The 282,523-nt window shown below is 44.7% G+C and overlaps 23 protein-coding genes across 29 annotated transcripts; 13 read left to right on the top strand and 10 right to left on the bottom strand.

Moving 5' to 3' along the window:
- Positions 1–6,923: 6,923 nt before the first annotated feature.
- Positions 6,924–8,312, bottom strand: LOC128304924 (PR domain zinc finger protein 8). The gene has a single exon (XM_053042166.1). The coding sequence runs from the start codon at positions 8,310–8,312 to the stop codon at positions 6,924–6,926; it is 1,389 nt and encodes a 462-aa protein (XP_052898126.1).
- A 47,729-nt stretch (positions 8,313–56,041) lies between these two features.
- On the top strand, positions 56,042–82,492 carry LOC128303235 (protein vein). Its single transcript, XM_053040119.1, has 6 exons — positions 56,042–57,314; positions 76,252–76,420; positions 76,524–76,651; positions 76,819–76,933; positions 77,688–77,788; positions 82,106–82,492. The coding sequence occupies exons 1-6, from the start codon at positions 56,042–56,044 to the stop codon at positions 82,189–82,191; spliced, it is 1,872 nt and encodes a 623-aa protein (XP_052896079.1). The 3' UTR covers positions 82,192–82,492.
- Positions 82,493–83,641: 1,149 nt separating this feature from the next.
- Positions 83,642–85,711, top strand: LOC128303305 (uracil phosphoribosyltransferase homolog). The gene is made up of 4 exons (XM_053040219.1): positions 83,642–84,280; positions 84,481–84,673; positions 84,741–84,908; positions 84,985–85,711. Exons 1-4 carry the CDS (start codon positions 84,144–84,146, stop codon positions 85,165–85,167), a joined length of 681 nt encoding a protein of 226 aa, XP_052896179.1. The 5' UTR covers positions 83,642–84,143; the 3' UTR covers positions 85,168–85,711.
- Positions 85,712–85,803: 92 nt separating this feature from the next.
- On the bottom strand, positions 85,804–88,046 carry LOC128301549 (pescadillo homolog). The gene is made up of 2 exons (XM_053038098.1): positions 87,877–88,046; positions 85,804–87,766 (listed from the first exon to the last, which is right to left on the bottom strand). The coding sequence occupies exons 1-2, from the start codon at positions 87,895–87,897 to the stop codon at positions 85,904–85,906; spliced, it is 1,884 nt and encodes a 627-aa protein (XP_052894058.1). The 5' UTR covers positions 87,898–88,046; the 3' UTR covers positions 85,804–85,903.
- A 360-nt stretch (positions 88,047–88,406) lies between these two features.
- On the top strand, positions 88,407–94,976 carry LOC128305956 (1-acyl-sn-glycerol-3-phosphate acyltransferase gamma-like). Its single transcript, XM_053043603.1, has 5 exons — positions 88,407–88,432; positions 91,711–92,360; positions 92,474–93,006; positions 93,076–93,433; positions 93,513–94,976. The coding sequence occupies exons 2-5, from the start codon at positions 92,177–92,179 to the stop codon at positions 93,650–93,652; spliced, it is 1,215 nt and encodes a 404-aa protein (XP_052899563.1). The 5' UTR covers positions 88,407–88,432; positions 91,711–92,176; the 3' UTR covers positions 93,653–94,976.
- Positions 94,977–107,005: 12,029 nt separating this feature from the next.
- LOC128301724 (uncharacterized) lies at positions 107,006–146,494 on the bottom strand. Of its 4 annotated transcripts, none has more exons than XM_053038332.1 (6): positions 146,353–146,494; positions 142,572–143,461; positions 119,641–119,803; positions 109,903–114,204; positions 109,306–109,794; positions 107,006–109,238 (listed from the first exon to the last, which is right to left on the bottom strand). In XM_053038332.1, the coding sequence occupies exons 3-6, from the start codon at positions 119,800–119,802 to the stop codon at positions 108,837–108,839; spliced, it is 5,355 nt and encodes a 1,784-aa protein (XP_052894292.1). In that variant the 5' UTR covers position 119,803; positions 142,572–143,461; positions 146,353–146,494; the 3' UTR covers positions 107,006–108,836. The 4 variants fall into 4 exon arrangements, with proteins under 4 accessions (XP_052894292.1, XP_052894290.1, XP_052894291.1 ...); XM_053038330.1 differs by having other exon boundaries at positions 146,364–146,494; XM_053038331.1 differs by lacking the exon at positions 146,353–146,494 and adding an exon at positions 145,998–146,335.
- A 403-nt stretch (positions 146,495–146,897) lies between these two features.
- LOC128304208 (carnosine N-methyltransferase) lies at positions 146,898–148,622 on the top strand. Its single transcript, XM_053041369.1, has 7 exons — positions 146,898–147,047; positions 147,124–147,373; positions 147,447–147,565; positions 147,649–147,789; positions 147,858–148,020; positions 148,097–148,330; positions 148,405–148,622. Exons 1-7 carry the CDS (start codon positions 146,917–146,919, stop codon positions 148,507–148,509), a joined length of 1,143 nt encoding a protein of 380 aa, XP_052897329.1. The 5' UTR covers positions 146,898–146,916; the 3' UTR covers positions 148,510–148,622.
- Positions 148,623–149,063: 441 nt separating this feature from the next.
- LOC128303223 (jupiter microtubule associated homolog 1) lies at positions 149,064–150,236 on the top strand. Its single transcript, XM_053040101.1, has one exon. It carries the CDS (start codon positions 149,240–149,242, stop codon positions 149,633–149,635), a length of 396 nt encoding a protein of 131 aa, XP_052896061.1. The 5' UTR covers positions 149,064–149,239; the 3' UTR covers positions 149,636–150,236.
- A 345-nt stretch (positions 150,237–150,581) lies between these two features.
- Positions 150,582–152,314, top strand: LOC128303808 (CCR4-NOT transcription complex subunit 11). The gene is made up of 5 exons (XM_053040876.1): positions 150,582–150,689; positions 150,756–150,850; positions 150,920–151,155; positions 151,224–151,757; positions 151,817–152,314. The coding sequence occupies exons 1-5, from the start codon at positions 150,673–150,675 to the stop codon at positions 152,282–152,284; spliced, it is 1,350 nt and encodes a 449-aa protein (XP_052896836.1). The 5' UTR covers positions 150,582–150,672; the 3' UTR covers positions 152,285–152,314.
- Positions 152,315–152,487: 173 nt separating this feature from the next.
- Positions 152,488–161,073, bottom strand: LOC128300349 (uncharacterized). The gene is made up of 3 exons (XM_053036373.1): positions 156,789–161,073; positions 155,900–156,717; positions 152,488–155,833 (listed from the first exon to the last, which is right to left on the bottom strand). The coding sequence occupies exons 1-3, from the start codon at positions 161,071–161,073 to the stop codon at positions 154,580–154,582; spliced, it is 6,357 nt and encodes a 2,118-aa protein (XP_052892333.1). The 3' UTR covers positions 152,488–154,579.
- Positions 161,074–162,555: 1,482 nt separating this feature from the next.
- Positions 162,556–164,850, bottom strand: LOC128303470 (sideroflexin-2). Its single transcript, XM_053040437.1, has 6 exons — positions 164,755–164,850; positions 163,857–164,007; positions 163,624–163,794; positions 163,185–163,536; positions 162,981–163,120; positions 162,556–162,898 (listed from the first exon to the last, which is right to left on the bottom strand). Exons 2-6 carry the CDS (start codon positions 164,003–164,005, stop codon positions 162,742–162,744), a joined length of 969 nt encoding a protein of 322 aa, XP_052896397.1. The 5' UTR covers positions 164,006–164,007; positions 164,755–164,850; the 3' UTR covers positions 162,556–162,741.
- Positions 164,851–165,200: 350 nt separating this feature from the next.
- On the top strand, positions 165,201–166,058 carry LOC128301565 (nucleoside diphosphate kinase). Its single transcript, XM_053038120.1, has 2 exons — positions 165,201–165,413; positions 165,566–166,058. Exons 1-2 carry the CDS (start codon positions 165,240–165,242, stop codon positions 165,896–165,898), a joined length of 507 nt encoding a protein of 168 aa, XP_052894080.1. The 5' UTR covers positions 165,201–165,239; the 3' UTR covers positions 165,899–166,058.
- Positions 166,059–167,437: 1,379 nt separating this feature from the next.
- LOC128302436 (cytochrome b5) lies at positions 167,438–170,865 on the top strand. The gene is made up of 3 exons (XM_053039257.1): positions 167,438–167,640; positions 169,348–169,541; positions 169,629–170,865. The coding sequence occupies exons 1-3, from the start codon at positions 167,527–167,529 to the stop codon at positions 169,705–169,707; spliced, it is 387 nt and encodes a 128-aa protein (XP_052895217.1). The 5' UTR covers positions 167,438–167,526; the 3' UTR covers positions 169,708–170,865.
- A 107-nt stretch (positions 170,866–170,972) lies between these two features.
- On the bottom strand, positions 170,973–172,533 carry LOC128302435 (tubulin alpha-8 chain-like). The gene is made up of 2 exons (XM_053039256.1): positions 172,462–172,533; positions 170,973–172,393 (listed from the first exon to the last, which is right to left on the bottom strand). Exons 1-2 carry the CDS (start codon positions 172,462–172,464, stop codon positions 171,047–171,049), a joined length of 1,350 nt encoding a protein of 449 aa, XP_052895216.1. The 5' UTR covers positions 172,465–172,533; the 3' UTR covers positions 170,973–171,046.
- Positions 172,534–173,435: 902 nt separating this feature from the next.
- Positions 173,436–177,212, top strand: LOC128304153 (sarcosine dehydrogenase, mitochondrial). The gene is made up of 7 exons (XM_053041302.1): positions 173,436–173,592; positions 174,222–175,471; positions 175,541–175,738; positions 175,805–175,947; positions 176,112–176,217; positions 176,288–176,878; positions 176,952–177,212. Exons 1-7 carry the CDS (start codon positions 173,436–173,438, stop codon positions 177,210–177,212), a joined length of 2,706 nt encoding a protein of 901 aa, XP_052897262.1.
- A 1,337-nt stretch (positions 177,213–178,549) lies between these two features.
- LOC128304563 (uncharacterized) lies at positions 178,550–182,771 on the top strand. The gene is made up of 3 exons (XM_053041761.1): positions 178,550–178,628; positions 180,029–180,273; positions 182,223–182,771. The coding sequence occupies exons 1-3, from the start codon at positions 178,550–178,552 to the stop codon at positions 182,769–182,771; spliced, it is 873 nt and encodes a 290-aa protein (XP_052897721.1).
- A 485-nt stretch (positions 182,772–183,256) lies between these two features.
- Positions 183,257–184,863, top strand: LOC128303974 (glutamate-rich WD repeat-containing protein 1). The gene is made up of 2 exons (XM_053041082.1): positions 183,257–184,350; positions 184,427–184,863. The coding sequence occupies exons 1-2, from the start codon at positions 183,336–183,338 to the stop codon at positions 184,786–184,788; spliced, it is 1,377 nt and encodes a 458-aa protein (XP_052897042.1). The 5' UTR covers positions 183,257–183,335; the 3' UTR covers positions 184,789–184,863.
- On the bottom strand, positions 184,851–187,980 carry LOC128300254 (mismatch repair endonuclease PMS2). Its single transcript, XM_053036257.1, has 4 exons — positions 187,782–187,980; positions 187,554–187,713; positions 185,069–187,488; positions 184,851–185,005 (listed from the first exon to the last, which is right to left on the bottom strand). Exons 1-4 carry the CDS (start codon positions 187,884–187,886, stop codon positions 184,883–184,885), a joined length of 2,808 nt encoding a protein of 935 aa, XP_052892217.1. The 5' UTR covers positions 187,887–187,980; the 3' UTR covers positions 184,851–184,882.
- A 4,236-nt stretch (positions 187,981–192,216) lies between these two features.
- Positions 192,217–218,787, bottom strand: LOC128305738 (regulator of G-protein signaling 17). Its single transcript, XM_053043324.1, has 8 exons — positions 218,649–218,787; positions 216,131–216,274; positions 215,776–215,967; positions 215,592–215,600; positions 196,374–196,454; positions 195,672–195,900; positions 195,466–195,587; positions 192,217–195,378 (listed from the first exon to the last, which is right to left on the bottom strand). The coding sequence occupies exons 3-8, from the start codon at positions 215,964–215,966 to the stop codon at positions 195,288–195,290; spliced, it is 723 nt and encodes a 240-aa protein (XP_052899284.1). The 5' UTR covers position 215,967; positions 216,131–216,274; positions 218,649–218,787; the 3' UTR covers positions 192,217–195,287.
- A 5,502-nt stretch (positions 218,788–224,289) lies between these two features.
- On the top strand, positions 224,290–227,468 carry LOC128301723 (ribosome biogenesis protein BOP1 homolog). Of its 3 annotated transcripts, none has more exons than XM_053038327.1 (6): positions 224,290–224,486; positions 224,579–224,664; positions 224,695–226,133; positions 226,212–226,699; positions 226,776–227,071; positions 227,153–227,468. In XM_053038327.1, exons 1-6 carry the CDS (start codon positions 224,349–224,351, stop codon positions 227,304–227,306), a joined length of 2,601 nt encoding a protein of 866 aa, XP_052894287.1. In that variant the 5' UTR covers positions 224,290–224,348; the 3' UTR covers positions 227,307–227,468. The 3 variants fall into 3 exon arrangements, with proteins under 3 accessions (XP_052894287.1, XP_052894288.1, XP_052894286.1); XM_053038328.1 differs by having other exon boundaries at positions 224,579–224,697; positions 224,788–226,133; XM_053038326.1 differs by having other exon boundaries at positions 224,579–226,133.
- Positions 227,469–227,917: 449 nt separating this feature from the next.
- LOC128303758 (uncharacterized) lies at positions 227,918–232,342 on the bottom strand. The gene is made up of 2 exons (XM_053040816.1): positions 232,292–232,342; positions 227,918–232,212 (listed from the first exon to the last, which is right to left on the bottom strand). Exons 1-2 carry the CDS (start codon positions 232,340–232,342, stop codon positions 228,001–228,003), a joined length of 4,263 nt encoding a protein of 1,420 aa, XP_052896776.1. The 3' UTR covers positions 227,918–228,000.
- Positions 232,343–233,479: 1,137 nt separating this feature from the next.
- LOC128305857 (tyrosine-protein phosphatase non-receptor type 4) lies at positions 233,480–242,142 on the bottom strand. Of its 2 annotated transcripts, XM_053043476.1 has the most exons (10): positions 241,885–242,142; positions 238,459–239,253; positions 238,171–238,379; positions 237,946–238,098; positions 237,717–237,871; positions 237,163–237,504; positions 236,433–237,079; positions 235,718–236,345; positions 235,465–235,642; positions 233,480–235,367 (listed from the first exon to the last, which is right to left on the bottom strand). In XM_053043476.1, the coding sequence occupies exons 2-10, from the start codon at positions 239,132–239,134 to the stop codon at positions 235,053–235,055; spliced, it is 3,303 nt and encodes a 1,100-aa protein (XP_052899436.1). In that variant the 5' UTR covers positions 239,135–239,253; positions 241,885–242,142; the 3' UTR covers positions 233,480–235,052. The 2 variants fall into 2 exon arrangements, with proteins under 2 accessions (XP_052899436.1, XP_052899435.1); XM_053043475.1 differs by having other exon boundaries at positions 237,946–238,379.
- A 970-nt stretch (positions 242,143–243,112) lies between these two features.
- Positions 243,113–247,246, top strand: LOC128303545 (AP-2 complex subunit mu). Its single transcript, XM_053040528.1, has 6 exons — positions 243,113–243,265; positions 243,835–244,292; positions 244,400–244,562; positions 244,655–245,384; positions 245,460–245,598; positions 245,672–247,246. Exons 2-6 carry the CDS (start codon positions 244,116–244,118, stop codon positions 245,777–245,779), a joined length of 1,317 nt encoding a protein of 438 aa, XP_052896488.1. The 5' UTR covers positions 243,113–243,265; positions 243,835–244,115; the 3' UTR covers positions 245,780–247,246.
- Positions 247,247–282,523: the final 35,277 nt, after the last annotated feature.

The following is a 282,523-nucleotide window of genomic DNA, read 5'->3' as shown; positions in this document are numbered from 1 at the left end:
TCGCTCGTCGTTAAAAAGACAGTGCAACACACTAATCAAATTTCGCAATCCATTGGTAATGAAAATCAGCATCCCAAGCGTTCCCGGGGCCCGCTACATAAAAAGCATTATTCATCGTTTCGGCTGTCGATTCCGTATTGATTACCCGTAAATTACACTTCTTTCGATGGGGAAGGATGCCGATAAAGGAATGAGTAGCAACTGCAAATGATTCACTTTTTTTTATGCACAAAAACTCTTGAACCCGAAGAAACTTACTGGTGGTCGTTTTTATTGGCAAAGAATTTGGCTTTATTAAATTGCGAATGCGAATGGAAAATGAATGGGAGAATGGGACGACAAAAAAAAACTGTAACCCCCGAACGTAGCGGCGGGAAAAATACTCTTCAAAACTTTAATCGACCAAAACGCGACCCAAACGGTGCGGCACCGGAAGTGTTGAGTGGTTATTGATTCTTGGCCATCCTTGGTGCAGGGTGAGAGAGGAAACTTCGTGAAACTTTTATTCAAATCTTGTTAAGCAATTGGATAAAAAAGTCCTGTTTCGATGCGAAGTTGTCACTGCATGTGGCTTATCTTTCAAGACGTTGCCACTAGAGCGCAGTAAGAGGTTACTCACACTGAGTTAGTAGCAAACTTTTCCGCTACAAAACCACGACAAATGATTATGTTTTGAATATTTCTTCGATGTTTGTTTGCGATTTTTTAGGTTGTAGGTTGGAGGGAAAAGTTTCCTGCACAGTGTAAGTGAAAAAACTATTTTCCATAACGAGCCGGTATGCGGTTTTTGTACAAACTCTGTTATAATTTTGAGCCGAACGCTGAACAAACCGCCATCTTTACCATGCCACAAGGCATCTTAGTGCCGTTAGTTTTTATTTTCCCCAAACAAGGTTTCCACCGCTAGATGGTGTGTGTGTGTGTGTCTGATGAAATCGGTGGCCACATTGATTTCCATTTGGTTTGAAGCATAAGCGAAGAAGCAATAGTAACACGGTATGGCATCCAAGCGCCAGAGTTTGGGGCAGTGTGGCGTTTGAGCGTATCGTAAAATTTATTGCCTTATTGCTTGCATTTGTGCGTCGGCCCATAAACGGGACAGTATGCAAATAAAACGTTAAATTATGTTTTATGGGTGACAACAAATCTGCCACTGGCTAGAAATTGTCGCCTTGTCCGGAGAAGATGCCGATCGGCAAGCAGCGTTGTGAAAATGATTGTGAAAAAACAAATCACTTGGATAGCGAATCGTGGAAATCTTTGCTCTGTCTCGTGCGTAAAATGTATAGAGCAAAGGTTAAAGTATGTCATTTAGATGGGAAATATGTGCTATGCGGTGTATTTACTACCAGCTACTTTGGTAACTATTCTTGACTTTCACTTAAATGTTTACTTTTCGGCTTTTTTTATTTAATTCTTAAGCACTTGAAATGCTGTAAAACACCCTGTTCGAATTTTGATAGTTTTTTAAAAGCAGAATCAGGTTTGTGAAGAGAAGATTTCAATCCATATATGTCAACGGAATAGTAAAGTTAGGACAATGAAGATTTTAATCAAAGCAACCAGATAGCAACAGAGACAGAAAAATCAGTATTTATCTACTGCTCGTGAAAAATACATTGTAAGAGATTGACGACTGCGTTATTGCAATTAAAACACAAAAGAAATCAACGTAAAGAGTTTGGATTATTTTAATACAAGAGAACACAACGTAGGGTATTCCACGCCAACACACCGCTTGAGCGCAAACAAATTCTCTTACGCGATTCATTTGTTTCGATGTAATTCCACCATGCATTGTGTTTGTTCCGCCTGAAAGTATGCTAAATAGAAGTGTAATAAGAGTAGTAAAGTGTAATGGGAATGTCAAAACTTCGTTTGAAAAGCAATCATTCTTCTGATCTCGAAAACACTTCTTGTTTAATTCCATGAAGCTACAAATCACCCAACCGACAAAACCCACGTCGAATGTCCGACGCATCGGTCGGTTTTGGAGACAAAAGCATATTTTATGTATTTATTAAATAATTCCCGTAAGTAGCAACTAATCTGGTCGCACAATAAATTAAAAGCTTTAATTTAATTTATCGAGCTCCGAATGTAACGGTTGGGGCTCACGTGGCCGCCTATGCCTACGTCAAACGACCGTGCGATTTTCCCCGTGTCGAATACTTAAAGCGGGAAAAGTTTTTCCCAAACCGTTCACTTCGCTAGCGCACGGATGGACAGTAGCCATAAAGCGGGACCAGTGTCCCGTACCGCATCCATCCGCAGTGATTTAATTTGTTAATTAGAAAAGCAAACATATCACGTTACCACCGGGTGGATGAGTGGATGAGATTTGCACCCTCTCAGAAGATACGTGGAGTTGGCGAGTGGCATTTTCATAAATCCCGCTGGATGGTGAAGTGGACCATCGGCACGTTGTCGGTTTGTCGTCGGGAAAATTCGCCATTTCCCGGGTGGTTGATTTGAAGGTATCAACCGCTCTGGACCGCGTTGCATAGGGGCCCCCAACCTGCCCTATACTGGCGCGCCGCGGAGGTTCTGCACAGCTGGATGGATATTATGGAGGCGGTGAAATGATAAAGCCTCGAAAAGTTACAAGGGTCCGGTCCTCTCGTAGCATAATCTTCTCATTGTTTGGGTAAAACTTTACTTAATAAATCTCCTGCCAAGCCAACGGAAAAGGCATAAGGGCCGATGAGCCGTTCCGAGAGTTGGGGAATCGCCCTTCAGGAACAAACACAAACAATTGTTGCTCCTCCTCTGTGTGTGAGAAGGTGGGGGGATGGAGAGGATTCTTTTCCAGTAGAAAAACTTACACTTAGCAGTGCGGTCTTGTGGATCACTTGAGTGAACAGAGAAATTTTTCAGAGTCTTCGCAGGAGAGAGATAGGGCTGGGGTAACACATAAAAGTTAACAAACAAAAACAAACTGCCGGTGGGCAAGGAGTTACTGCAAAAAGGGCTGTGAAAATGTGTCATCGTTCATGTGAGTGAAAATCTGTCGCAGTGATGGGCGATGTGTTGGTTTTGAGTACTCTTCTCGGCTGCTTTGTTTACAATGTGATAATATGTAGCTGACGAGTTGTTTGTTTACTCGAAATTATTCGTTTTATATTCGGCCTTATTCCTCTTGTCTTTCAGTTTAAAATATATTCTTCTATATATTTTCTCTCCTATTTTGATAATTACTTTGTTCTTTTCTTCTTTATTTTTATTGATGCATCAGTTAGGTTTCTTTTAGTGTTTCCCTTCTTTCTTTTAGTACTTTTAGAAGATTCTTTTATAACGATTGATTCTAAATGTTTCAAATGATTTTCCTTGCTGAAAGTTTAATGTTTATATCACGACAACGGACCAATCAATACAGCCAAAAATAAATTCTATCTCCATTTGATAAATCTGGTGACCATATTCGAACAGACGTTAGCTTAACGTTACCATCTGTATTGGGCAAGCAGATAAAAAAAAGAAACCCCGAATGACATCGGATGCCAAAAACTAAAGCCCGAGACGACATATGTCCGATCAGTGTGTCGCAAAGTGTCACCAAGACCCAAACCAACAGTCTGCCGCAGCGTTCCGACAGTTTTGCAAATGTTGCACCCAATGCACATCACATACGTTTTTGCAAAACCAAAGCCGAAAAACCAAATTTGACATAACGAATTGCTGCACTCCGCCAACTGCTGTCCCTCTGGTCGAGGGATAACGAGGTTTAGCCGTTTTGGAAATTGAAACTACGTTTTTAATAATTTTAAGTGCTCCATCGTTCATCGACGATCCACGACGAACTTAGCATGCGATTTGGGAAAAGAGGAACCGCCGAGCAGAGGGCGGCCCACATATGATAAACTATAATTTTGATATATGAAATCTGCCATCCAAACCCTGCAGTTGGTTCACGCAGATAGAAGGCATGGTGGGAAATGGTAGTCGGATGGCCAATCCTCGCATCACTCCCGCCTATCCTGCGTTCGACCCGTTCGAGATGATCGAGCGACACTGGGACTGGGACGAAAAACTGGTGGCATTAGTTTTTATCGGCCAAATGGTAAACAAGAAAGCATATTCTCCATCAGGAAAATTGGCAGCTCCTCATACACGGTGGTGTGGGAGATTCGTTTCCTTTTTGTTTAGATCCTTTTTTTTACGCAGCACGCAGCACTGCTTTATTGCATGATTTCCCTCCGCTCTGTTGTGTTAATTCACACCAATTCCATCCCGAAACGATGGTGGCGCCCCGCCAATGTCAATATTTGCACCAAACCGGTTCGCTTGGAGGGCAATTTTCCGGGAGAGCGTTTAGCAGACGGAGGAAACAAACGGAAGCATTTAGCGAATGAAAATTTCAGCTGCTTCGAGATTCCGCTGTGAGGATGATGACGATAAGGGGTGTGAAAAGGAAACGGCACAGAAGGAACACACGCTTTAACCCCATTCGGGATGGTGGATTGTGCGCAACAAAATATGAAGTGCTAATAGGATATCGGGCAGTGCTAAGCGAGCTTGATTGACGGCTAATAGAGTGGCGGTTGGAGAGTGTCGCTGCAATACCAGGGGGGAACAAAAAGGGAAAGGAACACATTTATCACGACAATGTGGTCCACTGTTTGCTCAAAGGCTCGACGAACAGGTTGATAAACTGTTCGTGGTGTGTGCGTGTATGAGATGTTAATTCTGGAGACAAACAAAGGGTAATGGCTGTATGGGAAAGCATACGGCCCGAGATGAAGAAATAAAGTTTATTCATATGGCAGTAATCGAAGGCTGATCCTTATGATTAAATTACTTACGATATGGGGACATCTTGGATAAAATAAGTTAGAAAACGAAATAGTGGATTCAGTAAGATGTCAAATAATCCAATAATTGAAACTTAATAATCTCAATAATTTCCAGGTTGAATTAAAAGGTAGATAAAACATTAGAACTATTCAGAACTGAATAAGAAAATTTGTGCTTTTTAGTGATGGGAAGTTGGACTCCAAAATGATGGAGTCATATACTGCGGGTTCACATTTGCATGGCGAAGCCGTTCCTTTGCATTCCAAAATCGAATTCTTTTGTATTTCGGCTGGAAGTCCGAAACGGAACAATCGATCAGATCCTATCTGGTCCTGTCCTATCCAATCCCGTCCCGACGGACAGCATTTCCAGCAGTACGGTTTCGCAAAGAATGGAAGGAAAATGGATGGATTGTAAAGTGAATGTTTCGAACATGTTTTTGGGCCCTTGTTTGAGTCTCGCCCTTGGGACTGCGTGAAGTGTATGGACTATCCTGGTCGCTATTAAAGGAGTCCGAAGTGCGGACTCCATTATCCGTGACAAGACTTTCACGTGTTTTTCATAATTCGTTAGCTTGAACGGATGACATCGCGAGTTCTGAGAGAATAAACTGAGGATCTGATATCGTGACGGTGACCAAGGTCCTAGGGATACGATGACTGAAGTACGCTATAAGGAGCAACAAGCATAAAAAGCTCGTTTCCTTGATTAATTGGAGTTTAATCCGCCACAGATTCGATGCAAGAAGGGGATGGAAGAGAGCACCATCTTGCACCATGTCAGAACGAGGTGCTGAATTTTAAGTGTGTCAAGAAGAAAAAGGATTCGATAGAAAAATGTTGGTGCATTTTTCATCATTCTGTGCTTCTGTAAAAACTTTTCTTTATTTTAATTATTTCCTTTCAACATGTTTATAAAGAAACTTAAGTATTAACAGTATAAAAAGGAAGTTAAAAATGGCCATTCCCACTTTTCTGTTCCATTCTTAACAAAACGACCAACGAAATGTTCTAATTCGATTATCAATGCATTCTGCTGTAATGGAAGTGCAAAATTGATAAATGAATAAATTGAAAACAGATTAATGCCACCGTCTCTCAGCACTATAACAAAAAATCGCCGTCTTCTTTGCGCTACTGTAACTATTCTGCCGAAAACGAAATTAATAGCACGCTTCTGCCAACATTTTTCTGGCCAAACAAAAAAAAACATGATATAAATGAAAGATAAACCCAAAACAGAAAAAGAGATGATTTATGAACTGCTCGCGCTCATCAGCATCCCTTCCTTTTCGACGTTGTAAAGACACCCGCGCTCGGTGCTGCGTTTTATAATCGAATTTCGGATGGCTCGATAAGTGCATGTCTTATCCCTTCGCTCCACTCAAAACCACTCTCACGCACACGCCGATAAAATCCCTCAAAAGTACGCGAAAACATGATCATTAATAAAAATTATCCATTTCCGTACGATAAGACAACATTTATTAAATACCATTCCATGCGCGAGATGGTTGTGCACTAATGTGTGTATTTCTGTCTGTATGTGTGTTTGTGTGTGGGGGTCGATTATGCTACTGAGATTGCTTTGCTTTGGCTAAAAATCATCCCTTGTACTATTGACTAATCTTTTCCTTTCAAAACTGGTAGAGATGCTACCGCGCGACTTCGCTACCTACACGTCTACACCACACACGCGTCTCGCTCATTTGAAGTACATTTAATATCACATTTTAATAATTAAATATATATTTTTAACTTAATCATTTTTTGGCGTACCGTTTCGCGTATGCAAATGCGTTTCGTTGCGATTGCAAAGCGTGAAACTTCACTCAAGCGCTAGAATGGATGTGCTGAACAATGCTCCATTATTCCTGCACATGCTACACACCATCGCACTTTCGCGTTTGTGTTTCTCTTTCATAACAAATAACCAAAAAAAGAAGGGCTCTTCGGAAGGAAAAGGCGAACTAAAGCAAACCCTCGCTTTGATGCTGACCAGCCCGAAGGGAGCAACTGATTAAAACATATTCTAATCACCACCCGGAGCGGGGTTTGATCAGCCGCGTTCAGAATCAGAATCGTAACAGATGTTCATCTCGGCACACCGCCCGGGTTGTCCGGATCGCGTTACGCAAGCCGGCCCGTGGAAGCGACATGAAGATGCTGTTGTTGCTGGTGTTGGTGCTGATGGCGTGCGGGTGCACCCTTCATCCCAATCCCGGCGTTGCTCGTCTTTTCCAGCAGATCGCCCGCCTTGTCCTGGTGCGCGGTCATGTGACGCGTTAGGTGATGCCGCTCGCGGAAGCTCTCGTTGCACACCGGACACTTCAGCTTGTCCTCCCGCTTGCGGCGGGCGTGATCGTGCACGTGTTCACTTTTGTGGTGCGACCGCATATGGTACACGAGATCGCTCGTCATCCGGAAGCTGATGTTGCACTTGGCACAGACGTTCTGCGCCGACAGGGTGAAGGTGCTCATCGCGGAGGGTAGCAAGGTGGAGAGGATGGCTGCTGCCGCCGGATTGCGGATGATACCGTCGACGGATTCCGGCATCGGTGGGGCAGGCCCAGCGGCGAACGGTGGTAAAGCGAAGGGTGGTACACCGGGGAAGTACGGTGAACCCGGCATCGGTGGCTCGTTCGGATCGGCCGTGCGGTACAGCATCGGCAGTGGTGGGGCAGGACCTGCCGATTTGGTCGTAGGCGATGTAGACCGGGCTGGACCGGGTGGTGGGGCCGATGGACTGCCAGGGCTTGGCGACAGGAAGGGTCCATACTCGTACGTCCGGAATCCGCCCACCGAACCCGTCTGCGATCCTGACGGACTGATCGAGATCGGAGGACTCGTCGATGGGCAGCTGTGACGATCCGGGCTTAGCGGTGGCAGTGGAGACCCGGCGGGTATAATACTGGACACCTTCTGGAACGCACTGCGCTGCGTATCGGAATCACTCCGGCCGAACCCACCGAACGGATGCTCGTAGAACCGGGCCCCGGGGTTGAAGAGATAGGCTAACCGTTCCTCTCCGGCAGGTGGGTGCGGAAGATGTTGGTGGTTGTTGGGATGGTGATGCGGCGGATGCTGCGTGTGGGGCTGCTGGGGATGATGGACAAGTGGAGTCGTGTGGCCCGCACTCAGTCCATCCACCAACAGCGCCCGATGACGGCTAGCATTCAACATTTCCAGCGAGAAATGACGCTCCACTTCCGGTGATCTGACCGGACTAAAGCCACCCTTCAGGGACAGGTCCTCCGATTGCGTCGAATCACTCTCCACGTCGATGGTGGGTGATGGAGCAGGTGGGAGCTGCCGTTTGGGTGCTTTACCATTACGAGCGGCCGATAACTTCTCGTCCGGTAACATCAGAAACGCCACGTCGAAAGACCGCTTCGCGCCGGTGGTAGGTTTCCGGTCGGCCATTTTGGTAATCACGTGTTGATGCAGCTGATCCTGTTGATCCGGAATCGGTGTTGCTATCTTCACATTCATACGCGACTGTTTGATGTCCATTGTCATGGTTGTGGAGGCCGCCCCAAACAAAACTGTGATAAAGCGCACACTATCACACACACACGGTCGACACTCACACTATTCTCTAGCACTTTGTTCAGTATATGAGGAAATTCACAATTTCTTAGCTCGTAACACAACAGGCTACACTTTGATACACATTCGAAGACGTCACACGAAAAGTCCTTCTTCAATGCCCAGAACTGTTTGCGCTGAATCACTTGTTTCTTCTGCGAGCGCTACCGACAAACTGAAACATCCTTCCCGAATATCCTGACGGGTTGTTGCAAGTGTGGACTCGGCAAACCTTATCGCCACCACCACCACCATCACGCACAAACTCGGCGAGCATGTGTTCGCCTGATGGTCAGGACGAACAGAGAGGGAGCGATCATAAAATCAGAAACATATCGTTCCAGAACCGCCATATAAAATGGTGAATCCTTGCGTCCGGTTTTCCATCGAAGCGCATGTGGTTTCTGTTGTCGACGAATGAGTGAAAGGAGTGAAGAAAGCGTGAGAGAGGGAGAGAGAAAGAAAAATGCGATGCAGTGTAATGTACATAAACATAGGGCAAACCACCCAGTGAGGCAGGCACCCTCTCAGCATAGGGTTGGAAAATATTGTCCCTCATCATATTCTCGCTGGGGTGTAGGGAGTTTTCCTCGTGTTGCAGTTTTTTTCCTGCTTCTTTCAGTTTGTGTTTTTGCCGTTTTGTTTTTCATTCCATCGCCTCCGGCTGCTTTGTTTCACTTGTTCGGAAATATGCTGCCGAGCGGGAAAGGCATTCGTTCGTTTGTGTCGTGACAAAAAGAGACGAGTACTACCCGCAACGCAAGTCAACTAACACACCCGCACCAGCGGGAGCGGTTTAATGAACGGTTTGATAGGTGTGTAACTCCTCCGCACCACGCAAGCGCGCACGCTTGCTTTTCCTTACCCCTACACACGCAGGACGGGAGAAGAAGTTTTGCCATTCAAAGGGGATGGCGAAGACCGAACGGAGCATGCCATGAAATAGCAATAGAAGAAGCTTTCAACTTGTGGAACGCTTTTGTGTATGATCTCGTTGTGGAGGGAGTCTGTTTTTTTTTTCTTGCACGGTTTTCCCTTGAAAGCTTTTCCTCTAACGTCAGCATATTTTTTGGTGCGCCGCTCTAAGTACAAGGGTATTCCTAGTATTGGTGAGCTTTCCATCTGTAACAAGCGCTCCCTTGTTGGTGTGGAGCGACCGATGTGGTGAGCAGCTTTTATGTACAACATAACGACAGTACGGGCTGGATGTGTGGCAAGCTGCTGATAAGAGAACATGGACGTCATTTTCCATTCACGTTCCCGTTCCCCCGTACACGCTCCCCCGCCCAAGAAGGCAGTGAGTGCGGTGTCTTGCTCTATCGCCTATTGCCTTCCCGTTCGTGCCGGTGAAAATGTGACGATTTTCATTGCGTTCGTAAAATAAGGGTGGAGCATATCGTATTCGCCAAAGGGTGCGAGCATATTTCCTTTGTAAACGTGGCCTGGCATGAAACACAGCTAGCACTGGGTGGAATTTTCCCGCAACGGAGGGGTGGGGGTGTGGGGGATGAGAAAAACCTGCTGCTCGAAACGTCGGCACGATGGCGCTTATTGGGCGGTCGTCAGTTGCTGGCGTGTGTGTGTTTGCGCGCAAGCAACGGAGAGGATGAAGCAAGGACGACCGTGGCTGGCGCTATTTTATGTTCTAGATCTGTTTCGCTGGTAGTGAAAATGTGGCAAATCGGTGGAAAACATGTTGTTTCGATACATCAACCAGAAGCACTACCAGAAGCTGTACCGAGAGCCCTGGTGACGGGTGGGATGAGTTTTAATGTGGGAGGCGAGAATGTGTTGCGTTGCGTTCTGATTGCAGCACGGTCCTTTTGCTGCTGGTGGTTGGCTTATATTTATTTGTTTGCTCACCTTATATGTGTGCGGTTTCAGGCAGGGCCATGTCATGAACGATAAACATACGAGCGCACACACACAATGCCGGAAGGATGTGGATGCTGGGCTGGCATATGAAGCGATAAGAAAAGATTGAGGCGACAGTTTTTGTTTGTGGTACTGCAAGGGGACTACGAACTTCACGAAATGTGCGATGGTAGATTCAGCACATCTTGTGCATAAGAAATGTGACCGTGTAGAGCTCTCCATTTTGTTGTTTGCCCAAGACCCGCCCGGTGGAAGCTGTTACTAACGAGACATGCACAGATTTTTCCAACCATAATCTAATAACAATTAGATACGGGCTGGGGCAGATTTTCGCTGATGGAGTTTTTGTGGTGTAGTATGTGCTGTGGAAGATGATGAGGGAGGTTTCTTGTTTTTTTTGGCTGCAAGTGTAGTGCCAACATTGGTCTCATCGTGGGCGACATTTGCGTTGGTTTAATGTGGTCACAAGGAGCATAAGGCGTACTCGATACAGCATTAAAATTGCTCTATATTTATTCCTTATCAGCTAATGCAGTTAAGTTCACGAATGGTTCTCATTTCTTATTAGCTTCTGCGATATGATGTAGGTTTCATTTATGTCTTCTTCTGTTTTTCCGAAATAATGCTTCTCTTTAAAGCTGATTTAGCATTTTTTTAAATAGTTTTTAAGTTCTTTTAATATGGTGTAATGACTTTAAGCTCTTTAAAACAAAATTGCAATTACTTGATAGTACCTGAAGCGCACAGAAATTAATGTGGTAGCCAACTGAACTGAACAAAGGAACTGATATGAATGATAACCACTATAAGGTCTCTAATTGCTTACAACTTCACTCCTGCAGGGGCGTAGTTAATCAAACCACTATTAAAAAAGTAAGTTCCGTAAAACCGGGTCCATATGGTTGCCGGAAGTGCACCACTTGATGTGTGGGGTAAGAGTACTGCCTTAGTTTTTTTTCATTCAATCTGCACGAAGGTGCTAAAACAACTCCTCGATCATGCAAACACACCCTCAGAAATGCACCCCACGGGAGAAGAAAAAAAAACAGCATGCGAATACAAAACATAACGGAATGGGAAAAAATGTGCCAGATTTTCCTATCGAAAACTTTTCCAGCAGTCGGTGGTCCGTTTGGGTGCTTTTATTTTCACTTGAAAGATTCACAATTTTTACACCGCCGGAACCCCTTTTTCCGGGGACGATTATCGAAGGCTCAAGCGCAACCACTAACGCATATGCTAGGATTTAACTCCGTGAGCGCATCACGATGATTTCCCTACACTTTTCCCGTACCCCTTGTCTTCGGTTCCATTGCACAAACATGGCGCTTTCCTATTGCAACGCAGTGGGTTAATCACAATTAAAACACCGCAGGGTAAGGGAAGAATCTCCCAATGCTGCACCAGAAAAAAGGACGAAGCGATGGGCAAGGATGGGCGATGCGGTGTGAAGCGCATCGTTAATGACCGTCCGGGACGCCCTAGGGGTGAGTGCAGAGTTTAGCAGGGAGATTCCGGAGATTCATCATCCCTTGCGCGGAGTGTCCCGGTGCCGTGAGCTGCGCGGCAAACCGAGGGGATAAACTGATAAAATAAATGCTTTTATAAGCGATTTCTCTCTAATTCATCGCTACAGATTACATATGTGTTAACAGAGTGTAACATGTGTGCCCATTGACCACCGCAGCCGGTGCAATTATGAGTTTAGCGCGCGATTCAAACAAAACCGCAAGAGGGATGAACCACCACCAGAGGTTTTACCGACCGGGTGTCGAGCCTAGATATAGCGAGCATTGGGTGCAAATTCTTCGTTTGACAGGTTTTTGGTCCCTTTCACTTGATGCAGAAAGGGAGCTTCGAATCAGCCTTCACCTAGGTGTGTTTTTTTGTTGTTGTTGAATGAATGAAAGTTGAACAAATATTATCTTTCCGTCATTTCCCTGGTGGCAATCAGCGCCGGGGGTTTGGTTGCGCGGACAGGGTGGAAGGTTAAGGGATGCGATACTCGTACGGATATGGCGGGTTGAGCGTGTAGCATATGGTTTGATTCGCGCGCGTATGAAAGATGCTCGCGAAGGAAGTGGGAACAGATGTTGCCGCCGACCCGCGGTTCGTGGACATTGTCTGCTGGCTGTCAAGAAGGCCGAGATTTAAATCACCATCTGTGGGTTGTGCGGGTAAATGCTCTTATCTCATCCGGACTTGCAGCTCGTGAATTATAGGTAAGTGTGTGATTTGATTCGTCTGCGTAAAATAACCATGATTAAAGATGATGTACGGTACAATTATTATGTAATTGAATAGTAATTCAATTATGTATTTTATATTAGAAAAAAAATCATATTAATGATTTGTTAAACAATTTGCAAACTGCAAAAATTAATTCAGACATGAGACATGGAGCTATTAAATTAGCTCTTGTAATAAGAGTTGCTGATGTATTAGTAGTGGCAATAGTCGAGATCAATAACACTCAATTTCTCAATGCGTCTGGTCTCTGTTCAAATACGTCATAGGTCTATGCATATGACATGTCAGTCATAACACATCCCAAAGATTGACAAAGGGTTAAGACCAAATTAAAATAGAACAAGGAGGTACGGTGTTAGTACTTAACAATGTAATACAACATTTTTGTGACATATCTAACAATAATAAAAAAAATATTGGAATAAATTCTATGATGTGTTTAGAGGATCTTAGCTTGAACATAAGAAGATTGTTAATGCATCACGGTCCATAAATTCAATGCAAAGACTTCTATGATATTCTGCACTTTTTTGTAAAGCCTGAACACATGTAGCAGACATTTCAAACAACAAATTGACATTCTAAGTACTCTTTTCGATATCAAAAACACATTTTCTTGATAACATTTAAAAACCCTCCTGTAAAGAGTCTAATTTATGTACTCTTTCAATTGCTACAACTTACCCTTGCCCGACGATATCTCCTCCTATCGGCCACAATGGTTTCAAAAATATCCTCAAAACGACCAAAACCCATCATTCGTATGCATGTCAGTAGTATTTAACCCTAGCTGTACATCACTGTATGGCCCTCAATTCAGCCACTTTTTCCCCCTGCCATGACACTGCTGTACAATCCTTGCGCGCCCGTCAGAAAACAATCCCCTTCAATTTGGTAACAGCGATCCTTAAACACAGCCAGCCGCCTGTACGGTAGATGGCACCTGATGAAGTGTTTTATTTACCAAACGACCAAGGGGTAAACATTTATGGACACTTTAACTTTCGACCCTTATTGTTCCGATCGCGGTGCGGAGGGAACTTTAAACGAACCATTACATACCGACCGCGCACCCGAACATTTGCTTTGTAATAAACGACTCATTTTGATTTTCTTTTTTTTCTTGTGAGGAATCACTTGGAATTGTTTCAAAAAGCAGCTCGGTGTGGAGAGTCAGTTCCGGTAGGGCATGCCGGAAATGCACTGCAAGGCACTGCGGAGTATTAAAGAGTCGTTTATACAGGAAACGGTTACACGATGTCAAGATGCAGTCGGGTATAATTGCCCCGATCAAATCATTATTACTGCAAATCGAAGTGATTAAGAGGACATTAAGTGTGTTTTCAGTGTGCGATTTTGACAGCAGTTTAACGATTGTTGAACGAGTTTGAACACTCTTGCACACTCCGTTAATACTCCATTTTTAGAGTCTTTGTAGTGCAACGGTTTGTGGTTGTTACTTTTATGATGTCGAAACAAATGTTACTTTGCATCAGTTGCTGATTTTGTTGTTGTTGCGGAGTGATGTTTGATGCAGGGGCAGACAACCCGGGGAGTGGCAGAATACATCACCGGGCATGTTTGGTTCTTAGACTGCTTGAGGTTGTGCTGTGCCAGTAAAGAAGCAGAAAATGTTTGTTGAAACTTGAATTATGAAGCTTCTGTATTAATGAATATTTAAAGATTCTTGAAGCTCTGAGGTTTCTGTAGAACCTTTGACGATTCATGAACCTCGAAGAGTTTATAAATCCTTGGAATAGAAATCCAAGTTCATTCATTCAATTGATTCATTAATCTGAGTTAGATTCACCCAAGTACCCAGTACGATTCTTCTTGTTTATGTGAAATCAGCGATATTTATTTATCTGATACTTCTTGTCAATTGGAATTTGATTTGAAAAATCCGAATAAAACCAAAATGATGCAAATTTCATTTGTTGCTGTTTCTCTTTACCAGAATCATGTTTTGCATTGGTGGACCATTCACCGGAACTGGTTTTCCGTGAATATTTTCCAAGGCACCAATCATGCTGTAAATAAATACGCAAATAAAAAGAAAATGGCTCAATTGTCCAAAAAGGACCGATGGTCGAATCGATAACGAACGGTAATTTGTTCCACAAACTGCACCAAGGAATGTGGCCATTTTTTCCCACCCAACCACCCCCGCATAAGACATTGCGCGGCACACAGCGCAGCTTCACGTACCATCATCGTCGTCTGATCGGGCAAAAGTCAACCGAGCGGAGGCGGAGAATTAAATGTTCCATTTTACAATGACACTGCCGGGGGGAAAAAAATGTCCCCCGGTAAATGTCAAACATGCCGAAACGCGGGTGAAATTTTGTGTAAACATTAGCATTTAAATTTACACTCATCGCTGCCGGTTGCACTTCCGGCGATGCGCGTGAATGTGTGTTTGGCAGGGTGAAAAGCGAGAAAGGAACGAGAAAGGAAGAAGGTTTTCCCAGGCCATTGGGGGAGCGGAGACGGATCCCCGGGTGGATGTAACTTTGTGTGATTTTTATTGTATTCCGTTACGGCTCCACCTAGAGGATGCGCCGAAATGGGGATGTAATCTAATTCAAAACAATCGCCGCAACCGTAAAACGACCAAAAACCGGATGAGGGCGAAAAGGCTAATTCAATTTACCAAGAACAACTTCCTGGCACAAGGGTGCACTTTCGCGAGCTTCGTGAGCCAAACTTTCTACCATCCCTGTGTTTCATCGTCGATGACGGGACATGCCTGCGTAGTGTTTTCCCCCCACATTCGGTGGTCGGAAATTTTGCACGGTTCAAAGCAAATCCGGTTTGCGTTTACGTCCGGCGTCTGTTTCATCCATCCTTCACCGCGGATGGTTTCGTGGTGCGCACACATCGTACCGTAGTAACCAAGCGTACTTTTTATACACGGGGAAAGGCGCAGAGGCAGGCCACCCCCTCCCGATAGTCCTGCTTTGTGTGTGTCTCCGGGTTCCGGGGTTTTCCGTGGTCGAGTGCCGCGACAACGAAGCGTTACGGCCGCCGGCGATTGTTGGGTGAAATTTATTCCGTCACGGATTTTATGTTTTTAAATGATCTTGTTATAATTTCATTGTCCCGCACAAAGGGGGTGGATTTTGAAGAGAGGGTGAAACCTGCCAGGGGAGGGTGGGTGGCCGTGGTACGGAGGAATATTGTTGTTAGTGGTAGGTTTGGGATTTGCGGGATTTTCGCGCGATTACGGGAAAGCTACTGGGAAAATTGCTTGCTGTTGAAGCCTGTAGGCAAGTTATAACTGGCCACTGTGTCCGTGTGTTTGTGGATGAAACAGGATCACAACAGATGGATGACACCGATCGGGACGGTATGGCGTTGTCATACGATACCTTGTCCTTTTTTCGTCGCGTTAACAACACTTTCCGTTTTAACCCTTAACAAGTTGAGTTAAGTTAATGTTGAGATAATATTTAAAAAAATAAAGCAATATAATCAAACAAAAATTCGTGATTTAAACCTTGCCCATTTGAACACCCCACAGTAAAACAATTTCGATTTTTAGCAATGGAAAGCGTAGTATAAATGAATTTTACGAAAGAATATTTTTAAAATGACTAAATTTCTCTTATTTATGAGTTTTGCTTGTTGTATAATATAAAAAAAGTCCATTTCTTTGGCTCTGAAAGGTTAACTACTGCACCCATAAAAGAACACACGTAACGGCTCGTCGTCAAAATATGTGAGCTGTTGTCGAGCGCTGGTCACGCGTAATAATCTAAATTATGTTTTTTAAACCCTCGTCCTGTATCTCTGCCAGTTGAAAGATGTCATCTTGTTGTTACCTCCGAAACGACACGGAGTTCCCGTCACGGGGGAATCAATCTCTGCAACCCCCGACAATAATACCCAAGCGCCCGAGTGTCCATGGCTAAAGAGCTTCCCGCACAGCCGTCTTTTCACCAGGGGGTGAAGTGAACAATTCGTCACCAATTGAATTAGATGTGGTTCGAAGTCGGCGTAGATAACGAGGACGGAAGATTAGGATCTGCGCCGCGGCCCGACCCGGCCCGTCAAGTAGCTCGATTACACATTTTGGAAGATGCGCAAACCATTCCCAGGATTAACCATTCATGCGATGCAAATTTCCACTAGACGCGCGGTTGACACATTAATAGACGGCGCCGTAAAGTGTGTGCACTCCGTTAAGACGAATTGATTTGCTTACATGAATATGTTTCCTCTGTCTTGGACGCACGTGACAGAATTTCACGGTTCCGTGTGACTGTGGAGATAGTAATAGGCCCACAGTTTACAATATGCGACGTGTTTGTAAGATGATTGTGTCTAACAAGGTTTATTTTTTTGTTCAGTTGAATATCATTGTTACGATAAACTAAATTATGAATTTTTATAGTAAAACGCACTATGTAGTTCGCTTTTTATTTCTTTGTGGCATCTTAGCCCCAGAGATATACTCATGCCGTCAGTTCTGTATTACCTGTTGGGATTTCTGGCATGGAGGTCCTGTTAATTATATTTAAATATATTTAAAACATGTAACAAAAATAGATAATTTTGAGTAAAAAATGAACAATTTCATATAAGAGATTCATGACTGCATTAGACTCGTCAGTCTCTTTTTTAGCATGAATTCCAACATGCTGCTTCAAATATTCGGTGCACTATTTGATTCCTGTTCATTGAATAGATTATTCATTTGTTACTTTAGTAGGCCAATCTCTTCAATGCCCAGTCAATCAGTCCAGCATGAATGACAGCGTCCATAATGCGTCTTTTGCATCATCATGTAGCAACAAATCTGTATCCCATACTCCTTTGTATAGAAATCTCCGGCTACAAACCTTTCCGGAAGCACAAACCAGCCAGCGAGAGGAATAGAAATGGAAAAGGGAAAGCCGAAACTCAATAAACTGACAATTTGTTTATGCTAAAACACGATAATACACTAAATAGCCGGTGTTTGGGTTTGATTGCTGTTTACACGGACTGTTGCAGGCGTCGAAATGAATATTTAATAAACTCTCACACCCTCGCCAGCGTGCGTACGGTATAATAAACGGTACTTGCGAAGTTTGCGGTTGAGGAGGATGCAGCACGAAGGGGAAATGTTTTCCACATTTTCTCAGGTATATTTTCCTAGCTCAAAATGGGGAGTTTTTGAGGCGAATAATTTTCCACCAAACATGCCCTGGATTTGGGCGTTTGATGCTGTGAGTGGTTAGGCGGTGAACGGAGACGATACTTGTTAGCACCACCTGCTACTGTCGAGGAGCAGTGGCCAGGAGTGTGATGAGATTGATGTTGTTATGTTAACAAATTCATCTTTGGTACAACGCTTTGCATATATTTTGATGCCGTTTTCCAAAACCGTAGGGTAATGGATAGGGATATACAGAGAGGAAAGTGTTGGTTTCACATGAAGGTGGTTAACTTTAATTAAATTTAGCTATTATTAAAACAACGTAATACTCAATCTATCAATTTAATAATCAATTATTATTCCATTCTTCAAACCATTGCTTAATCCATACTCTTTGCTCAATTTTAGATTAACTTAAAAACCGTTTATGTGAACAGATTAATTGCTCTCTCTCTATATGTGAGTATATAACATGAGTCCTTATCAAAAGGTCACAAAATAAACTTAATTCTTCATTCATTCCTTTCTACACAACATTCTACCGTCACCAATCTGATTACGTACTCATCAACACAAATTGGAAAATATTTAAACTGTACGGTTATGGCTGTTAGGAGAAGTTCAATATGTTTTCACAATCTTTCCTAATTTTGTTTGTTATTTAACAAAACCAGGTTCGTTTATTCCATTCGTTTTGAATATTACAAAACTTTATTCGATGAAAATATTTCTAACAGGTATTTAATGTTAAAATTCTTTTCATACTCCATGCATTTCGCTACCACTGTCCAGCCACCTAGTGGTGAGTATCGGAAGCTATGTGATGCGCTTTTCTCCTGAAAGCTTACATAAAGCTAAGGACATTTCAAGCCACGATGAAATGTTTCAGGCTCCTAGGGAACTTGAAATTTTATGGAAAAAAAATCATAAAATTAAATGTAAGAAGTTTTGCCAAAGGGAATTTACACAAACAAATTAAATTTACGATAAAAAAAGATGTTTGAGGAGTGTATGAAATGTAAATAAATCAACTTTAGGTGTATTATGAAAGTATTATTGCATTTCTGTAAAAAAGTTTTATCCCATTCATAACATCAGAAATTTTATAATATGATCATTAGTTTATATACTCCGTATAATATTTCTCCACTAACCAGAAACGACAACATAAAAACAAATCCCCACATAATGTTCCCTGTTTACTGGTCCACCTATTTTGCTACTCGGCATGACAAAAAGCAAACATTTACTGCGAACCTTCGTTCCTTTCCGAACCACCATTACTTTAGTTTTCCTTCCATTCTTTTCTCCACGGAAAATGGGCAATATAATTCGACGCGTGGCAATAAAAATGATCAACTGGAAAAAGAACTCGGTGGTGGCCGTGCGATCACAGCAATGGCGGCTGGCCTGGCCCCGTCTGCCAGTTTATGGCTAGGTTGTTGAACTCCCGCTTACATAATGTTGTTGCTGGCAGGCGAGTGGAGCAGGATGGTTCTCTTGCCAAAAAGTTCTACCATCATCATCATCATCATCCTCACAAGCGCTTCTCCGCTGAACGATTTCTCCTTCCCGTTGACGCTGGTTTCACTCCGACTGCCAATCACCGTCACCGTGCCAGCTCGGGGACAAATCTTTTTTATCATCTTCTGCCATCATCTACCGTCGAATTTTCCCGACACGACGGAGAGCATATATACGTGTGTATGTGTTTGCATATTTGTATCTTAGATCAACGTCTTCTAAGGATAATCGAAATAGTGGCGAAGAAAAAACCAGCAACGGAATGGTTTCAATTTTTCGTACTCGGAGAAGCAATAAATAGTTTTTCCTACGGCGGAAGCATGCCATAAACCAGCGTACCGATGGCACCATCGCGTTTCCTGCTCCCGACAAGCGAAAGCGATATGGGATCCGTACAGAAGCACAGAGCATAAAAATGGATGCTGATAGGGGGTTAGAGGTCGAATAATCACTCCCCATTTCGGAGCATTCGAGTCCCGTCTTGCCGATCCACCCGCATCCAACGCTACTCTCAATCTGCATCCTTTTGCTTTTCCGAGATTGCAAGAAAGTAAAGCATCTAAGCAACCTTCGGTGCGTGGTACCCCCTACATGGAGGCGCGCTATGGAGACAATGTAAGCAGCGAAAACGATTTGCGCTACCGTCAGTGGAGATGATGATCGCGTCTTGCAAAGTGATTTGAACCATTGCACGAACGAGTTTTATGGTTGGGGAAAAGTGCATGTACAGTGCAGTGCAGAACATGCAACACTCGAACAATCGACCGCTGGGAGGAGATCTTTTTGCTTGGGGCAATAAACCAAACCGTATCATACTTGTGGTTGTACAAATGCATTATGATACTCATTGTGGAGTGGTGTTTTTTTTCCCTCAACCGAACATTATGCACAATTTTCTTTGCAGAGGTTTTATTGCTTCTGTTTAGTAGAGTGCAAGAATCTTAACAAAGTTGCGTTAAAGAATTCGAATGAACAGTTGTTAACTGAAAGTTCTATTTACTGGAACTAGAATTTAAAATGTTTTACAATTTTTTTACACAACCTATTGACGTTTTGATATTACTTAACAAAACTTATCCCCTTATCAAACAACTTTCAATATTACCAATATACGATATTGGGGCTAAAATTGCTGCTTAAATTGCAATGTAGTTACATAACTCAATTTATATTTTTAATTCATTTAATTATTTAGAGCTTTACAATATTAAGCATCAAAAACACTGATATGTATTGAATAACGGATGTTGGTCGAATGAGAACATTGATATAGAATGGAATTGCTAAATAGTTTGAACACTAAATGACACTTTATATTGCAATAAAGATGTCACATAATTATTTACTACAAGGAGAGAGATAATTCCCTCATCAAGATGATCCTACAACCCGTCTTCAGTACAACCTCATTGTAATGCCTAACTTCTTCCCTGTTGCAGCAGTCCTTAGAGCCCTCTTCTACTGCTTTGCCCACACGTGTGCGTACCGATTTGAGCCCAACAAAGAAACTACACCGGAACAAACGAATCGTGCGCGACAAACTCGTGCTCCAAAAAAAGGAGAAAAAAGCGGAGAAAAAAGCTAAACCCGTCTGTGGAAAGAAAATCCGGAAGGAAACAGCGGTCCCGTTCGACTGGCGCGTCACTTTTCGTAGAATCGCTGCCATTGCCGGAAAGCTGCGTATAACTAGCTACAGACAACTGAGTGAAAAAGAAAAACCCTCGCACATACACACACAGCAAAAACAGATAAAAACTAGCCCGCCACACTAGTAAGCATAGCGAAACTGTCGAGACGAGTTCGCACACCCGTTCCTTTTTCTCCCACGCTTGTCGGCCAACGTCCTCATGCGCAGTGTGGAGGATTGAGGGAGCCGGGAACCGGACGAAAGCGAAGGGTGCGACAATCCGACATCAACACTCTGTGGCCGGAGGATTTTTGGCGCCAAAATGCGTGTACAAATTGGACTGGCTGTTTCCCCCTAGCTCCTTTCTGGTTCTTCTGGTCGTACGGCGATGGGTGTGTTGTGTAAGATGGGAGTGTGATTTGGGGAGTATTGACCGAAGTTGAGCCAAAAAAAAAAAATTATAAACCTCCAAAAGCGGCAAAAAGAGTAGCAACGGTCTTTGTGTGCACGGTTTCCGCTTACGCGGCTATTTTTTCATTAGATTTCTGCGCCCATGGTTGGCATGTGTCCTGCGCTACTTCTTCTGTCTCGTCCGTCGCTAGGATACGGCGATGAGAGATGTGTGGAAACGGTGCTGCTGCGATGGATGGAGATTGTTGTCTAGCACGGTGGATTTGAAGGAAGTCAGTTTTTTGTTGCCTCCATGCGAGGACAAGGACGAGCCCCATTTCTTGCGTGCAGTTGGCTCCTCCAAGATCAGACGAATAATGTTAAGTGATAGGGATTCCGGGCAAGTTTCCGAAGCTAGGGGCAACGCTGAAATGGTTTTATTAAGATTGAGTGTCAATCGCCAGTTTTCGGCATCGATTTGATGAATTGGTTGAAGGTCTCTTGGGCCATTGAACGACGCCATATTAATCATGGTTTGGTGTTTTGTTTACGAAAAAAAAAATGTTCTAACAGCAGGTTGGAGTTAAAATGGACGGAAATGAACTATTACGATATAAGATCGTCTAAGCTAACACCGGACAGTTCAAACTGGGAAAATACAAGCGGGATCCTAGTCACGGCACCAACATGTGCAATAAAAGCTACACTTCGCTTTCGATTAATGATTCACAAGGGTGGATGCCGGGCTCACACAAAACAAGAACAATAAACCTGAGGTGATTGGATTATGTGTATTTTTTTTGCATCGAAACTTTCGATTTGCTTCACTCAACCAACTTTCTATCACATACTCAAACAAAACTGCCGAAATTATTCATCCATCCCAAATTATCATAATCTTTTGTCTGAAAAATGCATTTTCCAATCCCAATCAATTCAGGCAGTCCCTGTTCGATTGTGTATTCATTCTACTGTCCTCTCGGTAACGAAACCCTTCCCTCTTGAGCTTCCTCGCTCCCCCTCCTTCGCGATACTCTCCCTTCACGCCACACATTCCATCGCTCAGGTGAACAGTTATGTTACGATCAGTTGCGGGAGTTGTCGCATCGAACACAGCGAAACTGACAATAAAAAGCAAAACATCACCAAACAAAACCAAACTTCACGACTGCGAGGAAATTCCACGAAACGAACTAACCGAAAGTAATAAAGCAAAACTGCAATACAACGCACCAGATTCCCACCGCAAGTCCGCAAAGCCTTCCGCAAAGCAGTTCCTCCGTACGCTTTGTGGCCTGTCGTCGCACAAAGGGGAAACAGTGAGCGCGTTCGGGCCAAATTTTTGGACACCATGACCATACGTACGGAATGAATAAATTATCACATCAAAAACCCGCGATGCCGCCCTAAAGCCGCGGAGAGCCCGGAGCCTTGTCGCCGCCAACGCGCCACGAATGGGTCGGGGCTAGCATTCAGCATCAAAACCCGCCCCGTTGCTGCAGCACGTTGTTTGTGCCCGGGCGCGCACCGAAGGCGAGTTGCAGTAGCCTTTTGGGAAGTTTGGTGTCGTCTTGTCTCCCTGCGGTCCTCTTCACCAACTCCACACCCCCATTTCCTTTCGCTGGTAGCATTGCACTTACGCCCGTAGTTTCCTTATTCCATATTTGACCTTCGTCTGCATGCCACGGAGCTTCTGTTCTCACACTTCTCGCTTGTGTGCGAAATGGCAGTAGAAAGGGCGGTAGGCGGAGGATGGTCGGAGCGAAAAGGGGTTGGTCCACCTTCGTGCGTGCGAACAGTAAACCTGTTTTCTCAATCTCCCGATCCAGATGACCGCATTAGGTCGCGGGTGGCCGGGCGTCGGTGGACGTGCCTGGGGGTTGGCAGCAGGATGATAAGTGGGACCCGGGAAGCCCGGCATTCCCATGGTCAAGATTCAAGGCTATTGTCGATAATTCTCATGGTACCTCGGATTGGTACCAGCAATGGCAATGTCGCAATGTCCAGCGGAGACACGATCGTACCAGGATATACTGGGGTGCGAGAGTTTTGAAACGCATCTTAGGGATGTATGAATCGATTATAATAGATTAGTGTTTAATATTATTTTGCAATCAAGTCTTTTCGTTTAAACAAAGAACAAATATACACTAATTAAACACGGTACAAGGGCATAAACAAAAGGAAATGGAAATAAAGGATATTTTTCCTATAAAGCCTTAAGCAAATAAATTGAGAGTATAACAAACAATTTCTCAAAAGATTTTATCAAGAGATTCAAAAACGCAATCGAAAGGTGCGATCACCTAGCAAACCACAGACTTAAGATCTGACCTCTTATTTTTAGAAGACTCATTGCCACTTTGGTGGTTACAATTCCAAGAAGGTAGATCATCAACTACGGTAGAATTCAACCCAAACATCAGTGTGATTCGAAATGATGTGTCAGTCATACGAAATTCACTAGCACATTAGCGCCCTCTAACGTCAAATACATTACGCACGGCATTCGACAGTACTTCAAGCTTTATCAGTAATTGCTGTTGTGGAGCAGTGCGTTTTTGATTGCGGACTAATTTTTACTTCATTTGTAAATAAATGTGATAAAATTGTTTTAATTCTTTTGTAAATGCATATTACAGTTGGAATTGGAATTATATTTATATCAGTACCTATATCAAGCCGTAACTCCCTGAAAGGTAGGATAAGGCGCCAACCAACTACCCATATTGACGAAACGCAATATCCGCTCGAAACCGTGTGAAGCCACCATTCATTGGTGGCGACCACATTTCGAACCTACTGCAGAAGCAACATGTTCCCCCGAGTAGCGTACGGCTATAAATATGTTTTTTTTTTCTTCAACTTTCCACTACATTGTATCGCAATACATTTTGCAAATGTTCCGCACTTCCTACCTGTCTCCCCCCCTTCGGTACGCGTTTATTTATCTTCTATCGCATTTTCCTTTTCCTTCCCACGCTTATGATGACCGTGTGCACATTGCGCGGTACAGAAATCACGCACGCATGCAACCACGTGGCCCAACGTACGTAGTGCGTACGGTGCTATATGCACACACACGCACGCACGTATTGCGAGAGGAATAAAATATTTATCCTTTTGTAGCATGCGCCAAAATTGGCCATAGCGCAGACGGGCTAGCTTTTACGGTGCGCAGCACAGCATCAGGCGTAAAGTGAAGATTGTTGGCGCGAGATTTGATTTGGGCGCTGGAGGTGTGCGCGACGCGGTGGATGATGTTTTGATGTTGTTGGCGCATAGCGCATAGCTTAGCTGCTTCCGTGAAGCCAAGGGCCCAACATAAGGCTCGAAGGTTTAACGGAACAGCAGTCCAGTAGAGCAGTGAGTGCTCGACCGCTACCGGTTCATGTTTGTACCAACCTGTCCGAAAGGCTCTTCAAAGTTAGCTAGCTCATGCGGTTGGTTTTGGTTTATTTTCCTAAACTTTCAAAACTGAAACTGATGAAGGTGATGCATATCGATCACGGGTTATGCAGAACAATTGCGTGATCTGTTTTCATTTTCAACAGAAATTTTATGTTTTTTGTTATTACTTACTTTTATGACCATCCGGCAATGAGGAGGGAAGGACTGGTGTGGATGAACGACACATCGTTACTCACGTTCCATAAACGATTGAGCATCGATCGAGTGGAGTGATAAGTCTCTAGAACCGCAAGGTCTCCTGTTTGGGAATCAAAACTGTGTAGAGGAGATGCGTTTGTGTATTGGCTAATAATAGTAGTCTAGGTATTTCCATAGCAACCAATGCAAAATCTGCACTGCTGAAGAGTAGCCAATAATTTGGAGACTAACTCATTATTTATATTCTTAAGTCACCCATCATATGAATTTGATGGTAGTCTTTGGCGGATAGTGATCAGTAGATGCGCTTTTATTAACAGATAAGTCATTTTTTCTGATATCGGGTTCAATTTTTCATCTTTCTCTCAAGGTTCTGTGATCCTGCAGCTTGATCAAGACCTGTTACGGTCTTGTTACTCTCAAGCTGTCATCCTTTCTCCTCTTTCATAAATCCTGGCGTAGAACCGTACCCAACTTTTTCAATATTTTTGAACAATGTCGTCAATTTGACAGATATAACTCCAAATCGATAACTTGGCCATTTTGTAATACCGTTACTTATCAAAGCACCAACAGACACATCACGTAGAAGTCTTCCCCTCAGTTCTGTCGCACCTTCCTGCCTCCGATGACTTTTCGGTGTGTGTATGTTTAGTCTTTTTTGCTACATATCTCTCTGTCCACTGTCGGCGCCTCATCGTGAACATTGCGCGCTACGCAATCGCATAATGCTTACCCTGCCGCCTCCTCCTGGACCCCGCGGACCGGCGTCAAGCGGTTTGTCGTTCGGCCGGCGCGTAGCACACCGGAGCATTATGATCTAAATTTGGTGCTCTCTGTCGGCGGCGCACCGAGACCCGGGTTCCGCGGCTTTGATCTTTGCAGGGTTTTTGCATACCGCGTGCGTGTGCGCTTAGCCATTTTTTGCTGTTGGTTGTGTTTGTTTTTGGCGGTGAACCACCGTTTCAATCTCAAAGCAACGCAGCGGAACGGTCGGCTGTACATTGGTGTCCGAATTTGGCAAAAACCGGTCCACCATTGCGTACTGCGTTGCGCGTATTGCCGACAAACGGATTGGCGATTCCCTGAGCCATCTTTACCAGCTACAGAAGGGCATCGGATTTGCATTTTAAATGTTGCATTTTGCTTAGAGTTGTGTAACCGGCGTGCTTGTAGGTAAGCCTATAGATATAAAACCAAACAAAAGTATAAAGTAATTTAACTGGTCCGCTGCGTCCTACGAACACGAAGGCGATGCATCAACGCATGCAAATAGCGCATGAATCACACAGACACAGGCGCACACACACACACACACACATTCCTTAGCACGTGCACCGTGGATGCACTGGACGCTGTTGGCGCGCGTACTTGTTGAGCTAATAGGCCGGAGGGAGCCTATATTTTTGGAACGTCTCTACGTTAGTCATTCCGGTAAGCGCCGGCCGTAATTAGCCGTGATGATGGGATAGTCGATGAATCATCTCATTGGCATCGGATGGGTGGGACGAAGCAGCTTATTGGAAGTCAAACCAATCTGGTTTCTGGCCAAACAAAGTTTGGCGCATGTTTAGGTTTGGGCCCACCGTTGGATGCGATCAGCAAATGTTGATGCAGTAATCGTTTCATTACTAGGAAACTGAGAAGGGGTTTAAGGTGAATCTTTTTTCGAGGTAAAGATAGCACAACTTGCATGATTAATATCGTTGTTTGCTTGTTAATGGTGGTTTTCACTGTCAAACACCTAGCGCCTCCATCAAAGAAATAATCAGGCGACGGTTTGGGGAAACGGATAGTAAAGTGTATAGAATAAATATTTTTTATTAACTACTGAGTTACAACCCACCACAAAATATCAGTTACAAAACACCTATGATTTTTAAATTCACATTTCTCTACCAGAAATAATGGAACCTCCAATATTCTGCTTGCTATGAAGCACAAGTCTGAATAGATATCTCACGACCAGACGACTATTTATCAGCTTACATTGCTGCTAAAAAAGCAGGCCATGTATTTCCTAATTGATTTCTTCTGCTAATTATTCTCCTCTCCATCCAAGGAATCCACCTCTGGTGATATCCAGTAGTAGAAGCTCATGATCAATCATAAATGTGGATATTTTTTTAAGATAATAGAAATTATAAGTCTGACCGTTTCAGGAAGGTTTTTACGACAGTCAGCGGGGATTTCAACGAGTGGAAAGTTACGACAGATACTCTTTGTGTTTTATTTCGGGTTCATATTCAAATGTACCTGTTTTTGATAACACAATTTTGTTCTCTGTTTCATTAAATCATAAATAAATTCGAATGAAGAGGGCAACACGCTACATCGTTATATCCTTCCTTATATCCTATCCTCCTATCCTCAGTTATTCATTGAAGAATCATTTGCAAAATTAATAGTCTGCAACTCCAACCGTGTTGTCTAGCATTCAGCTTACGATACAGTTCTGAAGGATCCGGATCTTTTCCGGATCCGGTTTTGGATCGCAATCCAAATAGCAATTGCAGTTACAGTTGCAATGCATTTTTCTTACAAAAAGGTGAAATAATAAGAATTTATTTGAAACGACTTCTTAGAACGTCCTACACCAAGTGCGCAATAAACAGAGTGCTGCTGAGTGCAATGTGAATTATTCGGATTAAACTTCTATGTCTACCCCACGTTTACCAAATCATTCAATCGCTAATCGTTCGATACATTATAACCCTGCAATTGTAACGATTTCGCTGGAAAATCAGGCGAAACAAGCGATAGTTTAGCTTAGCCCAACGTCTTGCTCTATCTCTCTACGCACGCAATAAATAAAAGGAGGCGAGCTGCGTTATTTATTTACCTTGCACCCTTGCGTAGTTTTTCCGGTGAGCCAGGCAGCAGCCGCAAACAGCATTTCCACGGTTTCCGCGAATTTTTGCACCGCTCTTCACGACCGGTGTAAGTTTTCCGATCACCGTCATTAGGTCAAACGGTTGGCCAAACTCGCTTCTGCTTCGGCTGGCAGTTAGTTCAACTCCATCCAGAAAACGCACACTCGCAGCACACGCTTACCCATCCGATCGGAAATTATTCACTCCCGAGAGGCAAAGAGGGCATCATCATGGTCGGCCGGGAATCCTTTTGCCATTGGCAAAAAAAACGCAAACCTTTCGTAGGAAAAAAAAAAGCAACAACAAGGTGCGATGAAGCAATCGACACTCTCCCGCGTGGAAAGAGTTTTCCAACTAGTCGATCGCCCGACCGACGCTAAAGGTAAACAAATGTTGGCTTTCCAATAAAACGGTCGGTCATTCCCCGGGCTAGTAGTGTGGCGCCACTAGCGCGTACCGGAACCGTTGGCGTCGTGCGGGCAAAATTCCTCACTTCACACGAGATCAACCGGTTTGCAGGATGTGCAAAAAGAAACTCGAGTAACATCAACAGTGGAAAACAGGACAGACATAACGCAACACCAAAAGAAAAAAAGAAAAGAAAAAGACAGACTAAATCGAAACCCCTCGTAAGCCAACCAACATCAAAACGAACTCGTTTGCGGTTTATGCGCAGTGTTTATGGAAAGCAATAGTGTTAGCTATTCCGGCTGTCCATTATCAGCTGCTACTGGCGCCTGTCGGACAACCCGATTGGCACCATGGATTTTTCTTGCTGTGTGTGTGTGCCTTTTTTATTGTGGCCAAAGTTTACACATTGCTGTGAATAGCAATTAAATTTTGGCAAACTTTCTTAATCGGCCCATAACGGCTGGGAACGGCGAACGGTGAAGTGGAAAACTTGTCCGTGTTGAATACCTATTCAGGCGAATGTGATAGAAATTGCGTTTAGCGGGATGGTTGGCTACTTTCTGCTTGGAGAATTTAAAATATATAACAAAACGGAGCATGTATCTTGTCATTTCTCAAGCAGCAAACATGCTTTGGTCTACAAAGTAAGAAGCTCCTTCGGCTGCTGCACCATGTGGTGCCTGGCTCCGCTGACGGCAATCTGCTAATCGGCGGACATTGCACAGACCGCACAGCTTGTGCTGGAATCAAATCTATACGTTCACTTCAACTGTTAATCAATTTTCGATAATCGTACGGTAAGGTTTTCTCATAATACTGTAAAATAAAGACAATGACAACGTTTTGGGGGAAAATTAGATCTTCGGAGCGATTTAGCGTCACAGAATACTAACCCAAACTACTATTTACTCTATGCCACAGCCAAGTTTTTTTTTTACAAACAATGCAAATGATGATACACTGTGCACACAAATACACAAACCTAACCCAGAAACATGACCAGACGTACTAGTAATTCCGCTGCGTAATGCGATCTACACTGCTTGAACTAGAAATAGCACTCTTTCTTGTTCTCTCGTCCCTTTCCACCCTGCCCCTCTACCTCCCTCTACCCCGTGACCCACAGTTGACCCACACTTACCCCTGTGGCACCCTTCCCTCTTTCCTTCCTGTCTATTCGTTCATGCCCATCCCGTGCCACGGTGATCTCACCGAACCGATTTTGACAGTGGGTAACAGTAGTAGTCTAACGCAACGAGAGTGTGATCTTGCACGGTGCGATCTACTTTTCGTCTCTTAAAACCGCTCTAGACATGACAGTGAGTCAGAAGTTCCCGAGAAAATGTAAACATATCACGTTTTCCTCCCGGTGTTTCCTCCCTCCGCCACCGTGTCGTGTCGCCACACGCTCCAACAAAAGGTGGACGGCCTGCATTTGTCTGCGGTTATATGGTTGGAGGTTTTTTGCACACACACACACACACACGCGCACGTAAAAAAAAGCACAGAAAAATGGAAATAAAAAGGTAAACCCGAATATTGTGTGCGCGGCCAGCACAGAAGCGCAGGTCGCGGGAACGGGAAGAAAACCATCATTAAGAAAAATGGGCAAAGAAATCAGCGAGCCGGATCGGAAAATGAAGCGATTAAGACACGGGGACAGTCAAAACAAAAGCATAGCAAAAAAGTTAAATGATGAGGAAGAAAGAAGAGAAAAAAAAGGTGCACAAATGTATACACACACACATGTAGTGCCGCGTGTGGTCCCCGCTTTCGGGGAGGAAAAAGATAAAAGGAAAATCAAGCGCGCGGCGCGCACACACACACACGTAAAGGTAGGAAAAATCTGCAATCGGTGTGCTGCCGAATCGTCACCAAAAACGGTTGCTCGTAAATATGTCATCAACATAAATTTGTCATTAAGTTGTGTGTTACTTTGCAAGTAACAGATGAAGGAAAAGTGCGCAAAAGGTACGGAATGAGGCAGAATAAATTGCATCCAAAGAGAGATGAAAGCAAAATGTAAGCGAAGAGTTTATAAAAATTAAGAATGAAAACAAAAAAACTGAAGGAAACTTTAAGGGTAATAGTCAGAATGATAAATAACTTAAAGAAAAGAAAAGGGAGAAAAGATTAAATAAATGCACCAAAGTAATGCAGCAGCCAACTACAACAGGGAGGCGGCCCGGGGCGGCATTGGTAAGCGGACGGATAAGCATCTACTGCTGTGATAGAATTTGTTTTTATTTATTATTTGTTTAACCACCGTGAAAAATCACTAACAATGCCTTCCTGCGAAGTTTGCGTAAGTGGAGCGAATCCCAAACCGAAGCTGTCCACACCGTCGCACCGGTGGTGGTGGACTGTCTCTGAATTGCTGAGTCAGCCGCTTAGGTTTGGCGTACGTTTTCTGAATGAAAAATGCTCGAATTTCAACAAAAAAAAAATAAAACCACAAGTGGGTGGGCGCAGCAACCGCAACCAGAGTCCCAGCCACCCATCACCCATCACGAGAAGAAGCAGCACCACGCCGATCCGTAAGAGAACGTTCGAAAAGAACCAAAACGGTAATGAAATCATTAAGAGTTGCAGAATGAAAATGATGATTTCTTTTTTCAATGCCTGCTCTGATGGCACACGCGGGGCAAACGTGATGGGAAGGGCAAGGTGAGAACAATAATGCAACAAAAGCCGACGACTTTGTCTGCACGCATTGCATGTGTGCATCGGTGGCCAGTGACCAGACTGAACTGCTGCCCCCTACTGTCGGCTCGCACGACGAAACCACGAAACGCTCGCCACGCTCGCCACAACGAGGACAAATTATGACGATTATAATTCAGCGAGAAATTTATTGCGAATGCTCGAAAATCAGGTGCATGCGCCGTGGGATTCTGTGGCGCACAATCCCAGCGCACTGCAGCGCACCACACCATCGCTACAGTGTGCGCTGCAATGCGCTGAATTCGTAAGTGGTGCAGCCAGCCAGCCAGCCAGCCAGCCACAGCACGGTTTGCTGAGCAAGCCCGCTTAACTGGATTAACTAATTTCGCCACAATGCGCTTCCTACCGTGGCGGATTGCGTTTAATGTGCAAATGAAAAGCGCACACCGTCGGGTAGGAAGTGAAGAACAAACGGCAAGATAGTGGCCACTAACATTTCGGCACAAACCTGGGAAAATCGTTTACAAATGGTCATTCGTTCTGGGAAGGCGCGCGTTGCGAATCAGCTGCAAATGAGTGCAAACTGGCGAATTTATGTTGCAGAAAGGAGTTTAAAAATATTCCATACTTAGATTTTGCCTACCATTTAAATTTGATCAGCTCAGCTAAATTAGCTTAAGAATATAGCTACACTTTTTTAACATTAACATAGAAAATCGCACCAAGAAGCTGATCAATAGATTACTGAAAACATCTTACAAAGTCAAAAACAAAAGATGCCAATTGAAACATTAATTGAAAATTACACAAATATCAATACTAAAATAAGTTCAACATGAAAAATTTCTGATGTTAAGCAACATTTATCGTCAAAAAACGAAAATATGATTACTTGGTTATACAATATTACTAAAAAAATCATTTAAATGATCACTAGAACTAGGATATTCTGGATATATTATCATCAAACCCCACCGGAACTTTGCTGTTCTGGTTCGTTATTTCACTGAGTCCAGAACTACCCTTTATTAACGACGATTGTGCTTTCGACTGTTCTACAAGTTTGATCCTCATGTTTGGACCCTATGGAAAAAGATAGGGACGACCTCACAAACAAAAGGAACTCATATGAGTTAATGGAGTATTGACCATGATTCAATGAAGAATCTGTCGAATCTGTTGTAAAGACATTGCTATTCCAAGTTTGAAACATTGTTCTAAAGTTTCATTCAATCGGCAGTACAGTAGGACTTTGGAGGGAGCACAGTTTGTCGCTTTAGAAATCAGTGTCTTTGATGTTGTTGAATTTCTGTGATGACTTGATGAGGGATTTGCCAAATATTTAGCCACATTTTTTAACCCAGATAAGCTCCAGTAGCACGAAAGAAGCTCCGTTGCGAGTCGATGATTGAGTAAGATCTAAAACACAAGCCTCCAAAGTGTGACACATCTCCAGAGTGAACAACTGCTGGAGCTTTAATGTCCGAAATTTTATGGTTCAGAGTTTAGAGACCTTCAGACCACGACGATCCCGTTGAAAAACTAGCTACTATAAGGATACTCTCGTATGTTCGTGAATTCGAGAGAATGGTTGTGTGACCAGATGCTAGCAATACCCATCCCAACTGCTACCAACTGATAGCTTAATGAATTTCACTTAATTAACCGCATTGCCGCATTATTAATCGTCTTCAGAGCTACGCTGAAACTGTATAGCTCTCATCAACAAAGCATCGTTCACTTAGCAAATCGGGTTCCTAGGTCCACTTGAACCACTCGACGACGCTTAATGTGGCGAGTGCTCTTGAACCCAAGCATAACAATCTGCTCCGTCCGCTCTGGCGGTCTCCGGTTGCTATCACAAAAAACTCCCACCCCAAACCACACCAAGCGCGTTTAGCGTGGTCCTTTCAACCTGTCCGACTTCCCCCCGTTGACAAACACATTCGCTTCCCTATCATGTTATCAATTTGTTCCGATTTGCCACTCCAACACCAACGGCAGGCGCACGCTGATAGGTTCACTCATAGGCGGAAAATGCCAACATGCCATTACATCGAAAAGTGGCCGTTGTTTTCTTACCGCTGTTTTGAGCATCTAGGTTCTTTGTGCCGGGGTCGCCTGTATACCGCCACCCTCAAAAAGCTCTTTTTTTCGTCTTCTCCCCTCTTAAATCTCCCCTTCCGGGCACGATCCCAGCGGATTCCGCCTCATGGCCATGCGAGACTTCCTGGGTCCTACCAGAGAAAGAACGAGAAGAAGCGACTGCTAACGTGTATGCGTGTGTGTGTGTGAACCCCAAAATTGGACGTCCACTTTGTGGCGTGTTTCCGTCTCGGTGATCGCGCGCGCAAAACTTCTAGTCTTTTGGGACGGGCAGCAACAGCAGCAGCAGCATATTTTGTTGCGATGGTTGTGCAAAGCCGGCGTGTTGGTGCGAGGAACTGTCATGGGCCACAGGACGCACACGCGTGAAGCGCTTTATTTCGCTTTCCTCACCTCGGTTGAATATGCCGGTGGCGAAGCGACCGAAACTGCGAGTCACTTCGACGACGGCGGTGCGGCGCAGCACGCAGGAAGACTTCTCGACGCTCGCTTCTCCAGCGAACGTTCCGGCTGGCCGGGCACGCTTTTGTGTGGCCGTTTGCGGTCGGTTTCGGCTGTTTGGTGGTAGGCCCCTTTTGCGGCTTTTATGCTGCTCGATTTGGCCGAATTCGGAAGCGCTGATGATGACCCCGCGGAACAACACACAACAACAACCAAAAAACAAAAAAACACAACAAACCAGCCGGCGTGCATCGAAGCGATCGACCACGATTAAAAGTGCTGATGGTTCGCCGGTGGAATGAACGGGAGGAAGGGCCAAGGAGGGGAGCCGGTTCTGGTACGGCGGTGCGGAGGGTTGAACATCGTTCTGCTACTGGGCAAAGGTGCAATTGTATCGGATCGATATAAATTCAGTCCTTACTTTCGCTAATTCGGAGCTAGAATTTTAAGCAGGCGCTCAATGCAATGTAGACTTAAATGTGTTGTAAATTAATGATGAATTAGTATCATGATACAAATTCCTAATAAAGTTCAATTTTTGAAATCAAGTTTAATAGATCTCTTTTAAAGGACAGCCAGGACAGGGCAGATAATATTATTTTCCCTTCCTATTCTTGCCAGCCATTAAGTCTAGCAGAAGTACTTAGAAAGTTCTTCCAGCTACTTATACTTATAGCCTTATTGTTGGTCATACTTATTTGTGTATAACTTTATTACCTAAAGCTTCATGAAATTTCGAATCCCACTCTTCTAATTCTTGAAATAAAATGTCGATCTCTTCTGTTCTAATTTTTCAGCAGTCTTACTAGCATATTTCTGTAAAGTTCAGTGTAAAGTTCTTCAGATTTCTCGCTCGCTTATCACAGCCACACACCAGCGATGCGGAACATGTGGCGTGTAGTAGCGCGTGCTTCACCATCCATAGAAGTCGCAGATCAACCCATCGGAATTGGGAGAAAAAATGTCGGTATGTGTCGGTGTGCGTGTGCGTCCACTGCGATCCAACGTCACTCAGGGAAAATCTTCAACTCACTCCGCCTGCAAAGAACGTGAGTGAGTTTTACAGCGCGCAAGGAAAAACTCAACAGCGTCGCGCGACTCGTCTCACTCTCTCACCCATGGTTTGAGTTTTCTCTCGCGGTTTACTGTGGGGCACTCTTCACGACGTTTCCCCATCCGCACGAAAACGCATCTCACACCGCACGCACGCAACCGTTCTCAGCGCTCCGCTTCTACAAAACCGGTGAGCACCGGAGACGAGAGTGAGACCCGCCGGTCGTAGCGAACCGCGGACAGTTTTCTGCGAATTCGAGTTTTTCCGATTCAGTTTCATTTGGTTCGCCGAGCTGCACGCAAGTTCCGAGAACGAATGCTAACCCCGTAACTTCCCGATTCGTGAAAAAAAAGAGAGAGAGAAAAAAAAGGAAAAATTAAGGCCAACACCGGTTCGGCCTTAAAGCCCCACAGGTTTTCGTTCTTGCGCGGCTAAAGTGGCAGATTGTCTAAGAAAAGAAACACATTAACGTTAGTTGAAAGCAAAAGTTTAAATTTGTCTACAGTTTTGTGAGTGAAAATTGGAGCAGTGAAAAAGAGTCCCATCCGTTTTTTTTTTTTTGGTTTCCTTCATTTTGCGCGACACTTCAAACAGGTGAATCGGTCGCAAAAATCGCAACCCGATCGCCGAAGGTGCGTGCGTGAATTCGGTGCCCATTTCCACAGGTGAAAATTCCATCAAGATGAAGTTTAAGTTTCCTTCAGTGCAATATTTAGTGATCGTACCAAATTGGGCCCGTGACGGTGAATGAAAAACCGAATGAAAATGAAAGGTGATTTATGGCACCAGATATGTGGTGAGGAAAATTACGATTTACTGTACCGATCGTGCGTGCGTGAGTGAACCGGAATCGAACAGTCGACGATCATAACTTTTGGACAATATCTTGTTGCATTTGCTGGTGCGATCAAAGTTTCCGTACCGATCGCGCGGTTGCTTCGTGTGTTGTTTGATTCGCGATCGTGCTCTAGTTGTTACATGGCGTGAAGTAAGTGTTGAACAATAATTTTAATATCTCACGTTCATTCTATTCCTCTGCTTCCTACCCCCCCCCCCCCCCTTGCCGCTCAACACTTCCCCTAACCGCGCCAGCGTGGGACGGTCGACGGGGTGATTGATGTTTGAAAGTGATCGTTTCCGGGTTGTGCGCTTTGTGGAAGGTTTTCCGATGCCCCGAAGGCGCCGCCGAAACACAGAAAAAAGGAGCCGCACAACCTGACCGTGCTCATTACACCTGCGTAAAGAGGTTCGGGATGATACCGAAATGGGGGAAGGGCGGGCTGTGGGCGCTCTTTTGATGCCTTGTGATTATTTATTTAATTATTCACTTACTCGCCTTCTGTCTTAGCGCACCCTTTTTTCGTACCGATGTTCCGGCCGCCGGGTTGTGGGTGTGTGCTTTATCGGACAGGGGAAGTGCTTAATTCTGGCTCCTTAATCAGCGGCCTCCCCGATACCGGGATTGCTTTCCCGTTGCAATTTACCCGTCCACCCTTTGGATGTTGGGGTCGTTTTTTTTATTTATTTACCGGGAGTTTCTTATTCGTATATTTTTGGTGCTCCGAACAACAACCACAACAACAACAACCAAAAAAAAAACCGGGAGCGGAACTAGACATTGCCGCGGTGCCGTATGTGTGCGTGCGGAAAACAGGATTGTTCGGTGGAGTAATTATGTAATTTTCAAGTTCATACATCTGAACCGTACTGGGTCGGTTACGCGCACATGTACGTATGTTGTGCGTTGCCTCACCATACTAGCGCCTAGAAACACCGTTCTTTCCGTTGGTGCACGGTTACACTGCGGACGAGTATTGAAGAACCGCTGCTCAGCCAACAAAACCCACCGCAAGATCATGGATCGCACTCGAATGCAAATGTTTTCAACAGAGAAATAGTGCTGTAACAATAATTCTTGGTTGACTTCTGCAATTGAAGCTGACATTGATTGTGCCTAATCGTCCAAATGTTGCAAAACTTTGCACCAAAAAGGGAAGAACAAATATTTCAAAATAATTAAACTCAAACAGCTGCCAAAGAAAGCAGCAAAACTGATCGACAAACACGACCTTTTTCTTGATACATACTAAAATAATAAACCTTGGATGGAATTACTCGAACTGATCTCGGACACAACTCTTTCCACAGTTTCGGTTTGGATTTGGCTCTTTTTCTTAATTGGCAGTGGGTTGTCTATGCGCTTTATTTGACTTCAATGACACACACACGTAAATGGGTGCTAATTTCTGCGTACGGAATAATTCCACCTAACCTTCAATGAATTCTCCAAGATCGGAGTCTGAAAGCTGAAGATTTAGGACGGTTTAAAGCTGAAGATCTGTGGAAACAATCGAGCAGCAATCGAGGAAAGTGTATTGAAACCATAGTGTATGTTCCAGAAAATTTTCTGTGTTCTGGCCGAAACTTCTAATCTTCTGTTGCCGACACCAGCAATTCCATGGAGAATTTTCTCCAAGAATTCCAAGAAGAATCGTGTGACGAATTCGCAAAAGATTGTTTATGTTCATAAAATATGAACCAATCTTAAAATGTTTAACGTTTCTTGGAGCTCTGTAACTGTTGACTGATTATTTAAGTTTTCAAGGCAAAAATGATTGGAACAAGTTTTGGAATTCCTTGATTAAAGTGATCTAAATGATGCCGAATAATGGTACCAAAATTGATTTCATTGGTTAAACGATCGTATAGGATCCTTAACAATGAAAAAGTCATGTAATTTTGCTGTTGGCATTACTATACTAGCAAAAGAAATACCAGCTAGATGTATGAATTCTTGGTAAATTCGGTTTTGTCAGCTTTACTGGAGCTACCCCGTCCAGTAAAAGAAGAACAACCCCACAACAACCCAAAACAAACTCAATCAGTCAGCTCAACGATGTGTCGGTGTGCCGATGCTCATAATTCACGCTGCTCACTTACCCATTTGCCGATATATCGATATCAATCTGGCTGATCAGTTCCGGATAGCTTTTTTTTTTTCGTTTGCCTTCCTTTTCCACTTCACATCGGTCCGTTTCCTTTCCGCACTGGCAGGATGAAATCGTTTCTTTCTCACCCCGGCGGAGTTTCCCGGCCACCATCAGGTTCCAGCACATTATTGGCCATCAAATTTGGACGGCCGGCTTTTGGGGTGGGATGCGTGATAGAGCTAGGGGAGGCGAGCCCACCCGATAATTATTCAATAAAGCATTTCGCGTTTGCTCGCGTTCCGGGGGCACTGCAGGCCACACTGCGCCGCATAAATCCGTTGCTCGGAAGCGCGAATATCTCTTGCCGCGCGCTCGAGCACACCACGCATAGGAAGAAGGGAGTCTATTTTCGGTTACAATTATCCGTGTTTGCTTTCGTCTGGCAAATTGATTTATTTGCTTCCTTTCCTCCACACCCTCCCCCTATTCCCACCCAACTCTACCCACTCCGGAGCGAAGAAGTGGTGTGGACATGAGGAGGGATAGGGAGGTGAAGCGGGGGGAGGGTGGCATGTGGAGAAGACGATTTCGCGAGATCAACGTGTGAAGATTCGCGGACGGAACCACGGACCACGGAGGTTTTTTTTTTGCGCGCAAGAGTGGGAGAACCAGCAGAAAACAGGAGAAGAAGAGTCCGGAGCGTCTAACCGGTGGCAGCGGGCGGACCACTGTGTGTCAGGCGCGGTGCAAAAGTTCGGCGCGCGCTCCCGGCTTCTAATAATTTCACGCCCCGTACGGCCCCGTTCGCGCATTCGCTCACCTTATGCGCCTGATGCACGTATGTGTGCGTATGTTGCTACATGGGGAATCGAAGCATACAGCATCATGTAGCCACCAGCCCTCCATCGCCCGGCACATGGTAGGGCTTGGCGGTTGTGATTCCGCGCGACCGTAACGCCATGCGTATACGAGGAGCACGCGCTCGGTTGTCCTCCGTGGTGGCCCTGGTGTGCCAGTGGCCACTGCCGTACGGCACGGCTGTGTCTGTGCGCGGCGTCTGTCGGCAATATGCTAGGCAAACGGGCGATGCCACATGGAACGGAAGGGTGGTCGGTTGGCGGGAAAGGGGAGGGGGAGGGGGCAAAGCATAAGGAAAATGCTGGTTCGCTGTGTCTGAAATGTAAATATAGATCGGCGGGTGCAGGCGAAAAGCGAAAGAAAAATCATCATCTCACCCGCGATGCGCCCGCCGTAAAGCGGTTCAGTGTTTTTCCCGGAGCGACCCGAGCAAAGCCTGCAACATTTCCATCACGCACCCGCTGCGCCGCGGTGCGGGAAGGGGAGCGTGGGGTTGAGCGGGAAGAATCGAAAGTGAGCGGACGCAAAGGGAAGGTCCTGGTGTGGTAAGGGCAAGGCACACCCCCAGAGGGGAGACGCGGATGGCAACAGTCAGGCGGAAAGAACGGAACGTTGTTGGAACGAGGTGTCTGAATCGAGATTTGGGATTTGTGTATGTTTTTCCTTGTACATTCGTTCGTGTGTGTGTGTGTGTGTGTGTGTGTGTGTGTGTGTGTGTGTGTGTGTGTGTGTGTGTGTGTGTGTGTGTGTGTGTGTGTGTGTGCGGGTTTTTTTTTCAAACCACACAAACGCGTATGATGTAGCATTGTAGGAAAAATGCTGCTTGGTTGGTCCAGTTTTCCCACCCCAACACACAGCGGAGAGCGAGCAGTTTGTCATCTCAATTTGTCCAAATGTGTCACACGGTGATTTATGACTCTTTTGTACAACTTAAACTTAAATCCTTAAGCTGGGTTGATTTTGTGCTATTTTATGCACCCGTTTTGTTATTTAACTTAATGCTTTACATAACTTATGCAACGATCCATCAGCAGATGATAGGTTGTAAGAGCAGCTACCATCAACTATGGTAAAATGATTAACTCTTGGAAAGAAAATAGAAGTAAACAAAACAACATCATAATTTAAGCGAAGCGATAGAGTTCTCGCTGCCCGCTACTAAATGCTACCAGGTTTTGCATATTATTTCGACAAGAACCAGCTGGGTTCAGGGTTTAACCCGTGTTGGAAAAAAATCATTTCTCGCGAGCAGTTTCACACTCTCGGTCTGCTGAACGATCGAGTTTTCCCATGCGACGTGCCTGAGAGCGTCAGGAGTGAGTGTGAATCCCATCACTCACAGTGAGATAAGTCGCGTGAGAAAGACTGGAAAGTTGAATATTCGATCAGTAATCTTTCCGTAGAATAAATCGAATAAGAACATTGTTCTTCACAAAAAGTATGCAAAAAATTGATTAATAAGATGCACTCTAGTGTGTTCTACTCGTTTTTAACACGACAAAACCGATGAGCATACTTGTTAAATTCAATTTTACGTAATGAGAAGGGTAAAATAAGTGAGAGTTTGCTTCAATCCAACTGCTCTGACCAATCCCCCAACACGGTAGTGAGACGCAACCCGCGACCGGTCGCTCATATGGGTTTCCTTCTGCTGCTGGCCTTCAAATTTTCACACCACATCACGACTGCGGGGTGCCGCGACCGACCGGCTGGTTGGGTCCAACCAGACAAAAAATCCGCCTCTCTGCCTTATATCTCCAAAGCCAAAACTCGCCCAACACGCAACCGAAAATCATCCCCATCCAAGTAGGCGCGCGATCGCGAATATGTTTGTCTGTGTGTGTGCGTATGTTAGTAAGTAAGATGTGCGCGCGTGCCTCATTCTGCGTGCCCTCGTTGTTGCGTACGCAAAGAGCGAGAGAAGCGCGACCGAACAAATTGAAGCAACGCAGAAACTAAAACAACAAAAAAAAAACGGCTGCGAGTGTCTCCTTTCGTCATCCCACCCGAAACAATTTCGGACCGAACGGGCGCTGCTGCTGCTCGTGCGGTGTTGCGCTTTTGGGCCAATGATTTATCTTTCGGAGGTTTCAGAGTAAAAGTCGTACCATTCGGACAAGTGTACCATTTTTTCGAACAAGTAAAGCGACAATAAATGTGTGATTGTGTATTTGTGTGTACGTGTGTTTTGAAGGTGGTTTCGTACGAGATAATTCAAAGACAAACTACTCCGGAAAGTGACAGGGTGACGATAAGCGATATAACCTAAATAATAATAAGTTAATAACTTGGTACGATTGCAAGATGCACAAGAACTCGTAAAACATATCTAAAAAGCAGTGAATTTTAGTGTTCGAAACGAGTGGGACAAACGATGGAGGCGTGCAGTCTCCCATATTTCCGAACTCCCCCCCATGATCCTTTTAAAAGGGGGGTGTCTCATTTTCGTAGCCTCTGCTCGCGATCGTTCTCCTCACGCGCTGGGAAGCAGTAAATGCGGCACGGTTTGTGTATGCACATCGACTTTCGTCGTCCTCGTTGGGTGAAAATAAAAATAAACGTCAAATCAACGCGCGCGCCCCGACGTAACCTGTCACTTTGTGCGCGGAACCCCGTGAACGTGAACCGGACGACGGAGGGAAAAGTGTTGGTGCGTGTGATACTTACGCGCGTGCACAGATAAAAGGCACAGCAACATGTGTGCGAGCGAGGGGCGTGAACCAACACGAAGATGTCACGCGGTGGTACGGTGCATTACGCAGTGTGTCAAAGGATGTTTGATGTGCGTGTGTGGGAGATAGAGTTGGAACTAAGTGCATCGACTGTTTATCGCGATCGTTCGCTAAAGTAGTAGACGCAGGGCGAAGTGAAAACAGTGTTCCTTTGAACATTTGACTGAATTAATGGATGAATTAATTTTATTTATAACAGATTAAGTAATTAGACATGAGTTGCGCTCATCCTATATATCTAAGTACATAAAGGCTCAGATGTCTAAGTATACAAGACCTTAGACATCTCATTGTCCAAAAGTTAGATATTTCATTCTTTTTGAGTAACGCATACTTATATAAACTTCCTGATCCTTACCCTCTACAGTTGATAATAAACAGCTTTCGAAGCTATGAGTGCAAAGTGATTTAGTGCAGCAAGACACACACCGACGAGTGATAAGACGAGTGATGTTTGTACAGCAACAATCGACGACCAATTTCCGGCAAGGAATTGTGAATTTTAATGTAAAGCGAAACCAAACTCAAAACTATTGACGATCTGCAATCCTCACCAAACCCCGAAAGACGAGCGGTGGAGGTGCAAACAACTTCAGGTGGCGGGCAACGGCATCGTGAAAATAAACCAAACGTAAGCGAACCACAAATAAATGCTCATCCTTCTACATAATTTCACTGATTAAAAATGTGGTAAAACATGCCCTAAACATGTGGTGCAAAACATGATCAAAGCAACGTTGGGACGATCCTGGGCACGATCTACCCACCCTTTCGGGATGGTCTGGGCCGCGCGTGGGTGCAGAAGAAGTGCATTAAAACACTATTCTGTGTGAATGCGCGGTGAAAATAGAACTTTTTCATTGCGTACTCACTCACCCACCTAGTGGCCGAGTTTTCCTAACGTGCGGGCAAAAATAGGGTTTTTTCCTCTAGTGGCAACAACACAAAACCCGAATGCGCACAGACGAACCGTCTCCTTGAGATCAGACTGTCTGACTGATTGATCGGTGATCGTACACCCACACACACACACACATATACACCTCCTACACTATCGAGATCAACGCATCAGATGTATTGCATTTAGATCGAACCCACCAGGTGGGTGGATCGATCGGTTGGCAGAATTTGGCCTACCCTTTTCGGTTTCGGTCGAGTTATTTTTGAATCGAACAGTAAGCCAGTTATCATACGTTTAGCAGCCAGTTATTTGTTGCTTCTCTTCCGCAGCTAGAATATTTCTTTCGGGGCAAATATTTTATTTCGCCTTGCAAGACTCCCTTTTATCTGCGGACGTTGTAACCTTTCATGGCTTTGTTTCTGTTTTGTTTTCCACCGCCCGTCCATTTTAGACGCAAACGAAGGCAAACGCGCTAACCCCGACGGTAGATGAAATGATTTCATTGCACTTGTGCAGCTGCAATGCACACAAAACACTGCATTCATTGCACATTGCGCGCTAGCGTTGGATTAACGTGCACCGTCGTGTTCCTTGGTGGGCCCAAAAAAAAACAACGGATGAGGCAACGGGTGGGTGGCGACGTGGTGGTGTGCAGTAAAATCTAACCGAACCCCAAGAACCATCACTCTGCGCTGCTCTGTCGCTTTCCGCATCCCTTTATTTTCTCACCCGCAACGCAACCGTCATCGTCAGCCGAGAAAAGCCGTCAGATTTCCCAACCGCCGTCTCTCTGGCCCGGCGTGTGCCGTTGCGTGACGATCGAGGAAAAAGGGAATCGAGCAAGAACGGTTGTGTTGGACGGTGGCAGGAGAAGGCAGAAGGGAGGGAGGAATGAAAACAAAAGGGGGGAGGAAGAAGTGAAAGAGTGAGAAAGAGAGATTGGAAGGAAACGATCTTTAATTTCGGATGGACACTTCGGTGTCTGTGTGTTTGGGTTTGTCGGGGGGGCAAAAAAGGGGCAACGCGTGAACGGGGGGGGAAGGAAGGAAAAATTAAGCAGACGCAAGGGGCGAAAAAGATGCCCCTGGTTCTGTTTCATGTTTTTCACACTCGTTATTATGATTATCATCACCATTCATCATGCGTCACTAGACAGCATGTTTTAAAAACTGAATAAGCGCTGGCAGCAGCGGAACGAGAGCCAGAGCTAAGTAAAAACGGAAAAGAATTATTCTCTCTCCCTCCCCCTCCATCACCGGGGGCCGGAGTTTTTCGTGGCGGAGTTCTAACTCGAACGCATGCGGTGCGGTTCCGTTTCGGTTCAGTAGGGTTTCGGTTGCGTTGGGCATGGCCCGTCACCACCGTTCATGTATTGCCGTTTTCAAGTGGCCGGGCCCGTTTGGTGTGACCCCGAAAATAATATAAATTGAAATTAAGTTGTGCAGACGCGAAGATAAGATTCTGATGCGTTAGAGGCCACCCGGCAAAATGCAGAAACATGTCCGTACATGAGTTGTAATCTCTAGTTAGTGTAGGGAGTTGCTGTTGACCAACGCCGTCGCCCTCATATTAATTGTAAATTTTTCCGTGTTCTGACGTCACCATACGGTATGCAAATGTGTCCTATTTCAAGCCATGACCCAAGCGAATTCCAGTTCCGACTCATTCGCTTTTAATAATAATATCCGTTTCCCTATAGCGCCCTTTCGCCCACACAGAATGGTGGGCCGCAGAATGTTCGCATAAATAATGGACTTGATGCCCACGCCCACAGCGCTGACGAATCGGTGAGGAAAATTTGACTCGTCCAGGCCGTTCTGGACACGTAAGGCGCGTAACTCCGGTACAAACCCCAACCTTTGCATCCCAAAAGCAGCACACATAGCACAGCTTCGCCATTAAGTCTAGTCACCCACAGCTCGCATCTTCCCCAACTGCCAACTGCCAGGATGACTAGACGGCCAGAAATGGAACGCGACCACAGTCACAGGATATGTTTGCCGGTCGCCCAATTACGTGGTGATCGTAAAACGGTGGAATGGTGCTGCGCTCACGAGGAGAAAACCAATTTCGCTCAGTGCAGTGCAACTTCCTGGTAATGACGCGAAATAAAGGTCCAAAAATAAATGCGCTATGTTTAGGTCTGTTCCGCTGGGTGGCGCGCGTGGAGGGTGAGGGTGAGTGGCTTAATAGAGACTATATAAATTGCAGAATAAAACCCCCGCCCCACCAATAAACCAATGAGATGAGCTCTAGAACCGCATTATTCTATCCTGGAGCGACGATGATAGCAAGGTCCGGAACGCAGCCAAACTTCATTCTGACGACTGACTGAAACCTTCTTTTCGGTCATCGACTAGATCGCGGTCCATTCGTTTCGATAGTGAACGATTAGACCGTAATCTTTCGGCCGGTTTGTTGGCTAACCGTGCCGGAATGTTTGAATAATTTTAATTATATCCACCCGAGAGAGACTTGCTGTCGCCTGCCGCTCGTAATCACGTGCTGGGAATTGGCGCAGCAGCACCAGCACCTAATTAATCGTGTTAAATTAATTAAAGATTATACAACAGACGTTGCTAGCCACATATAAACACATTCCTGCTTGCTGCCAAAGGCCAATGCAGCTGGTGTCGGTGTAACATTTTGGCGTTGAAAACCCCCTTTTCATGGAGAAAGGGACCGTAATGTTTTCGGGAACGCATCATCATCATAGGGGCCGGGTGGCGATTGATTTGATTTGATGGCCACGAAAGCTTTCGTGTCTATGATGGATGCACTCTGCCGGTGCTCGGCGGAACGATTGCAATGCAGATGCAATGTGCAACAGCTGAGTGTAAAATGATGGCAAAGCAATGGAAGAATCAACCGAAAAGCGAACCAGGCGACGAATACCATTCGCCTGGTTGTAGGAAAGTGAAAGACGGGCGTTGTTTTTTTCACATCCTTTCCAAATTATTAACCCTTGGCGGTCCAATGGATCTAGAATATGAGACAATTTTAATTGTTTCATTGAAATTTGTGACATAACGGGCAGGCACGTATTTTTCAAATATCAATAAAATCATTACAGTGCTTATCAAAATTATAACACCAATTCTATTTTTCGACAAAAATCTATCAACTAGTGGAGTGTTCTATAGACGAATTTCTATATAGTTTTGTAGAATATCGATTAAATTTGCGTTATATTAGACTGTAGAAGATAAATGACAATAATACAGCACCTTTCAAACCTATAGGATCGCTCCGATTTAGTAAAATAAGAACGTATAAGAGTTGGAGCTTTTAGAAGTAGTATTGAAACCTGCATAGTGCAATAGTGAGATAAACTTCAACTAAATTAAAACATAATCATTGCCACTTCATTTTTGGATAAGCAAAAACAATGGGAATAAATTGGCTTATAGTTGAAAACATTTTAAATTGTATTGTAAATCGTGCATTTAAATGAAAACATGATTCATCTACAGCTTGAATCTTCAGGATGATATTCACTAAGTGAAAGTGATAAAAAATAAAGGAGATCCTACTTGAAATTTCTCATTAACTGGATTGAACATTTAACATTTTCTTGACCTTCAACATTTGATAAAGATTGTTGAAAATTCTTCCTGCCTAAATATTAATTCTCCCTTGTTGAATTACTCCAGCAGTGAAAAGAATTCCGTACATATTTGCCCGGCAGTTGCAGTTGTTTACTGAAGGGTTGATAAATCCAATCTCTCGAAGACGAATGCTTCAGGTATCACCTGTCTCTTAGGGGTTGACGATGAAACGTTTCAGACACTCGCACAACCGCGCGTAACACAAGAAGAGTCACATGTGATCTGCAACAAGTTAACTGAAAATGGTAGCATGTTGAAAGATGGGGCGTCGATTGCAACCAAAACCGTACCGTTAGTCGTCATCTGTTTGATGCCGAAATTTCCTTGATGTCAACAGGGTTGTGATGCGAGTCACACAATCTTTTCTTCGCGCGAGTTTTTGGACGAAAGTTACTTGGGAACAACAGCCCATCTCTCTTCAGAGCTTATTTGACTCAAATCAAATTATTCTATTGTAACAAAGCAAGCTTTGTCGTTCTTTAAACAAAGTTATTCTAATTGCAGCATTATGGGCTATTTTTATTAGCGCCTTTAAGTCATTTCTGGCACGTGACGTTCTTCAGTGGCTTAATATGTTGCGGCTGCTGCTTTGAACCACTTGCAGGCTCTCTTAACGACAATTTCGAGTCAAACAGATGGAAAAGCAGCAGAAGATGGTTCGCCGTCTGCTACGTTTACAACAACCGCACAAAACTCCAGAGTCAAAATCCCGCGACCATCGTTCGCGCATCGGTAGCAGCACAGCAACCGCAGCAGGAGGAACGACACCGTCCGCAGCGGTTCGCGCGCTGCAAGTTTCCTTTTAAAGATAATCAGTTTAGTGAGTGAAATTGTGCCTATAAAAACGCACACACACACACACCGAGATACACACCAGTGGCAAGTGGTGCGGAGTCGGTCGGCAAATGGTTGGCAAAAATGATGATGTGTGTCTTCTGTCTTAATTGTTTATGCAACTTGCGAAATGCGGCTCGAAACGGCGACTCGCAAGTTGTGACTGCTGGGCGCGCTGGGATCCCACGATCACGCCAAGCTGATTGTGACCAACCCGTCAACCCGTGCCCCATTCCCTTTCTGGTCGCTACGAGACACCCCACACACACATGAGCTTTGTGCGACTATTTAAGGGAAGCAGTAGCGAAGGGAAGCGCGAACATTGGACGAAAAGGGTCGGATGCATGTGACCCACAACATGGGTCCGTTGGGTCCACCAAACCGCTTCGCACTTCGCACGGGGCCCCCACCGAAAACAAGTGCGACAAGTGCTTGCCGTCTCTGTTTCGCACACTCCTCGCCACCGCACGCTCCTTTCCTCGCTCTGCTTACCCACCCCACGGGTGCAGCAGCACACACGTCGGGAGGCAGCGCACCACTTAAGATGTCGAAGACAATTTCGTCGCCCAATGTGGTGCTGCACCACGGCGCAGACAACCTTCCCCGGGTGATGAAGGGAGCGGGCGGAGGGGAGGGGGGGGGGGGGGCGTTGGCCGACGGTGTCACAGGACGGGGTGACGCGCTGATGCGGTGCGAGGGTGCGATTTGATACGATCCAGCTGGGATCCGGTAGCCGGAATCGACGGAAAAGGAAATTGCAGATCGTCGATGTGGAGATTCCCTTTTCGACCGACGACTCTACCCCTTCCTCCTTCTATATCTATTTTGCTCACTGGTTTTTGTTTTTGTTTTGCTTTTTTCATTTGTTTTGTTTTTATTCCCCTGTTCGCTTCCTTTCTTATTGTCGTTTTATCATTTTCTTCACTGCGCGATGAGTGATGAGTGAGTTTCTCTATTCATTTTAAACATTCATTTTACCTTTTTGATATGTTTTTTTTATTGTTCGTGCGTCTTTTGCATGCATGATTTGCAAAGCATTTCCGTAAATTTTGCGCGTTGAATGTTACGCCAAAAACGGACCCGTAATAGAGATTTAAATTAGTGATGTTTTCGCTACAATGATTAAAACAAAACAGATGAGTCAATTGCGATCAATAGCTTACGACCCCTCTAATTGGCCAATGCATGATCGCATCCCCATCCCCCCCCGGGAGTGGGTAGCGCTCACTGTGCCTTTTGCGGCGTGACAAAACAATGCGCATTCACTAGTCAAATGGAGGCATGAGAAGCCTTTCGGAAGGAAGCCCCCGATGAGCCCGCTAGGCCGAACGTTACCTTGCGAGAGTTCAAACCGTTTAAAAATAGATCGATTGAGTGCAGGGGGTTGCATTAATATACCATTTTTGTTTTAGCTACTGCTTGGTGCTCGGTGTGCTGTGCTGGGGTTTTTGTTTTGTCCCCACCGCTGACTGCGTTGGCGTAAGTTTTCCCACGTCCGCCAGTTGAAAAGAGACTTTTCACGTCGTAATTTTAAAATTTGCTCTTCCAAAATGGAACTCATTAGGGGGCTGAAGGTGCACAAGACACGATGGGAAAGAAAGCGATGGATCGGACTCGGGGAGGAGAAAAGAGGGAAATGGGGTGAAACATTTGTATGATGGGAACTTTGCGATTATCGTCGGCATATGCGCGCCGTACATTACGCACGCTTCGCATTCTTTCGAGTGCCAAAATTGGAGATTTAAAATAAATTAAGCCGTTGAAGGAAGGAAAGTGTAAAACATTTTAACCAAATTGACATACTTCAACATTCAAATTCATACTTTACGATTGAATTTCCGATTAAATATGTTAAATCTACATTAATCAAAGTGTATAGAACATTAACTGGCTAATATTGCTTATTTTAGAGCGAAAAATAAATAAAATTACACATTCAATTTGCAATACGTATTTCATGAGCAATACGGGGTGACAACATATCAACATAACTAAACATTTTTCCCACTGCATAAATCGTTTCCAAACATTGCACTCCACTGCAACCTGCAATGTGCCCAAAAACATTCTTTTTTCCTCGACATTAAAATTTTATGTACAAATAAAAAACGAGCAGTTTCATGCCCTATTAGTGCGGTAAAATGGTCCCGGTTGCAGGCGGCGCATAAAATTTGTTACATACAAACAACAACGGCAAGCGCCGATACCAATGCGCAACGCAAGTACGAAACTCCCGGGAACGTTTATCTTTACGTCCTTTTTGCTGTCGTCCTTCCCGTGACGCTGGGTGCATTTTCCAGCCAGGCAAACAGAAGAAGACTCACAGGCGCACAGGAAGCAAATGAAATGTAACAACTCGCAACGGAAAGGAAAAACAATTTCATGTGACGAAATGTGTAGCGAAACAAAACCCAAGAAAAAAAAGGACGAAAAGCAGAGAATAAGCTGACTTGAGCTGAGCGTGACCTTTGGGTTCAGAGGCCAGCGGCGCTGCATCGTGCGCATCCTGATGCACACATTGTACAACACCGTGCGCGCCACCGTCTTGCGATCACGATGAAAGATAAAAACCATCATATGATGAACGTGTTCCCTGAACGTACCCCCGAGAGCACCCGAGGCAACTGGCAACGAATCGAAACGTCAGCGCCGTTCACGGTTCACTGGATTTGAAGTTTAGTTTCGTTTCTTCGTTCGTTCTGCTGCCCTCCGGGACACGGGGACGGGCTTTATTTTCCACTAATTTCTTCTAGTTCCGTCTCCCCTCCGCCTCGGTCGGTTCAACGCTTGGATGTACTGTGGGTTTCATCTGGTCGCAAAAGATCGTACCAAAAGATCTGTCGTTTGAGTGATTGTATCGAAGTGTGAAAAAATGTGGCCACTTGGAAAATTTATTTCCGAGAACGAAGCAGAAGTCAGCGAAGTCTCTAAGGAATACCACCATTAGATAAGTTAAGTTATATCTTATACAGGTAGTTGCCGAGATGCATTATTATGGCGTTACGCTGGAAGCTTCGAATTTCCGGCCACGTCGACAATAGAACTCAAACGCATGGGTTGATGAGTCGATTTCTTTTCAAGTTACATTGGATCCGGAATTAGTCCGCCAAATTCCGAGTTTTTGCAAGGTGAAATCGATGTACTAAGCTCACACAATTGCGATGATGATGGTGATGATGGCTTGTTAGAAGTGTCAGTCGAGATATTTTTTAATTAAATTCGGAATAACTTCCACAAAGTGGAAAGGATGCCTGATCCACCGAAAGAAATCTCTGTCTGAGCGACATTAAATTTGCCTACGTTTCAAACAAATTAAACAATTGACATTTAAATCTTCTTTTTTAAAATAATGAAGAAATAATAAAACATATATGCCGCAAGACCCTTTTTATCCCTGAATAAACTATTAATAAACAGATCATTAATAATTATGCACAAGTCACTAATGCTTCAAGCGATTGTGTACCACATAATAAACATTTCTTCGATGTCAACCTTCTCCCCATGATCCCATCCTGCTTCGACTTCGAGTCGGCAGGAAGATCATCTTCAAACAAACCATTCTAACCACGGTACGGTGGTGGCGCTGCATCACTCAGCCGTTCGAATGCAGCAATGCTTCTTTTTTCGCTTCGCTGCTGTTGTACGCCATCAGCCCACCACATCGACACGTTGCGTAACGTGCAAAACTGCAACCACCAAACCAAACCAAACCGACCGCCGCTCGCGATCGTCATCAACATGCTTTTGAATCATCTTCCCTTCGCACTCCCGTCTTCCATCGCTCGTTGTTGTCGTTCCGTTTTCCTCCTCCACCATCATCAAATTCAACGAAAATGTTGTCACGCGTCGCCAAACTTTCGGTGCGTGATATAATTCGCAAACAATATCCGCTCCCGAACCGTGAGCACCGCCGTGTTTCTGCATGTGGGCGTGCGAGAACGAACACGGGGCTGACCTTTGGAGGAGTTAGCTTTAGAGGGCAAACACCTCGGTGAGCAGACACGCGGCGATGGGTTTTTTTTTGTTGCGTGCTGTTGCGTGCACGAATCCTCCACGGACAACGGACCTGATCACTCCTCACCTCCCAACCGACCCGGTGGTAGGGTAAACCTCCGGGGCCAACATCCTTTGGCACGTGTAGACGGCAACCGTCAGCGCTTGTGAGTTGGTGTTTGCATATTATTTGGGTGCGACCCAGCCTACTGGGAGCGGTGGTGGTGAACCGGGTGACAGTTGTTTGTGTTTTTGCAAGCTTTTTGCAACTCACTTCTAAGAAGAAGCAATAACACTCATAGAAAGGACAGCTTATAGCAGCTCATAAATAAGGTTAAATATATGTTGTTTGTTTTTTTAACATTTATTTCATCGTCGCGAAATGGTAAGGTCGAACGAATAATGCTCCATTTTCATCGGCGCTTCATGCTGTTGGTGTCCTGGCCGGTTAAAAAGGTGTGCCAGGACAGGACGACACACGTAATGAGTTAATTTAATTAATTTGTTCCCATGGCTAATCGATGGAACGAGGTGCTCTGACTGGTTGCCAATCATCATCCAGAATGTTTTCTTTTATGATCTTCCCTAACAGCAATACAACACTTTTAATATTGTGCCATCATCGCCTATAGACCAATGTCCATATTCATTTACGAAATTTAATCTTATTTTTGCATACCGTTTTTAGCACAACAAAACGGTTACGGTTTGGGTTCATCGTTGCAAAAATGGGTCAGGAACAAATCATCATCCCCCCAGAGCACACCATCGTAAAACGAAAAGTGGTCGCTGACAACACACACTTTTACTGCTGTTTTTAAATGGCTTTACTCGTCGTACCACAAAAAAAAAAACAAAATCTCTCGCACACTCGCACACAGAGACAAATTAGGCCAAACCCGGCCCAGCGACCGTTGGTGGGAAAATGGTGTTTATCTTTGCGTAAAATCGAAACTTTCCGATTTTCCTTTCCACCGACATGTGGTGCACGATTTTTTTTTTGTTGTTGGCTGCTTGGGTCAGCGGGCCGATAACTAGGCCGGCCAATATTTTAATATCTTTCCCCACGCGGGGAGCAATGGTCAGTAAGCAATTAAGCATTCAGCGACACAAAAGTGTGACCATTCGGTCCGTTCTGAGTATGTGTGTGTGTGTGTGTGTGTGTGTGTGTGTGTGTGTGTGTGTGTGTGTGTGTGTGAATACAATATTTGGCAACCCCAATAAATGGTGAATCCCTCCCCACAATGGTAGGTGCAAAATATTGCTCATCGCCTGTTGCCTTGCGATGCCCCGCGGGGGGCCCACACCAAAAATCCAAACAAAACTTCCACACCCGCGACCTCGCGAAAGCATTTGAAACCGTGAAAAATACAACCAGCTAGGTAGGACAAAACAAAAAAAAGTGGCCCGAGACAAGTTAATGCAGGACCAACAAAAAAATGATTAAAACCGTGTCCGAATGTCACACAACCCGAGTGTGACTGAATGTCTGCACCGCGATCGCGGTTTTCCTATGCAATGCTTTTCGTTTCACTTTTTTTTTCTCGCTTCTCCGCCATTACTTCAAACGGTCCCCTTTTCGGTGGGCCGTGGCCGTGTGTTTGTGTGCGTTTTAGTCGTCTTTGGCGGCTTGATCGTACGGGGTCGAGAAATTGGGGTTCCAACCAAAAGTGTCTTGCGCCACTTGCCAGAAAGTCTCGAGCGCATTGTGGCAAAAGCCGCGAGCTGGCGGCGATTTTTCACCGGCGACATCTCCGATTTACTTTTTTGCGTGCTACTGTCTGTGTGTGTGTGTCTGTTACACATACGTGTTTGACGTGGCAAGGGGACGGTGAGGTGGTAGGAGTAAGATGGCGGGAAAAACGACGTGAGAAAAACTCAACATCGCCTCCGCACACACCGGTGCGCGTTGGTAGCCGACACTCATCAATTAAAGTCACATTGAGTGATGCCTGGCACGGTGCGGACCAGGGGAAGGTTTTGCCACGGTTTTGGCGACACCCGGCGACACGGGGTTGGCAACTACCGAAAGGTTCTATGGCCCCCGTACGGGTGTGGAAAAAACGGACCTAAAAAAACGTTGCGATGCGTTCGGAAGCGCCGGGAGTTTGCGGATCGTTTGCGCGATCTGTTTGTATTGGCGACCATTTTCCCGAGAACCATTTCTGGCAACGGGAATGGCTGAGAATAGCTTGCCCCGATCGCACCAGACAGACGCTAGAGCACGATGACTCACGCGCCGTGCCCAATCCTTGGCGAGGCGTGAAAATGCAACAACCCTGAAGGTGAATAAGCACTCCGTCGCGGTAAGGGACCGCTCGAACGGATTTGCGGATCATCGCCCGAACTGCCTGCTGGCAAGGGGTTGCGATGGGGTGAAAGGAATGTGTGGCCGCCTCAGCCAAGTCGGAAAACTTGCATGAGAATTGTTGCCAAAAGACACCTGAAGAGATCGAGAGAGGAACGCCTTAACCCTCAAAGCGAAATTAAGCGAAATTAAGTACAAATCATCATTGTTAAATGGACAACAATGGATAAATTTGGAAAATTATTTACAAAATGATTCAAATTGTAATAATAAATAAATTAATAAATAAAATAATATGTCGAATTTATAATAGTCTTCAAATATTAAAATGATACAATCGCAAAATGTGGCACTTACCTTGTCAAGATCCAATCATGTTTGAGACAAAACATCTGAAAGAAAATTAATAAGAGGGAAAATTTAGATAACGAAAATTTAGCCATGAGAAAGGGAATATTGAGTTCTCCATCACTTCATCATTTTTATCGATGTCAGCCATTTTGATGCTTAATTTTAAGTTAATTTCAACTGTAAACGCTGTTTTCCAAATGTTTCTTTAATTAACAAGGATTTGCTTTCTTTGCTTCGAGTTCTTATTTTATTTGAATGAAGCACTATCACACTCACACACTATGGCCACAGGAGCTCCTAATTTCACTGTCCTTTTCCAGGGTACTTCTACTTCACTTTAATTTTCGACTTCTAGAAGAGGTTTAGCTCAGTTCAGATATCTTTCCGCAACTGAAAAATCAAATCCACGCATACGAGGGAAAGGAATTTGACACCAGTACTGTCGAGCCTCAGAGTCAGTCATATTAGGAACCAATAAACCACCGGGCTGCTCCATTTGATCGCAACTTAAAGATTCTTTTATTATTCACTTTCCATTCAAGGGTTAATTTAGAAACATTAGAGGACACAGCCAGTAGAACAACCCAAAAACAGAGAGTATTACGTATTCGAGAGTATGCATCGTGGTGTATTGGAGGGAAAAAGGCAAACCTCCAAAAATAAACGCCGAACAATAATGCAACTGGCAAATACGAAAAAGAAGAAAAACACACAAAAACAACAATTAACACAAATCGAAAACACACGTCAATGCACCCCGAACCCGATCATTACACGGGTAATGGCTGCTAGACACCCGGGAAAATCCCTGTCTTGTCGACGCGCGTACCGAGCGTTTGCGCTAAGTAGTAATTTTAGTCATTTATTAACATCGCTAATTAGACGCCGACGATAACGGGCCGACGCCTCCTGCCGTGCATTTGCATTAGCTGAGTTTTGTAGCGCACGTAACGCAAGGCGGAGATGGAGAAGATGCATTTGCGTATGCGCACATGATGCGCTGCCGGTGGAAAATCCGGCTACAACCTTTCGATTGGGGTTGGTCGTGGGAAAGAATCGCTAACTTACGAGGGGTACGGGGAAAGGGGAAGGGAAAGGTGTGTGCAGTGTGGAGGGAATAGTTTTTCATGCCGCCCGACCTATGCGACATCCGCATATTTGTTTACGGTGGCCGTTAATGTGGTGGGGTGGGCTGCTTATAAGTACATTTCCATCCGATACCGATACTGCAAAAAATCGAGGGAATAGCCAACACACGGGAATGGGTTTTCCAGGCGTACAATTTATTTGTTGCCGGCGAGCGCACCTGCCGCGCAGTGCCCGCGTGAACTGTATCGAAAGCGAAACTGTAACGTGTTAACGTTCTACCTCTGCTCCCGCGCAATTTGCTTGTTGTACGCGAAAGAAATGGTCGTAGGTAGGCGTTAACATACGCTAGATCGTGTTTACAGATACAGGGCGCACCCTAATACCCCGCGCGATAGGCGATCATCAAGATCAAGAGCACCTCGCCCATCGCCGATGCGGCCGATAGGGGTCGTCGGGGCGCGGCGCATCGGTGCATATGAATCGCGATCGCGGAGTATAAAGTGGCAGCGGCTATGGGTGAAAACTGCCTTTACAAATCGGTTGCTCAACACGATCACGATCGGTTGGTGCCGCGTCCGATACAAAACGATTCGCCACTGCGCCGGAATGTTGTGTTTCCTGTTAAGGCTAGTGTAGGGATCTTGCTACTATTGTGCTTTGTTTACAAAATTTTACATTAATTTCGAATAGTGAGAGTGCGTGTGATGGCAAGAGTGAGCACAACAGCAATTCACCTACAGCAATAGATCTACATTTCTGCGTCCTTTATCTAATGCTATATTCCTTCCTTTATTTCGCAGGCTTTCACGACTAGTGGATCTTCGAACGAGCTTAGTGATTATATCCAATCGATCGATTCCCTCTTGAAAGTTCCTCAGAAACTTTCTGTTAAATTCGCACGAGTAAACCTCATAGTGAACACCAACGTGCTATAGCGTGTATTTTGTTGTGTACTTGTGAAAAAAAAACAAAAAAAGGAAAATATTGAAGTAAATCCCAAACAAAAGTGCTTAAAATTGAAGTGTTACGCAGTGAGAGAATTTTTAATATCGTGCAGTAATACACCAGCGCGGCAAACGGGTGTGGGTGAGAATTTTCTGCGTGAAGTGAAACAGTTTTGCGCAACAGGGTGAAGATACCTCCTCGATCCACGCCTCGATAATGCCGATCCATAGCAGAATGAAAGATCGAGCAATTGTGCCAATGTCAAATCGACCGGTCATAGATAGTGCCACGGTTGAGCAGCAACGTCGTGCGTGCTGAGCAACGGGTGTCGCGTTCCGCCGTTCCGTGCGCCAGGTGGTGTGTGTGTGTATGTGTGTGTGCATGTGTCAAACAAAACGTGTGTACGTGTTTTTTGTGTGTATGTTTTGTCTTCCTTCGGAAATTCACTTTTACGACCCCGTGCAACGTGCATGTGGTGCGTGAGCAATTGAGGCGGTTCGTTACCGTGTACGAGGCGCGGGCGTGTGTTTGTGTACGTGTTTTTGTAGAGTTGGTGTTCCGTGTGCAGCGAAAGCAACAAAAACCATGAAGCAATCAACTGACATGTGTCATTACCGATCAGCGAAGAAGTTTAAGTTATTGCCCAAAATCCGAGCCAGTCCAAGATATCGGGAGGCACCCTAGAAACCGGAAGGTTCCTGGTTTGTGTGCGAGTGCGCGTTACAGTTGCGTGGCTTGTGCGTGTTCAATTCCGCCCGGCGTGGGACAGCTGGTAGCACTCCATGCAAACGGTCAGACATCAAAACTCGACATCAACACGTCCAACAGGCGGAACGTCTTCTTCGAGAAGATTTAAATCGCCAATAAACAGTATTCGTTGGCAGCGAGCGTCTTCTCGGGCGAGGGCCCGACACTAACCGTATAGTCACGGGACTCGTCGAAAACGGCATTGAGAGGGGCGTTCGATAGGTCTCCAAACTCTCCACACGAAAACGGTACGATCGTTGGATCTTCCGAGAGCGAGAGTCCCCCCAGCAGTACGAGGACCTCGCGCAGGTGCAAAGAACCAACCCGCCCAACGCAATATTTGCAACACACACACACAAAACAAAATACATACCAGTCAAACTGACGAGACGCCATGTACTTACGCAAATGGAGTCCAGTAAAATATTTGATGTACCTATGGCTTGCAATTCTGGTTTGGATGTTCTCTCGGTGTGATAGTGCCGCCACGATGCACCTGGCACCGGCACCGTACCATAGCAGCGGCTACCAGAGCCCACCCGGTGGCCACTCCAGTAGCGTTAGCGGCAGCAGCAGCATTAACAGCATTAGCAGCAGTAGCAGCAGTAGTGGTAGATATGTTAGTGATAGCAGTAGAGCAACACCTAGCTTTAGTAGTCGCACACCCGCGGACGGTGCGCATCAGGTGGAAAGTTTGGCCGGTGGTGCGATTCCGCCCCGGTTACACGAGGCCGCCCGTGCCCTAACACACCCACTGCCACTGCTGCCCCGGCCGGGTCTCGCCACCAGCAGCACCGGGAGGCGGTATCCGTCTGCGGTGCAGAGCCTTCGACGCAACAGTGCCAACACCAAATTGAGCCCGAAGGAGCCACCCTTGCCCGGCCGGCACTTACCAAACCAATTGTACCAAATGCTGGCGCCAAGCCGCACGGTTGACGCTGCGCATGCCGGCGCGGCTGCTCCGTCCAATGGGGAGTCGTCATCCACTGATAGCAGTAGTATTATTGGTAGCGCAGACGCTACCCTAGCGGAACGCACTTTGCAGCAGCAGTGGGCCGCGCAGATGCGCCTGAAAGGTGAGCGACGCCGAATACACCGGAGGCGCTGGCGAAACAGCGGCAATCCTCTGGCTATTCGCAACCGGAGAGATTCGGCCCTGCCAACCGGTGGCGGGTACGGTATGAGACCGTCGACAGCCGGCACCCAGCAGCACAAGGTAAGACCACAGCGAAGAAACGGCACCGGTGTGGGTGGTTCCGGTGGGCCCGGTGCACGCCGGTACTGTTCCGCACGGGATCCGGCGACGCTCGCATTCGAGGCACCGATGGTGTGCGAAGCGAAGGTAAAATCGATGAGCGATCGACGGCCCGCCTTTGCCGCTACCTTCGAGGTGTTGACGGTGTACAAGCTGCCACTGAAGGGCCACCTGCAGCGGAGCCGCACCCTGCGGTTGCAGTTCAACCTGACCACCACGAACGATTGCGACATCTTTCGGGGGAAGTTCCGCGAGCGGGGCTTCGTGCGCGAGGAGCTCGAGCTGGGCAAGGTGTACTTTCTGTTTTTGAAACCAAGCACGGGCTACATCAATTTCACCATTCTCGGCCAGCCGATACGCAAAACCAAACGATCCGAGGCCGGAGTTCTGCAGGGCGTCAAACCTACCTACGGTGAGTAGCAATATCGTTCTCTTAAACATTTCGACATTTGGAGGGTTTTACACTTTCGAGACAGGGAATTAAAATTGAGTACATTGACATCTTGTCATTTTTGTATGATATTTCCTTTTGAGTACCTTTTGAGTACAACTTTGTCCTTTTGGACATTCAAAACTAAAACTCCTCAGAATCTCAGAAAACGGCAGCGTTCCGGCTGACTGATGATGAGACTTGGTTCGTAATATTTGGATACAAAATGTTCACTTACAGTGTGCTCATATTGCTCCCATTTTAATTCAAACGATTAAACTTCGCCCTTTTTTTCAAACGGCGCCATCGCATTCCCGAAAGGCAAGAGATTCGCATGATGCGATCCTCAAGGAAGACAGATAATCGATTTGTGCGTGACATATGCGCCACTGAAAGACAAATTTTCCGGTCTGCTGACATTGGCACCGGGAACGTTTTGTGATGCACGGCGGCACTAACATTGTCAACAGCAACAGCGAGCGTTTGTGCAACGAGCGTTTATCATAATTAATTGCTGGAAGAGTTCATAATTTTCCGATTGTTTGTCTTTGCGAGCAAGGGAAGGTTGGCGGGGTGTGCGATCATCGTGTTTGTATCCACGATATAAACATAGCGACCCTGCCTGGGGAAAAGCGCTCGACGAAACACGGCGATCGCGACAGGAAGAGCGACTCAAAAACAAACATACGCGAAGAAACGCTGGGCTGATGCGCGCACGCAACGCGCAGCGAAATGGGATGCTGAAGAGGGTAAAGCGCACCAGAGACAGAGGGAGAGAGAGAAGGAGAGTGAACGAGAACGAATACGGTAAGATCGTGAAGATTGCACACTCGGCCAACGTGGGATGCATTTTAGCGGCGAAAGAGACGAAACGGTTTCATACATTTGGGGGGTGGGGACCGGCCGCACGAATGCATCGGGAAAGGTCGGAAGAAGAGGCAGTGCTGCGGCGGGAAGGGTCTGGAACAGAACGGGAGAAGAAAAAAAAAATGCACAGTAAATCCTAACCGACCAAATGTGGAATATCAGGTGCATGTTGTCGTTTACCATATAATAAGTCCCCGGGTCCATGCGGCCGTGGGTAAGTTCACCGCTTGCCCGTGTGTGTCGTGCAAGAAGCGCATCGTCAGGCAGCGAGTGGAGGGAGAATTACACTGGTGGAGGGATAGCGAGGGCCACACAGTACCCGGATTGCCGAATATGGCCCGGGCCAGGGAGACTACTACTACTGCTGCTGGTGCTGATGGTTACACTGTGGCTCAGTGTCGATTTTGTTATGGTTCAGTTTGATTCGCATCGTTTAGCGAGTGGATGGATAAGTATTTAGAATAAATCTAGAAATATTATATAAGTTTTTTAGTAGTTCTATAACCAATTCCAACAAGAGGGTAGAATCAGATGAGCAGATCTTACTTTTTTTACGAAGAAGTTGGACACACTTCTCCAATGATAACAGTCCCTCTCTTAAATGCAATAAGTTCAAATTAACAGTATATGGAATCGGGAGAGAGAGATCCAGTCGAGATAAGATTTGATCCCACACAACCTATGGTGTGAGAGCCTCCGAGTTTCGATCGTTGCTATCTGTTCGCTCACGAATGGGCACTTTAATTTCCATCAAAAAGAGGCATCTCAACTGATTATTTGCTTAATTTTTACATGCACTTTTCCATCCAACCTGTCGATCCACACGAGAAACAAGAGGGAGGTTTGAATCTGAGCACAGTGTGTCTCACCAAAGTCTCGTGCGGTCTCTCCACCCGGTGTATCTGCGTGTGCAGGCACTGTAGGAGGGATTGGGAGGGGGGGAGGGCTACGCAGCGCCAAGACTCCGTGCGACGGTGGGCTTCTGTTTTTGTTGCAGTCCCTTTTGCGCGGCCCTTTCGGTCTGATCATGCGAACAGCCGGCCGCAGAGGCCGATACGAATGCACCCGTTTTGGGGTAGGGGAACGGATCGCACACGTAAAGCCGCTCTCTAAAAGCCCCGAGACTAGTGCGCTGGCCACGACTAACGGGGTCTTCGTGTTGTCAACTTTACCGCTGGGTTGCAGCACGACTGAAAGGGCCATGGGAAACGATCCGTGTTGCCGTCTCTGTCCCCACCCGGTTCTGTAGTATGCCCGGTCACGGAAGATCGATCTGGTTGTGTAGGATTGTTGCGGATGGTTATTAAAGGATGGAATGTATCCCTACGCATTAGGTCGCGCATGGAAGTCGTGCGTTAATTCGTGTCTCTCGCCCCTAACCAAATGAAGAGCAGCAACAAATTTTCCACCACCCATTGGCACACATATGCTTCAAACACCGTCTGGCTCTGGCACAATTCAAACAGAACTGGATCAGTTCGAATTACCGTCGATGCCGTCTGCTTGCTGTGACAGAACGCAAGAAAACGTTACAGAACACGTTCCAAGGCAGCAATTCAATCGGACAATTTCCAAACAACCGAACCTGTACGGCAATTAATTAAGCCATGGATTGTGCCAACCGTGCGCGCCGCAAAGACCTGTGCTCGGGGGAAACAAAACGCGAGCAAACAAACTTTACGTGAAACCACCAATGTCCACCCACACCCCAACGAAAACGTGGGGCGTGGGTGGATGGGTGGTTTTGGGGGAGAAGTCCGTGACACGAGCAAAAGGAAAATGTAGATCGTGCCTTCCGAGTTTTCGTATGGTCGACCAACAAAACAAAAAACAAAAAGTACACCCGCGCGGCCCATCGGCTTTGCGCTGACTAATTATAAAATCTTTTTCACGAGTTGAAATTTTTATTTTTGCCCATCGTGTGTGTTGTCTGCGGACGACGCGTTGTATCGCGACGCGCACTCGTTTTGTTCTCGATCGCGCTACGCGACCACGATCGGAATTTCGCTCGTTGCAGTGAAACGAATGGCAGGGAGAGAGAGGGGAAGGTTACGCGACGTGCAGAAAGCGGTTCTGTGAGGAAAAGTGAGAAAAACCCGACAGCGAATGAGTTCCCAGTGAGATGCGTGAGTGCGGGTGAGATTAAAACAGAGCGCCCCGGTGAGCTCACGCTAATGAGTGTACGTGTGAGCGAATTTTTAACGGTCGAGAGAGTGAGCGCAGGGTGAGTGAAAATATTCTCACCGTGTACTGCGTTTGGTGCGGAAAAATCGTTGTGTTAAGGAAAACCCGAAACGATGATCGTGGCCGATTCTAGAGCAGCTTTCCCAGCGATGAACTCTCTCTCGGTAACGGCAATTTTGACACCTTCTCCGTGTGTGCGGAGTTTTTTTTTATGTTTTTTCGCCACTTTCGTTCGCCTTTTCGTTCGTTCGGTGGCTTATGCGAAGATCTATTCCGCTGGTGACTATTTACCGCGTCCACTGAACCTGCGCGCTTGCTGTTTGTTTTGTTTGTGTTTCCGGCCGTTCACCGTGCGGCTGGGGGAAGGTAAGCAGGGTATGACACGCGGTTGTGGAAGCGAGGGGATGAAATTAAGATCGAGTTTATACCGATGACAAACGACTGGTAAGCAAATGTCGAGTGCCGCAACCAGAGCGACAAATCAACCTTACCCGACCGATCAACGCGCGTTCGATTTGTTGCTTGCCGTGGGTGGGAGAAAGGTTCAGAAAACCTCCTTCTCATCAGACTCTCATCCCCGGCGTGGAGGCACGACGGTGGATGCGAAAAATTATGGAAACAGTTTATTGAAACTGCCGCCACGACAGAGCTTGGGTTGATCCGCAACTCTGCTGATCTGCGCTCCAAATGCCTCCGCGCGCATTGCTGTTTATTTTGCTTATTCGGACTTAGTTGCAATACGTTTCGGGGACGTTATGATTGGTGGCGTTATTATTTACGTTTGTAATGTGAAGACTTTTGCGGAACGGAATTGCTTTCGCGGTTGACGTTTTGTTTGGTATGTGACACACCAAATGTCGTTCGCGGTGTTTGCTTATTTAAACGCTGTGATAATAAATTCACGCTGATAAACGAATTATGCGCATGTGTTAGCAGACAATCCAGCGTTTGCTTCCCATGGAATCGGAGTTCCCAGCATGACAACTCAATACACCACCCTTATTGTATGTGAGCAATATCATTTTCTTCTACATTTTAATCCTCAAATTGCCGTGATCTGCAGCTCCGGCTCCGCAATCTGAACGTATAAGGCCAGCTCTGACGTCATCGCCCATCCCAACAGTCGGAACATCGGACGTGCACGTACATCCCCATCTGGAACATATTCGTTAGCACAACCCCCCTGTGGCTGGTGGTGATGGCTTTGGCGGCATACGTCGGCATTTTGGGGTCTTTGTGCTGCACGACGGTTAACTAAGCAAAACCTATCAATCGTACGGCCGAGCGCCGGAAACCGATCCAGCGGGACCGCTGTCCGGTGTTACCTTTAACCCCTACGGGGGTCCCCCAGATGCACTTCACTCAGCGCTTTCCTTCCCGACCGAAGGTGTTTTTTTTTCTCTACCGATCGAACGCCTTAGCGTTGTTTATTTTCCCAATGTCGAAGTTTCCTTCGGACTGTGGTGTGGCGGCATCCGCCTAACGGTCGGCTCACCGTCATTCTCGATTAATGGATCGTTTCCCAACAACAACACCTCGAGAAGAGAAAAAACAACACCTCGGAAAGTGCGAGCCTTTGAATATCGATATGATGGGTTTTTTTTTTGCAGCCGACCAAAACCAAGACCACCTGTGGTTCTGTCGGCACTGCCCATGGCGCTTCCGTTTTCAGCCGGGTACAAAGTTTCAGGTACCCCTAAGTCAACTGCATGTTTATAATAGTGATTGCATTTGTTACGAATTTGTTTCGAGTTGTTTCAAGAGAAAAGCACTTCAATCAATCGCACACAAAATAATACTTTGCAAGTAAAAGTTATGAAGTTGTAGTTTTTTTTTACTTCTAATTCCCACTTTTAAATCTGAAACCTGTCAGAGTGTCAAAACCTTGAACGCAATTCCCACACTTTCTTCTAGCTGTAGCGCATGATAAAGTTCCTTGACTTGCAGCGCATTGAAGGTTTGGCGAGTTTTTCTACTCATCTGAAGGAAAAGTCATGTGCATAGGTGTTTGTCAATTTTACAAAACATACGCTTCAACCTCCTTGGCATTAACAGAGGCTTTTACTATTTTGGTTCATCGTGTAAACTTTTTCACACAGAACCGTTACACTTTTACAAACACTGTTTTCCTTGCTGCAAATAAAATATTAAACATTTTGCATTTACACCTGTGTTTTTTTTTGCACCTGAGAAGGTGATTTTTACACTCAAAAACTTATTCGTTTTATGAGAAATAAAAATTTAAACTACAGTACGGAAAAAAAAATCACACAAATGTTTTATTTATAAGCGCAACGCAACGCGCTCACCGGCCTAACACAGTAGGCTGGTAAGGTTTCTGTTGGAATCGAAAAAAAAATTATCTACGATCTCTCACTACCCCAATGGCAGTAACGTTTAAGTGAAATGGAATGAAAACTTCGTATTTTCTTTTCTTAGCAACCTTGCAAAACCGGTTCGAGTTCTTTATGAATTTTCCATGCCGTTTTCGTTTTTTTTTGTTTGCTTTCCGATTAAAATTCTCTCATCTCTTACACACATTACACACCGATAATTGCTGCAGACATTAGGCGGCATCATGTGTGTGGTTTTCGACAAACCGAACACCCGCGTATCCTGCGATCCGATGTCGGGGCAGTGTGCCGGGACATTGGGTCGCCGGGGTTTTGGGACGGAAGCTGCCAAAAGGCAAATAGCAAACGGCCGCCAATTCTCAAAACATCAGCAAACCATCAGCTAATCGACCGCCGGCTAGACAGCCGTCCAAACAAACACTCGCACAATTGTTGGAAGATTAAAGCCAGAGGTGCGGAAGCTTTGATTGCTTCGCTAGGAAAAGGTGTTCCCGACGCAATCGCTACGGACACCCATCGACCGCGTGGCTGCTCGTTTTGCCATTGCCGGGTCGGTGAAGCTGTTGCGCTACTGTTAGTGCAAAGGTACACGGGAAGAGCATTCCAACTTCTGCAGATGGCACACGTGCGTCCTGTCGTGTTTGGGCGGAAAATACGATTTTCCCCAGCTGGTTTTGAGGGGTTGGGGAAATGTTTATCCGCTGTGCACTGAGATGCATTGAATTGATTGCTACATATCTAGTTTAGTACGCATCTATTTCAGTTAGTTCTTGATGAAAGGAGTTTTATGGGAGTTTTTTTTAAATTATGGATATTTTCAGATTAAAGTAATTCGATTTTCCCTGTACGGTCAAAGAATGCAAGAATCTGGCAGGCACTCTGCAACTCTGTGATAACTGATCGCCCCCGGAAGATCAGTCCATGTTGTAGAGATCATCAAGATCAAGATGTAAATTAAGAACAAATTTGACATTGGCCATGTACACAACTTAAGATGTCCAAGATTCCAACCTCCTGTCGAAGTCTGGTAGCATGAAACTGTTGGTTTAAAAACCTGAACCCTCTGATCTAAACCTGCTTTCCCTGAAGCATCCGCAAATCATATCCTTTTGCTTATATATAATGTGACCCAAATCTTTGGTTAGATATTAAATACTCCAAAATTACATTTAAACACTCAATTTATATAAATCAATTGTTGCAAATAAGTATCACTCGAAAACGTTATGTTATAACCGTTGCTTTAAGAGATACCTGCCGGGTAAGGTAATATATGCACCAAACGTCATGACAACCCATAAAACAGTTCATATTCAGTCGCGCCCCGAAAGTTTCGCTGCCAAAAAATAAAAACCATTTCTGACCCGAACCAAATTCGATCACCGTACCGCGTCAAACGATATCGCGGTACATACGAATTGGCTTCACAATTTAACCTTTTCCATCAACCGTACGAGCACACACGCTTGACAGCCCCCGCGATCGGCAACAATTGCGCGTGGGAGCGCAAGAACAAAACACAATGCACCCGAGGGACGCGCTGTGGATCAAATCTCGAATGCCGAACAATGTGTCGTCTCCGAACCCATCAGCAACACAGCGACGAGAAGAGCAAAAAAAAGCCCTGCTGACAAACCACCATTTACCATTCGTTTCACTTGCGGTTGGTCAGTTGTGCGGGTGCTCTCGTGGTTCCCCTTGTGGGGTTCGTACGGAGATGGACGAGAGGTTTGTCCTATGGCCCGGTTTTTTTTTGTTTTGGCCAATCCCTTACCTATCTGCCTCCCACAAGCTGCCCATGGGTAGGTTTGGAGAGGAAGGTATGGCAGAATTTTGCACAAAATTTGACCACCTTGCGTCGTCCGCAACTTCCCACTGGTCCCACTGGGAGGAGAGGCTGGGCGGTGTAACATGTTTCGGAAATTCGACGGAAGGTATAATTAATTTGCCGCTGATGTTAATATTGTCCGATAATCTTCTTACGAGCGAACGTGGAATTGGGCGGCGGGGAACGAGGAAGCGGGTCCCAATCGGCTACGGCCATTTAATACCGGAGACCACCGGCCGGGGTTTGTAATTCGCAATGTTTCGTGGTGTTCGCTACGTTTTTCCTGATTTCTTTTTCGCTTACGCCATCCGCCGTGCCTTCGCTCCGCTGCCTTCCGCGGGTTCGACCGTACCAGACACGCTGGAACCTGGTGCTGGAATGGTACGTTTCGTTTACTCCCGCGGGTTTTGCGAGGGAGACCGGAAGTCGCGGAAAAGCGGTGATCGTCGCCGTTTGGTCAGCCCGGCCAAAGTTTGTGATCGTGTTCCGCTATGTTGCGCGCTGTTTCTTCTTCACTCGGTGCCATTTGCACGCGTCTTTTGCTGGTCCCTACAGCTCGTGGGAGTTCTTTCCACTAGCGACGACTAACATTTCGGCAAATTTCTTCTTCCCGCTATCTTGCGCTTTCATTTGCCCTTGTACCTCGACCCGCTCGTGGAGGGCCGCCGGTTGGCAATTGTTTGCGATTTTTTTTGTTGATGTTGTACATTTTGCGATTTCATTGCCAAAATGATTGAAGACAGCAATCCCCCTTCCCCTCTACTTTCCGACCCAAAAAAGAGCGAACCGGCCGGGAGGGCATCTTCATCACCGTCCTCCTCCTCCACATTTGGCCACACCATGCTAACCATCACACATCGCGCTTTTGCAGCGAGTAGTTTGTCATTAATGGCCGGCCGGCGGATGCTCGCAGTGGCAAAAATTGCAAAATCGTTACCGCGGCGGCAGTGCCGCGCTGATGCCGCCGCTAGTCCGGCCCGGAAGTAGTCACGTAACGCGGGGTTTTTCGAGCGCTGCTAATCACCATGACGACTGCGACCGGTGCGGTCCACGCCACGTACAAAGGGTTCAACCAGTTTTGCCGAAAAATAGGAGCGCACTAAACGCAGACCAGGGAGAGACCGTTGGAATACTCTTTTTTTCTTTTGGTGCTCGTTCATTTTTCCTAAGCTCTGCATGCTATCGCAAAAATTATTTTTCGCAAAGCTCCTCATTATGTTACGGTTCTTACGGGGTGAGGGAACAAATTCGTGATACGAGTTGGAATTCTTTAACATAAAGAATCTAATTTTGCACTTTTTTGTAATATTGAGCCGTTTTTTTTCGAGTAGAGTAGGAAATATTTTATATTTAAAATTTTTCCATTTCTATATGCTTTTCGGGTGGAATCAAAGTGTCTTCAAATAGATCTGGAATCCTTCGTACTTTCTGGAGCTGGTTCGAAATCAAACTATTCTGATAATATTCTGAACAATGCTTTCTGAACTGACATTATAAAAACTTGTGCAGATACGCACAGAATCGATTTTATTCCACATCGACTTCAAAATATTCCACTTCAATATGGAAATAACATACAATTGGTTAATCATTTTACGCCAAAAACTCGTAAAAGATATTGGAGATATAAAGATACTTCGATCGTGAAGATGAGAATAATATAAGTTTAAGAAATCTAGAACATCTCGTAGAAAATATGTTGCTCAAAAACAAAAACTGTTGCTATGAGAGCAAAAGCCATTGAAAATATTCAATGATATTTATTAAAGGATTTAGTATTTTTAAAGGAGGTTTGCACCATCTTGTCCGATGCATAAAATGGTCCTCAAATTTCTAGCATTCATTCATTTTTTGGTGTGTACAATACGCGTCATATGTAGTAAAAACAAAATATACGATCGCTATGATCGCTAATGATCATAAACATAGGTCTAACTTTGACGAAGATGTCCTTGTAGGTTCTCAATCGCTGAAGATATTTTTTCTTAACCGCAAGCCATACCACCAGTTAGGGCCAGTTCCTTTTTTCTTAGAGCTAGCGACAAAAAAATCCAACCTCTCTAGGGGGATCGACCAGAAAAGTGACATGAAGACTGCCATCAACTCAGCGCTGCGGCGGTGACCCTTGTGCGAATTTTCTTCATTTGTTTCGGCTTTTCGGGTTCATCTTGTGCGGCTGTTAATTTTCGCAAACTTAAAATGCCTCGCTTTTGTTTCCCCCAAATTGTCATAACCGAAATCGCGTTTTGGGACCATCAAGATCACGACCGGGTGTGTTTGTGTGTGTGTGTGGGAGAAAGAGATCGTCGTTTTTTCTAATCTCCCGCGTGTCCGTTAGTATCTTCTTTTTGTGGACATTGTGGCCTGAGCCTGCGTTACTCCCACCCCCCCGAGAGGGTTGTTTTCCATTGTTTTCACACTTGAGTCGGTTTTTGCGAGTACAACCGGTAGTTTTTCCGCGTCCCCATTCGATCAGTGTCATTAATAGTGTGGAGTGGGATTAGTATTGGTGGAAAGGAAGAGACGGTGGGCTCTGTGTGACCCGATAAGCATCCCAGGCCGGAGAAGTAAAGTATAGAAATGCTCTAGCAAAAGTAGAAGTTTGTAAAAACTTCCACTCGCTATCCCACGGAAGTTTCGTTGGAAGTTTCGGATACAGCGTAGCGAAACAAGAACAAAAAATTCACCAAACTTCATAACAAAAAATGGAATATAATGTTAGGCAAATAAAAAACAAAAACAACAATGAGCAAACAATTATCCCTTCCAACCGTCTACTAACAGACGCATCTGTACGCGCTGTGTTTTGCTATTTTGCAACATTTTTCCCCTCTCTCTCTCTTTCTCTTTCCCGTTTTTTCGTGAGTTTAAATTTTGTTTATTTCCCATCAGCATTGAAAGAGCAGCAAAAAGTGCTTCCTCCTCTCGGGCACGTTTCATTTTCCTACGCCCCCTTCCCAACCGGAACCCGATACGATTAAATCATTTTTCCACTTTGCGTGTACCAACTGCCTGACGTTGCTTTTCGGTGACTTTTTTGTTTGTTTTTTGGAAAGAAAATAAATCTAAACAATAAAACAAACAATGGATTTATTCCGAACCGAACTTCATCAAGACAATTCAATTTGGCTGATTGTTGTGTTTTTTTTTTCGTTCATTCGTCCTACCGGAAGTCGTACGTTTCGAGGTACGTACCATAAACTGCATCGATATGTAATTTTTTGGTTGCCCTTCCTACAATAGGGCCCATGCGCGGGTATGCGTAAGGAATTGAAATTGATCCCACCACTGCAGACAAAACTTCTGGCGCGTTCCAGTTGGGTTTTTTTTTCCTTCATGTTTTCCAAGTAGCTAAAATGTGCCACCAAAGCCATTTCCGACCGACGTTTCCACAAGTAATGGGGTGGTGTCGGGTTCTATTATGATGCCTATAACTTTTGGACGATTTTGTTAATCGTCTGCATACGGCGCTGCCGAGAAGAGGGCAGATAAGGGGGACCATGGGGAGGAAGGTGGACGGCCAGAAATAGTACGACAAGGTTACGACAATCGACTGACCATTCGCATATCCGGCAACCATACCGGTGGGAGTGACAAATGAATGAAAAGTGTCGCGCCAAGCTTTTTAAAATTGATTTACGTTCGCGTTTGCATTGACCGTAAGTCATTGGCATATTGGGGTAGAGCTTATGTATGTTGGAATTGTTTACTTTCGATCAGGCGATGTACCTGGTTCGCGAACCAGGATCTATTTAAAGATGTTTTCAAGTCTTTTTCTGTGTAAAATTACAATATTTTCTTGCTCTCTATTGAGAGTTCTGAACATCTTGCCGTTGCACACTTTTGGTAAAGCCTTAAAAAGGGCAATTAATACCATACCATGCGTTGGCCATAATTGGAAGCGCATGGCAGATCGCTCCAAATGTGCCAGCTTCTTTTTTTTTCTCCCCCTATCTGTGCGAATAATGAATGGCACAGTTGCATAATTAAACACACCAGAGATCACACCGCATGCACAACTCATCAGCGACACGACGAAACGACCATCCCCTTGGGGGTCGTCTATCGAAATCCACACCGACCCCACACCAGTGGACCCACGAAATCCAACAGCTCCGTGTGTCGCGCGCCACTCTGTGGCGGATCTGGCAAAAATCAAACAACGTCCATGATGAACGCACCGCGCGCGCGCGCACGCTCGTCTTGCACATTCCAAACGCGCAAATCTTGCGCATGAATTCAACCGATTGAACGATTCGCCGACAATACGCAACACGCGTATGGAGGGAGGAGGAGAGGGTGGCAAACGATATGGTGTGAGGTTACACATTTAATTACTAATGCAGAAACCTCGAGAGCGCTTTGATGAGCACACACCATGCCAAATCGTGCCGGCACTGGCGCGGACACACGGATGCATCTGCGGAGCGATCGCTTGATCGCCATTTGCGCAAAAATACGCAGCATCCACCAAACGCATCCTCTTGTGTAAGTGTATGGCTATATGTGAGTGTGTCAGTTCTGTCGTTTTGATCATCTGGGGCCGTGATGATGGACGAGATGTGATTGCACCGAATCGAATTACCAGACACACCACCACCGGCCCTTCGTGGTCGAGGTTCACGTATCGTCCCGGGCACGAATCAATATCAAGCATTGTACCGGTGTGTCTGCCGCACAGGAAGGTCACAAATCACTGTTCTTCGGTGCGTTGCCAGCGTGTAACCAGCGTATGTTTGCGACCACCACCAATCGGGGGATGAGAAGAATTGACAGTTTTGTCATGCTGCCAATTTGTCACCAATTACCAGGAAACCGCACAGGGAACCGGTGCGACAAACCCGGCCGAACCATCGAGCTGACCACCATCGTATCTGGTTTTTGGCCCCTTTCCTTTACCTGGCTGGCCTAAGAGTTCAATTTAGGAGCGCTTTTTTCTTGCAAAGAAATTTAAGGTTGTTTCTACGCTGCGTGGGTTTCATTGAGAATTTGGTGCGCGTTTTGTACCGGCGAAGACAATGCTTCGCCTGAGATGACGCACGTTTACGCAAGCAAACACGGTAACATCCGTGTGTCCACAAGAACCCGTAGTACGTCAAACGCCGTTTTTGTTCCTTCTCCCCCAGCGGGCGTCATGTGGATGCGAAGGATACGCGCGTTTGGAAGGACTCAACACACACTTCGCAACGGTGTTACACTGCTTGATCGGTTATTTATTGCTGGCGAGTCAATATTTGTTCTAATAACACCCATTACGTGGAAGTGGATGTTAAACGCTGCGATGGGAAGTTAGTGGTGCCCGCACAGTTACAGGACGCTCGAGTAGTGCGATCCCCTAATGCGCGATCATTTCGTGTGTAGCAGTGAAATAGCACCGAACCGCTTGGTAGGGAAAACCCCCGGAGACATCAATACGTGGCCCCCTTCCCTCCTACAGCATTCGAATTTCTGTCCATTTTTCGAAAACAGACATTAATGGGGACCGATCTATGGCTAGAGAAGTGTCGCGTTGTGGTGAACTCGGGTTCGCTCTGCTTTTGTTTTTCACCGCCCCGATCCTTCCCCTTCAAGCCATCCCATCTTAGCCGTCTTCGTTAAACAGACATCCCAGCGCAAAACGGTTCCACGTACACGCACCCAACCCCGAGAGACGCACTTTTGGTTCATAAATCACAAAAATAGACAGCCATCCATCTCCAACGTTTTCCATCCGGCTGTGGCGTATGGCACGGTACAGTTCCACACACGTATGCGGCGCAGACACACCCGCAATTTTCCCTGCCATTTTCCCGGCCGACGGTGCCGAGCGACTACAACGGCTAGACGACGGACGACGGTGCATAATTGGTTTTATTTTTGTTCAAAAGATCAGAAAAGCAAGGAAAAATAACAGCCCAAACTGTACGAACTCCGCAGGCGTTCGGCTGACTCTTGAGACTGTCTTTCAAAGCACAGAGAATTGAGAGTGATCTACTGGTCCGCGGCAGCTAGTGGCCGGATGGGCTGGATAAGCCGCGTTCATGTGCGACAGCGCAAGCATCTGCGATGACAAAGTAAACCCTTTTCAAGTCTGGACTCTGGTGCTGCTCCCTATCACGTGGAGCAGGGTGAAGGAACTCTTGCACTACCAGACCCAGACGAACTCTCCCTCCGCTTTGCCATAGTAATGATTGCCAAAAGAAGAAGAAAAAACACACTCATACACCTAGTCACCTATGTGTGTAATCGGGCAACTGATGAATTTATGAACTACTTCCGACTGGTACTGACGACCGGGCCCCGGAAGACTAACCAAGGTGTCCGCGGCGTCTACGGTACGGATCCTTGATGGAAAACCTTCGCTCACTGGCGTCGGTGACTGAAATAGATTTCGTGATCTGGGAACCATACCGATCGCTATACGGCGCACCGCATCGGGACGCGCCTTTAGCGCGAGATGAATGACGACGACAGCGTCTTGAACTATTGCCAAAGTGGCTTCCCGTCCGTTCGATGTAAAAAGTCGCCAATTGGCTACTACTACCCCTTGTCGAAGGTCTGCAAAGGTACCATTATTGTCTGGAGATGGGATTCTGCGCGATGAGCATGAACATGCGAGTAAAAGACACACACGCCATCCTTATGTGCGGTGATCTTGCGCCATTGCCTGGTTGCGGAAGGGGCCAATGACATCCGCACGTCATGTCAACTGAGGGCGAGTACTTGGCTCAAAGTACGCCAAATTCATTCATCGTTTAACAAACCTGGCGCTGCAATCATGATATCTTGAACTTAGATATGCACCCCTTCGGTCTACGGGTCTGTTGTACGGGGAGGATCGCAGAGTCGCCTGTCATAACACGAGTACAGAGACTGGGAACGTAACCAGAGACCGAGACTGACGATTTTGACATCGGGAACGCAAGGCAGGTCGGTCGAGTGTTTTTCGGCGGTGGGTTTAAATGCATCTTCCTCGCCCGAGATGGAACCATCTGATGGGTGGCATCAGATCGTATGGCTTTCAATCAACCACACATCCAGCCTCATCTCTTGCTACCTCGCTGCGGGGTAAAACCGGAGGGGCAAGATGAAATCGATATCCGTGCCGTACCAAATGCGCTCAACACGCCGCTTTCCGCTTGCCAAACGTGCCGGAGTGGTGGCGGCGCGTCGTGTATTTGTCATATATGTCTGTGCGTTTTTTGAAAATGGTTTTATTTGGTGTGCCGCTTTACTCTCATTCCCGTTTTTATTTCATTCTGCCAGCAACAGCCAGAGATAAAATGCTAAAAAAGTGAATACAAAACAAAAAGACAACATTAAAACGCGTGAACGATGGCGTACAAAAAAAAAACCACACCAACGTCGTATAGAGAGATTGGACCCACCTGTCCTGTTCTGGTTCTATTTTGAGCTCCGGTGCACTTGGCAATCTTGGGTCGTGTGTCTTTCTTTTTTTTTTTTTAGTTGGCTGCGTGCGGACAGACGGATAGCAACGGGTAGCCGTAGATGTTCCCGTAGATCTTTAGACACTGCGTGCAACATTGTAACGTGTGCCGTGTGCGGAAGAAGGCACTACGGACGACGAGTGGGTTGGTGGGCGGGGTATGCAAATGGAAATGCATTTTGAATGATTGTAACAGCATGCTGATATCTAGCGTACGATTCGGTTTTCCGCGCTTGCAAAAGATCAAATCGAAGAGTGATCACAAGCTGCGGCTATACACGTTTTCCAAGAACGTGCTTTAGATTAAGCTTTCACACATTTTAATGGATGAGACACTTACTGCTACAACGTATTACATTCTTTCCTGTTCGTTTGTAACACTCTTCAACACTCCACCGAAATATGTCTCACAGTACTAACGATAAGTAGCTGGAAAACAGCGCCCTCTGCCGTAAAAAATCGTACACTTTGAGTTCAACATGCAGTTTTATTATTTGTGAAATATGCATTCGTTTAGCTAATTTGGATAAACGTTGCAATAAAGTGCATTAATGTACCAATGCACCATTAGTAGACAAATGGGCGCTAATGCATTACTATTCAGCTTGCTCCACGTCTGAGGAATATTTGGTGAACTTTTCAGGTAATTAAAGTAATTTATTACTTTTTACAAAATCACGTTAATAATCTCTTCGTTGCTGAGCATACGAATTCGTACGCATTTCGTTAAGGTTCGATGCACCGTACACATTTCACATACATTCTGGCGCAGAACACTAAACATAGACGATCATAAAGAATGCATATCTGAACGAAATTGCCTCTTCACTTTCATTTACTTCGCGTAAGAGCGCAACCAATTTCCCTGATCATTGGTGATCCAGTGAACCGTTTCTTCCTTCCACCACACTTTGGAAGAGTGTAGTGAACTGTTTCATCAACATTTTTCGCCCATATCGGCACAATTTTGTTTATACTTGCCGGTTAGGCTCGGAATACTCAACCGGCCAGAAGACCAGCGCGCCGGGCATAAGCCATCAATTCGTCCCACCCAATGTGCAACAACATATCTCGCTTCGGACCCCGATTCCGTGTGCCATTCCTTTCTCCTGTTGCGCCGGCCCGACGTGCCGGTCTAACCTTTGAGGTTACAGCAATTGCGATAGAAATGGATGGTTGCTTGGGATTAATGGGGCGCACTTGAACCTTTCCAGCTCCTCCACGGGGCACAGACACAGGGCATGCGGGCGTAACAGTATGAACCTGGCGGTATCTCTGCCCGTTTTCGCGCTGCTGCGCTACTGGCTTGTCGCCTTCGGTACCTTCTTCTTTTTGGGAAAAGGGCGTAAGAAATGTGCCGCGAGCGAGGCGTGATTGGTGCGCGAACTGACGCTGGCTGGCGGCATTTGGCAGTGGCCAAATAAACAAATCATTGTTTGCAAATCGCCTACACACACACGCACACGTGTGTGTGTGATTGTTGGGGCATGATGTGGAACGCTTAAGCATTGGGGCCAGGTTCGGCGATCCGTTGCCGATATGCTACCGCGCAGGCAAAGAGAGCGAGCGATCGGCCGTCGTCAGCAGCACCCGCCACCCGAGATTGATCGATTTCAATCTATATTCATTCCAGTTTGGGTATTTTTTATTATGCTTGCAGTTTTATTTTATTTCAACTTCGTCCGTGCGCGTTTATTTATAAGCTGCCTGTTTATTCCTTACATTCTACAGACGGTGCGATCGTTTTACTTTTTCACCCACCCCGGGGGATGATTTTTTCGTTGTTATGAGATGCTTTGTTTCATTTGTTTATACCAGCGGTAAAAACGTGCCTCCACACAAAATGATAAACTTTTGGTGGTGGTTGTTCGGTTGGCGCATTTTTTTTTTTTGCTTGTCGCATAATTTCGATTGCCAGAGCTTTCGGCGACATCGCGCCAAAAAAAAAAACGTTGATAGGTTTTTAAAATGCCCTTTCCGTAATGGTACCCCAATAACCCGCCATGCAAGCATACGCATTTTGTTTCTCTTTCGCCGCCCGCGTCACATTTGGTTGGGTGGAGTTGTTTTGCAGAATTTTATAATATATTTTAGGCGGCATTGTTTCATGGGTAAACGAAGCAGAGCTGGCGAATCTGTGGACGGCTCAGAGTGCACTTTATGCGCATAAAGCTGTGTGAAAAGATCGATCGATGTTTATGCAATGCGGTGAACTTGGTGGACTAGAGGTGGAAGAATTTTAAACACCACTGCCAGACAACGATCCTACGGGAGTGCATTTCTATATCTGTACCGTCTCTACCAGGTATACATCGTTTACTCATCAATTTCTAGGTGATGTTAATGTGTCTGAATACCCGCTTCAAGTACGTGAGATATAGAGTCCGGGAGATGGAACTCCAAGGAATCTGCCACCACAACTCACTGCAACAGCTTGATACAGCTTATTTCTTTCCATTTCGGGTTTGTGATACACTTCCTCAAACTTCCTATCAACCGATGAATTATGTGCTCACCAACATTTGCGTCAAAGGCTGCGTGCGTTTTTATTATACGATTCTCATGTCAGCGAATGGTTCAATCAGTGTTGGGCTGAGGTTGTGAGTCCCCTTTGCTGGTATTGCCCGGTCATTGTTGGCGATGTGTTTTCTTCGTCCTTGTCGAATTATTTAGGAATTCAGACATGGAAAGATATCCGCAGCGGTGGCGATCACCACAACGATAACGGCGGTAGCGTACTGAACCAGTTGCTGGAACATCTTGAAGACTTTTGAGGCAAAACGTCTATGACTTTCGAACGACCTGCGGTACCACATTATATATACGGTGGTGGATAGCTATTGCCACGCACACAAGGGGTGGCATTTTCCAATCGCCCACCAACCAGCGATACTCCCTTTGTTAGCACAAGTGTACCGCGGCACGCATCCAGAGTGCTAGATTTCAGTTCCATCGAATTCTGACTGGCCAAAAGGGAGCCAGACACGACAAACAAGTGGCAACGCGTGTTGCGCTGGATTATTGGAAATATCCCACGTCAGTCACACACACATACTAACTCTCAGAATACTAGCACAGGTAATGGAACAAGCGGTACTAAAAACGCACAGTCAATCAACATAGAGGCAAGAAACTTTGTCGTCTTAGCATGAAATTCGTTACGGAAAACCTTGAATTCGAAAGTCGCAAAATATTGTTGTGCGGTTTAGTCCCAATATTGGAGCTAAACTAAAATCTCAGAAGTTGATTACCGCCGAACTCACAGATTGCCCACAACATACCCATTATGGCCGGTTACAACCGTTGTCACTTAATCCTCTTCGCTCGCTAGACATAAAATATCTCAAAGCAGTGAGCACTCGACCACCAATTCACCAATATTTACGATCGTAGTCGACCATTCTTGCCGCGCTGTTCATAAATCATCGTCCACCAGCATACGAGGCCACGGCGTGAGATTTTTTTACGATCTCAACTCAACTCCGCCATTATTCCATTTAGCAGTGGTACACTCACGATCGCGTCTCCCGCGATCAAGAACCGCCGAACCAATCGGTTGGGTTCTGCGCAGGGCCAAACATCGTGCGTGAAAACTCCAAGTTCAAAAACCTCATCAAATTTTGCGTATCTTTAAACAGTTTGTTTTTTATTCCCCTCATTTCACTTTCCGTGATGAGAGAGTATGCAATATCTTGGAGTAGGGAAATTGGAAACTCAGTCTTATTTATGATCGAAGGTAAAGTTATGGCAGGATGAGATATGCTTGAAAAACAACGTATTTAAAGGATATTATAATAACTGGGACAAGTATATTGAGTTACAGAAGCATAAGAAGCGTTCAAGCTCCATTCGGGCGATCGACAGTAGCAGTTGCCTTCGGACCCGAGATCGAACATCTGGGAAAACACAGCCACCCTTAGTAGATAGTGCGGTTGAAAGAGAAAAGCAAACTAAAAACCCACACGTACACATCCACCCACGAACTGTTACGAGTTTATCGTTTTTTCCCCAAACCTACCGAGCCTGAGATGATTGCACAAATCTTCGCAGCTCTTCTGCTTCTACTCTAGCCGAAGAGCGAAATCGTTGTGTCTACAAAAACCAAACCATGTAAACGGTGCCGGAAAAGTCAGCTTACCGCCACACTGGGTGGAGTAAATAAATATTACACCGAAATTTCCTCCGACGCAGACTCGGTCTCCATGTGCTCTCTTTTTAACGTATTACTTTCCATTTCTATCCCGCATTGTCCCCTGTCAGGTACCCGGCCGGTGATCCATTTCATCACAAAGAACCTGACACGCCCCGAGGGTACAAAGGTACGGTTGGTGTGCAAAGTCGGCGGTGAGCCACCGCCGAAGGTGGCCTGGTTCAAAGATAAGCTGCTGATCAACCGGAACGCCACCAAGTACGGCCAAGTGCATCTCAAGTGAGTGTTAACAGCCGCGCCCAAGCTTCGAGCGGACGCGTGGGGGGGAAGGGCACAGTGTTCCCGACCGGTATGCATTTGTTAAAACCTCTTCTCTTCGCAGGAAGCGGTCCGAGCTGACCATCTTTAACGCCAGCACGACGGATTCTGGAGAGTACGAGTGTCGGGCTAAAAATAGATTTAACAATTCGTCCGTCTTCAACTCGACGCTCGTTAAAATCACCTTGCCAAGTAGGTACCCGTGCTCCCGGTGGGGATGGCTTACGGTTCGTGCCCCGTCGCTGGGTGCTTACCACAATGTCGACACGTCATATGCGTCTAACTGTCACTTTACTTATCGATCGTCTTATCCGTGTACACTAATCGCACTGTGCGATCGCTGTTCACACTCTTTACAGAATCGACCACTCCCGCGAGTCAAGTGCGGCCTTGCCCCGACCGCCATCAGTACGACTTCTGCTATAATGGCGGCGTTTGCTACAACATTTCCAGCATCGGGGAGCTATATTGCAAGTAAATATATGGCTTGAATTTTTTTATGGCGGCGTCTACTAACAGATAATACCTACTAACCGTTTAAAAAAACATACTTTGAAAAACAAACGGACAAAATCGGGATATCGAAGTGTTCATTCATTCACTTAAGTCGCGAGTGTTCATTTTGGGACAAATGGACCATGACACACCAAACATAGTTCGAAATTATTGCAAATTTGTCTTAAAAAGTTTTTAAACCGCTAAGAAAGTTAAACAATGTGGACATGTAAGAGATATACTTTGAACATTGTTTGGAGTATGAAAAATTAACCCAAGAACATTTTGTATACACTTTGACCAGACCTCATGCATTTTCAGAGATTAAATTGTGGCAATTGTTTAAACATGACTAAGCATGACTTTAATAAGTTAAAAAGTAGAATAATTGAAGAAACATTCGCAATCAATACTCATCAATAGTGTAAAGTGTCAACGCATGAATGGAGTCTCCGATCATGCGATGACAACTAATGAACACTTAAAACGCTTAAGGCCGATATACACGACCCCATGGTCTGGCTTAAGTTATTTGTGGTACATAATATGCATTTTTTAAATTCAAACACAACAACCTACATACAACTCGAAATGATTTTAAATATCTGCCTGTTAAGCTTAACCTTTACGTTGACAGCCTGTTGTGCTACGCGGAAAGAAGTACGACTTAGTCGTACGGTAACACAAATCACAAGCTGACTATATACTCTCGTTTATCACTCCACCTTTCCAGCTGCGTAACGGGATTTTCCGGGCTTCGGTGCGAAAATAAGGACAGCAACCCTCCGGTTTCGACGCACAAGCAGCAGGACTGTACATCACAACGATACGCAGGTTATTATTGCTAAATAAGGCTTTATAACATCAACCAAAACCCGAATAACTACTGCCGATGCAGCGCACATGTGTAAAATGTGTGAGGTGCTAGAGAAAAGGCCAGAACGGAAAATGGTCGTTAAATGAACAATAAACAAAAAAAAAGAGCAACAACCAGAGCCAACTCACCAAAAGGGCCAAACAAGAGAATTTGGATCCCACCGTGGGTTCGATTGAAGTTTGCCAAGAAAGAGAGAGAGAGAGAGAGAGAGAGAAGGAGAGAGACAAGCGGAAGGATGAGGAAGAGAGTCAAAGGGTCTAAAGGAACATTTCGGTCGACGCATTTTTTACGTGACAATTCCAGCACCCTGCATCGGTCTCTGCACTCATACACACACACATATCGTTCGGTGGTACCCGATTTCCTCTCGTGGTGGCAATTAGTCAGCGATAAACCAAAAATTAACACTAGTAGAACTTCGTCTAGCTGTAGCGACAGGATGGGTACATCAAAGTAATATCCGTTTGCTGGTCACCGGCCAACGAAACCGTCCGAGAGCATCGGAGAGCGGGAAAATGCTACTTCCTTTTCTGGATTTTCCTAGCCTTTGCAAGTCTCGTAAGGGTTGTTTTGTAAATATATACCAATTGTACAGAGAGCGAAAGATGGAACACGTGCGCAGCAACTTTCTAACAACCATCTGTAGGTCAATACTGTAGGGAAAAAAAGAAAACGTGCTGTACGGAAAGTGCAAAACAAACATTCAGCAGCAACAACATCAACAACAAAAGATAAAGAGAAGAATTCGAAAAAGGAAAAACGAAAGAAATTGTGCACTACGAGAAGAAAATGTTGATAGTACAAATTTGTGTATAATGTATAAAGTGAAACTTATTTATTTGTTTTATGTTTACATAAGAAAGCGCCCGAAATGGATGGAGCAATCTAAACCGGACAAAAAATTCATAGCAATATTATTGAAAAAACAAGCAAAAAAAATGAATACAACCAGAATTTTAGTTTAATTTAGGAACAATGAAAAAAAAAACACTCCTACTTTTGCAGGCAGAATAAACGCAAACATATTATTAAAAAAATAAAACCGAATACTATCCCTATTTCAATGCACGAAATGAAGGAAATGGTCCAACCGGTACATTAACACTGAATTATCAAAATAACATTCCAGTTCTGTTGGCAAACGTGAGCTAGAAGCAATCATAATTTAAAAAATAAAACAACTTTTAGAGGAGAGGAAAAAATAACACGACAAAACGGGAACACACACGCAGTACAGTTTCGAATTGGGAAATTGGAAACAAATTAGTTTGGTTTTTTGTTTTGAAATTAAACATTGGATAAAATCGCTATCAATGGAGATGGGTACCAAAACACATTTCTGGAAAAGTTTACTTTGAACGCTGAGAGGTGTGTTAAGATTTTATGGACACCGAAAATATTAAAATGAGTCCATCATATTGCTCCTTTTTTAATATTACTTCCCACAACGATTCAATTATAACAAGCAATAAATTAGCCTCGGAATCAAAGGGCTACTTCCGCAAATTCCCTAGTTAAGGGAATTTTCTCTGTTATCTCAACCCACACACACACACATACACACACTTTTAACAACAGCAAAGTATTTGTAAAAGCAGGAATTGTGTGAAACCGTCGTTTATTTATAAAACACTCAAAAATTACAAGATCGGTTTCGGGAATGTTCATCTATACACACAGCTCCCTTCATTAACCTTCACCAAGGAGGTGTGGTGTGTAGTGTTACTCATCCTCTGTTTATTCACACTATCAACGGTCGTTAGGACTTAGTAGAAAGTTTGCAAATTCCACGCTGGCCATCTACCACTAATTTGTACTACCTTACATTACCACCTACGCCTAATCACAAATCGTGGATGAGATTAAGAAAAAAACAATTAAGCGCCCAAAATCCACAAACGCGTCGGATGCGCCGTCTTTATTGCTTTTATGGGTCTCCCTCCCTTAAGGTGTTGGTTTTTGTGCTTTCTTTAGTTATTTCATCCCTCTGTAGCAGCCTTCACATTGAAACGTCAAAGTTCACCCGAGTATCGAAACGTTCACCCAGAGTAGTGCCAGAGCGCATTAAAAAGAAGAAAATAAACAACTATTGCGCGGAAGGAAATCGACTAACCATGACAACAATCTTTTGACTTACAAATGTTACCAAAACAAAGGATGTTGCGCGCAGAAAAAAACGATGAACAACAATAGCAATAATAGATAAACAATGAATAGTACTTTCAAAGCAAATTCCATTAGGTTCATTACGGCTGAAATGAACTTTCTGATAGTAGCCGCAGCTGAGCGAGAGCATGCTAGGACCTACAACGATGGAGGTCTTCCATCAGCATAAAGCAGTTTTCACAATAAAAGGCAGATCAAATTAAACTTTTTAGACCCCTGTTCTTCTTCTTCTACTTCTTTATCGGGACAACAACCTCAAGAGATCTAAATGCCTGCCATATCTGGCATTCTTTGACATTATTTACCCGTCGCCGGATAGTCTGTCCTGCGTACGGAGGATTGGTCCGGATGGGATTTTGGACTGGTCCTATCGTGTGAAGACCGGTGCCGCCACCATGAAACTACTGGGCTGCCCCAGAATCTTTTTCTTCGTAGTTTAAATAAAAAATAATGAAGAGCAGAACACAGAGTATGTTTTTTTTCTATTTACACAATAAACACGCAAGGGTATTATTTGACGAAGAAAAAACACACAGTCACAAAAAGAAAACTAGACATTGATATGGAAAAACTAGATATTGAGAGATATAACACGCTCTACATGTGTAAAATGTCTGCTGTGGAATGTCTGAATCTTGTATTATTTTGAAATCGCACAAGAATTCAGGATTGAATTGAATTTAGTTAAAATGAACTTAAATGAGAGCAAGAGAGAGATTAAAAAGAGAATCAACAAAAAAGCGAGATAGAGAGTGGTCGGAGAACTGAATACTATCGAGTGCATATAGATTTAAACGATCGCGGAAACCAATCGCCATTACGCGTGGCAACAATAAAGCAAGGTTAGATCTGTAAAATTAAAACAATATGTTTATCTCTGTTCGACCTTCGGCTAACGGGAGATCACCATTGCGAATCGATAGCCTTCGAGGGGGTTTAACTTTAACACGGGCTATTTACCACTTAGCATGAGACAATGGAAGCAACATGCGTTCCAAATCGCTAATAATGACACTGCAAAGGACTCGCAAAAATCGTGCAGCGAAGACTGATGCAATGCTCTCAGATGCTCAGATGCTCAATGCAGAGCAACTTTAAGGCAAGCGATTGCCGTACCATCCCCGCACGGCCACCGAAGGTGAGCGACTCTGACGTTTTGTTCAAACCCACTAAAAGCTGTCGCATCTCACTCTATTCTTTCTCGCCTGTTTGCCAAAACACCAACACATTTCTGTCACTTCTGTCCCAACAGTAATCTTTAACACCAACCAAGCAAGACCAACTCACTCTGTAAATATTTTACTACCACCCACCTGTGCTTTTTTATGTGTGTTTCTGTTGTAAATAACTAGGTGAATACCTTTAACTAAACTCTGTCATTCCCAATAACGATCCTGAAACATTTTAAGGGACATTATACTAGCGCTAATATAACCTCGAATGCTTGCAAGTATGTAGGTGTATGTTTAAATTTTAAATCTGAACTGAAACTACCATGTAGAAATAGCTAAACAATAGTTGATTGTAAAAAAATGATAACAAACAACAAGTCTAAACACATTTCATCAATATTATCCTAAAATCCTTCGCGTGGTAATACATTGTGCCGAAACGTTCGTACAACGCCTCTATACCTTTAGCAAAGGCAAATATAATTAATGCAAAAATTAAATACCTTATGAGAAAAAATACGTAACCAATGAAGAAAATTATCGAATGAGTAAAGCAAAAACTGGAAAATTTCATACTACTTACAGTACACAAAAAATAATGCAACTGAAGAGCAAAACAAACTAAACGAAAAATAGATCATTGTAAAACTTTACAAATGCATCCACAGCAAAAAAAAAAACTATGACCATGTCTCCGAAGTATCACGAAAGATCAATTCGAAAGGCAATTAAATCCCCACAGAGAGCATGTACCATCATAAACGTTACAGTTTAAGGTTTTCCTACTCATTAACAACGGCTTCTCGTTTAGCAAACATCAACCAAACTAACCAACTCTGAAGCGCTCCTCCAACCTACATAACTTGTGTCTTTTGACTGCCTGCGCTGCCCAAAACAACCGCAACTAATGTGCGTATTTTATCCCGTCGTTCACAGGACGCCTGTACACCGAATGTATGGATTTTTTCGTGATGGATTCTCCGGCACCGGCAATGTACGAGTACGATGATGAGGAACATTGATTCTTGTGATACGGCACGTCATAAAAAAACCTGAAGGACTGGAGCGATTATATATGGCTGCTATAGGCGGCAGTTGCACACCTCATTCCTTCCAAACTCAACACGCATTACACACTTACTTACGTACACAACACAATTGGCCAGTAAACTATTCATGCCATGGTACTGCTGCTGCCGAGAGCGGTACTTCAACTACAGCGGCAATAGAGCAGTAAATAGCAAGTTAAGAATTATCTCCGTGCTTTCGGTGTCAAATTGAAAGGGCAAAAAAAAGGTATCTGTAGAATCGTAAGCCTATATGCTATAAGCGAGCAAAACAAGTTAAGTTTTAATTGCCTTCATGTAAGACGCGCACGGTAAGATTAGCAATAACAAAAAAAACACACACACACAACACATTTAAAATACCAAAGAATGTATATAACTAAAGACAACGCGTTAACACAACGTTCGCGAACGCGAAACATTATTTAATCTATGTCGCTAAGCATGCCTTTCATTTGTGTTAACTGAAGGGCGAAGATGGGTTACGCAGAAAAATAAGTAAATAAATAAATTTGAAGGTAAAACTGTATTTTACAATTGCAAACTGTGCTTTAAATACAAACGCAAATGAAACTAAACTTGTGTCAAAACCAATGTATAAGAAAGAAAATTGATTGTTGAAGTAAGTACTACAAGCATTCTTCATTATCATGTACAAGGAAGTAGAATCAAACAACCGTTTGAATCACGTGCGATTATTCAAAAGTTTCCAATGGAGACGCATGGTACATCATGCGATGACACGTGTTAAATGTATCACATCATTTTAAACAATCCGAATAATGACAAATGTAAATTTACAGCAATACGAAACACACAGCAAACAATGGCATCAGCAATGGCAATGTAACTGACGAATTGTGAAACCGTCTGTTTCATAAACAGATTTGAAATATTACAAGATTTGCAGGGGTGGCGAAATCTCTCATTTCAATTTATTGACACAGAGGTCTGACTTCTTCAGCAACACGTTTCTTATTGTTGAAAGTGATTCCTGAAGAAAAACTTAAAGTAGTGCAACTAATGCAGAGATTTAGGAACCCGTTGTTGTTTGTTATTTTTATAGCGATTTTGAGCTGGGCAGCTACATTCTCCTCTTAATTTAGGGACCTAAACATAGAGATGCTGAAGGGTAGAATGAGAGCAACGGTTTAAAATTTTCTCATGTGGAATGTTACAAATATAACAAGTAGCGGTACGAAGGAAAAAACCAAACCAATTAAAATATTACAACTTTCAACTCACGAAGGGGACAAATTTCAACATGTCTACTTCTTACCATAAACCTGTTCATCACGAACTGTCAAACATCAGCGTTTGACAGCAAACTATCCTTCAAAACTGACATCCAGTCAAATGCCGAAATAACACCAACAATAAAAGCAGTCAATCCCGACCAAAGAAGACGTTCGGATGTGTAAACCTACGTTGTGCCGCATTTTTCGCATAGCAATGAAATTAGCGTGAACCCGTGGGTGTCCCATATCCGCGTGCAGCACACAAAACCCCAAGTCACCGTAAAGCTACGTTTCGTGCCTGTCGTTTTAGCGGCAAACGTCGGTTACGGTTTCACCGATCGTTCCATCCACCCATCTCACGGTGAAGGACAGCACGCGTGTCTGTCTGGCCCGGCTCGACCTACATTGACGCAAAACACTACACGACCCAATGTCCAATGTTTTTCGATAGATTTTGAGTGAGCGAGAGAAACAAAGAAGAAGAGAGTAATATCTTTTCCTTCGAAATCCTTGCCATCACCGGGGTGGAAAGTGCCATACAGCAGTAGCAGAATTATTAACAGATTTAATTAGAGCAAATTATCGTCGATAGCAAACGTGACCTCGCGTTAAAGCAAAAAAATAGCCAACCCAACTCACGGGGATCCCCACTCGCACAACTAAGCAACAATGTGCAGCGCAAACGAAAACAACGGTGCCACCTCGCCGTCGGTGCTTTCGGAAAATCCGAGCGACTACGGTAGTAACTTAAAAATATTGGACTGCAACGACCAAATCAAAGAACTGCAGACGATCATTCGGGACAAGTAAGTAACCGCGCGTGACACACGATCGAAAAACATAATCACCGACGTGATCACGATACAAACACACGTATGCCTTTATAACCCCACCACCACGCGCATACGCACATGAATGCATTTCGCGTGCGGATGTGAACGTGATTCAACATGCTCATTTTCCAACCTTCTAACTTCCGCCTATTCCGAATGGATTTTAATTTTAGAAACACCACGCGGAGTGACTTCAAATTTTATGCCGACCGGCTGATTAGGCTGGTGATCGAGGAAAGCCTGAACCAGCTGCCATATTCAGACTGCTCCGTTATCACACCGACCGGTGCCATCTACGATGGGTTGCGGTATCGCTCGGGAAACTGTGGCGTTTCCATTATCCGATCCGGTGAAGCGATGGAGCAGGTTGGTTATCAGGCGACGGAGGTTTTGCACATGATTTTACCACGCGTTTTTCCGTCGTCTCACACAGGGTTTACGTGATTGTTGCCGATCGATACGAATCGGTAAAATTCTGGTCGAATCAGATGCCGAAACGCATGTGGCTAAGGTGGTGTACGCACGGTTTCCAGACGATATCGCCCGACGGCAAGTACTGCTAATGTATCCGATAATGGCCACAGGAAACACCGTGATACAGGTGACTGACTCAAAATGTGACGCATAACAGCTGGATCAATAATCAAATATTCCACACCCATCTTTCTCGCGCACAGGCGGTCAGCGTATTGAAAGATCACGGCGTCAAAGAGAGTTCGATCATTTTATCGAATCTGTTCTGCACTCCAGTGGCTGCCCGAATGGTGGTGACCGCTTTTCCCGACCTCAAGATACTAACGTCCGAACTGCACCCAGTCGCACCGAACCATTTCGGACAGAAGTATTTCGGCACGGACTGAGAGCCATCGTTCATGTTCCACAGCAAGCGTTTACAATCCTTCTCGGTTTGGCCAACGGTCTTTTGTGGCGTGTTTCCCAGCGCCCGAACACTTTTTACGTTCAGCTAGTGAATAGGTGTAGCAAGGATGGCCCGGACCATGTATCAAATGATGTGTCGCAACGCAACGAGGGAGTACTTAGTTCTTTAAATCCGGCCGCATACATATTCAGATACTTAATGGAAGGGAATCTAGATGTGCTTACCTGTGTTTGATCCAATCCAATCCAGGGCAAAAGAGTAGAAACGGCCGTATGCTGCTGCTTCGTTAATGGGTCTCCAGCCATGGCACGGTTGCGCTATACACAACAGTACTGCTGTAGTAGTGCTAAGCTTTAAAGTAAAGGAATTAAAAAACATAAGCAAAGTGAATTCACTGTCCCGATACTAATAATACTTAACGTTCCTCCGGGGGCTAGGAAGAAATACGTTAGTACTGTAATAAGGCATATAAAATTGTTCATAATATACGTACTTTTTAAAGTAGAAAATCGTTGCTTTCTTGCATGGTCGTTGCTGGATCGCCTTTCGAAATGGTAAAATATTATTCGGATGTTAAAAGCGTATTATGATTTTTTTTTTCTGGCTTTCTTCGGTATTTATAAGAGAAGAATTGTTTATTATTTCCCCAGGAACAGGAAATCCTCAAATTTAATGCTTATTTGCTTATATATATTTGTACGGGCGATTCCGACGCCTTAGGCCAGAATTTGCTTCCGCTGCTTTTTCTGCTTTTCCAGCTGTTCGGTCATCTTTTGCTTCTCAATGCGGGCGCGTTTTGTTGCCAATATGTTTGCTTCCTTGGTGCGCTGTTTCTCGCGCTCCATCAGTTTGGAGTACAGTTTGCGGTGTCTCGATTTAACCATTCGTGCCCGCAGCGCTTCCTCATTTTTGCCCAGTGCCTGTTTTTCTTGCTCAGGCTCCTTGTACACTTTGCCTGGTTTCACAGTCATACCTTTCGGTTTATTCACTTGCTGATTCGCCTTTGCCGGCCGTTGTTCACCTTTCGCATCCTTCTCTTTGCCGTTTTCTTTTTGCTTTACCTTCTCTTGACTTTCTTCTTTGTCATTCGTACCGGTTTCATCTTTACCACTGTCCAATTCATCCGTTCGCTCGTCGTTGTATGCTTTCATTAGTGCATACTCCTGCTGCTGTTGTTCCTCCTCCGGATCTAACACTTCTTCATCGTCCGAAATTCGCTCCTGTTCCATATTCACTTCCGCCGCTGCAAACACTTCATTATCTTCCTCATCCTGCTCGCCCTTGCGCATTGCCATTTCCTCCGGTGGTACGTAACGAGCATTGCTTCTGGTAAACGGCGACAGATGTGGTGGCAGTACGGCGCCGATGAAATATTTATTCGTTGGCAGCAAACGTCGCTGGTTTACGCTATCAAACACCCACTGCGGTTGGATGTAATCACGCGAAATGTGCTGCTTGTCCATGCTCGGTCGATCAACAATCTGGTGTGTAATTGTTTCATCGTTCTCGTCGAACGTTGCACCCACAAACATGTTCTTGTCCCACGACACCTTACCACCGAAGCAACGAATAATAAACACCAACGGTTCACGGGGCACCTCACGATTCAGATAGAACTTAAGCCCCTTAAACAATGATTTCAATTTGTTTACACTTTGCGCTTCTTGACGAATCTGGCTTACGTGTGGCAAGTCCTCATCGTTACCCGTCCATTCGAGCAGCTCAGCCTCCTCCGTATCACCATTACCACCGTCCGAGCGCAACAAGTCAACGTTTAGCGCTGCAATACGCTCCGATACGAACTTCTGCTCATTTTGCATCGTGTCCTCCGAATCGAGCGAATGTGAAAACTGGGGCGGATACACTAAATTTATCGAATGGTACAACCGATAGTTGATGAAACCGGCCATCACGGTAAAAAAGTCACCGAACGATTTCATAATGCTCAGATCGACCAGTTCGCCACGGTGCGGCGAGTACGGGAAGTAGTGCGGCACGATCCACGTCACTGTTTCGCCTTTAATTTCCGCCTGGAAATAATACCCCTTGATCGATATAAACACTTTCCGCAAGGCCTGGGCGGCAATGACATAGTGCATAAACTCCACCGTCAACCGGCGGCTCATGCGCGTCAATTCACGGGTAATAATTTTCGTTGCCGGAAATGTGCTAAACGTAAACAGCAGCGTCATGCAATCGTCCAACTCTTTAATTGCGTCGATGAACGTCGGGTACCGTTCCTTCACGATGTGATCTAGTTTCAGCTGTGGATAGTTGTGCAGCCGTATGTCACGTAGGTTCATGTTCTGTTTGGCGGCCGCATGCTTGATGCGCCGGTTGAAAATCTTTCGATCACGCAGCGTCCACACGATCGGTTCGTGCAGCAGGAAGGTTATGTCCTTCTTGTGATACAGGATCTTCATCTCGCGCGAGCCATGCTGTGCACGGGCACGATGCTTGGGTTCACGCGGATAGACACCCTTCAGGATGCATAGCTGGCGGAAATCTTTGATGTTCAGTTGTAGCTTGTTCATGGCGGCCTTGCGCGTATAGTACATGGCCCCCTCGCCAGATTTGAACTGCAGATAGAGGGATAATAGAGAGACAACGCCGAGCGATTAAAATAATTGATTTTCATTCCATGTGCTAACCCACACCTAACCTCAATTTGAACGATCGGTTCACATACCTTGTGATTTCGCTTCACCATCTTGATGAATTAATTCAAAAACACACAGCTCCGGGTGTAAAAGTGCTACCGAGCACACCGAAAATGTAAATCTTCACGAAAACTATCGATTTCACCGTAAAAATCACACTTTTCACGCGACCTGCACAAATTCCCGTACCGCAACAGGCGTGCGATGACGAAAGGAAAGGTTTGTTATGACTTTTCTTCCCAACAAACACGTGCTTTGTTCGAATTTCGAACATCTCCAACAAACGTCACTCAACTTTGACTTGGGATAGTTATTTTGCATATAAATAATTGTTGCTCCTTTGTTATCGTTAGCGGGGTGAATTTTTACGTTTAAATTAAAGTGAATTTCAAGATTGCCTTTTTTTTGGATGCCATTCCCGCACGCAATTTATTGTTTTAAACCAGTGCAAACAATAATTTCGAAATTAAAAACATTACCAAGACCACGCACTCATCGCGCAAGTGACAGCGCTAACCAATACGAACACACCTAGCGGAATCAGTAAACAGTTAGCGAAACAGAGTAGAGGACAAAACATCACCCGTAAGTTTATCAACTGTGCTAAAGAATATTAAAGCAGATGACCGTCAGCTGATGGTTCTCTTAAGCAGGGCATTGGCAGTTTGATTAGGCAGTGTAGGAAGCTGGAAACAGTCGCGTATGTAACATCTGTACCGGTGTGAATCTGCCCATCGGAGTGGGAATAAGAAGAAGACGGTTGCTCCCTTTTGTGCTCATTGCAACACCGTGTGCAAGGGAGCACTGAGGCTCAAACGGCCGTCATCACTTTTTTGGGTGAAATCGCATTGAAAGCAGATAAGTGAGTGGTTCCTATTTCGCCAACAGTTGGCAAATCCGTGCCGTAAAACTTGTTCGTGCGCTATCAATTCCGCAGCTAGACAGAATCACGTTCTTACGCTTGTTGCGTAGTTTCCAGTGGAAGGGCGGTAGTCCTTCGCCTGCTAGCGGCATCGCTTACTTCCGGACAGAACAGTGTCAACAGGCGGTACACTTTGGCGCAGGTAAATCTGCCTATAGCAGGAATGGGATGCTGGATTAACAAAATCAGTACAATCCCGGAACAGAGTACGGGTTTCGACATTTTGTTCTACTTTCCAGCGCATACCGATACCGGAATGTACAAGCAGGAAATAGAACGGAACCAGCACAACCTTTCCAGTGAATTCCCGTTTGATTTCCCAAAGCTAGAGAAAGGCCTTGAGCGAGCTAAATAGACGGCTAGAGCGGTTTGCTACGGTTTTTTTTTTATTTTACCCCTATCATTCATTCGTTTGAAATGTTGCATGCACATGTGTATGCTTTGGTTTAAGCCACCCCATGTGCAGGCCATAACTTCCGGTCCAGCACGTACGATACGATGTGCAATTATAAATTCCACTCAAGTTCAAATGTTTAATCAGCTCGATGCACTTTGAACGCCAGTTGCTAGGGAAACCGCACAAAAACTGGCCTGCTAAATTTCGTTTAAGGAACGCAAGCAACAAAAAAAAACAGTATTTTACACGAAACCCGTTCGCCGTACAGACGATGGTCATTAAAAGCAGCTTATTTGTTTTCATTTTCCCGCTCCAGTGAATGTTGCATGGCAAGGAAAAAGGTTGCACTTGTTGCAGATTCACGCCACACGATCAGCAAACTAAAGTGTGGATGCGGTGCCAATAGTAGGGGCGTTACGTCACCAATGGACTTCGCACGAGTTTCGAGTTCTTTCTCGGGCAAGCGAAGCACTGCGCCCTGTTACGCAGTATTTAATACATGAAAGGGATATTGCAGTATAGCTAGCAGCGTCACAGTAGCTTTTAGGGGTAATTTGCACGTACGCATGTTCGTAAGGGAAGGGCGTTAATGATGGAAAGCATAGCCGTACCAGGCCAAAAGACGACTTCCTGATGCCTGTTGATGCACCCATATTGTTGTGCCCAAGCAGCATTGATTTACCGGCAACGAATCAGCAACAGATTTGTTTACGTCGGCTTTTCCTTTTGCTGATAGTGTCAACCAATCCAGCAGCTCCCAATAACTACTGACAGACGGCAACATCACACGCGGATAAAGGCATCATAAAATGTCTATCGTACGAAGATTCGTTCATTTTCTGGCTTTTTTTTTGCCCCGGTTCGATTGATTGATGGTGATGGTTTTGATTGATTTATCAGCACGCATGCACAGGTTGTCTGTTTATACCGTTTCGCTCGCCTCCTTGTCTGCGATAACGCTAATTTTTGGTAGATTCTTCTTCGGACCTAGTGGATTTGAATATGAAAGCTTAGATGAAGAGCAAACTTGAGATAAAAAAAACTAGGAGACGATTGGTCTTTCAACATTCCCCATATATCGCTCCAATGCCATCCCATTATGTTCTTTGTATAAATCGGTTAGCATCGATATCATCGCACAGTTGATATCATCGATCCCCACCCCGTCAGACTATAGCAAACAGGGTGCAAAGTCCCGGGGTAGATTAGGACCCATGTCGCGTGCTATGATTGTACCTCACCTGGCAGCTTTTATCTGACGCACGGGGCAGTATGGGGTTAAACAGCGAATGATGAATCCAATTTTATTCCTATCCCAATCTAGCTGAAATGATAATATCTATTTTTTACCTAAAATGAGAGTAATATCATCCTATTTTTTCAGCTTTTGCTCACTGGAACACGAACAGCAACGTATTGCCCTCATAACCTACTACAATCAATGAACTTGGTTTCTAGTGTAACTAATTGCCCTTCATTTGTTCTGTTTCAAACGGTTACTATGGTGCGGTGGTGTTAATCCATTTTTTCTGATAAAATATTTTACACCGGCTGAGCGCACACAACCAGGAAGCGGGAATTGGGTTTGATAGTAGTTTTATTGTAGTTTTAGATAAGTTAGCGCTTAACGAACCGTATGAGTTAAAAGAATAGAAACAGACTTGATATTCATCAAAATATTCTGTAATATAAATAATCTCTTCCAATACAAATCAACCGGTATAAGTGCTTGCAATGTACAAGAACTTGCCTCGATATCGGATTCAAAAAACATTGGCATATTAACAGATATTATTGCTTCAAACGAACTCAAAAAAATAGGACTAAAGAGGAATGTTTTCTCCCATTATTAAGCTTCACCGCCCTACTGTACTATTAAATCTCTACCTTTGTATTCCCATCGGGATTAGTTCAAGGCGGACCCAGAAAGACAGCCGTCAAATTCCAAAATTGATCCTTATCATGTTACATTCTTTTTTTGGAAGTCCTGACCTGTCTGGACCTAACGGCGTCTCGAATTGAAAATCCGATTTGTATGTACAAATCACGGGGGGAAAAAAACAAAAGAGATATCGTAAATTTATCAAATAGGACCCCCATCCCCATTCTTTTGTTGGAAATTTGGGTGCAAAGTAAGAAAGTTAGTTTCCGAACCTGCCATTTAATCAACATTTAGCTGGGCCCGGATTAGTTGTATAAACAGAGAGGCCTACGTTAAGGTAGTAGCATCCCCACCTAAAACGGAATGGATTAGTATGGGCCCTTTCTTATCAACTGGGCCCTCCTCGGTTATGTTCGGAGGTATATAACAGTTGATGTTTACGCTGCGTTTGAAAGTCAATCAGCAGTTTCAGCGTCTCCTTTGGGGGCATCGTGATAAGCGGTTCGGTCGATTGTTAGTGTGGTAGGTTCGTTAGCACCCAGTGCTTGCAGAACTCATGGCTCGTTATTTTTCACTACTACACACGAGTGCATTTTGTCATAAACATTTACTGTTACATTAAACAATTTAGTAGTTAATTCATTTTTTATTTCTCTTTTTAGGTGTTTATAAATTCACTTCCACGCTGGAGATCGTCACCGTAATGCAGGTGTAAAAGAGTTCTTCCCACATTCGCGAAAAACCGTCGCCCTCGGCGCCCAATGTGCTACCAGCGAACAGTAAATAGATCAGCGCATCTAGTTTGGCTTAACTTATGATGGTTTAACCGAGACCACTTTAGTCCCACAGCCGTAGTGTTTCATCGTGCGCACAGTAGTTGCCGTTCGTTTAGGTTAACCTTATCTTAAGCTTTTGTTTTTTTCCTTCTTTTGTACGGAAAGCACGCGTAAGGCTTTTGTTTTGCCAATAGAGACACCGTTTCGGGTGCCATATCTCGCTAGAGCATAGCTATTAAGAACAACGTGTAAGCTATCCGCTTCCCCAGGTAGTAGGGAAGCAGCAAACAGCGAAGGAAGTAGTTATAACACTTTAAGACATAAGAAGACGATATCGGTTCTTTTGGGCACAATGGCAGGCTTTATGTCGGTGCTCAAGCAATCGACGCTTGTACACCTTTGCTTTGCTATTTCGTTTTTCACCTCCGGTTTGATCATCAACACCGTACAATGCGTGCTGTACCTTGGTTTGAAACCATTCAACAAGCATCTTTACCGAACGATCGGATACTATCTCTGTTATTCGTTTTACTCTCGTAAGTTCCCACATTTCCACTGAGGCAGCAACACCTAGTTTGCTTAACAATCGAACGACTGCAATGCGAAAGAAGTGTTAAATTTATTGCGTTCCTTTTTAATGTCATTCCAGAGCTCGTCTTTCTGGCCGATTGGTGGTCGGACACGAAGCTGAACGTTTACATTAGCGATGAGGATATGAAGTACTGTGGTACGGAGCATGTGTTGCTACTGATGAACCACACGTACGAGATCGATTGGCTGCTGGGGTGGATGCTCTGCGAGAAGGTGCGCGTGTTGGGCAACTGTAAGGCGTACGCCAAGAAGGTCATCCAGTACATCCCGACCATCGGTTGGGCGTGGAAGTTTGCAGAGTTTGTGTTTCTGGAACGTTCGTTCGAGAAGGATCGTGAAATCATTGGTCAGCAGATTAACGAAATCCTGGACTACCCTGATCCGGTGTGGTTGCTTTTGAACGCAGAAGGTACACGGTTCACCGAGCAGAAGCACGAAGCGTCGGTAAAATTCGCCCAAGAAAAGGGTATGGTACCGCTGAAGCATCATTTAATTCCCCGCACTAAAGGTTTTACTGCTAGTTTGCCCTTCTTGCGCAAAAAATGCCCCGCTGTGTTAGACATTCAGTTAGCTATCAGCAAGGATTCGAAGGTAGACATAGATGGGCGCAGTACGAAGTGGTAGAGTGCCTAACGCTTCAACATGGTCTTTTTTCCGCAGGTAAAACCAACCATTTTCAACATTTTGAACGGTAAACCAATCGAGGCGCACTTGTGCGTACGACGTTTTCCCACCGCAACGCTGCCAGAGCGCGAAGAAGATGCTGCGGTTTGGCTGCAGGATCTGTTCCGCGAGAAGGACCTCATGCAGGACAGTTTCCACCGTACTGGTAATTTCTTTACCGATTCTGGCGTTGCCGAGCGGCCAAAATTGCAGCTACACCGTCGACCAACGACACTCGTCAATACCGCCTTCTGGGTTGTGGCCACACTCACACCAATGCTGTACTATCTGATGAAACTGCTGTTCAGTGGCGAGATTCTTTACTTTTCCATCGGCGCTGGAATTATCTTTGCCTGTAAGTGTAGAAAAATGTTAAATGGTTAAATGATGTTTCGCTAATGTATGATTCTTGTTTCCTTGTTGTCCATTTTCAGTCTACATGCTGATGGTGAAAGCGATCGGTATGTCAAAGATCAGCAAAGCATCATCGTACGGTGCGGAAAAGCTGAAGAATGGTCACAGTGCCAGCCACGAACCTTCGGCCCCCTTGGAAGAATCATCGAAGGATAAGTAAACCCGGCATCGGTAGAATCAATGTTGTTGCAGTGGAACCCGTAGCTCATTATTGCGTTTCGTGCAAGCTGGAAAAGATGTTTACACCACCTGCAGACACTATTTACACCCCACCCTTATGGCCCGATATGTTGTTCATGATGGTCTGCCCCCTTTCTTAGTAGCGCAAGTTTGACCCTTATTTGAAGGGGAATCGGGGGACACATCAGGAAGATTAAAGAAGGTACGTACCGTGTGTGATGAGCGAAGCAGGGAAAAGTCTTTTGTACATGCATAGATGCGATATATATACAAATGATGGTATACACCAATGATAAACCTGTGCTTGTTAAGAAAACTTAAGCACAAGCGCACGTTCGGCGTTTTGCAGTAATAGGAAAGGACACCTTTATAGTGTGCCAAAAACAACCATCATCAAAGTGGAATTATTAAAAAAAGTAAAAAAAACAAAGGAATGGACCATTTTGAGCCACGAGCAGCTATATGAAGGAAGGGATATATAAGCTATTTTATAACAGTTTATTTATTGGGTCCAAGATCCAGACAAAAAACAAACAAAAGAATGTAGCAACGCAGAAACTACCTACCTAAACAACCATACGCGACAAAACAAAGAAAACCAAGATTAAAAGTAAGGCACATTTTGGGATGAATGTGGTAAGTAACAGTGTGGTTTTAGTAGCAAACAGAACATTAAATAGGCGAAACGCTAATGTGGAGATACGATAATATGTTGCGAAACAAACGACAAACAGAGCATTAAAATCACATAATGATTTAGAGTTTAACAGTAGATTTAGTATTACGGGAACTTGTTTTTGAAGTCTCTACTTTATCTTAGCTTTGTGTTTGAACTGCTTGAACTATTTTGTTTACCGTTTCATTTCATTATCGCTCGTGCTTCCTTTACAAAGAGGAATTTTACAGTAAGGATATTTTGTTGAAATTAATTTACATTTAATTACAGTACATATAAAGCGTTCCACGGGACAAATGGGTAGTCGCTATGGTCACATACGGTTAAAACCATTTGCATCCAGACGTACCCGTTTATTCAAGCCGTTAATGAATCCTTTTTTGTCCTTTTTGAAATCCATATTCGTAGATTTGATTATAACATTACATTTTTAAGCATTCTTCCTTCAAGCAGGAACACGATTAGATGTTGTATACTTCCTTTTTCGAATTGAACTCCTTTTTATATACTTACAGTAAAGTTTTGTTATTCAACATTTACAAACGTGTGTCGCTTTCTGTAAAAAAAACGAAAGACTTAAACAGCATAATAAGTAACACACACAGAGACGTAAAAGGCCAATTTGTTACGACTACCACAGGCAGGCCAAATTTTAGTGTGAAACGATAGGGATATTTTGCAACTTACAGCACAAAAAAGGGCGAAGGAGTTACGTTGTTTTAATCTTAATTACTTCCAAAAGCTAACTGGTTGATACGATACCGATGGTGGAGAGGTGTTACAGGAGCGCTTCCTTATCAATTGTCGTTGTTATTGTTACATCTTACTAACAAACAACCGATGTTGTTTTTCCTACTCCTCACGATCATATCCTTCTTATTCGCACAAGGTTACGAAACAACAATGGAGATTGTGTCCGTTTTATGTTTGTTAAATTTTTCGTACCCTTTAAGAAGTAATGTAAACAAGCAAATAATTTTCGTTTTATTTAACCCTTTTTGTTTGACTACTCACGTTTGTTTTGCGCAAAGTTTGTGCATAAAATTTATTTTGAACAATAAATACAACCATCTTGGCGACCTTGAGAAAAAAAAACTTACCAGTACTGTATGAGTTTATGTAAAGAAAGATACGCGTGGAAGCGTGCACAACGATTCTTGATGTTCGTGAACTCTAGGGGAAACTTATGCACTCAGAACACCGACATTTCCGAAAAGAAGAGTTAATAAAGTTTTGGAAATTTTAATTTTATTTTATTATTCTTCGGTGAAATTTCTTTGTCCTTTGCGGGTTAACTAAGCAACTCTACAACTTGCAGGCAGCGTGCTGCGTTGTACAAGTTTGTTGCATGCAGTGTTGCCCAACATTGCATACGAAGTTGCGCGCCATCTACCGGGAAGCGCGTGATGTGTGCTTGCTCGGCTAATAGGTGTCACCTCTTGATAAACATGTTCTCCTGGTATCGGAAATCTGAAAACAGCTCGTTTGTATGGAATTACCAGATCGGAGTACTTGGCATCGTAAATTCTATAAAGACCATCAAAACAGATATTTCAGCACCTGGAAGCAAACAGCCTTCGTTGGATTGAAATGATTCAATTTCACATTTCTCAATTCTCAATCTATTTATTTTGATATACTATGCATTTTGTTTTGTTCTTTAATTTTGTTTATTGGCTTTAGTTCTTCCCGCGTTGCGTAAGTGTTTTTGAGTGTCTTACATATTCATTACACGACCATTACGTTACGTTGCGCAACGTAGACGAAAGAAAACAATTTATCAACTCTCATTAGCCTCAAATGCCGCCCGTGTTGTGATAGCTTTCAGTTGATTTACTCCTTGTTCACTAGATTGTATTGTATATGTATGTTTTGTTTGTTTGTTTGTTTCATTGTGTCATTTAAAGAACGTTGCTTCCGTTCCACTTGTTTCTAGGTTTTTGAGTTGGCATTTTTGCTTTTGTCTGTGTTAATTTCGTTTTGTTTTCATTCTCTTTTGCATGTCCAAATGTTCATATTTCATGATTAATGTAATCAAAAGTTTGTCTCTCAAACGTTACATATTTTATTTTAAATTTCCTTTCTTGCACCGGATTCTTGCGCTCCTTTATGCTTTTCGCATTTTTGTGTTATTGTTTTTGTTTTGTTTTTTTTTTTTTCATTGAAAATGTAGTTTTATTTTGTTTTGTTTGTTATTAGTTTAGGTGTTTACAGTAATCTTTAATAACCTTCCAATTGCCCATTAGTTGTTGTGTTTATATTCTTTTTTTTCTCTCTCTCGTTCCTTCTCTTGCCCATCCGTAAACCATGCAAAACACACTTCCGCATTGGAAGTGGATAGATGTACAAAATATCACGAAAACCGATATTTTGTTCCGATTGATCGAGGCAAGTAAACGGTAAAAACAGTAGCTATCTGTCCTAATTAATGTTTGTTTGTTTGTTTTTTTTAATCGTATTTATCATGCCTACCAATATGCAGCCAACATGGACCGTCGTTTGGTTTTCACCATTACAATACTAAACCCCTAAATATCCTCTAATTGTGCTACTATATACGCTATGTTAGACAAATTTGTTAACGTTGATTTTACTGCCGTGACCACCAATCTTGCCGTCGGTCTAGGGTGGTAGTTTGACTACCACCGCGCGACAATTGTTTATACTTTCAATAAAACCATCGTACGAAGAAAATTAATTGTTTAAACAATTTAAGAGCAACGCAACATTCAAAGTGCACTTAAACTTCTGGTAATGTTATGTAGAAAGAAAGGTTGTGGTTTGTGTTATTTTGTATTCTTATTCATTCGGTTTAAGTTTGTGGAGTTCACGATCAGTGTATTTAGCTCTGATTGGTTCTCGCAATACTAGCGATCTTTTAGCTATGTTCTTATTTAATTGCAACAGTATTTAACGGTACGTTTTTACTTTCGTTTAGTTTAGTTTTGATTGTTTTCTACTTACAGCGATATCCGAACGAAAACATAGCAGTTTGCAGTCATCAAACCTTTAACTTAATTTATGGCATTTTACTATGAATGTTTTTCAAATCAATCGGTTTACCGTATTTGGACGCATCGAGCATAGCCGAAAAATATACGTTAAATGATCAACCTAGAGATTTATATTAAGAGTTCAACGCGGATAATTTTACTTTAGGAACTTTTTTATGGAATGGGATTATAGATATAAAGAAAGTTGTATAACGTTCAAGAATAAACACATCCAAATTATGATGAAATTTGTAAAGCAAAGTGCCATGAATTAAGTTTTAGGCTCAGTCGCTTTCAAACACTTGCATTCTTCGTTATTGTGTGCAATAGAATAAAACATTTCATCTAATAATTCAGCAATGAACAAGTATTTTTTGATAGAACCTAATTAATTAACACGTTAACAAAAGCGCAAACACAGCACAATACCTAACAGCTTCAACATATATTTGCCTTGTTGTTTAAGCCACGCTAGTGTTGCGTTAATTAAAAAATCATTCGCGTTAGATCAAAACTCTAACTCACGCGCGTTCCGTAGCAAACAATTGTGTTACAATCGGTTTTTGTTTTGCTATCGTGCTATTTTGCTCGTTCTGGTCGTTCCGTGCCGTTCAGCATGCCTAATCAGCAATAAATTACAATAATCTTTCAGTAAAAGTACTCAAATATTACACGCATTTTTAAAACAAATGCTTTCCACATCACTGGTTTGTTTTGTTGTTTGTTGTCACAATTGTTATCGCTTTCGGCTGGTTTTCTGCACGCTCATATTCATCGTGTAATTGCGACAACAGTTTCGCCCCTTTGACTTCATCCGTTCTGTGCTTGATAAGTTTAAATTCCGTGGACTTTAGCCGCTTGTTGACGGGTAACAGATACCAACAGGTGGACAAAACATTTCATCTAAACTAATGTCTCCACTACCGCCAGTTGTCGATCGGACTAACGAAACGATCGTTTTAAATCATCTAAAATCATGCAACAATTTACGCGACATACTGTCCCCTTACAGCAATTCAGTTTAGCAAACAAAGTGTAGCACGCTGTCTTCTCTCATGTTGTAAAGTTCATTTTCTCCTTCACTTCTCTAGCGTCCTGTTCGTTCGTTCTTTTCTGCATTGAAACTCGTTCTTGTTATACAGTGAGAGATTGTTTTTTTTCTCCCTTGTGTAAGACTTGCTACTACCGCTTTTCTTTCTGTTCTGTACTGTAACATTTTGGACAATTGGACAGTTGGACAATTGTTTTACGCATCGGTTTAAAATCTGTAGCATTTAAACTGGAATGTGTTACATTATTTGTTTATACCTTACGTCAATCGCTGTTTAGCATTTAGTTTCAAAAAATGTACCAAAAAACATCTATATTTTTTCCTTGGCTATGCTGTTATGTTTAGTTTCATGTTTACTTTGCATTGTTTGTTTTTCTTCATGTTATTAAAGATACATTAACCGATGCTGTTTCTTCTGTTTTGTTTCGCAACATGCATACGTTTGGATATCGGTTGCTATTTTGTGTGTTTTACACTAACCTACCTAACGCAACGCTTTATTTTGTCGCTACTGCTTTAGGTGAAGTTGATGGTGAAGTTTCGTAAGTTAGAGTGGACGTTGAATCAAAAAATGTAAGAAGTGTTAAACTAAACCGCTAACACACTAACACGAGTTAACAAAGTTAACTATTCGTAGTATTTTATGTTCTATAAGGAAAACGTTCTATGTAGAATCTAAATGTACAGCACAAGTTGACAGAGTTGCGCAAGAAGTAGAAAAGTATAAAGTGGGAAATACGTTGTTGCTTTGTTGCTTCTCGTTCTTACTTACTTCTTAAGTACAGCAGCGCATGTCGTTCGTTTAACGTTTATGAGTTATTTATTAAATGGCTTTTTTGTTTTGCATTACTTTAGAGAAATGTTGTCAAACAGTTCTAGTCAGGTTTTAGTTCTGAAGTTGTTTAGGATAGCATATGAAAAAACATGGAAAACCATGGCGATTAGAGGCGTTACAAGTTTATCGCTTATTACACAAATGCCCTGCTGCCCGCACGGGGCCGCATTGATTGATTTTTGGATCGCTCCGATCGGGAACTTCCAGCTGGGCAGCTTTTACTGTTATTCACTTCTTCCAACAGTTGACCACTACTCGCTTCACGCTAAATATACTCAGTTTTTTGTTGTTGTAAATGTTTAAGCTTAAAAATGTAAATATGATAAATATTGATTTAGTGTTTTGTTTGCTGTTTCTGGTTAGTTAGTTTATCTGTTTTGTAACTTTTGTTGTCGTCTTTTTTACTCTTTAATGTTAGCATCGGTGCGTTAGTTTGTTGTTTAGTGTTGTTTTTATGTTTTGCATCTTTCTTATGCACATGTTTTTGTTTTGTCTGTTACACTTTGCAATACAGCATTCATTTAGTTTTTGTTTTAATGTGCCACCATATGCCACCTTTTCTTTGCTCATTCACACATTTTCATTTACTTGCAAATTGGACCGGGCAGTCGGTTCTAATGTTTACTACCTTGCTTTTTTGCTAGTTACGCTTGCTACTGGTTACTCCTGCTCTTTCTGTTCGTTTACTTGCTTACTCAATCTTCTTCCCACTATAGATCTATATTGCATTAAATGTTACTGTGCTACATCCATATCTAACGTTCTCTTGTATACAAAATAGCCGGAGAAACTGTAAAAATGTTAACTAATGTTTATTTTCTTCCATTATCCTTTTTTTTTTGGGTGGAAAGGGGAGCTCCTTCCTTCTTTTGGGGTTTGCTGCTATACCACGGTAATATGGTACGTGGCATTATGATAAAGTTTTTTTTTCTGTGTGTTTGTTTTTTTCTTTATTGTTGTAGGATTACTTCATTTACATCGTCATATCTTCGTATCGACACATCGCATCGTGTGGCAGATCGGTTTCGTTACGAAATCATTTCACTGTTTCGTGACCATTGATCATTTCCGGTTCCACACTTCCATATAATGTAAGTATTTTCTATTGCTACTTGAGTTACCATTGAGGTGGACTTAATCGTTAGTATTATTATTATTATTATGGTTTCTATGCTTATATTACTCTGATACAGGATTCAACGTGTGTTGTGTTGCATTATCTCTATCTATTCTTTTCCTTTTTACCTCACAGCTGAATGTAATGCATACTAAACGTCCATTAGACGGAAATGTAACATACCTTCGTGTTATCGCCGCAGCTGTCCATCTATTTTGCATGTCCGCATTGCTAGTTGTTGGTAGTTGTTAGTTACACCATGTTGTAGGATTCTAGATTCTGAATAAGTTTTGGTTCAATGGAGCTGTTTGTCTTACATTACGACCGGGTCTTGTCCCGATGATTTTTCCTGGTTGATAATGTTTGGATTTAAGGTTGTGTTTAAATTTCTGTGTGTTGCTTTTCTGTTTGTTTTTTTTTTTTAGTTTAATTACTTCCATTTCTGTTTGTCATTACTAGTAGCACTGAAGTACAATAAACGCCACTCAGCCACTTAAAGTATGATGCCACCCTTCCATTAAAACTGGAGGATGAACGAATGTTAACTCTAAATTTCACATCACAAGTTCGAAGGAAATAAGTGCTTTGCTTTCGCGTTCTGGCCTTTTTGTTTGCGTTTGTGTATGGTGGGGGAAGGGGTTTGTTTTCCTCCCATAGCCACGCAGCATTCAACACAACAAACATACCACACACGTTTCGATTGATTGGTTCGTAATTGGTTGCTCAGCAAGTATTAAACTATCCAGCAGAACGGGAGAGGGCTTTCTGTTATATACTGTGCTTTACTGAGCAGATTCTAAGCTTCATAAATGATCGTATTAGGAGCTTACCATCGGGATATGTTAACAAATATGTAGAAAGAAACGATTAATTTAACAACTAAAACCATCAAAACAAAATGCTACAATAGTAATGAAAATCAAACATCCTTATGATCCCATTTTTCACTGCTGCCGGGGAAGCATGGCGCTTTTTTGGCGTACGTACACATTACCGGAGAGTAGATGTAGCAAGATGTACACAATCTTTTTTTTAGGAACTATGCTTGTTTAGAGCATGTTGTGTTGTGGTTACTAATAACAACATATATACTAGAGGCTACAGATGTGTAACAAATGGTAGTAACAGCTTAAAACACGCTAAAACAGTGCTTTAAATAGTCTAGTGGCAATATGTAAAGGACTTTGCATAATGTAATAGTTTTTTGTTTCTAGTAAGGCTAATAATTTTTATGGATAGCATAGGCATAACTGAACAAAAGGAATTGTTAAATTCTATCGATAGTATTGTGAGCTTTATGGTTTGAGTATGGGGGTTTTGCTGTTCCTGTTATGGGATTTCTATTCATTCAACTATCTTGGCCGAAGATGACAAGTGTGTCGTCCTAATGATGCAAAATAAGTAAAAGGGAATGATCTTCGTGGAACGCAAAACTACAATCATTAATATTGTGAGTACTATATTCCATACACATTATATGTGGTTTGTTCTGCTAATCGTCCATAATGGAAAGATAATGTATTTTAAGTCAATTCAGCGGTTTTGTTTACACGTTTATGACTGTGTTGATGAGGATTATTAGTTTGTTGCTCTCCGATCGGTTGTATAGCAAATACACGTGAAAGTTAACTACAAGTATTGTTTTTTTTTATCAAAAAGGCACTTTTACTCTAGTAGCAAACGAAGCGAACCCTTTCTCCCTAGCGGTGAATAAACTGGTGATGCCGTACCGTACCGCGAGAGCGCCTTTTCCCCGCAGCAGGAAAATTTGTTGGAAAACACAAAATTTGATAAAAAAAATAGTTAATGAGAGTGAATGGATTGGAATAATCTTAACATAACCCCCTGTATGGCACTGCTGTGCAATAACAAATGTTTTAACACGAACCGATACATTGAAGCTTGATCTCTAAAGATTGAGGGAATGAATAGTGTGAGATCCGCTAACGTGCAGTCGCGCTTTGTCTAATTCCTTCTATCTAAACACTGTATAAGATGATATAGATTGTTCGGCTGCCTCCTGGGACACAATTATTGGTCAAGTTAGGTTTGGGGTGCGTACCGCTTCTCTGATGCGCAGCACACGAGTTTCCCATCCTACTACTGCTGCTACTACCACACTGCTACTGCCTCGTGTTTCAGGCTGGCAAAATGTTAACAAACAACGGTAATATTTAAGCTATGCACAGTGTGTGTTTTTTTTTTCTACAGATACCACGATTGCATATCCTTTGCCTGCTGCGTTTGTTTTCGATTTAGTTTGCTTCGGCTACTTTGTTTAGTTATGTTGATCAGTTGGTTTTTGTGTGTGTTTTGTGTGTGATGGGCGTTTCATTGGGTATGCTTCTTCTGTTTAATATAAGTTGCTCTTTCTTGCTTGCTCGCAGTTGCCTAACGCTAGGAATTGTCACCCTGGTCAACACTGATAACACACTAGTCGAGTATTACACGATTCGATACGAATGATGATGTAAATGGATGTAGTAAATGCTAGCTAACGTACGTGACTGTCCCCAAACCCTGCTTTTACTGTTTTCCGTATAGGTTATAGGTTCGTAACTCTGTTCCGGGGGATCGATGATACTGAGCATAACCTTATTTCTGTTTATTTTCTTATGTTTCTGTTCATAAACACGCAACACGGATTCGCATTTCCCGTAGACTGGAAGCTAGTATGCTTTGTTTCAAGTGGTGCATAAAACTGTAAAGAAAGAATAGGAACAAATTAATAAGAAAATAATAAATGCAAAATAAAAGCATTAAATAAAACAAATAAAAAATCATGTGATATTATAACATAACGTTAAACTAATGGTTCAAACATAAGAAATAAAGGAGAAAGGAGAAACATAAACGGTATAAAACTTAATTTCAACACTAGTAACGCTTGTATTTCTGGTGGTCAGGTTTACTCGTTTACTGTATTTTTAAACGCTTTGCTAAATACTTCTCGCCTGTCACACACACACACCCTTCTTCCCCCAAAGGGAGGGGGCGGCCACCGCCTAAGGCCATTCGTTCGTTCTATAAACCGTTCCCAAATATGTATTCAAATTTCTGCGCAAATAGTTTAACGCTTTTAACGCTTATCTATATGATTGCTATCCTGCTGCCGCCGTTAGTTTAACTATTACAAGAGGTTGCAAAACAAACAAAACTATGTTTAAAATCATTATTGAGATAATTTTTGTTGCTGTTGCTTGAAACAAGTTAGTGTAGAAATACAACGCGACAAGCGCTCGAACCGTACGAACGAAACCATTTACACCGAAAAAGGGAAAAGTAAATGGAGAAAACCCCAACATGTATGCATGAATGCGAAGGTGTGTAAATAAGTTAAACGTCTCGTATAATATAGTAGTTGGAAGTTGATAACAGAACGTAATATAATAAGCAAATAAAAACCTATATATGAGCACAGTCCAATGATGCGGGGGGAAGGTTTTTAGTGTACAAGCTACGCCGGTATCGGCAAAAATGTACAAAACAACTATAAAATAATAATAAAAATCGATCAACAATTCAACGCGAAAAGAACTACCCTAAACGCTAGCTAGCTGTTAAACGCTATATGTATGAGCCGCATTAACGAAGATTTGTTGTTTTAACTAAGCTCTGCCTTTTCTCTGCATGTATTTATGTGTGTATGCTTTCCGCTTCTGAGGGAATTAAGCGCTGGTAAGGGAAGAACCACGAACGTTCAACGGACGCAAAGCAGAGCGAGGCTGCAAAACAACTGGATCATAGTAATAAGATCAGGCCAACGAAACAGACCCGAAACTCCCTAGGGCGGCCAGACACGGGGGTAAGAAAGAGAGATAGAGGGACAGAGGAATTGAAAATTGCTGACGGAAAAGATGATTAATAGAGTTAAAGTAATTTCGATATCATCAGTATCATGTTACAATCATGTAAGCGGCGTGGTAGTTTCTAAAGTCCCCAATCCCCGATTCCTAACAGTACGGGGTGTGTGGTGTTCAAAATGATTTAAAAAGAATGCACAATATATGTCCTCTGTTTCACCCGCGCCAAGCACACGCGAACGAACAACTAATAGGCCAACACAGACAAACGATGCAGCCGAGAATAGGGAATCAAATCCTATGAGCGTACTAAATTTAGAAACCAAGCATTTTAACCATAATTCGAAACGATACAAAAGTAAAACAATTTAAGTATAAAGTATAAACATCTACAGTTCTCCTTCCAAGTCACGCCCGTGTTAGCTATGCGGTCCACTGTGGGGTGTTGGTTCGTGCTTATGATTGATTTTAATTGATGTTTTGTTTGTCTTTTCGCTGCCTCGTGGGCTGTGTGTGGCTAAGGCCCACGGAAATAAAGGATGGTACATAACCAGAACCCCACGGATAACAGGATTGGAGGGAGGATAGTATGTCTATTGCTTCCTTTTTCTCTATTTTTACCGCACACGGTTGTTTCTGTTTGCATTGTACATGTAATACGTGTTTTGAATAGCCATCCTTAATGTTCCATATATGTGCTTTCCCTGCTGCCGCCTAACGTTCGAATATTTTAAAAATATATATATTTATATACCTTTCTTGTTGTTTCAAATATATGTTTACAGGTATGTATATATCCTTTTTTTTATATATGTGTGTGTATATATATTAAATGTTAACTCTGTTGCATCCATTTTCCATCATTTACGCCTTTTTGTTTTGCCACCGGGTGTATAAGGGGATATTCAAATGTATAAATGATGTTGTTTCTTCCTTCTTTCTCCTCTTGTGTGTCTGTGTAATTTTGAATCGTTTGCTTGTTACGGTTTTTTTTTTGTGTATGGTTTATACACTAGATTATTGGACACTTTCTCTTTTCCATATTAGTATTTGTTTTGCAGTTTTCTACAGCTTTTAAATTGTGGAGAACTTTTCCATTCTATTTGTGTGTTCAGGGGCGTCAGATGTTACACTGTTCTTGAGATGAACCCAGGCTTGAAGACGGAAATGACGACCGGTTTTTGTGTTCGATTTTTTCCCCAACTTCTCCGGTCTGTGGTATGTCCCTAGACTTGGCTTGTTCCATGGCTAGTAAAAGCTTACTACTATTTACTAGTGGTGCACTAGTTACGCTCCGATATACCCACACAGACCCACCCACGGTAACGAGTGGCGCCGCATTTCGATTTCTGTTCGTGTTGCTTTGGCGCCTAACTTCCACGCACCTAATAACGAGTAATCATCTTAGACTCATAAATGACAATATATATTGCAAGCTAACAATCATAATCTCATTCGATTATCGTCCCCTCTGCGGTACAGTGCGCAAAGCGACGGAAGAATCATTAAATTGATTCACTTATTGTATTTTACACACCTTCTTGATTTCTTTTTCAGCGAAAAACTTTCGAGCGTCCACATTCATCTCGTCCTGCGGTTTGCTTAGTTTAGTGTGTTAATTCATCGCTCGACACTCTTCGTTTTGCAGCTATTTTTTGTTGTTGCAAATCTCTGCTCTTTTACGAACAATAACATGTTTTAGCCATTTCGGTGCGAATGCGTCGGGTGCGGTGTTGCAGTGTTCGTTTGCCGGAACACCGTGGCCTCAAGCACACCAACGTTTCACGTTTCAGTCGGTAGATAACTAAATGGTTTTCCTATGCTGGTTTGTGTTACAGAGTGATATACGTACAAGTTTGAACGGATACCGTGTGCCGTACGGTCATGTTCTACAATAAATAGATAAGTTGTACAGAATGTATACCATTCACCATGAACCCATTGGGTTTTAGAAAACAAAACAATAATCGTCCTTTTCGCGCTATTCCCTGACCAAGGACGTGCTGGTGGTGGTGGGGGCTGGAACCGGAACCTCCCCTCAAATACCAGGCTAAAGTATTGATATATTGATTGATCTTTAAAACTTCCTAGCCTATACCATTGTTTGATTCCTTGTCTTTTTTTACTGTTTTACCGCCAAATTAATGGCTTAAAAGAAACGATTTGCTTCATTGCATGAGTGAAAGAACATTGCCAAAACGAATAAAAACACAACACACAGGATGGCGGTTATGTTGTTTGGCCGATTAAGCGTTCTGCTTGGCTAGCAGTAGCAAAGCCTTCCCATTCGCAAATAGCAATAGATGGTTAACAATAAAAAACCAAATCCCCATCGAAAGAGTTTATGTAAAAGATGTCGAAACGATGGCATACATACCATGATCAAACAATATTACACATATGCAACGCACACCGTACGTCCTCATTTTCTCAGTCCCACTCTAGTTTACACCGTAAACAATCGGTTACTGATCGAAACTGTTTCTCATCCGATGTCTGTCGCACTGCTGTAACCGTGCACTCCAGTGCAGTCCTTCTTTCGCTTTACAGTAAACCCCGGAAATTGGCGAACCGGGTTAGTGTGTGAAGGTGTTCGCCGCCAAGCCTGTTTTGTTAACCTTCCGAGAGCAGCAGCAAGGTAGCTGCTTTTAAGGTAAATGGTGATAATTTCGCTACTAACATTAGTTTACATTTCATTCCTTACTGATGGGTGCGATGCATTTTTAGCACCTGCTGCCTGGCTGGCTTGCTACCATTTTTTTTGTGTAAAACCACAAAAAATACAAACGTGAAAAATGAATTTATCATTATGCGGTTCTGCTTTTTGTCATAGCGTAATTTCTGTTTCTGTGTGTGTGTGTTTGCTTCACTATAATATACATTAACCTAATGAACAGCGCGCATAACGGTTGCGGAGTATCAGCACACCGGAGTTACCGATGTGTAATTGGACTATTATTGTTAAACACATTCCGGCGGACGATTGGGTCAATCCGCACACACGACTACCAACATCCTCTGGGGTGTCGTCGCCTTTTACATCCTTCCCTCAATAAGAACGGTTCTCAACCATTCTGCTACAGATTACTGAACTACTGTACCGCTCCGGTCTGAGCGTATCATATATAGATTTACCTTTCTGCTAGTAACACATCATTCAAATGAACGATATTTTTGCGTGGTTTCGGTTACAATTTGCTAACGACTTCAGTGTCCTACAGCCGCACAAAAACACACACACTCTCACACATGGGGGTAACAACAGTTCTCAACGCTAAGGACTGCTAAGGACTAATAATAACCTATGCTCAAAACGGGGTGTGCTGCTCATTTGCTCGCAGTAATAATATATCAGTGTCTGCACAAATCAAGGGACAGTCGAACGAACAGCTTCTTAGAGTATTTGTCCCGACTCCCCGTAAACCGCTCCATAACACATTTGTCTATCGATGCGATCGTATGCTGTTCCCAGACGTAAGACGTGCTAAACCAAAGGTAATGCTAAACATACTAATATAGTGTAACATCTTACAGCAATGACATATGTTTGCTTTTCTAAAAATCAAAAGCAGTGCTGCTTCCCGTCACTCTTATATATGCACGGTTATACATATACAAGTATAATGATAAAGGTGTTCGTGTATGTATGTGTATATATAAAAAAAACAATGATAAAATTTGTAAACTGTTACCCAAGCATTCTACTATCATCTAAAAGCTTTATAAGCGATAAAAAGAAAAACAACTTTAGCTTTGTATCTAACCTAAAAAAAACACTACCTTCACAGAAAAATAGCTTGCCCGCGCTTGTAATTAAAAACAATCCACCATTACGCTTTGCAGTAACGTTACCAACTTAACGCAAAGACAAGGTTGATAAATCGTACTAACTATAGAAGCAAATTGAGCTAGAAAAGATAGTTAAACACAATTAACAATTTGAATATTGGTAGTACGGTCCTTTCTTGCACTTTCACTTAAACTCAACGAAGGGTTTTCTTTTTCTACAAATTTAGCGAACTGTTTTTGTTAGTAGTGTAACATGGTATTAAACGTTTTGCTTATTGAGCCTGTCAATATATGGTGATAATCGGTACGGTTGCAACGTAACCAACAAGCGATTTGTCTAATCTTAGTACTGCTGCAGCATGTCAAACAATTCAATCATCTCGGAACCAATATTTCCTTCCCTGTCCTTCCTTCCTAACTGTCGCATTAGCAAACTGTCTGGCGCATTTCATCATTACCCGAGCAGAGGTTGTTCATACACTAACGTTATTCAGATCAGTCGATGATCGTGCTTAAGCAGAAAGTGGACCTTATCCCAAGCAAAATGTTTAAACACATTTTATTTTGGGGGAAATCTAAACCCAAACACCTGTTAGCTATAGCTAGTATTCCCGTCTCACCTTTCTGCCGTACTTAAAACTGACCAACTTTAATCGAGTTGACACAAGCGGCTAGGTATTCCTCCCCCACAGGAGGCATATAACATAAACGGAGGACATTTACAAATACCTCGGGCATTTGTAAATCTATCCACATGTACGCATTAGCGCAATGTCCCTTCGTCTAGCCCTAAACAAATTGGATTAGTCATTATCTTAAAACACAGTTTGGATTGTATCCTACAGATATGGTCTGGCTTGCACTGCCGGCACAATCCTCGTTTTCCCTTCCCTTCCAATGTTATATCCCGTTCTCATCGATCTGCAACACCGACTCAAGACTCATCTCCAGCAGACGCATGTCGTCCGCTATGCCCGCTTCGTACGAATCCTCGCAGCTACTACCGTTGCTACTATTTAACAGAGCGCTGATGCTGGTGTTACCGGTGTGACACCCGATCAGCGGATCGTTGGTAGATGATTGCTCCAAACCCGACACCGATGAGATCGTGGACAGTGGCGATGGTTTGAGGCTGGGAAGATCAAGCAAGTTGTTCCACAAGGACGATGCGGACTGATCGACGTGCAGAGATAAACCACCATCAGAGCCTCCGGCAGACGACACGACCGAGGGAGACGACGATGCCGTCACGGAAGTAAGAATCCCTGAAGGTGTAATTCCTCCTACAGAAGATGATTGGATCTACAAAGGGAAGGAAATGCATGTTGAGCGGACGCTTTCCTACGCGATGTTTTCGGAAAATGGTTACCCTTAGTTCGCTCAGTTCCTTGAACGTGTTCAGTTTGCGTTGGTCATCGCTAGTTACACGATCGCTCAAACAGCTGGGCGATGCTGGCTGGCTGCTATGGATCATGTCGTGAAACCGAGCAACATCACCCAAACCTTGTTGCTGCTGCTGTTGGCCTGTAGCAGATTCCATTAGCATTTTCGGCAGCTTGTATTGTTCTGACGCGCGTATAAAGGTGGACGATGCTGTCGCGAATGTCATCGGGTATCCTGGTGTGTTCTGGTTGTTTCGTCCACTTGGATTGAAGCCTCCATCCTGATCGTTCGGGTTGCTCATGGAATCTGAAGGTGGTTTAAAGCTGGACAGCTCCAGCAGATTGTTCCACATGGAAGTTCCACCGTTGGAAGATGCGGTACCACCAGTTGGTGGTGTCGTGCATACGGAAGAATCGGATGTCACCGACATGATCATAGCGGGTGACTGAATACCCGATAGCGATGATTGTGGACTCTGTAGTAAGTTAAACAAAATAAATACATTTGTGCTCAATGCTTTGATAAATAGACGCAATTCTCGAATTGCATTCAATGATCAGCTTTGACTAGAATTTCTACATACCTTGATATCGTTCATCTTGCGAAGATCATCGTTGGTACAGGCGGGTGACAATGCGGATCCTCCAGTAGCCAGTCGATCATTCAATCCTCCACCATTACAACGATCCGATTGGGACACTTTCGACAAAAGCTGTTGTTGTTGATGCTGCAACGGATGTTGCTGTGGATGAGGCGGTGAACTGCTCCTTTCCGACATCATCATTGACGTGCCGGAAACAATCGAATGAAAATGGTGCTGCTGTTGCTGCCCATAACGACCACCCGCTAGTCCAGTCTGCGAAACCAACGATTGTAGCAAGAAGTCCGACTCTACGCACGCGCTGCCACCACTAGCCGATGTTGAGACTGTGTCGCAACATTCACCTAAACCTACTGCCGAATCGTACTCTAGCGTCTTTTTATCACCACGCAACAGATCAAAGTCAATCGAGTTATTGTTCGGTTCGGGTGCCATCTTCTCGTGCACGGCTGAGGACGATGATGGATGCTGCTGGCCATGATATGGATGGTGAGGTGGCTGCTGTATCGAGTGCTTTTGATTTCGCATCGCAGGCGGGATCATGCCACCGCTACTGCCCGCATAAAACGGTGAGGAAGCGGATGAACTACCATTTCCACCACCCGTCGGCGATGGGTTGTCCCCGAGCGAGGAAGAGGAGGTGGTGGACCACAGACCACCACCACGCTGATGCACACTGCCGGGTCTCGGATGGCTACGTGGTGTCAGTCCTAAATCGATACGTTCCGTACCGATCGGGTTCATGCGCGAGATGGGCCCATACTGGGCCGCATTGTTAAACTCTTGCTCAGCCACCATTAGCGCGTCCTCGTCCGCTAGGAGCGAATCGGAACGAATAAATATGTCCTTACCGGCAGCTGGGTTTGGCATACCAATTTCGTTCAGATGTTGATTCATCAGCTGTTGGTTGTACGATTTTTTATTTCCTCCACCGGTCGTTCCGAGCGTGTCGAAGACCATCTTGGGCAGATAGCCGGACGGTTCACCTACTGTCTGGCGATGCGGTTGATACGACCCAGGACCATGATGCATATGATGGGCATGATGGTGATGCTGATGGTGCTGTTGTTGTTGAAGATTATGCTGATAGGCAGCAGCCTGTGACCCATTGTAACCATTATGATGTGGTGGTGGTGGCGGTGGCGGCACTGGACCCGAAGGATTCTTATCCACGGAGTTGGGTCCCGTCATCGGCAATGGGGAAGTTAGATACGGGGGAGGTGGATGCGGACCATTGCGTCCGGCAGGGTACGATGGTCCAGCGGAAGGTATCGATGGCATTCCACCGTGACCATGCGGTGGTACCAGATGCGGTCCCCGATTGCCCTGGTGCTTTTCCTTGTAGTCACGAACCTGTGACCCCAATTTCTGGTGATGGTAGTTTTGCTGCTGGCCAGCCTGATGTTGCATGCCACCCATGAATTTTGAGCCCATGGGCGCTGCCGAGGTGCTTGTGTGCCCATTCTTAGGACTTCCACCCGGGCCGTATGGTGCATTGCCCGCTGAAGGATGAGACTGTTGTCCCGCATGTCCGGGCATTCCAAAATTGCCTCCCTGCTGCTGATGACCTGATGGTCCTACCTTGCCAGACGTTCCATGGTGACCACCCCCGAGATGATGGTGGGGAGGGCTAGCAAGACTGTCCCAACCCGTGTAGCTGGGCGGTCGTCTTGATTGCGAAGGATGATTATGGCCGTGGTGATGAGGCTGACCGTGTAGTGATCCATGTTCGGTGCCATGTTTACCTTCGGGGTATTCACCACCACCAAAGTACGGGGGTTGATGATGAACAGGGTTTGCCAGCGAACTATGATGGTGATGTGGTTCGATCTGGTGTGCTCCAGGCAAATGGCCGCCAGCTGCTTGTGTGGCAGGAAGTTGCTGAGGGTATGCGCCCGGAAGATGGGAACCGTTACCACCACTCTCATGATGCATGTTAGGATGCGGCGGTAGCGAAGCACCCAGTCCTGGACCCCCTGGGTGATAATTTGCTCCACCGTTGGCATTCGATCCTCCCTGGCTTGGACCCATGTGTGGCGGAGGTCGGAATCTCATCGTTTGGGAAGCATTATGTTGAGCACCTCCCTGTGAAGAAGAACCTCCTCCTGGTCCTCCTGCCGAGTGATGAGCGGGTCCACGGTTTGAATAATTCATACCGCTGCTACCACCGCCAGCATGCGGGTAGTGATTTGATGTGCTTCCTCCAGCCACAGGGTAAACGCCACGAGTACTGCCGTTCATAGACGCCGGGCCACCTCCGCTATACGACGACGGATGGGTACCTCCAGGCCCATTAACACCTGCACCTGCTGCTCCAGATCCTAAACCACTGCCTTGACTACCGATGTGATTTTTGTCAATCAACCGATGGCTGTGTTGACTTCCAGGTCCATCTCTACCCCCACCAATGGAAGATGTCTTTTGATAACGCACCGGGGACGATGCTTCCTCGCCAGATGAATGGTAACCATGGGATGAGGACGAACTCTGATGCATACTACCACTCGTTCCATCGCCGTTACTACCACCACCCGGATGTCCGTGATAGTCCACTGCTGAACGTGTTCGACTCGCACCTCCTGACTGGCCACCGGTTCCAGACATACCACCCGCACCACCACCTAAATGATGATCCTTACCATTTGACATCATACGCAGACTTGCGGTCGCACTGCTCCCGTGACTCTTTCGCAACTTTGTCCGATACTTCTCCAGTTCTTCGTCCGAGTGCGCGAAGGTGCAGTTCGGTCCGCGTGGACAGGTGCCCCGATTGTTAAGGTCCCGGCACAAGCTGATCTTGTAGTTTCGATTGTGTGCCAGATGGCCAGCCTCCTGCAGTTTTCGATTGCCGTGATGCTGCACAAAATCCACCAATCCCGCGACGACACGTTTCACCGCTTGCAGAGCGGCGGCACATTCTGCCCAGCTGGGCACGTGGTTCTCGCTGTTCCAGTCGATCGCCGCCAAATGCTTCAATTGTACGCGCAAGCCGGACAGATTGGCCGGATCGCCGGTGCGTTGTAGGGCGATAATCAGTTCTTGCACCGACTGCACGAACGATTGGGGCGTCTGCAGCTTGTCGTTGATGCTCTGCATATGAGACTTGTGCGCCGTGTCACCGTACAGCAGCGAGGACCACTGATCCGGTGCGATCCGTAAACCCGCTTCCGTTGCGATCTGCACGATCTGCGCATCATGTTCGCGCCGCAACGCCTCGTACGTCCGAAACTCCTCCTTTAGTTGCATCAGCGAGGAGTCACCTTCCCGTTTCGACACCTTGAAGCAGCTCGCACGATACAGCAGCTGCACCACATGTCCGATGCTCGTTTTCGATGCTTGCGAAAAGTGTGGCTCAAGACGCTGCACCACAAACATCACCAGCACCTTGCGTGATAGGGCCGATCCATCTTCCAGGGCTAGTAGCACCAGCTTCAGCACCTCCTCCTGCATGGCCGGGCCGAGAAATTGGCAACCGCGTGCCCTCACGGCCGCCCACAGGTTCGTGCTCAGCTGCTGCGGATTCTGATGGTGCAGGATCAGCTCCATGACCGTGCGCTCGCCTAGCGAGCGAGCGGCACGGAGCGACCGTGCCCTGCCCTCATCTTCGATCAGCTGACAGTTGACCAGTATCACCAGTTTCCGCTGCATCTGCCGCGACAGCAGGCTTGCACCGGATGGGCCAGACGTGCTGACGATGCTGTTGCTACCGCCCCCACCGCCCGCTGCCAGCGATGCGCTGCCGGCCGGTGGACACGGCTTAAGGTAGAGCGCCAGCTCCTCGATGCATGCCTTGGCCGTTTTGTAGTATTGCAGATTCTCTGGACTGAGACTCTGCACGCTCGTCGAGTTGAGGTCCGGATCGGTAATGCCGGCGGAAGCATTGGACACATTGGCAGTTGGCGAAGGATTTATACTACCGGAGGAAGAAGTTGAGTCGTTGCTGGCGTTGGTACTGTTGCCGGCACTGCCACCGCTGCTTCTGCTGCTACTACTGCTGCTGCTGCTGCTGCTGCTGCTACTGCTGGTACTACTACTGCTACTTGCGCTACTAGTGCTGCTATTGCTTCCACAAACAGCACCTTGCGAGCTTCCTCCTCCAGGCGATGAACTGCCACCATTGCTGTTAGTGTTGTTCGTTCCATCTCCTCCACCTCCTCCTCCTCCTCTTCCGCCGTCGCCGCCCTTCGTGCCATACGTCGACGAGGACGTGGCACCCGGTGTACTGACCAACTGCAGTAATGCATTATTTATCGGTAGATAATCTAAATCAGTCGATATAACAGTCTGCAAGAGAAAGAATAAACGGTAAAGAGTGTACGTTAGAATACAGATACTTGGAAACATCACACTGTGATACACAATCCTGGGAATTTAATTCAGGATTTGATTCCGGGAGTCGATTCCGGATTTGACTACGAAGTCGACTTCGGATCCAGATTTGTCTTCTGATTTGACTCTGGAGTTGAGTCCTGATTTGACTTCGGAGTTGTCTTCTGATTTGACTCTGGAATTGAGTCCTAATTTGACTCCTGGATTGACACCTGATTTGACTCCGGAGTTGACTCCTGATATGACCCCGGAGACGACTTCGAATTTAACTGCTCATTTGACTCCGGAGTTGACTCCGGATTTGACTCTGTAGTTGACCTATAATTTGACCCCGGAGACGACTTCGAATTTGACTCCTGATGTGACTCCTGAATTTAATTCCAAAGTAGACTTCGGAGTTAACTAATAATTGTTTTTGAAGTGGTGCATCGGAGTTGTACTGGACTCACGAACCGACTCCGAATTTCTCATCGATAATTTTAAAGCGTTATTTAACAAAAGGACAAAAGTGTACAACTTATGTGCACAGCTCCACGATAAAATTTACAAGCATTTAACTTGGTGCATCTGAACAACACATTGTTCCGATAGCAGGAGCTCTCCTTCATTCAACGCGGCTGCAAACGGCCATCAAAACACCGGTCTGAATCTTTTTGTGGCCGAAGCACCATGCAAGGCTGCAGATAAACCCCAGTCGGAGCATCAACACGAGTTCCCCTATGTCGAAAACCACCGACCGACGCGGAATGCGATACCGTTCGTATTTTCTTGCGACTCTTGTGTGATTTATCTGACGAATTCGTTACATCCATTTGGGACAAAACGCTCTGCTGGGAAAACAAACGCCGCGGCGGTGGTTCGCTACGCAGTGCCGGTTCCATTTCAGCAAGGATTTAGATTTATTTCGGGTTGGATGTGTTCGTGTGAATCGTCGAGATACATGGACCGTGGGCAGCACAAAAAAAGCATTGGGAAAAAAATCGAACGCTTATCTTTTGCTCGGTGCCAAGCGCAACAGCAAACAGCGCCAGGGCGCACCGAACCAACCGCCGCCGTCGTGCACAGAGTGCTGAAGTTACGGAGCTTTTCCGAGGATCGAATACAAACGAAAAATTCCCCCATCCACACTGGTACACTGCTCCCGTTGGGTCTTACTAAGACTTCTTTGCCGCTGTGTCTCGGATTTCGTATTCGTTACTTTGTGCTCCGTGCACCGTGCGTGGAGCATAACTGTGCTGGGGCCGCATAATGCGCGTAACCACAAGCTATCGGTGCCGGAGGCATCATAAACTTGCTACGGAGCGCTCTCAAACGTCTCTCAAACCACACAACGCCACACAGTGCAACACTCACGCGGAAAATCCACAGCGCTGCGGAAAATCATAAACGTAATATAAACTTATTCATATTAAACGGGTACAAATCCATTTGCCGTGGCGGGCGCATTTTCTTGTTGCTTCGTGTGCTGTGATGTTGCTGCTGCTGACTGGGTCCGTTTGTTTTTATGTCTCGCGTATTACGCAGCAGAACGATATGCCACTGTCGGGATCATGCCAATCGTTCGAATTTGCCAGATAGCACACAATGTAATTTACGAACAGCAAAAAAAAAAAGGGAGGCCCAGCATCCATACATGAATTTTACATTTATCTGATCCGGTGCCCGATACCAGGAACCGGTACTGCTTGCCGAAAGCCTATTTCCCTTTGATGTACAGTAATGCACGACAAATATTCGTTAACTTTCTACACGAGATTTGCCACATCGTACGCGCAGCAAGTTACATGATACACGGAACAGCCCAAAAATGAGTTGGAAAATGATAATCCCTCATCAAATTTCGGCTGGTTTCGGTACAATTCTGCGCGTGTGGCGCGATAAAATAGTTCGTAAAGGGCGGCCGAGAATGGAAAACACAACGAGCACGCGAGAAAAGCTCGACATTCGCGGCCGCGATCAGTGTGTTGTATGCTAAATAATACAAACATAAGCCCACCAGAACTGGTGGAGAAAGAACAAAATAAGCAAGCGGGGTTTATCCTTTTTAGGTATCCGTGTTTTTCACCGAATTACATAAATAGCTACAATTCGACTCCCGGGGCCCTACACAACACGACGCCCCATCTTCACCTGTGATTACATGACCAACAGCGGTTAAATGGAAAGCTCCCTGCCTCAACCTCCCGAAGATGGTTCTGGTTCGTTTCCATCGGTATCGGTCTGGCACCAAGGAGGGTTTAAATATTTCGACAAGGATTTGTTCCACTTAATACAAGCTCGATCGTCGAGACGAAGCACAATCGAGACAACCAACCCCATCGACCGCATGCAGAAAAAAAGGGTTCCGCGCCCTCGGTTGTTGTCTAGCTTCAAGACTCAAACTCAAACCGGACGAGAAAGGACAAAAAAAGGGAAAGGATTTTCCACTAGTGAGATATTAGCCGATGGTATAGTTAAAAATCCCACCATGTTCACCCGGTATGGAAGAAAGGTGTTACATCTGCTTATCCCTATCCCTTATGTCCAACTTTTGCACCCAAAGTTCTGCCGGAAAGTCATCCGTACCAAAAAAGAGAGGGATAAAATCTCGTCAATTCCACACGCTTCACCAGAATGTTACCTCACACGCATAATGTATAAAGAAGCTTTGTTGGGAGGGGAAGAAATGTGCCCCAGGATGGCCGGGACTTGATAGGATACACGGAATGAAGTCGAGATACGCACGCACCACTCAATGCGGGAAGGCGAAAAAAAAGGAACCCACCTTAAGGGCATCAAAATTTAATACCTTTCGAGTCGTTCCGTGGAGTGTGTGCTGCTGCTGGTATATTCCGGTCTGGTGCCGATTCCGGTCGTATTTCTGTATTTTTTAACCTGTATCAAGCCACCTATCGACGGATTTACCAATTTCGTTTCCAACTGTGTCATGGTTGTGTCTGTGTAATGGTGGGTGCAGATCGTACAGTTGCTGATAAGGGAACTCCCGCGAAGGGATAACAGCCACACCGAGGTACGGGGACGTCGTACGTTTGTTTTGTGGCGGATGTTTGTAAATCAGATTAGAGCGAGAGAGAGAGGATTCTTTTCTCGTCGGCGACATTGGGCAAGCGAAGTGGGTTTACCGAGGGAAAGTAGTCTTGCTTTTGGAGCTTTTCCCCACACTTCACAATTCGTCGTTCTTGGAGTCTGCTGTGCTGTTTGAGTGTGTACGCATGCGACGGTAAAAGGATAATTTAAATTTTTAATTCTTCTGAAAAATGTATTGAAGTATCTAACCGGGCTTTTCTCTCAACTCAAAAATGCAATCCAGCAAATAAACAAAAAAAAACGCCCTTCACTACATTTCTTTTAAATTCTTAAATTAATTTCGGGGTTTTTTTGCGTTTCTTTTGCGCTTTTAAGCTACCCCTGCCCTGATTTTAATATATATAGCTTTTATATACAAAAGAATTCATTAGTTATTTAAAACCCCCGATACGGATTTTCTTCTTTAAAAATTAATTTATTGCCATGGGTTCTGTTTTTTTTATTATTTGCAAACGAAAAGGTTTCCCCGTTGCTATCGCCGGTCACACATCTGGGACCAATAGGTATAGCGGAGGATCAAGGAAACGATCGAAGCACTTTTTCTCCATTTCCGGTTTGAAGCGAACCGGATGCAGTACGACGAATCTTGGCATAAAATCACATCACACCACGAAATTCTCGAGCACGGGAGATATGCGTGCCGTTCACATCAAACACCTTCTTACCCAGAATCTGCCCCACCAGCGGGTCGGAAGTAGATAAAAAAAGGGCGCACCCGTGTGGAAATAAATAACATTCCAAAATCTCCAACATATGAAACCCTTTTGCCACCTTCTTTCGTACCAAATAAAATCCTCCAACTAGTGGGAAGATCTAAACAAAAAAAAAATGGATCTCCACCGACACACACACATTGGGAAGCTAATGTTCGAAAAATCCCTTCCGCATGGGGATTCGCGTTTGGTCCAGAGCGCCCGGTGGGAGCATACCGAAGAACACCAACCGGAATCAGGAACCAACGTCATAACTTTAATATTGAATGACATCACGCAAAAGACGCTTCCGACGCTTACACCAGTGACTTCGGGGGGGGTGTACATGATGATGTACCCGCGTCACACACACACACTGCACAAGACGGCTTTTCCTCGGCAAGCTGTCGAACCAGCCAGCCCGACGACCGTTCCAGGATGGAGAGAAGATGATAAAGTTTTATTGCTCCCTAGCAAAAGCGGCAGCGGGAATCTTTCTTTGCATGCGACGAAACCCTTCGGGACTGCCCTTCCGACTCCACACCGGTGGGGCATGAGCTTTGGCAACAAGCTAGTTGATTTGTTTTACTTTGTGCTTCAACCTTGACTTGGCCGTTATTTGATTACTTTTTCCACGTGAGTTATTCACATTCGAGGTCTGGCACCGTACCGGAAGGAAGGCGCAAAAGCTGTGTGTGTGTGTGACTGATTTTTTTTGGCCCCGCTCCTGTTTCATTCCCGGCCATAAAACGTTCCTCTCGTGTTTTTCATCTTCATTTTTTTTTCTCAGCGGTGTAGATTATAAAGTCGAACGGGAAGTAAATTTATATTGATCGAATGTATTTAGAACTTGATTTCAACCGATACCGGTTGCAGGAGTTTTAAGGCACATTCAAATGCTTTTGAGTCATTTGGAAGATTTTTTAACGCGAAGTCGCCATAAAATTTGAAAGATTTTGTCTTAATATACCAACAAAAGGAAACAATCAAAGTTGTGAAAGTATCAAGGATAACAATAAAGGTTAATAAAGGTAGCTTGAAGTTGATGATCCGCCGCTGTATTGAAGATTAATTTCCAAGGATTCATAAACTTTGGATGATTCATGAATCGTAGAGGAAGGTTCAAGAATATTTTAAATAGAGATTTAGATTCATTCACTTAGTTCAAAGATTCTTTCGGAATCATGTATCTGAATCAGATTAATCCAACACTACACTTCAACCAACTCAAATTAATTTTGGATTTTTAAAACAAAATGATCATCAGAAGAAGTTTGAGTCCTTTTCCTTGAAGATTGTGAATATTGTAAATAGGAATATCTTTCTTAACTATAACTTGCTTATCTTTCTACTAATCCTTGATCATAGGGAACCGCAAAGTTGTCTGAAAATTGCAATAAATCTAGCACTGTTTTAATGTAACCTTGAGGATCCACATCTTTGGATTGTTGGCAACGATCATATCGCAAACATACAATATCAAATCATAACCAACCTTAGATAATTTGAAAAATCCCGCAAATTTCTTGTAGTATTAAATAAAATTTATTTGTTAAGATGAAGTTCACATCCCTAAATAATTGTGGGTAATCTGATGGACGTAGGTACATACCTGATCGAACGGGCACTGCCTGTGGTGGAGTGTGGCGAGACAGGTGCGGCAGATGGTGTGGCCGCATCCTAGACTGATCGGTGGGCGTAAATTCGCTGCAAACTCGTTGCAGCAAACGGGACAGCTGAGAAACTCTGTCCATTGGGGCGCCTGTATTGGCATTCTGTGGACGAAATGGGGAGAAAGAGTAACAAATTTAAAAGGTTTGTGTCAGTTGAAGCTGGATGCAGCGACAGGAATAAATGATTGGAATAGAAAGGAACTAAAACAATCAGTAGCAATCTCCTCCACGAGATATAGAGTGTGAGAGTGCCGGTGAAAGCATCGCGTTGTAGGAACGGGAAATCATTTGAGCCTAATTTTAAACCGACAAACACCTGTTTCTTTCTGGCGCAGTGTAGTATTGTCTTTCTCGCGGCTTATGCCGTCTTAAATAAAGAAAACAAAGCTATAAAATATGCACTCCACTTTGTCTGGCAGTGCAACAGACACATACCAACGATGAAACGGACAAGGTCGTTCGGAAGGTCGAACCATGCCGGATATGAGCGTCGGGTGGCATACGCTCGCCACAGTCATCCAATAAAACCGGCCAGGTTCGAAAAGGAGAAAGCACCCACGGCACTCTAGCTGTGCTTGGGAAGCTTAATTTTCTCGAACATCAAAACCGTACCCCATCGGAGTGTGCGGCTCGTCGAAAAGATTGCATAAAAATTGACACTACACACGATCGAGATTTTGACATATGCGACGACATGTGCAAAAAATTGCGTCTGTACAGTACATCGAAATGTACAAACCAAAAAAAAAAACACACATTCGAACGTTCGGTCCCTCTTTGCTCCGAAAGTCTAGCGTTGAATTTAATGACACTCATCTCTTACGACACATTCCGCAGCACACAATTCGTTGGCGCGGCTTCGACACTGTTGACGTTGACATTGAGCTGTCGTGCATGAAAGGATGAGCGACAGAATGGAATGATAAGCAATATCGATGGATTAAATGGTTGAATTTACATGAAAGAAGTTTATCTCGAAATGATTCCACAAGATCTATTTAAAAAAGGGAGTTCCAATCTTCATCAATTTCAATAAGGTCCTTTAAGGACATAAATCCTAAATGGAAGCTTTTATAAGGTAAGGTACGGTTTAACATTTTGGAGTAAAATTCATTCATTACCTTTGTCAATGAATGTCTAACCGTCCTGACCTAATAAACATTTTTTTACATCTCTGACATATTGTCATTCTAGAGACAATTCAACCGGTCACACATGGGCTAGACGTATGTCTGACCAACGGACGCAACGCGTGCCAAACCGATTTCCTATGACGCCATCCAACTCGTGCACAAAGCACCAACATAAGCGCACCGTCCGGTGGGTAGTTCAATAAAAAAAAACGCCTTTTAAAAGCCATCTTTTGCTTGGGCGGCACTGGGCGAAAGGCCACCACCAGCCAGCCCGTCAACAGCTCCCCAAAAATGGAATGCCTTCCACGCGTCCATCTAATCTTTGGGGCAACAACAAACGGATCCTCCCCATCATCATCATCATTTCAGCCCCCATCATCGTCAGCTGCAGCACTTCATTTTCACTCTCGATTCGCTTTCTAGCGAGCTTGATTGGCGGGTCCATCCGTATTTTTTTTTTTTTTTGGGCGGAAGGGGGAGGCGATCGTGATGGGCGGCGCGCACTCGTGTGCACCGAATTAGAGGAGAAGGCCCTTTTCTCGCTTTCGTAAGCAATGTTGTTGTGCGTCCCCATCAGTCGGAAGGATCTTTCTCTCTCGTTCTCACTTCGTATCGTTCGTTCGTTTCGAACCGAATGGAGCTTATTTTTGACAATCATCCCCTAATGTTGGACGAGCTTTGACAATCCCTTCCGTAGCATAATCGAATTTGTCGGCGACTTTTCTCCAATTTCCTCCAGCTAATCTCGGTCCGAACTATCATCACCATCATCCGGCATCCAGCATCCGGGATGGTTGCGATCACTGCCAGAACGATGCAGCCTCCATTTGCCAATTTGCTTTCAGAACATCAAGGAAAAGCGTCAAGGAGCCTTCATGTGAGGATTTAAATATTCCATCGGTCGCCCAACGTGAGGTTTTGATTGGATTAAAAATAAATCGTGTTCGGTGCTTAATGATGTCCTGCTGTCCAACCCGATAGTGAATCGGACCACAAGAAATAGCTGCGTCGTGGAAATAGACTGCAATTATAAACAAACCCACCGACCCGGATGCAATGGCTAATGCAAAACAGGTCTTCTCCTCAAAAGTGACACACATTTCGTTTCCGAACAAAGGGAACCGATCTGCCCTGTTCAGTGGCAATGCGAACGCAATAATGTTCGTATTTTGTTCGTTTGCAAAGAAAAAATTGAATATAATACTTGCCCTACACAAGGCGTGCTGAGGCAGAGATATAAATAAGGTCAAGCTTGCGGTTGAATAGCGTTAGTTGTGTGCTGGCTCTTCTTTGTTACCGACACAAATAGCTATTAATTAAAAGATGTTTGATGTTGCATCATTTGTTTCGAGAAAATATTTTTTATTTGAGCGCTACAGATAAATAATAATAAAATATTCAAGATCCTGCTTGTCATTAATGTCGCCACCACTGAGCCAAGGAATAATCTCTATTTTTTGCGGTCTAAGACGATAATTAACCAAAGCCTACACCCCAAAGATACCAAAAGCCTATAAAACATAATCCCTTTAAGTAGTGCCACAACCAAAACATGACCAGCATAGTGATTAAAAACAAGAACTTCTTTCTGCCTTGGGAAGAAGCTTGCCTTGCAGAAGAAATTCCAGCACGAACCCCGAAACAAAGCTGAAGGATATGGCAAAAACAGACACAGCCCAATGAACGTTGGACATGCCACAAAACCCTGCAAGACCCTGAACCGATTCGTACACCAAGGGGAAAGAAGAAAGGGAACGCGGGCTAGCGCAACAATGTTGTCTTGTACACGTCCAGAAGAAATCGATTGCCCGGGCTGGGCGCGCTTGGGTGAGTGGGTGATATAAGAAGTGTTGTCGCGACAACGTTTGGTAGTTTCTTTTTATTTCTATTTCTACCCTTTACATACAACACACCCAGCAAAAAAAACAGGCAAACTCCGTTCGGCTGGTTTCTTCCGTTCGTTGGACTGGGGAGTTTGTCTGTCTTGAATTATTTTCTTGCCAGCTATAATGCCAAATTTGTTTTTCTGTATTTGTTTTTTGTTCAAAACGAGTAAATTAAATCACGCCTATTCAAATGTGTCAATGACAAATCATGGGAAGAAGAAATATATAAGGATTGATCAAGTACAGACATTTTGGCGAGTCTTCAATGCTTTCTAAGGCGCAATGTTTAGCATACTTATACCTTAACCTAATTCTGGGATATTTACCCAATGATTCAGTCTTTTGTACTGTTCTCTTTTGAAGAATCTCTTGAATAGAGCCATTTAAACTGATTTTGCAACGAAGAGCCATATGAATCATGAGTTGACTCTCTAAAGATTCATAAATCTACAAAGGTATCCTTGCCTATCTATTTTCTTAATTCTTATTTCTTCTGCAATTACATTTTGTATATATGTGGTGCAATGTCTGAAGTTCTTGTAATATTCCTAAATTATTAAGGAATAATTATTCTTCAGAGATCTCCGAGGATCTATAAATCTATAAACTACCATGAGTCTTTCGAAATACATAAATCTTTTAAAAATTCAATAAACCCCACAGTTATTGCATTCTTTCCTTAAACGAATGAATAAGATTTATCGAACAATATAAACAATTAAAAGTAAGATCACATAGTTTGAAATCAATTTACTCCATTGCTTACCAATTGTATGGTTTATTCAACAAATCTTCAAACAATACATGTAAGTCACATTAATGCTTATCGTAAACACACAGCTGTAAATTAAAACAAGCAAACTAACTAATTAAAGATAAAAAGTTTACCAACCACCACAACGAATAAAACCTCCTAACATCCCTTTTGGCCTTCGGCACCCCGTTGAACGGGAAATGAAACACAATTCCGCGCGATCGGAAAACTTTTCATAGCAATTATGCATCTTCCTTCCGCGGTACTCCGCGGGGGCACGATTCCGCATTGTTTGTATCAATTCGCTATTCTTTGCTCTGCGCCCTCTGATTAGGTACCAACCAGCCACGTATGCAAACTTTTATCACATCATACCACCTCTCATGGTACCATGCAACCATCCGAACGATCATCACCATCCCCAACGAATGTGTGCCATTGTCGGTTAGCAGCTCGCCAATTTGGTATTCCTTCGTCCAGGTTGAGGAGAGTGCGCGAAGAAAAAAAAAAAACAATCGGAAACAATATGGAAACCAATGCGCGTGTACTGCTGCTGCTTCACGATATCACGCGCGCACCACACAGCCCAACACTCACGGTCCACCGATCCAATCACTTCCGGGAAAACCTTTTGCAAATGTGCGCGATTGAGTGAGAAAAGTTGGTCGTTCCAGAGCCCGTGTTTGTACATTATGCTGCACCACCACTTGGGGATCGTTGGCTAACCCGGAGCGAAAACGCATGCAGAACGTGATGCAGGGATAGAACGCGTGCGCTACGGAATGGTGGCGGCACAGGCTGGAGCTGGGGATGGTAGGAGTGGTAAGAGCTTCGTGGTGCTAAAGCTTCATTTTCAATGAACCCAATTTTCCGCACAATTAAGAGCCTTTCCCTAGCGCCCGGTCGGCCTGGAAGTCTTCCCAACTCCCCTACCAAAAACGCTCGAGGCTTTCCTTTGGGTATATAACTGGAGACAGGCGAAACGAGCAGTCACGGGGCCACATCCGGATCCGTTTCGGAAGCGAAAGGCGAACGTCGGGGCAGTGTGGAAACGGGGGATAAGAATAGCAAACGCGTAAGTTTACGTGCTGTCCCTGCCCACCACGGACAACCCTTTACCAAAATTCTTCTAACTACCACTGGACGTTGCGCGGATGATGCTCGGCAAGTAAATTGAATAATACAGTGACGGGTTTAATATCAACTGCAGCAAAAAAATATAAATAAATAAATTAATTAAATGTTAACAATTTACATTGGTACAAATACATATTATTGAAACATTTATCTTAATTAATAATAATTATATTTTAAGATTGAAAAATAAAACGAAAAATCTAATTCCTATTCATGTTGTTCTCCGTGATCGTTATTTAATGAAAGGGCCCAGAAGAATGTAAGGATATAATTTTATTCTTTAGCGGAATTTTAGTAAATTAATTTATGGAGATTAATTACTTAAGGAAATAGCAAACCCAATCAATTTCTATTTTTTTTACTTACAAAATAATCAATAAATTATATATTTCTTTAGTTCGAAACAATTGTAATGTACAAGATTTGGAAACTAAAAAAATACACTCCATTCGTGTATTTTGCATACCGTGAACTTAATTAACTAGAAGGATTAATTCTTAAGAATTAATAAATACTAAAAAGCCGTCGGAAAATCGTTGAAAGCCAAGAACGTACGACCACAGCCATGGACCACGAAACATCCTGGGAAATAATTGCCAAAAACACCAATGCAAGAACGGCCCTATGGTTCAGCAGTTACAAAAAAGCAAAGAACTCGTAATTGGAAACGACGCTAATCGGAAAATACGCTGCTTTCATAATAAACCTTTTGTGACTGCTGTAAATGTAATAACCCAGCAATAGATTAATTCTTTCATTTTACATCCATTAAACACATCGCCTTCAGTGTAAGGTAACAAAAGTTCCATTCCTTCCCTGTTCCGCTAACCACACCGACACGAACCTAACATCCTCCTCCTTCCCTCGAGAAAGCCTCGACACACACCAGGAATGGAACACACACCACACGGTGTGGCGCGCTGGTTGGCAGTTTTCCATTAAAGTTTGCCACCGAACGGAAACATGCAGACGCACCATGGTGGTACCGAAGGGGGCCCTGGCCTTTTGCAGCCTCCCGTTCGCGGCATTCACCACCAACCACTCTCGCACTCCCGGTTTGTCCATAGGGTGCGCGCGTAATATTCACACGGAAACCAGCGAGTTGTAATATGTGTGCACAGAAACCCCTACCGCCGGGACAGTTGGAGCTTTCCCGATGGTTCGCACAGCAGCAGCAGCAGCAGCAGCAGAAAACAAACGCGCATCACGCGCCCGGTGTGGTTGTGCGATCAGTGTAGTTATTATTCATAACTTTTTTTGCGTAGCGCGGCCCCATCGGGCTTTGCTACTTACGCAAAGGCAAAATGCGAATGCCACAAATGCCACAAATAATGCCGAACCCGTCCTGAGTTCCCGCCCGGAAGAAAGCGCCATCACCTCTATTAGGGGGACCGATCTTCTTGTACGGTTCCTTTGGTGTGCGGCGGGCTTATGCATATCTCGGGGTGGCCTTCTAGCGCGCGAAACTTTCATCCCTCAGAGGGTGGTGGTGAATTACCTAGAACATCGGCACGGCACACTGAACGATGTATCAGATTAAGTTGATCATTATTACTAAACAAATTATGGTAATAAGTAAGTACACCCCATAGGTGAAATAAACGAAGGTGTAAAGAAACTTATCACTCTGCTGCACACAGGTGCAATGCTTTACTTTTCATTTTGTGGTACACAAACGTGCTTTTACCTTTCGGCATTCGCCTTTTACCGAAAGGTCGTACTACCATTCACGGAACAATGGTACACATCGATGGTTTGAGCGGTAAAGGTTTTATCGGGGGGGCAGATGTTGCCCGGAAATCGGAACTTTTATCTACACAATGCTCTAACTATTACAACATAATGTTCTCCTATTTTTTGTTGCGGGATGCGGGGGGATGTTTCTGGAAGTTCCACATCCATTTCCCAGCGGCTCTCGCCGCTTTGGGGACTTTAACGTTAACCTTTTGTAATATTTTACCATCCCACCGCTGCACTAACCCGAGGAACGTTGCTTTTACATCTAATGAAAGTGGCTCTGCTACAAAGAAAACGGCGATCAACCGTGGCCCAACACACAGAAACCTCTACGTTCCCTTTTTACGCAAAGGGAAAAACGGGGTGGGAAGGGGAAGCGCGAAAGGGGAGGAAAGCCCAAACAAATTCCAAACTTTTTCCTTTCTTTCCCTTAATAATCCCTTTTCCCCCTTCCCGATATCTTGTCTTTCCATTCGAACCGTTTTCGTCCGCTTTTCGTTCAATTATTTCCACAAAAGCTTCAGCTCCCATCCTCTCCACCCCTTCCTCCATCGCGTACTCCCGCCCGTGTACTTCCGGTTGGCGAAAATAAAAAAAAAAGTCAAGTGAAAAAGCATAAAAAAGTGAAAAATAAATTAGAAAGAGTCGGAAACTTCATGCCATGCCGCCCGTTTTGGTCACAGACGGGTCAGTGAAGAAGCAGTGGCTGCGACATGGGGCTGTGCCGACCGCTCGGTCGGTCAGGAAGACAAAACTTTCACCTCAAAATTTCGGCTTCGAGACACTTTCGTTAACGAGTCTTGGGCCGCTATGCGTGGTATGCGTTTTTATACACGTGGAGACGAGCGCGCTTTGGTGTTGGTGTATGAATAATTCCAAAGGAAGCACGCTGCACACCACAAGACGCAAGATTTCACTGCCAATTTCGATTAGATTGTGTTGTAAGAACAGGTACCCATACACACACTGGACCGTAATTACCATCCCTTCGGTGTTTTGGGATTGGCAGGGAAACGACTGCGGGTGATGTGTCTGTTTGAGATCACAAACCTGTCGCAACAACATTACTTTTCCCAAGACATCTAGAATAATAACATTTGCCACACCACGCTCTGCACGAACTGTGCCGGAGGCGGGATGGTTGTAACGATCAAGCTAAAGCCAAACTATCCCCGAAATGCCCTTTTAGCGTAACGTTCTCGATGTAATCGTGTCGAGTTGAGGTCGAGCGATTGCAACCCTTGGGGTGAGCACAGACAATCCTACAGCGAGAAACATTCAACTTTATATTAAATTCTTATGTAATAATTTAAAATTAAAATAACACTATTTTACAATAAACTATCATTACTATTTTAATCATGCGAGAAGAATTTATCAAGAAGCTACGACGTCTTTGTGGTAATTTATCTTCAATAAGGTCTCTATTTACGTCCATAATTTGCGTAACGAGTTTTAAGGTTTACCATGAGAATATAATTGTATGCTTATTTAATCTTTAACTTAATATAAAGCTCAGATATATTTATTACAAAACTAATAGATGAAATGTCCTTATTAACAGACTCTTGGACAACTGTGGCAAGTAAAAACGTGTAAAGCTTCGAATTTTTCAAAGAAATTGGAAATCTTTTTGAACTTGATATATCTTCTTGGCTTAGCTTCTAAGAAGTACCTATTACTAGTTTTCTCATCAAGGTCACCTTAATAAAAGCGCTTAATTAAGCTTTACTGCACAGCATCAGGTGTGAACATGCAAAGCAGAATCAACCAATAATAAATTTGCTGAAGAATTATCTTCCGACGATAAATAAAAAGGATCAATTTGATAAATCTTAATACAAAATTTTATTCTCTTACCCGACTTGATATTCTTCGGAAAAAATAAATCTCTAAACGTACTAAAGACTTCGTTTATTTGCATGAAAAGTGAAATTTAGCCACAAATGTTAAGCTCTGTTATGAAAACTAATAAAACAAGTAACAAATTTCATTTAACCCACTCTAATCAGATTTTCGTCACTTCGATCCTTCCGCTTGCACTATGCCCTCAAAGGTTAACGGGGGTAAATGAAGAACACTTGCGTTCCTGATTGTTGCCGGCACTTTTTCTTGCAGTAGGCGGGAGGGGAGCTGGCAGAGTAGGTCGGAAGAAACCAATTTCAATTCCATCCCTTGCCATCGTGCCGGCCATCTCTTGGGAGTAGTTGCCGGCACACGGATCAAGAACGGTGAGAAGTCGTCTCCTGCGTGTTTTGTGTGCTGCTCGAAAATCTTGCGGTCTTCTCAAGTAGATCCACCACAAATGGCAAAGACGTTGACGTTGATGCCTTTTTCCCTTTTCCCTTCGTATTTGCTCGCGCAATCTTTCGCTCCCATCATGCATTCGCCGGGACCTACCCTCCCGGTCCCAACGTGAACGTTTCTCCCTGGAACGCAAGTAGTGTTTGCGTATTTCCCATCAAACGTCCACGCCGAACAACACGGGGTAACACACCTTGGTGCGAGCGCGGTAAAACACGGGTCCAACACAAAACCACAGAAAAACCAAACTTGTCTATCGTTTTTCCTGCCCGTTAGTGAGGGAACCAGCAGAAAGGATCCTTCCCGCTAAGCTGCTGATGCCCCGATTGGCCACCACAGGCACACGCGCGCGCCTTCCGATCGGTTAAAGTTTTATCGTTGTTTAGCAGCTTGATGAACCATTGTTTCTTGCGCTTTATTTTTATGTGCTACCGGCTCCATCCCTCCACTACCAAAGGGATTGAAAATGAGGAAAACTAGGTAAGCGCTCTCATCTCGCTTTCGCTTTCCGAAACCCAATCTCGCACTACTGGGGTTCGGCACGAAGGAGTTCCGGGTCCACCACACCGCCAAGCTGATGTTGTGCAAGGAATGGGAAAAGCTCCACCCTAACAAGACGAGAGAAAATTACAATTACATCGAAGCCCTCACCGATTTCTGGCCGAGATTTTCAACGAACAAAATTCCTCTCCCACCAACCACTAATCCCGCCGGCAATAGTGTTTGTGTGTGTGTGGGGGGTGTTTTGGAATTGGAAAAACCGCAGAGCTTTTGGTATTGGCGCAAGGGGTTGGAAAATTTAATCTCCATCACAAAACTTTAACTCAACATCCGAGCGGCTTGCGGGAAAGCGTTTGATTTGGTAAATACAGCGCGGAAAGCATCGCGACGGACAGACAGATTGGGATTGCTGTGTATGTGTGTGTGTTGTTTGTCGATTGTTTGCGCAAAGCAAAGCTGTTACAACTGTCGGTAAACAATTACATCAAATTCGCAACCAAGATTTAATTATTTAAGCTCGAAGCTTAACGTTGCCTGAACTGTCTGAAGTCGGAAATGATTGAAGGGGACAAAGTTTGATTATTTGCCGCGAAAATAATGTTAAACGCATTAAACTGGTGACACATCCCCGGGCAGCGCCTCCGGTACAAATGGAATTGATTTCGCGTCACGAAAATGATTTAAGGATCGCGCCCCGGGGCACGTACCACGGTCTCGATCACTCGATTGTTGCATTACAATGTTTGGCAGCGGCGCCGAATATTTATTACGCTTCACGCAAAACGGATTTCGGTTCTGTCACTTTGAGCCCACAAACATTGCACAAACAAGACAAGGAAAATTCGGAGTTTATTTTCCAGCGCGTCCCTTCCAGGACACTGGGTGGTTTTCCACAGAGCCTGGGTTCACCACCTACCTGCAGGTTCGCATCGGTACGATATTTCGTAACATCGTATTTTTTTGACCCCGTTTTGGGAAAAGGGAGGAGGTGGCTTTCCATTCGTGTCACGTAATCCGGTACCATACCCACAGTTTACACAACGGTTTTGTAAAGCAAAAGTAAGGCAGGAAAAAAAAAACGCAACGACCACCACACACAGCAGATCGCGTGGCAAGGCAAAGGTTTTCCACCAATGGCAGCGCGCCCTGGCAGTTCCGTCGAAACGGACCTCTCATCACGCATCGGTGCTGTGCTGCCGACAGGAATTATTTTTTTCCGTGCCATGTGGTGTGCAAGCTTCCGGAAGGCTTACGTGTTTCGATACTTCTCATTCACCACCGTTCGGCAGTTTTCACACAACATCATCTCGTGACTATATTAGAACGTCAAAAGGCTACGGTTCCGCCAGTTCCCGTCAGCGTACAGGAAGGAAGAGAAAATGCTCCAAACAAAGGAAAAATCCAAAAGTTAAACACAAAGAACGAAAAAAAAAACACAAAACAATACAACATGATACAAGATAACTTGACTGGATTTTCTCCATGTTCCGCGCCGAAGACGGCAAGAAGTTTGATCTCGTATGTGTGTGTGTAAAATAAAGGTCCGACGTCCTGCGAAGGTTTCGTACGGACACTTTCCCTTTCCTTTTGCCTTCGATTACATTTCATTTGTGCGAAACGGGTCCGTTGTGTGTACGTTCCGGCATGTAAAAACCGGGATCAAATCTTCAACCATCACAGCGGCCAAACATATCTAATAATGTCGTGTGCAATAACCCAACCGTCTCACAATCGCGTTAGGTTGAAATTGAATTTTTCTCCCGAAACCGAAAGGATCACACACACACACACAACGTACAACACAACAAAACAAAAACCTTTACAAAACCACAAATATTTCTATCATCATGAAGAAACTACGAACCAAGGTTGTCTGTGTGTACCCCCATGCTGCTTGGTTTTGGGGGTTTGGGGGGGACCAGAGAGTTAAACGATGCGAAACGGGTTCGGCCAAAAGAAGCAAAAAAAAAGCTCGTGGAAAGTCAGAAAATCAAAACCTAAGTTGTTGTCGGTGTAGATGAAGAAACCTATGCGGCTCCACAAGCGAACGAACACGACACGAGCAAGTCAACAACGGTGGAAAACAGAAAATGATAACCTTCATTTTCTTTATCATCTCTCCTCACGATGCGCAAATGTGAGGAGAAAATGATCCGTCCCATATTCTGTCGGAGACATTCGAGAAGCAGCACCCCAGAACCACCGTCTGGGGACGACGCTCACACACACTAAATCGAGACATAACCTTCGAAGGACACCCATTTTCCGGACATTACGGACGGGGGTTGACCACCGGAAAAATGAAGCCATCTTTAGCAGCCTTTATTACGAAATGAACTGAAAACTGTGCCCAGTGCAGAACAGAGCCCGCCCTTAGGGACTTGGAGTGGAAAAAGGGGTAGACGTTTTTCTGGCCATTTGGTTCTCACATTTCTAACTTAAAAATGTATAAATATTGCAAAGAAATGGTCGTATTATTACGTTAAAAATGAACTTTTTTTCTGTGTGCAAAGTTGAGCGTTGCAAAGCATCCGTACACCGACATTTTCGATGTAGCGATAAGTGGTTCCCCACAACCCCTATGCCCCTTCTTCCTGGGGCGAAAGTATGGACCAAGTCGAAGACCACAACTTGACCGCTGCCGAACGGACACCGGGACAACCAATCTACACAGAGTTCGATCCTTTTTTCGGTCTCCCGAGGACAGCAATCATGCTGTCTCCTGGGGTCATTTAATTAGCGTTAACTAGAACGCTGGCACCGGTGTTACCGGACCGTGGGACTGTTTCCTTCGGAAGGCGTGGGGGGGGGGTGGGGTCAAGGCAATGGTTAGCAAATGGTACGACAAATGCCAACAATCATGGGTCCGGCCTCTCTCGACTAAATGGCACGACTGAACGTACCGACAGGATATTACACTTTCTCTAATGCGTTTCGTTCTTGAATAGGGCATTAGGGAACGGAGCAAAACTGGTGGTCATAAAGTAGCCAAGCAACTTGGGTAAAAGTGTCCACCGCAAGCGTCTTTCTCCTCCTCCTCCTCCTCCTCCTTTTTCCATTCCGTTGCCCTTCCGCCGCTAAGGAATCTCATAAACGAAAGTTTGGTTGGGTTCTTTCTTAGTAAGCATTAGTGGTTTGACAATTTAGTGAAAACCTTTCTTTGGGGGGGGGGGGGAAGAGTCCCATGCACAAAAGCACACAGCTTCGGCGTAAAGGTGGCAAAAAAATCGATAACTTTTAAGCTCCCGGCGTGACATAAACATAAAATTCGTCGATACGCCCCACCCAAGTCAGAGTGTATTCCCCTCGCGCACAATGTCTCAATTTCAAATTACACGATAACCCCCGTTTCGTTTGCACCCAATCGCAGACCACAAAGTGCACCACACATTGGAAAAAAGGGATGAAGTGAAGACCATCATCATGATACGCTCTAATTATGTGCCATCCAATCAAAACATAATGGTAACGCGCGTCAGCAAGTTTCCCCCCCCACCAAGCTGATGAGGAGAACACACGAGAAGGATGCACTCGGGGGAAAAATGGGAAAACGTGCAAACGTGACCGTATCGTCTAATTCACACCCCACACACGCGCGTGGTCGGCGTGGGGTGAGTGAGTGGGGTGTCATCTTTGTCAACCTCTTAAGGGTTCGGTGATCCTACGTATCTTTGTTTTTGCAGCTGAGGTGGAATCCAGGAGTGGAAGAATTTCAGTGGAAAAGCCATGAGGTAATTATGGTGAAAACACATCAGAACAATAAGCAAATCTATGCCATGAATATAAATTCATTATCAATTGTTGCTTAGTTTTACATTCAATAAATAAATATGTTTAAATTTCAACACATCTGTCATCAATTTTCTGGTACTACACATCATCAATAGTGCCCCGCAAACAAGGTAAAAAGAACCAACCATGCTACGCCCACGCAAACTCTGCAAATCTGCGACATTGCCGATGATCGACATGATCGTCATCACCATCATCATCTCGCACACAACACACATTACCGCATGAAATGCCACATCAACATCGCATGTGGGTAAGTCAGCGAGAAATGGGGACAAAACCATCAGCAGCAGCTATGCTACGCGGAGACGAAAGTAACTCTCTGTGCAAACGTTCAAAGACGGTTTTGCGGTGTCCCGAAAAGCAAGTCAAAGGTTTTGTGCAGTTCAGGGAGAAATGATTTTTGGTTAAGAAAAACAATATTCACCTGGATAATAATTTTCAGATATAACAACCGAACCAGAAGAAAGGGGATGACGATCTTAGTTAAACGATTTCTGAAAATTGATTACTTAGGAACAACTTTCTTAATAACGTAGTGATCCAAAAATGTAAAAAAATATTGAGGGGCAATAAGTAACGAACCTTGAGGAACGTGTTCGCTTCTTAACTGCAGTGAATGAAAACATTTTGAAAAGCGCTCCGATACCGCTCCAAATATCGCTCTTTTGAACGGCGCTCAAAATATCGCTCCTTTGAACTTTCAGCTCCTTTTTTGAAACTTTTCCCATCGCTACTTTATAGGTAAGAAAGCCTAATTCTCATCAGTCCTTATGCTTTTAGGTATGAAAGCATGAAATCGACTCCAAAAAAAGTTCAACACAACAATCTTGAACGATTCCAGGTAAGTCGAGTAAAGTATAAATGACTCCGACCCGTGGTCACAGAGAGTTTCGGATCGGAATAAAGTTCAAGTAGGTTCAGCAGGTTCGACCCTAGCTCGTTGCGAGTCGATGATGCGAGAATCGACACGGTGAACCTACCAGACCTACTAACACATATGGGTCGATTCGAACCTGCTGCACTCAGGGGTCGGTATAGAGCCGAAATAGCTCACACAAGACTCTTCGTGGATCATTCGAAAGAACCGATTCAAGATTCATCACTAGTTGCAATGGCACATTCACATATTAACTATGAAACCGATGACGTGAAATACAAAAAAGTTGCAGCAGTGCTCTGCGCTGATCATTCGCAACTTTAACACAAAAAGTACAGACGATGTTGTGCTGTCCGATTATCCGTGTGTCCCGGATGAAAATGAAACATAACAACAAAGTAAATGTAACCATAATGTATAATTCTCCGTGCGTGTTAATCCATCTAAAGAGTAATTGCAGTCGCCAGTAAATATACTATAAACGAGCAGGTAACGTCAAGATTCACAGACGAAACATTACTCCTTCTGCTGGACCGCAGCTATTAGGAAGTGCATTACACCTCACGAAGATACAGCAATGCAGCAGCAACCTGTTAGTAATGCATCTCCAGCATATGCACACACCCTGAACTCTTCTGCCCGTCGCGCGTCTCGTGGTTCCCTCTCCCTTTTATGACTCTTCCCGGTGTTGTTACAACACCGACCATTCCCGGACGGTAATGCGGCAGGTGCAGCCAACTGACTGCGGCGCAGCAAGGCAATAACACAACCGCACTGTGTGTGGCGGCGACGGCGGCAGGCACTGAACTGGCTAGTGCATCACCACCACCACCACTAGCCACACCGGGTCGAATGCGGAGTGTCCGCATCCGCTTCAGAAAAAATAAACCGGTAATGGCCCTGATTACGTGCCAGCCACGTAGTCGTCATCGCCGTCACCGTCGTCGTTTGTCGGGTGGTGATGGAAACACTAATTAGTGCCCACAGCATAACACGCACACACACACACACATACAGAGAGAGACGGGGTCCGACAGCTGCCAGTGGTGCACGCATCGCGCACACACATAGTAGGGACCTCCCATATGCTTTCGGTGAATTTGGAGCGATGGTCCCTTCGTGGGGATGGGTCGTACTTCCGCACACAGGGCAGGATTGCCGCAAACAAAAAAATGGGGCAACAATTTCACATCGAGGTAATATATAGGTGCCACCACTATGGAAGCACTTTTCTTTCGACGTCGGGAAAACCCTTCGCTACACGAAACGGTTCCTTACCACCCCTCCTGAAGCCGAAGTGTGTCTGTGGGGCCCGGTCCTGTTCGTAACGAGACAAAGGTGGAATAACACGACCAGGTGGTTGTGTAAGTGCACGCTTTTTTTTCGTTTAACCCGCGCACTACCAGGCTGCTTTTGTGTTTGTGCTCGCTTGCCTATTCCGCTGTCTAGCGCAGACAGCAAAAGGGAAAAGCGGCATCCGGATCGAGTCTCGTAATCGCGTTTCACACAGCGATGGTGGTGAGGGGTTTTTCATAAATTTTCCAGTTGACCATTTTTATGGCATTTACCGTTGAGACAACACCAAGCCCCAACAGTTGGAGTGGTGATAACTCCCACCCATCGTACGCCGGGGTATGATGACAAAAACAATGGTTTCGAACTCATATTTATATTGCTCAGCGTTATTAAGTGCACATTTCATGCTCTTCTTTTTTGTTCGCTACAGTCCGTCTGTCTTGCAGTGCAGTCTATGGAGTTGGAGATTTTATCGTAAAATGGACCTATTATGAAGTTGGTATATAACCGACCCCCCACGTACTTATAATCTCATCTTTAAGTTACGCAACCTGCAACAGAAGTAACAGAGGTAGTAAAGAAAATTAAATGGAAAAATCTACCGCACGGCAAACAAAAAGCAACATAAAAAGTACATTAAAAAATATGCAATTCCCGGACTATCAATATCCGTGTGGAGATACACAATCAAAGCTGCCCGGCAGGCAACAACAACAGCAAAAGAGAAGAAGAACGGTAAACAAATCGGAAAAGTATGTCCTAAGTATGAAAATAAATTAACAAAACTCTCCTCTAGGCTCTGCAAGAAGAAGAAAAAAAACCTCCAACAAATTGAAACTCTTGCCACTGAGCAGTTTTTGCTAAAGGAAAACCACATTCGGGTTTTGGGTCAAAATTAAAGAAAAACAGAAAAATGGGTTGGCCAAAAAAAAAAGAAAAAAAGGAAAATGCTACCGGAAACATCGCGCAACAGGAAAAGCGGGTTTAAACTGGCCTTCAAAAACAAAAACCCACCACTAATACCACCCCCACGACCCGAACCCCGACCCGAACAACAATACGAAAATGGCGCTTTCGCAAGCAGCATCCCCTCGCGCGAAAGGAGCTTTGTAAAAAAGCTTATGAAAACAAGAAATAGAATCGAATAAAAAGTAAGCCTTCACAAATGCGCGGGGCGTTGAAGTTCCGAACGCGAAATTCCCAAAAAAAACAACAAAAACGCACACGATCAAACAAGTATCAGACTACCGATGTAGAGGGCCGAGTGGGACCCCAAGTTACTTCCTCCTATTGTTTGTACACTTTTACTTCCTTCTATTGTGCAATATAGGCGATACCGGAGCGCGTAGCAGAAGACATCACTTTTCACTTTTCTTTTTCGCTCAACCGCCCATCGAGTGCTGCACGAGGCCAAGTGGCGCACCAACGTAAGCGTGGTAACGATGCTTCGAAACGGCATGTTCGAATGGGGAGAGTGTTGTGCGGTGTTGTGTGGTGGACCGCCCTCCCCCCGGACACAGAGCGCGCGCACAAATTATCCAAAAGTGGCGAACGCCATTTAAAACGGCAGCAGCTTATAACATAACCTCCACCTTCCTTTCCATCCACCGTTTTCCCTTTCACACACTGGCGTGGAAACTGTTTCCTGCAGTGAAGATCGCATGGTGAGATGACACTATCGATCGCACGGAAGCTTTTTTCTTTTGAAAGAAGAAAATCAAATGTGATACACCGAACGAAAATGAAACTCACTGAAACGGGCCGGCGCGGGAGGGTCTCAAAAACAGGGCTCTCCACTAAGCATAACCTCGATTTTTCCTTCACCCGATGCGCGTTGTTGCGTTGTCGAAACCGAACGTGGCATTCGCGGTGCCCGCGGCAAACGCTAGACGCTCGGATCGGCGGCAGTGAACCAATTTCGAGTTCCATCCAACCGAGACGAGGAAAAGAGAAACTGGATGCGTAAAATCAACCTAGTTGAGTGGTGTGGAATGCATGCGTGGAACGACAGCTTCCTGGTCCGGTGATGAAGAAGGAGAAAATGGCGAACAAGATGAGCTAACCTATAAAAGTAGTAACAGGAAGCAGTCGTCATGAGCTCTTGGCGAGAGAGAAAAGCTTAATCGAAGCAAAACATGGCACAGATGGTCTCCGAGACACAGCACGGTATCCGATAAACGCGGATGTTGTAATTAAAAAGCCCAAAAAATGAAGAACGAAAAACATAAATTTATAATGACGTTTAAATTGATCCCCTGGTTAGGACTTGGTTAAATGTTTCTGTTTTCTCACAAATTTTCCAACAATACAATGTTTTAGTTAGAAAACTTCAAGCATTTCTGGATTATTTTCGAATTGAACTACGCTATTTCTTCGCTTTTCCTGGACATTGTGCTTAATTCTATTGAAAGCATAATCTAACCAAACTTTTGCAAAGCTTTCCATGTGCTAGTCAAAAATGCTCCATATCTAACTCTGCACATTTCACTGCAACTTGAAAAGAATCCAGAACTCCAGATTCAACTCTGAATCGGACTCCAGATTTGTTTATTTTTTCAAAGAAACGAGGATTGCTGTTACTGCCTTTTCTTTAATATTTCCCTTTTTCGTATCATCCAATTTTTTATGATTTGCAGATGAATTAGTTACACTTTAGTCAGCTCTAACTAATTTACTGTCAGTTTGTTTTATTAAATAATAGCATTATATAGGTTTTTTTTCTATGCCATCCACATCAAATCCACCTACACCGGAAGAGCAAAAATACATACACAATAATAAATCACCGGACGCATTTCATTTTCTCCCCCGGGAAATCTACACCCAATTACGGAGTGTAAAATCCAAACCGTCTTAACCACCGCAACAAAAAAATCTTCTTCCAAGGTTGCTTTTGGGTGGTGTCAATTTAAGTTCCAATTGCCATACCCAATAATCTACTCCCCATTGCAAGGCCTCGCAAACACAAGCCAAGAAAATCTGTGAATAATTACTCCTGACGTTTAGAGAAGGCAACGGCAACAAAAATATGCTACCCCGAAAGGATGAAAAAAAGGTTGCCGGGGCAAGGGGAAAAAAATGGCCATGCACAGATGAGCTTGCACGGACAAAATGTAAATTTATCATCAACTTTTCCGGCAGCAAGCGTAACGAAACATCATAAACCATCCGAGATTTTCCGGCACATTTTTTTTCGTTTTTCTTTCCGCATCCTGTGCGCTGACATTGAGAGTTCTCTGCTTGATGCCCTCTGTGCCCTACCCTAACTTGTCCTTTTTTTCTCTTTCTTTTTTTGTTTATTAATTTTCAGCTCGTGCTACAAATTATGATCTGTACAGTACGCAACAGAACACCGAACGAACAAACAAACAAAAAAAAAACACAACAAAATTATGCAACTTCATCCATGCACAAGCACACCTACAGCACCTACCACACCCGTGGCAGGTTCGCAAATGGGAGCGAAAAAAAAAGAAGGAAAATGTGTCCTTCCTAGGGTGTAGAAAAGGGGTCGTATTATCCTTTCATTCCGTTTCCATAAACAACTCTTCCGCTAGATACAATTTTCGACCCACTAGGTTCGAAGCTTCTTTTTTTTTTGCTGTAATAAAACCGTAAAACCAACCGAAAACGATCTGAACGGGAACGTAAAGGTAGAGCAGCAACCGCACCAATGGGGGAGACTGAAAGTTCCGTTCTATCCTTTAAACAAAACAGAAAATGAACGCGCTCTAGGGTTGGGTTGGGTTGATGGGGGTGGCTAACGAAAAACTTATCTTGGTGACATTTTCATTTCATTTAATTGGGAGATCCACCCGAAACGCTTGAGAACCCTTCTTCTCGAGAGCCCATAAGCTACCAAAACCATGCTGCCTACACCCCCTGCACAGTGACTTCGAAGTCACTTTCTCATTCTCGCCTTTGACCACAGTCGGAGGAAAAAAACTACACACAAAATGACAAATAAAAGCGAAAGTCATTATCTCTATCGTTTCATGCCATTTTGTGGGTTATTTTTATCTTGCGCGTTCCCTAAGCTCGGGAGAATATTATCGTCAAACTCAAGCAGGGAGCAATGTACGCAATGAAATACATTGCACCGCAAAAGGACCCTTTGCTTGCCTGCGCCATGCCAGTAAACATGTAACACACTCGTACCAGGGGGAGGGATACTTAAGGTGGTAGTGCACTCGGTAAAGTCTGATAAAGAAAGGGTTTAATTTTGGTTTTTTTAAGTTACTTACTTGTCACAATCTTTATCTAATGACACTATGCGGTTCAGTGTCGAAAGGACTCAAAACTTTAAACACGTGGACTTAACAATTGGCACTTTTCCACAAGCTTTTCTGCTCCATTTTTGCCTCCAAAATCCTGATCTGTTCATCCACATCTGTTCAAATATTATCGCCCTTTTTCTGGTCGCCATAGTGTGCTACCCCCTTAATACTATTATTGCTGTCAACATGGTCGAATGAGCGCGAGAAAGGGAGTTTTATGTATGAACAACAACAACAACAGCGGAAAAGAGGTTACATGCTAAACGGCTCACACATACACTGCACACGATTGCGAACGATCCTAACAGACCCACCTGTGATCGTGGTGCACAGAACAAGGGGACGCTTTTCTTAAAGGGGTGGTTGGCAAAAGCAAGAACAAACCTAAAAAACAGGGGTGGGTAATCATAAACAGAACACCCTTTAGACAGAGGCCTTCTGGAGATGGGGGTCTACTACACTATGCGCCTTTAGCTAATGTTTTCTTCATCATCATGCCCGCACAAACCGGGCCCCAACGTACACCGCGGGTGGGGAAAGTTGATTATTTTTTATGCTGATAGGCTTTCCTACTTAACTGTCAGCTGGAATCTTCCGAATTTTTTTTTTTTCAATGGAAACGTAACCTTCTCCAACAAAATGCGGGGAAATCCCGTCGGTGGACAGCAGAACACACGGTGTGGTTCTCGTGCAGTGCGCTCTTCATTCTTTGCACGTAAAAACCTGATTAAGGCTTTTTGAGAAGGGTTTTTTTTATCTGTAGCTTACTCAAAAAAAAAAAACACACAATACCCCAAAACGACAGCAGAAGGACGGGGTGACATTTATTTTCCCCTCTAGCCGAAATTAAATTAGAAGCTCCGACACAACCTTTTCAACAAAATTGCCGGCACAAAAGACTTAAATGATTGTGATTGGGGAAGAAATTGTTTTGTGGCATATGTGTTAGGATGATGACTTTTGCACACACTGTTTGGAAATTTCGAAAGGATACGAAGTGTGCTAAACTGTTAATCAAGTCATAGCGAAAACGAGTCTCCTTTAGGGAGTTTTATTGTAGAAATCAAGTAATGATCTTGGACTCTCCTTCGATCTCTTCATTGACTTCAAGGAGGCTCACTGAGCTTTTTTAGTATAATGATCAAGCTTACCAATCATGTAAGAATGGCTACGTTGACAGAATGTTTAAGGTCACATACCAGAGGATGTTGGATAAAAAACTCTCAGAGCTCTTTATGATCACTAAGGACCATCTCTTTGTCTGCGATGCAAAACCGATGAGCTTGCTCGTCTAGCTCTAGAGAGGTCCATCCAGGACTCGGTGGAAACTTCAAGGACCATTTTATATAAATGAATCCAAATCCTGGCATATGCTTCCTGCGTCTTGCTAACAAATCGGATCTAAAGCAGCAGTGATATACAGATAGATGATCGTATTTTTGAAGATATCAACTATATTGCATTTACATATTCTGTGACAAATGTTAACACAGACACCATCATTACTGAGAAGGTACATTCTGAGGAAATTTCTTCACTCAAAATACCTGCCCTAACGATCGAAGACCCATCTATATAGTTTATGGCCTTCCTCTAGTCCAAATCTGACGAAACCTGTTCGAGAGGAAGATGCTCAGAAAAATGTTTGTTCCCATATGTGACCGAAGGACATTCAAGGTCCCGATGTAATGTTGAATTCTTCTGTTGAACACATGAACAAAGGAATTTTTTGGAGCGGAAAGTAATGAGTTGTGATTAAATACCAAATGAGCAAATTTTAGTGATAAGAATTCTCAATTCAATTTAACTCATCAATGGACATCAAGCGATTAGAAAACAATAAACACAATAATCAGCAAAACCAATCTTGCCGTTGTAGTACGCCATTATCAGCTCGATGATCTAGTTTAGCGCCCTCGTGCAAAGACAAACATGCCATTTAAAACATTCATCTCAAGCCGCAACGATATTGGCACCGATCAATGGATTATGTTGTACGGCAACGTCGAAATGTCTCCATTTTCAATCCCATCCCAGGGCCCTGGTGCTTTCGTGCTATTTTGGGAGTTTCACGGTAACCGGAAACCGGCAGGACGCTACGCTGAGCTATCCATATTGCCACCTAATTTCGCTTTGTCATCGATTGCTCGCGGTGGTCAACGGCAAACCTTGGGCCGTTCCACAGCCCCAAAAGAAGCAGCAAAAGAAAACAGAAACGCTTCACGGTGTCGAAAAGCGGCTGTCAGCTGGCGACGCTTTGCAGGCTGCGACATCCACACACAAAGCGTAGGCAAACACGCAGCAACCGAAACGATCTAATAAGGCAGCCTTTGGCCTTTCTCTTGGCCTTCAGTTTCAATCCCCCCGGGGGCCATACGCGGTGGGTGTATCCTTATTGCGACGGGGGTGCCTCGTAAAAGCGTATTAAATAGCAATCCCATCGGATTCCAGTGCATAATCGGCTCCGGGCGAAACGGACTCCGGCAAAAGGCGCACTGTCTACGTTTAATGGGATGGATTCGGATGGGTTCGGTCGGTTGGTGGGATTTTAATGACTTTCTACATTTTCCCAATTGTGGCGCACACGCACGCACTCTGCTGCCTGTCGCGTCATTACAAATTGCTACATTTCGGCGCAAAACTGGTAGCACAGAGGAAAATTACTTCATGTCGCGTCTTGTTCGCTGTGCTCATTCTTCCAGCGCACATTCTTGGTGCGCTGGGCAGATAATGGGAAGAGTCATCCACAAAACAGCGCAACCCAGAAGAATGCAAATGGACAAATGTGACGCTAACGTATGGATCGAAGCCCGCAGACATGAATCATGCACGAGTCGGGTTTGACACCATCGTCGGCAGGCTGGCGCGCGTGACGTTTTACTGTTTTCCATATGCAAAGTCCCCACTCTTTTCGACCACGTTCCATTGCAGGTCGCATCGGCGCTGACGTCAGCAGCGAATTCTCCAGTACGTCCCCTGGGGAGAAGGTGGTTCGAGGTTTTGAACTGAAGGTGCAAAGCTAGTCACTGCACCCAGCTGGCACGCAATCAAGTACATTGTTTTCCGTTAACGATTAAAAATGATGAACGAAAAGAATCATGCCAGCGATATGTAAAACTACAATGAACAGAAGTAAATGTTTAAGAGCTTTCTTGGCCATCGTGCGAACTTACCTTGTGTCTTAGCTTCCAAACACATTACATTTCCTTCCGGGCGCCAAAACACCAGACACGCACACACACATCCACAACGCCGCAGAAACCGGAAAAGGCTCTCCGCCGATGACAACCAGGGCGCGTTCCAACACGGAGCAACCAAAGATCACGCGTCAGCGACAGCTCTACGTCTCACCGGAGTGAGCCAAAGTGAGCCACGGAGCAGGTGAGCCAAATCAAACGGTGATCGTTTTCCAAACTGCGTGTGCGTGCGAACACAACGCACAACGTGTACGCGAAAGATGGCAGTTGGGGGGCTGACCCAATAGATCACACGCACGCAAACACAAACACGTAGCTAAAGAGCTTCGTGATCGTTTTGATTCTTTATTTTTTGTTTCAAGCTGCTCCCAATAAGCACACGCACTTAACACCGCACCCAACACATACGCGCCCACACACGCCCGGTGTCGCACACGTGTGCAATGATCAGAGATTTGTTACGCACCCGCAACAGGTGGGCTGCTGCTTGATCGCACTTTTTTTTTATCTCCTATATTCACTTTTTTCCTTTTCTTTTCCGCCACTAACACACACACACACACACAGTGGGCGCACGACGCACTACGTGAAAACTTTCTCACCCCTTGGCTCTCACAGCGAACAACTCACAAACACCAGAGATCTTGGTGTACACTTTCTCACCCAGGATGATGATCGTGGATGATGTTTTTTTTTTGCTTCTTCTTCGGTTTCGCTATTTACACCTGATTCCACTTTCGACTCGTTTTTCCGTCCCCGGATAAGGAAAAGCTGTTAGACACGTTGCACATCTACCCCGGGCCTGGTGCTTTTGCCGTTTCACTGATGCTGTCTGCTGCTTTGCTGTCGATTTCTGCTGCGAGTAACTGCGGGAGAAGGAAAAACAATTCATTTTAGCCAGACCGGCCAAACCAACGGATGGGGTGGGTTTCTGTGGGCGGTGGGGCCATAAGGCCTTTCGCTTTTTTTTTCACCGCCACATCACATTCGCTTGTTTGTTTCGCTGCCCATTCACTGTTACTTCCTTTTTCTGCATTTTGTTTCGATTTCTCCCTCACTCTCCCTTCTTTTTTTTCCTTTGCAATTGCCTCGGAGCATTCGGAATTCCAACGCTCTTTTTTGCGTTTTCCTTCCGCTTTGGATCCTTCAATTATCCACTTTGCAACGGGAAAAATTTTATCATTTAAATCCCCAAGGTTGTTACAGGCGCGAGTTGCGATGTTTTATGAATTTCCATTCGGAATTATTGTTTTCGTGTATTATTTATTATATGTTTTATTTTTTTGTGAACCGTGAATCATATAAATGTTTAAATTGCGATATTTTGAGAATTTGTATTCAAATCTCGAGGTTGATAAGTGAGATCAACTTCATATTATATACATTTAAACAATTGATCTATCAGTACCCAGAAAATGATGAAATCCTGAACATCAGTGAACCTGTAGTCCAGTGCCACATTCATTTTCCCAATCTTGAAAGGCAAGGAGCGATATTAAATCACTTTTGCCAACATCAGTTCGTTGCTTACAGAAAGAAGAACTGAGGAACAAAATCATCTCACTGCGAACAACCAGCTCACTCACCGATGATATTGTCAACGCACGCATTACTGCATCCAAGTGTGCATGCTGTCCCGATACTGCAACAATACAAAATTGATGCAATGGATCATGCTCTTAGCAGACATTCGACAACAACTCAACGAAGGTGACACCTCGCTTGGAAAAGAAATAAGTAATAATTTTAATTAGAAAAGGCGAATTCACAGAGAGTTTTAAGAACACCTTGAAATCGAACAAAACCTCCTCACTTTGCATCATTTTTCCACCCTGCGGAAAGGAAAATCGGAACCACCGTCCCCAGCACCACACGTCCCCTAACCTGGCGCAAAATTCAATCAATGCAAAAGTGACAACTGCGACCAATACTAACAAACCCGAGGGCCTGTGGATCGGATCGGTAACGTCATCAGCTGGTTAGCTTTAGTGGTGGACGTTTTGCGTTGTTGCTCGCTATCCGTTGTGGGTTTGTAGTACGTTAAGGTGGTAAACGTACAACAAAGCAATCATAGCATTTCGTTCCCCTCAACAGGGGAACAAAATCATCCAGCACTGGCAGGATATAGCAACTGGGGCTTTGCAAATCTTTTGATGACGTGAAGATATTATAGCCTGACGGGACCGGGATACAACAACACGACGATACAACAAGCACGGGACCTAAAAAGGGGTTGGGGATGACAGTTGCTGCCGACTTTTTTCTCGAAGAAAGATGACGTTTTCACAAGAAACCGGGGGGTTTGGGCACACATACGCGATCGCGAACGAACCACAAACACAACCATCTACACGCCCGCGTGTGTGTGTGCGCCACAGCAAATGAATAAAACCAGTCCGCAACCACACACTGCTGACTCATATCGCCGAGGTGAAGCAAATTTTGCGACAACTGGACACTGGACCAGCCCGCCAAAGGGTCAAAATACGGTGCTGACTTTCTCACTTTTCCCTCACCGATCGACACACACACAAACACGCGCCCAAGGGTCCACGCACGCACCGCCGTAATCGGGGAGTCGGGATTGGAATGTTGATCCGTGGCTTTTGCAAAAAAGTTCACTCAGAAAACTCACTATCCGTATCGCCGTAATCTTCACGAAGTCGGTGACGAGATGACACGAGGGCGACACCAAACGGGTTGCCGTTTCGATAGTGTGTGCGTTTGGTGTGACGGGTGCCTTTCACAAATAAAAGCACCATTGTGTATCGTCCTTGCGTGGCAAAAGATGGAATTCCTTTCGTCGCGCACACACACACACACATGCTCTGTGTTTGTCCCGTGTCTCACATGCAAGAGAACAACGGTTTCCCCGAATTTTCAGCCCTCTGCCCAACCAGTGGGGAGCACTAACATCCGGGTTTTGGGGGAAGCCGTGATGAGTCGTAGTAAAGCAGCTAAGATTGCTCACTGTCATGCAAGCTACGTGAAACTAGCGTGAATCGACGAATAGTCGGCCACACGGTCGTGCAACATCCGCCCGTTCCCTTTAGCGTAATGCATGGAACCACTTTGCAAGTGATTCCGAGCGAAAAGAGCTGAAAAAAATCTATATCTGGCCTGACCTGTCCCTATCTGGGGCCGTCACTCTCTCTGTGCAGGGTAGTGCAATTTCGTCGCTACACTTGGTTGCAAAAAACCACATCACATCGCACACCAAGGGGGAGCGAGGGAGGGGGGACACATTGGGGGTTTTCCTACCCCGTAAGCAGTCGTGTCACACGGGGGCAGCAACACACACCGTTCACCTCGTTCGCCCCACATACGACGACGGGATTTTCGCGATTTAGCTGGCCGCCGACTGGACACATAAAAGTTTCACTTTTTTGACAACTCACTTACACTTTTCCCTTTTTTCTCACCCCCTTATTACTGGCACGACCCCCGTACACAACAGGGTCACAAATTTACGTTACGCACTCGGCAGCTCACAATCTTCGTTTCTTGCAACTTGCAATGGCACTGTCTGCGAGTGTGTGTCTAAGAGGGAGCACATAAAAACGACACGGCACGGGGCTATATTATTATTGTTATTACTTTCGCCCATCCGCACCGTTCGATTGGGAAATCAAGATTGCGAACGAATGTGGATGAGAATGCGACCACGACCCCTGGGCTGGCACTGCACCCACTACCACCACCACCGTTGCCAGAGGAAACTACCACCCGAAATCAACCCTTCGGGCCCACACAGTACCACTAGCTTACCAGCTGCACTCTACTACTACTACGTTTGCGATTGCACTGATGCTGCTGCTGCATGCATCCCTATCTTCGACGGTTTGGAAAAACGGGCCTTTTTTCGGGGAATGAACGTAGCGAGCGAGCCTGTGTCACCGTGGAAAACCCGACCTGTCATGTTTCGCAATGTGTGTATCGCTATTTCTTTCGCTCTCCCGCTCTCGGTCGTTTTCAAATGTCATGCGTGGCATACATTCTTTTGGTTTTCATGACAAAAAAGGGTTAATTCTCTATTTAACTGGGCGAAAATTACAGATAGAATGTATTTCAAATAATAAACTCAATTTGAGCGATTGGTTTTACTAATTAAAAGTAAAACATCAAGTGCCAGTAGCAAACGAAAACCACCCCAAGACGGGAAAGCTCACGACTCTGTATGATAAACGAGCAGCAAAAGTGCATCTCGCCACTGTCAAAACAATTGCATCGCGGTGCATTTGTTTTTATTTGCAATTTGCTAGATACGCCGCACACAGATCAGTTTGGGAGTTTTAAAAACGCTCTGCATAACCATTTCGCCATGGAATCGTCGTCAGCTTCGAACAATGCCAAAGACACGCTAAAGGACGATCCCGAGACAAGCGTTTCCGAAGATATGGAGGAAGAGCGTAAAAACTTTTTCAAAATCATTGCCGCGTTCAAGTACTACAGGTATGGGATAGAAAAACGTGCGTCGCAGCGTGGTTATCAGCGTTACTTTAAATACGTTGAACATCACTCCTTTTAGGTACAGCTCAAACGCGGAACTGAAGCGAAAGGAAGCGTTTCTGAAGACGCTGCCACCGGCACACCAGAAGATGCTGTCCAATTACCAGGAGCACCTGCAAAACCTGAAACATTGCATCGACGTGAATGCACAGGTTATTAAGCAGATCATACAGGATGCAAACTGTCTCTTCCAAAATGCGGACCACAACATCGAACCGGAACTGCAACCATCGGACGGTTTAAAGCTTCGTTATCAGGACTTTCAAAAGGTAGCTGGAAGGCTGTGCTTGCGTTGGTTTCGTTTCTCACCATGCGCTCTTTTCCGTGTCGATTGTATTACAGGTACAAATAACGATGAAACAGATATTTCGCGACTGGAGCGAACAGGGCAAGCTTGAGCGGGATCAGTGCTACACTCCCATAATAGACGAGATTACGACATTTTTCGATTCAACCAAATAGTGAGTTGATGGCGCAGTCTAAGATAGCAAACACACAGACACCACCGTTATCTAATCATGTCACTTCTTCGCGTTGTTTTCAGTGACCTCTCAAAGGTGAAAATACTGGTGCCTGGCGCAGGTTTGGGTCGTTTGATTTACGAGCTTGCCTGTCAGGGATTCTACTGTGAAGGAAATGAATTTTCTCTTTTCATGTTGATTGCATCCAATTTTGTGCTAAACAGGTAGAGACTGGCTTATTGTTTGGCGTGATATTTATCTAAAGTGCAACCTTCGGGGCTTTCTCTTACAGATGCGTTATTGCAAATCAATGTACAATCTATCCTTGGGTGCACCAGTTTGTGAACAATCTGTCACAGCAGAACCAGCTCGTTCCGGTGACGTTTCCCGATGTAAGCCCCAGGAAATTTCCACCAAAGGGAACGATGAACATGGTTGCCGGAGACTTTTTACAGGTATGTTTTGCGAAAAACCATGTCATGCGATTATTTACCATATGGAAACAAATAATTTGTCCCTTTTTCCGTTCAGGTCTATCGCGATGAAGATTACTGGGAATGTATAGCGACGTGCTTCTTCATCGACTGTGCTAACAACATTATCGAGTTTGTTGAGGTGATCAAGAAAATCTTGAAACCCGGAGGTATTTGGGTAAATCTAGGCCCGTTGCTGTACCACTTCTCGGATGTGCCAGGTGAAGGTAGCATCGAACCGACGTATGAAGATCTGCTTGAAATCATTCGCTCTCTTGGTTTCATCATTCTCGTGAGTACAGCAATACCTCATATTCTGTTTGTTAGTTTAATGTTGCAATACCTCTGTTCTGTTGATCTTTGTAGAAAAATGAAACGAATGTTGTAACGACATACTCTCAAAATCCCAACTCTATGCACCAAAGCCACTACAACAGTATATACTTGGTTTGCCAGAAGCCCGGCAATTGACCTCATGCCATCGCTCTTCTCGTTTCGCGAGTCGCTGTGTATTGCGAAACCGGACAGCTGTACATGATATATAGACAAATATGTAACGATTTATTTGCATCGGTAAGATTAAATGTGTCTAAGAAACGTAACTTTGTGGTCATTTACAATGAAATCCGAAGTAATATCTCCAGGAGGCATATCAAAAACGTATTCGCTCTGGTTATATGAGGGGTATTATTTTGTTAAACTTAACAAATATTGTTTAAAACAGCTTTCGTAAAACAATTGTAAGCATTTTGTTAAAAATAACGTTTAAATTAAAAAAATATTTCAATCTACAAAAGGCCCAAATCTTTGGGGCATCTTCAGCATTTAAACCGTTTGTATATCCTTATGAAAGGATTTATTTCGATTATGAACTTTTGTGAGCTACTTCAGAGTCATTTTTGATGTTCTTTTAATAACTTTTAGCTACATTAATTTCACAAGTTGTCACATTTGATGATGCTTTGGTGCAACACGCCGTGCGACCTATTTTCCACCTTTCGCTATCTGTCAAACGCAGACAAAACGCCAACTGAATTTTCAGCACCTTGCGACGCTTCATTTTATTGATCCACTAAAAAACGACTCGACTGCACACTCGTGGTGTTAACCAGAACAAGGCGTGCTCGCAACAGTGTTACTAAAACCGTTCGGATTCCGTTTGCTCGAAGACTATCTGCTTCCGTTGCACCCGTACATCGTCATGTCGTCGACAAACTTTAACGTTGGTGTGGCCGCTGAATCGAAACCATCGAGCCGCGTACTGAAACCTCCGGGCGGTGGCCATTCCGATATTTTCGGTTCCTCGGACGTACGGCAAAATCCGCCCCGACCGAAGAACAACCAGCAGAACTCGTCCAACATGAATGCGGTGATGGGCACGATGGATCCGAACGAAACGCTCGATACGGCGAAGCGTACATCGTCGTCCGCTACCACCGGTGGTGACAGCCCATCGACACCAGCCCAAAATGGATCCGCCACGGCGTCATCGAACGGAGCATCGTCGGGCGGTGGTGCCGAAGCTTGCAAGCCCGGTTCGGCCTCGTCGGAACGGGCCCGTGTGCCACCGGGTGGTCACTCGCAAGGTTTCTGGTGATGTGTCTGGCCCTTGCACACATCCCCCAGCACCACCACCACCACCCTACACATCGAAGCCGCAGTATCGCGCATTGCATTGCACCTGCTCTTTGCATCGGAACCAAAACTCACGGGATGTTCAGTTAACACACCCGCACGCCAGGTCTCGGCTTTTCTATGTTTACATCGTGTGTACTCTACTCTGTAGCCTCTACCTCCCGTGAAGTGTGAGCATGGAGTGCGTGTGTGCAACAACGACCCACCCCCAGGCCGCTCGCGGAGAGTGCTCCGTTTTGTTTGTTAGTGTCTTGTGTACCTCGATATTCTTGATAGCTTTTAAAACACCTAAACACCTCACCCCTAAAAACACCCTTCGTTAGCCTTCGCCTCGTGGGATGGCTAGCAGTACTGCCAAAAAAAGACGACACAAAACCTTTACTTAATGCTACTATACTAACTATTACTTTCTAATTGTGTATTTTGCGTATGGTATTATAACTTCCAAAAAGTGAACCGTGAGCTGGGGCCGTTAGAACCAATGGCGCTGGGCCCCTATCTCTCTTACACAAATGACGGAACAAATAAATTATACACTACAGCTTAATTAAAAGCCAGCTGCATTGAAATCATGCGTATGCGTTCCCTTCTCTCGCTTTCTCTGGGCGAAGATAGTAATCCGAAAATAGCCACAGATTTCAGAATAGAGATGCATTTTCACCGTTTATCCAAATGCATTCTTGGGTGCGTCGTTGTTAGGGGATACGCAACGGTTGCTGTTGAGCATGGGAAAACATAATTACGTATGCGTGGTGTCCCCCCGGGTACCATGGCTAAGCCCTTTTTATTTAACGATTTTTCCTTTCTTCGCAGTTTCGCATTTGCGTTGTTTTCTTTCGCTGCCTCACCACTCTCAATGCTGTCAAAATGCACAATGAAAGGGATTGTTTTGGTTCCGGCGATCGTGCGCATATTTCAGCGTCAGCTGTTGACGATTTGCTGTCCCCCGGAAACGGGAACTTTCTCTAATTCATTAATTAAAACCAAAACTTTGCAAATATGCGTGAATTGTATGAGTAAGTTGAATGGTTTATTGGTTCCATTGTGCTGTGGTTTATGTTATCTTCGTTCTGTCTTTGCAGCTTGATTACCGGGAAGAATATCGACCATCAAACGTTCGAAAGCGTTTCGACGATTATACAGAAAAGGTTCACTAATGCGGGCAACTGGTTTCAGAGTACGTTTGACTACTCCCGGTCTACTAGATGAAAATGAAAAAGCGTTCCTTACACTTTGCATTCCACAGTCGGATCAGCGCTTGCTTTGCTGCTGTTGCAGAACGATCTAACTTATCCCTTTAACCGGCTAGCGGGTATCTACGTGCTGTACGACATACGTCGCAAAGAGCAAGCGGAGTCGCCGTTTTATCTCTTTTTAGCTCGATTTCTCGAACCCGTCGGTAATGTGACGCCGAGCAACACCCGGCGACAGATGGTCGAGCTAAAACTCATACACCTGCTGCTGTCAAACGGTGATCCCGAGGTAACCAGCCGTTCCCGTGTTTCAGCAATGATGGTTTATGCTTGGAATCTTCTTCATCATACTTTCAGATTGATAAAAAGTCCCCGCGAATGTTTTGTCAAGCTTTTGCCGCCTTGCCCACACCTATCGGTCCAGCCGAAATAGCGTTTGTGAAAGCGAAAGCAACGGAACGGTTGAAAGAGTTCCCGCTGACCGTACGATCGAACGTTGTGAATGTAATTCCAGCGATTGCGGTTCTACCCGGCCGGGAACCAGCCCTCAAAAACTACACCGGTGCGGCCATCGAAGAGCTCATCAACGGCATGACACTGAATCCGAGCAATCCCCTAACGAACGCTCTGGGGCCTACGTTTATGTCCGTGGCGCCCCCATTGCTGACCTGTGAGGATGAACTGATTTGGCTTGATTTAGGCAGCCCGTCCTACCACAAACCCGTCTACAACAGTTGCAGCGATGCGGAACCAACACCGGACAAATGTTTGCAGACGCTACTCGATCAGTCGTTCAGGCAAGCTTTAAGTATTGCGGACCAGCAAACGCTTGTGAACGAGCTGGAGAAGGACACGCAACAAACGCATCTTTCTTGCGTTACACCGGAAAAGGTACTGAGTTACGGGTCCGAAACAGTTACAACAATGATTGCATCACAATTTCATTACAGCTTCCTAACTTAGTCGAGTACAATCCAACGATTGCGATCGAAATATTGATGCGAATGCTAAAAACGCGTCATATCGAGGCTTACCTAGAAGCTATCGTTGATATGGAGCTGTCCCTGCATTCAATGGAAGTGGTAAATCGGCTTACCACGTCCGTCGATCTGCCGGTAAGCTTCGTGCATCTATACATCGTCAACAGCATCGGTACGTGTTCCACGATACGTGACAAGTACATGCAGAATCGGTTGGTACGGTTGGTCTGCGTGTTTCTGCAGAGCCTGATCCGGAACAAGATCATCGATGTGAAGCAGCTGTACATTGAGATCGAAACGTTCTGCATTGAGTTTAGCCGGATACGGGAAGCCGCCGCTCTGTACCGATTATTGAAGCAGCTGGAACTGGACCAGGGCACCGTGGCGGGAAGCTCGGGTACGTCTGCCGGCGCGGTACAGCCACCGAAGGAATCTTAAACGAATGTAAAGCCACTAGAATAAGAATATGGATGCAATAAACACATACAGTTTATCATTAAATTAATACTAGTACGACTTGTACTTAGTGATAGAAGAGACAAACTAGTAAGCCGAAATCTGAGATGCATTAAATCCGACATTAATAATAGACAAGGACACACTTGTAGACAGGATCCAGTATCACAAAACAAACAGAGGAATATTTTTTCACACATTTATTTACACACATATTGTTGTTGGTTTGTGGTGGTTGATTCTTATGGTTATGCGATTCAGGTTTCTGCCTTTTGCTTGGTTTTGGTTTATGCTGCTGCTGCTGGTACTGTTATCACCGTACATACTTCCATACCCGGAGCAGTATACGCATCGGCGGTGGCAACGGTGACGAAGGGTGGGTGCTTTTTAAATAGCACCTCACGACCAATACAAAAAAAAACTTCACCCTACCACCCTTTGTAACATAAAAACGCTACGCAACTGCTCCGCTCGAACCCCATGCATTAAACGGTTATCATTTTGTTTTGGTCACCGTTTTTGGCTCGGCTAGCACACATCTTTTCTCCGGTGGTATAACGACTGCGGTGGCAAATTTTAACATAAAAACACATTTGAGCACGCATAAAACTCGTCTGTTCTATTCGATTGTACTTAAATGCCCGGCGACCGGAGTGTATCGTCGCCCTGTACTGTTTTGTTAAATATTTTGCCATCCTGAATGGTTTTACCCGATAAAATTGTCCTATTTTCACACAATGTGAACGGTCATGAAGCTGGCGGTAGGTTTTGAGTTCATTAAAAATAGTTCTCTATGTTGAACAGGTGTATGCCCATCAAGTGTGTCTTGTATCGACGTTAGCAAAAATTGCGCATCCCACAGCATTGATTTCCACCCGGGTTTCGGTGGTGCCACCCACCACTAACCACCAATCTCATCCGAACTCCCGCATGCCTTGCAATTGTTCTACACTATAATATAATACTTTCCACTTGTAGCTAATCTGCACCTACTGCAACTAAACGGCTGCTAAATGTTCCGTATTCCATGTATTCCAGATTCGATTGTTTCCATGTGCCGCACAGTTCCGAACCCAGTAAAACGCATGTTGCGAAAGAGTCCTTATCCTAGATGTGTGTTTCTGTACTTTGTTTTGCATTTTGATCTTTTTATAGCTCTCTACGGGACTTCTCCATGCCAAAACAAAACGAAGAAACAAAACATCCATATTTATACGATGCCATTTGGTAAATATGTTAAAAAAATCCAGCCTTGATCCAAATCTGTTTTTAGGATGCGCTTTTCTTTGTTGTGTCTCTATGGGTATAAGTATATATATGTATATATGGATGTGTGATTTGCGTGTAAATGTATATATGCTCCATCTATGTAATAATTTAGTTGTCCCTATCATTACGTTTAAACATGATGTTCTAATCGCTTTCATACGCATGCATACAATTCACTTACGCTAAAACATTCATTAAGCGCGAATTCCTCCCGCATGTCCCTATTCCTTCATCCCTTCGTTTATAGTTGCAGTGTGTGTTTTAGTGTGTGCGCTTATGTCCGTGTTCAGTATGTTTGTAAAATTGTTTCACCAAAACCCCCCAAATACCCATCCCTCTATAATGCATCTATTATCTATAATGTTTTACCCCTTGATTTTCCCATTTCTTTTGTAATATGTAATAATGTTAAGTTACAGTATCTGCGTGAGTTTGCTCTGTGTTTTTTTTTTCGCTTCTGACTAATTCAATCCCACATTAGAATACCTTCTGCATACATAGTAGTAAGGACAAACATACATTGAATTCATAATTCCTTAAACCATTCGTACCACATGCACGCAACATCCACACACGCAATAGTCATTAAATATCCCGCCTGCCCATTCCCATTTGTCGAGACCGTCAAGAGTCCCGGTTTCGATTATAACTAAGGGTTTATCATCTTTTGTCAGTTTGTCGTTACTGTCTACGTTCGCTAAATTTACTCAGATCTACCGTTTACTTCTACCCACTGGGTGTGTATCGTTTTGAGTTTGTTGCATGCCTGAACATTAGTTTGATTGTATTTCTTGTTGTTTTGTTTTTGTGCTGCTTTTGTTTCCCGCGTTTGAGTCTCATGCCGACTATATTCTTCTTTGGTATCTTGCACACACACAAACGATTCCTTTTGTAGCACGGTTTTTTTTGTGCGCCTCTGGTCATTTCCTAGTCTCACAGCAAACACAACAAAAATGTCGCTTTCTAGACAAAGATTCAAGTAGATTATTTTATCTTATGCTTATGCCCCTATATGTGCCCTTCCTGGGTTAACTTCTCCAGATACAGACAGAGCGCACGATGGATTAGCTCGTACTGTTCGGAATTTTGCACCATGCCACCACGCTGCAGGCGCAGGTTGCACACGATTCCCAGTATATCAACCTGTGCGGATTCGCGGAGCACACTTCCACAGTCCCGTTGACCGCGGAATGTGCCATTGCCACCGGCTGTCGTCAGCGCCATGCTGGTGGCGGGTTTTCTTCGCCCCTCTGATCCGTCGGGTACAGGTGGCAAGGGTAACGATTGTTCCAGCTCGTCCTGTAGCTCATCCGCCGATGTTTTGTGACCGTCGTCGTTACTCTTTTGCTCATCGCCACATACGGTCGACGAAGCTGGAACGGGTTGGGACGATTGCTTCAGCTGTTGCTGTTTGCGTTGGTGCGCCATTACGGACAGCCGGAGCTGTCGCAGTCCATTCAGTATCGCGATCAAACATCCCGTCCGACCGATACCGGCCGAACAGTGAATGATCGGTAGTACGGTCGGTGTGGAGGAGCATAAGGCAGCCAGCTGTGCGGCACCAACCATCTCCTCCAGACCCGGCGTACCGGGTTGATTGCCTTTCAATGAGTTATTGCTTTCGGGCCTGGGTGTATCCAGCACGTTCGTACCGAGCACATCGAGACTCAAGTCCAGCAGCACGTTTATATCGTTCGGTGAACGATGATCGGGCCAGTCGGGAAACCAGTAGTGATGTGCTCGGAACGCCACCAGCTCAAACAACGATCCACTGTCATCTGTGTTTGTGCAGTCGCCGGTAGGTTCCGGCACGTCGGTAATTTTCGAACCATAGATTACGTTCAGCGTCCGTACGGTGTAACCGTTGCGCTGCTCTACACATACATTCTGTACGAGAAAGAAACAACTTTCGCATCGTATTTGCATCGTTACGGTCGTTGCTTGTTCCTCGTGCTCTGAGATTCTTGCAGAAAGACTATCCTTTTCTCGTAAAACTTCACTCACATCCACATCGGCCGTATTGCCGAACGCGAGCCAATCGGATTCGGTTTGTGGGAAATAGATCGCACACTTCTGGCGACCATTCTCGACAAAGTTTGTTAGCATCACTATTTTCTGTTCCAGCCCGACCGTTTGAAGCGATGTTCCGGCGGCCGTTGCTGTGCGGGCGACATTCTGGTACACCATCAGCCAAAATTCGTAGATTGTGTTTGGCAGCGGTCCCTGGGTAGCAATGTAGCTGTTGTTCGCATAATCAGGACCCTAAAATGGAAAGCAACGCATTAGGAACAAAAACGTTCGATTTCAAATCGTAAAACCGCTCCAAACCTTAATGTAGTTTGCATTGATATATGGTTCACCGCCAGCGATCGGTGCCCTTTCCGGTTCAAGAATAACGCGCGAATGTTCGTTCGGCAGGATGGTTTTATAGCGATTCTTTGCCTGCGATCCAAACACCAACGGTTTCTCCTGATAGTTGGTGGGCAAATCCCAAAACTCCTGGTGTATCTTCAGCACCATCTTCTTGTGCTCCTCGTCGTACGACTCATCGTCACAAACTGGCGGATGATGCAGACTGTCGCTGTGCAATAACATCATCTTCGTACTAGATGTCGTCTCCTGCACGGCATCATCCACCTTCGTCCGTTCCTTCCCATTTGCTTCGTTGCCCTCCTTCGAGTGTGTCCGCTGCTGCCGGACCGCTTCCTGTGTAGCAGAAGCAACCATTTTGCGATACGTTTTGCTGAAGAAGTTGTGCAACTTCCGCAGGTAGGCTATCGTCAGTACGTTCGATGCATTCTGCAGGAACTGTATGTTGGCCAGATATATCTTAAAATCTTCACTGGTCGTTTGCGGGCTGAGCGGTTTGGTCGAGATGTTGCGTACGTTCGAATTGCTGATGCTTAAGTTACCCGCCTTCAGTGCAAGCCCGTTGCCATCGCAACAACCACCGCCATCTAGCGTGCCGGTACAGCAGCAGCAACAGCCGCAACAACATGCGCCACAGCAGTTGTACAGCGAACTGGTACCGAGTGCAGACAGATTGTTGGCTGACGAGGTGGACGTTACGGTGGACGGATCCTTCTGGAAGAGTCCGCGGTGGATAGAAAGTTTGTTCTGATGCTCCTTAAAATTTTCCGACGATCCTGGGGGGAAAATGTGAAAAATAATATTTACTCGCTAGCCTGTGCTGTGGGGATTGTGCAAACGTTCTTACCATAATGATGGCGCTCATCGAAAGACGATTGGCAACTGCGCTGTTGGTAGGTACTGACGGACATTAGCTTCCCATCGCCTTCCAGGTGGCTTCGCTCCATCGCTCCGTGACCGTGGTGATGCTGTCTACCACCCATCATCTCACAGCCCTGCAGACCTTGTTCGCGAGCATTGATGTTGTGTAAACTATCCGAGCTACGGAACTTCCGCTGTCGATTGCTTGCGCCACGTGCACTCTCGTGATTAACGGCACCGCCGTGATGATGCTGATCCATCGAGGTATGTCCGGAACTCACCGTAAGTCGCCCGTACGCACACGATCTGCCACTATTCCCATCCCGAGCGTCGTTCGCACCCAGCAGCTCAGACTGTGCGGCTGTACCATCGTTACCAGAAAAGGTGGCATCGACACTACTACCGAATCGTCGCAACTCGCCGCCTACTCGATGATGTGTACCATGGTGCCCGGAATGCCCATGCTGCCCATGATGACCATGATGCTGATGATGATGATTGTGATGGTGGTGATGATGGTGGTGGTGATGATGATCATTATCGCCATTACCGTCCAGTTCGTCCTCTTCCAGCATCATACCGGACGGTGCCGGTTCGTTTTGGGTGTGCGTTGTCAGCAAACTGTTCAAGCTACAGATCGACCCGCGCAGATTGCAGTTCGAAACGGACAGTGTGCGTTGGTTAACGTTGATCAGCGTTAGGCTGGCGTTTGAATTGCGCCGCTCGAGCAGGCTCTTGCGCGATCCGGCTAACCGTACCATCGACGAGGACGGTAACTGCTGCTGGTGCTGCTGGTGATGATGTCCACCGCCGAGCGTGCCCGCATTAATCGTACCGATGTTGAGCGAATTGTGACTGCTGAACCGATTTAGCCCAAAGTTGGAACCGATTCCACCGCCGCCACCTCCTCCGCCCCCACCACCGCCGCTGGTACCAGTCCCAACACCGGACCGGAGATTCAGTGTAAGGCTCGTGTTGGAGCCACGCCGCTGAAGGAGATTCTTCTTGCTGGTGTTCGAGTTATTGTTGTTGGTCGTGTTGCCGGTGGTCGTGCTGCCGCCAGCATCACCGGTGCTGTTGTGAACCGTCGTGCTGGACGTTGTCCCGGCCGGCGTTGGTTGCTGTTGTTGCTGTGGTGAGGCTTGATGGCATTGTACCCGTACCGGTGGTTCCACCGGGTGTGGCTGATACAGCTGCGAGTGCGATTGTACCTGGTGCAGGTTTTTATAAGAACCCCGGTACAAACTGCAGCTAGACGAGGTCAAATCGACACTTCCCCCGCGATTGTACACGTCCAGGTTAAGGGTGAGACTGTGGTTGGAGCCACGGCGCTGCAGTATGCTTGACCGGCCACTCGTCGGCACGGACGTTTTTGATCCGTCGTCCGGTTTTTCCTTGTCGGAAGGTGATTGAGACTGGGGCGTAGTTGCACCGTCACATCCAGCAATCGCTTTCAACCCGAGGGGAGATTTCTTATCCTTTCGATTGCCATTCGCTGGCCCACCATCGCTACAGAGTGCGGTCGATGAGGAGGAGGAACTTGTCGGTCCCGGATGATAGGAGGGTTTCAGTTTTGATTGTCCACTCGCGTAATGCTGCTGCTGCTGCTGATGGTGATAGTAATGGTGATTGACCGCCGTCCGATACTGGTATCGTTTCGGGGTAGTTGGCACGGAAACGGAAGACACCCGTCGGGGTTGCTGCAACTGCCCGGTTGTTTGTTGGGTCGTGTACAGTTGCTGCTGTTGCTGTTGTTGATGGAATTGAAATTGTCCATATTGTTGCTGATGTTGTTGTTGCAGCTGCTGCTGCTGTTGCTGCTGCTGGGTATGCGATTGAAAGTAGCTAAGCATGGACATACCCTGTCCAGTTGTCGGTTGTGCGATACTCATGATGTGGCTCATGCCTCCACCACAGCTTACGGAACCGAAAGCACTGCTAGACCCACCACCGCCGGCACCGTACTGTATCGATACCTTCAGTTTGTCCGAATCGAGCGAACTTGCCTTCTGCTTGGACTGCGATAGGGTCGGAGTTTTCGGGACTGGTGGCAACGAGACCATATGGGTACTGTTGCCACAACTGTTGTTGTTGTTGTTATTGTCCTCGTGCTCCACCCCGTACAGCACCTCGTCGTACTCGTCGTCCGTTTCATCCTCATCGTCACCGTAGTCAAAGTACTCGAAGTAAAACTGCTCATTGCTGTCCTCCAGATGATGGTGTTGGGCCTGATGGTGCTGCTGCTGTGTGCTCATTGTCGGATTTGAAACAGAGCCGGTGACGGTAACCGTTTTAACGATCGGTTTTGCTACCGAACCGGTCGATTGCGACGCGGCCGGTGGTGGAGGTCTTGCCTGTGATTGCACCGTACCAATGCCGGACCCCGGCATGGGCGGGATGTTCAGTCGAAGGTTTAAAATGTTCCGTACACGTTTGGCCCGTTCCGCACACCGTTTTGCGATAGCGTGTTCATCCTCGTCCTCAGTCTCATGGTGTGCGGATGCGTTCACTTTATCGTTATCGCCGTGTTTACGTTCATAGTCGTCATTGTCGTCTTCGTTATCCTCATCATCGTCGTCATCATCGATGACGCTATCGAACCCACCGGACCGATGCGCTGCCATCCCGACCAACTCTTGCACGGGAATGGTCGAGCTAAGATTTTCTTCCACCAGCCGAGCGCCTTCGGAATCGAGCGATATCGATTTGAGCCTTACGCGCCGGCTAGCCATCGGTGCACAGATACGTGCGGTGCGCGGTTCGATTGCGGGTTCCTTAGTTACGGCCGGCGCGATCTCCTCCGTACGTTCGCTTTTTGGAGGTTCTACCGTTTTTACCGGTGGAGCAGGTGGTAATGGCATCGAGCCAGGTGATGGTGCTAAAACAGACACCTTTGGCGCATCACGCGTCTCTAGCCGCCTCACTTGTTCGCCTTCTTCCTCCTCCTCGGTGCGTGCGTCAACGGCCGGAGGTGTAGAGCAGGTCTCCTTACCACCGTGTCGCTTCGGCAGCGTGCGCGGTGTCGGTGTAAAATCATCCACATCCGGAAAGCGAAAGTATGTGGCTGTCTGCACGGTGAACGAGTGTATAGAGCGGGGCGAAAAGCCAAACCGTGCTGCGGCCATTGATTCCGCTGCGGACAGTGGTCCTCCGCTAACGCTTCCACCACCGCACTCAGTGGGTCCTTTGGTAGGAGTCGCATTATTGTCGGTGGTTGCAGCGGACGTAGAAAGGGATGAAGCCGAGGATGGTGTCAACAGCTGGATGTAGGTGTTAGGTGATCCGTTCCCGGGCGTTCCGGGTGTACCGAATACGGACTGATCTGCAACCGATTGTCTTTTCAGCACGTTACGCTGTCCGGCCGACTGTTGTTCCTCGGTCTGCTCGGAAGATACACAGTTTTCCTTATCGTCAATCGTTAGGTGTTCGGGCTCACGTTCACTGGTAGCGCTGGCAGTGTCTATCGTGGTTGCCCCGATCGACGTACTCATGTTTACCGTTGCCACTGGCAACGGCACACTTACGGCCGGCAGCCGTTTATTCGCTTTTGGCGAACGGTGCCGCTTATCGGATAGGTTTAAATGCTGCTCGACACGACGTCGACCACCGCTACTGTCCGCACCGTTCACGGCTATACACGTCGTCGGGACCGGTTTTACCAAAGCACTCGCCTCTAGCAGTACGATCGGTGGCGATGGCGGAGTAGGTGGTGTTTTAAGCAACTTTAGCTTACTTCCACCTCCAGCACACTTGATTCCGCTGCACTCACGCACCTGCAGCTGCTGCACATAGTCCGCGGACCGTGGTATATCGTGTCGGTCTGCGCGCTGTTCCCGGAAGAGGTGCAGCTTCGCCCGCAAACCCAACAACAGCACAACGAACAGTAATGTACCGATTACCGCGACCGTTACCAGCACACCGAGCAGCAATATGTCGGAAAGTTCGGTTAATCCGTACCACGGAACGCGCGTTACACCACCACCGCCGAGAAGTTGGTGCTGGACGGGAAGCGCTTCCGCAGTTTCCGGACCGTGTGCGCCGAAGCCAGACGAAGAGGCAGCAAGTGGGTTACGTGGAAAGGAAATTGAATTTTGATCGCGTCCGGATGGTTCGTCTATCCCTGTGCGCACCAGAAGCGCCTGGTTGTCACTGTAACTATCATACACGGTCGTCGGTGAGGCGGCCAACAAATCCACAAGCGATGCGCTTACAATCAGAGCCACCAATCGCAGCAATCGATGCGTGCCACACTGTACAATCGCATGCAGCATTTTCCCTATCGCAGTAGGCTCCTCGCTGAAGGAACAACAGAATATGTGGCCGTGTCAGACGGCGCTGCTGTATCGTAGTAGGCTGGAGTTTGGCTGGAGGTGAAGCTTTTACGTGAGGCCAGCGGCGCAAAGGGAAGCTGAGCAAGTAATCCTAAAATAGAAATAAAAGTTGTTGTTTTTTTCGTTTTGCATCAGTGACTATCTGGCGGGGCCGGTGGGACGGGTATGAAACGTGTAAGTTACCATCATTATTCATCGCTGATGCGGCGTGTTGAAAGTCATTCATTTTCAATTCAAAAGTACAGATTAGCTCATAAACGGGTGTAGGTCAGTTTTCCATTCTTCCCCACCTTGGTTGGGTAGCCCTTTGCACTATTTGTTTGGCATCAATTCAACACTTGTGCTTGGTTGCTGTTTGGGTGTCTCACGCTAGCGAGACGGTACTGCGTTGCTTAATATTCGCGTCAACACCTCAATTCCTTCACTGTTTTTGACCTGCGACCTCTCACCTTACATTTATGATTTCCTATATCGCTTCTTTCTCGTGTCAAAGATTGGAAAAGTTCAAAAGCATAAAATATTGCTCTTTCCCTTTTTGTTTTCGCACAAGGATCTGCCTCGCCCTGGTTAAAGCTGGTCACATATTCCTAGCGCAGTAATACTCGCTGGTGGTGTATCGTCTTAATTTCTCACGGTCCACAACCACCAAATCTTAAAAACCCCAACCACAAATGCCACATCAATAGCTGTTCCACACTTTTTCATTTCACTGGAGATGCTGTGGGAAGGAAGGGATTTTCACACGCTAGCAGGCACATCTGTTTCTTCGCAGGGTGCCCGTTTTCTAAGCACCATTGTCCATTCGTTGCAATGCTCACCCGTCCATACCGAGCGAAGAAAAACATTTTCCACGGCACGATACAAGTTGGATGGTTGGTGAACGGTGGTGCTCACAAAATGCACAAACGCAAAACACTTGTGCTTCGGCCGTTCATTTCACTCGCGCCCATTCGCAGAAAGGTTTTTGTCACGCGTAAAATACAGTACACACTGCAGGGATTGTTTGTATACTCGTTAAACTCGCGTAAATCGGTGATGTTTGTGTAAAAAGTGAACTGTAATTTATTATTTCTGGAACGCGAATCTTTCTCCGCACGACGAACAAGTTGGACATATACAATTTCCATACACACACAATGATCTGTCAAAGTGGGAAGAATATTTTCACAGGCGAGAAAACACAATGGATGTGCTAACAGTACAATTGCGTTGACATTTGTTACAATAACTTTTAGCTATTTCACCAACATTCGCTGCAAAACAATGCAGAGAAGCAATAGAAAAATTACTACGTATATTTATTGCACAACGTCGGAACTTTACACAGTATTGCAGTGTACCGTTTTGAACGGCAACGTGCTAGAAACATTTAAAATTTCAATTCGCGCGTAGCTTCCAAGCACGCGAAGAAAATAGGCGAATATCGTAAATAATAGAGCAACAGCAATCAAATTCAACGATCTACCAGGTGACGATTACTTTATTGTATCCTGCACTGCATTGGATGCATTCGAGAGGCCGACTAGTTGCGGACACGTGAGTGTAAAACAAATCTTCTTGTCTTCTTGCATTGACTAGTAGCGACCGGCGGGATGGCAAATGTGCTGCTTACAGTCCCTTGTTAAAGTACACAAGCTCAGGTATGCGATCGGTTTTCTTGCACATTTCCTCGTAAAACTTTGGCTCGACCAACTTCATCACGCTCGTGCTCAGCTCAGCCTTTTGCGGGAACAATGCACATGCCGTCGGAACCATTACCGTTAAGCTGGAATTGGGTAACAAAATGGAATCGTTTCAGATAGAAGCTCCATGATAATGGTGGACAACACCTGGCATGCTGTACTTACAAACAACCAACGACCAAAACCTGGAATGGTGCGTGAAGAATAGCGATACGACGGAATGATTGGTATTGCTCCAATCGTTCCATGATCACGGGCAAAATCAACATCCCTGGTGCGCACATGGCAATGCGAGAAAATATCACCTGGAAGAAAGGTACAAAGTAACGACCACCCGAACAGTTTAATGGGTATTGTTGCTTGACTCACCTGTGCAATGCCTTTACCAGCGGCCAACCGGCTCGAACCCACCACATTACCATTCTCATCCTCGATGCCAATTCCGTATATAAGTTCGTTCTGCCGCATGAGAGGTATGTTGATACAGTTGGCCGCCGCTACCGCCACAAATGGAACGTAACGCTGGAACAGTGGAGTGGCTCGTTTTTGCAGATACGCTTTGTATCCAACCGCGGCCACAAGGGCGGATGTTGTGGCCGAAACGTACGCCACCGCCAGTTGCGTGGTTGAGAGGGACGAGTTTGCGTTACGGTTTGTGTAGTTGACCAGCGCATTAAAGGATTGATTAACCCATTGCCAGAAAACTACTCCAGTAGTCGTTCTGGAAGTACAACAGTGTGAAGAAAAAAAGGTCAGCAACTCCTCAGCTGGAACACGTAATTCAACTGATCGGTCTATCATTACATACTTGTACCACTGCAACATAGCCCCAGTTATGGCCATACCCCCCGGCATCTGAAAGCTCATCCGTCCGAACACATTTTGCTTTTCGCCACTATCCGGATGGAAAGCGCTTTCGTACAGCTTTTTTGCATAATGTATTTGATCGATCGTTGTATTTTGAGGTATTGTGCCGGCCCTGTGGAATGGGAGAAACTATTAATCCTTTACCAAGCTGCGATTGTCACCGTTCATACTTACTTTACAGTTAAATACAACTCTTTTGCGCGATCTAGCTCATCATCGGTGGCAAAACATGTGCGCGGGTCAGTTATCCAGAAGTAGTGCTTCAACCGTCCAGTAAAGGTGCTCAGATCCCACAACGGCTGGACGATATCAATGTTGGACATGGCTAGAAAGGACGAAACGAAACAAATTCTGTAGTTAAACATACACGAAGTAGATCACCTGTCTCATCGCGACACAGTTTTGCAACAATGTGTATACTTGGCTACAACATTTCACAGCCAAGTTCATCATCATTTGATACCCAACAATGTTGGCGGGGGTTACATAATCCAAACCACCCTCACCAGGATGTTATTACAAGCAGTAGCTCCTTTTATTGATTATGAAACATTTTTTCTCCATTCGATTGTAAAAATATGACTTCAATTTTTTATTAATCGTTTCAAGAGACACTATCACAATGAGCAAGGGCCACAAAAATATTAAACACAAAACCCCGTCGTTGACCTGATACTTAGCACTTCCTGCATAACAGGTATGGCTGGGTCACCAACTGGCATGTACTAACTAGGAATCCTTGGCTGTTATTAATCCCCTGTTCCGTTCGTAGTTAATCTGAACTATTGCTACTGCTCCTATTGCCACCTCACAAATCGAGGACACGGTCGGAAATGATATCGTCAAAATATTTTGTTATTTTTAAGCAGGTATGCCTGTTGTTGAAATATTAATAGAGATTTTAAATATGCTCGATTAGCGTTCCAACCACGAGAACCTTTTTTGTTTAAAAAGACAAGCTCTGTATGCTTGGTTGGCTGGTTTCATTCACTAGTAAAAGATGTGCGACACCATCACGGGATATTTAAAGCCATTCAAGGGTATGTGCTTTCACAATTTCATATAACTTTACCGATTTTAATGAGACGTTCACGAATTTGCGCTCCGCCCCAATGCACCACAAAAATACACACGCACACGCACTGCTGTGTTTGTCAGTGCCAGCCGGTGCATCCAATGGAAAATTCGTTTGGATGCACCTCCGAGATGTATATATAGAGCGGACAGGTGTGAACATTTGACAGTTGCATTTTTCTGTTTGTAAACAAATCCCATCAGCTGCTCGGGCGACAAGTTCAATTCAATGTGCTGCTGCTTTTGCTTGACCTGTTTGGTTGTGTGTATAATTGCGATACCAAGAACAAATATTTTAAAAATGTTTGAAGAATACAAAGCAGTGTATTGCGACGAAAAAATTGAAATATTTTTCAAAATTTGCGCGGTCAAGGTCGACAGAGAACAGCTGTCAGGTGAGTGGGCAAGCTTTGACAACAATGCTGTCAGGCTATTTTTAGTTCCCCCATTCTGTTCCGCGATTATAAAGTGCGAGCTTTTTGTATGATCGCTTCACTTCTCGCATTTTTCTCGTTGTTCTCGTCCGCGATGGCTGCTAACAAAGAACGTACTTTCATCATGATCAAGCCGGACGGAGTCCAGCGTGGGCTCGTCGGCACCATCATCCAGCGGTTTGAAGCCAAGGGCTTCAAGCTCGTCGCGATGAAGTTCATGTGGGTAAGTAGCGAAAAGTTTGTCCCGAACTGCGCCGGTCCCCATTTCGGTCCAGCGCCGCGTGGCCATAACCTAGAAGTGTGCAGTGCAAAAATGTGCTCTTTGACCGTATTAGCTTTAGAGTAATTGGTAATATTGATCTTTCTTCACCACAGCCATCGAAGGATTTGCTTGAGAAGCACTACGCCGATCTGTCGGCGCGTCCCTTCTTCCCCGGACTCGTCACGTACATGAGCTCCGGCCCGGTGGTGCCAATGGTCTTCGAAGGCCTGAACGCCGTCAAGACCGGTCGCAAGATGCTGGGAGCCACCAACCCGGCCGACTCCGAGCCTGGTACCATCCGTGGTGATCTGTGCGTCCAGGTAGGCCGCAACATCATCCACGGATCGGACGCCGTCGAATCGGCCAACAAGGAAATCGCCCTGTGGTTCAAGGACGAAGAACTTGTGTCGTGGACGCCAGCCGCCGAAGGATGGGTTTACGAATAGGCATTTAGTAGGAATATATAGGTGTATGGCGGCAAGAAACGAGCATTTACTGTATTCCGTTTTATCGTTTACACAATTATATGTTACGTACTCAATTTGCTTTTAAAGTGCTCCTGGCAAAGGGAACACAAATGGGAAAAATAAATGCTAGAACCGTGAATTCCGTGTTATCGTTTACTCAATTATATGTTACGTACTCAATTTGCTTTTAAAGTGCGCCTGGCAAAGGAAACACGAATGGGAAAAATACATACTATAACCGTGAAACCTTTGTCCGGATTACATGTTTGACCTTGACAGGAGATGCACCACCGAAAGGCGTTTGGGGTGAAGTGGAAGATAACCTTTCTCCGATCGTTGTCCAGCCGAACGAAGTGTTCTGCGACAAAGCAATTAAGCACATAGCTTTGCTTACGTGGTCATCCTTCGCCACTTGATTGCATGATTACAAATGTGCGTGCTGTATTGTAATCGAAAAGCGATCAATAGTGTCTAAAAAACAATCATCAACAGAAAGGAGGGAAAGAATCGATAACAATAAAGGGATGCATTATAACCAACGCCGGCTGGATGCGAACAGTTATTATTTACACAGGGGGTCAATTTCGATGCGACAAAACACGATCCGATGCGGAAAGTGTTGAATCGATGCAGCTTTGAATGCATCGATGGTGTGCAAATTGCGCAAGAAAGAATACTTTATTCTGGATGTATTGGCATATTCATTAATCAACAATTAATAAAACTTTTGCACGAAAGTCCGAATAGCGGTAGGATGGACGCTGGTGGAAGAAATAGAAATGCCGGCTGTTGCATCGAAAAGGAGAAGTAATCCTGCAATTGTTCTGAATCGAAACAGCTTTGAATGCATCGATGGTGTGCAAACTGCGCAAGAGAGAATACTTTATTTTGGATGTATTGGCATATTCATTAATCAACAATTGTTTAAGCGTTTAAAACGAAAGTCAGAATAGCGGTAGGATGGACGCTGGTGGACGGAATAGAAATGCCGGCTGCCGGCATCGAAAGGGAGAAGTAATGCTGCAATTGCAACTGCGTGTGGATGTTTACTTATCATTAAAAATTAGAATGTCGTACATGGCTTAACCGATAACAAAAGTATCTACAAGTAGTTTTCTTTTTCCAGATAATATTAAAATTAGAACATTTTACCCACAGCTGGAAAGTCGACGAGGTGTACCTTCAATCGTGTTCAGATATGAGCCCTTTATACATAGAAGAAAACATTCATTCGATGTTGCATTTGCATAGCACACAGCACCAATTGTAGCATTTTCATATCGCAAGATCTAAGCAAACTTTTTCACAACAGTTTTATCGTGAAGTGCATCATAATCCGAACCAGAAATGGATATGGATGAAGCCATCCAACACGTGTCTCAATTCCAACTGAACTTATGTACACCGGGCTATAAACGTACGCGAATGTGAACACTATTGACAGTTTCCTGTCCCATCTTTCCCAACACAACACTTCCACGAAAGGCCAGCTCAAAAGCCATTTAAACGTCACAAGAAACCCAAACGGGACGAACGCGTATTTCGGTCGCTCTTCCAAAAACAGTGCAAGTACCGTCATCCTTCTACATTATCAGTGCAACAACACCATGTCGGAAGTGAAAACCTACTCGCTGGCGGAGGTGAAATCCCACAACACCAACAAATCGACCTGGATCGTGATTCACAACGATATCTTCGACGTGACGGAGTTCCTGAACGAGGTAAATTCCGACGACGAGAAGTTTCACTACAGCCCAGGCACAGGCACAGGCACGCAGAGTGCTGAACCACCACACAACAGAGCGGCCTAGGACAGGAGGGTTTGGGTTTAGAAGTAGAAGAAGAGGTGATGCTTCCGGGTGGAACCTTGAATAGAAGTCTCTAGTGCGTCACATTCGTCAGCGCAATGGGTACAGATGACGGGTGCCACGAGTGTTAGATAGATAATCGTGCATTAATGCACCATCCGGTCTGTGAACATGCAAGATAAGTTAATGAACTGGGCAACCGTAACGCCAGGCCTGAGGCATTGTTGTTGTCATCTCGTTAGCGGAGAGAAATCGGTCCGCGAATTGCGTAACCGAGAAGACGCTGGATCATGGTGAATCGCCCGAAACAGCTTTTCCACCGCATGCGGCCGTTAGGGCCGTCTATTTGCAATGCAAACACAAGCAGAGGCAAGGGTGGTACAGTTTGCACCGGGCAAGATCTCGACTCGTGGACATTCAGGAGTCGTTTCAGTGAAGCGCTACATTAGAAGTGGTTAGTAGGTGGCGTATTTTTTCTTGCATATCATCTTTAACCATCGATGGAGACGATATTTGCAAATCATGCTCGATGATCAAAGTTCAAGGTTAGGGACCCACCTCGGTAGGAGCATCGGGGGTTGTATGACAGACTGGCGGAGAGAGTTTTGGTCAAATATGCGTACGTTTTGATTGGCCGCTAACGGAAGGCTGATTATTTTAATGTTTCCCTACACAGGCACAGAATTTATTGCTTGATTTACAATGGAGGCACCGCTGTAGATCATCTTGTCGATCACACATCAAGCACACGCCCTATCATTCCTGTTTTTTATACGATAGATGAATCTACTGCCACCAGTCAGTGCTTTATCAATATTTTTATGTGCCGTCGAGGAAGAGTAGTATTGCAGCAGGTTATTTGTTGTGAAAGTTTATATGGAGAGATTTGTGTGCGAGCGGCGGTAAGGTTGAAGATGATTAGGCGTACTGGAAATCTGTCCAGTTTAGCATCTTTAATAGCACCATCGTTTTCACTTATTGCACTTGCCACGGTAATTGCGCTTCGCGTGTACAGGTCGATCGCAAACTGAAGTTAACCTTGACGGGAATCGTGAAAACATGAACAATTGAGTATAACGCTACGGGTTCGACACGTTAATGGCTGTTTCGCTTGGCATATGCCTCGCGTATAACTTCTCTGCAAAACAGCTGTTCTAGCTCATGTTTCATAGGGTACAAGGTTAACAGACGCTGTGCAATCGAACGGAGGTTCGAAGAAAATATGTATGTTCCTTGCATTTATCGACATCGTCATGTTCATGTGATGAAATTTAACTTCGCCGTGATAGGATGTTATATTAAATCCTTATATTTCACGTGTGTCTTCAAGCATTTATCTGGTTTGTCATGTACGTTCAAGGGTGTAGAAATTTCCATCGTTATACCCATATACGATGTTAACCTGTGTGTACGATAAGATAAAGAAGTGTTGTCACCATGATTCGACAAACTTTGCTAGTGCAATCACTGAAACCGCATCGCCAAAAGAGGAGATACCCGGGAGCATGATGATTGTTCTTATTTTAAATAGATAAAGTTCGTGATGTGCTTAGGGCAGTAGAGCATTTTTTCCGACCCCCCGTGTATCCTAAAATGGACCCCTTTTGTCCTTAATTGTAGCATCCTGGTGGAGAGGAAGTGTTGCTAGAACAGGCTGGCAAGGAAGCGACAGAAGCATTCGAAGATGTAGGCCACAGCAGCGATGCCCGCGAAATGATGAAGAAGTTTAAGGTGGGCGAACTGATCGCTTCCGAACGCAAACAAATCCCAGTAAAGAAAGAACCGGACTGGAAATCAGAGCAACAGGATGATAAGTGAGTAATTAGCTTTTGTTTGTTTGATTTGCGAAAGAAAAAAAAACATATTACTATTAACGACTTATATATTTTTTTAAATTACAGTCAACTGAAGCAATGGATAGTGCCACTTATCCTGGGCCTCCTCGCAACCATTCTCTATCGGTTCTACTTCACCCAGTAAGAGGGTAGCTACATTTCCAAGTACATATTAAGTGGATGAAAGTTGAATGAATCGTGTGACACAAAGTAGAGGAAGAAAAAGCAGAAAATACCATCTGGGAACTGGAAATAGAGGATTGTTCATTCCAAAACAACACGAGGGCTACTTCTGATGCTGTTGCGAGTTGGATGTGTTGGAAAGCAAAAGAAAAATGCCAGAGAAGAAATGTAAGTCATGCACACACAGCTCTTATGATAGTTTCACTTAGGAATCGCAATACTGCAACAATTTGAGGAAGAACAAACTAGCCTTTTGAGGAACATCCCTTCAGTGAGGATTCAGAGTACATAGTAGCATTTCAGAACAAGGAACCAACAAAAAAACTGGGTAAAAAATCTAAACAAAGGCCAAGCATATTTAGAAGCGTAATTAATTTCACTATAAAACATACTATCAAAACTATTCAAATCTGTGAGCCAATTTTGAACGGAAACCATCCATACAACCGATCGAGCGACGATCGTGTTCGGTCGCGCAACGTGAGTTGTGCGGTGATTATGAATCAGCATATAAGTTCGCAATCGAAAGGAAAATCCGATATTCCTTACGATCGGTAGATAATGTACCTCTTTTTTTCTATGAAAAGTAGGATACCAAAGTTTCATCGACTGCCTTACATACAAAGAGAAGGAACGAGCGGCGAAGTAAACCAGGTATAGAGAGAGCCATCGGCATTAAAACAAGAATATTGTTATTTGCGATTACCTTTACATTGCTAGAGAACGCTAACAATCCAAACGCAAATGCTCGTTTTGGCGGAAATTCGTTTTGTTTTTGTTTTGTAGCAGAAAAGTGGCCAAGTGTAGCGATAGGCGGGTGTGCATTCATCGGTACTTTTTACTACTCTAGTGCGTGAATTGTTCCGTAAACATTATACATGTTAGGTTAAATGTTTTTACTGTTAAAATGTAACGTTGGGTGTAAGGGTGCCTATCCTTCCACGATCACGATCACACTAATGTCACGGCATACGGTTTGTTTTATTATTTCAACTATGGGAAAGGTTTAATGCTGTGTTTTTTTTATTTTAACGATGAAGCTTTTTTGTAAATCTTTTCTATGTGTCTAGTAAAATGGGGCGAACGTAACGCAATAAAACGAAAATTTATACACATACGATACGGATATGAATATTGGTTTGTTTGCACTGAAAATGACTATCGATGACCGGAGCTGTGCATGATTGTGAGTATAGCCAACAAAGTTTCTACTGATACAATTAAATATTTACTGCAAAACCACGTTTTATTATTAAAAATCTTTCTTTCCCTCTTTTCTGTGACTTCAGCACGTGCAAAATCTAAAACTCATCACCTTCATTATACTCTTCATCCGTTCCGACCGTATCACCAGCAACTTCCTCATAGTCCCGCTCAAGACAGGCAAGATCGTCGCGTGCTTCGGTAAATTCGCCCTCCTCCATGCCCTCACCCACGTACCAGTGTACGAATGCACGCTTCTTGTACATCAGATCGTACTTATGGTTCAGCCGAGCCCACGCCTCCGAGATGGCGGTCGAGTTTGAGAGCATACATACCGCCCGCTTAGGTCTGGCCAGCTCACTTCCCGGCAGTACCGATGGGGCTTGCTGGTTAATGCCGATCTTAAACCCGGTTGGACACCAATCGACAAAGTTGATGTGCCGCTTGGTCTTGATTGCTGCCACCGCTTCGTTCGTATCCTTCGGTACGACATCACCCCGGAACAGCATACAGCACGCCATGTACTTCCCATGGCGTGGATCACACTTGACCATCGTGTTTTCCGCGGTAAAGCAGGCGTTCGTTATTTCCGCCACCGAGCTGCTCTCGTGCGAAGCCTTCGAGGCCGATACGAGTGGGGCGTACGAAACGAGCGGATAGTGCACCCTCGGGTAGGGCACCAGATTCGTTTGGAATTCGTTCAGATCGACGTTCATCGTACCCTTGAAGCGTAATGAAGCGGTCGCCGACGAAACTACTTGCGCGACTAGCGCGTTCAGATCGGTATAGTGAGGTCGATCGATCTGCAGCGTCTTGGAGCAGATCTCGTACGTTGCCTCGTTGTCCATGATGAAGCAACAGTCGGCCGAGTTCATAGTCCCGTGCGTACACAGTACCGCGTTGTATGGTTCAACTACAGCGGTCGAAATTTTTGGTGACGGATACACCGCAAACTGTAGCTTGCACTGCTTGCCGAAGTCCATCGCGATCTGTTCGAGCAGCAGCGAGGTAAACCCGGACCCGGTTCCACCACCGAACGAATGAAACAAAAGGAAACCCTGCAAGCCACCGCACTGCTCCGACAGCTTACGTATCGTGTTCGAGACCCGCTCGATTAATTGCTTGCCCACGGTATAGTGTCCCCGGGCGAAATTGTTCGCCGCATCCTCCTTGCCCATTATCATGTATTCCGGATGGTAGAGCTGTTTGTACGAGCTGTTCCGGATGTCGTCTATGACGGATTCTTCCAGATCGATAAAAATGCTACGGGGCACCACACGTCCGGAGCGTGTGTCTTGGAAGAAGGCGGCCATGTTTTCCTCAACCGGTTGGTTCGGAGCCATCATACCGTCCGGCTGTACGCCGTGCTCGGTGGTGAACAGTTGCCAGCAAGCATTCCCGATCTGGCACCCGGCCTGTCCTACCTGGATCGAAATTACCTCACGCTGGGTAGGAGAAAGAAAAACGATTCAATTATGGGGCCACATCCACTGTGGTCAACTCACGCACGCACCATTTTACAACAGGACGCTCACAGCAAACGAAACGATAAAAGATAAACGATCTGCAAAGGACAATGACGGACACACGACTGATGCGCAGCGTGTAGCTACAGATCGGAGTAGCGGCGCACGTACAATGGTGTGAGAAATATATTCAAATAATGGATACGATACAACTCATACTAACCGATGGATAAGGGTTAGTAGTGCTTTGTTAGTAATCGTTACGTTCTATACAGCACTCATACTTTTCCATTGGTAACAACAATTAAAGGGTTTGGTGTCTTTTCTCATTCTGTTGTCGAAATATTTGGCAGTTTGATAAATTATTGTAATCCTGTTACTAAAAGTGCATTCGTAATATCATGTAAGTAACATATGCGAGATTGATGTACATGGCGTGAAGCTATAATGAAGAACTTAACAATTAATAAGGAACTTTAGCTATAATTGCTATGGTTTTTCATGCAAACAACATTGTTCGCTTCAATAAAGTAGCTCATCTTATACAGGTACCATTGTAAAACTTGGGAAAATGCCTTGATACGGTTGAGCTGACATCGGGATAACCTTCCCGGACGGTCGGGTGGATTATCATCGATGGATTTTTTTCCCAACATTTAAACCATTCAAGCTTCCTTCCCCAGCTGATGGAACACAGCCCGTAATCAGCACACAACATTGCGCATCCTTCCTGTTCTTTACGTCGAAATTTGCTCCCCGTCTGACCAAGCAGATTGCCAACGAAATGTGTTGTTATCAATAGCACAATTTTCCCATTGCTGATTTAAAACAAACCTACGGGTTTAAGTCTTCCGCAACGAGCCAACAATCAGTGTTTCGCTGTGTCTGGTGCGGACCAGTCGAAACATAAATCAAAAGTGAACAGAATCTAGTAAGATTTACAGTACAAAAAGACTGCTAAAAGGGAAGTTGTGCAGTTTGTATAAAAACTTAGCTAAATCGCAGTGTAACTGGTTTAAAAATGTTAAGATTGAGGACGCAAACGGTTGCAAAATTTAAAAATCATCTTTTCGGAGGTGATCAACGTGGTGCCATCTCGGCCGCAGCCATCGGAACCGCAAGCCGAAAATATGCGACCGAGAGTCCCTTTCCCGAAAGTGCTGATGTAGTAATTATAGGTTAGTATTTGTTTCTTATATAACTTATATGATCGCTAAAGATCACTAAAACTTTACGTGGTAAACATCTGAGATTCGATTTGAGCTGTTTGTTACACCGCTACCAATCTAGTTCAAGTGAGATTAAGCCGTACTCCGCTTGGGAATTTGATAATTTTTTCAACACTAAAGAGAAGCTCCGCAAAACGACGAGCATGTTGGGCTAACGGGGGGCGAAACAAAAACAGAAACACCAGCTCATTCAGCTGCTCAGTCTTTTGCATCCCGGACCCCCCTTCGAGGGAGCAGCTCGCAAGACACAATGGTCGATAACATTGTGACCTTTTGGCTGTAGCGATCAATCCGTCGACGATTGCTGATCCAGTGCGATTTTCGATTGACGTCGGCTTATGTTCCGGAGGAGAGGTTGGCTTGCATGAACTACATCCAGTACAAGTAGGTGCAACGTACACGAAACGATGTAAACGATCATGGTTGGTCAAAGTTCAGGGCGGCACTTATCAATCCGGTACGATCATCCATGCGTGTGTTTGCAGGTTTCTTTTCAGCGGCGGTTTCCTTTGTTTACAATCCACTTGTACCTGTTCGCGTTGTGTACTAATTGTCAAACTGCGTGCTTTTCCCACCAGGTGGCGGTTCGGCTGGATGTAATGCACTGTACCAGCTGGCGAAACGTGGCGTTCGCGCGGTATTGCTGGAAAAATCCAAACTAACGGCCGGCACAACGTGGCATACGGCTGGGTTGGTATGGCGTCTTCGGCCGAACGACGTCGAGATCCGGTTGCTAGGGGCAACGCGCGATCTACTGATGAGCCTCGAGGAGGAAACGGGACACAATTCGGGCTGGATCAACAATGGTGGACTGTTCATTTCACACTCACCGGAACGGTTGGACGAGTACAGCCGACTGGCCACGTTGGGCAAGTGCTTCGGAATCGAGTCACACATCATCGGACCGGAGGAGGCACAGAAGGTATTTCCCGCGCTAGATCCAAGCTCGTTTACCGGTGCGCTCTACTCACCCGGTGATGGGCTCGTCGATCCGGCCATGATGTGTACGGCCCTGACGAGGGGAGCCACCGCGAACGGAGGACGCGTGATCGAGGACTGTACCGTGACGCAGATCATTTCCGGTGAGAATCTGCTCGGCATGAAGGATGTGCGTGGTGTGATGACGAACAAGGGCACTATCCGGACGAACACTGTGGTGAATGCGACAGGTGTGTGGGGTCGCGATCTGATCGAACCTCTCGGTGTGTTTTTGCCGCTGATTCCCATGAAACACGCGTACGTCGTGTCGGAAACGATGGACACGATCCACCAGATGTTACCGAACGTGCGGGATCACGATTTCTCGCTGTACTTCCGCATCCAGGGCAAATCGATCTGCATGGGTGGGTACGAGAACAATCCGATCCTGCTCAACCGTGTGCCGGGTGACTTCCATTTCGGGCTGTACGATCTCGACTACTCGGTGTTCGATACGCACATACAGGGTGCGGTAAAGCTTTGTCCAGCGTTTGGAAATGCCGGCATCAAGAGCACGATCTGTGGCCCGGAATCATTTACGCCCGATCATAAGCCACTGATGGGTCCGGATCCGACGGTGAGCGGATTGTTCCACAGCGTGGGCTTTAATTCCGCCGGCATGATGCTCGGTGGCGGATGTGCCGAACAGCTGGCAAAGTGGATCATTAACGAGCGTCCCGATCGGCACATGTTTGCGTACGATGTGCGTCGCTTTACGCCGAAGCAGAAGAAGGCACTGAACTGGGCGACGGAGCGAAGCCACGAGGCGTACGCCAAAAACTATAGCATTGTATTTCCCCACGATGAACCGCTCGCCGGACGCAACTTTACCGTCGATCCATTCCACAAGGTAGGGCAAATTGGGAGGTGACCAAGTGTTGAAGACGCATGTGATGACGGTGTTGTATGTCCGTTCTAGCAAATGATACAATATGGCGCAGTTATGGAGGAGCGACACGGATGGGAACGTCCCGGGTACTTCCTGCCGGATGAAACGGTTGTAGTGCAACCGTACGATTGGTACGGGTATTACGACTATCCCAAGAACGCGAACACACACTACGAGGAAGCACTCAAGGGAGACTACCGGTTCGGATTCTCCGAGCATCACGACCTGGTAAGCCACTGTGATTCCGGGTGTTTCATACTTGTGTTTCATGGACATGATGTTTTTACGTTACAGATCGGAGAGGAAGCGCTCACCTGTCGACATGATGCTGCTCTGTTCAATCTGAGCTACTTTAGCAAACTGTTCCTCACTGGAAGTCAGGCTAAGGAAGCTGCGGAGTGGATCTTCACCGCCAACTTGGACAAACCAATCAACAAGTAAGGCTTCTAACTAGTGTTGGGTGACTCTGAATCTCTATTCCAAATAATCGTGAATCCTCGAAGAACCTCAAAGATTCATGAATCTCTCCGGAAATTCCTCGGATAGTCGACTCCTATCCACACTATCCAAGATTCATGTGAACGACTCTTCTATCTCACAGGACGGTCTACACCTGCGCACTGAACAAACAAGGCGGTGTGGAGGGCGATGTGACGGTTAGCATCGTGGAGTCGGGATTGGGTGGACTGCATGATCCCATTTTCAAGGTGAGTTCTGGCTTGGAGTTCCTGAAATCTTGGGAGATACATTAAGCGAGCTTCTCACATTTTCCTACAGGGTCGTGGGTACTACATCGTGGCTGGTGGCGCTTCCGCTTACCACACCAAATGTCACATACTGTCCGCCATTCAGGAGAAAGCGTTCCGTGCGGTCGTGAGCGATCACACCGAGGAGTTGGGTGTGTTATCCCTGCAGGGACCGAAAAGCCGCGACATTCTACAGAAGGTTACCGATTTTGATCTGGCAAATGAACAGCTGCTACCGTTGAACTCCACCGCCATACTGACGATCAAGATCAATCCACACTACAGCTGCACTGTGCGGGTGCTGCGGGTGAGCTTTGTCGGTGAGCTGGGCTATGAGCTGCACATCCCGGAGGAAAGCTGTAACGATGTGTATAACGCACTGATGAAGGCGGGCTATAAGGAGAGTCTGCGGAACGCGGGCTACCGGGCACTGTACTCGTTGAGCAGCGAGAAGGGCTACCATCTGTGGGGATTCGATCTACGCTCGGACGATACACCGATGGAGGCAAACTTGGGCTTTGTGTGTCGGAAAAATGGCGAGTACCAGGGTAAGGAGGTGGTGGATCGGCAGCGCGAAAATGGCGTCAATCGACGGTTGGCGTTTTTCACCGTTCGTGATCAGGTATGGCAGAACCCTTTTTTGCGTTTGTGGGAGCGTATTGAAATGCTTTTACAATTGTGTACTACTGTACAAGGTACCGATCTGGGGCTTGGAAGCGGTTTATCGCGATGGAGAGATCGTTGGACATCTGCGCCGTGGCGAGTACGGGTACACGCTCCAGAAACCGATCGGTCAGGCGTACGTGCAGCGTACCGATGGCAGCCCGATCACTAGCCAGTTTCTGCAATCGGGCCGCTACCAGATCGAGGTGATGGGCAAGCTGTACGATGCCGACTGCCATCTGAGAAGTCCGTTCGACCCGAAAGGTGAACGGTTGCTTGGAATATACAAATAAATAATCTCCCTTAGCCAGTAACTGCCAGTAACCCGCTAACTCCCACTGTGATGACATCCGGCTCAAATTTTCGGAAGGATTTCGAAAGGATTTATAGGGTCCAGGCTAGCTAGTACGGTTACGTTCGCTGACGCTTGCATAATTTATGGTCATCGCTTTCACCCCACTTGAACGCGTGAAACGCTCAACCACAAGCCAGGCTACACGCAATGATCGTGTTTGGTGGGAATGTTATCCGATCCTCACGCAATCTCTCTTTTCTGCGTTGCCGTTGTCCGACACTTGCGATCGAGGGTTCTCGATCTAACCCGAAGAAAGTAACAGGATCCTGGTGGTGTAGCACGGAGAATGGGGAAAAAAGGACGAACAGAAACTGTCAATGAGGTGATGGACCGCAAAGCATTGGAAAATCGGTTAAGACACACACACGCATACTTGCACCATTGAGTGATCCTCGATTCTCCGTGGGACGAGAGTAATAAATTGTTCGTAATTTGTCATAAAATTTTACAGCTCGTTTCATGACGACACGCGACACGGTGACGATGCGTAAGGGAATGTGTGGCGTATTGTTTCACTTGACTGTTTTTCTTGCCTTGCTTCCAGTTTGTGGAGTTTTTACGTGAGGAGTTTTCACGTATTAACACATTTTTATTGTTTTTCACAGAAGATTTATTTTAAGAGGACTCTAGACGAGTCAGGGGAGTCATACGAGGGGTTTGAGTCATTTAAGTAACTAATTTTTGTTAAACCATTGTGTTTAATAAATAATAACAAAATATCTCACTATTTACAAAGCCGATCTATATGATCGCGTGAAAATAATATTAATTACAAAGAATAGCAAATTATAGTTAAACAAAGGAGAACGACAAAGATAAAGGAAAATACCAAAGCAAAGCAGGAAAAATGGGAAAATTTCTAACTGTCCCTGCTTCACAGCAGCATACTGTATTTGCATATCTACAGATCACACATGCAAGTGAGCATAAATGAGTGGGCGTGGTTTTGCTGTTGTGGAAATATTCGATCTAGAACAAGAGGATCATTGTGGTTTGGTCTTTTGTACGTTTACCATTCGTGTTGAGCCTATTTCCATCGACAGTGGGTGATGACGATCGCTTATCCGTACGGTGTATCTTACAAGTGATTTTAGTAGAGAAAATTTAAATCGAAAGAAAACGAACCCAGTGATAAGGGGGACTAAAAGTTATGCTATATACAGTTCGTGCCGATAAAGTGTGCTAAACGCTCAAAATTTGTAGCTGTTATGTGATCGGTTTTAATGGAGAAGTGAACCGTTTTATGAAAGTGCCAAACAAACGTACGATACAAAAATGCCGAAACGGAAAAAAGCTCCCTCGCCTAAGTTTGATCTACTCGAAGATGGGTTTGATGATGATCTCAGCTCTAATGGTAATTTATCATCCTGCTAGTAGAATGGTGTTATACGTGAAATTGTGTCACATTTAACTACTATAGAAAGTGTAAAAAGTACTTTTCTTTATGATAACAGCTTCAACTTTCAAAGATTAAGAGGATAAGTTCCGGAAAGTTCGTGCTGCTTGTGTTAAAAATGCTTTATTTCTGTAGTTTACTGTATGTCACATGTGGAAACAATGCGGAAATTAGTATTAATCAATGTGAAATCCATTTGACGGTGAATAAACCCTAAAAGAAACTACACTTATCCTTGATTTAACTTTACAGTAACAACAGTATCCCAATTCGAAAGCCTTTTTGTTCTGTGTTGTAATTTCTTTTACCAATAAAAACTAATCATTTCAGCTATCAAAACCATACGACTGAGGCCTATAAGTTAATTAAACATTTGGCTATTAATTGAAAATTTATAATTAGATTTTTAATTTAAAAGAAAAAGTGTATATATACAAATTACAGCTCTTGATATTGTCAAATTGGTAATCATTGCTATTTACTTAAGTTTAATAAAAAGTTATTTAGTTGCAAAACCTAGCCCGCAAAAAGCAAAACATGCGACGTAGATGTTGCAAGTTGTAAATTTTGGAAAAAATAATATTAATTTGCTTCATTAAAACCCAAACTATTACTTAACTTACTTTCTTTAATATTGAAGAAAGTAGTTCAAATAGGACGATCATAGGTAATGATCTGTGATACAAGACCTTACAACAATAATGATTCAGTTTTATGAATTCTACTGCGTAGATCAATCAGTCCGGTGGTGCATTGGTAGCTGCGATCTGTCCACGACAGAACCGGATTCAAAAAAGATCCTCATGCCCTGAACTACTCTACTTCAGAAGTTAAGATCACATATGATCAGGTTAAGAGCCCAACACCATTGACAATAAAAGTTGTAGATTGGCTATACAATGTTGCAGATTGCGGAATGTAAACAAGAATTAAATATTGACAATGGTGTGGTGAGCATAAATAAAATACAGTTAGGAATATTCAGTGCAAAGTGTTCACCCTAATTAAAACCAATCTCTGAATGTTCCGAAGTAAAAGGAATTATTAAGACTAAGCTGAGATTAGTCATCTTCTTTACGGCATGCACAGGAGGTTCGTTACATCGAAATGAAACGAATATAAGATCGCAACTTAATTGTGTCAGGATTTGTTAATAAAATCATATAAAATCGTCCTCAGGTAGAGGTCCACAATTAGATTAACCCATTTTCTTCGCCATCTGATGGGTAAAGAATTTCTATCAGTACAATTTGTCCACGATCTGTTTAAAATGTATATAAAATAAAAATCAAAACCAATCGGTCATCTACAAAAACTGTTCTACCGTTTTCTCGTTTCCGCTGCGCGTCCTGGTGCAGACGATAAACCGGGAACACCGATCCAACGAAACGCAGCCAATGCACGCGAACGGGCACGCATGCGGGTACTGTCGAAGGCGTTCTTCAACCTGAAGCGAAACATCCCCTGGGTACCGGCGGACACCAAACTCTCCAAGCTGGACACGCTCCGGCTGGCCAAGAACTACATCACCTACCTGGCGGCCACACTGGACGGCCAGTCGGTGGAAGACTTTTCCACCAACCTGGCGCAACCACCCAAAACGGTAAGCCACCCAGCTCACCCTAACGTCATCCAGTAGGTTACAAGTCTATAAGGCAAGGTAAATTTAGCGATACAACGCAAAGAGCTGGCTTGGGAAAATTGACGACAACGAACGATCGTACGTGCGCGCACACAAACCAATTCCACCCTCTGACTGCCAGGTGGATCATTTCAACCGATACCGTACAGAGGTTGGCTGGGTCCGCTTCCTGATAGGCACCGCACGTACTGGTAATGGTACGAGCGCATATTTTCTTTTGCTCCGCGCCGCTCCGGCCGCCGTTCCCAGATCCCGCACACCGAAGCCGGTCGCAATCGATCGAGTGCTATAACTTTTCATCTCGGAAATGTGATGTTTACAAGTCATTAGAGATGAACAAATAGGCGATGGGATATGGTTTTTATGGCTATTCTCCCCTTAGCCAGCGGGATGGGAATAGTAGGCCGGGGAAAAGATGAAAGTGACTCATTAGTAAGGGCAGCCTTCGCATCCGTGCGATGTGTTCGTATGTCGTGGAAAATTCCGAACGTAAGTGAACGGAAAACCCACCCAAAAACGCACATAATTGCCTCCAGACCATTGGCGGAAAGGAGCGAAAGAAGGTGTAAAAGCGTGGAAAGCGATCGAAAAAAAAATCTCATCCACATATGACAGGATGGCAGGCAGCCAGTACGATATGATGAGCAGCAGCACTCAACGCACTCACACGCGTTTTCGAAGCCGCTTACATTTGGAAATGTGATGCTTTGACGTGCATTTTAATGACGAATGCCGGCTGCTATTGGATGCCTGTTGCAATGCGATGAGACCGTTCTTCGCTCGGTCGATTTTCCACCACAATTCATGCATCATGCGCATAGAAGATCACAATCCTTTCCAGGCCCATCCGTCTCCGGTGGACGAACGGACCTCACAGAGGCGTTTAATTGTTTAACAAAACGTCTTGTTTACGGGACCGCTGAAAAGCGATATCCAAACAAACACTTTGTGCGCCTTCGTGTAAACATGCGTTGTCTCATGCCGGATTGCGGAAACGATCGAAGGATGGTAATAAGGGCTCTTGAACGCATTTTAATGGCGTGTGGCGTTGCTACGGCAACGGCGCAAGCGATTAGCGGATGTGGAAGGATGTGATTATAGGATTATGGTAACATTTGATTGTTTATGGGATCGTTTATGTTAGTGTATTCTATTCATCGCCCACGATGATTTGTACGAGAAAGTCCGCAACGGAAATGGTTCTTCAAGAGCTCTTGTGCTATGCATTGCTTTGGCATCTTGCGCTGGACCTTGATTTTGACGCAAGACTAACTAACTAGTGTTGGGTAAATCTGATTCAGATTCATGAATCGGAATCTCTATTCCAAAGATCCACGAATCCTTAAAGATTCGCGAATCATCCACCCATGAATGGAACTGTTATTTCGCTTAAGGTCTTGAGGGATTCGATAAGTTACTTCTCTGAAGATTCATGAATTTTTTGGGAGCCGATTCCTTAAAATTATGTTTCAAGTGACAAAAATTACCCTCAATAGATTCAAGAAGACGCGATCTTCATGCTCCTATTCTGTGCTAGAAACTTCTAATAAATCCTGATAAAATTCTGATAAATACTGTGCTCACTGGAATGTCATCTGCCACTTTGGAACACAATCGTTTCCGGTACCGGTGCATTGGGCAACACCCGATGTTTATATTATCTGTACAGATGTTTTGGTTGTGCTCGGCGGTCATTTGATCGACGGTTTGGTACGTACTTGACGAAAGTATCATATTACCTACCGCATATTTAGCTATGATTTTGACAGCCACATTTAAAGGACCCTTCATAATGTTTCCTTATTAAAAAAAAAACCTCTAGTCGGCCGAATATATTCTCCATTCCCACCATAGATTAAATACGCAACGCAAACGTTCTACATTCTTGTTCTCTCTTCTTCTTGTTCAAGGCATGGCCTTTCATCTTCCAACAAGTTCAACCACACGAGACGGCCAAAACGAAACACCAGCAGACAACAACACCCCAGTCAACGTCGTCGTTCATAGCAACACCGCCGAATGTCGGTCAATCCACATGTTCCACCGATCCACAGCAGCCGAAGTGGCTCGACTATCATCAAAACGATGTCACCACCGGTGCCGTGATGTCGGAGAATATCAAATCACTAACCATCGCGCCAGCCTCGAACGGTTTGGTGGGATTCTCGGAAAACTTTGTCGGCTCTACGGCCAGCCTGGAGGGTGTGAACGATTATGGCGCGTTTGGTGATCCGTTGGGAATGGGGGCTAGATCTGCTACGCTTCACCAGGAGCCTCATCAGCACCGTCAGCAGCATTCGGTGGTTATGCAGCAGCAGGATCACCATCAACATCCCCATCACTACCCAACGGCCGGCGGCGTACCGATGCATAACGATGGTTGCCATGCTGGTGCTGGAGTTATTGGAATGTCCGGAACGTACCACCGGCAGCATATGGCCTCGATTGGCAGTGATTGACGCACAACGCGTTTGGGACTGGGAAGCGAAGAATACACCTTACTCTGTACTTATAGTATTTATACCAAAGGGAACTCTCAAAAGCAATTCTGACTATCTACTCTCAAAACCAAAGTATTAAATCGTATCCTATTACACGCAAATTTTATGTTTTTAAACGAAATAAATGCTTTAGCACGTGGCACCTAAAATAAAAGTGGTTTCCTTCGTTATTATGGATACTGTTTTAGGAGTTTGTTATTAAATTAATATAAAGAAAACAAAATCATAACTTTCGAAGCATTTAAGTAAGAGCTAATTTAACAATTTTACAAAACTTTAGAAATAGGAAAACATAAAAATGATGCACCTATTGTAATACACGTGCTGCCTACACGTGGCTCAATTGGTTTGAAAATTGAAGCTACAACCCTGTACTGCCGAGCTGTCAACAAGCAGGCGTTCAACTGTCAAAGCGCAAGCACATGGGCATTTGTTTACAGCACCGTGTCGCGTGTAGTCGCGTTTGCTGCCGGGCGTCGATTTTTCCTGTGAAAAAGTAAAATAATAGTGTCGGTACTCACCATGTCGGAAGCAGACGAACGGATGGAGATAGCCGAGGACCAAAACATTGACGATGCCGAGCTGGAAAATGCGAGCGACGATGATGACGATGAGGACGATACCGAACAGCAGGAGAATGGTGGCAAAGCACAGGTTTACCTTCCCGGGGGCGTCATGGGCCTCGATGAGGAACTGGTGTGCGATGAGTCGGCATACATAATGCTGCACCAGGCACAAACCGGTGCACCCTGTCTCAGCTTCGACATTGTGACCGATCCGCTCGGTGACGATCGGGAACAGTTTCCACTGACGGCGTACGTTGTAGCCGGTACGCAAGCGGCTCGTACGCACGTCAACAGCGTGATCGTGATGAAGATGTCCAATCTTACCAGAACGTCCAAACCGTCCGATGGTGGTGAATCGGATGAAGAGGAAGTGAGCGATGACGAGGACGTGGGTGAGGATCAAACGCCCGTTCTGAGCAGCGTGATGATTAAACATCCCGGATGCGTAAATCGGCTGCGTGTGACCACGTTCGGTAACTCGCAGTACGTAGCATCGTGGAGCGAGATGGGCCGGGTGCACATTTACAACATCAACGAACAGCTGGCCGCACTTGATGATAGCAAAGCGAGACAGTCCTACCAACAGAACAAGACCGGCGATGGGGTGAAACCGGACTTTACCTTTTCCGGCCACCAGAAGGAAGGTTTCGCCATTGACTGGTGTACGACGACTCGTGGCATGCTGGCGACGGGCGACTGTGGACGAGACATACACATCTGGCGACCAAATGATAAGGGTTCGTGGAACGTCGACCAGCGACCACTGGTGGGTCATACGGACTCGGTCGAGGACATTCAGTGGAGTCCCAACGAAGCGAACGTGCTTGCTTCGTGCTCGGTAGATAAGTCGATCCGGATCTGGGACTGTCGGGCAGCTCCATCGAAAGCGTGCATGCTTACGGCTGAGAAAGCACACGAGAGTGATGTGAACGTCATCAGCTGGAACCGCAATGAACCACTGATTGCAAGCGGTATGTTAAACCGGGGTCCCTTTTTTATTATGTTGATGCTCAGGCAGTTTATTTCTTTTCTCTCCTCATCCTTCAGGTGGCGATGATGGTGTGCTGCAAATCTGGGATTTGCGACAATTCCAGTCGAAAACACCGGTGGCCACATTCAAACATCACACCGATCACATAACAACGGTCGAGTGGCATCCGAAAGAGTCCACCATATTGGCGTCCGGAGGTGACGATGATCAGATCGCACTTTGGGATCTATCCGTGGAGCAGGATGACACGGACGATACGAAAAATGATCCGAACCTGAAGGAACTGCCACCGCAGCTGCTGTTTATACATCAGGGACAGAACGAAATCAAGGAATTGCACTGGCATCCGCAGCTGAAGGGTGTAATACTGTCGACGGCACACACGGGATTCAACGTTTTCCGTACGATAAGTGTTTAGAGGATAACCGTAAGATACATGCGTACATTGAAAAGGGCACGGCACTGAAGCGTGTGTCGATGTATATTGCCAAACAAACAGAATTGTGTTTCTTTTATTCACACGCACTATTCTCCACATCGTCATCGGCAGGACTCTCTTGTTTCATTTGATCGATTTGACTGATCATCGCTAGATTTACCAGATGGCGCATCGTTGGTCGACCGTGCGGACAGTTCTAAAACATTCAAATAGCAGATTAGTGTATTTTAAGTGGATCCGCGTCATGGCGTACACATACCCACGGTTGATCAATTTCGCCCATGTGCCGAATGAGCCGCTCCATTTCACGCCCCGATAGAGCCCTTCCAATCATGACGGATTTCCGGCAGGCACGGGATGCAAACATTGCCCGCACTCGTGACGGCCGACAGACCGTGTTCGGTGCGTCCTGTAGCATGAAGATCAGCTCGTCTATATCCTCTTTGCCGAACTCCCAGTTGCGGCTGTACGGTTTCGCTATAAGGCGCACCTTTCTCGTTGTCGGTGCTGCTCCATCCACCTCGAACTTGAAACCATTCATTTCGAAAATGTCCAAATTATCGATCAGTACCATCTCGTTGACGGCGGTCAGTTCGAGTGGTTGCGGCACGACTAACCGTTGGTTCTGCAGCACCGTCGTACGTTGGAGATCCTCAAAGTTGTACTTCTCGTCCGTGGCGTGCTGATCGACGATAAACAGATCGTCCCCGAGCCGTACGATGATGAAGCCGAGATTGAACTGTCCCACAATTTCCATCGTCGCAAAGTCGGTTTTAGTTATCTCGGTTTGGAGCTCACTTTCGGCGGCCTTATTACTCGTTGGGTTTATTTTGCTTTTGAATCGCAATCGGGACAGTGTGGTGTGGTCAGCGGATCGACTGGATTGTAGCGTTTGTTCACGGGCGATAAGCTGTTCTAGGGATTCCAAGGTGACGGACAGTTGCTGCGAATTGCGGTGTCGCATATCGTCTTCGCCATCGGATAGTTCATCGTCCACCAGGATCGTTGGGCCGGAAATGGTAGATGCTACGCTGGTATCGCTCAATTCTCGCTTGATCGGAGCAGCAAACTGGTTGAGGGAAAGCAACGATTCGGAGCTAGTCTCTCGTTTGATTTCCACGCCATCGGACGGAGTAGTTGTGGCACTGGATTGCGATAACGAGTCGACCGAATCGGTACCTTCCTGTTGGCAACTCATCAAGGATATTAAATCGGTGACAGATTCCTGAGAGGAAGATGCAACCGGTGCATTCGCACTGTGCTTGGTTGGAATTTCAAGCCCATCAGCCGGCTGCTGGCTGTTTGTACAGCGTATGATTTTAACCGTGTCCTTAGCATCATTTTCAACCTCTTCCATGTTGAACGGTTCCCTGAGGATGGTCAAATCGTACGGGTTTTCTTCGCGTTTCACCTGTTTAGTCGTACGCATCTCTTCCTCATCGAATGAACTATCCGTAACACTACTATTGGCGGTTTTTTGGGTAGCTTTAGTGATGTTTAAAAAATCTATCATTTTCTGTAATCCACCATTGCCGGTGGAGGTTCTTTTCCGTTTCATACCTCCACCAGCGGCAACAGTGTGGGAAGCATTTGCTTTCGGTGCTTGGAAAGTGAAGAGCATATCACCGGCCGTGCATTTGTCTGTGTTTGAACTTACATCGAGAAAATCTTCCTGCTCATCCTCATCATCATCATCATCGTTGCTTGCGTCCGGTTCCTTTCCGGATGGAAGCGATATGTTAAGCAACCGGCTCGAATCGCTTAGATTGTGATTTTGCATTTTAAAAGAGGACGGTACGCCGTCGAACGTTTTCCGGATCGATTTTCTTATCGCTAGCATTAGGATCTTTTCGTTGTTCACCAGCACCTGGCGCTTGTCGGGGGTCAAATTTACGTCCACCTCCGAACGGTCCAGCATGAGATTCAGGTACACGAACGGATGCTGATGAACGTTGTACCGATGGTACGCATCGTTGATTAGCTTGCTGATCTGCTTCGGTTCGCAGGGTCTGGAATTGATGAAGAAAAACTGTCGATCCTTGCTGCTGCGGCCCGATCCATGCGCACAGCTGGAAATGTATCCATCGATCGTGTACCGAGATAGATTGAACTTGTCCACTTCCTCCTGTGTCAACGATAGGCTATCCTCAAAGTCACTCGAGTTAAGATCCTGTATTTTACCATTGCTACCGATGCAGGGTACGAGTTTCATCAGCTCTGCCGTCTGTTTCGTACCAAACAGGGCTGTTACATTGTCCAGCACTTGCATCGAGCCCTGCGTACTCATTATGACTGATTTAGCCCCCTTCGCCGTGTAGTTGGTGCAGATGATGCGTACGCCAACCGACACGAGACAGTAGGCCTGCAGTATCTGACACATGCGAAGAAATTCTCGTTTGATGTTGCGCTGAAATTCTTTCTTTCTTACCGGCAGCGTGGCGAACAGATTCGTCAGACTGACCGTCGTACCGATCGGTCGAGCACAGGGCGTACGGGTTTTAATTCGCCCTTCGTGATTGAGCGTTATCTTGGTGGCGTGCTGTGCCGTACTGTGGCGCGTCGTAATTATCATATCCGAAAGCGCACACAGTGAACTGAGCGCTTCGCCCCGAAAACCAAACGTCTCGATTGATTCTAGGTCGGTAAATTCCTTCAGCTTGGAGGTATGGTATTTGGCCGCTTAAACGATACAAGGAAGCTGTAGTTATTCACCATTCCATCTGTAAATTGGAGGCCTTACGTACTTAATCCTTCAAAATTTTTCTCCTCCACACCGCTACCGTTGTCGGACACTTCCAGCAACTCGGCACCACAAGCGCGCAGTTTCACCTCGATAAGCGAGGCGCCGGCATCCAGCGAGTTTTCAACCAACTCCTTTACCGCTATAGCTAAGTTTAATACTACCTGTAGGACGACCGAAACGGGGGTTATTACAATGCAGTAGGTGCATTTTAAACTAATCACCATCTTACCTGCCCGGAACATATGCGATGGACCGTCTCCTTGTCGATAGCGTTTATTTTGCTGGATTGCGCTGTTGTTGCCGGCAGCATCGGGGGTTCCATTTCTTCGGACATGTTGGTGTTTTACGAACTAAGCACATAAAATCAGGATATAAAATAAAAACCTTACAAAAACACTTAAAATCTTCTGCACACCATCGATACCGGTGCGACGTAAACATGTAAACATCATAAATGGTGCGCGCGCTTTGTAAAGCATCGTTTACACCGCTAATGTTGAGCTGTCAAAAAAATCGTTACCGTTGGCGTGAGCACGTGTTCGATGTAATGTAGTTAAATAAATGCTTCTTTATGATTTTAATAAGATATCGCCATCGAACCGTCTCAAATCAAGATGATAAATTAAAAAATGTGAAGAAAATAAACTTGTCACAGTATTTTCGAATATTTTTTTATTTTTTCACTTAATTTCTTCCTCCATTTCTATCCACCTGTTCTTTTGTTTCGGAATCGGCTCTGCTTATCTGTTAATTACTGCTTTTTTTGTTTTGTTTCCTTGTTTTTTCTTCTCTTCTGCCTTTGCATTTTGTTTCCTGATCGTGATCAATAATCCATCTTCTCCACGATACCCCCTTTTTTTGCTAGCGATAAATTATATGCAGCTTGACAAATTTTGTTATCGTTTGATTCGTTCTTTATCATTTAAATGGAGTTATATGTTGTAAAGGTGTGATAGTATGGTACGAGTGTGTTTTTTTGGTTTTAAGATTTCCTTTGAAGGTGAACGTGTGTGATTGTTTAGTGTGTAATTTTATTTCTTGTTTTATTGTTGCATTTTTGTTTTGTTTTGTTGTTTGTTGTCTCTCGCTTTGTGTGATTGTTTTTTTTCTGTTGGTTGCTAGATCATTTTCGTAAGATTCTTTAGTGTTGGGTTTGTTATAATGCTTTACTGTGTTACTTAGTTTACTTCTTGATATCGCTAACCCGTACCTGACCGTAATGGACAAGCTGGCGAGAGAGTTAGTGGATGAGGCAACATTGTTGCACGTTCTGTTGATGTTGGTTGATACGAAGGATATACGGCTTACCGGGTTGGTGGAGTGGTTTAGTGTTTACGAGTGTTTTTTGCTAAGTGAGTGTTGTTGTTTTTTTTTGGTTCGTGCACAATGTTCTCCCTTTTACTACTCGTGCCCGGTTGTCCAGGCGCGTGCTACACCGTCCGCGTCACCTTCTCCCATCAGTGACTTCCCCTTCGCTGCACTGCTAAATTTTGCTGCTTTTTATATAAGTGATTTTCGTTTCGTTACGGTTGCACTATGCTGATTGGTTCCAGTTTTAACTAGATTAACTTACGATTTGTTTAATTTGCTTCTCACTTATGTTCATTTTTCATCATGTTTTTTTTTGTTTTGCTCTAAAAATTGTTCGTTTACTACCGTGTTACACTTATCTTTCGCATCCTTCTCTCCCTGCTTCGCAAACTGGCTCCATTTTGTATAAGCTACGATTTTATTTTATTATAATGGCTAAAGGGAACCTATTATGTGTGTCGCTGCCGCCTGCATCTGAGTGTGGTAGTGTTTCAGTATGAGTGTGTGTAAGTGTGTTTCGGCGTGTTTCTCATGCATATATGAAGGAATCGGGGGAAAACGGTTGCTCAAATATCCGCGCTTTCCGATTCCGAATGTTCCTTTAAAATAGTTTAGTATTTTCAAGTGTTTAAAGAATTACTATGATAAACTAGCTTCATCATGTTTGCACTGTACTACGCATAGTGTGCCTCTTTGCTTGTTCGCCACTTGGTTTGTTTTAACATATTCGTTTGTTTATCATTCCTATATTGTTGTAGTGTAGGTGTGTGTGTGTTTTCTTTGTTTGCTCTGTCGGCCCCTGCTATACATTTACCTCACGTTTGCGATTTATTTGTTATTAATTTAAATGTTTTTTTTGTTCTGTTCACTTACTTCCTTACTTGTTATCACTACGGTATAAATTGCAAAATGAAACAAAACATATGGCTTCAGACAGTCCAGGTGAAAAGGAAGATCTACCAAATGTGTGGAACAATAGGAAAGCGTAAACGAACGAAGAAAAGTATGAAGCATAACGTCAAACAGTCGTTGCATAAATTTGTTTTTTGTTGTGCTGGAATGAGGACCCCGAGGGGCTGTGACATACTTTCCCGCACGTTGCATGTGGGAAAATCACCCTTTTTCCAAACAGGCGGGAAAAAGGAAAAAAGCTACAAGTTTGTGCGCCACGTGGCCACCATGAAATAGGAAATTTGTATAGAGAGAATTTGTTTTGCAAGGTTATTTTCTTTCCTTATTCAATTTGTTCGTTGTTCTGGCATGAAAATGATTGCTCATTAGAAGGTTAGGTACAGTAGAAACAGAAGGCCAAAAAACACTGCTACTGTGATCAGCATTCGGGAAGGTTCGGGAATGCGCTGTACTAACACCAGCTTAACATTAGTTGGCATTGCATTAACGCAGGAGCAAACGGGTTTAGAATATTGCAATGCAACACAGCAACGTAGCCTACTTGTTTCAGCTACAAATTTGTTAGCCCTCTAGGCAGCGTAACAACGATGATATGATTGCACCCACTCGTGCGTTTCACCAACTGAGCTTTTGAGTACCTTTTCTATTGTTTCGTGTAGGTTCCGTGGTTGCTTTCTGCTGTTATTTAAATGTGACCAGTTACCTTACGATTACGTTCACTACTACTATGTTATGTAATCTTTTCCTGGGGTTTTGTGTGTTTTGTTTTATAAATAAAATACTTTCCCTCCCTGCTGCAAACACTCGGGAGGAAAAGCAGCACTCATCTGCACATCGAATGCGTCAATAGCTAAATTGTCACAACGGAAACAGGTAAATAAATCAAAAAATAACAAAACAAAACGTATCTCTAACAGAAAGTTAAGCTATGTTTTCTCTACTCCACCAAACGAGTTAAGAATAAACTGCCCCATTTCAACAAGTATGCAATTAGTCTAGTTAAGTAGCTACGGTTTTTACTCTTGGTGCTGTAATAGTAGTTTTCCATCGGGTTTTTGTTGTTGATGCGTTAAATATTAGCTCATGCTCAATTACTCAGTGGAAAGTTGAAAACACTGTCCACGGTTCTGTTTCCTCTTTCTCTTGAATCGAGAGTGACCCAGCACGCCCATATTTGTGCCTGTTTGCATTGTTCTTGCACTGCTTCTTGGAGCGTGAATGTTATCGATTCACTGCAGCGATGCAAATAGTTCTCTTTTGTTTCTACTCTGGTTTTTTGTTAAATATATTTTTACAAAACACTACCACCAAACCCACCCGGCTAACGCTTGGTTTCTCTTTATTGCAATTCTACCGCGTTTCACTACGTCCAGAGTTCCTACGGCCGAGCGGATCTCGGGATTAGAAAAATAAAAGTTTTGGATTAGGTTAAACCTGTTCTCTTTCTCTTTCACTTTCTGCGCACTCGCACACAAACACAACAACTTCGTGGTCCACCGTAAAACAGGAAACATGGAAACGAGACAAAACAGAACAAAAGCACGTTTTGTAAGCGTATCATCAAGGATACAATGCCTTTTCGCTTCGCTCATATCAACTTACCATCGTTTCCGAAAAAGCATACATGAAAAACAGTTACTAAACACACTCAAAATGTACCCATACACTCACAGATGCACTCGCACACACATACACATAAGTACGCACGCGTACTTGAGAAGAGCACCCGACCTAACATACAATCACCGATCCAGATAAAATCACCACATGCTTGTATAAAACATTAAATAATGCTCGTTTATGTCTGTGAGTGTGCGTTTTGTTTTGCTTCTTTTTTGTAATTGGGATTTTTTATCTTCTGTTCATTCCTTTTTCATTAGCTCATGTGTTGTGTTTTGTGTTTCTTCCATAACGTTTTGTTCTCTTATTTCGTCTTCTTTCTAATTTTACTTTGTTATTTCTCGTTTTCTACTTCGTGTTCACTGTCTACAACGTTCGTATTGATACGCTTACCGTTTTTTATTCCCTTTTTTCGTATTATTATTTCATGTTTTATAAAATCCTTCCGTTCTAGTTGGTTGCCTAATACCTTTACCATCCTCTCATATGTCGTTATTAAGTGTTGCTATTTTCTTCGTTTTTCGCTTATTATTGTTTGTTTTTGGTTGAGTTTCTCGATTTTTGTTGTTTTAATGATCGTTTTGCGGGTTTGTTTCTGTTCTCTACATACCCACTATTGGGAGTTTATGTTGTCACCAGAACCTTATCAACACAGTTTACTTGCTAAAAACAAAATCCCATTTATAAGTTTACTTCAAATAATGGTACAACGCAAAAACCAAAATATTACACATAAATTGTTTCCTTTTCGACTGTCCATTTTTTGCTTTGCTTGACAGGGGTTTTCTCTTTTGCTTCTCCATTTTGTTACGTTGTAAAGTGGGGGAGTGACGTTTCTATTTCTAGATAGTGTAGTGGGTTTATCTGTTTGTTTTAGATTTTCATGTTTTTCTGTTGTTTTTTGTTCTTCTACACGTACACACGCACCATGGTTGCGTTACTGAATTGGTAGCTTATACGTTTAAATACAGGTAAATTGTTCGAATACCTACCTTTTATTGTTGTTGTGCTGCTGTCTGCTATACATGTTTTGTATACATGTTGGACTTGTTATTTAATTATCATATTGTGTTATTGCATGTTTCATTATCCGATTAATCGTTTTATTTATCATTTTATTTGCATAGGCTTTTTTTATATACCTTTTAGCCCTCTAGCGCTCGCGCACTCTCTTTTCTTTTCTATTTGTTTTCTATTTCATTGTTTGTTTTGTTTCTTTGGGATTGCGTTATATTTCCATTGTTTTGTTGATTGTATGTACTATGAAAACGAAGTTCCTGTTATGATATATACCGTCGAATATGTTTTGTTTTTTCTTCTTTACTTTTGCTATTGGTGGATGCCTTTATACGTTTTCGTGGGGTTTTTGTTTTACTGTTTTATCTTTTCGTTTTCCTTCTGTTTTTTTTTTGTGCTGCATTGCATTACACATATGGTAAATGGTTGTATTTTGAACGGTTGAACGAATGTTTTTTTTTCCTATATTGCATCTGCGCTCAATGATGATAGTGTTATGTCGCTACTACATGTCTCTGCATATCAGTTTTTCTCTATTATCTCTCGTTTCTTTTCCTCTTGTGCATGCTCCCTCGTTCGATTGCACTTGCTTATGATTTGGGGGGAAGTAATAATAATGTATCGACCGACGTTTACTCACAGTTTCATTGCATCTTTCGCACTAGTGATAGAAAAAATAGAAATCTTATAAATAGGCTATCAATCTTAAACCGTTCCCGTGTTTTTTTTTGGTTGTTGTTCGGGAAGAGATGGTGCCGTGTCAACAGTTCAATGTTACACACTACGCTCGTTCACTACTGACTGATTGATGTAGAAAAAATGGTTCGTTCTCAGTGTGCTGTCGTTATTTATCATCGTTTAGTTTGTTTTTCTTTTCTTTCTTTTGTTCCTCACTATTCATTTCCGGTATCATAATCATAAACACCCTGCCGTACAATAACACCTTTAAGTTTTTGACTAAATTTTGTAGGATAATTTTGATGCATTACCATTAACTAAATCTGTTCAAACGACTGTTGTCACAGGGTACGTTTGATCGACCGTTTTCGTCACATTCAAAATAGTTCTTGAATTAATTTATTCTTCACATTATTCCATTCAACTGGCTCGCCTGCTTGGTTTGTGTTGCGCCATTTCTTCTTTTCTTTACCATCCGTACACCTTCCTGAAGCCTCTTGTAACATTCTTTGTATGTCCGTGTGCGTAGATGTAGTGTCTGAAGGTGTCCTACGATGTTTGATACACAAAAGTATGATAGAAACCCGTTAAAACTGATTCACATTTGCTAGGCCCTCGATATATATGTACGTAGAGACTAAGTACTGGATTCCCATTCCGGTTCCCGCTAAACGTGGGAACTAAGGGACTAAAACGACCTGCCTATTATTCTATCGTGTAAATAAAACTGATCAAAAGTATACCTGTGTTCGCGTGTTGAGAGTTCATGTGTGTCTGTGCGCCTGTGCGTGTGCGTGCGCATTTTGCACGTAATACTAAATACAATAAACAGCTTTAACGACCAGAATAAACTATCGGCATCGACTGCTACGGGTCAACAAGCGAATAGGAATAAATAAACTGTTTCACCTCACTCTTACAACAGGAGCATATAAATTCGTGTGACTAGACGAAAGTGACTAAAAAAACAAACAATTCATACTACATTAGGTAATAGATAAAACATAACCCATCTATGTATCGTTGTGTGTTAGGCGGGTGTCGTGTGTCACATCGCGTTCATGTGCAACATTCTGTTGCGCTACCCTTGGTTTCCTTGCTTTCTCACTTTTCCTTGTCGTTTATGCATCGAAACAAGACGTAAACAAAATAAAAAGCATAACACGAGCGAAAACGTAACGCATGCAGACGGTACGTAAGTAGGAACACAAAACAATGCTACACAATTCTTACACCACTTTTGCTTCGTACACAGCTTGTGGTGAATCTGTTTGATTTTCGGGTGACATTTTTACCTCTCGTTTCAATACAAGCACCATGCGCCTCCATTTCGACATGCATCATGGGGTTTGTGGTTGTTTTGTCTGCTGGTTCATTCAGCTGGTTCCGGCCATTTGCGCTTTGCCATATTGAATTAGTTTTTCATTAGATAACGAACAATTACAACATACTCTTGGTTCTCTTTTCCCGTTGTTTGTCGCTCCCGGTGCCGGCTGATTGTTTGGTACTTCATCGCCATTCTTCCACGCTACATACCACACGGACGCTCGTCGTAACAATTTGTGAATGTTTGTGTGACCCTTTTGTTGTTATTGTTGTGCGTAACAATCTAAATATTGACGTTTAAAAAAACTACCCCTCCCCATTACCAAGGTTCTCGGTTCTGTTGCTTGTGTTTTTCGTCCCGACATCTTCGTCCACATCGCCGGGAGCGTAATGTCACACGTCTCACCTACCCGTCGTGGATTGCTTTTGCTCTATTTTTGCATCGATCAAAAGGTCCTTGCTGCACCTTTTGAATTTGCTTCATGTGTACAGTTTCTTATTACGGTTAAAGATACACTAGCGTGAACATTCGCACCGACACACATTCTTTTTCTCGCTGGCCGATGTCGAAAAACAAAACACACGTTGCGTAGTGGTGCCGTGTTAAGCATTGTTTGGCAAATAAATATCATTGGGTTTCCGGGGGGTTTTGATGATGATCAAACCGTGAAAGCAAATAACCCGTACACAGCTAAATAATGGTCCATTCTGACCAACGGCCACATTGGTAGAACAACTTGCTGCTGGTGGCAAACGGTGTAGCAACGGTGATGATGCAAAAGCGAAACCCCACGCTGGGGGGGGGGGTTAGAACAGAAAACTCGTTAACAGATACGATGGAACGGCTCACACACGGTGATCGCACATCGCTCTAATTGCTCGGACTTTCTGCCGTCGAACCGGACGCGGACACTCCCTCTGGAATTTGGGCCAACGTTTTAAACTGAGGAGAGTTTATAAATCTGCAACGAAATGTGAAATTGGTGTGCGTTAGTTGCGACTTTTGATGGTGAATAGTTTGCTTCCAACCAGATCACCCGGTTTCTTACCTCGGGTACGAATCTCTATGCATAAGTGTATAAATTTGTAGTTGAGCTTCGTCGAACGTGTGCGGCGTTGGTTCCACCATATTTCTATTAACTATTTCCCTTACACGCGAATCTAACGATACCTGTGGAGTGGAGTGTTTTGCATATGTCAACGCAAATGTACAGTAATTACGAGTCGCCCACGGTCCTCCCTCCTCTTCGCTTACCTCTTTCGGCGATAAAATCGAGATATAGTCTTCATAAATAAACCTAGCTTTCTCCTCTATCGCTTCCGGGTTCGTCTCCTTTTTCAGCTCTTCGCAGGCCAGCCAGAAGAGTATGTTTTCCTCGCTGTACTCGCAGCGCAGAAATTCCCGGAACGCTTTTCGCCCGCTGGGGCTTCGCATTAGTTTGTCGAAGCTTTTGCCCCAGCTGCGTATCTCCTCTAGCGTTGGTCTGGAACGAAAGGTGGCAAAAGTTAAACGTACGGTAATGAAATGTGACCGTTTCCCCGGCGAAGCGAGCGTTCGGTTTGTTCGATTTTAATTAATCACTACATGTGTACATGCATGATCGGGCAAAGAGGCCGATGGAATGGAGGGTAAACAAGTTGATGGCAGTAAATGTGTGAAGAAATGGTTTAAACATAACACCACGAATGAAATAAATTTTTTAAACCGCAGATGATGGGAGAGATGTTACTATAACATAATTAGCAAGAGAAAGGAATAAAGAGATATCAAAGTAGAGAATAATAAATAAAAATAAGTAAATAAATAAAGATTAAATAAAAAATAAAATAAATTAATAAATACATAAAGAAATCAATAAATGGAAACGGAAATAAAAGAAACAAATATATGTCAAAATACTAAGGAAAGATAAAAAGTGTACGACAAGATTCATACGGGCGCAAGGAAACTACTCACTGTTCACCATCGAATAGGGTATCGGAACTAGCTTGGTCTTTTTTCGTAGGCCCATTGTCTTCTGCATTTTTTATAGCCAAACTGGAAATAGAACAAAAAACACACAAATTCCGATTAGCTTTAGATGCTTTGTGAAAGTTTAAAAAACAATTCCTCTTCGGTTATTTGAATGCGTGGGTATCCACTCTTAGACAGTGATTGATCGTTCACTATTGAACCTCTAGCCTTAACAATCGTTCTATAGGCACAGGTAAAGGGATTATCACATATTTTTTGCTTGTTTTTTCGTTTAACATAAACGCAAACAATCTCACCAGAAGAAGCAGTCCAGCGCACCCAAACAGCTTGGTAATAAATTATGAAATGTGACAAAACACTTCCGCTTCGGGGTTGTTCGGGGCTCGCCGGTACAATAATTTTCCGGCTCACAAACCGGGGGTTGCTTGAATTAATCAATGGATGCGATCGGTCTGCTCATGTCATCTGCACCGTACCCGTTCACGTGTGTCCTGCTCGTTATGCTTTCGCTATATAAAATTTATGAACAGCTTCCCCATTCTGGCCGGGTGGCAAAACAAAATATGGAAATGGATATCCACCGAAGGCACCGAACGAACCGGCACACAATGCCGAACACCTGCTGGAGAAGAGCAACCTAAGGGAAACGCTAAGCTCGCCCCACTAGCTTTACTGTCCTCGAATATTTATCAATGACGTCCCATCTTCCTTCGCGCCGAGGCGCCTTTCGTTGCCGAGCGTCTGCATCGAGTGCCCTAGTAGCAAGCCGACGCCAATGGTGGTGTCCTCATAGCAGCAGCAAAAAATAAAATAAAAGAAAGGATGAATGGGCTCTTTCTTGCACGTGATCGAGAGAAGCATCCCCAGTACCGGGTGGGGCGGGGGAAAAAACGGAACTGAAACCGAAGACGCAAGCAATGCAATCTTTTATGTGTAATTTTTTATTCAACAGCGCCGGGAATGAAAGATTTGTCACGTAGGGTTATTATTGAATTTATGCCACCACACTCGTCGGCTAAATTTAACGAAACCCTGCGTCACCGGCGACCTTTCCCGTGAGGATGCGGATGCGAAACAAGCAGGCGGAATGTGGCGATGCTCGTTTTGTTATGCTTCGGGAGAGCACTTGCAGTTGGTATTGGAAGCGATGATGGACGGGTTTTGTGAGCGAAAGGTTGCTGAACATTGCCGTCGGTTTTAGCTGTAAACTGGGCTCGGTGGAATATTTTATTGAACGTCACTAAAAGTTGCGAAACGCGTCAGTAAATCCTCATTACAGAAAGGTTTGTTTTTATGCGTAGCAATTTTCGTAATTGGGTTTTGTTTGCTTGTTTTTCTTGGAGTGTGCTGATCGTACAACACCAGTAGCATAAGGAAATGTTCTACTTCTAATGGTGGTATTTGTAATTTTTTGACAGTGAATTATTGATAATTACACACTTACTTTCTATAGCTAAGTGGAAGCAATTCGAGGTAGAAGACCAACAACAAAATGTCTGAAAATGTTAGCAATGATAGAATCAATCGCCATTTCTATGCTCAAAATATTCCTCGAGCAAAGCAACAGATAGAGTCATACAGATCCTCTGACATGAGACCTTATTACCGTGATCTGCTTCGCAAAAAGCATTTCGAAGCAATCATGGAGTTCCAGAACGGGATTGAGAAGCTTATGAGAAGGAGTTGGCTTAAGACTTATGCATTTAGGCAGTTAGGAAACTGTTGCATTTTTCATGAGAATTTGATGCTTGTTTGCTTATAAGCAACGAAACTTTAGCTAAACTGAACTCTGAGAAGCTTTCAAGGTATAAGTTATATGTGGCCACTTCAAGAAGAGAAGTACTACATAAAGTAAGTTATAACCAACCAAGTGTGGACCTAACATCGGATCGAATCTCATCTTAACAGTGTGATGTGTATGACGCAGTAGATCACGACCAACAAGAAGTGGTTGATAAGAAAAAACTATCCTAAATAAAGGCATTACAGTTACATTTAAGATACAGCTCAACGGAAAGGCGCCTCAAGGAGAAAGCCATGTACGATAAAAAGGATGAACATTTAAGATCTGCACCATTAATTGCGAATTTTTCAGATTCGCAACGATATTGCCTCATCGTACCCTTCTTGACATTCCAAAAGGACTCCCTTCCTTTTGACATTTGAGCGAGGATTAAAACAACAACAATTAAGATAACACTTTGAAAGGACGCCACTTAAATTAACATTCTACTCGTTCTACTAACGCCATTAACATTTTTTCCCTCTGCTTCCGTTCTTCTTACCCCTTTCGAATTTTTCCAATCGCCAACCGCCATTTTTCGGCCATACCGGAATGGATGGATGAACGCGTTACGCGAAACGGTCGCACTAAAAACCCTGCTGGATCACCTGGAAGCCCACCGTGGGCCAGCACTGTTGTTTGCTGTGTGTGTGTGTGTGTGTAGCACACAAAATGGCCAGCGCCAGTTGTGTATTGGGACAGTGCAAACACTTCCTGACCTTCTCAGCCTTGGTTGAAGTTTTGTCACTTTTCCGCGTCGCTTCCCGTTTGCGCGGGCAATCGCCGGAGCGGTTCCCCCCCGGCTGGGTTACCTCCCAGCTACACCCAACCGTCAACCGGCACACCTTCAGCACACACACTCACGACGAACTACACGGTGTGCCGTCTATTGTTTCGACATGTTTGCGTAGCACTTAAGGTTTTGTCTTTCCACCCCTAACGCGTCCAGCCGGGCACGGGTACGTTGCTCCCCCGGTCCGCATCCGCAACCGTACCGGAATCGCGGGTTAGCTACGCGGGCCTGTACGCGGAAATCTTAATCGCACTCGAGGGGGCACACTTTGCTGTCGTTTGCTATGTTCGCTGGTTGAAGTTTTAGTTCACTGTTTTACGCGTGGCTTCTGCGTACGGGCGTCTGCGATGGTGATGGGCTTTGATGTATTCATTGTCTTGGGAGTTTCGTTTCACGATTCACGCACCACTTACAGAGAGAGAATCTTGTCCAATAAAATTATATTATAAGTTGTCTAATATGGTTTCCATATTTATCATCCTCATAAGCAATAGAATCAACAACAAAAGTCCGACGGCAGACGATCTATCTCTCGACCGGACCAAATCGGTACAATCAAAACCGTTGTTTACCGTTCCACGGGCTCTAATTTTCCTGTAGTTCAACTCCCTACACTAATCCACGATTCGCACGTCGAGCACGAGCGACGTCCGACCAGTCTCGAATGGCAACCTCTCTTGTACATGAATAAAATTAGCCAAACAGAATGCTGCTGCCTAATCAACACTGCTTCGGGCAGTTCGCAGCACGGTGGAACGATGGAGCGTGGAACAGGAAACGTGTGCTGCATGTATTAGTGACAATTTAATGATTGTCTACTAAGGCAACTTCCGGTCCGGATACGCTGGGGGAACCTTTCGCATGTGTGGCTCGTGCGAGTATCCATGTTGACTCCGCCTCAGAACACTCCTTTTCAAGTGTGATCACTTTCAGTTCACTCAACCATATTGCTTGGAGGACGCTTGGGGACAGTGTGTGACAAATTGTGCGCGGAATTATCACAAAGTTCGACAAAAAGCATGTTAATGGATAAATATAGTATAGTGATAAGTTTTGCTAATTGCTTTCGATCTGTCAAATCCCTGCTAGTAGTTTTTATCTGTCAAAAAACGAGTAATAATTTTCGGTGAATGATATTTTATCACACACTGTATTCTATGACAGGCTGCTAAACTATGACTAGCTATGCATGGATTTTTTTTCCCAATGATGCTTGTTATCAGTGAGCCATCGGGGTTCTCTTATACGCCACCGGCACCTACAAGGACACTTATTGAATCATCCTTTCCTAGCCGGTCGAAGAACATCTCGTAACCCACCGAATTTTCCCCTTCGCCAACGCTTTCCATCGCCGTTGTCCCTGTCGGATAAAGATACGTGAATCGGGCGCATCATATTTGAGGTTAATTACTTTGATGATGGGTTTTCCCCGGATGGCGTTGATGATGTCAGTTTCGTACGCTTCCCTGCACGCGCCCGTCAGCTGTGCGGGTGGGTATGGGAGGTGGTGGTGCAAACACGCGGCCACGGACTGGGACTGGATGCAGCCAGCAGTACGCTTTGGCAGATCTTGAACGACGTCCGGCAGCAACAGTGGTTATTAGCAGTTGGCCACAAATGTGTGCACATTATTTTGGGACGCGTCACGCGGGCAGGGCGAGTATTGCACGGTTGATCAAGTTTTGGGAGCAGAGGGGCCAGATGGTTTTTTTTCTCTCTTGGTTGTTTTGCTGTCGGGACCGCCCTTTTCCGGCACCGGTGTTGGTGATAATAAAGTTTTAATGGGTTTGTTTTGATGGAAGTGCCAATGGGTGTTTGGGGGGAGGGATGGACACTGGCCAGTACATGGTGTGTGTGTGATACAGTGATGCCATAAAACTGATCTTATACGTGGTGGAAAACTATTGCCATTGATCTTACACGTTATGTGCATGGTAATGCTTCAAATACTTGTACTTGAAAGTGATGCATGGAAAGTTTATTAAGTTTAATTTTTAGTGCGGTTTGGGAACCTCATATGGTAAGCTTCACAACATCCTATAAAACAACCCATCCAAGATAAGATTTCAAATCTAAATTGGATCAATCTTCGACACCAATCTAAGGCTATCCATCGTAAGGAGGAAGTAGAATCTGAGATAAAGAATGCCCAATGAAGACATGCACGGAAACTTCTGCTTCATCAACAGTTCAGACTGTAGTACAAAATCTAAATAATTTTAAAACATAATCAAGCTGTTATAACACAACATCCAACAATAAACAAACTGTTCTAATTGTACTCTACATTTCTCTTCTTTTTTCTTGCTGTTTACACTGCTAGACAATTAATTAAGCTTCCGGTCATTTTTCCGAACTTCGAAATCGATTTTAAACTGCCTTATTAAGTTATATTTCCCTTTAATTTGTCCTTTTTGTATTTTATTTAAAATAAATATTCCCAACTCTTTGGAGTTCTTCACCACAATTCCAAATCAACCCAATCATTCCCATGGTATTTCCATTACCATAAAAAAAGTTTTAAATTCTCCTCAATACCTACGATAACTACAAACTGTTATAGCACACATCAATTGTTATACCATACTGTCATAATGTGTTAATAAAATTGTAAAATAATATAAAACTTCATTACTTTACTCAATCGTGAGCCCATAAAATATTCATTATGACACAGAATGAAATGGTGATGGTGAAAACGTACTACCCCTTTCGCACTAGATAAGATGAAAGCAATCGCAAAATCAACCAGCTTCAATGGTTCTTATCCATCCGAGACGTATGGCAAAAAAGACAATCAAATCCACTCGGCATTCGAGCAACGGCAACGAGTTGTGCCGCCCTGCCGTCTGCATTCCGCTCAATTTGTATCAATTTTCCTTCGGAGCCCACCGGATCGATGACGGTGTACCCGTGAGTGGCCGGACTAGAACACCCACTCAGCAGACCCCCTCGAGCATGCGGCAGAGCCAGTGTCATAGGGTTCGGGTTCGCATTTGGACACGGATCGCACGGCAAACCCCCGGGGTACACCGGGGGAGAAAGTCACTTCGCTCTACACGAATCAATCGGTTACCTGAATACGGGGCGCATTATCGGTAAAAGACTTTCTATATGCGCGACCAATGTCACAAACGGTTCGGACCGGTCCCGATGTAGGGGGACTGTTTTTGTATACGGTTGTTTGAATTTTTAATCAACGAGCTTTGGAAAGAAAAGAAAAACTGCAACAGCCCCGAAGCGTGGAAAATGGTCGTATTGAAGGTTGTTTTCCTAAGGGTTCGATACGGAACGCCGGTACGAGTTCAGGTTTCTTCATCATCCGGCTAAGCCACCCCGTTTCGGCGTACCTTCACATTATTGTTTGACCAATGGGAAAGGATTGCTTTTCTCTTTCTTCATGCTTTTACCATAAAACTACTTGTAACTCACACACACCGACCGCTGTGTTCGCTTTCCTGCGGGTATGCAAACGAATTACCTTTCCAGGAGCGGGAAGCAAAACAACCCCAACAACAATGGCTACACCACAAAACAAAGGGCAAATGTGGCACCACCTTCTTTCGCGTGTGCAGCGGCCCAACTTGTGGGACACGCCAGACCACGGCGACCGGCGGAAAACTCTCGCTTCCGGTGTTGAAGTTTTCATTTGTTGTTTTATTCATTTTGTTTCTGCCTTCAAGTAGCGTTGGGTTGTTATTATTGTTCCGTCGATGGGGGGAGGGGGGAGTGTGCAAGTTACGCTTTGCAGTTTGCGCTGCCGGTGGTGCCTTTACGCTTCCTTGACCCAGAACGCACCACCGGGGGAAACGGTGGCACTTTTGCAGAAAAGCACACACAGCAACAATCCCAGTCCGTTCGCCGTACGGCCCTCGGAGGTTTCTGGAGGTTGTTGAATCTATTTGCACTGGGTTAGTCTTTATTTAGCTGGATAAACAATTGTCCTTAGGGCAGGTTAAGTGCATTGAAGCGTGGCAGCCAATTCCTATCGCTAATGTCCTTTTGTTGCCGCGTGCTTCGCTTTGTCCTACATGTTGCCCGTGTACGTGGTGTGGAAATTGAGTGGAAATGGTTCCTTCCTGGCTGCTGCAACAAACAACAAGGGGTTACGGTGGCAAGACCGGGGCCTTTTTATTTCAAAAGAAATATACCACACACACACACACACACACACACGGTCCCGGTACGCTTCAACTCACACATCGTCGGTTGGCCATAAGAACAAAGTAAAATTAAGCGCAGGAAGGATGGAACACAACACAAAAAGCAGAAACATTGCGATTCGTCGGACATGAAAGTGGTTTAAAAGCGTCATTACAATGCCCTGCAGCTCTTGAAACTGAACACTTTGGCTCGGTTTAATTAATGGTTGATGTTGAGGAGTAATGGTTTAGCGATGGTGTGTGAGCAAAGCAAAACCAAAATAAAAAAAAGCACGATGGGTGTAAAGCTTAAATTTTCCACCGGGGAGCCATTGGGGTGGCTGTAACCTTTCGCATAATCAATGCTTTCGTAGTAGCGTAGTAGTTGTTATTTGTGAGTCCATATGGCGGAAAGTGAAAAATATTGTATGAAAGTTTAATACCTAAATTAGATGAAGTTTGTCGTAAAGTGCTGGTGCCGTGACCAGGATCCTGAAGAAAAGTATGGCAATTTTGATTTTTTGTTTTGTGGCGTAATGTTCAGTATACAATTAATATAATTAAAAAAAGCCTTGATTAAACTACAAAGGCTTATATTTCAATGTTTGAGGTAGGGTTTTTTTAGTGCAATATTTTTCGCTGACAAAATCAGGACAAAAGGATAGTCAAAAAAAAAAATACGTTGTAACTGTACTTTGAACTTTTTGGCAGTAAAAATAAACCACCCCTCCTTACAAATGGTGGCAGCTATTTTTGCACACGCATATAGCTCATTAATGCTCCCAACCCATACAGGACATCCGAGTTCCATCGTATGGTCTCTTCCCGACTGGTAGCACATCCTTATCAGCGTTCCACAACCACACCAGTCCCAAACACCCACGCGATCTCCCAATAAAGGGCATTCGCATGGGTAGCAATTTTCCACCCACAGTCAATTATTTAAAGCGCTTTTCAATCCAGTCATTCAACCGTCCACCGAAGAACCGAACCAACCCTTAAGCAGCGATGGCTACCACTATCATGGGGGAATAAAAGTGGAATGTGCCGATGAGGTGCCAACTTGGTTTAGCGGGTGGCAAGATCAAAATAGAAACATGTTAAAGACGCCTAAAAAAATGGTCTTTTCGGCCACCTTCTGCTACTACCGGGGGGGGAGTCCTCCATGCGTCTTGCAAGAAGGATGTTTTTTTTCCTCTCTCGTTTGCGTGTGTTTTTTTATCGATGGTTGTTTATTTCGCAACAACAAACAACAAAGGAAAAGCGGCACCATAATGTTTGTCATCGTTGGTCTCATCACCAGCGCTTGTAGCGCGGCATCAACGGCGTAATAAAGGAGCCTTCTTTCATCAATCAACCACGAACCGATTCCGAATCGGCAACCTGATGAGCAGCGGACGATATAAACGCGTTTCGTTACGCATTTCGGACACGACGAACGCGGTGGACGCGCAACCCACGGCTGGAAGCGTCTTAAGAAATGCTTCAGAGCCCATTAGAACCGCGTCAGTGAGTCAACGAAAATATGCTTACCGGCACTCACGGTGCTTTGGCGAAAAGTTCAATTTAGCTTTTCGTGGGCCTCGTTTCACGCAATGCTTCCTAGCGCGCTATTTGCTATATTTTTCAAGTTCTCCATCTCTGCCAAAGCCAAACATGGAGCAAGATGAGCAAGGCAGAAACCCCACTTAAGCGCTGAAAAGTGAAAATAAATAAAAATAGCAATATGTCCCCTGCAGCCCCTGCACAGTTCGGGCAAAGGGTCGATTTGCAAAATGGCTCCGAGCGTTTAACGCCCACGGTAAATCAATCGAGTACGGAACGAAGCCCGCTGGGAAGCCACAAACCACGGGTACACGGATTCAACCTTACGGAAGAATGACAATTCCTCCTCGAAGCTAATCGCGATCGTACGTGCCAGCTTTGGCTCTTCACAAAGCCAACCAACGGAGAACCAATCCCTTCAGGTTGGTCTCGGTCGGTGAAAACTAAAGCTCCACTTTTTTCCGAATCCATTCACTCCCATTCCCGTCTAGCGGCACTTTGAAATGGGTTGTGCGCCCGTGTGCGGTTTTGCCTTTGCCGTCGTCGGTCCGAACGGATTGATCTATTTTTCCTCCCATTGCTCCTCCATTTTGCTATGGGGGCGCATCAGTGTCAGTCATCTCGATAATCACACACACACACACATGGTTCGTTGAATGGGGTCCGAGCCTTTGAGTGCTGTTTGCACCACACGCGGATGCCCCGAACGTCCTTCGGGAAATTCATGTTAAAGTGTGCGGGAAATGAAAGATGCACAAGGAATGTGTGGCCTGTTGTGGTTGCTACTGGACACATGATTTAGGTTAGGGAGATTGAGATGTATAAGAATACCGAACCCGAAAGCGCTGACTCGCGGACAGGTTCGACAGAAGCATTTTATTATAAACTAGCTAATCCGGGGGAATAGCGTGAATCCAAATGGAAAAGAGATTTGAGTATTTATTTTAAGATAATTCATCAAATATATTAAAAGCTTGATAACTGACAATACATCAGCTACTACAAACAGCTCTGGATTTATTAATGTCTTCACCGGTTTTTAGTCGAGATTTGAACCCAAGCCCGACGTGTTATTAAAGCGTTCAATAACGATTTAACTATTTCGCCATGAAATAAAAAATCAACACCAAAACAAGAAAAATCATGAAGGGCGTATATAAAGTGGCATTATATGTTCAATTTATTTACCATCCACACGTGATAAAATGCGAATAAAGCCGAGAAAGAAACGCTAAAGAAAATGAAACCTTTCCGTATGGTATCCGTATCGGACCCATCCATACCAATCAACTCGAAGGGTAGGTCAGCGTTATTGCACAGACATCTCCAGTTCTCCCTCTCTCGCTCCCTCTCTTTATCCTCTTTTTCTTTCTCGCTTTTGGTTCGGTTCTTCCACCCTGCACACGATGCGGAACGATGAGATTTTAAAATTAATTTTTAATTGAATTGCACTTCCTGCGCTACGGCCAATGCGCTGTGATTTCTCGGCAACCGGCAGCATCCTCGTGCACGGGTCGGCCACAAGAAAGACAGGTGTTAGTAACAACGTATCAGCAGGGCGACAACTTCATTGCAGCGAAGGGTCTACTGCGGACGAATTACGGTGGAAGGAAGGCAGTTGCATTCGCAGCAAAATGGGTCATTTATTAACACTTCAAAAGCCACGGCAAACCCGGCCGGTCGGGGGACGGGGTAGCAGAAATGATAGTATTTAATTCAATTCAGCTTTAAACATTGTCCACACGGCCGGGATGGATGGTTATACCCCGGGAACGTTTGCATAGTGGCGGCAGTTGCCTTGACACATTGAGCGCCGTTCCAATGTACGGCACTTGGAACTGTTTCGCACGAAACGGTTCATGCAGGGAGAGCAAATGTAATTAGCATCCGACAGTTCATACCGACACCGAAACAACGTACCAGTGCCCTTTTATCATGTGCACGTGTATGGGCCAGCGTGTGCGGATGGATTAGCATTGGGACGCCTTTTCAATCAGTCACTGTCGGGTGAAGTTAGACACCTTTTCTACCGGTGGGGCTTAGGGGCGATATTAATCCCTTACTGTTCGCATGAAGGCTTAAGCATTAATTGTAGGCAACATGTGTGTGTGTGTGTGTTAAACGAAATGAATAAAATCAGCTTGAAAGTTCAGCTCCTAGAAACGAAGACTTTGCTTGAAGCTTTCGTCTCGAAGCGTCAATCCGTTGGACCACAGAGACTTCTTTCAGACAAGATTCAAACGCCATTGGTTACGGTTAAGGATAATTCATTGGGTGCATTATGTCTATTCCATTAATTACCATTCTTTGCCTAGAATAGAACATTGAAAGGGTCTGATTTATTCAAAGGTTAAAGCCATGGTTAAGCGTAACATAAAGCGTTTTTCATCATTCTCCCCAAGAAGATAATGCAGGCATCGGAACCCGTAACACTATCACACTTGCAAATCAACAGGAAGCTCTTTCACTTCATCGTCTGTGATGTGCAGTGAAAATGAAAAGAAAAAAAAACGCTTTCCAAAGATGAAGATAAAGCACACTGTTCATGCAAATGATGCTACATTCATCTATGCTGCTGCTGCCGCTGCAAAACGGTGCAACAAAACTGAATACTAAGCAGTAATAAACACTTGGTTGCGTAGTTTTTTATTTGTCTTGCCTGCATCTACTTTGTGCCTGTGACAAATGAACGACACAAAACTGCAACTTCAATGAAAACTCCAACCCGTGCCATCCCATCCTATCCTGTGTGTTTGTAATGTATTTTAAATGCAGGGTATGACAAATTGAATGCAACAAAGGATGATGAATGCAATAACGCATCTAGCAACCATCGCACCAACAAGCTGTTTTAGTTTGCATCACTCAAAGATACAATACAAACTCTGGAAAATATTTAAATCAAAGCGCGACCTTGTCGAAGTTGCATATAGAATTAGAATAATTTTAAAAAATGTTTCAAAACCTCAGTAAATTTAGTGTTAAGTAAATTACATAATAAAATTCACAAGAAATTGTCCGTTTCCTTTCGGCGAGCTTTGCAATAACTTAAAAGCCGCCATCTTTTGGCAGGGGCACAAAAACTCGTTAATGCTTCAATAACGGTGGCGCACCGTAGGATGCATTCACTATCTGTGCCAGTGTGTTTGTACTACCAAAAACCTTACTCCATACTCTGCCAATGAATGATGTCACGTTCGACTGTTCTTGACCTTTACGTGTTTTTTTTTTGTGCAAAACTTTTCGTTTTTTTTCCAATGAAAACACACGGTGAGAATGAAACAAAAAATAAAAGGTTAAGCCAGCAGATTATGGGCTGCCTTTAGTGTTTTTTCTTTTGTTGTTGCAGCATTCTGTTTGTGCCGGTTTTGTTTGCAGACTAGTTGTTTGTGGATGGAATTGGGTTGATGCTTTTTTTTGTCTGTATTTTGCACATTGTGTACTGTTCACTACTCTCAAGGTTCATGGATAGTTTTCCCTTCCGGTGAGCTTCTTCTTCAATGCTTGCCTTTCCATTTTTTCTTGGAAAGGATGCCCACTAAGGTCGCTTCTTTTCTCGCTTAGAAAGCATGACGCAAAGAGAATCGAAAACTGCTGCCATTTGGTAACGCGACTAAACCATTAGAGAAACATTAAATACTTTCCACTAACAATCGCCACTACTTCTCGTACACAGTGCTGGCATCATTCGTTTGCCGCACTGCCCACTTTTGTTTGTTTCGTAAAGTGGGCAAAGGCGTTGTGAAGCAAATGAAAAGGGAAAAACAACAAAATAGAAAGACCGAGAGTGAGAAAAAATCTGGGAACCACAAAAAAACCCAGAGAAACCTTTACATTACAGCGCTTAATTCATCGTTCTAGCAGGCATTACGAAAAATCGTCATCATCGTTAGCGCTCAAACCTGCCGCTGGCGTCTCTCAAAACGTAGGGCTGTGAATTGTTCTTCCCTGCGGTCTGCCTGCGCCTTCCTCGCCATGACCCAGCGGCGCCTCCATATGTGCATTGGGAAACGCTTAAAACGCGGTGATATAAAATGGGCGATGAGGGCAGCACATTAATATCACGGTCTCACGGTTGCGATAGCGAGATGACGACGCTCCGAATGAAGCAAAACAACAACAAAACATGCACACACCAACACACAATGTATTGCACGGAAGCACAATCGCAGCCACGCATCATAACGGCACACAATCGATAAAATATCGTTATGAACAGCGGTAGATGACGATTGGCGTCCGAAAAACTGTCACCATTCAAGGTTTTATGACAGATGTTCGTGTTCCGTTTACCTATTCTCCTTGTCCACCCTGCCCCCTGGCCCTGACGGGAAGAAGATTTCACGCACCAGACGTAGCACGCACATTTTATTTCCCTGATTTACTTTCGAGTGTTTGGCGAATTTTTGGTGGAGCGGTTTTTTTTCTCTCGCTTTTGTTTGTGACTGCGTTTATGTGCGGGACAATAGAACTGAGGAAGAAGGATTAATGGTTTTATTTCAAATAAAAGTTCCAAACAGACTATAAAAATTTGGTTTGCTTATTTTGATTCCGTTTTTAGAGCAATTTAGGCTAGGAAAATGCGTTTCAATGCGTTTCAATGATCAGCAATCTGATTCAGATTCCCGTATCGGAATGATTCCTTTACTTTGAATGAACTACGCTGAATATCTATTCTAAAGGTTCACGACTGTACAAAGATTGATGAACCATCATAGGATTTTAAATCTTCATTTTTCATACGATAGTTTAATTTCGAACAACATAAGGATATGTTGAGGATTCAAGGATTTTTGAGGATTTATCAATCTTCAAGTATTTATTACTCATTGAGTATTCAAGAGATTCACATGTATGACTCGTCTCAAAAGATTCTTTAAGCACAACACTTCAGTTTAAAGGTCTTAAAGAACACACGACATGTGATTGATATTTTCAATAATGCCTCATTGTATGCCTTGTTCAATAATAGAACAAAAAAGTACATGGGATACTTATCCAATAATTCTTTACTCATTCAAAACATATCGACAACAGCGCAATAGCAACAGTTTGCAAAACACATGCTACGAAATTTACGATTGAATAGAAATCGCATTCAAACATATGGCCATCCCTTCCGAGGTGCATTAAACTAGACCTCGAAAATGAGTATATATTTAGTACGCCAACGTCCCGCCCATCCGCCATCATCTATCGCACGTGGAATCACGAAAAGTGCACCTACATGCATGCGACTGCAAACGCATGTGGCGTACTGGAGTGGTTGTTTTGTAGCAAGCTCCACATGTGGTGTTGTACGATAAAATTAGAAGAAACAAGAAACGGGCCAGTACCCGTACCCTAACGTTGACTTCCGGCTGATTGACGATCATGGCAGCAGCGCACGGACGTGATGGTTGGTGTTAGCAAGGTTACCATCCCAGATGCACTACTTGTTGATTAGTTGCATGTGTTGCACCAGTCCATTGCCGTTTTTCTTGCACCGATGTAGCTCCTACGGTAGAAATTGCGAACAATGTCGGCCCACAGTTGGCAATGCCACCAATGGTGGTGGTGGTGTGGCAAACGACACTTGCCTTAATCGATTATGTCACCCGGCCGCTTCGTTGACGTGTTTCGAAGCGATGCAACAAAAACAAAACCCCACGTACACCATTCGCGGGTTGGGAAACCTTTCGAATGCTACCGGAAACGCAAGGCAGTGGAAAAATTAACCACTTTAACTATCGTCCCTCTAGCCACAATGGGTGCAAAATGAAGGAAGGCGCATCAGCATTCTCTACCGTCCGGTGACACTGGTGCTGTTACAGTAGATATGGAGGGGGAATTTTCAAACAGCTCAATCACGATGATTGATTTGAGCAAACGGAAACGGTGATTGAAAGTCGCGATGATAGCTGCAAGATTGGTTTACGCTGCACATGACGTCCCAAACGGTCGCGTTGATATCGCGCTGGGCTCATAAAACTATGAAAAAGGATTTATTGAGGGGTTTTTTCATTCACACATACACACACACGAGGTGTGTGCGCGCCTTTGCTGCATGAAGAAGCGAGACTATTCGTTTCCAGGGGACGTCATTTCAATTTGCTCATAAAACAGACCAACCAGACTAGGCTATTTATATGGTGTAACGTCGTAAAAGTTTGGAGTTTGTGGCATGGTAAAGTAGTTTCAGTAACACACACACACACACACGGTGAAAACATACATAATAAAGAATTGTTTTATTCTATCCACTTCAAAGTGTGTTTAACAATAAAGTGTAAAACTTTACAACGGGAACGTAAACCACCAGGCGCCTCCATGCAAAGTGAATATACTTAGCATAATGTGAATCGCGCGGTTGTCAAGTGCATTAGTTTTGTAGTGTTCATTTTTGTAAAATGGGAATGAATTTTACTGTTTCTTAGTTTTGGAGCTATAAAAAGGAAAACAAAATCAAATAACCCAATATATGAATTTGTTGTAAAAGACCAGGCGTCTCCAATATGAAACATTTTAATTCTCGGTAAACGACCAGGCGTCTCCATTATGATTTTTTTAGCGGAAACCCCATCACTACAAAGCTATGATTAATCCCATTTCCACTGCAAAACACCTATCGCACATTCCAAATGGTTGCAGTTGATGATTCAAACGTTAAACTTAATCAAAATCACATTACACTTCACTTCGTCGTTCATATCGTGTGCGCGTGTCTAGATATCTAATCGCAAAATGAAGGGTAAAATGAGGGTAGGAAGGAAACAGGAAAGAATGTTTGTAAACCACCGCTATTTGCTTCCAACGCGCCCCGGTTGGCATCCAGGGAATCGAGACACGAACACACGCTCCACACTTTCAATGGCCGCATTCCGGCGGGCAGCGTTTGTAACCCAATTGATCTTTTGCTTCGCAAGAAAGGTTGCTCAACCACGATACCTCCAGCAATAAACATTATCACGATCAATCTCACCATGACCTGCGCCTGGTGATCGTATGTGCGCGTGTGTGTGCAAAAAAGATTTCGTGATCGATAGAACGCGATCGCAACGAGTTTTGCGCGTGATGGGGCGTAGTTTCGAGTGCAAACGATCTATTACTGCCCCCGTTTAGTGTGCCAGCGAAAGCGTACGTAGATGAACGCGGAAGCATAGCTCTGTAACGCATTTTTCGAGTGGGGAGGACGAGGAAAAACGCTTTCCCGCAAAATATTGCTCTGTGCTTGAGCAAACGGGCACGTAAGGTCTTGTGTGTTGTCTTAGTTTTGTTCACCAAAACTTTACTCCGATCATAACGATCTTTCTTAAGTGTACTTCATGCGATTTCATACATTTAACGCACCACAACCACCAATACACGGTCGGTGTATTAGCAGAGGACACATGATCGATGCTGTAGGTGTGCGCGTTGATTTATTTGCTTTTCACGTTAGAAATATACGGAAACGGTTGTATCACCAAAATAAACCACTTTGGAATTGGTTAACATCGCCTTCCACACGATCATCACCACCAGGAAACACGCGTATAACACTTGGGTTTGTGGTGTTTGATGTGTATGTGTGTAGAGGGAATATTCTTCAAGCACATATTTAACATATTCGTTGTACACAAGCACTATAACCTACTGAACACAGTAAATAGTAACAGTATTACCACGGTGATCAACTATTCATTAGGAATTTTTCGCAAAAAAAAACGTCACGATTGCTAATATTAACCAAATTAAGTGCCAGTTAATTGGAAAACACTTTACTTTTTTGTAGCTTTATGAGTCACTGAGCTCCAAGACGACGAGCATCGAGTATCGAGCGATCGACTTCCACGGTGGGCCAAACACATCCAGACCCTCGCGAGTGTCAAGCTGGACAAGCAAACCGAGAACCGCACGCTTAGAACGGTAACAAGCGAATGAAACCCTCGGCTGACAGGCGCGCACGCCAAACCCAAACCCAACACGACACCATCTGTCCCTATCCCTTACGGTACGCGTACGGGTGTCGTCCAGTCCGAAGAACCTGCGGGTTCAGTGCGCGCCTGCCTGCCATCCTGTCTACCGTGCGGAGACGGGTTGATGGATTTTTGTTTACATTTTTACATCTTCACCCAACGACGCCACAGCCCCCGGTGACGGGTTTGCGCAGCACCGTGCGGGTGGTAAAGTGTGCCATCGCATATCTTCCCCAAAACAAAAAAAACAACACCCGTGTCGGTGCGAACCGTGGTCTCGCATGCAGCGTTGTCTGTTCAGGGTGGCGCGCGATACCACGCGCGCAAGGAATGGAACGCGACACAGACCACGCCGTACACGTCATCGACGACGGTCGAGCGCGGAACAGAGACAGCACGAGCAACGCAAGCTGCTGGAGCAAAACATCAGGGAAGAGTGAAAGTTTCGTTCAGTTTCCGTTCATTCCGCAAAGCCGCACGAAACGGATCCCAGATCCAGAAGGGGAGGAATCGCCGAAATGGAACGAGGGGATGAACAACTTAACGAAACGCTTGCTAGTACGCGCAGGAACTGCTGGGGTTGCTACATGGAATGGAACGCACACAGTGGCAGCGAATGATGCTTGCGTGTGTATCGGTGGGATCGGTGTACGTTCCCACTGTATTTTGATCTGGGAACGGAGAAAGAGCGCGAAAATGTACCAACTCTTAGTGGTTGGTCCTCGGTACCACTGTGTCCACCTGCTCTGCTGCTGGGTTAGCCCCCGGGGAGATTTAGTAACGTACACACATAAACGCTCTCTTCTCACTCTCACTCTCTTTCACTTGAAGCGAGTGGGGTAAAATCACTCATACAGGTGTGTAATTTTATTATCAATAGTTCGAAGGTTTGGCTAGCGAAATACTAATATAAGCGAGTTGGTGGAGTAGAAATGTTTTTGTGAAGAGAATCTGATGAGTGGAGAAGAGTTGACAGTCAATAGGTTGAAAGGAACGATATGAGCAACGCAGAGCAAGGCTGAGCAATTGTGAAGATTGGATGAGAATAGTGGAATATTTATAATTAAATTAGAATAAAATGTAATCGTTTCTATATAATTGTTTTGGAATAAAGTGGAATAAATTTGCGCTATTGCTCTCTTATTCCAAAAAAATACACATTCAATCGGGACATACAAACTCGGACCATCATTCCCATTCTCGTTGGCTTATTTTCTCTCTCACTGGGAAAAACAGACATTCCTTACATTTAAAGAGAGTGTGTGTGTGTGAGAGAGAGAGGCCATTATAAAAATATTTTCGGGTGGAACGAAGCGAAAGAGACCACCGCTTGTGGGTGAGCGAGCTGGCAAACAAGCATGCGTTTGTCATCTAGCACCATGGCATGACACTAGCAAATCGGCGAAGAGTATTTGCAGCAAGATCAAGAAGAAAGCATCCATTCATTCATTCATACAATACCCTGCACTGGTGTAGCACATCCCCTGTAATTCTCGCGCACACACACACACGCACACACCCTCCGCCACCGTTCCCTGCTCCACGCAAAACCCTTCGCTTCGTACGCACACACTTTGCTTCCCGAAAATCTCATCTCCTTACGCGCACGGGAAGGATCTCGTGGCCAATTTTGCCCAATTTTCCGATCGCACACTCGCACAACAGGAAGTCCATCTTATCCGTGCTGGTGCTGTGTGCTTTGTTGTTGTTGTTGTTGTTGGCCCGATGCTGCTTTGGTACGGTGGTTGGTATTTTGTTGCTGTTTTTGGCACTATTCACGCCAATATATGAATGGTTTGGTTCGTAAATTTCATTGATAATTATCGCTCTTGTACCGGTGCGGTAAATCGAATGGAACGTGCCGTTTTTCCGTGACCGGGAGGATATTATTGGAGAAATTGGACATTTGTTGTTGAATGAATGTTTAATACGTTTTATTAATATGGAAGGATGTCTAACAAGTGGGTATTTTTAACTTTACCGTGTTTAATACAATGCATTACTTTTGTACCATTTTATATATTTTTAGTATACGAAGATATATTAGGCCATCCTGAAAGGATTAAGTTAGTGTTATGCTTAATGAATCATCTGAGATGAAAAAATGAGAAGCGACTCTCAAACAAAGCAGGATAAATGTCCTTGGAGGTCTTAAAGCTTGGATGATTCAGAAATCTTTGAGGATTCATTTGAAATGAATTTCAGTTTCGCATTAATGGATCTGAATTAGACTCATCAAGGCATTGGTGTCAATTCAATTTAGTGAAGATCTTTGTTAATATCACTAAAACCACCAACCTATTCTAATATAATCATTACCCGTGCAAGAAAATATACACCGCAATAGAAAAAAAGACATGTTCACTTGAAAAATAAATCCCAAATAGTAATGATCCTTCTCTCATTCGCTCCTTTGTAATGTTTAAACCAATTATGGTTGCGATACGTCCTTGAACCGGCACTAAAAATAGATAGCCTCCCAAAAAAGAAAATACCAAAAATGTATCCGCTCAGTATGTTCCCATCACATGTTCTCATCACAATATTTATGGATCATATGTTATGCTTCACCAACATAAGCGAGCTGCCGTTATCGGCGGCTTCAGGTCGAGGCCGGGAGGTCGTTCGATACGCCAGGACGGTAGTCAATCTATTGTGCGTACCTTTTACGACACAGCACCGCTGATTTAGCACCCAACATGGGCGATGGGTGGCTAATTTTTTCATAAATATATTCATTACCATTACCGCTACAGGGTGGGTACTGTACTCGAGGGTTCGTTTGTACCGAAATCGGGTGGTAAATTATAGAACTCTGTGTACAGGCTATCAGCGTCAAAGCTGAAGGTTATATTTACAGAGCTTTTTTCATTGTTTTATCATAGCTTCGAGGAAAGTTCCTTGTTTCGTACCTTCACTCTCATACAGTTATTTTGTGGGACAATCATTGAGAGCTATTTTATTTCTGGCAAGGAATCACACTAGTTCAATAACACTTACCATTTAGCCCTGTGCATGATGGGGATGATGACAGTTTAGATGTTAGCAGTATTCGTTGAGTTTATTCGAATTTGTTCCATTCCATCCGATAGTGTAACGAAGGAACGCGGCAGGGAAGAAATAGAAAGAAAAGCCACAGTGTTATGTTAAGCGTAAAGTTGCGCTGCAGTTGGCTGTAGCTTACCAGGAGCAGGAACAGCAGCAGCACCAGCAGAAACAGCACGGTTTCTGCGATGGCGCTCGCTGTAACGGCACGACATTGTTGCTTGATTCTTGCGCCCCACTCAAAGACGAATTAAGTGGACCACTCTGAACGGTAGAGCCCATGCCCCGGAGTCTACACCCCGCCGGCAGTCCGTCTACGCTGCAGGACATTCTGAAACGAAGGAAGCTACATCAAACACACGGAAACCGCACATTTACACGTGTTCCATCCCGGCTGGTGAGATTTGCCCCTTTTTGTTGTGTGGTACATTGTTTTGTTGTTCGTTTTCTTCTTCTTGGGTTAAACCCCAGGCCAATGATCTCTTGATACCTACCCAATCTTGAAGAAGCGATGGAAGTTGTTTTGCGTGTCAAACAACTTCAGCTTATGAGCGTATCGTTAGCGAGACAGGGCTGACACCGGTCGCCCTTCGTACCACAAGCGCCATCGCCCACACGAACCACACCAGGAATGCTTTCTGAAAGAAATAGAGAGTGAGAGTGAGACAAAGCAGCAGAAGAAAAGAACAGTGAGTGAAACAAAGTCACACTACACAGACGCTGATGCATATGATGACAGCGAAAAAAAAAAAGGTAAAAATAAATACAGCAATATGAATAAATCATCACAACTAAAGGAACAACGCCATGGGCTGTGGGCTGGGTTCGACGATCGATCGCCGTGCTGGGGCGGGAATATGTGAATTATGAACGATTCAAACGGCTTACCAACGAGCGAACGTCGTCGACCTCATCATCAAGCACAACTATCGGCAACCTAAAAGGATGTTGCTTGTTGCTGTACCGAGCATGAGTCAGAAGCCGGAATCGATTCCGGCCCGTTTCCGTTCCGGGTGCACAAAATCTTTTTGCCCGGGCAAACGAACGAAGAGTAAAAATAAATCAAACATAATAATAACAATAGTAGTTGGTAGTAGTCAATACAGGTACAATGCAGCGCTGGTACGAATCAGGTCAACGCGGTTAATTAGGGATCGAACTGAAAATCGTTCTAGGATGTACTTTCCGTACCAAATGTGTGGTGTAGGTTAAATGGGAATAAACATTCTCATACGTTTTTGATACGGCCTCATTGAATTGCTATAAATCTTTCCATCAGTGACCCATTTGAATAGTCAAAATGCATCAAAACCGCTTAAAAAATGCAATTCACACTGCTAGGTGAACATTTGACCCTAATAGCATTGCGTCCCCTTCCGTGATGATGTATGCCGTGGTATAAATATTAATTAACTCACTCTGTTATTTAATTGCAGCATGCATGATGCATATCATATCATTTCAATCGAATTCGGTATGAAATCGGTATGTTCCGATTAGACTGATTTTAATCCGCCTGTAAACATGATCGGAATCATGATGAACTTCATCATTCTCGGCAAAACAAAAAATAAAAACATCCCAACTAAATGGTTTTGCAAATGCAATACAATTTTAATAGCATAATGGCGATATGTATCGCAAAATTAAATCGATCCCCCTGTGTCCTCCCAGATCCCACGCACAATCTGTAAACGGCGATGGAGACGCCCAGTACTTTACCTACCACGCGGCACTCAGTGCATGCGAGGGTGATGGAGGCGCCCAGTACTTTACCTTCCACACGGCACCGTGCGGCATGTGGTGGACCGATTATTTGCCTGGCAATCGATACCATTAGCATAAACACAGCATAGTTTCGCACAGTGCTGCGAGATTGCATAAACGACGGGGTGTTGTTGTTTTTTTTTTTGCACCAAAAACCAACCCCACTCCCCAAACACACGTTTTACACCGCCGCTGGGAAAGATTTACACTTCCCTTCGGGGTTTCGATCTCCCGCGACCTGAGCCCGGCAAAACCGGCCCATTTTGACTTCTCACCTTGGGCGCGTACAGGGCAGTGAGAGTGTTCGTGGCGCGTCGTAGCCCTAACACCGTATCCTGCAAGCGAAGGACCGAACGTTGGAAACCGTTACATGTCCTTGGTGTTGGGGCGATACACGGGCCGCCCAGTCGTGTGGTAAAGTTTGCTGGTGCGTACGATTAACACATCTGCCACATCACGCTACCCCGCTGCCTCATTACGGATTAACACCTATTTGAAGCTGCTCCGAAGTGATACACGCTCTTTGCGCCGTGTTTCCGTACTGCTCGTGGAACGGCCGGTAAATAATTGAATTCCGTGGAATTGAACCTTGAACGGTGCGCTCGTGTAATGATGGGTTGGTAAATGAATTTTTCAAACAGTTTTACCTTACCGTACCTAACGCTTAATGCATCTCGTTGTGTCGTTTAAATTTTGAAGAAACGCTCAGTGTTTTAATAAATTAATCTTGGCGAAAAGAAACATAAAGCCATTTTGGAACTTATAACAAATTGGGCAAAGTTAAAAAATTACGTGACTTTTGCCGGTACATTCACAAATATTCAATTCTCCATCATTTGAGGTATTTTTGATTAGCAATTATGGTAAATTCGACAATTTCAACGTTACAGAATGTCAAAATAGAAGTCTTTCCAAGCCCTATGCATAAAGGAGAAATAAAATCATATAAAAGAATGTAAAATTTAAATGGAAAATTGAAAATCATGCGTGTCGTGTACAATGGCATTAAGCACTTCAAGTGTAACGCGCTGTCGACGTATGATGAAGTGATCTTTATGATTGGTTTTTATCCATAATTGAAATCTGAGTACAAAACACATAAAATAAGCATTAAAAAGAAATAAAAAATAATAATGATGTTAACAAGAATGTAACAAATTGAATGAATATTAAATAAATTTAGCAAAACCTAGTATTAATAATGTTTGTATAAAAATAGAAACACAAAGCCAACCCATTTCTCACCTGTTTTGGTAGAAACGAATTTTTACACATAAAAATTCGATCTGAACCTCCTCCCCGGGTTTCTGCGTCGCGTTCCAAACCGTTCCTAGATTCCTCTTGTTCTTGCTGTTTCTTGCCAAAATGGAAGCGTTTAGCCTCACCCTCCACACTGTTTTGTTAGTACCGTTGTTTGTGTATTGTGCGCAACGCTCCGACGCTTTCTATCACACAGCGACGCTTGTTTCGTACCAAAAAAAATAAATAAAGCTGAAGAAAAAGCTTTCCGTTCAATTATCGTCGTTGTTGCGTTTTGACCAATCGGTGTTAGGTTGTTGTTGTTGTTGTTGCTGCTGTTTGTTTGTTTCTCTAGGTTGTGATTCCTTTGCCTGAATTGGTGCCGTTGGTTGGTGTAATGTAACCGATAACTTGCTGTCCACCCGCTTTGCATACACTCCCCGTAACCATTCGCGGTTCTATCGCCGTTTGACAAGAGGAATTTTCGATGCTTCGATGGCCGACTATCCTTTTTTTCCGATGTTTGGGGTTTCCTCCTTTTGCGAAAATAAAACCACGGGAGGATTCACATGCACATATCGTTACCGTCGACGCATAATACGATAAACAGAGCAGCTATCGGTTACACCCGAGCACAGGCAAAATTTGATTACTATCCGTTGACCGGTGGCCGGTCCTCCTGGTGGGCCCTGTTGCTGTACCCGACTACACCCGCGAACGCTTGCCGGACTGTGTGACCATGCTCAGCAGTGTACTGCCGGTAGCCTACCATTCAGGCGCCGATGCATGACAGGGGTTGCGATACGTACGTACGGTCTCTACACTTCTTCCATCTTCGTTGGCAGGTTGGCACCGCTACACTGCCATCGCCAAGCCAAGGTAAAGCCCTGGTAACTTAATCGATGAACTATGTATCTGTGTATGTGTGCGTGTGTGGGTGATATGCTCGGACACGGTGGCGTTGACGTTAGACCGGAACGAAAAGCATATCGGAACGCGCCCGTTTTCGGCACGCTATGATCGATGTACGCTGGTAAATCACAATGTCGCTTCCTAGCACCACCGATCAAGGATTGATATCAGGTCACCAGATAAAGGGAAAAAAACTGCACACGGTCACACGCACACACACACGCACTTGAGCGCCGATTCACCGATAAGCCACTGAGTGTAAAAGTATGTTGCACTAGGTTCTATGTTCTAACAGGTTTAAACTCTTGCCACTGATCTGATCTGCGAACAGGGGATGAATAACATGAAAAAAAGAATAGTGATACACTTATTCACACACACACACACATATATAAATTCACTTTAAAGAACATCATCAAGAGCACTACTGTTTGAAAGGAAAGGCCTATCTTATCTATCTTGCTGTAACCGCAAACCCTGATGGCCACAACTGATAAGAATGCTAGCCGCCGAAGATGAGGCTCAATACATTTCCGGTTCAACCGTACAGCAGCATTGAAGCGCTGAAATGAGTGGCTGATGCTGAAGTCAACATAAAGTAGTGTTATGGAAGGGGGAATACAAATACCACCCTACCAAACCAGTGGGCACTATTTCACGTGAGGTGCTTGTGGGTCAGTAGGCCTTGCATCAAAATTTTGTCCTGGCTCTTGTCCCAGCGATTATCCTGTTTTAACATGCTTTACATACACACAAACGCACACACACATACTTGCTAGATTGATTCATCCCTTGTATATGCTCTCTAGCTCGCTCGCTCGTTATCTTTTTCTGTCGCTTTCCAACCTTTTTTTCGCTATCTCATTCTCATTTTCAGCAGCTTTTCTTTCGACATTTCTCTCTCTATTTTTAAGATCTTCGTTCTCTCCCCACCCATTCCCCTCTGACAGTCGTATAGCATACGCACACACGCATAATAATAGTGGAACAATAAAAAAGAAATCGTTGTAAAATTTTTCGGCGATTGTTTGCTCCATCAAACTACCATAGTAATCCATGGATACTGTACTATCTCGATAACTTTCTCTCTCTATCTCTTTTCCCTTTTCACCATTTGTAGCACTTTTCTCGTTCTCTCTATCTCTCCCACACACACACACGCAAACACAATATTATTGTTGTTGTATTTGTTCGCCTTTAGTGCATATGTCCTAATAGCGTCAACCCCCAGCAAAGCCACACCACAAAACCTTTCACATCAGCAGCGTGGCTGATAAGAGGATGCCATGATGATGCGGCCCCTTGTTTACTGGTGCGTGTCCGCCTTGTGTAAGTTCTGCTCTGGGGCCAACGATTACCATTATCGTCCTCATCTTTCATTTCTGTTGGTTCATCTGGTCGGTTGTAACAAAAGGGAAGAAAATCCTCCGATCCTAATATTCTTCGCCACTGGTTTCTTTGCGAGCTGACAGTACAAACCCACGCAAGTAGATGTAACACTGCACATACACACATGCACCCATACACCAAGGACTTCCCGATTCCTGAACATTTATCCGGCGTAAGGAGATACGCCTAACTTAAGGCATGAACTTAAGGTCTGAAGGAATTTATCGTTCGCTGTAACGTTGAGTCAAGTTACGCCGAAGTTTGGCCAGATTGGTTGAAGTGTATTATGTTGGAGAAAGCAAAATACACTTTACATCCTACAGTGTACGCGAATGAGATGCGAAACCACACCAACTGGACTAGATGGCCAATCACTTCAACACAGATGTAACGGCATGATTTAATACGAGACGATTCACAAAATCACACCACCCCCATTGTGGAAAATAATGGAGATGTGCATGGAATGTGAGGAGTGTTGTAGAATTCGCATTATTCCATGCTTTGGCAATGATCTTTCCACCTTTCCACAATAGCTTCAAGACAACACAAAAAAAACCACAAACTCACTTCAACCCACACACTACGGAATGGAACAATGAAGCTATGTAACCGATACACCGACCATCTATCGTAGTGGAAACCGTATGTACCCTGCACGAAGAACCGTATGTAACGCACCAGTTTTTGCGTTACATTTTCCTTGACGAAATACGGAACAAGGAGTACACGGGATACGGAATCACTTTCTTTCCGATCTGGCCAAATGGAAACCTTCTCCTTGCTCCCTGGAACACACACACACACCAGAAGCACCAGCACTGTCCCCCGCAAACGATAGGGAATGTGATTTTGCACGTGTACCACCGTTTATCGCCATTCACCGCACAAAGAAAACTAGCATCTGTGAAGGCTAGTGCGAACAACAATAAACAAAACCACCCAGAGTACCCCCCACTGGATCAGCACTTTGTATGAGGAAGTTTTTCACGCAAATTTTACCAAAACTTGTGCGAGCGCCCAATTTCTATTCGTTTCCGTGGGGTGAAACAAAAACCAATATGGCGTTAACTACACCACACGCACACACACACGCTTCGTGCTGGTTCGCATACACGCATACAGTGGTACAGCGTGAAGAAGTGAAGGGTGGGCGGGAACATATAATAATAACACAATCTCACGCACTCACACAAACTCATACAGATTGGGCGTCTGTGTATGGAGCATACCACATGCAGAAGGTTGAAAAACACTACCGTCTCCATCACAGAAGTTACTCCCGTCGTGTTTGGGGGAGGGAGCGAACATTTCCACGCGTTTTCTTTCCTTTGCTGCTTTTTGCTCTCTGTCTCTCTCTAACGATTCTCAACTGCTCTGTTTTAGATTACACTCGCTCTCGCTAGAAATTTATTCCCCCGCTTCGACATTCACTGACTGGAGAGTTTCTTTGCATTTTTTCTTTCATTTCTTTAGGGTTCTTCCCAGCGCCCTTGCAGAAGAGGGTCTTCCGCTACTTTTTTTTTGACAGCTCCAACAACCGTGCCGAGGCAATGTGTCGGGAACGATAGCATCAAACGTACCGCACTCATCCACATCTAGACATAATTCCTTTCTATCACTACTGCTTAATCACCTTAACCACGCTGCCGTACCGTACCGTTTGATGGTGGTCCATAAAGGGTGCAATTATTTTTAAACTGCTAACCACTGCACTACTTACTAGTCCGCTGGCACTATACTAACTCCGATCTCCGTTGTGATGCCCTGGCTGCGGCGAGAGGATTTTTCGTGGAAAACTCCCTCACTTCATTACGCTCACGCCATAAACGAGAGGAGGGGGATAGGGAGAGGGAGGGTTTCAGGTGGTTTCCCTTGTAATTTATTCTCGCGCTCCTCCCCGTACACTCAGAGCACCAGGGATGATCATTTTGTTTTTCTTTTTTTCACTGTCTACAAAGAACCGTGTCTCGTGCGTGTGTTTCGTGAGAAAGTTAACATCTTACACCATTACACCAGTGTATGTGCGTGTGTGGCGTATTCTGCAATGCCTGCTCATCATATTTTTCACTCATATTTACTTTGTTGCTCTCACGGTCTCATAATAAATCGCTGCTCGTTACATTCCGTATTGTTCACACACAAGAAAATCCTCGCACTCTTTGATTTACATCGTTCAACTCATCATCACACCGACCGATCACTACGCTCCCAGTTTCCAAGAAAATCGAAGAAGCTACAGTCAAATCGATGTACTTTGATAAAAATACGTAGTTTTATTCCTTTTTTAATACAATGTTTGTTTAAATGTTTATTACCCTAGCTGTAGTTAATGCTCTATCGCTCGGTGCGTACTATACCAAAGCCGCCAACTCTCATCGCAAAGTCTACACACACAGGATGGTGTGTGCCCCCAAGATGTGTGCGCCACTTATGGGTGTGAGCTACTGATGAAAAAAAAAACTAAAGAGAAAAAAGCGCACACACACACAGTTGTGAGAGAAATTTTCCCTTTTTCCAGTCCTTGCTGCTTCACTCTCGCACACTCTCGGCGGTTTTGTTAAACACACGCGTGTTGGCTTACATCAACAATTGGAAAATTTATAACCCGCCTTGTTCAGCGCTCTCCAATTTGCTTGCATTTCCCTCCGCAGCAAGAGCGGAAGATTCCTCCGGGTAATCGTAGTGCGCTCCGATCCATTCGTAAAGCAGCTGCTTGAATGAAGCACACGCTTTGTGGTGTTAGTTTTTAGTGTGTTGTTATGAATTCCTTCCAATAACATGGATTGTAAAGCTGGCACTGGATAACCGTAGCAGGAACCCTTAGATGTACAAACGGCAATTCGACTGGGTCAGTCTAATTTAGTCTAAAGGTTTTTTTATGTTGAACATCAAGCAGTAAAGCTTGTTTTATTTTGTAACACAAATAAAAACTGAACTCAAGGAAATCTAAATAAAGTAACCATTGGAATTATGTATTTTAATTAACAAGAAAGTTTGATTTACGGAACATTTCGGTAGTACGGTTTGCAGCTCCAAAGCTGATTAATAGGTGCAAAGAACTTAATGTAGCATTCACTTTAGCTTTTGTATTTAATTGTTTATATTTGTTTAATGTTCGCCAATAAGGGAATAAATCATAATATAAAGGTAATTAAAGCTTTATTAGGTAATAAATTGAAAAATAATTGAGTATCAACACAGCTACAAAAGGCTGCCTCATTTACGTCGTACAGCACTGTATACCCGGTAACGCATGGTGTAACGCATAACGTATATAGCATTATTCATTTGACAGCTGTCAGGAGACGTAAACAACTTCCCAAACACGTGCGAGTCGCCCGCATTTGGTGCAGTTGGGATAGTAAAGTTGTGAGGTGTTTGTGTAGTTAATTAAACTGTGAAATGGTGGCCAACAAAGAAAAGGCAATGAAACGTAAAGCTTCCATTGTTGGAGCAACGGCAGAACAGATTGTTTCCAAACAAGAACCAGATGCATCGAACGAAGGCAGCTCTGAAGCGAGCGACTATGAATCGGATGAGGTAGGAATGCCGGCACTCCAAGGCACTGAATACCGAACATGCACATTGTCCTGTAGTTGTATATTGGTAATTATGACTTTCCATTGTTGTAGGAAAACCTTCTCGCCAGTATCAACAATGATGGCGAAGATAGCAGCGATTCGGATAGAGAATATGCCTCTGACGATGATGATGAGGTGTTAAGCTTCGAAAGCCATGATTCGGATAGAGAATATGCCTCTGATGATGATGATGAGGTGTTAAGCTTCGAAAGCCTTGAATCGGAGTTGGATGATGATGGTGAAGAAAATGAAGGCGCAACGCTGGAAGAAATCGAAAACGATGAAGATGATGAAGCCGACGGTGAGGATGATGAGGACGATGAGGAAGCCGATTCGGCTGATGACGTGAACAGTGATAGTTCGCCGGAAGAAGATGAGGGAGAGTTGGCGGATAGCAGCGATGAAGAGTTCGTCGAGGAGGAAGTGAAAACAAAACAAGCTAAACCAGATAAGAAAAAGAAACCCGCAACAGAGATTGAGTCGGATGAAGAACCACTTCCGCAGGACGACGACGACGATGAGCCAAAGCTTGGCAGAATTGAAGATGTGCTCGGTACGGATGAGAAGAAAACACGCGGGCTCAATGTGTTTCCTGCGTTGCCGAAAAAGAGAGGCAAGAAGAAGGATGAGTACGCCGGTGGAGATACATCGGATGAGGAGGATATCCGGAACACGGTCGGTAACATTCCGATGCACTGGTACAACGAGTACAAGCACATCGGTTACGATTGGGATGCGAAAAAGATCATCAAGGCGAAGAAGGGTGATGCGATCGATGATTTCCTGCAGCGCATGGAGGATCCGAACTTCTGGCGTACGGTAACGGATCCACAGACGGGCCAGAAGGTGGTACTGTCCGATGCCGATGTTGGACTGATCAAGCGCATCATAGCGGGACGCAACCCGGACGCCGAGTATAACGATTACGAACCGTTCGTCGAGTGGTTCACGTCGGAGATGGAAAAGATGCCGATACGCAACATTCCGGACAGTAAGCGTTCGTTCCTGCCGAGCAAGGTGGAAAAGCAAAAGATTGGCAAGTATGTGCACGCACTGAAGATGGGTTGGATGAAGACGATGGCGGAAAAGCGTCGACTGGCAGCGATCCGCCGTGCGCCAAAGTTCCATATGCTGTGGGAGACTGACCATGGCAAGGAGGAGATGCGTCGCATTCATGATCATGTTGTTGCCCCGAAACGGCCACTCCCGGGACATGCGGAATCGTATAATCCACCACCGGAATATCTGTTCGATGAGAAGGAGCTGACCGAGTGGAAGAAACTCAGCAACGAGCCTTGGAAACGGAAGCGTCAATTCGTTCCCCAAAAGTTCAACAGCTTGCGGGAAGTACCGGCCTACTCGCGATTTGTTAAGGAGCGGTTTCTGCGGTGTTTGGATCTGTATCTTTGTCCGCGCAGCAGACGTACGCGTGTCGCTGTTGGTCCGGAGTATCTGATACCGAAGCTGCCGTCACCGCGCGACTTGCAACCGTTCCCGACGCTTCAGAACCTAATCTACAAGGGCCACACGAACATGATCCGTTGCATTAGCGTGGAACCGAAGGGTGAATACCTTGTGACCGGGTCGGATGATATGACGGTGAAAAGTAAGTTGGTTTTGTTCATAACGTCTTGTCCGTTCATTTGTGGAACTACTATCTAATTTCGCTCGTATCGTCTTACAGTTTGGGAAATATCGACTGCACGTTGTATCCGCACGATACCGACCGGTGACATTGTGCGATCAGTAGCGTGGTGCCCCAACAGCAAGATATCGCTGGTGGCCGTGGCCAGTGGGAAACGTGTGCTGCTCATCAATCCAAAGGTTGGCGATTACGTGCTGGTGAAGAAAACGGATGACCTGCTTTCGGAGGCACCCCGATCCGATACGGTTGATAACGAGCGTATCAAGACCGCGATCCAGTGGGGCGAGGCAACAGAGGAAGAAAACAAACTGGGCGTACGGATCGTGATCACGCACTTCCGCGAGGTGCGCCAGGTGACCTGGCATGGTCGGGGTGATTACTTCGCTACCGTGATGCCGGATGCGGCCTATCGCTCCGTCATGATCCATCAGCTGTCCAAACGGCGATCGCAGCTTCCGTTCTCGAAGAGCAAGGGTTTGGTCCAGTGCGTTCTGTTCCATCCGGTTAAACCGTGTCTTTTTGTGGCGGTACGTAATGAAAGTGTGAAGTTCCGATCTGGAAGATAATGCATTCTAATAATTCATGTCTTGTTTTTCTATACAGACCCAGCGGCACGTGCGTGTGTACGACCTGGTGAAACAGATGATGTTGAAGAAACTGTACCCCGGTTGCAAATGGATCTCCAGCATGGCCATCCATCCGAAGGGTGACAATCTGCTGGTCGGTACGTACGAAAAGCGACTGATCTGGTTCGATCTCGATCTGTCCACCAAACCGTATCAGCAACTACGAATCCACAATGCTGCGATACGAAGTGTTTCGTTCCATCTGCGCTATCCACTGTTTGCATCCGCCGGTGACGATCGTAGTGTGATCGTGTCTCACGGCATGGTTTACAAGTAAGTATCGGGAGGGACGGTGTAAGGGGAATGTGTAAGGGAATACATCGTAACACACGACGTTATTTATCTTCCTTTCAGTGATCTGTTGCAAAATCCACTGATTGTGCCACTGAGGCGGTTGAAAAACCATGAAATTGTGAACGACTTTTCCGTGTTGGATACAGTGTTTCATCCTACGCAACCGTGGATTTTCTCATCCGGAGCAGACAATACGGTACGTTTGTACACGTAAAATACACCGACGGTCTGCTGCTAGAGATTGTGACTCTTGGAAGCAGTTCTACTTCCCATCCCTTTTGGCAACGGTGTTGATTTGACTAAGTATTCCGAAACCATACTGGGTTTGTTTCTATTTCTTCAATAAAATGAAACAACAACTTTAATGATTGTTAAGTCAACTGTACTCTATTTGATGTGCAACTCGACTTTACGGTTATAAAAGCTAGAATTATTACATTACATTATTGTACATTTTAGGAGGATTTCCTCGAACTATTTCCAGCGCATAGGAGAGTTCGACTCTAAGGCGTAGGATTTTGTGTGGTGAGACTGTAAGATCCTCCTTGTATGCAGTTCTAAGTATAGCAAATCCAAAAATTCGGAACAAGTGAAAGAACGAACATTAACTTCTTTCACCTGCTTTCATATACAAAACAATAACTCAGCCTTCACTTGAACCCTTCTTTCATTGTTCAGAGAAGTTCACTCCTTTACACTTGCACAAGGATAATTCGTATCAAAAAAAGTTTTATTAAGTAAGAGGATATCCAAATTATGCTTAAAAAGAAAGATAGTTGCTTCATCCCTAAGTACAGAACAAAAAAACAATTGTTCGGATGGCACTGGTTTCTACCGCGGTCTATCTTTCCGTATCACATTAGCTACAGAGAACCTGCCTGTTATTGACTAGCATGGACTACATCGCTTCAGTTAAGTTCCCTCATAATAACATCGTCTGTTGCACTACCGAGATGGACATACTGATGTTGCTGCTGCTGCTGCTGCTGATGTTGCTGCTCAGGTAACTGATGCACAGGAGCAACAATGTTTGCTGATGGTACTGCGCCACCGACCACATTACCGGCCGAAACCTGCAGTGGACACATGCCACGGAGAGGCGTTGCACCAGTAAGCTTCACGATCATCGACTGATCATGTTGCTGCTGCGGCTGATAACCGTAAAAGTTATCGACCTTGGAGAAATTGTTCGCAAACATTGCCGGCCTAATGATGGGATGTTGAATGATCTGTAGACTACCGGTCGATTCCACGTCCATTAGGGGTGCATCAATGACGCCAGGTTCACGCTGCTGTTCCACAATCACAACATCCGAGTTAACGCTCTCGCATTGCCTTTGCTGCTGGTCAGAGTCGCACTCCTCCATCGTACGATCCGGTTCGATCACTTTCGGGTGCTCTTGTTGCCGATCATCCGTACCATCCGCTTCGTGCTTCGTCCGGTGCAACTGATACTTTGTCTCGCTGATCGACACAAACGGACACTTGGAACATTTATACAACAGCGCTGAGGCCACTTCCGCATGCATCCGCTCCAGATGCTTCCTGTAGGTGGTGCTCTGAATGCTGCTGTAATCACAGTAGCTACACTTGTACATATGGCCACCCTTCGTACTGTGGCGCATCTTGTGTCTCCGGAAGGCATTGTGATCGTTCGTCGTGTACTCGCAGTGTTCACACTTGAAGCGCTTCTCGTCCGAATGTTTTGCCGAGTGTGCCTGGAGCAGGTAGCGCGTCCGGAACACCATACCACACAGCAGGCACCGATGCTTGCTGGTGCTACATTCGGCTGTCTGTTCGTCCGCATCGGTCGGATGTTTGGCGTCCATATGCGCACGCAACTGTCGTTTGCCGGCGAACCGTAAACCACACTTGACACATTTCATCGTTGGCTGGGATGCTTTCGACGCTTTCTGCCTTTCGGGCGGATCATCCGAAGGAACGGCCGGTACAGGCGTATCTACCGGTTCTTCCGGTTGTTTCGGCGGCTCGTCTACCGGTACCGGGACATCCAGTTGTTGCGGTTCTCGATGCCAACGTCTGTGGTTGCGCAGTTGCTTATTGTTCTTGAACGCCTTACCACAGATCGCACACTTGAAGTTGCGCTCCTCCGAGTGAATCTTCATGTGCGTGTTGTTTAACCGACAGAGCACGGGCGTTTTGAAGCTACACAAGTGACACGCATACAATTCCATGTCGATTTCATGCTCTCGCCACAGATGCGTGTGTAGCGTATTCCAGTTGCGAAACTCGAGCGAACCACACTCCGGACAACGAATAGCGCTGGCACTATCGCCCGGTATGTGACACTTTCGGTGGTACTCGAGACGATCCGTCTGGCGAAAGCGTGCCCCACATTCCAGCAGGTCACACTTGTGGCCCTCCTCTTCGGCCGTAAGATTGGAGTAGAGTTTCTTCAGCTTCGTTATACCCGTCTGCTTTGCGCCCTTTGGACGACCGCGTGCGCGAGGTCGATCGGATTCTCGCGCGACGATCGATGCCGCCGGTTCCTCCTCGGAAGGCGTTAAACTATCCGAAACGATCACCTGCTGATCAGGCAACGGTTGATCTACTACATGCGCTGTGAACGTTTCGCTATCGCCCTCCGATGGGAACTCACCGGGAGGATCAAGATTGATCACTTGCGCTTCGGTGGTGGTAGCAAAAAGCATTTCTTCCTCCCTTCGGGGACAAATAGCAGCAGCATCCGTCTCGTCGGGCATTGCCGAACCGTCCAGTGGTTCCTGCAAAATGTCTTGCACCAGACACGGTTCACCGGTCCCGATCGATGCCCAGTCGTGGTTTGGTGTTATTTTCCTATTCGTATCCGACTCTTCCTGCAGCAGAATGATGTCGTTGGTGTAGCCGGTGGGAATTGTCTCACAATGCGACGGTTCTCCGATCATGCCGTTGGTGGTGCTGTCATTATCCGTTGCGGATACGCTCGTGTCCACCACTAGCCCTCCACCGGGATCATCGCGATCATTGAACCCTTCGGTAAAGTCACACACTTCGCCGAGTTCTCCATAGCCCAGATCCGACTCGTGATAACCATCCATAGCGTCATCCTGTGCAGGATGGCTTTGACAATCGAGCTCAATTATTTCGTCAAACGGTTTATCCATCCTGTCCGTACTATCCATTAGCTCGTCATGCGGCTCACCGTGATGTCCGTCCTGGTCTTGGACTAACGTCGTTGTGGCTATGCTACTGCCACCGATTGGCCCTTGGGACACGCCGACGGATGGTAGCATATTCTGCAGCTGCAACTCATCGTACGTCATTAAGTTCACCTCGTCAACCGATTTCAGGTGTATCGTCGGTTGTTTCAGTACGCTAATGTTTTTGATAAATATTTTACTCTTTCTCTGCTGTGGTTGCTGTTGCGACGCATCGCAAGAGATGACCGCCGGTGCAGTCAGATGCGCATCGTACTCCGTTGCTCCAATCAGCGCACTAGGGACAGCATTGGTGCCGGTGCTCTCGGTCAGGTAGGAAACGTTGGACTCGTCGATTCCAGCACCACCGTCCAGCGTGGTTGAAAACAGCATCAGCAAATTTTGCGAACCCTGATCCACGGTTAGCGGTAGCGTTCTGGTCCCGTTTTCCATCGCGGATCCAATCGTGTAGCTTACTTCGGTTCCATTTAGCAGCGATTGATCGCACTGTGAGGGTACCAACTGTGTCAGGTTGGCATTCGAAGTGGACAGCGATGATTCGGGCACAACCGTCTGCTCCATGGATGCTGGTGGAGTTGAAGTACAGATAATGCTCTCGCAGCTACTGGCCCTGCTTGTGATCGATTCGTTAAAGGTCGGTGCAAGTGTGGAGGCATTCGAGCTCGGTGCCGGCTCGTTAAGTGACGATATTAGTGGGTTTCGAAGTATATCAACATTTTTTAAGTAAATGCGACTACCCCGGGACTGGTTGCTCGAGGGCGCAACCTGTGCCAAACTGTAACCATTGTTCAGCGGATCCATCATAGAGGAAGACGCATCGTTCGCGCAATCCATGCTCATGTAGGACGGCGCATTGTACTTGCTCCCGTTCGTAAGGATGTTCTCGGCCGATGGAACAAAGTTCACATTTTGCAGCAGCGACACGTTGCGAATAAATATTTTATTCCCACTGCCGGCCGATGGTTGCAGTTGAGCGGTGGAAGTGTGTGGCATATCTAGCGATTGGTCATGCTGTAAAATATCATCCCCGAGGGAAAGCTGATGTGTGTCCTGCAGCGTACCGTGCGCCACAGCCGACGATTCCTGTTCGGTCGAAAGCAACTGCTGACCCTGTGAAACGTTTTCTTGCCGCGTTTCTTGAGCGATAACGTCCGGCTTTTTAAGCAACTGTACGTTCTTGATGTAGATTCGGCTCTTGTTGTGTGCTGCAGGTGCAACCGATGTCGGTGGCATTTGAGTAGCGGTCGCATTTGTTTCGTTTCTTGCGGTGGGAATTTCGCACTGCCGACTATCGATCATACTGGGTTGTTGTTCCGGGTTTGTTGTTGCGCGATTGCAAAGCGCTTCCACTTCGCTCGGTAACATTTCATGGTCCTCCGAAAGGTGAAGCTTTAGAACGGGTGTTTTGTGGAATTTGTTCTCACACACCGGGCAGGCAAGTTGGTCCGCTGGAGTTGTTACACGCGCCGGATGTCGCTCTCGCCGATGGTCGTTCAGACGCGTCTCCGAGAGTGTCGCAAACGGACAGTATTGGCACAGCAGTATCGGTGTTTCCTGGGGTTGCGTTCCCACGTCTAGTGCCGTGTCATTCAGATAGCTATCGATCACATCCGGCAACCGTTCGGAGCTGTTAATGCTGGCTAGCTTTACCCGTGTGTCTGCTATTTCGCTCTTGATCGGTTCCGACCGTTCTTCGCTCTTGATTTCGTTCGATGTGCCGTGGTGGGTTCGCAAACGATTCTCCTGCTGGTACTGCTGGTTGATTTGGGTGGGAATCTTCACGAATATGCTCGGCAGAATGACATCGTTCGGTCCGCTGGTGTGGCCAACGGTCAGTTGCTGCGAGATTGACGCAAAATAGGGTGACGAGGGTGCGTAGTTGAGCTGACTCGGTGAACCCGGTGAATCGTGCAGCGGTGAGTTTAGATGATTCGCTGAAAGCTAATAGCAGTAATAGCGTTAAATGTTTGCCGTCATTGTTGTTGGTGTCACGGTTGGAACACTGTCGCAGCCTACTTACCATCGAATCAAAGCCCAAGCTTTCGCTACATTGGTTTTGAAAAATATCCATTTTCGGACTGATGCTCGAATTGTTCCCAATAAACGCACACACAACAGGACATCCGCTCTATCGTTGACGTCCCATCAGAATGTTCTCATGGCGGTGTTTTTAATGCTGTTTCACTGTATACATTAACGCGGCATAAATCGGTAACTAACCATTTCGAGACGAATCACTGTCAGCTGCGGGAACTGTGTGTTTGCCTTCTCCGGCAATCGTAATGATCACTTGATGTATTTCAAAGAATAAAGTTTTCTACACGCACGCACTTTCTTTGCACCCAGATAAACAATTCACGATTGTTTTTGCCACCTTCGCCTCAAAACAAACTTCAAGTGACAGTTGTGTTTTATTTTATTTGTTTGCATCCGTGACGGACCGAGGGGTACGCCAATGACGTTTATTGTTTGCGCACCAAACCAAATGCAACAGGTTTCAGATGCATGATAAATTTGTTTGTTAATTTTTAAATTGAAATTGATTTAACTGATCCAAAGAGGCAAATAAATACAATGTTGGTGTATTTTTACTCTCAAAAGCGATGATCGCTATGGTGGACCCTTTGACGCGATCAGCTGTAGTGTCGTGTGGTTGTGTAAGTAGGAGGTTTGTTTTAAACATTAAAGGACTCTTTAGTTAAAGTAAGTTAAATTCTTCAAAAACATGACAGTGAACACAATTTGTGGTGTTTACTTTAATTCAATCGATGGCGAAAAACATCATTTACCCACTTTACTTTAAATAAAACTGCGAAAAAAGGTGGTCAAATTGTGACGGCGCACGTGGTGCACACATTACTGGAAACACATTTGAAAATGTCCTCATGAAACTATTCGTGTTTTCAAAAACAAAAGGTTTCCCATGTTTAAATTGGTTGAGAGTATTGATTGCTTTGAAAGCAGAGCTTTAGGCAATACTCTAGTTTGTTTGACAACCCAAACTGTATAATATGACTTACAATTATGCATTTATGCTGCACAGCTAAAAATCCAGGAATATATAATATATATAATATATCCAGGAATCCAGCATAATATAGTAGGAAGTTATCATAACCCAAGTTCAAATACAAAATTGCCCACTTTTGTCCCACTTTCTCAACATTCCATTCCCGAAGCTCGAAATAAACTCAAAGTTCAATAAGGTACTGTAATCTGATCTTCTTAACTTAATACACTGCATCTCAACATTTATCTGCGTTGCGTATCGCTATATTAATCTGATGCCGAGTACTTGCTTCCTCTTAACACGAATTATCATCCGTTTGAAAACTGTTTCAACTCTTTCAACATTGACTGTGTATTTTAATATTCGTTTATTGCTCACGGCAAACCAATCTCCCGAGTTCCGTAGTCATCGCTTATAATGCTGTGCTTTTGTCCGCGCGTTGCTTTAAAATGTCTGCATAATTAACGGCTCACTGTTACGCTTCCTAACACATCACCGATGCCGAGGGAATTTGCACGATTTTTTGCTTATAACAAGCTCTGATTGGTGGCTGCATTTTGATAAGATTGTTGTAAAATTTCACTCCTGATTTGCGTCCTAAAATATTGCTGCCGTTATGTACACGTTACGTACACGTTACGGCCTCTTTTGTGCGTGTCCCTATCGTGGTTTATTGTATTGCTTTAACACCGGATCGAATCATGCTTATCTTCTAGTGTATTTTGTGGCCTCTCTATCTTGTACCAAAGGGTGTTCCGTATTACGATGCACTTGATTTATTACTTTGTTTAAAAAATAAACATTCACCACAATTCACATGCAGTGTTCACGTTCGAAAGTTTAAAGCATTGCCCAAACGCACTGCACTACTACATACACTATCCTTGTATTTCTTCGTTCATTGATTGATTATAATTTCACATAAATTCGGCAAAGGCTGAATGAAGGTGCACTCGGTGTATAAAATACTTTTTCGAATAGTCTTGCATCGGTCGGATTGGTTACATGCGTGTAGATATTTATATAAATGTATTTGTTTATGTGAGTTTGTGTGGCTGTATTGGCAGAAAGTTGTAATGATCAGTTTGCCGATCGCGATCGCGCATTAAAAAAACGAACCAGGATAAACGGATAAAAACTTATACGAGAGATTGAAAGCGGAAATGGGTTTACTACCTACTATAACATGCGCCTGTTTCTCACCCAACTTCATTTCGTCTGGGACAATGCCGTATTTCGTTATTGTTGTCGTTCGTGTTGTTCTTTGCCTTACGTCCTAAAGCCGCAAGAACGGGTATACTGTTTCAATCACAAAGGTTATATTAATTCCATCCACTGCATGAGTACTGATAGGCGAGGCGTGCAATACTTCTGCGTGATGGTGTTTCTAACACAAAAAGGCTGAGAGGATCTAAATTGTCAAGAAGAGGTCATATAAGAAAGTTGTGTGCAGCTGCATGCACATGTAAATGTATGAGAAAATGAACAGAAAAAAAAACAAAAGCTTGCATAATTCTAGATCCAACGTCGGGATCCATATTAAGAAGGATGTATGCCGTGTAAAGCACAGTGCATGGTATAGGTGAACGCACACATACGATTCAAAATCCCGCGCGGCCCATTTAAGCTGGGAATCGGGAAAAAATCATAGTAATATACGAAATTGAAATAAATTAATACCGATTTACGGAAATACGCGAGCGGTTTTCAACGCGAAATGTCTCGGTTTCGCTCCGTTTCGTTCGTTGGGTTCCGGCGGCGCGTACGTTCTCTAATCGACCTCCTGGTGTCCATTGGACGGTGATACGGTGGCCGTACTGATGCTTGTCGTTTCCGTTGCCAACGGTGCCTTGCGTTCGCTGTCTGCGGGCGTATCGAGCATCGTTTCCTCTGGTGACGCTATGCTGGGAACGGATTTCGGTGCCATTGGTGCTGCACCAGCTGCAGACGGTGATGCCGTTTTTGTGACGGGTTTTCTAGATTCTAACGTACCGGTAGGAGAGCTAGGAGCGGAGGCAGCTTGTTCCTTGGCTACCTGTTGTAAATACGCGGCACAAATGCACTCGCACACGAATCGATACTGACTCTGGTGTTGGGAAAAAGAAACAAATTAACAAAAAATTTATAAAACGATTCATTTTGGGGTAGCATGAAGCTCATAATATATTTTTGTTTTTCCTTACCACATTCTGTACCATGCATGGCCGTTGATCACGCATCGCTTGTACAATGTCCAAGGGATAGATCGGTTCCCGTACCTCCATCAGTGCCAGTGCGGTATCCATCAAGATCAGCACCCCTGTACGACCGATGCCGGCCGAACAGTGTACGATAATAGGTGGATTCGATGCACTTATATATCTTTAAGAAGGGTATGAGAAGACAAAAGCCAATTATGCAACCGAATTCCATTGTTCAAACGTGTCTGTTACTCACTGATGCACCGACGTTGAGGATGGCATATCATTCGGACTGTCGTCACTGTCCGTGTGCACGATCCGTCGCTCCGAGTTGTCCAATCCACCGTTCTCGTCGACACTGCGCAATTTCACATTTTTGAGGCTTGCCTCAATCTCTAGCGGCAGTGTCGTTTCCCGTGCCGACCGGACCCGCTCGGTAAACTGCAGAAACAGATTCGGATCAGCCGGTACATCGTGGTCCGGCCAGGCCAGATACTGCATGTGTTGGATGGTGCGCGTTTCTTTCGTGCGCTCATCCGTCATGACGAGATCGCGAAACACGAAACTTCCGGTTTCGTCCGGCTTCTCCGTAAGGCAATTGATCGAAAACCCGGCCGACGGTACTAGTGGATCGTCATCGGCCGACGGCCAATACTGATGGCACTTGGTGCTGCCGCTTTCTTTTACCGTCGTCAACATCACCACCAAGTGGCTGCTTTCCTGCTGCACCATGCGCCAGAAATCGTTTACCGTCGACGGTAGCGGACCTTGCGTGGCGATGTAGCGGTTCGTTTTCCGGGCGGGTGGTATTTCCATGTTCACATAGTTGGCGTTTATGTAATCGCCACTTTCCGCATGCTGAAGTACGACGCGAGTACAGTCATCTAAAGCGGAGAGATTATAAGAGATTAACGTTAATTTGTTTTTATATCTACAACACTTCGAAAATGGGATTCGCAATCGTTACTTACATGGTGATATGTCACGGTAACGATTTTTTCCAATGTTTTCGTTTTTACGCGCCTCCGTAATAGCCAGTTCCGGATTCTTCCGGTACAGCTGTTCATACTGTGCCAACAGTGCGCCGGATGCTAAACCATCGCGCAACAGCAGTAACGATTGCGTGAACAGCTGATCACCGTTTAGCAACCCTGCCCGCACGATATCATTCTCCTCCGGGACGTACTGGTACAGTGGTTCCTCCTCGGTATAGTCGACTAAGGCATTCGGTTTCAGCGTTAGTAGCAGTTCACCACCCTGATACTCACGCGAGGCACGAATTAAACTTACGACCTGCTCGTAAGCCATCGTACTAACGTCACGTCCGTTGATCCGCACCACCTGATCACCTTCGCAAACGCGTGGCGTACTTTTGTCCGCCGGTGTATGCGGCGCGACTCGTGAAACCAATATCGGGAGACCGTGATCGATGCCACCCTTTACGTTAAACCCGAAACGGCCCTGCTCGTCCGCTACCAGATGGATCGTAACCAGACCACCGGCTTCATCGTCTCCGTTGATTCCGTTGCCTGCCCCGTTACCATTGAGACCGGCATACGAGGGTGGCGAATCGTACATGGGCATCGACGTGCGGGCACAATGCTCGATGAAAGTAGGTCTGTAAAGACATTGTTCGTTAATATTATCATCGAGATTGAGGCAGGTTGTTGAGTGCAACGCTATCTTAGAAAACACATTTACTCATCGGTCTGCTGTTCCCAGGCTTTTCGCGGCATGGACGACGGTGTCTTGGAAGTAACCTTATCGTACGTGCGCGTAGCTTTTGTGATCGAAAGCAACGTAAGCTGATTTTTGTTTCCGCCCGTAGCACTGATGTTGGTGCCACCGTTGCTTGCCTCGTTGCACGATGCGCCACTACCGTCGGCGGTGGGACCACTTGCACCGTTCAGCTGAGGTGATTGCGGTTGTGAAATCGTAGCCAACAACCGTCGACTAGGCGAACGGATGAATATTTTCGCCACCTTACCACGCTGGCGGCTTTCCGTTACGGCTTGCAGTTCGGTGCGGCCGGAATAATGGAATCTAGAAACGAATAATACAGTGATGAAATCTTTTGTACCAATCTAATCTAAAGGATTCCCCAAACCGAATGATTGATTTAAATCTTAACTATTAAGGAAAGTCTCAACAATTTTATAAAGCTTCAAAGATTCGTGAATCTAGATTCATTATTTTCTGAAGATTCATCAATCTCTAAAGCATTTCGCTTGGCGTACACAGGCCCATTTACGTACTTGGAGCGCAATGTAAGTGGCAGGAAGGAACGTGGCGAACGGTGTGGTTTCTTCAACCGGAAGAATGAATGATGCTCGACGCAAGCCTTCCACAGCAGCTTGGCATTACGGTGCGAACCCATACTGAAGCCGAGCAGCGTATCGTAGTGTTCGGACTAGGGAATGGAAAATGTGTGTGTGTGTGTGAGAACTAGATGCGTTTAAATAGTTTGCCACCAGTGTTGCTTACCGGTTCCCGGGCCAGCTGGATAAAGAAATCTTTCCGCTTGAAGGACACCTTTACCACTTTCGACCAGGAGAAGGTGTTGATGCGGGTGCCATTTTGATACACCAACAAACCGAGGGAAGATACACCCAACGCTAGCTCCTTACCGGATGAATCCTGCAACGGAGGAGGACGGGTAGGTAGTGGGATAGAGTTCCCAAATGGAGAAAACCGCTTCGATTGATTTACCGTCGCCCGGTGGAAATCGATCCCGTAAAGCTCCAGCCGTTTAGCGTGTTCGAGATAGTTGTACTCTGCGTCGGCCGGTAGCTGACCACGGTGCAGCTTGTGCAGTTCCGATATGCGATGTTCCGCTTCCTCTGTTTGCTCCGGCAGAAGCTGCAGCTCACTCAAATATCCGGCCGTATGCTCCAACGGATTGTAATCGCCAAGTTCAGCTGTGAGAGAAGTGTAGTAATGTTGCATGGCCAGTTAGATGTGTGTATCTCACACGACAAACGGTGAAAGCTTTCTCACCTTGTACAGTAAAGCTGGCTAAAAGACAGGCAGTGTTGAGACTGACGGGCAACCGGCCCTGATAGACATCACGCCGGATCTGCAGATAAAACTGATAACGCGTGTACTCTTCGTGCAACCGGCTCGGATCGGTGACGTAGAACTTGACGCGAAACAGCAACAACGGCACGTGTGGCCCACCGTCCGCATGCGATCGTACCGTGCTCGTTCGTGCATCGTTTAGCTGCTTGCGGAAAGGCTTGTTCGGATCCAACCACCGTACCGGTTGCCGTCCGTTCGGGAACTGTGCCGTCGGCAAGACTGGGACGGTGGTACTGCCATTGGGGCCGCCGGTACTACTCGATCCACTGCTCGATCCACCACCGCCGGCCGATGGATCGCTCTTGCTCGTGTTGTGATTGGTGCTGCCACCGTTCCCATTGCTGAGCGTATGCGCATCTTCCGCCGATGGGAACTGCAGCCCGAAATAGTCCCGCTCGGACAGCTCCACGTGCTGGAACACCTGCTCGAGCAGTTCGGCGCCCTTGGCGCGCTTGTCCAGATGGAACGTGTGCGTACTTTCATCGAGGAAAAGTACGGTCACCGGTTTAGTTTGCGTTTTCCTGTCACGAGCCAGCTCGGCGCCCCTTACTTTGTACGTGCCACTGAAACCACCGAACCGGACGCGCTCAAGCATCGCTGGCAAGCATCGTCGCTGTCATCGGAGCTCGCAGGTTGGTGGTTGGATGGCCCGATAAGTGGTGGTTTGCCGGTGGGCGGACGGAACACGCTGAACCGTGTACGATATGTCTACACCTGCGCGAGAGAGAAGCAAATAAACAAGAAATGGAAAGAAACAAGATGAATGTAATCGAATGGACAAAGCAAAACAAAAATCAAATCGTTGCACTAAATTTTAGCAAGATGTCACATTAGGAAAGACAAGTTTACGGATGCTACTCAGACTGCACACACTACCCATCGGTAAGTAAACGGTGCAAGATAAGATAACGAACTGCATTCGTTTACGAACGGAAATCGATACATATAAACAGATCGCACAAATCGATTGCAACTGCGTGAAAGAAAGTGGTCGAACATTTAGCAATTTGCTATACTTGATCAGTACTTGGTTGTGTCCATACACCTTTGCTACCAGAGGCAGCAATATGTGTTTCCGTTCGTGTATATTTAAATGAAACAAATAACAACCTAGCGTGTGCGTAAGAACCAACCGTCCCCATTTGGCACTGTTTTCTTCCTCCAGGAAAACTAATCAATCAACAAGCACTCAGAAGGACCGAATGGGTACAGATAAAATCGACTAGAATGCATAGAAACTTCTATCGGTTTTTGGCACTCGACCAGCCATGTGTTATCAATACACTTTACACGGTCTATCAGTTGATTGGTAAACGGCAGAGCAACTATGAGCTGCTGGAATGGGGTTTTTTTTTTGAGAAAGTTGAAGGAGAAAACGGCTTGTTTGCTAAGCGAAGTTTAATTAGCAAACATTTTCTTTTACTGTTTAAAGAACCATTAGGGCGCATGTAGCTACCGAGGTAGAAAGAAGTGAATCAAATTCTCGAATATCACATCAATATTACAATTCTATTGTGGTTAATTTATAACTTTTAGTAATCTGTGAAAAAGTTCTAAAAGTATTAAAACGCAAGCAAGTTTCTTGAAATTGGTTATTAAATAACACGATTAAAATACATGGTAGTTCAATGATAAATAATCGGCAGCAACAGTGTCGTGCCACATGATACAAGGATTGTCCCTCATGATGTGACCGTGCATATTGAGCGTATGAATGAACTAATTAAGGTCAATTACTATCACAAACTAATTCCAGTCCCTGGACCGATTGAATGGGGGAAAAAAAGAGAGGCGCCGATCGCATTTGTTACTACTGCATTTGTTACTTACGGAACTGACTGTTTTAAACTTTTGTTAACTTTCATATCTTTTCCTTCATTAACGAATAGATGGACATTTTTTATGATGGAATATTTCCTACTAAACTTAAGCTAAATAAAAATAAACATGGGAAATTGCCGGTACATTTAGGTTGGACCAATGTTCATGCCCATCACGTACAAAAATACTCGCCAATATTTTTCATCACGCAAAAGCTTTGTCGGTAGAATTGTAACGCACATCCTTTGGTAAGCATGATTTAGAAGTCTTTGGTGATTTGGAGGGATTTCCCTGGTGGATATGAACGTCAGCTGAGTTCACAATACATCGTTTCCAATTCCATACAAGCAATTGCATGAAAAAAAAACACGCTTTGTACGAAAGTGTTCATATTAATAAGTAATTCACACTTCATCCTCGTGGACAAAAGAATGCCTTCAAATATAACTTCTTGGACGCGCTATAAAAAAGTGTATTATATGCTAAACAAAGAAAAAATAAACTTTCCGAAAGCCATACTTTTGTATCACCGTCCAAGGTGAGTAAATATAGCATCAACTAATCTACTCGAAACAATCCCTCTCTGCCTATCGCATTGTTTACAGCCGTAAATAAAAACTCTTATCTGAGTGCTTCAATAAAACATTCGCCGGACGGTCTCGCACACTTTCTTTACCGGCTAGCATGTGAATGAACGTTGTACGCGAAGACGAACACTGCCTGGGGTCCACTTAGACCGGGTGTATCCACTCAATCCATTCAATCTCCCACTGGGTTGCGATGCTTGCGAGATTCGTTGATCTACACACATCTTCCTTCGCTTAGCATTGAAAGGCATTTGTAGAGGGGTGGGAACGGACTGGTTAGGTGAGAACGAAAAGATGTGAAAAATTGAAGAAAATAATCCGTCCGTTTGGCAAAAATCTATTTTCGTGCGTCCTTTTCTTCACATCAACCAGCTGGGCGTTTGGGGTAATGTGCATGTAGGTAATGTTGGGTGTGAGGCATCCATCCCCGCATAGCTAAGCACGATATGGCACAGTAGCGATGGCGGCTTATAATTCATCTCTTCCGTTCCTTCCATCCGTCATCATCGTCTCTGATGGGTGGGTGGGAATCAGGAAGCACCCAAAGGGTGGATCGGTCAAACACATAAAGAAGTAGAGGAAAACGTATAGGCAGCCAGCGGGTAGAGGTGATGCGTGTTCGGTGCGCATCATCACCCGGTCAGTGTTGGTCATCATTTATCAACCATCTCTTGACCGGTTGCGTCGTACCTTCTCCGACCCGGAATGGGCAACAAAGTTAGGCATAGTAAATGGGGGCGATATTCGTGCGCTTACACTTCTCTATGTAGGATTAGTTTATCCGCTAAATTAAACCATCTTCGATGGCGTGTAGCTTATATTTTTCGCTTCCTGTTTTGTTCGTTCGTGGTTGAGTTGTCCTATCGATCGTTAGATGAGAACATCCGTTAAAGGTACACACACAAAAAGGGACAGATTTTATGAAAACCAAACATACCTTTATTGGCTTTTCCGGTTGAAGGGCGAATGTAAACAGATCCTTTTTTTTAACTCGCCGCCTACAGGGATATGGTACGTTGTTGTTTGCGGTCTGGTTAGGGTAATTGACGGACGCACGGACGGATGCTGCGAGAGTGTGTTTGTACTGGTAAAGGACACACCACCACAAACACTCTTGCAAATCAGGACAAATCACGGCTTGCTTTGTTGCACTTTCCACCGCCTGCTTGTGTTTGTATCCTACCAAACGACCAAATCCTTCCAAGTCGCCACCGACAGATACAGGTGGAAAGTACTTTAGGACGGTGGTTGTTTCGCTCCCTTCGCTCGTCTTTCAGCCTTTCCTTCCACCCGCGATGGATCGAACAGGTAGCAAAAGTGGGTGTACTACGGATGCACCGCTGGATGCACAAACACAGCACTTGCGATTTAGCAATGAACACTCATAGGCGTTTCTTGCTTTCTTTCCACTCTTCTATTCGCTTTGCTACATTCGATTAAATCTCACTTGAAATGCTTTTTTATGTACACACATATACACACCCTTGTGCTCGGTTCGGTTTGATTCTTGGTTCACACAAACGGTGCTTATCTTTTGCGAAACTAGAGATGATTATCGAACAGAACGCTCACTCACGAAATTAAACACATCCGGTGGAACTGTTTTTTGTGCTCTTTCTTTACGATTTGCCCTCGCAGAACGGTACACAGAATCCGGTTTGCTGTGCTCGCACAGTTCGCAGTGCCAGTAGCTTTGCTGCTGTTTGTATCGCGTTTCGGAAGGAAAAAAGGACAACGACGGTCCTGCGATGGTTTAGGCAGAAACGAACGCAAAAACCGGATGTACAGGGGCGTAGGATGTTGTAGCGAAAATAACGCGTAACGCACATGGATGGATGGATGCAAAATGTAACGCGCACTGGCACAGGCAGGAATATCGGAACCGTGAACCGAAACAAACCCAAAAACCGAAAGAAACTTCTACCAAGCAATTGAAAAAGTAGGCGTACGATTAAAAATGTTCTATCTGCTTCTTCGCTTGTTCTTCTTCACGCCTTGGCCGCGGTTTGACGGGTCGACATCGCCCCGGATTTACCGACCAGTGTATAGGGCAGAGTTGAATGCGTGAAATAGCCCCGAGTGCAAGGCAAACTGCCAAGGCGTCGACGTTTCGACATAGTCGACATTGGGTGTCGCTGTCAAGGAGAAGAAATTTTTGGTTGTGTCATTTGCTGGTGGAAGGAATCAAGAGAAAAAATCACACAAATTTTCCTCCTCTCCTACATTTTGCGGTGATAATGTTTTGCGGTTAATTTGTCGAAGAAAATGGATTAATTTGGGCGCGCGTCCAAGTGTGCAATAGTGTTGGGCGTATTAAGGTAAGGCTGGAGCGTAAGGAAAAGGCTAGCAAACGTGGGGGCAGAAGCGCTTGGGCCAATATTATGTCCCGGCAGAGTCGGGAACATCGTCGTGTTGGAAGACATTTTTAAATGGGCTTCCCTAGGAACACACAACTGTACGTGATTCAATTCTCAGTGGCCAGTAATTGATTCAATTGTGTAAAGGAAGGAAACGTTGTGCTGTGGGGGAGACTGGAGATGGGAAAGTTGTTGTCCCTTTAGGGCTTATTTTTCGTATCATATTCATTGGGGGAGACGTTGGGTTCGTTCTTACATCGCGCTTGTAAGCCTTATTGATTACTTTCCCAATCACTCCACCCCGTACTACATCTAATATTAAAGATTTTCCCGTGCTGTGAATGAGTGTACGAATGCAAAGTTTAGCTTAATCGCTAACGATGAACTTCAACCGGACAAAAGATTGCAGAGAATAAGATAACCATGCAAGTGCTTATTGCCCCCACCCTTCGCGTAGGGACAGCGTCAGGGCAGCCGCGTATGCAAAGTGGGCGTTAAACATATCTCGTTGTTTCTTTTCCGTTTTCCAGTGTGCAGTCGCCTCCCGCCGGATAGAGAAGATTGATAAGGAGGCGCACAAGACGTGTGCGGCCTGACGTTCTGGCAAGCAAGGCATCAGAGAGGGAAAAAAGAGAGACAGTGGGGAAGGTACGAAGAATACAATAAAATCAGCCTACCACACTTTATCCGCGGTTTCGCTGAACGACGGAAACGACGAAGGCTGATTGTTCGCTGACCGTGCTTGCGTGAGAGTGAGAAAGCGTGAGAGGGAAGTGTACGCCTTGGCCAAGTGCGTAACATCGGGACCAACATGATCGGTGGATTGTTCGTGTATAATCATAAGGGAGAGGTTCTGATCTCCCGCGTGTACCGGGATGACATTGGCCGGAATGCAGTCGATGCGTTCCGCGTGAATGTGATCCACGCCCGGCAGCAGGTCCGTTCGCCGGTTACGAACATTGCCCGTACGAGTTTTTTCCATATCAAGGTAAGGGACGTTGAGACGTGACACGGGCTTAAAGGGATCCATGTCCATTAACAGAATTAAATAATCATTTGTTGCGTGTGTGCTGGATGGATTTCTTTCTTTTCCAGCGGGCTAACATCTGGCTAGCGGCCGTTACGAAGCAAAATGTGAACGCAGCTATGGTGTTTGAGTTTTTGCTGAAGATTATCGACGTAATGCAGTCCTACTTTGGCAAGATTTCGGAAGAAAACATCAAGAACAACTTCGTACTAATCTACGAGCTGTTGGATGGTGAGTGAATTACTGCATAGTAGCCTTTGTTTTCCCTTTGATCTGTGAGTAAAATACTTTCGTATTTTCATGTTTGCTTTACTGAAAAACAGAAATTCTGGACTTTGGCTATCCGCAAAACTCGGACACGGGCGTGCTGAAGACGTTCATCACGCAGCAGGGCATTAAGACGGCGACGAAGGAAGAGCAGGCTCAGATAACGTCGCAGGTTACCGGGCAGATCGGTTGGCGCCGGGAAGGTATCAAGTATCGCCGGAACGAACTCTTCCTGGATGTGCTCGAGTACGTTAATCTGCTGATGAGCCCACAGGGCCAAGTATTGTCGGCGCACGTTGCGGGAAAGGTCGTTATGAAGTCGTACCTTTCGGGCATGCCGGAGTGTAAATTCGGTATCAACGATAAGATCGTAATGGAAGCGAAGGGTCGTAGCGGTATATCCGGGAATGCGGACAACGAAGCATCCCGGTCGGGCAAACCGGTGGTCGTCATCGATGACTGCCAGTTTCATCAGTGCGTGAAGCTGAGCAAGTTCGAGACGGAACACTCGATCAGCTTCATCCCGCCGGACGGTGAGTTCGAGCTAATGCGTTACCGTACGACGAAGGACATCTCGTTGCCGTTCCGTGTGATTCCGCTGGTACGCGAAGTGGGCCGAACCAAGATGGAGGTGAAGGTGGTGCTAAAATCCAACTTTAAGCCATCGTTGCTTGGACAGAAGATCGAGGTGAAGATTCCTACCCCGCTCAATACGTCCGGTGTGCAACTGATTTGTCTGAAGGGTAAAGCAAAGTACAAGGCGTCTGAAAATGCGATCGTATGGAAGTGAGTATCGTTAATGGCCCCTGTCATGCCTTTTGAATGCTGGATCATTGGTAACCAATTATATCTTCAAACTAGAATTAAACGTATGGCTGGTATGAAGGAAACGCAGCTGTCCGCCGAAATTGAACTGCTCGAAACGGATACCAAAAAGAAATGGACTCGACCACCGATCTCGATGAACTTTGAAGTTCCCTTCGCGCCATCCGGTTTCAAGGTAGGATACCTTTTAAAGATCAAAAAGACGATTTACAAACAATGTGTGTCTTTGCACTTCCTTCCCTACGCAGGTCCGTTACTTAAAGGTATTCGAACCGAAACTGAACTACTCCGATCATGATGTGATCAAATGGGTGCGATACATCGGCCGCAGCGGATTGTACGAGACACGATGCTAAGACACGAGCGGTTCAAATGCACCTGACTCAGTGGGTGTTGACGATTCTGTTCTACACTGTTGCTCTGCTATTATTAATGTAATGTCATTTCACCGTATCGGATAGTAAGCATATTAAGGTACAGCGCGTACTATTGAGGAGTTTTGTGCTATCGTTTCGGACAGACACGTACGCACACCGTACGCATTTTGTGTTTGATTGTACTCTCTTTGTTTCTCTCTCACTATCCCACTTTTTCCACGCTGTTGGCGTGGGGGTTTTCCTTTAGGCAATGTAGCAAAATGGTAAAAAGTGTTTTTGTGCTTTGAGTTGTGTAGCGAAAAATTATATGTTTGATTTCACACTGATTTGTTTTTGTGGTTTGTTGGCGATCGGTCCACAATAGGAAGTGTTGTTGACGTTTAAACAATCGAAAGCAGTGCGATGATGGATCAGCAGTTCGGCCATCCTGCTCACAAATGAGCATAAGTATGTTATGTGCAGGACAGACAGGCGACCATATGGCGAGAGTAGTAAGTTATCCGTGTTATTATATCGAATCCAATGTGTATAATCGACACATACGCGTGTGTTTGTTAGGTTCCGTAGACGATCCTATCGTAAGCAAAACTATATAGCATAGAAAGCATATTAACAAAAGGCATAACCATAAGCTCGAACTAGCGCTCTTAGTGGATGTGCTTATTATCGAAGGTGGGAGCAACAAAGACCCGCGTCAATACTCCTCGCTGAGTAGTGCTGAACAAACGCTACGCTGCGCACATACGTTGTGGACGAATCTCTGGACCTCGGTTTACATGCACCAGGTGCGCGCAGTCAGATAGGTCTACTAGACAGTACCGACTTCCAAACACTCGTAAAGCATACACAACAGCACGTGTGTCACATATGACCTAAAAAAATGGCATTGTATAATGTTCAGTTAAAAGGGTATAATCGAACGATCGTTTATGCCAACTAGTATGTCGGTTGCAGTTGTATGCGGAGATTATGATGTGGAGAGTGGTTAGAGTCAGTATGACGTCGTTGTTCGTGTAGAACTGGCCGCACATAAACAGGCGATGGCACTAATAGGTCTGTGCCGAATTTATTGCTTCTGTATATATGTAACCCTACCCCGTCTCGCCATCCATTCCAATGCGTATAAGGATTCAGGTAGAAGTTTGTATTTGACGTTCCAAATTTTGTCATCACCTTACGCTTGTATTGTATTGTTTCATTTTGGCTGCAACACTGTCACAGAGTATTAAAGAGAAAAAAACAACTCCGTTGCATGATAGAGCATTAAAACAATATTTTAATTAAACGAAGTGTGCAATACCACTCTTCTTTCGGTTGAATGCTATGTAGCGTTAAATATGCAAATAATTCCAGCATAAAGCAAACTACTTTATTTTTCTTTACAAAAGTGTTAAAGTTGTTCGAAAAATTAACAATAAATTATTGGAACCGATGCATCGCTAAACGGAAGATAAGTTATGAGCCCCGGAAATCACATTATTTGTAATGGCAATATTTTATTTAAATACACAGCAAAAAAATATTAGTGCAAACAAAGGCATGAATTATAATTAACATTATATTATAATGGCAGTGCGTCCATTTTCTTACTTCGTCTGAACACTAACATACTGTGTAAGAGTAACTCTGAAATCTTAAATCAAATCCGCATAAAAAGCATAAAAGCATAATTAATTAAACTATCGAGAATCGAAAGAGGATGGACAGCAAAACATGCAAACTATTACGAATGCAAATAGCAAACACAAACACATACACAAGCATATACTATAGTAAATGGTGAACATCATGAAACGCAAAGTTGATAAGCATATAATAATGGCATGAATAATATTACTGCGTAAACTATTAAGAAGATAAATTTAGTTGTTGAAACAAAAGAAGTAAAATCGATGAAAGTGGAAATGGATGTTTTTTTTTCCTGTCACCTATGTTATGTTATGTAGTTTATGTAAATTTCGAAAGAAATTAAAAGTGAATCGAAACAATCAATTGGACATCAATTGGACGTGCAATTCAGTGGGTCTCGCAATCACTTATAGATAATTAATTGTTGAATTATTGAGTTGTTGCTTTAAAATCCCTATTCGGGGTTATTCTATAAAATAACATATTTTAAGCTGTGTGTTGCACTAGAATATATGCAATCTAGCTGGTAAGCACTGTATGAGATATGCGTTATAATGAGATGGTATATTAGTTTTCATCTTCTCACTGTGAAGTTCGCATACACCTTTCACTCTTTCTGCCTCTCTCTTTCTCACGGAATGAGCTGGCCACGCTTGCACCACAGACTGGGGCAACGTGAAACGTGTGCACCGGTATTAGTGGCCAGCTGTCAGTTTCGCTGTGTGGAGCGCACAACGTATCGACCGTTTTGTTTTATCTCGGTGTTTGGATTACGCACACGTTCGGTGTGGGTTGGTCAATCATTAAACGTAGGGATACTGTTTACATCTGTCATTCCCTTTATTCCCGGGTTGGGAATATAACCGTACTGCGTAGGGTGCTACGTTACTGCACCGAGAAAGTGTTACGGATTGCGTTCCACACTGGATGGAAGGATAGGTTTGTTTACTGTTTGCGCGGGTGTGTTGTAGCAGTAGCTACCGGGAGCGGGTTCTGCGTTGTTGATACGACCAAATGCCTTGCCAAAGAGGAGATGAACCGAACTCCTGCCAGTGCTATGTGTATGGAGCTCAAATGTAATGTTCAGTTTAATCACAACGAAAATTTCACAACTTCGAGTGGTCCATTGTAGTGAATATTGGCACTTGAAGTGTTCCCGGTGCTGCAAGAGCGTATCGAAGAAATGGTGTTAGTAGTAGCGCGAAGTGACCAGCACACGGTTATCGAGAGTGAGAGAGCTTCTTAAAACGAGAGAAAAAAGTGCGAAAAACTCGGTTAGTGGAGTGCGATCGTACTATATTCGTCGACAATCTAGCACAGCAGAAACAATTATCCACCACCAGGCGCCTCCGTCGGTGTGTGTACGTGTTTGTAAGGGCGCGTGAACGAAACCGCTCACCGCCGATGAGAGAGGAACCCCCTTTTTAGCAGGGTTTTCGCTCCCCATCGGGCTGCATGAGTGGCACGTCGTTAATTTTTTTCCCAAGGGGAGTGAGCGTCCGTGCGAGCTGTCATTTTCACTAGTGAGTGACCGCAGTTTGGCGTCTCCATCGAGTGCGAGTGGAGGGTTCGCGTATTTTCTGTTTTCGCACCAACGCTAATTTCGGTGAGCAGTGACCTGCGGGATGTTTAAAATACATTACTGAACAATCGAATAAGAGCTTCTAATGTGTTTGGTCACATTGTTAGCGATTTTGCAGTGCGTGAACGTGAACGATACCACACTTTTATTGAGCTCGCGTGAAAGAGACGCAGAGTGATAGAATAGGCGAGGTACGCGAGCACAAGCCTACAAATGGTTGCTATACAGCGATGGCTACTCCATCGCTGAGATACCTTTCTGCAAGCAAAAGCGTACAGCTGGAACTCGATCGTGTATGTGTATGTGTACGTGAGTGTAGGAATCACATGAAACGATTTCAAAATAATAATCGCCCTTTTCCATTGTGATTAACTTTTTCTGGTGGAAGGAGGCAGGTAGATGAACTTCTTCTGACACCTTCGCCAGAAGCAAAATGTTTATGAATAATACAGCACCTGGAACTCCTGGTCCTGGACCGTCGATCCATTTAGTTCTGTGTGTGTGTGTGATGTATGCTTTGTTGTTGCTCTCCTTGCACGCAGACGAGTGACCGCGTGTGTTGCGCTGTGCATGTTGAGGATGAGGTCCCGCCATTGAGTGTACGCTTCGATTACGTCTCGCCGTATGTCCTTTCCTGAGTTCCTAGGGACCTATTTTTGGATTGTTTTGTTTTTATTGATTGAACGTACCGTGGCGTGCCTGACCGACGGACGGTAATGTATAAAAATCAGTGCAAATACCGTTCATCTGGTCGTAATCTTCTACATCTCACACCAGACGGTCGTTGTTTACGGTCGTGGTGTATAGAGAACATAGGGCTAATCCTGAAGGTGCTTTTAGTATCTCTCACTCTCTCCCCTCACTCTCTCTCTCCCTTATTCACTTTTCCTGTCTCTCATTTTCTTTTGAAAAAAAGAAAAAAACAAGACAGTGCGTGAGTGCGTGAATTGCGTGCATCCCCGTGCTTGGTCGGGGATCCGTCCATTCATTCGGATTCGCTTCGGTTCGCCAGTTCGGTCGTATACGGTTCGCGGCTAGACGGTTTTTGCAGATGAGCACCCTTCGCCCATCGGCGGGCTCAGGAACGAACCGTTTTCCCAAAGCTTTTCCCATCGTGTACCGTTTGGTGGGGATAGTGTTTGTAGCTCTCGGAACTGGTGTGGAGGTGCTTTTTTTGGCTACTACCATCAGCTGAAAGCATCGCGCTGAACGACGGCTTAGAATTTCCATGTCACAAACATTGAGGGCAAAAGTGTGTTTCGTTGTAGTGCATTGTACAGTGCTGTAGTGTGGTGGAAAATGGTGAGAAAAAGTCGGGCAGACTGTGACGATTAGCAGCAAAAGTGCACATTTGGAGGCCCAGTTTTTCCTTCGCTTCACAAGCCTCACTCGCACGCTCTTTTTCCCATGGTAATAGGGCTCACCGAATGCCTGCCATCTCGCTCCGTTTTATCGATCGTTCCTTTTCACTCCGGTGCGGGATGGGAACGTGTTTTTCTCCCCTCGTGCGCACCCCTGCCCATGGGTCGTTTCCACCGTCATAGCACGGTATCTTTTTCACGCCACCAGAGCTTACCGGGATGTCCTTTGTTTCCACGTGTTTCTATCTTCTTCCAATGTTTTAACCTTGCTCTCATGCACCGTAGTAGGCTCAGTAGGCCGTTTTGCCCCGTGAGCTTCGGTAAGCGAGATGGCGACGCTGTGTTGGATGTAGCAAGAGCGAGACATGGGCATTGGAGGATGAGCGTGAGTTGTGTGTGAGCTGGCACATTTTCTGGGGCCCATCCACGTGGGTGTGAGCGATATGAGTGACCGTGCGATATGAGAAGCTTGCCGCTTTTCCTTCTACGCCATCCATACACACTCACACACAAACACATACGCATCGTACCAGTGAAAGAAACCAGATCGGCGCCACAATTTCCTGTTGCAGAAGTTGTTGTATGTGTATGATTTCTGGCGGTTGGTTCGAATTTAATTTTTCTTCCTTCTCCACTCTGCCCCTTTGGGTGGCTGCCCTAGCCGGCCGCCGATCGTTACTCCTTCCTTTCCCCCGCGCCATCTTCCCGCCCCATAATCTTCCTACCCCATCACGGCGGTTCGTGAGTGTTTTGAAGGAGTATCGAAATTTCCTCCACTGTTGAGTGCTGTGCGAGTGTAAGTGAAGCGATAGTGAAGGGCACATACATACACATACATTGGACAAACGTGCGGTTGCTGTGAAAACAGGTGAAACAGGGAAGCTGAGAGTGCGTGACCCGCTTGATAAAGCATTTTGTGCTGGAAGGGGAATGAAAATTTATTATCCTCAAAATGAAACCCCAACGGTTACACGGGGGGTACACCAACGGGGCCGGGGGTGGTAACACGGGGCCGAGGTTGGGAGGCGAGCTTTTGAATGAAAAGTTGCAAATTAAGTTAAAGTAAATATAATAAAGCTGATCCAGTGGCTGTGTAGGTGAGAAGCGGAGAAAAATATAGCAACAGAAGGTAATCACACGTACACGTACATCACCAGCAGTGAACAAAAGCTAGTGAGCAGTGTTGTGTGAGCGTGTGTGAGATTTTTTTTATTGTTGTTTGGTGCGGTGAATCTGAGGTGAGAGTGCGAGGTGTGACGCGTGCAGGAAAGAGGTAGCACTCGTGGTGTGTACGGGTTGCTGTGATCCAAATGCAAAAACGTCAATATTATCCTTGGACTTTGGCGAGATTAGAGGAAATCGTGCGAATAAAGCGAAACTAAACAGCAGACACATTCAGCAATAACATAACAACAGCTTCTGGGAAAAACGAGTACACAGCCAGCCTACCTGCTACTACTACTACGACTACTACTACTACTACTACTACTACTCAACTACCAAATTTAATACAAACAGGTGAGTGCCTTTTAAAGCAGTAAAGGATATGAGGGAGTGAGTGGTGGAAGGGGCGCCGGGAGTTCAAAAGGAACCAACAACAGAGGGGTTGTTTTTCGCTGGAGTTGAAAAGCGGGGGTGTTGAAAGAAGGGATGAACCACACATTGATAAGGGCTGATGCACAAAGGTAGGATGAAATGGAAAATTAAACAATAACAATAGCATTGAACAAAACATCGAAAGAAAGGATGCAGAGGGTACGTTGAATGGGGAATAGGATTAAAGAAAGGAAAGTAGAAAAGTTGTAAAAGAAGCAAAATGGTGAATGAATTTCCACGTACGGGTATCGTATTTTGCGCGTGTATCCTTTCGCTCGGTTCTACATTGGTTTCTTCCCTGGCATTCAGCTTGTTGCGTTTTCCTCCGTGATCACCGTGGGACCGTGGGCCACTTGTAACACGCTGCGGGAGAAAAGATTTTTTTTTGTTTTAAATAAGGGTGAAATTATTTTAGAATTGGAAATCTCTACCATTTTAGATGCGTTAAAAGCAGGTTCGATGGGCACTAGGTTGGTGGGGTGGTTTTTGGTGGAATTGTGTGGAAATTATAACCAAAAAAAAGGGGTAGCTTTTATAGGTTTTCCTGCATTGGGTGTTGATAGGTTCGTCACGATAAGGTTGTGGTTTATTTTTATTTCATTCGGAGCAAGGGGAAGTTTGTCTTTTTTCCATACAACATGAGGGTTAAATAAAAGCTGATACAGGCTGCTTTTTTCCCAATACAAATTTTCATTTTTAGAGCACCATTTTTTGTGCCTTTCCCAACATTCTTTTTTCCGTTTAATAGCTTCGAATGACATTGAAGAACCTTTTTATAATTGGTTTGTAATTCATTAGGAAAAAGGGATTGAGAATGCGGCTCAAAATTCCTTATTGGGAGCGAAAATGGTTTGTCTATCGCAGGGACTATTCGCACGCAATGCCACGCCAGCGAACGTAGGCAATCCGGCCGCAGCACGTCACGTGTACCGTGGCCATGAAACGTCGGTGAGCTCCGGGCTGAAAAGCAAAATCAAATAATCGGAGTTTCAAGATTGGTGAAGCTCGAACCGGAGCTGGCTCGTAACATAAACAAGCTCATCCTGGCGGACACATTCGCACACCAGCTGACGCTTGACGTTTCGGTGCGCTTTCTGTAGAATGGCTGGCCTATGGCATGGTGGCATTAACGATAGGAGTTTTGTTTTCGGCCAAAGCGAGAAGGTTAAATGGAGGTTTTTCTTGGGTTTCCTCAACCAAACGCCCGGCATGATAGCCGTTTGATACAGTTTTTGTTGTTGTTATATTAATTCAGTTCCTCAAGTGAAGGAAAGAAAAGAGAAGAATAAAAACAGCAACACCACGAAGCAGCAGTACAACTTTCGCACACGAAAACTCGCTTATTATCTGCTTCATCTTTCCGGCAGTTGTTTCCTACGGTTTTATGATAAACTTTTTATGGCGTCGATAGACTCGCAACCTGCCAGGCTAGAGCCTTCCGGGGGGTTTCCCGCTGGGGTGAAAAGTTAGGGGGCAAAAGGGGGAAAATTTTAGTCCCTTTCGCACCTCCCAATGGTGTTGCTCCATTCCGATTTGGTCTGCAAAAGCTCATTTCGCTTCACACTTTGCGTGCACATCGTGTTATCTTAGTGTGGTGTTTCGTCCGGGAGACCCTTTTGTTTTCGGTGGCCGTGAACATATATTTTTTTTCTCTTATTCGGAACCGTTATTGGCCTGTTCTTTTCGGACCGTTCCACATTCCATTTTGGACGTTCTCGATTGCTGTTTAAACAGTTAGTAGTAGGTGTAGTGGTGGTAGTAATGTAGCATGGTGTACCGCTACTACAACAGCTGGCATTGCTCTGCAGACACCCCAAAAAGGGCAGAGAGCGTTTTACCAGAGGGCAGTTGTTTTGTTTCATTTTTAGGCAAAAAAAAAGAATAATCCCCGACTTGTTCGTTCGTTAACCGCCGGCATGAAGCGGACCGTGTGTGTATGTACTGGGTTCACATCAGGATGCCGGATTAAGTCACAATTAATAAAAGATTATGTCCTTCCCGCTTTAACCAGCGCCGCGGATGCTTCAAGTTGGCCCCACTTGTACTTGTACGGTTGAGCAATGCTTGAGCAAACGGTTCGATTCGCGTTGTTTTGCTTCCTTTTGCAAACAGTTTTGCTCTCTCCTTTTCCCTTCATATTGTGTGAACCACCGTTGTGGTGCGGTGTTCTTTTTAATACTGGCCGTGAATGGCGATATGCCGCATTCCTGCCGTATCAAACCCACACTCAGACACGGCTACAAAGCGATTCCGCCGTTCCCCGTCGAAGTGGGCGGCTGGTGTTTGTTATGATCTCGGTGCCGTGCTGTTGCTGCTGCTGCTGCTAATGCCTCTGCTGCTGATGTCGTTGTTTGTCGTCGTAAATTTAGCTATGCGTTGTTTCATTCGTTGCGATTCCATGCCAAAAATGCGCTACAATTTCATAGTTTTTCCTTTGTTTAACCCTTAAGGGTTTCGGGAGTATGGGAAGATGTACAATTGTCATATTAAATTATTTGTCTCATTAAACAATACGTTTTTAGAACTCTTAGCAGTACGAAGAAATGTGTTTTTATAGACCGTTTGAATTATGCTGAAATGCTAGTACATTCACTTAAAATTATAGACACTGAAGAGTTTAAAAAATATAAAAAAAAAAACATATAAGCTGACTGTTTTAAAAGTTTTTTTTTCAAGGATGTCTAATCAAAATCATCGAAATTCAAAATATTCAATATAATATGAAAGAAAATACTTAAAACTAATACTTGTTGGGCAGGATTTTCCCGATTGCATATCTTTCCTTGAAGAAATATTGAATTTATCTATACTGTGTCCACTTATCGTTGAAGGGTTTTGACTGCGCAAAGCAAAAGTGGGCAAAGATATTAAATTTGGCGGAAGGAAAAATCGCAACAGTGATGGCAAAAACAAGAACAAAAACAACAACAATAAAGCTCACAACACAACGACGCCGCCGAGACGAAGGGGTGGATTGTTGTTGCTGTTGCTGTACGAAATGCTACCGAGTTTTATTCGGATGCCCGTAAAACACGCGTGCTGAAATGTCCGATCGGGGACCCGATATATATACGGGTGCCGGTGCGGCAATTGTTGCCCGATACACCCCTTTTGTGCGTTATGGCGGGACCCGAGTGTTGGGTACCATTTTTCTATTCTTAGTCGGCCATCCTACAAGCGCCATTGGCATTTGGCAGGGCAGGTGTTAGCAGGTTCTCTCCGTCTCTCTCTCTCGGCGGTATTTTTTTTGTTTTCCACTCCACCACACACTCTTTCCGACTTTCTCGTTCTATCGGTGAGATATGAAATTGCAATCCACAGAAAAGTTGCAAAATCATCAACTAAAATGAAAAATAATAGCCACAACAAAAAGAAGCAACACAGAAAAAGAAACATAATGGGGGAGTGGAGGCAAACAATAACATTAAGAGTGCACAGGAACATGGATTTGGATACGCAAATCAAAACATCGACAACAAAACAAAAGAAAAAGCGGAAAAGTACAAAAACCCCTCAAAACAACAGCGCCCATACACGCCCTGGGATGTTTCAGTATTGTTCAACAATTTTGGCCTTTCCGTATGTGTGTGTGTTTGACCTCAATTCAGGGCCCGCTGGGCAGCAATGTTTATGTTTTGTGCATTAAAGTTAGTGCTCGCGCGGAAAATTCACCCAAGCGCACGGTTTCGGCAAATCGGCAATCCCCGGTGCTGCTGAGTCCGCATTTTGACAGAGCTAAAATTTATGGAAACAGCTGAACTGCGCATCGTTTGGAGCTGTTGGGTGTAGGATGTATTTGTTTAATGTTATAATCGTCTTCGGCACGTTGTGTGTCCGATGTTTTGTTTTGCTTAAACTTAATGTAGAATTTCACAAAAAAAGAACTTTGTTTTGAGATAACGAGCACAGTGGCGTTGCGTTTGGTTGGGCAGATTGGTATTGGCCGTTGGCACCGATCCAAATGTAGGAATTTTTATCATTTTGTTGCCGCTTCATGTGATGAGAATGATTAATTGAAAGCGACAATAAAAAAAAAACTAGTTTAATCCACATTCAGCTCGTCCCGGAATAAAAGTGTTGATTGTTTAGTTTTAAATGTCTCTTATCTCTTGCGTCGATTTAAAGATGAGATTCTGAATGAACGCTCAACATTTCACCACTTGCGAAAGTTGTTACACCACAGATGGTGTTTATTCATGCAGATAATGTGTAAAATAGCGGTATCGCCCGTACCCGAAGCGGACGTCCGGTGGTTCACATTTCACGCGATGGAAGATTCGAGAAGATTGCCCGTAAAGCCCCCCCCGTCAGTTCGTACGCTTCGGATAGAAGCTCAAGCTGATGACACTCCACTGGCGAGCGCCATGTGCAGTTTTGAAGAAATGTGTTCAATTTATTTGAATGAGGTCGCCCTTGGGATACAGCGAAACGGGTGTACGGGTGCGAACGGTTGCGGAACGAGCTATGGCTGACCGATGTGGTGTCCGGAGCGATATAAAGGCCTAGGCGTTTGCTGCTCTCGCTTGGTCGGTTCGCTAGGCTCACATTTTATGGCCGTACATGGGCAAACGGGGCCATGCCGGCCAGCAGCAGCAGCCAGTAAGACACAGCAGGGCAAAGCCCAGCCTTTTTCCCCACTGGGAGATGACCATGGGGTCACGTTTTCCATTTTAGTGACAGTTGTATCAAATTTTTCGGACGCGTTATTTTGAAGGCGTTCGATGCTGTTAGGGGTGGCTCCGTGGCAAGAATTCGGAGTATTTCGGATGGGTATTAACGTTGTGCGCTGAAGTGGAAAGATCGGTGACGGCGTAAGGATGTGCTTTTTGTTTTCGTCGTCATCGTTGTCTTGTTGTATTTCTTGTGCTGTTAAACTTTTATATAAAACACTAGGAACTTGCATGCAGATCTATCCACAATAGGTTTGAAAAACCAATTATTAAACTTTACTTGAATGAGCTTCGAATTTGAAGGTCATTTTGAAGAGCTTTCGCAAAAAAAGGTTGTCTATCAAATCAAACTCAATCGAAGCCTATTAGCCTCAGCAAAGGTCGATCATTTCGTTTGTTTCGAAAAAGAAAAAAAGAGCGCTGCACGATAGCGCGATGGAGCGCGAGTTGGAATATTTTAAAAAACCCCGGTAAAACCCCTATCAAAACCAGCCCTACACCATCCTTTGTTTTCTTCTATGCAAATCAGGCAGAAAACAGCTGCAGCCATCATTAGCGAGCGGGGCAAAACAAAAAACAAAAATGGACAAGAAAATAAAAGCCGCCTGCGCTGCGATAATGAAAGACGAACGCTCTCAGGGCGCTCGTCGATGGGTGGGAAGAAATTAGGTGTTTTCAGTTTCTGAAACAACTTCACACCAAGGACATCCGACGCCATCATCATCACGCTTACGGTCGCGTCCCCGTGTAGCGGTGGTGTTGTGTTCCGAACTTTTTCCGAACAATGGGTTTTTCGGTTTTCTTTCGACCGAAAATGAAGCGAAATTCGTGTGCCACCTCAGAACCAACGCAACATGCGATCGTAAAAGCACACACACAGACACACGTCTAATGCTTTCCGGTACAGGAAAGTGTCCTTTAAGGCTTAGGGCCGTAAGGAAATATAGGGTACACATGTGTGTGTGTTTTGGTCGATCGACCGAGCGACTTTGCTCCGTGAGACCGGTTGACATTGGCACAAAGGAAGAAGGTTTCGTCCGTTCGACCGGGGCGACCGGGCGTTTATTATCGGCGGTGTCACCTTAGGCAAATAACGAAAAGGAAAAAAACGGAATCATCATCAAACCGATCGTAATGGGCCGGTCTTCGAATCGAATCCCGGAACGGGGACCCCATGCGTACGTCTGTTGTTGTGTGCTTTTCCAACAAGTGAGCCTTTCACACTGGAGGGGGGATTCAGTTCTCTCCAAAGGGAATCCTTATTTTCTTTCCAACGTCCCTTCTGGGCTTGGAACACGGTTTCTCACACGAATTCCCAGGATTCGTTCGGAGTTCCAGCCAAAAACATCGACGCTTAGATCTAGCATTGGGTTTTTTTCTTACTTTGTATGGGTGGCTTTAGAGTTTCCCGTATGCCCGGTGGGCCCGATTCATCGTTTGACGCTCTCTGAAGGGTCCCACCGTGTTGGATGCGCTCACCTCACCGTGAAAAATCAACGAACCGTGTTGGCATTGTGTGTCTGTATCTATCGGCAACCACACCAACACTAGTGTGCACGGGTATGCCAAAAAAAAACAAACGTTATCCGCTTCTGGGCGGGTTTTTTTTTCGTGGGGCCAGGGGGAGGTGAACACAAAATTTGCATTTTGTCGACCGCGAAGTTTTGCTCTTGAAACACACACACACACAGCCCCACACTGGTGGTATTTTGGTGACACATAAACGCATTCCAGTGAAGGGCTCGTTCATGGGCGCTGTTACCGATGGAAAGAAGGAAGCGGCAAGATCCGCTTCGGTTGGTTGGGGTGAGCTTTAAGGAGAAAACCACCTTACGGCATGTCCTTTATCGTAGCAAGTCGTCTCTGGTGGCGTTTTTTTTGCCTTGATAGTGGTCCATGGTGGTAGCATGGTACGTTTCCGGAGGTCGTTGGAGCACTTCTGGCACTTTCTGGCCATTTGTTTGTTCGGTCGACTCTCCTACGTTCCGTGCTTCCTCTCTTTCGTGCTTTCCCTGCTCACAATTTTCTATTGCTCTTCCGCTTCTATCGCTTAATGCAGGCAGACGATTACGGAAAGCAATGCGAGGAATGTTTAAATTGTTGTAACAGATCCGCTATTTATTAAGAAGATTATGATGCAGAAACTGGCAAATGCGAGCGGCACGGAACGAATTTCACCGACTCGGTGCCATGCCATGTCGTGTGTCGTATGTGCGTACGCTTACTGAAGCATCCAGCAAACTGCTGTCTTCCGTCGTTCCGTTTCATTTTCGGCATCGTGTTGGCATGGGATGTTTCAAGGTCACGCATAATGGGTACCGATGGGGCCGATGGGTGCCACCATGGAGGGATGTTGGGAAATTCGGTGGTTTTGATTCGATCGAGTGTGCTGCTGCTCACGCGTAAGCGTGGGGGAAGCAATTGATTATTTATTCGGAAGATATGGGCAGCTTTATTTATTTTATTGTTGATTTAAAATGTGGTTCGTACGGAATTAAGTAGAAAAGTTTGAGTTCAGCACGACGGAACAGGAAGCAATGGCGTATTTGGGTCGTAATAAAATGTTTTATTGCGTGCTTAGTTGAACATTTTTATACGTTGCACTAAATTTGAAGATAAAATATCTGAAGATGAATAAAAAAACAGAGGGTTTGTTATGCTTGATTTATCAATTTATTTGAAATATTTTTTAAAATTAGTTTTAAATGTACAAATGTTGAGGATTACAGGCTAACAGACTTTTTCGATGTAAAGTTACCTTATTTAAAGAAACGCAAGTACCAACAAGCATTGCTCGTTTAGATACAGATCTCTTCCATTGAAGGGTGTATTAATGGTAATCCGCTACTCGTACAATTAATTACATCACGATGGATATTTACGGCAGCTATAGCACGTTTTCGCCTCCATACCCTGCTCGTGATGCTTTTAATAATAATCCTCCCGATTGCTCTGATCGGCACTAGATCAAATGCTCGTTTGTAATCAATGTGAAACACGCGGTAATCCGTTGCTTACATGGTGCAAAACTGCAATCGACGCCAACTGTCGGGTCGCCTCTAAAATGGGCCTCTAAAAACAAAAAAAGCTATAGCTTGAACAGGGAGATAAAAACATCATGGAAGCTGTTTAATTTAAATTGCCACCATCAACGAACGGGGATAATTCGCGCCTAACGACAAACAAATAAACTCCCCAAACGAGAATCCAATCGATTACGAGCCGATGTTTTTTTTCACGCCGCCTTATCCACGCTGGCAGGCCCCGGTGCGCTGGGGTGTTGTTGGTGTTTACCCAATGGAATGTTGTTTCAGTAGCGGAGTTTACAGTAGGCAGTACTTCTTTTTTCATTATTTTGTTCCCTGGTGCCTTTCTTCTTGCTTGCCTGAAACACGCTTTAATGGTTCCCGTTTCCCCAAGCTGAAAGCTATTAAAATTTCCAATGACCCGAAATTGGGATCAAACACCATGCGTCTCCATTAGTTCGGTGGGCCGTAAAGAATTTTCTTTCGTTCCATGAGATGTGTGTATGTGTGAGTGCGTTTGCGTGTATTCCGGTGTACTTTATTTTCCTGTTTTTCAATCATTCAATACGCACCATTTGCTAGCATCGCTGGTTGTTTGCTGCTGTCTCAACAACATCGATCGCATTTTCATTGAATAAATTTCTTCTCACACGCTGATCAAAACGGGAAGATAAGTGAAACGTTTCATCCCATTGGTGTATGGGCTGTGTGCGTGCGTTCGTTCGTGTTTCTCATTTTATTTCCTCACACCCATGTTCCGGTTCTCATTTGTTTCCCATTTTCGCGTTTGTTTTTTTTTTTTGGCTGGTCGTTTGCAGTAAATTGACAGTTGGGGGCTTTACCGAGACGCTGATTGAATTTCGATTTCGCGTGCGTATAGCAATAAAAAAAGACACGACAAAACAAATAAACAAAGCTTTGTCGCGATAATGTGCATCCAGCGGATGTGTGTGAGTGGCGTGAGTGACCGCTGTAAAATTTGGCGCTTTCAAGCACTCAGCACTCGGTGAGTGGTTCGGTTGGCACACACCGTGCACCGTATTCGTGAGCGGATCGATACGAATCGTGTTGGGGCCTTTTTGCCGAGCCTGTGCCGTATACTGATTTAGTGCCTGAAATGGTCCCAGACATACTCGAGCTGTGAGAAGGTTAGGGAATTGATACCCATTCATGGGGTGCGCGATTGTGGTGGTGAGGATGATGGTGCTTGTACGTGGTCGCACATGTGTTCGAGAAAGTATTCTCTACAAGCGTGGTAGGAAACGATAGCGACAGAGAGAGAGAGAGAGAAAGAGACCGATAAAGAGAGAAGTAGCAAGAAAGTGAAAAGGAACGAGAGAAAGAGAAGTAAAACAGAGAGGGAGCACGCGAACACGGTGGGGAAGCTAATAAATAATGATGACTCCTGTCAGCCAGAAGGCCAGGTTGTCTAAGGACATGAGCGTGGTGGCGGCGTGGATTGGGTGGGTGGCAGCTTGGGTTTCCATTGTGCGCGGCAACACGTGAAATGCCACTCATGGGAGAAATGATGTTTCGCTTCGGAAGCAAACGGGCCTCGAGGCTTCGTGATTGATTTCTCGAGCGCGCTCTATGGTTGTGTATATTTTTGTGACTCAAACGTTTTTGTTTTGTTCACCATAAGACATCGTCTGCGTTATACAAAACCGCGGTATTTCGGTTGTTGTAATAAAAAAAAATGCCAGAATAAACTTTTGCCTGTACATTAAAGAGGAGGGTGACATTGCCTTCGTTTCCATCTCGCATATGGTATTTGTGATACGTGTAGGTGATAAAATGGTTGAACTTATGCGAGTTTTTTTTTAGCGATTCGGTACGCATAATATGAAACTGAGAGGGAGTAAAACAGATACATAAAATTGGAAAAAAGCACCCCAAACAAAGCTCCAACAAGGAAGCGATCTTTTGCATACGGTCCCGCTTCTTAGTGGCCCTTTGTTCGGGGTTCGAGTGGGCTTGACGTAAACGACACCGCAGTGAACAGCTGTACAGGACTTTTCGATTAGGAAACGTTGTTTACCGGCGTTGTATATCCTTTTTCCACGTGATGAAACATCTTCTTCACGTTTGAACAATGTAGCAGCGAGCGAATCGCCAAAAAAAAAAGCCGAAACGGCTTCGCCACATCTATGGTGGTTTCGCTTTTTTTTTTGTTTCGGTAACTCATATCACCACACCGATCTGTTTTTCTGTATCATTTTGCCGTTATAAGAGTGACGCGTTAGCGCGTCGGAATGTTTGGCTGTTGTTGTGGTTGTTGTGTCCTTTTTGGCCCAAAAACAACCCCGTGGTCGGGAACCCCGGGAAGTGGGCCAAATGTCTACCACTTTTTGCAAACAGTCAGTGCGTAGCGCTAGAGCTTTTGAGGGTTGTTTGAGTAGCTTTCGTACTTTCTGCTCGCTGCACGATCGTTCATTATCAGGCACCATGTGCCGGGCACGTGCTGAGAACGGTCGGAAGCTGATGGAGACGCCCGATGATGGAGACGCCCGGTGGTGGAGACGCCCGGTGGTGGAGACGCCTGGTGATGGAGACGCCTGGTGATGGAGACGCCTGGTGGTGAATGGGGCCGCCTGGTTGAATAATTTAAAGTCATAAATAAAATGCAAATAAGACTGGAGTTTTCGTATGCGATGCTACAAGCACAATTTATCCACCGGGGCGGGTGTAGTGTCGTTATTGCAAAATCGTTTTCTTCTTACCGCCCTTTTATTGCTGGTGTTGAACAATAATTTATGCTAAGGGGAAGCGACTACGGTGTTCCAGGCTCCAGGGCAGTTAACTCTTTAGGATGAACCGAATCGTTCGGGGTTATGGATAAAGTTGTTTGAATGTGAATTATAATTGTTCTTCAAATTGATTGTTTTTCTTTACGCAAAATGTATTTTAAAAAGGTGTAGAAGGACTGGATCTTCAGCTGAAATAAGCCCCGGATGGCATCCAAATGTTTCTTCTTAGACTGTTTCTTCATGAATATTTGGAAAATCAAATGATAACCTTTAACGGAAAATATGAGAATCGATTTGCCTTTTTTCTGATCTCTCTTATCAAAGATTGACGAAAAAACATTCTAGTGAGCCAACGTTGCAGGTATTTCAACTAAAGAAAAGGAAAACAAACGATTTTTCATGCTGCAAGAACAGAAAAGTTGTTTGTTTAAATTTTTAGCACAAGAGTGCTAGAAGGTTGACAACATGTCACAAGCCCTATCATCGCCAAACAACCGTTCAAACACACGCTAACACAACAGCACCGATTGCAAATCCAGTGGCTGCTCTATTTAATGCAATTTTGGTCAATTTCATTTTCACAAAACTTTTGCCCAACAAAAAAAAGAAGCTAAAACCAGCCACTCTCCCTGCAAAGCGTGACAGAGTGACAGCGAATAAATTATGGCTGACAGAAGGGAAGCCTGCTCAGCAAACTTCACTGTTTGGCCCTTGGCCCCCATTCTGAGTTAGGGCGTCCAAGTCTCAAGGGAGTCACAAACGTGAGGTGTGCTGGAGGTGGTGGGGGAAGGAACGCTTGGGGGGAAAAAACTATCGTTTTCACATTCCAAAAGAAAAAAAAATACTGGACACGGTAGAACAAGCCACCAGGAGCGGTATGAACAGTTTTGCCAAATGAAGGGGTTAACGGACAGGTTCAACGAAAATAAAAATTCAAACACACACACACACACATACAGATAAATGGGTCTACAAGCGACATAGTTTCGTGTTCTTAGCACACGGTAGAAATCGAGTCAAAAAACGAAACCGAGCTAGAACAAACAAAAAAAAATAATCTAAACTTACCGAATGCCGTTTGACTATCAAATTAAAGTGCGCTCCAATTTTGGAGTTGGTGTATTAAAAAGTTTTTGCCACTTCGACCCCTTCGTTCCGGTGGTGATGGCATGAAAATGAAACAGCTCACAAGTGCTATGTGAAAATCGATAGGCCTTTCCTACCGTTCGCTTCGCTTTCCCTCATTCCGGTCCACATGGTACGCACACCTCACGGTGTGTGTGTGTGTATGGTACACTGATGGACGAGCCTGGAGCAAAATTTACGAGCGGTTGTTCTCTTGGCCGGTTGTGTGCCTTTGCATTTCATCGTTTAGTGTACGGTTTCTAAAACGCTCCCACATTCTGCTGAGCCACCGACCGAAATATCTATAAAACTGCTGACGAAAGCACCAACACGGTACGCGGGGCATAGCGGAGGCAGGGTTAGCTCGGTACAGCCTTGACCTACACGGAAATTAAGCAAAACTTTATTAGCATTATAAACAGTAGCGTCGGTCGGGTCGGGAAAGCAGAAAAGGGTACGGCGAGTCACTTCAACTCCGAAATGTCGAAGCAAAAGGGGACTAGAAACAACATGAAGGGAGAGAGAGACAGAAAGGGAGAGAGAATGGTGGAGGAAGTAGGATGGGAGTGTTTGGCACACCTTCCTTTTCCCACCCGCATTCACTCACATACAAAGCCACACACACCCATCGTCAGTACCGTATGCAATTTCCGATTGTGAATTCTCCGAAGCATAAACACACACACACATTGGTCGGGGTTTTATTATGCCATTTTCCGTTTGTCTTTTAATCCACCCCGGTTTTGGTTGGGCTGATCGGTTGGGTCTGTGGGGCAACTGTGAGGTGCAAAATCCCCCCCCCCCTCCCTGTTTGCTTTGGTGCCCTTCCCTTGCACCACTTGCTCCGCGGTATGATTTCATTCTTCCTCCCTTGAGGGGATGTTTTCCGGTTTTAACGACCGCTTCCGAAAGGCCTCCGAAGGATGGTCAATTCCATGGGGAACTATTTTCGATTGACCACCATTTCATCTGGTCCGGGCTGGGCGGTGGAACCGGTTGCCGTGCCTGTTGGGAGTGTGTGGAACGGTGAAGAGCCAAAAGCCAAATGTGCGGTAAAGCCGAGTGCGACCGTGCGATCACACGTACGAAAGGGGGATGTGGAGACGAATACGTTGACGGACTAGCTAGTTGAAAAGCTTTTGGAATGAAATGTAGCACCTGGGAATCGAGCAGCAGATATTTTGGGATATGGATATTCCATGTCAACGTGCTGAAAGTCAGGAAATTCCATTCAAAATCTCCCAGGAGCTCGGAAATTATAGGGATTTTGCGCTTAAATGACAAAGGCATACAAATAGCTTGAATAATATGACAATATTTGCTGAATTCTTTTACGATTCAACAAAACAGAGCTTGTATGAACAATATGTCAATAACTCAAAAGTCAAAATGACAGTTGACAGTTGAACGTCTGACGTAAACTGCATGTTTCTCTTTAGCTTGAAATTAAATCAAAGTAGTCCTTATTTTTTCACTCCATTGTAGATAAAACCCAATTTATACATTCTTAATAAACTTAGAATATTAGTTCCAAACATTCCCAAGCAGCCTAAAGCAGCATGAGGCGCTGCATTATAGCTATATTTGCTTCACATGATACTTTTAACGCTAAAGTTTCGCAGAGCGCTATTTTAGCGATATTGTAGCGATTTTCGCTGCTGTAAAAGTTATGCTGCAAGAAACCTCTCATGCAGCGCTCTTATAGCTAATTGTAAGCCAATGTCGTGAAGTCAAACAGTTTCGCTGCAAACAACCTCTCCTGCAGCGGTTTTGCAGCGATTCACGTTGACTGAAAAAATTTCGCTGCAAGCAACCTCTCCTGCAGCGGTTTTGCAGCGATTCACGTTGACTGAAAAAGTTTCGCTGCAAGCAACCTCTTTTGCAGCGGTTTTGCAGCGATTTTGCGGCAAATCGCCATAATGTAAACATTTTCTGCTCACAGTATAAGTTTAAATATAGGTGTGTGTATGTCATTTGCAATCTATATTTTGGTACGTGAGGTTTGTTCTTGGAGAATTTAGTTGTGATAAAGCAAACATAGTGAAATGAATGCAAAAAGGTTGCGGAAGTCTGGTGTGTTATACCGAAAAAGAGATGTGTATATGAAAAAAAGGACCTCAAACGAAGAGGCACCACAAATTCCAACTGTAAGCATCGAGGAGCCCGGAAACAGAACCTTGGCAGAAACAAAACCATATCGAAATAGTGAAGCAAATTGTCACGTTCCTAATGAAATACCAGCAAACGAATCAGGAAGTGATGAGGAGGAAAGCAGCATGTCAACGGAACATCCAAATTTTAAGGACATGGACATAAAAACATGTTTAAGGTACTGGGCAAAACCTTTGCAAAACCATGCCATGCAGAAATATCAGGAACAATCCTGTCAAACAGGCTCATTGCCGATATAAACTAACACACATACACACATTCTTCAGTCAACTGATTCACTTACACAAATAAAAATGCTAACTGCACGCACACATTTAAACTATCCAAGCAACCTAAAGCAACATGCAGCGCTACTTAGCGATAAAAAGAGCGCTTCAATACATGCGCTGCATATTGCCGAAATGTAGCGCTCTTGCAGCTAATCTGTAAAGCTTTACGATAGCTGCCGCTGTTGCAACGAGGCAGCGCTGCATTTCGACTGTTTCGCTTCGCTCTCGAACATCGTATTGAAGCGCTCTTTTTATCGCTAAGTAGCGCTGCATGTTGCTTTAGGTTGCTTGGGTTCTTTACTAAACAGTTCTTGTGAACTCAATATCGGTTCACTATTACCGCAACTGTTCAATCCATACATCACGCACTCGAATACTGTACGATACGGCGGCACTATATTCGGACTACAGCACGCATTTCGCAAAGCCTCAGCCTCGGAACGTGTCTGTGTGTCTGTGACTGGTGTGTACGTTTGTGCGGTTTGGCACACACATAAATCCTCCACCGTGCGTCATCATAATTATTTGCACATGCACAACGGCAACGGAATGCCGACGGTACGGAACGGATCCCCAAAAGCGCACATACATAAAACGTGGTCCTTTATTTATGGTTGAAACGGTCGTGCGTTGGCAGCGCCAAGGGTGGGGCAAACGTAGCAACGTGGTCCGCTGCCAAGCTGGCATCTGTCCTGCATGCACGTACACCAACACACACCACACGTATATTGGCAAGTACATAAAATGCACACGTGCGTCGTCCGTGTTTTGGGGGATTTCTGGATTGTTGGTTCCGTCAGTTCGGTCCGATGCTGGTGCTTGTTTGTTTTCGCTCCGGAAAATCCGACACGGAAGAATGGCCACTGGTCCCTCGGGTAAGGGACGGTAAGGGAGATGGCATGTAGCAATGGTGAGTTGGGTCCGAGGAGGGGTTTTGCGAAAAACGGATGTCGGTCGTTTCATTCTCGCACTCCACACTGTGGCGCAAGGTGTCGGACGGGCTTAATGTTTCGCCTTGTTCTCTTTGTGCCGTTTGCGTCAAGTGGCGTTGTGCATCATCTCTCGTCTCGTCGGTCGTTTTCTTTCATCGCAGTCTGGCGTTGTTGTTACGGAAGTTTGACTTACAGCTAGCTTACGGAAGCTTCCGGTTGGGTATCGCCCTTTTTTGCCGTTGCTGTTCTCTATCGCATCGTACAAACAATAGAGACACTGTGTGGGGGAGGAGGGTGCTCGTGCCCACCGCTATCGAAGTATCGGGAAACAATTAGTTCGCTTGTGGAACAGTACAGCTAACAAGCTCTTTCACTTGCGTGTTTTTTTTTTTGCGCTGTAGAAGAAAGCCCTTTTCGTTCGCTACCGATCGTGGGAATTTCTTCACGCTTCACCTTATCACGCCGGTCCCTCTCGCCGGTCCCTTTTTTTTCTCGTTCAACCCGAACCGGATCAGTCCGGATGATGGATGACATGGTAAAGTTAATAAAACGGGAAATCTGTGATTTGTTCTCGGTTGGGAAGCTAAGCAGGGATGGGAAATGATTCCACGTCACGAGCGATTAGCTGAGTACGGTAGGAGTTTTTGTGCCGTACGCTTTTATCGATGGCCGGGGCAAGGTATTTGTTATGTGGTTTAGTGTGTTGTTATGAAATGGTTGGTGAATAAAGAGGGACGAAAATAATAAAAATGGAGTTTTTATTTAACTCATTCTTTCCTGTATTAAATTGATGTTTACAGATACAGAGAAATGAACTGAGTAACAGTAAAGAAATAGTTTTTTAAGGGGTTGAGATTATTATCAAAAGAGTGCATACAAAATTAAGAGCTTTTTAAAACATAAATTACTAAAAAAATGCATAAATCGATGAGAACCCTTTCTTATTTACGGCAAAGCGATATGCAATGTTTTCATCACCATTGTAAAAATAAAATATAATTTTCGAAAGGATTACCCACGAGAAATCATATTCTTCCCCGATTTGACCTTTAAGAACCAAGCATTTGGGGGTTTTGGCACTTTGAATCCAATATCGGGCCGTTAGCTCAAAACGTACGAATAGCTTTTCGTTTTTCTCTAACTTTTGCATCGCCATTCGATACTGCCCACAATTGGCCACACACATTCGGTGACCCCCAAATGGATTGTGATCATTTGTGCTCGCGTCGTTTCTCCTCATCGCACCTCACACAACGACAGCGAAACGACGCTTGGCAGGATGAGGCAAGCTGTAAATTGGTCGTATTGATTTGATGTTTCCGGTTTTTACGGTCCTTTCATCCATCGCTGCTGCAAGCCCTTTCACCGAACTCTGGCCGAATGATGTTGCCGAGGCTGTGATAAAGTGCTCGAGTGAGTGTGTGAGTGGACAAAAAAAAAAACCCTGAAAACACGGCGCGTACCATCAGCGAGCAGGAGGAATCGATATCATGTTTCCTTCGTACGGAAGCTGCCCTCCCGTTGGTGTGAAACACCGATTTTCACACCATTCGGATGGATAGACGGCGGCACCGGTGGTGATCGCCCGGCAGTGGCAGGCAACAAACATCAGTTTGTGGTACGCAAAATCGTGATTATTGTGTTCGGTTCGGTTTGCTTTTGCTGGCTTGGTCGGGTTCGATACTGTTCATACCGCATCAATTGAACCACTCGCAACCTGTCTGTGCGCTAGATTGTTGCTGTTGTTGCTTAAGATAAAAAAGTTTCCCGATATGCGATCGTAGCAACCCGGTACGGTTGATGGGAAAAGTTTATCAAACTCGTTCCACCACGGATTCCCATCGATGGTTTACCCTTTCTTTCTGTGCTCTCGTTATTTTGAAAACTGGATTAACCGAATGGCAGACTGGGTCTTTCCTTTACGTGTTTTCATCGCTATCTTTAGTTTGGGGCCTTTCGTTCTTTCATTCTTTTACACCGCCACTGAGCCAGACTGACCTTTAGCGTGTGAGCTAGTTTTGGGACGGATGTTCTCGCAAGCTGGCCAAACGAGCCTGTCGGAAGTGAATTTATGTGCAAAACAATGCGCCCCCCCCGTCGGTTTCGGTTGTGCGTTAGGGGTATTGTGTTGTTTTTTTCTCTCGTTTTGGGGTTCGTTCAATGTGCGGCATGTTTACGATTACGGAGCGTAAAGCGCAAACGAGAAGAAGTTTGGGTGCGAAACGATCCCGTGTCAAATCAGCAACACCAATAAGCGTTCATGTAAACAGATTTTTTTGATTTCTAACAGAAGGTAACAACTTCATCTGCCTGCCGCTGGTGTAAAAGTAAGAAAGTCTTGTCATTTTCTGTGCTGTTGGATATTTTCATTGTTCAAGGAAAAGAGGGGAAAGGTCGGTTGTAAAGCTGTTAACAGTTTTTGATATTGTCTGAAAACGCTTTTGTTTTAGAAGAATAATACCTCTTTAAAATGAGTCTTGGATATTCATTAAAATGGGAAAATATATAATACATTCTATACAACAGAGGAGAAATTACGAATGCTAAGAATGCTTGGTTAGTCTATACGGTCTGATCTTTCTTATGAAAGTAAAAAAAACACTTTGAGTTCCAACATCGTCCATCATCTTCCACAACTGTGATGAGATATGCAAATTCGGACAGTACAATCCTTTAGCTTTTCCTCCAAGGTTGTGTGAGATAAGGAAGGCGGGCTTTCATGTCCCGCATCTCAATAATGGCCGATCCGGTTTTGCAAGAATTCTTATCTGGATTTTTGATTTGGATCCCAACCCAGAATTCCGATTGTGCCTGATCCGGATATCGAATCCGAATTCTTGTTTTGGAAGACGATTCAAGAATTACGATTGAATCCGGAGCGATCCGACCAGGAATCACACAATCAGTTCTGGATCTCATTACCCAAACCTCACTGCATCCTAAGGTCAATGGAATGTTAGCCAATGGGGCGTATGAAATTGTGATTCCTGCCATGTTTTAAAGACTCTTGAGCATAAGTTGTCAAAGTATCGTTTGTTAATGTACAGCACTTTCTTTTTCCAAACACATTTTGGGGCTAATAAATGCGTGAATATTTGCAAATTGTTTGCGATTTAATCTTCCACATCATTAGTAATAATGAGGAAGCGATTGCTATTAAGCATCCTTAATGTGGTATTGTCCTCAATCCTCCTAATCACAAATTCTTTGTAGCCGATGAAATGTTTTATATGTGCCTATTATTAAAACAAAAATGCGTAGTTATTAACCGCCACTCCACTAGGAAACTTTCACTATCAAAATTTAGTGCTTTACCGTAGCCTCCAAATCCGGCCAATCCGCTTCACACGGTAGCGTAGATTATGCGTGAACCATAAAGCAAATCACAAAACCAGATACGACTGTGTACGACTGTGTACGGTGCCGTTTCTTTCCCATCCACTCATTTGATATTAAATGCGAATTGGTTTATCTTTTCTCTAAATTTTCTAAACCACCATCGCTCCATTATTCTAGTGCGTGTCAGGCTGAGCTGCCGAAATGTGAATTTATTGATAGTTTTGCTATCGAATGCTTTGGTGCATTCATGCATGAAAACCCATCCACTTTGCTGCTTTTGCATGGAGCTGCTCGAGCGAGACTAATAATTTAATCTAACAAAATCGAACTCCTTTACCTATCTCCTACCTCACCTTCCTTCCCCCGCAGCCCCCTCCCCAGTGGAGCATATTGCTTTGCCGAGGGAAAGTTTGTGCGCTAGCACATAACCGAAAAGAAAAGCCTTTTAAACCAGTTTATTATTTGACGGCAGTGGTGTGGTAAGGCTTATGTGCTGTATTCAAAATAATCGAACCAGCAGCGTAAAGCAAGGACATGGCAAACGTGGCATGCGTGTGCTTTTTCCTGGGTTGCGTATTTCGTACGGGCGCTTTTAGGATTGGGTGGTTCTTTGATTTTCATTTTTTGAGGTCGGCTTAGCGCTTACGGAAAAGATTGGAACCATTTTTCCCAGCCCAGGTCTATGATAACGTTCCGGGTTGGGGGCCGGGGGTTCCGATACACAACACGTTCCGGGTGGGCGAAACACCGTAGCAGTTGGCGGAAGCTAGAAGGAAATTGGCTAAGAAAACGGTTCCAACCCCTAGCCGTGGCCCGTAGCGGATGGCGGGATTAAAACTCGATGATTTCCCATCCCGTGGTTTTGTCTTTTGCCGCAAAACCCATATGGATTTCGTGCGATTTCGGAGAAAGTTTCACCAGTCGATACAGTCGATAACGGTGGGTTATGGTTGCACGGGACAGCGCACATCAGGTCCGGGGCCCCGGGATGGTACGAGGGGTGTATTTTGGCAAAGTTGGCAGTCAGCAAAATCGTCAAGTTCTTTTGTAATGATCCGAAGGGCGGTGGGTTCTGGTGCGTGGAAAACGGTACGCGGTCAGGTATGCGCTGGCGTAAAGCGATGGCGAGGCACGTTGGACAATTCGTGAAGGCGTATAATTTCCCAAACAGTATCGTACGGCGTAGCATGGGGGTAGCGTCGACATAGGGATTGATTTTTCCCAATTTTCCTGCCGAAGGCTAAGGGTTTGCTAAGGAGGTGAGCGCGTAATCCTCGATTTTCAACCAATCGAGCGGAAGAGATGTTAAGCCGCACGAAAAGCAAGACTCGGTGCCGGGGAAGTGACTTTCCTTTCTTTGTCGGAAGGTTGTTAGTTTTTTTCCTCCTTTTTTTATTCTAGGCGTGGGGTGTTATTGTTTGGCGGGTGAAAAAGGGTGAAATGTTTTATCTAGCGCAAATGGGTGTGCCATTACGCTCGATTTGTGCGTGGGGTGTCATATTGGGTGGAAGGAAATTTAAACTAAAGTTCTTTAACCTGAATGAGATTTGTGTTTATGCGGGCGTTTAACAGCGGATCCGAAATGGAGCCAGCCATTGCCAGTGGATTAGGGTGTAAATGAGCCTTAATTGATAGACAATTTTGCGCTGGTTGATCGTAAACAGCTAGAAGAGTTCAACTTTTATTGGTGTTGGTTTCGAAGTGAGAAGATTTTATCATAATCATTGCGGTAATGACTATTACATCGATTAATATTTGGCTGGACATCATAGTTGTTATAATTAGGACGATTAAGTCCTGTTGATCCTGGCCCCGGCACCATCTTTTTTGTATTAATTTATCAAAATGAGTTAACATTGTTTAAGTTTTCTATACTTTTGTTTTATAAACCTCTATATTTTCTATACATTTAGTATGGTTTTTTGTTTTATAATTTATCAAAATTGTTAATAATGTAAGTTATGTATATTAACGTATTTATTAACGAATGGTATTAAAGTGTTATATTTTCTAACAATAAATTAAACTATTCTCAAACAATAAACAATCTACTTCTACTTCACTCGTAATGAAGTTCGAAACTACTTCATCGTCCGTGGTAAAACATCGTTACACAATTGCATCACTCACGTGTGACATAAGACCAACTGTCTCCACGTGAGCGTCTCACCATGGCATGGTTTGGGAAACGTTTTGTCATGTCTAATTGAAAATAAATATTGTTCCATTTTATTAACACTCACCGAATCCTGTACCTAGCCCGATTGGATTTGCAGCTGTTCATTTCGCCTCTAGCCACCATCCATCCGCGTCTGCGTTCATGTTTTTTCAGTGTCACGCTGTTCCACTTCATCGTGGGGTGGGTGCATAAATCTGCTACTTGCCTCTCGAATCCATCGCCGGACAATGGAAGCTGCTGGCGGGAAAATCAATTCAACAGTACGTGCACTTCCCGTTCTGCGTGGAGCGTGGTTCGGTACGTAATCCGCAATATTACGATGTGTGCGTTTATAAGCTTCCCCGCCCTGTGTCTGACACTATGCGCCACTCGTCCACCCCTGCTTTTGAGGGGGTGGAGATCGAGCCAATTGTTATTCTTAGCATTCATTTTATGAATTGTCCGTGTTCGGAGTGGGGAGACAGTAACGAGGTGCCGATGCCATCGCGATACTCCAAAGCTTTCAAAGTCGGAACGCCGTGCCAGCGCTGGCGAAACGTAGCCATGGGAAGTTCATTTTGGCGGTGACGCAAAATTCCATTGTATGCTCTCTACCGGATCGGCATAATACATCGCACACTCACACACACACACATACGTCCTACCTGGTGCAACGCTCATACACCATTTTCCGGGGAAAACGTTTTCCCGTCCGCTTTGCCGAGCACCATAAATATCGCCGTTACATGCGATTCATTTAATGGTAATTTATTGTAATTGTTTTCATTGCCGAAGAATCGTAGCAGCGACGACTGTTTGTGCTGTGAGAAAGCACGCTGCCAATCCCCGGGCCGGGGATGGTAGACTCGCACGAACTCGTTCGGTTACCACTTTTCATCGCGCCCATCACGTCCAGCGGGAAGGAGCGTAGGCGAGGCTGTGGTGACGTTGTTTCTCGGCCCACAATAGAGGAACTTATTTAAAGTTTCATCAAGCCCTCCAACAATAGCACACTTTAGCCGCTTTTATGGGCTGTGCTGAATGGAGCGAGAAAGGCAAAGTGATAGGCAGCAGTGAGCGCAAACTAAGCGAAGCACTCCAAGGGTCGGACGGTAGGATGTGGGCCGAGAGGATGGCACGGGAGCAACATACTTACAATAGCAAAAGCAGATTAAGGCCGAGTAAGCTATTAAAGGCAAGAAGCTCGATAGCATCTTGAACGGATAACGGGCCTGGCCAGCGCTTTTCGTTGCGCTCGGTGAGTGGTTCCTCCCCTTGGGAATGGTCGAGCAGAGGGGGCCCGATGGAAAAGTTTTGTCTCACTTCCACGCCCCGAACACGCCGGGATTATTTGTGTTAAATCTTAATCATACAATGGTGCTGAAGGTCAAGTTTGTCCTTTATTTACGCGCGAAAGTTCTCCGGGGTGGCATTGCCCTGGCAAACAGATGAAGTTCGGGCGGTTGATTTTGATTGCGTTATTTTGATGCTTTATTGTGTTATTTGTGTTGTATTTAAAAGATTATTTCGAATTATTTTCATAGACTTTCGCCTAATGATCGGTCGTTTTAAATCGTTTTGATAAGAAAAGAAATATTTTTCCCTTAATGTGTATAAAAACATACGCAATGGGGCATTAATATTTAAGGTATAATTGGTAGAAATATTCATCCATATACCAAACACAGCGTGAATGGTATAAATAGTCTAAACAAAGAAAATCCTATGCTGTGTACCGACTTGTTTAACTTATGACTCCACAATTTTAATTAAAAGAAATTGCATAAATAGAATTGTTGAAAATTTAAAAACAATAAAGTGTCTGTTAAGCGATAGATACACGCCAGATAAAGTTACAGGAAATAAATAACACACCTTTAACTTTAGCTTTGCAAAGGTCATGTATTGACGTTGGAGAATTGAAAACTATCAACTCACCGCATCGTAACGACAAAACAACCGCAACCCGATGGTGCTGATTGAAAAATTCCTATCCAATTACGCACACCTTGCCCATGCCTTGATTCAATCGATTCGTTCACTTTACAACAAGCACCGACTCCAAACTTCCCGATCGCAAACAATCCATTTCGATTCCCGTGCGGCACCCACACGTACATATCTTATCGAAGTGCATTGTTGGCACTCTTATCACCAACCCGGCCCTCGACACCAACACCTTGCGGCCACCGGCACTCGATGAACTTCCAATGCATCGTGTGGGTTCACTTATCGGTTGCCACCATTACTACTTGCTGGGAAACTCTCTTCTCCCGGTGCGCCACCCCCTTGCTCCACCTCACGTGGCACCTTTTGGCTCGGGGCAGCACCACTGCACGAGCACCGGGGGTCGCTCTTATCGCCTGGTATTACGTCAACGATTGCTCGAACTCGTTCCACACTGTCCGGTACCGGCCCGGCGCAAAGAAAGGGTCAAATGGGGTGAATGCAACTGACCGATGATTAGGTTTTCCACTTCCTTCCCTACTGCTTCCGGTCCACTGCAGGGTCCCTCCGTTCCCGTTACGGTGTTGTCGGACTAACCAATTTGCAAGGCTCGATTCGGTTCAGTTCATAAAACGTTTTTCATAACCATATAAACGGGTGCATGGGCGAGTGGGTGTGTGTGTGTGTGTGCGCGCATAAAACCAATGATATCGTTAAACAAATAAGGGTAAGTGTGTCCTTTTCGATAGCGAACGGAAAGTTTTGCTATCTCGATGGGTAATAGCATCAAGTACCCGTACCAAATGACCTGACGCTGCAATGGGGGCGCTAATGGAAAAATGTGGTGAGGAAGGGGTGGACTGGGCAGTTTGTGTGTAAGCGGTATGGGCGTATGAAATGTTTCTGCAAATTTGCCACTATTGCAGTTTTATCGCTTTTAATCGATTCGGAAAACACTAATCATAATAAAGTGGTGTGTGTGTGTGTGTGTGTGGTGTAGCTACGGGGTGAGCGTGGAGAGCGAAATTATGTGTATTATATTAAAATTTGTCACAGCCTGCTGGGGGTCAGCGCATGCAAATCGGATCGTAACACACACTCACACACCGGTACGCAAGCTAATTTATTCACTACGAGATGTGTGTAATTATATATTTATAGCTTCTTGTGGTGGGATATTGTGCTATGATAAGGATCACAAATTTATGAGCTGGTCGGTATAATATGGGACTTTTTGGTTGCCGATGCGAGTGAAAGTTTTGCGTAAAGTGGATTGCTATGGTCCGTAGTTTTAAAATGTTTTTAAAAATAGAAACTCTACAATAAAAACATGCAGATTCAGTTAATTGCAGGAAATGTAAAGGAAAATGTACAAATCTTGCTCTTTTATTGCCGATTGCTGGTGTCAAATGGTTTTACAGGGTTTTCCAACAACTCTCTTAATCCCATCGTTGTAATGCATATGCTTTACCTCGCCAAATTCCAAAAGCGTGTTAAAAATACTCAATAAAAAAACAGATGGAAAACATAATTCTCATACTCTTACGCTCTTCACCATCACCGGGAAGGTCGTACATCGTGCGTTCAAATACGTTCCTTTTTGGTCGAATTTATTCGATCGTTGTCGACTCGGTTGGTTGTTTGTTCGAAGCCATCGCAGTAGGCTGATTATATATTCACGGGTATTAAATCCGGCAATAAAATCACAGATCACGCCGACTCCACGGTTTTGTTGGTCAAAACAAAAGCGATATCCCATGTCGTGGAACAACAAGGCACCAGGGGGAGAGGGAGGGAGAGGGAGAGGGAAAAAACAGAAGCAGAAAGATAACAGCTGTGTTAATGTGGCTCGTTATTGTGGATTAGGATGCAATTTGTGACAATAATTGAATTGCACTCGTTGCGTGCGTGCTTAACTGTGTGCGATTCCGATACGTACCACTGGGGCAAACTGCACTCGACATTCGACAGCTAGCGAGTAGCTCACGCCGCGTAGGTGGAGTGTTCGGTGTACTCGATCGCCCTTGTTCTCTTTATCACGGCACACAATGGACGCTGGAAGTGGGTGGTACGTGTCGCCGAGGCGTGCGGGGTTTATTTGCATACTTGCGAACGTGTTTGCTTTACATTGCGGTTTATTATGGGTCGATTAGCGCCGGTTTACATGCTCGGAAGCTCAGTTGCAGTTTTTGGGGGAAAAGTTTTTACCCTTTGCTGCATCTGCACACTGACATCATGTGCGAGGGAGGATGGTGGTCGTGATTGGCCGTCGATTGGAAGTGGGAGTATGTAGTTTGCATGTTGCACAGGTAGCTCATTAGCATGCGCTCGGGTTTCCTTCGCTGCTGGGTCGCTCGTGGAGTTGAAGGTTAGGGTCAAAATTCGTACACAAAATGAGCAAATGAATAGTGTGGCAATAAGGGAATGTTTTTACTGAACTTTAATCCATTTCCATTTTAATCCGCTTATATTAATTTCGGGTTGTGGGGGAAAATTTGTGGCAACAGAACGGCAATTCTGATGGAGAAATGTTATTTTCTTTTTCGCCGCTGTTATGCAGAATAAAAACAAAATGCTGACTAACGAGTAGATGAGTTTGTTTCTCCGGAAATTCTTGCTTGTCATTGGATGGATGCTTTGCCGCGACCGTTGTTGTTGCCAACTGCAGGCAAAACATCAGATGATTAAGATGAGAACTATGACGGTGAGTTTTATTTTCTTATTACAGAGGAAAACTTGTAGTAAGAAACATGAAAAAGTCTTGCGATAGGGAGATGTATCAATTTGTTTTCCCAAATGAAGCTACATACAGTTTGCCACTCTCGTATTCATACAAGTGGTTGGTAACATGTAGTAAATAATATTGAGGGTAGAATCCGTTCGAAAAGGTTCATCTCTTTTATACTGTTGCATTAAAATACATCAATGTTTTAACTTACGCTTAACAAGAAATGGAAAGAATGGTAAGCTATCAGGAAGCATTATTTATTAATCACCTCTCGCTGCTACCTCTCCTCACAAGGGGACTGTGTTGTTGCTTGCATCTCAGTAAGCAAGAATGAAATATTAAAGCCCCAGAGGCCGGAAGCTTTTAAACCAGGAATCATAGTTCATTCGTCTTTTGCGTGCCTGCCAGCTTATGAATTTTTCATTTCAACTTTACCGGCCCGCGCCCTGTGTCTCGATTAACATTTCGAGGTCATATGACATCGAGCATTTTGGGAGCCGAAAAAAAACATAAAACCCCGGTACGATTGCATAAGGTAACATTATGCATGAGAGCACAGATGTTTTACCACCACTTAATATTTGCCGAAAAAATTATCCACAGTTTTGGACGGTGGAGGCGGCGTCGGTGTGATGAGGGGTGGACTCAACATACGTTCTCTTGAGAATCGTTCGTATTCGTTCATTAATGGATGCTCATTGCATATAAGCAGCTAGTGGGATTGAAAACGAATGCTGATTATTTTTTACGAGGTTTTTCCCTGCTCTCCCCGAATACCGAAAAAAAAAACAAGTGCCAAGAGAAAATAATTTCAATTACTGATAATGTTTGTTAATTATCTTTCCTTTCTACTCATACGGGAAACGACGCAGACACACATATTTCAGTGAGTACATTTTTAAACTAGAAAATTGCATTAAACACTGTTGTTGATCAGTCAGTTGATCATTTTTTTTCCTGTGGGCAGCCCCATTGGTTTTATAAAGTACTGGGCGCCTCCATAAGTTTTATAAACTACTGGGCGCCTCCATTTTGGGGTTGCAAAGTGCATGCGGCGGTAGCGTTTGGATGCACGCATGCAGCTAGCGGGCAGGGCGTAAACAGTAAACATTGCACAACTGCATGTATGCAATAGCTCCTGGAACGTGTCCCCGGGTCACGGAAGCACACTGTCCCCAGGATTGCACTCACGTGCAATATCGTGTAGCTGGGATTCGGGAAATTAAGTTCAGGTCCGAAACGGTGCGGGTTGCGGATTGAGCAGACTGTTGCGACTCGTTGTCGTGAAATTATGTACTGGGCTCGTCCCCATATACCCGATAGCATCGGTGCAGCTTTGCATATATGTGTGTGCGTGTAAGTGTTGTCGGGCCAATAGCAACCAACCGCTGTTTTACAAGCGCACGCCGTACCATTAGGGGCACTGGGGCCCAGCGCAAACGGTGCATCCTTTGCATGGGTGCGCAAGCCTTGTGAGCGTGAAGAGGCGATGAAGATGAGGTGAACACCGTTACACCGTTTGGCGTGCGTGCAAGTGCTTGTAAGCGTAATTATCACTCTCTTTGGGATAATTGTTGACCGCCTGGTGGATCTTTGACTGGCAGCGCACTACCATTTGGGTAAGGTCGTTAGCGATTATGGGGGTGCACTGTGTGGGGGTTGCATTCAGTGGACACGGGCATGCACGGGCGTCGAAATGGTGCCAAACAAGAGTAACGTGTTGACATAGGGCCACAGGAGCAGCGCACAGTAGTATGGGCGTTCGATATGACACGCCGATGACGGTGATTATGTTGATGGTGATTCCATGTTTGTCGTACGATCCGCTGGAGGTGCTGTCCACTGTAATGGGGGTTCATTTTATGCTGGGGCGTATGCAACACGCATAAATCAATTGGACCGGTGGTTTGCTGCCGGTGCCAATATTACCAGGCGCTGGGACATGGCCTTGATTGGCCACGGGATAGCCTCGCGTTACATGTGACAATTTCATTCGTGGCACATTAAATTAATCGATGAGTGCTCTATTTCGCTGTCGTTAGATGATTTTACGATCGGTGTTTGGTGTGGCTTGAGTGAACGATAAAGAAAATGTCTGCAATAGCGGAAAGAGTAAAGTTAAGTAGGAATGGTATAAATAGTAATGTTTTTAAAATAAATAATTGACATTAGTGATACGTTTGGTAGACTATTTTGTTTCGTTATTTTATATAGAATCACTTTAATAAATATTTCAAAGATATTAAACCAGAAAAAAACTTAATGCTTTGCCCTACCTAAATTAGCATGCAACATAACCATATTTAACCACCATATAACACATCGCTTAAATATTTATGTCGGTCTCCTCCCATCCGTGAGCATGGATTTTCACTTAACCACCTTAACAACAACCAGGGTTGGCAGTGAAAATGTACCCTTTGTCCTGCTGTGGGGCCTCTCGATCACCGATCGAAAATGTTTCTCAAACACGTCAAAGCCTTTGTCGATCGTTTTCACGCAAAGCGGAACGATTTTGGCAATGAAATACCAAGCCGTGCATGCGAATCGTGTTGGTTTCAGTTTCATTTCCAATCATCCAGCTGCCGCTGGAAGCCCGCATCGAACCATGATTGTGTGTATTTTTTTTCCTCGCCCCACTTGTTTGTGCGCACGTGTTCGATTGGAATCGGTCTAGGATGTGGATGTGTGGGGCTAGGGAAGCTATTTTTAGGGTAATAATGGTTTACCCGCATTCCCGCACCGGGTGCCGGGCGCCTGATTGTTAGTATCATTTAACGGCACACTAACTGTTTTGATCATTATAATGCTTACGCATGCATGGGTACGCAGTTTCGGTTAGGATCGATTTTCCAATCCATTCCACAGCACAAACAAACAGTACATGGTGGCGAATGAATGATTTTCATGATTTTTTAATTCTCGTGTAATTTAAACTCATGTAATTTGTGGTTACCGTACTGATGGCATGATTCCGGTGCATAGTGAGGTGTTGATGATAGTGTAAATAAATGTGCTTTACGATTATTATAGTTAAAAGAGCGTGTTAATTGTGTGGAACGTTTTTTTTCTTATTTTAATAGTATGTACTTTTTTCAGATGGAAGGTTTTCCAGTTTAAAGTCCAGATAAAATCGGAAGTATTTCTGCATTCTATTCAAGATGAACTGAAAAACCTGACGAATTGAATCAGTAGTCTATCTAACTTTCCGGAAATGATTATGTTGAAAGCTTTTTCAACATACACTGATAATGTTTGTTAATTATCTTTCCTCTCTACTCATACGGGAAACGACGCAGGCACACATATTTCAGTGAGTATATTTTTAAACTAGAAAATTGCATAAAACACTGTTGTTGATCAGTCAGTTGATCATTTTTTTCCTGTGGGCAGCTCCATTGCTTTTATAAAGTACTGGGCGCCTCCATAAGTTTTATAAACTACCGGGCGCCTCCATTCTGGGGCTGGAAAGTGCATGCGGCGGTAGCGTTTGGATGCACGCATGCAGCTAGCGGGCAGGGCGTAAACAGTAAACATTGCATAACTGCATGTATGCAATAGCTCCTGGAAGCTCCTAGTTGCTCTAAATCTTTACTAAAAAGTGATACAACTATCTCCTGTCCTCGAGGTAATCAGAAATATTTTTCATTAAAGATACATACGTCAATAAACGTGTAAACGTGGTAGTGATAACACAACACAAAAGATTGATTGAGAATAAGCATGTAATAGAATTATAATCTAATAAAGGAATTTAGGTTTATCGGATGGTGACGAGAGAAGACAAATTGCTAGGAAGTGCACTTGTAACAGAGCTTCCGATCACCTTTAGCCGCCCTCGTAGCGTAGAATGCGTTGCTCCTGTCATCGTTGTAAACTCATAATTTTACACCGGACGAAGCGGGTTCTGTCTAGCTTTCACACCAACGCCGGTTCGTCGTAGTCCACAGACTGGCGGGACCCTTACGACATTCGAACACGGCAACATCGTCATCATTGTCGTCGACGGTGTTTATGATGTTATTTGTCGCGTGTGGCAACAACACACGGTTCGTGCATGTTCGCATGGTCCGCGTCCACCCAACCAGCGCTTACTCAAGACAGGCACGTCCCGAAACTGAACGGTTGGTGGGTGTAAGGTATCGCATGAACCATAAGTGTGGAGCGGCATGAAGTGGCGGTGTGTCTGTGAGTTCGCCTAGCCCAAGAAATAATGTCCTTTGATCGTCCTCTCCAGTGTGCACACATTATAAAATGTGCACGGCGAGAGACACAAAATGAAGACGCTCGCAGAAGTGACAGCTAACGCGGGGTCTCTCTACCATCGACACACAATCCACTAGACCTCCCCACCTGAACGTTCGGCGTTTACGTCCGTGATGTTGAAGAAGTAACCGGTTGAAGAGTGCAAAGAGGGATCATGTAGAGCAACCGACTCGACACCGACTCGCCTCGGCACTATGGACAAGTCCTTTGGTCGGTGACACGTCACTTTGAAAGTTTTCGTGAGTTTATTCCCGGGCAGGTAAGTGGAACTTGAACGGTTACAGCTTGGTACTTGTCAACAGCGAGTCGACAAGACTCGAGACTTTAACGGTGACGTACCGGTGCTTCACAGCGTGATCTTTAAAAACATGTACCAAGCGTACAAGTGATGATACTCCCGGACTTGGAAACAAAAAGAAAAAAACAACACTCATGCACATACACAAATTACCGCTCTGCAAGAATGAAGATAAATCGTTAATGGGCAACGAGTGGTTAAATTGTTAAATAAATTAAACGCTTCGCCTCGGCTTCATGATACCCAAGCCAAGGGGTAGGACGGTTTCTGCCTCAGAGGTGTGACATTAATTAGATCTCTTCGTACGTGCAGCCGAGCATGAGCAGGGTAATGAGCTTAGTTAATTTGCTTATTAGAGACTGGAGCGTGAGTGAGCGAGAGATGGGACGGGGTTCGCTCGACTACCTGCTGGATAAATGTTCATAATTTAATTTTAAAGTAGGTAAGGGTTGCAAATCATTGGAACAATATCTGTTCACACGCTTGGTCACTCATGAGTGATTATAAGCGTTTGAAGTTGAACATGAATCAATCATGATTCTATTTAATAATAATTTTCGGTTCCTCAAGGATAGATTTAAGGAAACATATTAAAAATAAGAGTTTAGTTAATTTAGTTTTTTTTTATTTAGAATAACAGTAAGCTTTCCATTAGAGTAAAATGTTGAAAAGAGCTTGAAGATTTATTATAATTTTATATTTGTCCATCTCTCATCATCATCGACACCCACTGTTGTGGATTAAATATTCACTCCCGAAGCTTCTTGTCTCGGAATGGGTCTTTTAGGGAAGATATTTAGCAAAAGCGCACACATATAAAACCAAAATGGTGCTCCAACGTCGCACACTCAGTCTTTCAAAGCATCAAAATCGACTCT

Source organism: Anopheles moucheti, chromosome 3, assembly GCF_943734755.1.
Source record: "Anopheles moucheti chromosome 3, idAnoMoucSN_F20_07, whole genome shotgun sequence".
In the NCBI taxonomy this organism is placed as follows: domain Eukaryota; kingdom Metazoa; phylum Arthropoda; class Insecta; order Diptera; family Culicidae; genus Anopheles; species Anopheles moucheti.
Note: the sequence above shows the minus strand (reverse complement) of the source record. Positions and strands in the feature narration are given on the sequence as shown.

Excerpts from the sequence above, each read along its gene's own strand:
- LOC128305956 (XM_053043603.1), top strand. The coding sequence starts at position 92,177 with ATGGCAGGCTTTATGTCGGTGCTCAAGCAATCGACGCTTGTACACCTT. Across the intron at positions 92,361-92,473 it reads CTGTTATTCGTTTTACTCTC|AGCTCGTCTTTCTGGCCGAT; the intron begins GTAAGTTCCCAC and ends ATGTCATTCCAG. Across the intron at positions 93,434-93,512 it reads CGCTGGAATTATCTTTGCCT|TCTACATGCTGATGGTGAAA; the intron begins GTAAGTGTAGAA and ends GTCCATTTTCAG.
- LOC128304153 (XM_053041302.1), top strand. The coding sequence starts at position 173,436 with ATGTTAAGATTGAGGACGCAAACGGTTGCAAAATTTAAAAATCATCTT. Across the intron at positions 176,218-176,287 it reads TGCATGATCCCATTTTCAAG|GGTCGTGGGTACTACATCGT; the intron begins GTGAGTTCTGGC and ends ATTTTCCTACAG. Across the intron at positions 176,879-176,951 it reads TTTTCACCGTTCGTGATCAG|GTACCGATCTGGGGCTTGGA; the intron begins GTATGGCAGAAC and ends CTACTGTACAAG.
- LOC128303235 (XM_053040119.1), top strand. The coding sequence starts at position 56,042 with ATGTACTTACGCAAATGGAGTCCAGTAAAATATTTGATGTACCTATGG. Across the intron at positions 76,421-76,523 it reads TACGGCCAAGTGCATCTCAA|GAAGCGGTCCGAGCTGACCA; the intron begins GTGAGTGTTAAC and ends TTCTCTTCGCAG. Across the intron at positions 76,934-77,687 it reads ATCGGGGAGCTATATTGCAA|CTGCGTAACGGGATTTTCCG; the intron begins GTAAATATATGG and ends CCACCTTTCCAG.
- LOC128303974 (XM_053041082.1), top strand. The coding sequence starts at position 183,336 with ATGTCGGAAGCAGACGAACGGATGGAGATAGCCGAGGACCAAAACATT. Across the intron at positions 184,351-184,426 it reads TGAACCACTGATTGCAAGCG|GTGGCGATGATGGTGTGCTG; the intron begins GTATGTTAAACC and ends CTCATCCTTCAG.
- LOC128303470 (XM_053040437.1), bottom strand. The coding sequence starts at position 164,005 with ATGTCCAACATTGATATCGTCCAGCCGTTGTGGGATCTGAGCACCTTT. Across the intron at positions 163,795-163,856 it reads GAGTTGTATTTAACTGTAAA|GGCCGGCACAATACCTCAAA; the intron begins GTAAGTATGAAC and ends CCCATTCCACAG. Across the intron at positions 162,899-162,980 it reads GTTTTGGTCGTTGGTTGTTT|CTTAACGGTAATGGTTCCGA; the intron begins GTAAGTACAGCA and ends ACCCAATTCCAG.
- LOC128300254 (XM_053036257.1), bottom strand. The coding sequence starts at position 187,886 with ATGTCCGAAGAAATGGAACCCCCGATGCTGCCGGCAACAACAGCGCAA. Across the intron at positions 187,489-187,553 it reads GAAAAATTTTGAAGGATTAA|CGGCCAAATACCATACCTCC; the intron begins GTACGTAAGGCC and ends GTATCGTTTAAG. Across the intron at positions 185,006-185,068 it reads GCGAAATTGATCAACCGTGG|AACTGTCCGCACGGTCGACC; the intron begins GTATGTGTACGC and ends TGAATGTTTTAG.
- LOC128303808 (XM_053040876.1), top strand. Across the intron at positions 151,156-151,223 it reads TGTCAAACGGTGATCCCGAG|ATTGATAAAAAGTCCCCGCG; the intron begins GTAACCAGCCGT and ends TCATACTTTCAG. Across the intron at positions 151,758-151,816 it reads CTTGCGTTACACCGGAAAAG|CTTCCTAACTTAGTCGAGTA; the intron begins GTACTGAGTTAC and ends ATTTCATTACAG.
- LOC128302436 (XM_053039257.1), top strand. The coding sequence starts at position 167,527 with ATGTCGGAAGTGAAAACCTACTCGCTGGCGGAGGTGAAATCCCACAAC. Across the intron at positions 167,641-169,347 it reads TGACGGAGTTCCTGAACGAG|CATCCTGGTGGAGAGGAAGT; the intron begins GTAAATTCCGAC and ends CCTTAATTGTAG. Across the intron at positions 169,542-169,628 it reads TCAGAGCAACAGGATGATAA|TCAACTGAAGCAATGGATAG; the intron begins GTGAGTAATTAG and ends TTTAAATTACAG.
- LOC128304208 (XM_053041369.1), top strand. The coding sequence starts at position 146,917 with ATGGAATCGTCGTCAGCTTCGAACAATGCCAAAGACACGCTAAAGGAC. Across the intron at positions 148,021-148,096 it reads TTGCCGGAGACTTTTTACAG|GTCTATCGCGATGAAGATTA; the intron begins GTATGTTTTGCG and ends TTTTCCGTTCAG. Across the intron at positions 148,331-148,404 it reads CTCTTGGTTTCATCATTCTC|AAAAATGAAACGAATGTTGT; the intron begins GTGAGTACAGCA and ends TGATCTTTGTAG.
- LOC128301724 (XM_053038332.1), bottom strand. The coding sequence starts at position 119,802 with ATGCCAATACAGGCGCCCCAATGGACAGAGTTTCTCAGCTGTCCCGTT. Across the intron at positions 114,205-119,640 it reads GGCAGTGCCCGTTCGATCAG|ACTGTTATATCGACTGATTT; the intron begins GTATGTACCTAC and ends TTTCTCTTGCAG. Across the intron at positions 109,795-109,902 it reads GCAAGATGAACGATATCAAG|AGTCCACAATCATCGCTATC; the intron begins GTATGTAGAAAT and ends AACTTACTACAG.
- LOC128301549 (XM_053038098.1), bottom strand. The coding sequence starts at position 87,897 with ATGGTGAAGCGAAATCACAAG. Across the intron at positions 87,767-87,876 it reads TGGTGAAGCGAAATCACAAG|TTCAAATCTGGCGAGGGGGC; the intron begins GTATGTGAACCG and ends CTCTATCTGCAG.
- LOC128303223 (XM_053040101.1), top strand. The coding sequence starts at position 149,240 with ATGTCGTCGACAAACTTTAACGTTGGTGTGGCCGCTGAATCGAAACCA.
- LOC128304563 (XM_053041761.1), top strand. The coding sequence starts at position 178,550 with ATGCCGAAACGGAAAAAAGCTCCCTCGCCTAAGTTTGATCTACTCGAA. Across the intron at positions 178,629-180,028 it reads TGATGATCTCAGCTCTAATG|ACGATAAACCGGGAACACCG; the intron begins GTAATTTATCAT and ends GTCCTGGTGCAG. Across the intron at positions 180,274-182,222 it reads TGGCGCAACCACCCAAAACG|GCATGGCCTTTCATCTTCCA; the intron begins GTAAGCCACCCA and ends TTCTTGTTCAAG.
- LOC128300349 (XM_053036373.1), bottom strand. The coding sequence starts at position 161,073 with ATGCTGCATGCGATTGTACAGTGTGGCACGCATCGATTGCTGCGATTG. Across the intron at positions 156,718-156,788 it reads CGATGAGCGCCATCATTATG|GATCGTCGGAAAATTTTAAG; the intron begins GTAAGAACGTTT and ends TTTTCCCCCCAG. Across the intron at positions 155,834-155,899 it reads TCAATGCAAACTACATTAAG|GGTCCTGATTATGCGAACAA; the intron begins GTTTGGAGCGGT and ends TTTCCATTTTAG.
- LOC128301723 (XM_053038326.1), top strand. The coding sequence starts at position 224,349 with ATGGTGGCCAACAAAGAAAAGGCAATGAAACGTAAAGCTTCCATTGTT. Across the intron at positions 226,700-226,775 it reads AACCGTGTCTTTTTGTGGCG|ACCCAGCGGCACGTGCGTGT; the intron begins GTACGTAATGAA and ends TTTTCTATACAG. Across the intron at positions 227,072-227,152 it reads TCTCACGGCATGGTTTACAA|TGATCTGTTGCAAAATCCAC; the intron begins GTAAGTATCGGG and ends TCTTCCTTTCAG.
- LOC128303545 (XM_053040528.1), top strand. The coding sequence starts at position 244,116 with ATGATCGGTGGATTGTTCGTGTATAATCATAAGGGAGAGGTTCTGATC. Across the intron at positions 244,293-244,399 it reads CGAGTTTTTTCCATATCAAG|CGGGCTAACATCTGGCTAGC; the intron begins GTAAGGGACGTT and ends TTTCTTTTCCAG. Across the intron at positions 245,385-245,459 it reads GAAAATGCGATCGTATGGAA|AATTAAACGTATGGCTGGTA; the intron begins GTGAGTATCGTT and ends TCTTCAAACTAG.
- LOC128304924 (XM_053042166.1), bottom strand. The coding sequence starts at position 8,312 with ATGACAATGGACATCAAACAGTCGCGTATGAATGTGAAGATAGCAACA.
- LOC128305857 (XM_053043475.1), bottom strand. The coding sequence starts at position 239,134 with ATGCTTGAGCGCGTCCGGTTCGGTGGTTTCAGTGGCACGTACAAAGTA. Across the intron at positions 237,872-237,945 it reads TCCAGCTGGCCCGGGAACCG|TCCGAACACTACGATACGCT; the intron begins GTAAGCAACACT and ends TCCATTCCCTAG. Across the intron at positions 237,505-237,716 it reads CCACTTACATTGCGCTCCAA|ATTCCATTATTCCGGCCGCA; the intron begins GTACGTAAATGG and ends ATTCGTTTCTAG.
- LOC128301565 (XM_053038120.1), top strand. The coding sequence starts at position 165,240 with ATGATCGCTTCACTTCTCGCATTTTTCTCGTTGTTCTCGTCCGCGATG. Across the intron at positions 165,414-165,565 it reads TCGCGATGAAGTTCATGTGG|CCATCGAAGGATTTGCTTGA; the intron begins GTAAGTAGCGAA and ends TCTTCACCACAG.
- LOC128303305 (XM_053040219.1), top strand. The coding sequence starts at position 84,144 with ATGTGCAGCGCAAACGAAAACAACGGTGCCACCTCGCCGTCGGTGCTT. Across the intron at positions 84,674-84,740 it reads CCGGTGAAGCGATGGAGCAG|GGTTTACGTGATTGTTGCCG; the intron begins GTTGGTTATCAG and ends CGTCTCACACAG. Across the intron at positions 84,909-84,984 it reads CAGGAAACACCGTGATACAG|GCGGTCAGCGTATTGAAAGA; the intron begins GTGACTGACTCA and ends TCTCGCGCACAG.
- LOC128305738 (XM_053043324.1), bottom strand. The coding sequence starts at position 215,966 with ATGTCCTGCAGCGTAGACGGACTGCCGGCGGGGTGTAGACTCCGGGGC. Across the intron at positions 195,901-196,373 it reads ACCCTATTCGATGGTGAACA|ACCAACGCTAGAGGAGATAC; the intron begins GTGAGTAGTTTC and ends CTTTCGTTCCAG. Across the intron at positions 195,588-195,671 it reads CGATTTTATCGCCGAAAGAG|GTATCGTTAGATTCGCGTGT; the intron begins GTAAGCGAAGAG and ends TCCACTCCACAG.
- LOC128303758 (XM_053040816.1), bottom strand. The coding sequence starts at position 232,342 with ATGGATATTTTTCAAAACCAATGTAGCGAAAGCTTGGGCTTTGATTCG. Across the intron at positions 232,213-232,291 it reads GCTTGGGCTTTGATTCGATG|CTTTCAGCGAATCATCTAAA; the intron begins GTAAGTAGGCTG and ends TACTGCTATTAG.